The 288,358-nt window shown below is 48.2% G+C and overlaps 6 protein-coding genes and 1 non-coding gene across 15 annotated transcripts; 2 read left to right on the forward strand and 5 right to left on the reverse strand.

The window, feature by feature from the left end:
• Positions 1 to 12,798: 12,798 nt before the first annotated feature.
• LOC121590432 (mitochondrial import receptor subunit TOM40 homolog 2) lies at positions 12,799 to 16,177 on the forward strand. Of its 3 annotated transcripts, XR_006004421.1 has the most exons (6): positions 12,799 to 13,235; positions 13,311 to 13,639; positions 13,994 to 14,218; positions 14,564 to 14,915; positions 15,374 to 15,402; positions 15,456 to 16,177. XR_006004421.1 is itself a non-coding variant. In XM_041910114.1 (4 exons), exons 1-4 carry the CDS (start codon positions 12,924 to 12,926, stop codon positions 14,670 to 14,672), a joined length of 975 nt encoding a protein of 324 aa, XP_041766048.1. In that variant the 5' UTR covers positions 12,799 to 12,923; the 3' UTR covers positions 14,673 to 15,241. The 3 variants fall into 3 exon arrangements, 1 of the variants encoding a protein (XP_041766048.1); XR_006004420.1 differs by having other exon boundaries at positions 15,374 to 16,177; XM_041910114.1 differs by lacking the exons at positions 15,374 to 15,402; positions 15,456 to 16,177 and having other exon boundaries at positions 14,564 to 15,241.
• An 11,096-nt stretch (positions 16,178 to 27,273) lies between these two features.
• LOC121590134 lies at positions 27,274 to 43,715 on the reverse strand. Its single transcript, XM_041909543.1, has 19 exons — positions 43,218 to 43,715; positions 43,038 to 43,139; positions 42,811 to 42,956; positions 39,373 to 39,579; positions 39,065 to 39,293; positions 38,889 to 38,984; positions 38,635 to 38,767; positions 38,533 to 38,546; positions 36,590 to 36,725; positions 35,693 to 35,750; positions 33,250 to 33,502; positions 32,814 to 33,042; positions 32,082 to 32,331; positions 31,776 to 32,004; positions 31,481 to 31,695; positions 28,447 to 28,821; positions 28,126 to 28,369; positions 27,817 to 27,903; positions 27,274 to 27,721 (listed from the first exon to the last, which is right to left on the reverse strand). The coding sequence occupies exons 1-19, from the start codon at positions 43,564 to 43,566 to the stop codon at positions 27,477 to 27,479; spliced, it is 3,597 nt and encodes a 1,198-aa protein (XP_041765477.1). The 5' UTR covers positions 43,567 to 43,715; the 3' UTR covers positions 27,274 to 27,476.
• Positions 32,300 to 35,021, reverse strand: LOC121588735 (apolipoprotein D-like). The gene is made up of 4 exons (XM_041907031.1): positions 34,690 to 35,021; positions 33,250 to 33,502; positions 32,814 to 33,042; positions 32,300 to 32,592 (listed from the first exon to the last, which is right to left on the reverse strand). The coding sequence occupies exons 1-4, from the start codon at positions 34,834 to 34,836 to the stop codon at positions 32,532 to 32,534; spliced, it is 690 nt and encodes a 229-aa protein (XP_041762965.1). The 5' UTR covers positions 34,837 to 35,021; the 3' UTR covers positions 32,300 to 32,531.
• On the forward strand, positions 41,599 to 42,575 carry LOC121588736 (apolipoprotein D-like). Its single transcript, XM_041907032.1, has 3 exons — positions 41,599 to 42,065; positions 42,148 to 42,373; positions 42,456 to 42,575. The coding sequence occupies exons 1-3, from the start codon at positions 41,711 to 41,713 to the stop codon at positions 42,469 to 42,471; spliced, it is 597 nt and encodes a 198-aa protein (XP_041762966.1). The 5' UTR covers positions 41,599 to 41,710; the 3' UTR covers positions 42,472 to 42,575.
• Positions 43,716 to 45,748: 2,033 nt separating the features above from the next.
• On the reverse strand, positions 45,749 to 46,768 carry LOC121588352 (apolipoprotein D-like). The gene is made up of 3 exons (XM_041906177.1): positions 46,351 to 46,768; positions 46,013 to 46,238; positions 45,749 to 45,922 (listed from the first exon to the last, which is right to left on the reverse strand). The coding sequence occupies exons 1-3, from the start codon at positions 46,700 to 46,702 to the stop codon at positions 45,868 to 45,870; spliced, it is 633 nt and encodes a 210-aa protein (XP_041762111.1). The 5' UTR covers positions 46,703 to 46,768; the 3' UTR covers positions 45,749 to 45,867.
• Positions 46,769 to 50,975: 4,207 nt separating this feature from the next.
• Positions 50,976 to 189,271, reverse strand: LOC121601573 (probable serine/threonine-protein kinase DDB_G0282963). Of its 7 annotated transcripts, none has more exons than XM_041930421.1 (7): positions 189,122 to 189,271; positions 187,165 to 187,584; positions 165,635 to 165,746; positions 142,718 to 143,536; positions 136,747 to 136,859; positions 64,986 to 65,169; positions 50,976 to 56,419 (listed from the first exon to the last, which is right to left on the reverse strand). In XM_041930421.1, the coding sequence occupies exons 4-7, from the start codon at positions 142,943 to 142,945 to the stop codon at positions 54,512 to 54,514; spliced, it is 2,433 nt and encodes an 810-aa protein (XP_041786355.1). In that variant the 5' UTR covers positions 142,946 to 143,536; positions 165,635 to 165,746; positions 187,165 to 187,584; positions 189,122 to 189,271; the 3' UTR covers positions 50,976 to 54,511. The 7 variants fall into 7 exon arrangements, with proteins under 7 accessions (XP_041786355.1, XP_041786337.1, XP_041786344.1 ...); XM_041930403.1 differs by having other exon boundaries at positions 187,165 to 187,640; XM_041930410.1 differs by having other exon boundaries at positions 187,165 to 187,640; positions 189,109 to 189,271.
• A 67,668-nt stretch (positions 189,272 to 256,939) lies between these two features.
• Trnaa-agc lies at positions 256,940 to 257,012 on the reverse strand. The gene has a single exon. It is a non-coding gene; the product is annotated as a tRNA-Ala (tRNA).
• Positions 257,013 to 288,358: the final 31,346 nt, after the last annotated feature.

Below are 288,358 nucleotides of genomic sequence, written 5' to 3' on the forward strand. Positions count from 1 at the left end.
CCCCAGCATATCGAGTCATCATCAACATACCGAAAGGACACACATCGGGAGATTGTAAACGTTTATCGCTTTGTGTATGTGTGTGTGTGTCCAACAAAACCCCTTTCTCCCCAACTTTCCCTCTTCTTGTACCGATTTCCGTTCTGCACAAGGTTAAACACCATGAATAGGTTGAAAAATGTGTGTATGTCCCATTCCCTCACCATTTTTTGGCTCGGCTGCGCCTATCGCCTATGTGACCCAGTTGATTTATCGGCCGAAAACTCTTTCGGACAAGGTGCGTAGGTGTGTATGGAGCCGATTCCCGGTGACCGAAACTCAAAAGCCGTGTGTTGGTTTGTGTTTCGGGAACGGCAGCGGCATGGATGGTGGGTTAAATAGTTTTGGGGCGCGAGGTGGTACATTCGGTTCGTGATGATGGCAATTTACATCAAGGATAACGAGCTGACACGACACGCAGATAAAACTGGACCGAGCGGGAAGAGATACGCACCGTTTAGGCTTTGGTTTGAGGTATTGATTATTGGCATTGGACATGGGGAACGATGGGGCAGGGAGGTCTCCGAATCGGTATTTAAGCTTACATTGCATTTCGTCGAATATGGGCACCGGAACGGCAAGTTGCACATTTTCACTAGAATTCTGCCCGAACGGCTTGGCATGGTTGCGTTCCCGGTCTCTAGGCTGCGAGGTAGGTCTCTAATGCTAGTGGAAGCGGTCAAAATGGATCGATTGGTACATTGGAAGATACATTTTTAGATAAAATGACTTTAGTGACCCAGCTGTAGAGTTATGGCACGAAATAGTTGAGATGATTGTACTCCTGAGAGCGCATTAAAAGGGCAAACAACTCTTTTGTACAGCTCAATATTAGATTGGAATTTTAAATAAATATAAATATTCGAAATATTTAGCTAAAGTCCTTTTGTGTATAATTATAAATCAAAATGTTGTTAAATGTGCAAGTCTAACATTTTATTTTCTAGTAATTTGATTGTTTTTTTCAATTAAAACCAACGAACATGGTTCTCATCATCTTTATTGCATACCTTTAGGCGCTTCCGCATAGTGGGTAAAAGGGGAATGCTTTACCAGAGATGAAGAGTCTGCTTTCTCCTTCCGAAGAGGTTCGCCGCAATATACACAAGTAAATTACAAATTCGAACAATTCAAGACGAAACCAAAATTCCTATTACAAAAGACAAAAAGGCAAGTTCATAATTGTTTATATTTATTTCAAACACAAAAAGATACACTCGACATTGCAAAGACTCGACGGACAAATGGAATGATGGGAAAGCTCCACAAAGAAACCGTACCCTCGCAAGAACCGGAATCATGCTCACGTCTGCGAGCGAGCGGAAAACATTACACGGCGTAATGAAGTTTACGTGGAAATGAATCAAACGCCAGAAATGGCAGACAAAAAAAAACCTGTCGCTGCCCGGAATCTTGTCCGAAAGGAAGAGACCACCTTCGGCTTTGCTCGCAATTGTCTTGCGCTGTACTTTTCATTGCTGAGGCGCATATTTTTCTTTTTCGCGTATCCTCCGCCGCTTTTTTCCCTTTCCCAATTTGCTCTCATTGCCAGCTCAGCTTGAGCCAAGTGTAAGTTTTCTTGAGTGCAAATTTGACTGCGGCAAAACATTAATTTTTCATAATTAGTCATTGCTCTTAAGATCATGCTGTTGCTCTCCATCCCGCGGTGCGCCCCCCGATGCGCGACACTCCACGCGCAATGGATTTGAATTACGGTTGGGCTGGTGGTGGTGGTTCTTGCTGGTCCCGCCGCGCAAGGTAAGAAAAGATACATTTTCTTTAATTAGCTACCCGAGAGTGCTTTTTGATGCAACGTCGGCTCATGTTCGTGAAAGCATTTAATTATTGCTTTCCCTCCAGAGTCTGTGCTAAGGGGTAGCGGGGGGAGGTGGCGATGGTGCGTTTTTCCTACTGTCTAGGCTGAAAGCTGAACGGCATAATGCGGCATAAGCAATCCAGGAAGTAATTGAATTGAATCCGATCTATGCTTGGGCTGGAAGGCGGACCAGCCGCACGAAATAGTTGGTCTGGCAAATGTTGGTCAACATGCGCCGCCAGTACTTACGGAAATTACTTAGGGAAAGTTAAACTAAGCGTATGGCTGCACACGGCTGCCAGCGCACACACAAAAAGTGAATCCCAAATTCAACTGCTCTTCCTTGTTCCTGCAGCGAGAACAAAAACTTGAGCAAAGTTTGTATGTTTCTTTTAACAAACCGTTCTGCAAGCGATATGCAAATAGGGTTTATTTTCGTAGGGAAAGCATCAACCTATCACGATGGTTTTGGGGTGATTCTATAAATCACGATGCTCGCGACCAGTGCCTATGTGAATGTGGGTCTCCCACTGCTCTCCAAGGGGAGCAACTATCAAATTATTGCTCAGTTCACCCCATTCAGCTGTAAAGGTGCTTACGAAGACATTCGCCATGTGCATGCAGATTGTGCACAGATTTCCAGCAATTACATTAACCAAAATGAAGAAAAACGAAGACTGTCTGCAGAGGACTGACTTTTACAAAATGGAAATAAATGGCAAGGAGCGTGCAGCTGCAGCTGAGTTCATTTGTTTTTCCCAGTTTTGCTCATCAAGTGCAGAGATTACCGGATTAGCCTTCGTTTAAGTGACCTAATAAATGTACAGAAATTATTTATAGCACTGCAGCGCATGGAAAGTGAACAAAAAAAAAAGGTTTATTCTACATTATTTCTTTCTCTGTCTAAATAATGACGTCTGGTAATCACGTGTCATTATCACAGCTTTGGTAAGTTCTGCACCTACACGCGCACGCTGTCCTAATGATGTCGATGTCAACTAAATCGAACAGTGCGGCGTGTCGAAAGCGCCGGTTAATTATGATCGTCATGATACTCGTTAAACTAATCATCAATTATGATAATTGCGCACCCGGGTGAGTGCAATGGTTTGTTTGGAACGGATTTTTATGGCTGCACCGTAGAGCAAAGTAAATAAAAAGGTATGGCAAAAAAAAGAGGCAGAAAACGGAGGGTCCATGGGCCTCTAACATGCTCGGGAAAGAGTTAGCCCGGCGAGCTTTTTTGGCGGTGGCGGTTGAAATTGTATAAATGATGTGGTTTTGGACCGGCCGATGGAGAAGGCAAGGTGACCGGTGGTGACACACTGGTGACACGGTTCATGTGGAATAGATTACATGCCATTTGAGTTCGTCGCCTGTGCTGCAATCCCTCCGTACGGGGTACGGGGGGTTGGAATAGTTTAACCACAGTGAAGGATATTAAATTTGCATTTTAAATCTACTCCACCCGCGTTTTGGTGATCCTTCTTTTTTTCTCTCTCTCTCTCTCTCTCTTTCTCGCAGTGCTAACTATTTAAAGCATTGCTATGACGATTAAACAAGAGGGGAAAGCAGTGAGGAGAATTTAATAGAAAATTTATTCCCATTTCATGACGGTTTTGTATGTACAGAGGAGCCGGCGAACGGGTTGAAAATCACATTTTAATTCGAATTGTATGCCATCATGCCGGTACCCATTACGATAGGGAAGGGGATTACGCACAACGACGGGTTTTGTTGAAATTTCTAATCAAACGTCTGTCGTGATGCATTTCATTGTGAAGTTTTCGAAATTAAAATCCGTCCTTCCGTCGGCAGCTTCCGGGGAAACTAATAAGCGCGCTTTTGGCTTGCTGTTGGTTAAGTCCCCTCTGCTCGCTGTTCCGCCCATTCAATAAACCACGTGTGTGTGTGTGTGTGTGTGTCTTTTCCGCAAAAGTAACTCGAACATCCGCTTCTGGCCTCGCTTGCGCGAACAGCACGGCAGCACGAAATCTCATCATTCATCGTGGTGACAAAGCCGCCGGGAGCACCATTGCAGGCCCATCTCGTCAACCATCCCGTGATGTACGCAGAGAGTGAGTATTCCCGCCATGGGTAGGCGAAATGTATTTGAATAATTTATAATTGCTCCCGCTGGTCCCTCAACGGCGTACCATTTGCCGCACCCCAACGATTGTCCTTAAAACAGACGCTTAAGTAGATGTTAATATTATGCTTATGAACCGTCACCGCCACCACCACCACGGTTGCCGCGAGGTTGCGTGTGATTTAGTAAGCTCACATGGCTCGCAGGCACAAGCGGGGAGAAGCGCAAAAGGGAGGCAGCGGGCACGTTCTCCATTAGCAGTGTGGGAGCTATGTGGGGAAGCTAATTTTGGGGTGCTTGATGGATTGGGGCCCATTGCAGGCGGGCGCGCGCGTGCGACACAGAGCCGACCCGCGCCTGCTGATGGAATGATGAGAGTTGTACGTCATTATTGCTACTATTATGATGACTACGATTTGGCGGCGGTAGAAGGTTTCGGTTCGTTTCGTACGTCCTGCTGCGTGGCAGCTCGTTCGCTCCTGCCCGTGGGCTGTAGATATCGATGATTACCATGAATAAATAATATTGCGCACAGCCAGCAGGCATTTGCGCGAAAAGTAGTCCTCCTACTGCCTAAGTAGTTCTGTTCTTGGGTGGACGCAAAACACGCACGCGAATGATAAGTAATTTTCGGTGGAATCGGACCGTTTCATGTAGATTGCGGAACGCGTGAGCGGTGCCGATCGTGGTCCCAGAGCAAATATTGAACCTGGGTATTGCGTTTGGCGACGACACGGGAAGCTTTCAAGTTGCTGATGAGCGTGACTACGCTGCAAGAATGAAGCTGATAGGGTGTATCTTATCGCCGGTTGGTAATGCAAATGATAAATTCTTCCCTGCGCATTGGTAGTTACTAGCGTATTGATTAAGCAAAGGATCATGATGGATGTGCTAATGTGGTCGATTCTTGTGGCTTTCTAACAGAGTTATATGTTTATTACTAAGCAAAAGAGGTAGAAGGAAAATGAATAAAAATAACATGAAGAGTAAAGAATGAAATTAAAAAAATTTTTTGAAAGATAGAGCTGTTATATACACCTCCGATATTATTTACACACACATCAAATGTACAGCAACCGGGCTACACATACGAGAAGAGTTTAATACACCTCAGATGTTTAGATACACACACATCAGATGTACAGCAACCGGGCTTTACACACCCAAGAGGTACAGCAACCTTGAATGAAAGATCTAGAGCGGTTGGCGGTCTTGCTATGTGGGAGGAGGAAGAAAAAGGAACAGGGTAGAAGAAGGGTAACGACGAGGAAAGACACACGTGTAAAAACCGAAGAGAAATATATAATAATTTAAAGCTAACTAACCAAGTTACAACAAGAGCCAAAGAGCAGATAAGAGAAGAGAAAAGAAATGTTTGAAAAAAGAATAGAAAGAAAGATAATTAAAAACCAAACGAATTAAAAGAAAAGTTAAAAAAACATAAAAGAACAAAACCAATAAAAATAAAGTCTGTCAAATGGAGTAAAAAGAGTAAAAATGAGACAAAAATAAAAGCAATTTAAAAAAAAATCAAGAAAAGAGGGGAAAAAATAGGATGAAATCGAAAAAATTTGAAGAATGAAATGAATAAAGAAAACAGCACTGAACAAAACAAGTTTAAAATGAAGGAATATTTTCAGCATTTTCAGCTGCAGATGAGTAGTATTAAAACACAATTTGAATTATTAAAACCCATCACACCTCTTCCTAATCACCAAACGCAGCTATGGTCCTTTATTGCTTCGTTACTCCCAGCGTGGCATGAGTTAATACGGTTTACGCACAAAATGAAACTCCCGCTTGGCGGGTGAAAGTGAAACCCAACGCACAAAAGGTGTCCCGGCTCAATGAATGGAATCGTAAATAACCGTTAAATGGCGATTAGTAGAAATTAAAATCAACTGCTCAACGCGCCGGCACGATGAATGGGGTTGCGCGCACTGCCGTTAATTGGCGTCCCTTTTTTCGCAATCGACCGAAATGTATCCCAAATTTGCGTTGAATGGAATGTTGCCCGAGTATCAAGCGATCCATTTAATTCAACGCTTCAACCCGTTTAAAGGCTCGTTTTGCTCGCTTTGTTTGTAGCGGAAAATGTATTGAGCGGTGTCGGGAAATAGAGATTGATCGCTGGCTTTGTGTTGTGTGTCATGGAGGAATTTGAACATTCGAGCAAAGAATTTCAGCAGTCAAACGGTTGCCAGTTAGTTTCGTCTGACAAAGAAATGCTTCGTCATGTTTTAGTTGTTTTTTTTCGGTCCCCTACACCAGCCATCGTAAAGATGGACGAGATAGTCTGGCGGTTTTAATTACAGCATTTTGTCTGTGACGCTTTCAGTTTTCTATATCTACAATTTCCAACCCTTTGGGTGTGTTACTCCCCGACACTGCTGCATCGAAAGCACCCCAGCAAGGAAAGTGATGCGCATTGTAGAGAGTTTAACATTCGTAAGGAAACCACAGACTCACATCCGATGCAGCTACACCGCTCCATGTCTACCAGACATCACCCCAAACCCATCGACTGGCCGACGCAACAGCACACCCTGCCGAGACAACAGTTCCGTGAATCACGTGAAACCACCACCGCCGGGTTGGGTTGGGATTTATTTACGATTACACTTTCCCGTCTAAACGGGGGGGGGGGGGGAGGGTGGCGCCCTTTAGGGTCCTTTGGGCCGCAACGGAAGGAAGAAAGTGAAAGTTCTGAATGGGAATGGATTTGCATTTTCGGCTGTACCGTAGCTCGAGCTGTCCTCCAGCTGTTATTTGAAGATTAACATAAATGTGGCCCCGAGTGGATGGGAAGAGTGGACGGATGCTCACTGCAGACGACAGCCATCCAGTGTGCCGTGTTGGGTCGTGAAGTGGTTTGTTGTGGCGCTGGCATACCCCATGGGTCTGTGCTGACAAATGGTTGAGGATCGGACGTTTTGGAGCGCGTGCTTGAAGCGGAGTGAGCGGCGGAGAAGCTAACGAAATTTAAAATCGTTCACATGTGCTGAACCACAGTTTAAACTGATGCTTAAACAGGGTAATAAAAGAGTTGAAAGACTTATACAATAGGCTTTTTGTGCTGCCGATCTGCCAGAATATATGCAATTGGTAGCAAAAGGCCCCTCAAAGTATGCAATTTGGTGCATTTTTTACATATACCCGGTAGTATGCAATCGGTACTGTAAATGCCCCTTGAGTTATGCAAAAGTTTTCAAAAGGAACGTTTTAAAGCAGTTTCATATTGACTTATTATGTTTATCGTTGTGTGTTGTTTAAATAAAAAAGAAATTACTCTTTCAAACAAGTTCATATCCTTGGGGGAGCAAACAAATGAAAAACTCATAACCTTCTAGTAATTATTTTCAAACGCACCGCAACCTTGTTTGAGATTGTGCACGACAACTTGAGTTGATTATTTCTAGCTTCACTTCGCTGCCCATGCTTAGTGAAACCCCATTCCAGGGAGGGGGAGCAACATTAATTTGTAATGTTTTCATCAAAAACAATACCCACTTTGCATACTTCTGTTGGTGTTTTGCAAAACCGTCAAACCGGGTACCGTTGAGGTTTGTCTATTTGTCCCACTTGCGGTGCTGGCAAATTTCTGCCGGCTTTGCTCGGAGCAAAAATTGAAAAACGGAACATGAGCGAAGTGCAAAAAAAAAACCAACAGAACAAGAACAACATACACAGCCCACACCAACCACCTCGAACGCCCGCCCACCCTCCGCCGCCGGAAAGCGTGTCAGGAGAGTGTGCGCTCGCGAGATGCTTGAGCTTTCGGGTAATGGAAAAACTTTTCCGATTCACAGCATTACTCTCCGCTCCCGGCGGACTCAGCCGAGCTGAGAGAAAGGGGAAGGAGGTTGTGCCTCTACTAATGCACTTGTTTTGTGCCAGTTACTTACACCATTTCCGGGCACCATTTCTACACCGCAATGCTGGTGTTGTGTGTAATTTTTACTTTCAGCAATGTTTGGCCTCTTCTTTTGGCAGTTTGTGTGCATGTGTTGGGGAGGTTTTTTTTTGCTAATTTTTTGGTGTAAAACTAAGATTCTTTATCGCGTTGTACGGTTGCAGAGGTGTGTTTTGTTCTCTTTTACTCCCTCGCGCTGCGGCCCGTTTGTGATGGTAAAAGTTTTGTGTATTTGCCGTGCCCGAATTGAAGGTAATGTTTGCGGAAGCAACCAATCTGGCTGCTTTTGTGGCAGTTACCGCACTTCATAGGTGGTTCCCACAGGGCGGTTGAGCTCGGTTTGCATACACACACTCTCGCTTAGGTGATGAGTTTCGGTGGCAGGTAAAATGAAGTTGATGCGGAAGTTGATATGTGCAATATGCATGACAAGTGTCTCGTTTGCCTGGAGGGGATTTTGTTTTTAAACTGTTGTGTCAGGGAGATGAAAAAAATGTTAAGAAAAGTTATGAATGGGGTCTAACAGCATGCGGTTGCTTTACAATCGTAAATGGATCGTTTTGAACGGTGTTGCGTGCGACCGGTTGCATACTTTTAGGCTAATATGTTCCCGAGTTTGATTTGCTGTTCGTTTGCTATAATAAACTATGTTTAAAGGATTTTTAAATGCTTTTTTTGTGTTGTTTTTATATCTTTCATAGTTTTTTTAATATTTCAAAAATGCAGCATTTGAAGTTTAATACGTTGGAGCGCATTGTAAGATGGATTTGCTTAGATGAATGGACTTAGTTTTGTTTTGCTTTGCAAATGCTTGTTTGACAACAAGACCACTCTCAGTAAGTAAAATGTATTTTTGTTTTGAATTATCTCTCCTCCATTCGTCTGTCATATTTCTCAGTCACTCCAAAGTTTCAGTTCCATTCTTAATTGTTGATCCAGCTCGACTGTAAAAACACTGTACAGCTTTTAATTGTTTTCTTTTTCTCGCAAACAACGACACTAACGATATTCCATAAAACAACGTCCAAAGTGAAATCAATTTCAACGCGAATAACAGCAAAAAGCAGCACAAAAATGTGAACGTGAAAATAAAACGACACAGCCCACACATAGCCACCCTTCACCGCACAAACTATAACTATCGTGTAAACTTTTACTGCCCTTGAGTTCCGAGCTTGTTGAACAGTTTCGTACGTATCGCACACCCGACCAAACGACGCTCTATCCAAAACCCATCCAAGCTGACCGGGGACGCTTGTGTTCCGCTGTTCGGCCGGAGCGTTAAGAATGATGCTTTATCGCGGATCGCCACGAGCCACGGCCCTCGGCCCGATAGCGAATGACAACTTTTAATGCCATCATGATCATAAAACACGATTATTCCCACCGTTCATCAAAGTTTCATTGTCGGTGGTAAAGTTTACCGAGCGAGCGAGCGAGCGAGCGAACGGGGCTGAACGCTAAATGATAGAACGATTTCCCCCCTCTCGTAGGGGAGCTTCGGGCAAATGGGTCATGGACGGGTCCCCACGTTACCATTAGCCGTTTTAGTTGGCGGGCGGCGGGGTAAAAATGATCAACTGCGAGCCACATCCCGGCTCTCCGCTCCGGAAGGCAAGGACATTTCTAATTATCCGCCCAGGCCGTGTCGGTGGTGTTGACCGTGATTTGCATAGCTGCAGGCGCTTAGCAGCTGCCTACTGCGCTGTTTATTAGTAGTTTATGCAACTCGCATACATCGCAGCGACAGGGCGCCGGAGCATCTCGCTCGAATGGCGAAAGTTTGATACCGAGGGTGGAAATTTGTCCCTATCGAGATTGACATTTTGTGCGGAGAAGGGAGCTTTGACTGTGTGAGAGGGATTGCAATTTGCACTTTCTGCATCAGTGGAAAGTTTTCCCCCTTTTTGTTGCCGTCAACCATCTCCGACTCGCATGGCACATGGTCAGGGATCGAAAGGTTGTCGAGATAACCGGTTGAACTTTCGGGTGCTTTTAGAGAGTGTTTGTTAACTTTACGTGTGAGTGCTGTGAGATGTAAAATATTGGCACGACCACTCGGGGACATGTGTGTGTGTGTGTGTGTGTGTGTGTGTGTGTGTGTGTGTGTGTGTGTGTGTGTGTGTGTGTGTGTGTGTGTGTGTGTGTGAGTGTGTTAATGTTTAATTTGTAGGATGAGGATGTGCTTATGCATCAATAATCCGTTACTTAAAGCGCTTTATAGATGAATGCTTTAGTGTGGAGTTGTCCGTGCGAGTTAAACATGCCAACAAAAATCAATGATCGCAAAAGAAGAAGAGAAGCTGACGAAAAAGACCCCTAACAGAGTGTGAGTAAGAAATAGCAAATATCTCCCCCGCCCTGCCTCATCCAGCCACCCTACCGCGGAGTCACACTTTTGCCACCGGAAATGGCTTTTTCATTTCCTGCCGATGAGCTTTACCCGTGCTCGGGGCCGTGCGTTTCCGTTTCATTGGTACGGTGCTGGCACGATTTCCCCCCTGCTCCTTCCCCTCTCCACCCTTCCCCTTGTCCTGATCGGCTCATTTACCACGGACAATCGACCACGGATCGGAACGCGCGCTGCAGACATTTGGGCGGCTCACAGTCAGTGTGTGTATGTGTGTGTGTGAGTGTGTATTTTGCCCGCTCACCACAGGAAGACACCCGGTTACTGGGTCTCCCGTACCCCACCCAGAGGCTGAACCGGATATCGGTGTCATTAAATCGGCCCGCAACCTCGCTCATCCTTGCCTATCGCCGGCACGCCAATGTAGGTCACCTGACCATTGGTTGTACCCCGAAATGGGATTGCGGTTGGCCCGGCAGTGGGGCCAGCGGTGCCAGGATGGAAATCCGCTGGCCGACATTTTATGAGTAATGTGCAACAGCGGCAATCAGCCGGAAAGCGGAAATGTCGTTCGGGGTATTACGAGCCAGCCCGGCCGGAACGGCACACAGAAACACACACACGGTGGGACCCTGACCACGGACAGGATCTTTTTCGCGTGCAGACCAATTAAAATGCCGTCTAGGGGTAGGAAGGGAAGAAGAGTGGCTTTTTATATGGCTACACCCGAGCCCGAATGGCTGTTTGCCGAACGCCGCGCAACGTAAATCAATATAATTCGCTCATAAAAATGGAAGCCTGTTCCTGCGCCACACCAGCCGTGGGTGGGGTGGGACGATTGGGAAGCAACCGACCTCACTCGGATTCGGGTGTGTTTGATGACACGGGTTCGTGTGGTGCCTCTTCTCCTCCCCGTTTGCAACCCTTCTTTTTTTGTTTGCCTTTTCGCTTAACTTCGAAACGGTTTGCCGATGGAGAATTGATTTCAATTTACACAGGCGCGGCCACATATTGTAAGGCAGATCGAATTCGCATCGCATCGGTGCTTTGGTGCTTTTGCATCGGGTGTGTGCATTAATAGCACAGTGTGGCGATTGTTTCCGTTCGTGCACAATTAAAAAGTGTGGCCTTAAATTGCACGCTTTTGTGTGGTGCATTAAGTGGTGCAGCGTGTTGGCGCCAACAACGGGAAATTGTCGGGATGGGTTTGCCACACAGTGGTGCCCTTCGTTGGATGGGATAATGCATATGCAAAAACGCTCTGTTCAAGCAAATTTGAATCTTTTTTTTTACGAATATTTTATCAAACATCAAAAACGATCCAACTATGGCGCATCCTTCGATAAACCGTCTCCAGACACGTACCGCTCCATTTGGTCGTCTTATCATTGTGCATCCTTTCATCTGCAATATGCTGCCTGTTTACCACGCTAACCTCAACCCCTATTAAAAAAAAAACACACAAAAATTCGGACCAAATTTGATTGAAGAAAGCAGAAGCAAGTGGCGAAAAATTAATAATCCCCCGTCGCTGGGTGGCGCAGTGCAAATTGCAGACATTCGGGCGATAAAATCTCAATAAAATATTCACGTTCGATATGGAAATTCGGAACAATTCTGCCCCACCCCACCCTATCTCTCTGTGTACCATCAAACTTTACACCCTTCGGTCCTGGGGTTTGGGACCGGGGCTTGACCCATCCTTTTCGTTCGATGATGCATCGTGTTGATTGTGAATTCAGTTAGCATTTGGCAACGGAAAGGGTGCTGAAAGTTTCTCTCAGCAAACAGCATACACAGACACACACAAAACAGAACCGTGCTCCAATCCGAAATAGTGGTGCCAAGAAAGTATGAGTTTTTCTTTTTTGTTTTGTTCGGGGTCGGTTTTGAGTCGTTACCGACACTCACCGACATTTGGTCGATCGATCCGGTGTGAAAGTTCACAAGAAATACTGTTTATCTGCAGTCGAGAGTCGAGTGAGTAGAAATGGAATTTTCTTCTTTTTTCGATATGATTTAGTTAACCACCTCTCACACACTCCCTTGTTTTCATGCAGTGCTGTGTGGACAAGTGGTGCGACACTCTGAAACTCCATTTATTGTTTTATCCGTTCCCGGCATTTTTTTTTTCGTGTTGCACCAACCCTCGAGTAACATGACTAAACGGGGGGGGGGGGGGGGGGGGGGGGGCAGGAGGACTGGTGGCAGGTTGAAGTGATTTTTCATCATTTTACTGCAGTGCCACTTCTCGCCCGTGGTCCCGGGTCCACTCGATAATGCGGACATTTTTGGGACATTTACTCGTGCCGAAATTGCAATCAGAACGGAGAGGGTGCATTAGGTCCGGGGAGTGTGGAAATCGCTTTTCCGTTCGTGCCAATATTGAAAAATGCATTTTGATAAATGTTGCACTCGGATGAAATTCAAAAGCACGCCCCGTGAGTACACTCGTTGTCGTCGTTGTCGTCGTAAATGTCACTTTTGCTGGTGTCACTTTTGGCGCCAACAACCCCTGCCCTTGCTTGTTGACAGCTGGCGTTTACTTATGCAAATTGCGGGGTGCAAAATTGTTGTGTGTTTGGGTCCAAGTGTGCGCTGGCTGCTTTGGCGGTAGAGAAAATTGAATCTTGCCGTTGTCCCGCAGTTGGCTCGTCGCCATCTTGGCAGGCTGTGCAAGTTGGTTGCTCACTCATCACTGCAAAACACCCGCCGAATGCGGTACGAAGGCAAGAACGGTGGCACGTGCGTGCCGGAGCCGGATCCACGGTACGGAGGCCGCTTTCCGTGGCCGTTCACGTGGACGTCGGGCGTCCGGCAGCCGCCCCTGAACCCGGGCGACATGGCGAACCTGCACGAGCGCATCAACCACCTGCGGCCGGTCTGGTTCGAAGGGTTCCAGCTGAACGTGACGAAGGGCTGCGGCGTGAACCGGACGCTGGGCGTGAGCTGGAACCTAAGCCACGTGACACCGAGCGGCTTCCGGTTCGGTGGACACTTCCAGCGCCGATGCAGCGATAGCGTGCTGGTAAGCCCTCTCTCCTCGCGCATTCCCGGCGACCGGTGGCTGTGTTTTAACGCTCGGCTCGAAATTAATTTGCAGACCACCCCACTTGTAGCGTTCGATGTGAATCCGACGACGCTCTGCACGAACCTGCTGCTGCTGTACCGGCCGGTCCGGTCGGTCGGACTCGAGCTAGCCCTGCAGCTTCGGCCGGGCGCGAAACCGTACGTGGACGAGGTGTCGCTGCAGTACACCGGGGCGAGCCGGACGTCCACCGTACGGTGCAGTACGCCCGACACCACGCTCGACTCGTACCGGGTCAGCCTGGACCATCTGGTCAGCCTGAACGATCGGCTCTGCTTCGGGGTGGAGCTGCTGTGCGAATGCTACCGGGGCGCTCAGCACACGAGCGTGGCCTTTGCCGGACGGTACGTAGACTCAAAAGCGAGCTAGAGGAGAGAAATGGTGATGATGATGATGATGCTGGTTTGCCACCGGGCTACTTTAGAGATAAGTGCGCGCTGCATGCGGATACAGAAAGGATTAATGCGGTGTACGGACCAAATGCGGCAGATAATTGCTAACCCAGTGGTTGTTAATTATGGACGGAAAATGGTATTTCCTAGTGTTGCCGTTTTTGCTGCACACAGCCACCCTTAGCCGCCGGCTTAAGGTGTTTGCATTGTTGCATCCGCGCGTTGTTTTGCAATCGGACAAGGGGTTTTCACTGTAACAAACGCTAACAACAGCGTTCCATTCGTTCCATTCCGTTCTCCGCGCAGTTACAACCGGGAAACGTCCACGCTGGCCGCCACCGTCTCGCCCGAAGCGTTCGATTTGAGCTACTGGCAAAAAGTGTCCGGCACGCTGCAGCTGGGCTCGTCCATGATTGTGAACCAGCGGCAGAACCGGGCGCTCGGCACCGTCTGCTATCGGCTCGAGCACGAGGACACGGTGATCCGCGGTTCGTTCGACTCTGATTGGACCGTCGGCTTCACGTACGGCAGGTTAGTAGTAGTAGTAGTAGCAGCAGCAACAAAAAAAAAACCTCCGTTGCTGCCCGACACAAAAAGGCTCAGGCCCTGGTGAGGCCTGATAAATTTCGCAGCAATTAAATCGGAAATCGAATCCCTTACCATCCCCTGCCGGCTGCCCTGCACACCGCCACTTATCTGTCACGTATCTCTTTTCATGTGCACCGGGTTGGAAAAATTCAATCCACTGTCAACCTCCGCCCACCCGAACGCACTCGCACACGCCCACGTCGGCCATGCGGATGACGATGATGTTAATGATCGCACACCGACCGGCCGACCGACCGATGATGGATGGCTGCCTGTCCGAAAATGCAGAAAGCTTACGCCGGCCGCATTCACCGCCCGGTTGAGTTTGTTGTTTTGCGTGCCGAAAAACACGTTCCAGTGTGGATTTCGGATTGATTTGGATTCTAATTTGCTGTGAGTGTGCGGGACCGCTGTGCGGCGCCGACCGGTACGCGCCCTTTCCCGGATCCGCTTGATTTCGCGCAGCAGGCCACTACGGTCGGCAGCGGTTTGGCGGGGCTTTTGCGTGCGACCTCAATAAGCGCTCGCGCGCGCGCGATCGATACGAACCGCAGAAGGGAAAGCGAATCAACCTAAAAAACGGAAAAAGCACACATGTGCTCAGAACAGTTGTGGGTTTCGGGTGACGGATTGGCGCGGGGTAAGGATTAAATGACACTCTACACGGGACGGCACTGCGCATACACGCACACACACTCTCTTCACACCTTGAAAAGGGACCGCAATCGGACGGGCTGGACGAGTGTGTATGCCTGTGGACCAAATTAGTCCGATAGCTCATCCGATTCGAAACCGCGTCCCGTTCCCGTCCGGTGTGGTTTTTGTTTGTATGTGTGTGTGCGTGTCTGTGTGTGGAGACCGAGCTGTCCGAAGCTGCCCTTATTACCCACTGTGCATTTATGTATTTGAATGATTCTGTGGAGATCGATCGCAAATGCAGCTGGCCGATAGTGCGGGGACATTGGATAATCCTGTCTCTCGAGTTTTTTCCTGCCTTCTCATGGGATTATTTTTCTTTGCCAGAAAGGGGAAGCTATAGAGTGGGTCAATTGTATTGATTTAATTTTAAATTCTTTCCTCTCCCACAAACAAAAAAAGAGACCGGGGCTGAAGGTGGAAAGCGACAGGTGAGCGCCACAAACAACGCACACACTTTTCATTTTATTTGGCCGATGTTTAGGTGCAAATGTGGTGAAGTAATTTGAAGCTGATTTCAAATGGATTTTTGGTGGAATTGGACGTTTTTGCTGTGCCGGTGGAATAGCGCGTGATGAAATATTAATCCCGCAATGATGAGGCCCTGCACGCAACTTATCGATCAGCGTGTACCACGATCATGTGCGATAATTGATTGCAGTTTGTTCCGGCGGGCTGCATTAGCTACGATTGATTAAAATTGAATAGAAATGCAATCCAATTTAAGGGTGACATCACTGGTGGATGTTTTTTGTCTGTGTGTATGTGCATATGTGTGCCCCAATCTATTGATTTAATGAACAGTTTTTGTTTCTGCCTTTATGCGCGTTTTGTTGAAATATTTCGTTCACGAGTGCAATTAAAAGGGTTCCCGCGCTCTAATTCTCAATCGATTAGTGCCATTTGGGTAACAAAAAATGGGTAATGATGCATCCATCAAACGCATGGTTAGGAGACGATGAAATTGACACTCATCCTCTCGGATTTGCAATTGCGAATTATGATATGAACGGTTGGATGAAAATTAACTATCGACACTGAAAGGTCTCTTCTATCGGATCTCGAACCAGTTATGTTGGTATTTTACGACGAACAATGTGCCTCACAGCACTCATCAACACATCGCCAGTTGTACGCGAAACCATGATTTATTTTTTATCAGCTGTGATTAATTAAATATTTATCTAAATGCCGCTAAGCAATGGATGATTGATTGGATTGCAAGTTATTTCGAAAGGGTGAACAAAAAATACAATGGAACACATCAGCTTTGGGTATGTATTGTTTCGGTTCGTTTTAAACATCTCTATCATCTACGCTTGCACTTTAATCATTAATTAAGTAAAAACATTTCCCCCGTATTTTTTTTTACTTTTAGCTCGGACCGGTACACTGAACGCTCGGTTTTGTGGTGTGACGGTGATTTGCTACGGAATTTGGCCAGAAAACCTCGGAAAAGGGATTCATTTTCCCCTTTTGGCTCTGCCCAGGGTAGAGTTTTGTGGATTGAAGCGATAACTTTTGCGCCTTTCGAGCGCTCATCGTGTGGCTATGTGTCCTAGCATGTTCCGGCAAACAGGCAGGTCAGGGGAAAAAGTTTGCCCAGTTTTGGCTTGGCTTAGAGTTACACGCCGCTCTGTGGCTTTTGGGAGGCACCGTATACGAGCCATTTAGGAGAACGGATGTCAGACCGTCGTCTAATATACGGATGCGGCACGCTGGCCGTCGCCGGGGCTTAGGTTCCAGCGGTGACGTTCGCTTAAACTTTCCTCCCGAAAATAGAGACAGACGACATGTGTCACTGACCACGGTTTATCGTTCCGGCGGAAGTGAAAGTTGTCGGTGCTTTGTTTTCGCCCATTTTGGAAGGAAAGTGTAAGAAGAGAGCTTTTGCTTTCACTTTATCTCACCACTTGAAAGGGTTTTTGGCCCCCCCGGTCAGGGTGGTGGCCCCCACTGGTTATATTATAACCTGCCAATATGTCATTGGTGGGGAAAAAGTTTTCCGTTCGCCAGCCTGTGCCGGGCAGATGCGGCTGTGTGTGTATTGTTCGGCCCGATCTCTGTTGTTTTCGGCTCAATTTTGGGTTCCGGGAAAAGAATGTTTACCGAATTGTTGAAGAAATTGTTCTACGTATCGTAAAGCGAAGATGACACAACGATTAAACCTCTTGTTTTTATTGCTTGGTGTTTCGATATGACCGTTGTAATCGTTACGGGCATTACTCTGCCGGTGGAGGAAACGCACAAATAAAACCATCCGCCCCGCTCCCAACCAACGACATCATTACCGTAACCAAACATTATTGTTTTGTTTTATTTGCCCGGTGTTTCATCCACGCATCGCGAGATAGAGCGCGGCAAATGTCAGCATAATCGCGTTATGGCCACAATTAAACCCCCACCCTCCCCCGGCCACCAAGACCGTGCGTTCGGTTCGGTTTTATTCATCCTTTACCCCTTTTACCATTTGCCGGCTGACGCGGGCTAAGAATTATGGGGCACCGTTATTTATGCTCCGGTTCGCTCCTCTCCCTTTCCGGCCGTGTTCCCTTGGCTGCTTACTTTTTGTCTAGTTTCCACACTTGTTATCTGGGCGAGCGTTGCGTCCCGCGTGTCGCATCTTGCAATTCCGCGCGTTCCAAACAACCATTAAAGATTATACGTTAACGCGTTCTGGTGGAGTGAGGCAACTGACGGGGTGGGGAGAGTTTAATATCTTTTTTTTCCGTCCTCCGGGAGGCATGGGGACACGGCACGGGAAGAAGCTGGTAGCCATCCGTCCGAAATGGTGTAAACCGAGCCAACCAAGGCCGCCATGTGTTTCATTTCGCTTTACTTTGTTTTGTTGCAAATGGTTTGTTGTTCTGTGGGGACGCGATTTTTTACTCTCGCATTTTTTTTGTTAAAACTTCTTTTGAATTAGGCTGTTGAAGAAAACTTTTTTCCGGAGTGCCCCCAACCCTTCCCCCCCCCCCATATAAACAGTGTTGGATTAAGTTTTCTTGCCCGGGAAAGATTGTTTTCCACCGCCATTTCCATTTTCGGCACAAACGGCTGCGATGCGAGGATGATGATGGAATAGGAGATGCTAGAAAAGGGGTGGAGAAACAAAGCGCTAGGAAACATAAAACCGAACCCGCCCATCGTTTTTGGTTTAGCAGCTCGCGGGGAAGAACTGTGGGGGATGGGGGGATGGCGGGTTGGTTGGGCAGAATGCTTTAATTACTCTCATTGGTGCGATTAAAAAATTAAACATTTATTATCTTCATTAATCCTCTCGCGGGATGGATGGAGAGCTGAGAAGTGAGAAGAGTGTGGTGAACATTTTCCGCTTTTGTGTGTCTCAGGGCGTCCCTGCCTGGCCTGATGTGCGAGTGTTGGTGCGTTTTTAAGCTCAGCTCCTTACGCGCTTTTCTTTCGAGCTAGCTGGAAAGTGTTTTCTTTCGCGCGATCGCTTCCCTCATGGTTCATGGTTCATTTGTTCGCTTTTATCTTCCCGGTTACAGTGTTTTTTTTACTATCTCTCTCTCGCTCTCTCTCCGTTGTTATTCCTGCTGTTTGCTACACTTTCCTGCCAGTTTTCCTCACATCACTCGGGGAGGGAAAACGGACAAAAGAAAAGATTGTGCACAAAAAAACAAGAACAGGCAAACTTTGGCGTCTCGGAAAAAAGCACCTGCTCTTGACGGTTGAAGAAAACACCGCGCCCCACCCCTCGCGGCCACCCGTTTGCCGACGGAAGGTTTGCTACATTTTTCTTCTGGTGAAAATTTAATGAAGCGATAAATTTCTTTCCCCGAAAATGCAACCCCGTTGTTGTACCCGGCGCGCCCCGGTGAAAGCGAATTTTCGCTGCTCGGGTGATAAATTCGGTTTTGCACACCGCTCCATGAACGGGCGAACGTTTTACGACTGACTAGGCGGGAGGGTAAGGGGAAGGTGAGGGGAGGAAGGAAGTGGTGTGTTGCCTTACGGTGTAGCGTTTCGTCGGTAATTAAATTTGATGGAATGCCGATAGCAGGAAACAAAATACCCTGCGCGGATAAAGGCTTGCTAATGGGGTGGGAGTCGAGGAAATGGGGCGGGGGAAAACAGGGGGAGAAAACGTAAAAGTTGCCACCGGAATTGGCCAGCTAATGGGTCATTGGCAGTGGCTGTTTGCTCGCGCTTAAAGTGTGCGGGTTTTCCGCGCGGTTTATCCTTCACTGTGGTGCGCTTGATGTGTAAAACGCCGGAAGGTATGCAATCGTACAGCACTGTTGTTTGCATTGCAACGTTCAGTCGCTGGAAAAATACCATTATTCAAAACCAGTTTATCGTAATAATCGTGATAAAAGCTACAACACAGATATCAATTCGCAAGAGAGTCATTTTCTCCCACTCACTGGTGAACCGTTGCATACCATTTTATTTCAGTTCATTTCTTGACGCTCGTATTCATTTAAGAATGTAGCTTTTCTAGTGACTAATTTAATGAAACAGTAATTCATCCGGTCGAGGAGCATGCTTTATTCCTCCGCAAGTCCTGTGTTCTAATTTCCCCGCCACGTCTTAAACAAACCGACCGGAATGCAATCAATACACCAAATTAGCATGCGAGACTCGTGCTGTAAGATTGTGTGATCATCCTCTCTACGTTACTCCCGCTGCAAGCGAAATGCATTTATTATCCGTCCCGAGCGTCCCGAGACGTTGCACCCGAGAGCGTGCTGTATCGGGCGTAACAGATACTGGGTCGGTTTGTACTACTTTCCAGCGTGACACGGCAGGACGATGTACTATTTCAATCCCACACGGCCACAGTGTTCGACAGCCCGGAAGCACGTAGACGATATAAATCCTCCCAGCTTGAGAAGTACTTTTATGAGTAATGGTACCGACGGCATCGCATCGGTGGCAGTGCGGCAAGCTTCCGGCTTTGGTAGACACATCTCCACATATTATTATTCAGTCACAAGGGGGCATCTGTGTAAGCTTTTGCGTGCAGGGTTTGGAAGGCTTCAGGAGTCGAGCCCAACGGGACAACATTCTCTCCTTTTGACTGCTGTGGTCCGTGCGCGTGTGTTGTGTTATGATTGACGTTTTGCTCAACCGTACATCGCATCAACGGCGGATAAGCTAATAATCGAAGCGTACACCCCTCTCCTTCCTCCCCCTGTCCCTGCACATCGTACGAGCGATTCCGTACAGCGGTGAGCGCTTACTCGTCATGCTTCGGCGGCACAATTATGCTACGTCGCGGATGGCGCTTAGTTCATGTTTTGGCCCGTTTGCGCTTTCTTTCTTCCCTCGAGCGTAAACGCGTCTTCAAAGGAATCGGCCGTTCACTTCCTTGTTCTTGTGTCCTGGGAGTCTTGTGTGCGTGTTTGTGCGTGTGTGGGCGCAACTTTTCCGCTCACAAGTTTTCTTGGCGAAGTCTGTCGATAGGGCGAAGCCATCACGAGTGCTTGTGCCTCCCATCGGTCGGTGGTCGGTCCCGTGGCTAAGTTCAAAGAAACAGTCAGCCGTTTGAAGGCTCACGCCGCACACTCGGCCGCGGATGAATGCCTCGAGTGTGCGCCGGGAAGCGGAAAAATTTACGACAATCTCATCAAAATAAGAAGAAAGATGCTAGATGGTAAAAATGTTCATCCGACTGATTCGATGGATTTTTTTTTTCTGCACCGAAGAACGGCACCGAATGGATGAGCCAGCCGATGGTTGAGGAAGCTGACTGCGGGCTCGTTAGCGGGACCTCGACACGCGTGTGTACGGTGTGGGGGGGGGGTTTTGTTTGGTGGAATAACGCGTTGGTCTTTGGAGATCAACAGGATGTATAAAATGTTTTTGTTTTTAACAAGCGAAGTAAAACGACCAGCGCGGATGATTTTTGTTTCGTCAGTGCACACTTATGTAATGCTTAGAATAAAGTCTAAATCAACTGTAGAAACTAATTTTTCCCCCCGAATAAACGTAGTGGAGAGATTGCGGATTTCCCCTACGTCATCCATGTAATGGCGCCTAAAGTTATGCAAATTCCTTTCAAAATGACTGTATTAAGAAGAGCATACGTCAGCCGCATGGCACTGAATCACCCATTATATAACGTCCATTCATGGTGGTTGATAAAATGGCCGCAATGAAGAACTGACGTGAATGGTTTTATAAACACGTTGTTCGTTATTGGATCGTTACAATAATTGTGCTTTAAATTTGATTTTTGTTCGAAATCGAAGCGTACATTAAGGCTCGATCATATATTTGCATAGAATTAGGCGCTTGTTTATATATTTACCTTTTTATGTCCCACTGGTTATCCAGCGTTTACCGATGGATTGTCCCACTTGAACGCCTTCGCCTGCACGCTATCACTCGACCATCATGGTGGTTAAAATCGTTTTTTCGCCTTTCAAAAACAAGCAATCTCCTTACTCTCCCACTCGAAATTAGAGCTTCGAAATGAAAATGTCAAAAATTGTGCAAATAAACATGTGCTAATGTGTGTGTGTGCCTGGGCTGCAGGGGACGAGAGCGAATGGTTCGAGTGTTGCCACTTCCTCGCGTCGCTGGCAGAGCTTGGATGGAGCGTAAGTACACTTTTTAAAAGAGCCACTTTTCGGGACAGAGAGCCCGTCCGTCACCGGGGCACATCCTGCCATGCCACTGCAGCAAGGGTGCAAAGTTTGTGTGTGAATCTGTTCCTGGCTCGTGCCCGCGTTGAATTATGAATGTACTTTCAAACCGGAGCCGCACGGCAGCCGATTCATCACGCGGCGGATGTTTTTGGGGGGAAGGGGGGAATGGGCATCGTAAGAGCGGCAAGGACTAATTATGTTGCCACTCGACGGTGCGATGCGATGTCCTTCATCTCTGGCGACACGTTAAATTCAATTACCTTCCCTAATGTGCGTTCGTGCCGTCGGTGAGCGAGGAGGAGTGGACGAACGGTCGTCCGCTGTTCCGTTCGCCTAATGCCCTAACAGAAGGGTAGCTGCGGGAGCGGGCAGTGGTAGTGTAAGAAGACGCATTACGTCCTGCCATTTCCGGGCGCAGGCGACGCTAGCGCGGCATCGCGGCCGTCAGACAAAGTTAGTTGATTAAATGAATGGGAAGCAGAGCGACGGAGCAGGATTCGGTTCATTTGTACGATTCACAGCGACGTGGCGTCGAGCGTCTGCGTGTTGGTGTGGGGTATGTGCGGCGGTGTGTTTTCACGTCCAACGGATAAATTGAATCTAATCCGAAGACATTCGGCACTGTCAAAAAGTTTCCAGCCTCTGGTGCGTGTCGCTCCGGTGCTGCTAACTAATTCATCTCAAGTGCGAAGCGCAACGGTTTGCGGCGTAACGGGCAGGTGGGGAGAGAAAGTTTGTGAAATTTCCACCGAATCGGGCCGTTTTCTCCTTCACGTACAGCAGATTTCGTTCGATCGCTACGGTGCGATTTGTTTGCGCACGCAGCCAAACATGCTGTCTGTAAGACAGACAAAACTAATATTACTGTAATGCAAATTGCATGACTTTGGGCGCCTTTGCCTTCGATGGATTAAATATGGAGCGCTGCTACGGAAAAATAAAAATCCCGCCGTAAGTAATGCAATACGCATAACAATATCCTGCTATTAAGACTTTAATTACAGCCTGTCCATAACAACTACAGTGAGTTTCGGCTGTCGGTTGTAATATTATGGCGAAATTTTCTAGGAATTTATTTTTCCCATTTCCACCAAACTGGCTTGTTCCATTTTCGAAGTAATACATCCCGACGTTTGGCCCGACTGTGGCGAATTAAATTTTAATTAAAATGCCAAAGATTTATTGACTAAAGCGCTTCCGAAGCGTACCTTCCAGCCGCGGAGGCCATAAATGGTGGCTTTTATTATTTCAAAAAATACCCCTCAATCCATCCGCTGCTTCTCATTCCTTCCTTCTCCTTGCTCCTCTACCATGCACCATAAAAACGGACGCATAAATATGGTTTATTAATCGTGCGCGCGTTCTCGAGCCCTCTAAATAGTTTGCCGAAATATTAGAACAAACCCCCTCCTTCCCGGGCAGCGGCGGATGTGGCTGTGGGCAAGTTAATTAAAAATTAATAACTCACCTGAAGCAGCACCCCGAAGCGGCTGTTGCTGCTAATAAATTGCATTTGATCGATGATCCCCATCCATCGGGGGATGGTCGTTGAAATATGGCTTCCATGTTTTGGGGCGGTCGGTGCGAGGCATGGGATGACCCTTGTTTGTGAGGTTTGTAACTGGAAAAAAAATGCCAGAAAAACCACCAAATACACAACCTGAAAAATGCGTTTTTGCTGCAGGACGGGGAATTTCATAGGGAAAATGGGCGAGGACGGTGTCAAATAGATAAATGTAAATAAAAAGCAATATTGTTGTCCGCAACCACCCTGCTTGAGAAGTGTACAATATGGTGGCCTTGTACCGTTGAAGCGGATTTGGGAAGATCGAATGCTGTGGCCAAACAGACGGTGCACGCGTCGTAATGCGATTGGTCACACGGCGGTAGCTCATTTGTAGCCTGAAACAACGAGCCGTTGCCCTCGTTTGGCGAGGGATGGTTTGTACGTCACGAATGTGTGTATCGAATCTGATTGCTAATGAAAACAGCCACACAATCCCTTCGTGTGTACCCAGTGAGGGAAGGAAAAACAGGGACCAAAATGGGGGCAGAATGGTTCCTACTTTTATTATGATAATGCCTGTTTAATGGTGTTGCCATTGGCAGTGGAAGAAGAGACTGCGAAGGGCAGAACGCTACCTTTTCAGCATCCGTCTCAGACCGGTGGGGTGACCACGTTGGTGGTGGTGTCGTATCGCTGGGCGGGTAGGATTGGGAAGCATTTGAAATGCAAATCTTTTACTACTAAATACACTCACACACACACACACACACACCACCCAAGAAGGAAGGAAAGGCAAAAGTTGGCCGCTGTCGTGGTATCTTCATTTTTACACGACAAATTACTTTTAGAAGCAGTAGACAAAAAAGAATTCGTTCGTTGCACAAACTGCTGGACACACAGTGGGAGTGGGAGGAAGGGGGAGGGAGGGGGGGGAGAGAAGAAGACCGTCAGGTGTTGTACTGTCAAGCGAAATGTTGTGACATAATTTATGTAAAGTAGATTAAAATCTTTTCACTTCACTTCTCGGTTACTCGGTGCTGTTTTTTTTTTCTTGCTTCACTTTTGTACTGTGTGCTTTATTTTATTTTACTTTACTTTTCTTATTCTTTTGCCTTGCCTCTCTGCTCCTTCCACCGTTGGTTTCGGTTTCAGTGCGATGAGAATTCTGATTTTTTTCACCGCTCTTTCTTTTTAGCTGGCGGTATTTTTTTGTTTTTGTTTTATTCTTCACAGCCACCTACTAAACGTGACGGATTTATGTGAAATTTGTGTGCTCTCGTTCTTGTTTTTTTTCGCCTGTTTTATTTTATATTTTCTGTAAACTTTTGCCCAATGTTGCAATGTTTTAAACCCCTCCCCCCCCCATCCCGGAAGTGGGAAGGGTGGAGCATTAACAAAAAAGAGAAAAAAAAGGACAACGACGCGGACGCTACTTACGCCCGAAGAAAGGGAACGGGTTTTACCATAAATTATGCAAAAATACAATAGATAATACCCCGGGCGGTGGCAGAAGACATACGGCACATTTTTGGTGAATGGTGCGCGTTGATACGTTTGTGTGTGTGTGTGTGTGTGTGTGTGTGTGTGTGTGTGTGTGTGTGTGTGTGTGTCCTCCGAAACTCTTCTTTTCTGTATGTGAGTGGACAAAACTGAAGGGACGCTTCCTTCAGGGAGTATTTGTCTCTCCTCTCACTCACTTAGTTTGCCGTTAAGAAGTGGAAGCAACTTTTCTTGACGAATTTGGCCCCGGCGCTGTGTGTCCTTTTAGCCGCATTTTTTTTCCAAACCATTAAGCTGAAAGTAAACTTAGGGTACACGGAATTCGTAGCATAGCGGAGAGAGAGAGTAAACGATGAAAAAAGGGTTTTGGGTGCAATTGTAGGTAAGAAAATCAAGTCACATCACCAAACTCGGCAAAGCAAAATGGCCCTCACAGTGTGCGGCGGTTACATTCACAGTCATCGACACACAGCCACTTCACGCGTAAAGTCTGAAATTACAGGCTCTTCCCTCCCTCTGCGACGCTCCGACAGCTCACTCGTAAGTGATCTTAACATCGTTTCATCGTTTGCGCAAAGCGGTCCCGTTTACAATTCAAATCGGTTGCTTCTCACCGCACTCCCACCTTACCTGGTGTGGGATGCGGCGAAAAGTTGTCGATTCCACCGACCCTCTGTATCGGTGCTGTATCTCGAAGCCGAGGCAAAACGATACTGAAGGAAACACCGTGGGTTGTTCGAGTGATGGAATCTCTTTTTTTCCACGTGGGCCATAGTACACCATCGCCCTGGCGGAAAAATAAAGGATGTGAAGAAGGTGGAAAGCGCGAAAAAAGCGAACTTTTACCTACCGAGTTGATTTGCATTTGGATTTTCGTGCTCAGACCGCCCGCCCGATGTGTGTGTGTGTTGCTTCACTCACTTACTTTCCATTCTTTTTAGAGCTGAGAATGCTTCGCGTAAACTTCTTGTGTCCGCCATAATCCCATTGGACAGTTTGGGTGAGAGTGGGCGAAAAAGCGAAAAGTTTTACCCCAACGAGAGCGAACGGGTGGGATGGTGTAAGCTGAGGTTTGGGGCTTTCTGAGAAGTGATGGGAAAATCATTTACATTTTCGCCGACACTTCCTTCACGCACGTGAACCAACCTTTGCCAGGTTGAGTGTCTCTAGCATTTTAAGGATCTTTTTTTTTTGTCATCGCCTTACTGAAATTCTTCTTAAATCAGTGACGTTTCGAACTTGCTGTCGCCAATGTTCGACACTTTCGCTGTTCCAAACAGACCCAAACACACTCTAAATGGGATGGAAAGCCACACCGCAAGCTTAGCGAATCCGTCACGCGGCACAATATGATGCTACACCGATCTGGAGGACGCCTAAGAGGATCGGCAACCCCAAAATGCGCCTGTTGGAGTTGCATTCATTAGCGAGGCTGTAGAGTGGTGGCAAAGATCTCGTCAGACACAATCTCCTCACGATGGTAATGGATGGTAAACTTCCCTTTCGGTTGAACTCTGGTCCGTAATCACTGTGTGCGGTGCGGAACGGAACCGAATCCCGCACATCCGACAGATCCGTCTGATAATGAGCATTAATTAGTAGTCCCGTGTGCTTACGCGCGCGCTCCGTACGTCTTTCGTGCTTCGAGCGGTTTTGAAACATTCCCTCCCGCTTCCCAGAACTAGTTAGTAACTTGCATTTCGCCTCGCGGCGATGCTACACAATGCACAGGAGAGCATCGGAAATGCGTCCGACACTCTTGAGCAGAGGAAAAAGAGCACCACCCCGGAAGCAGTGGATGACTTGATATCCATGAGTGAAGGGCACGGAAATGTCATCTGTGTGGGGGCGAAAAAGCAGCATCGTCTGAGAGGATTGTGGTTCATTTGAATGTTAAAATGAAGAGCGAGCAATGAGATTGAATGTGCTTTCTGACGTGGATTGACGATAAAATGGTATTACAAGGTTTTCCAGGGGTTCTCATTATTTTGGGACACTTCCTTGACTCCTTCCTATTGGAAGTTAACTTCATATGATGGGAATTGGACTCTATGGCCCCCTTTTTGGACAAGATACTTGAAAATTCCTATTGGAATTGTCCAACAAGGATGTTATAGAGTCCAATTCCCATTACATTAAGTTCATTTCAATTAAGAAAGAGTAAATAAAGCGCCCCACAGCTATGAGAATTCCTGGAAAACCCTGTAAAGCTTCAGCACCGTCCTGTCTGTGGATGGACCAGAGTTTACACTTACCTGCAACAAGAGTTACCTTTTAGCGCTGCTTACAAAGTAGTTGCAAAGGAAAGAAGAAGAAAAAACCCTCCAACAGGGCAATCCAGTAGATTGTAAACTATTGATAATGCGATCATTAAACAGCACCGGGAAGCGTCCAGCTTCGCCGAAAGGGAGGGCGCAAAGCGTTGGCGGAAAATAAACATTTGACACCTTGTCCAATTTGTTTGCTCTCGAGCGCTCAGGGCGGGCGTGGGGATTTACTGTGCTTCGTATGCTTCAAGTTTTTTGTGCAATTAATTTGCATCTTTGACGCTGGCGGTGCAACCATCGGATCGTACGTAGCCCGAATCACGCGCTAAACGCTGCACCACAGCGGCAGCGGACAAAGTTTCTCTGTGGACCGTGGAAAAGTTCTTCCTTCCCCAACAGCTTCATAGACCGCAGCAACAAACGCACCAAACTTTTGCCCAAGCGGAACTGGAACTGGGCCAGTGACCGTAGTACACAGTTTACTTCACTTTCCATACAGCCTTGGTGGGGTTTACATGCAAGAGCTTACACTAACGAGGCGCGCGCACACGTACACTATGACTAGGGGGGGGGGGGGGGAGATGCGGGATAAAACATGAATGAAGGGATGCTGCTTAGTATAGCAGCACAACCAGCAGCATTCCCAGCAGGACGACCAGCACGCTGAGGGCGGTGCGAGTGCCCGCGCCCGCGTACATCGGCAGCTCCTCGATGGACGTGGGCTTACAGTAGTCGGCCGTATGTACCGTCGCACGCCACTTGTGATCGGGCCGGGTGAAGCGCGACTCCAGGAAGAGGTTCACCAGCTCGACCACATTCTTCGCGAGGGCCTGTTGGCGCGACAGTACCCAGGCCGATTCTGTGGAGGGAAATTATGCAAAGGAGAGGTTATGTTGTGCTGCGCCTGCGTGGACCCTTTGGCAGGGCCTTGTCTTTTGTCGGCCTGGGGCTTACCGAGATGGTGCGTGGAATTGATCGAGGTGCAGGAGTACACGACCGCGTAGCTGCTGTAGTCCGTCGCTACGATGTCGATCGAGATGTCTGCAAAGCGGAAAGACGCAATTAGTGTGAGTGTGCCCTTATCAAACCATTCGACTGTGCATCGTCGCCATTGCTGCTATCGCTTCAAGCATCCGCCGACATTGACAGAACTATTGTGCGACTGAGTGTGTGTGTGTTTCTGTGCTTGTTATCACACAGCCAGCGTCTATCGATCATGGGAAAGCCCGCGCAGTCACAGTCACCACCAACAGCACCACTTACCCGGATCGGCCGGATCGGTCGTGTTGAAGCGCTCGAAAAATTTGGGAATGCGAGCGTCCTGGAAGACCTTCGGTTCGGCCCTGCCACTCCGGTAGATCGGTTCGCTCTCGTCGCCCACCTGGTACGATTCCCGTATCTCGAAGCTGCCCTGCTCGCCGAGCTTGTAGTTCATCACCACACAGTCCTCGTGCTGGGTGGCGCTGGGATCGCTCAGCCGCCGCACCTCGTACCACGTACCATCGAACTGGGGCGTGAGAAAGAGGATGTAGCCGCGCAATATTACTCCCGCGTTCGGGTGGCTCCAAACATACTTCTACTTACCTTATCCTCTTTAAAGTTATAATCCTCCTCAAACGTCATGCAGGAGAGGGTGAGCAGACCTCCTTGACTTCCATCGACGGCACACCAAAGGTACGCCATCGCGATCATCCAACAAGGGAACGTTTTCATGCTGGCTGCGCGCTGTTCACTTTGAGCAAGTTTGGCAATTAGACGCCCCTTTTCTGTTCGTGTGAAGGTCACTGGGGCCGTTTGGCTTAGAAAGTGATAAATTCGGCTAAAATGTAAACCACTGCAAGCACTGTTACACTGCGCGCCACTGAACACCACGAACTGATTTGAGCCGCTCTGGACACTCCCGACAACCCTACATTGATCTAGCGGGAAGATCACAAAGCGTTGCATCTCACGTTTGTTCTATCGGCTCTGTACAGTCGCTCTCAAATGTTTGCATCCAGGGGTGAATAACTCTTTTTATGTCATTGTTGTACTTTGTGGATGAATAGTTTATGTAATTTTTTTGTGGGGTTTTGACATCAATATTCAATAATTAACTTAATTTCTCTAGGCAATATTGCAAAAAAAAATCTGGAGGTAAAGAAAACAATTTTTTTTTTGTGATTCACTGTCACAAACTACAAACCTTTTTGAGTCAGTTGTTTCTCATGACCAATGTCTGGCAAAAAAATCGCTCTGTTATTGAATATTATTTAATTACGAATATACTGGCGTTCAAGTAGAACATTTACTGTTTTAACGGAACAGTCTATGAGACAATCCAATCACAATTTACTCTCAATAATACCTTTCCGCCAATTTCTGCCAGAATAATTCTATGTTTTCTATAGTTTGGCGACCCTTTAAAACCTCACAATAGTTTATTAAGCCAATTTACTCACTTAAGCTTACTTTTGTTGAAGCCAAGATGGAAGCTAATATGTTACTTGGAGCACGAAATGGTTTGGAACTACGCTTCCTCGCACTATTAGCATATCAGCGCGGTGGCATTGTAAGGGAAACATACCGGTCGAGTTCTAATCGTGCTGCATATCGAACTGACCTGGTCAGCTCATTGACCAAGTTGACCGTCGGCAATTGCGCTGTCCTTACTGTGAACTACTTAGTATCGGTGTTGCGCACACAACATTCATGATTGTTGATACTGATACTATCGTGTGAGTGGTGTTTGAACAACAAGTTAACTATCTTAATAACTTTCAAGCAGCAAATAAAACGCTGGAATATAACACTTGCTAAGGTTATGTGGTAAAAAATTGTTCATTAAAATTTACAAGATTTTTGGTATATTTTAGTAAATGGTTTAATAAATGGATGTAGGCTTTGATTAGGTGCTTTGGCGAGTTCAGTTAGGATTTTAGTCAGTTCAAATACCATATTTTAGTAGTAGAGGCTTTTATTCAATATATTAATTCTAATCTTAAAATCAATTATCATAGCAGTGAGGACAAGACTGAAAGCCTAGTCTCAAAAAAATAAATTTGCTTTCTTGCTTGTGTGCGCTTCTTGAAATAAAATACTTGTATCATCGTTCATCAAAACAATGTAATATACACAATTAGAGATTTTTTTTTTAAATATACCTCCAGTTCAAAGTTAAACCACATTTTTATTAGAAATGTTGTAATTAAATTATGATGATATGTTTTAAATTTATCAAATTCTAAGAAAGTGTGTGTGTTTTTTTCTGTGCATCACTGTATTTTTATTCAGAGCGCGGAGAGAGCGACTGATCTTGAGTGAAGTGATTGTTGCTACTCTCTCGCTCTCTGGCTCTTTCTTTTTCGACAGTTTCAGCCCAGTTAGCTTATCAGTGAAACGTGCTGAGCTACCGCCGACCCGTCTGTGATACCTTTGCTGCCGTATGCAGTGTGCAGATACTCTGTTACCAGGTCAATAAAGTATCCCTAAGGGCTGGGAAAGAACACAATCCATGCTGTACTGTGTTTGCTACAACGCAGAGTAACACTTTAAACGTGTGAAGCAGGGTGAGCGCAGATTGAATCTTCTCCGAATCGATTAACTCTTAGCCTCGAGTGACTTTCAAGCTCATTTCACTGGAATTTAAGAACACTACATTGTACTCCTACTCCCTCGTTTTTCCACTAAATGAAACCTGAATGCTCGTGTCGCTCGCTCGCCTGCAGGGCAGCAGCAGTGGGAAAGCAACCTGAAACTAAAACACTTAAAAATAATCCAAAAAGTGAAAGGCTCCAAGCTGGCCAAAAACACTGCTAATTATCAACAAAAGTGTGAAGGGGGGAGCGTGCGCAGCGAGAGTTTTCAAAGTCCTGGGAAACTCTCCATGCCGCCCTCGCAGTTCCTTCCCTTGCTGTACCCCTCCTCCCCCCAATGGCTATGATGGGGTCCGTTTTCAGCAATTCACACGGCACAAGAACTGATTTCATAAACTTTCCATTTCTCGCTCGAAACTTTTTCCCTTTTGCCTGTACAGTTTACCCAGCGATCAGTTTCGCGGTTTTTCTGGCGGACAGGGGGTTGGATGAAAGCACACACAAGTTCTGCTCGTAAAAATTAGCCAAAGTCATCCGGGACTTTGTGTCGGCTTGAGCTCCATGTGACGGGTTCTGGGTGGAAAGGCGAATTTTTCATCAGTTTTGATGATGATCTGCGTCTGTGTTGAAGTGTGGAAGAGACCAGCGGATGGATCGAAAGGGGCGCGGTTGGCGACGGGATTGTGCAATGTGAGAAACAATGGTTTATGTGCTACAACGAGCCGGATTGGGAGGAAACCCGTTCGGTCAAGTACTGCCAATTAGGTGAAACTTTACACGAGAAGTTAATTTCTGCTTTTATTTCGCTTGAAAGTTTAGATTTTTCCCTCCTCCCTGAATAGTTTTAAGCTAGAGCATTAAGCCGGAAATGTCTAGTATTCGATTTATTCTGCAATGTTAGGTTGAAGATTCATCTACTTTTTAAAGAGATTTCTAAACATCATTTGTGTCATATTTGCATCTAAAAACAGAAAATGGGAAAGTTAATATTTGTTGGGTTTTGTTATAAATCCCAAACCCCTGCAAGATGCTTCTTACTTTGCCTGACTTTGCTCCGTGATGCGCATATCCTGTCGCACAAAGTACTTGTCCACCAGCCCGTCGACAGTGTCCTGCACCGACGGATGGATCGTTCGCTGCTTCGACAGTACCCAGGCCGCTTCGGCCGACTTGCTCTCGGACAGATTCTTGCAGTAGTAGATCAGCGCGTAGTTGTCATAGTCCGTGTCTAGGATCCAGTAGTTGGAGTTTTTCGGAGCTATCAGGAAAAAGAAACGAAACAGCAGTTTTATTGTTCGGATCGTAATCCCTTCCCCCCCTCAACCGTTTCAAACTTACGTCCACCGAATGTGACATTAAATCTGCCTTCCAGCGGGAACACGTCCGGATAGCTAACCACCGCCTTGCCGATGCTACACTTGACCGTTGTGTTGGGCAACCGTTCGCAGCAGTTCTGCACCCGCACCGACCCATCCGCCAGCGGTGTGTACGTGGCGTACCCGCAGTCACAGTCCTTCTCGAAGTGTTGATCGTACCGCGAGATCTCGTACCATCGGCCGTCAACGTACTGGCAAACGAACGCAAAAAACGCCAAAATAGCAACGAAGCAAACAGCAACCGAAGAGGCTCTTTTTCAATACCTACCCTTTGCAGATCGAAATACTGCACGACCGGACGGTTGGCCGGGTCCGGGCACGGTTGACTGACGATCCGTTGGGCCAGCGCAATCGAGCCGGCCGCCACCAGCACCACAAACAAACACCGTACATCGGCTAAGAACGACATGATGCTCTTATCGCTACGACAGCTACCGGCAAACTGGCACGACGAGCTGACCCTCGCCAAACAAACCACACTTTCAGTTTCTGTTTTCATTCCATCTTTATTGTGTGCGCTTGTTTACAGTAGTTTACAGTTACTAGATTAGGCTGACTTATCTGCTGATAATGGTTGCACGCGCCTGCACACACAGACACACTGTGAGGCTGGAGTGCTGATCGGGGGCGTTCACTCGGGAAAGGGGACAGTAACCCCGAGAGCGGCAAGGGAGGGATTGGCACCACTTAACCTAATTGTGGTCGGGCGTCCCGGTAACTACAGTGGTGGCAAGATGACTAAGCTCGGTTCGGTTGGCAGCTTTTCCTCCTCTGGGCAGCTGTGGGACAGTGGAAGAGAGAGAGAGAGAGAGAGAGAGAGAGAGAGAGAGAGAGATAGAGAGAGAGAGAGAGAGAGAGAGAGAGAAATAGAGAGAGAGAGAGAGAGAGAGAGAGAGAGAGAGAGAGAGAGAGAGAGAGCGAATGTGTGCGTTTGATTAATAATGAACCTTCAATTGGTATGTTTCTTGCTTCCTGAGCGAAAGCCATGCACACCACTTACAGTTCCTCGGTGTGGTTTGTGAAGCGCATGTGCGACACCTGGAAGTATGTGGAGCGCAGGTATTTGACGCGCTCGATCACTGTCTGGTTGTCCGGCAGGTTGGGTGCGCGTGCCAGCAGCCAGTAGCCCTCGACGGCCTGGCCCATCTCGGCGAACGTCACGCAGGAGTACACGATCGCGTAGTTGACGTAATCGGTATCCACTACCCAGTAGTTGGTGGCATTGTACACTGTGGGAGAAGCAAAGGACATAAAACTAGTGTAGGATGGATCTAGCTTTTGCAGAGGTTTGTCATATGATCTGATAAAGTTGGCATACATTGTGGACTCTGTGTGACATTAAGTCATTTATGCCTTGCTTGGGATATAACGACACCAGGTGACGTCCAGAAAGTGTACAGTAATTATTCGATGCGATGAAGAACTACTCTACTAACCTCTGCCAAACGATACGAGCAGCTTCGCAGCCGTAGTAGGCGCCGTAGTATTTGCGGTTTCCTGCGCCGGCTCTTGGCTGAACACACCGCTACCGGTGAAGGTGTTGACGGTGGCATTGTGCGGCAGATAGCCACGATAGTTCAAGTCGAGCGTTTCGAGCGGTTGCTGCCAGCGGTACACGATCGACACGCACTCCATGTTACGCTCGTAGTCCTGCTCGTACCGTTCCAGCTCGTACCACTTGCCAAGATACTGCGAAAGCATGTGAAAGAGATATGTAGTGTCGCGTTTTTATCGCTTTTAATTAACAAACGAAACGTGTCGTCGGAAACGTAGAGAAATAGCCGAAGTCGAAGGTTAGAATTGCCACTTTATTATACAGTGCCAGCCAGCCAGCGGTCGTATCCGACATTGGCGTCGGGCTAACGCCATCATTAGCTCTGCTCAGCAAGAGCCTCTCGCCCCTCGTACAATGGAAAAGGCTTTTACGAAAGACCTCCCAAACGACCACCGCACATTCGCGAAGCGGCGCCCTTCTCGATGGATCGATCCGTCGTCTATTCATCTCTTCTCGGGGACTGGGCATCGGGCGGTAATGGCTAATGTCGTCGGTGTCTTTATAAATCACCACCGCTAAGGCTGAAGTTCAACACACAGCACGGTTAATCGTTAGCGCCACGGTAACAGCGGATGAAGAGAAAAGTATGGACCCTCGGCGTAACTATCTAACGATGGGATGAGGCATTCTTTCGATCTCTAGCCCGTTAATCAGCTGTACAAGGGAGAAGGCCCGTCTCAAGGCAGGTTATGCAAATTTTATGATCGAATGCCGGCCTTGAAACTGCGCCGCAGCTAAATAACAACCGGGCCAGCGTGTGCTAGCCACGCATCCGATTTCAAGAGGTCGAGTTCGCCTAGTTGCCTCGGTTTGCCTGGTTTACTCGGGTTCAACCAGGTAGGCGCTTCCCGTAAAGATGTGCTCCCGGCTTGAGACCGATGAATGAACCGGTACGGCATCGGGAACACTGTCCAATCGTTCACCGATGGTACGATTATGCAATTTTCAGCGACAATCGAAAGCTTTTGTGGGGAGCAAATGGGCGACGGGGAGAGCAGGGCCTGAAACACTGCAGCATAATTAAGGCAGAAGACATCGGTCGTTTGGTGGAGATGGCTTTTAACCGCGGCCCGAACAATACCGGTGACATGGCGAGATGGCGGGAAAATACGCCGTAATATTTATGTAATATGTGTGGTAAATTCGACCCACTTATGGCAAAAGGTTACCTAAACGGGATGACATTTTGCGGTGGAACTGTTTTCTACTTTTTTTCTTCTTTTTGATCTATTCACACTCACGGACACTCGGAGAAAGAGAAAAGTCTGGACCCCGGGAGTGCTTTCCTTTGCTCTGGTTGCCCTTTCGCGAACTCGCTTACCTGTTCCAGTTGAAAGTCTTTCACAAATGGCAGATTTGCCGTGGGCAGTGTGCAGTTTCCATCGCGTACCACAAATCCCACCGCCACTCGCAGGCTGCTGACGATCAGCACGGCTAATGCTAACATGTTCATTGTTTTACTGATCATATTACTGTTTTACTTTATTAACACTAATGTAAACTATACAACACTACACTAAGTGATAATTAAGTTAAAAACAAATCAAACAACACAAAGCTACGTGCTGTTAAAAACAAAAGCACTGTGGACCCACGTGTGTCGTATGCCGTTTCGGGCTGATCCGATCCGGTCGAGCTCTGAAAGTAAACTGAAGATGGGTTGGCGAATCCGCCGTCTTAAGATAAAACACGATTACGACAGCAGTCTTCGGGCGCAGGAATGATGCTGCCCTCCCCTTGTGTGGCTATGTGCCAGGTGCTGGCTGTGGTATTAAGTGGATCGTTGCATCGTTGTGTCAAAGGAACGGAATTTAAGTTATTTTTTCTTTGGTGTTGATAACAGCATTCAACATTGCTTCCTGGATTGATATTGTGTTAATTTGTTTTCATATTTTTATCGTTCTCATAATAAGATTTTTTTAATGAGAATTAGTATCCTATGAGCTAGAAGATTTGATTATTTTCAGAAGCAATTTTTCATTTCCATCAATTTCAATAAACGATCTTGTATACGTATGTCCACTATGCTGCGTCATGTGCAGCACTGTGCGCTTATTTGTCATGCCGATTGCATACCTTCAGGCGGCTTTTTTCTACGTCGAAACATTTAAATTAGACTGAGTATGTGTTATCATTGTTTGATGTTTGTTTAATTGTTTAATTACACACCATCCTGTGTTAAATTGGTGTAGAATTTATGACTATTTGATACTATTATTGATTTGTTCACAAGTCATGCCATTGCTTGGATTTACAGTATCGTCCATTATTTAATTTACGATAGAGGTTCATTGCAGTGCAATGCAATAATCATACAATCATACGGGCTTGGTAGTGTAGTGAATAGAGATGGTAACTCCTACAAGATCGGAACCATCTTCCCTGTAACAAAAATTATGGCCTCGTAGATCGTGATGTCTAAAAATAGCTTATCACACCGGAATAAAGGTTATCAGTACTCTCTCAGTAAAATAATATAAATCGATACTGTAACATTTAAATTAAATCTTAATTATTAAATAACTGTATTGACCATAATTATAATTATTACTTTTTATTTTATTTTACACGTTTTTTTTATTAAAGTCGCTTCCTTTTGGCTATGAAAATGTAATGGTCGTCACATCGCCGTGTTTTGCAAACATTATTCTCACCAACTCTTTAAAATGCACTTTTCACCTTTCTTTATTGCTGTGTATCTTGTTGAAAGTAGGCAATTTCCTACCCCTCAAATATAACGCATATGTGAATTGTTACTTGGGCAGGGAAACATTTCATCAATATTGTAAATATATGTATGTGATTCATTCCGCCAATGTGTTTCGTACAATAAACACACACTTAAATACGACTGCGCAATTGTCCTAATATTCTCCTTTCCATCGTATCTTTCTCTCTCCACGTTGGATTTGGTGCATTATACTTGAAATGATCTAAGTAACCATGCTCAGAAAACCATACATGTTATTTCATTGTACAATGTCTGGTGATACATGTATGTGTAGTAGGATGAATCTAATTAACGAAATATCAAAGAAATTAGATGAACCACCTGCCCGACCGACGTGCCTGTGAAGCAGTACTTCGAGGTGGACAGATACCTTGGCAAGTGGTACGAGATGCAGCGCTACGAGAGCGAGTTCGAGGAGAACTTTGACTGCGTGCAGGTGCGGTACACGCTGAACGAGGACGACTCGGTGCAGGTGTCCAACTCGGCCTACAACCTGTTCAACGGATCGTCGATCAATGCGCTCGGCCGGGCGGTGCTGTCCTTCCCGGACGAGGAGGTCGTGCAGGGCAAGCTGAACGTGTCCTTCTTCGGTGCACGTAAGTTGGCGGTCGTAAGGCTGTGCTCCACTAGAACGTTGGTGTGATATGGCGTGTTTCATCTCTGTTTGATTGCACAGCTAATGACCTATCGAACTACTGGGTGTTGGATACTGATTATGAGACGTTTGCGGTCGTTTGGAACTGTTAACCGCGTGGCGAGGAGCAGTCGGAAGAAAGCTTCTGGGTGCTGTCGCGAACGCCAACGCTGCCCGCCGACACGGACTTGTTACTGAGGTGTGGGATAGCGAATCGATGCCTGTGATTGGAATCTCGGCATCATCTACCCCATATACAAGAAGGGAGACAGGTTGGACTGCAACAACTACAGGGTATTACGGTGTTGAATACCGCCTATAAAATATTCTCCCTGATCCTTCAGGATCGCCTTGTCCCGCACGTCGAAGAGATAGTCGGAAACTATCAAAGAGGATTCGGAAACGGAAAATCAACCACTGATCAGATCTTTAGACTTCAAAGCCGCATATGATAGCATAGCCAGGGTAAAACTATACGACGCTATGAGCTCTTTTGGAATCCCGGCCAAACTGATAAGGCTAGTTAGAATGACTATGACCAACGTCACTTGCCAGGTGAGGGTGGATGGAAAACTCTCAGGACCTTTTACTACCACCAAGGGTCTGCGCCAGGAGAACGGGCTTGCCTGTCTCCTATGCAACCTGGCACTAGAGAGGGCCATCCGCGACTCGAGGGTGGAGACTACGGGAACCATCTTCTATAAGTCAATCCAGATCCTGGCATACGCTGATGATATAGACATCATTGGTCTGCGGCTCTCCTATGTAGCAGAAGCCTACCAAGGGATCGAGCAGGCGGCAGAGAACCTCGGATAGCAGATAAACGAGGCAAAGACCAAACTGATGGTGGCAACATCAGCAGGCCTACCAATAAATAATCAGAATCTACGTAGGCGTGACGTGCAGATAGGTGAACGCACTTTTGAAGTCGTCCCACAATTCACCTATCTTGGGTCAAAGGTCAGCAACGACAATAGCATGGAAGCTGAGTTGCGCGCAAGGATGCTGGCTGCCAACCGGTCATTCTACAGCCTGAAAAATCAGTTCACCTCAAAGAACCTGTCGCGACGGACGAAGCTGGGACTATATAGTACCTATATAGTACCAGTACTCACATACGCCTCTGAGACATCCAAACACTGTCCAAATCTGACGAAACCTCTCGACTTCTTAGCCGCGTTCGAGAGGAAGATGCTCAGAAGGATACTTGGCCCCGTATGTGTGGAAGGACCATGGAGGAGCCGCTATAATGACGAGCTATACGAGATGTACGGCGACCTCACTGTCGTACAGCGTATAAAGCTCGCCAGGCTCCGGTGGGCTGGCCATGTTATACGCCTGGAAACGGACGACCTAGACCGTAAAATCTTTTCTGGCCGTCCACAAAGACAGAGGAGGCGTGGTAGGCCCAAATTGAGGTGGCAAGATGGCGTGGAGGCGTCCGCCATTAAGGCCGGGATAACGGACTGGCAGACGAAGGCGCGAGACCGTTACCGTGAGTAAGAGGTTCATTGCAGTGCAATGCAATAATCATACAATCATAAGGGCTTGGTAGTGTAGTGAATAGAGATGGTAACTCCTACAAGATCGGAACCATCTTCCCTGTAACAAAAATTATGGCCTCGTAGATCGTGATGTCTAAAAATAGCTTATCACACCGGAATAAAGGTTATCAGTACTCTCTCAGTAAAATAATATAAATTGAGTTTTTTGTTTTTATTTTACTATCTTTATTCGCACCTTATTGCTCTTCTGCTCTTCACTGTGTACTTCGCTGTGTTTTTACAATAGACCGTTACCCTTATTGTTGCAACTGTGCGGAGATGAAGTGCAAGCAAACGGGAACAAAAGGAAAGGTTCTTATTATTACAACCAATTCAATGGTAACAATCTGCACTTACCCTTCGGCAAAATGTTCCGTAATGATGAGCTCATCGTCGATGATGCCGTTCTGCTCCTTAAGCATTTCAATCTTCTCCCTCAGCTCCTCATCCTCCGGCAGCGCTGGGGTGCGGGAAAGCAGCCCATAGTTCTCTGTTTGCATAGAAAAAGGAGCAAACAAAAAGAAGCCCAGGATGTCAAACGAAGCATACAATTTTTATCATTATGTCTGCCACTGGTCAGGCCGGGCTTAGGGAAAGGTGGGGCGCCTTACCGAACGATCGTTTCTCTCCGATCGGTTTGCAGCTCCACACAATCGCGTAGTTCTCGTAGTCCGTATCCAATATCCAGTAGTTTGATTGATCATTCGCTGCTCGATGGAAAAAGATGGAAATTTAGAGCTTTAGTTCCAGAGAAAGGAGAAAGGAAAAAATCCATCACACTACTCACGTGCACCGTAGAATGAAACGTTCAGCTTTGCCTCCAGCACTTCCGCCTCCGGGTAGCTCAGCAGTGCCAGTCCGTCCACGGCGTACAGCAGCCCGTCGGTGAGCCGGACGGCCGAATTGAACACCCGGATCGAACCGTTCGCGTACCGGCTGTACTCGGCCGTTATGCAATCCGTGTTCTGCGAAAAGCTGGCCTCGTAGTGTTCCAGATCGTACCACAGGCCGAGATACTGAGGGGCGACGTCGCGTGATGTGAATGTGTTTGATTGAAGCGATAAAGAGAAAACAACACTCCCGTTTGACACTTACCTGATCCACCTGGAAGTCCTGCACAACGGCAACATCCGTACGGCACGGTCGCTCGAAAATCGTCCCCTGTACTAGGGTGGCCAGGAAGAGGGCGCCACAAACCAACTGCTGCAACATTTTCATCGCTGTAACTTTAAACTGTGAGTCAAAGCTTGCTTTCAGCCAATGTGTCTTCGTATCCCATGCCCGGCGCTGGTGGCACATCTCCTTTTTATATCATTTGCATAGATAAGAATGTCTTCCCCGTCGAAAGACAAACACACAAGCCACAAATCAATGGTGTGATAAGATTCGTCTCCGTTCGATTCATATGCATCCACTATGTATCATTATCACCATCGCCAACAGCATGATCATTGCCCTGGATTGGAGGGTGCGTTGTGGTCGTGGTGCAAACAAACAAGCTGGATAGGGGAACATGGGGCATAATGGCCGTGAGATTGCTCTGTATTTCATAGAGAAAATCATTTAAAAGTGATTTAGAGGTAGTAATCGATACTGTAACATTTAAATTAAATCTTAAGTAATAAATCATTGTATGGAGCATAGTTATTATTATTACATTTTTTTGATATATTTTTTATTAAAGTCGCTTAAATTCGTATCTTTCTCCCTGCACGTCAAGATCTATTAAGGAGAACAGGTCGATGCAAAGCCCGTTGCTAGGTTGCCATTTTCAGCTCGCTTTTGACAGTTTCATGAAATACAAAAAATCGCTGATAGTTAACGTGGAAAAGTGGACGAATTTACTATTAGGAAGATTGTATTGGTTAAATTTCTTGAGGTCAATCACTTGCGGAGAATAAAGTAGAAGCAATTGCAGTGCACTCTGTATATAGATAACCACATTGCTTGCCATTCCGTGACCACGAATCACTACCGTTTGCAACGGTCCTGCTGGAAGAACGAAAAGTTTAATAGGCATAAAACAGCACTTTACATGTTCCAACTGGGTAAAAGAAGTCCTATTTACTTTCATTTAAACACTGAGAGTAAAATGAAACATCGAATCGGCATACACAAGTATAATATGCATACCGTCTTTTGCTTATAACCCGGCGACGAATGATAAAAGAGATTCTTGGATTGTATCAGCCATGTAATATTCTAATTTGATTCTAATTCTTCTATGATTCTAAAAGGAAATGGGTGCAAAATGCTGAACAAAACTCTCATTCACTCCATAGCAACGTCCGTCGCTAAACATAAACAATGTTCAATTTAACTGTCAAAATTTTCCCATGGCTTTCTGTCAATTTACTTTAAACGCATCGACCTGTTCTCTTTCAAAGACCTTGCTCCACGTAGGATTTGGTGCAATATACTTGAAATGATCTAAGTAACCATGCTCAGAAAACCATAAATGTTACTTCATTGTACAATGTCTGGTGATATATGCATGTGTAGTAGGATAAATCTAATTAACGAAATATCAACGAAGTTAGATAAAACATATAAAAAAAACTTTAAAAAAATAAAAACATTATGCCCATTTTGCCCCGCGTTCCCCTTACAGGTGTAGGTGTAGCATGATTGGGAACCATTCCACCCACTCGGCAGAGGGTGGTAAGTGTGTGGTGACAAACCGCTGTGCTGTTTGTTCGAGAATTCATTTTTGACCGAGTCATGGTTGCCAAAAACAAACTCTTTCCTCCCATCCCCCACTCCTACCGAAACAGCCAAAAATTGAAATATCATTCAACCGGAAGCCATTATTAAGGCAGGGCGGTTTCGATCTCGGAACACCGACGACGAGTGGGGCGACACTCCGGCTGAAGGCTATCTCCGTTTTTTGGGTGAGGTATGATAAACGAACGTTACATAAACGTGGTCGTGTCGCTCTACCCACCGTTTCGGGGCTCTTATCGATAACCGTACACACATGTCACCCCTCTCGCACCCCACTGGGATGGGTGAAGTTATAGCCGGGGTACAGCCGACCCGAAATTGCATCGCGTGTCGGAACCAATTTTATGCTTCGCTGAGAGCGAAAGAAAATTTCCGACGTCTGGCCGGAACGGGTTTGATGTGTCGCTGGTATGACAAACACAGTGAATCGCACAGCGGACCAAACCCGGTGGGTTGGGTTTGTGACGTGAGAAATGAGTAAGATTCTAATCACGCCATGTTCTTCCGCTGTTTCGTACCCGTATCTGCCTCAAGAATGGTTATGGCGCTTATCAATCGTTGTTGTAAGATATATTGCACCGGTAGGTGGTGGTAGGGTCACTCGCTATAAAGCCTTTTGCCGGTGAGTTGACCCACCACACAGTGTACCTGGTAGCGTACAGGAGCTCTACCCCAAAGCGAGCAAGCGGACGACGACCCATTTTTTACAATGCAAACTGTTGCGCTTTCGGTGGCCATCGTGTGCCTGCTGGCCGGTGCCGTGTACGGCGGGCTCATGTTCGACCGTCCCTGCCCGACCAACGTGCCAGTGAAGCAGTACTTCGAGGTGGACAGATACCTCGGCAAGTGGTACGAGATGCAGCGCTACGAGAGCGTGTTCGAGGAGAACTTTGACTGCGTGCAGGTGCGGTACACGCCGAACGAGGACGACTCGGTGCAGGTGTCCAACTCGGCCTACAACCTGTTCAACGGATCGTCGATCAATGCGCTCGGCCGGGCGGTGCTGTCCTTCCCGGACGAGGAGGTCGTGCAGGGCAAGCTGAACGTGTCCTTCTTCGGTGCACGTAAGTTGGCGGTCGTAAGGCTGTCCACTCCACTAGAACGTTGGTGTGATGTGACGCGTTTCTTCTCTGCTTGATCTCACAGCAAATGATCTATCGAACTACTGGGTGCTGGATACGGATTATGAGACGTTTTCGGTCGTTTGGAACTGTCAACCGCGTGGCGAGGAGCAGTCGGAGGAAAGCTTCTGGGTGCTGTCGCGAACGCCAACGCTGCCCGCCGACACGGACGTGCTGTTCCGCATACACTACATCATGCGGCGGTACATCGATCGTAGTCTGGTGCGATTCACCAGCCAGCTTGACGAACGGTTCGTAGTAAACGTGAACTTTACGATCTTTGGATTTTAGATCGGTTTTTAAAATAACGATCTTCTACCGACTATCTTTTAGGTGTCCTGTGTTTTAAGGGTGATCTTCTCCAGTTGGATCAAAAGTGGATATAAACTTACCAATTAACTGTACAATCCAACGTCTGTTTTTGGACAATAAACCATAATCAGCTACGTTTTACATTCATGTGCATGTGATACCTTTGAAGTCCCATAATCTGGCGTTTTGTGTCATACTCTATCTTATCGGAACGTTATTGAGTTTAAGGCACAAATCCAAAGCTTATCAGCTTGCCTTCAAACCAATTCTACCAAAAAAGCGTTTCGTGAGTTTTAACGCCTTACAGTCGCTTTATTGTCTTCCAAAGAGAAAATCACTCCACTTACACACCGTTAGTACCTTGTGAGAGCTTCTAGTAAGATCGGGGGCATCGTTCGTCCGATTGGTTCGGCACTTCGAACTTGGACGCGTCGGCGTACTTCTTCACCAGCTCGTCCACGCGCTTCACCACCGCTTCGTCGGTCGGGAAGGTTGGGTTGCGCGAGAAGATCCAGAAACCGACTAGTATATTCATAGGAGAAGATGTCAGTTATGAGTGAGAAAGATCGTTCACTTTGTTCGTTTGCCTTCCTCGATACTTACGGACATTCTTGGAGGGATCGCGGAAGAACGGCTCACAGGACCAGACGACGGCGAACGAGGTGTAGTCGGTGTCCAGCACCCAGTAGTTGCTACGATCGGGCTCTGTAGGGGGATTTAAGATAAAACAGTAGCCGATTTGTTATACGATCACTGTGCTTCCGCCTGGTCAGCTCCACTCACTTGCTCCGAAGAACGCGACGCTCAGCTTGGCCGGATGGGTCGTATCGTCCGGGTACGATACCACGGCCGTACCGTCCGCCACCACGCGCGTATTGTTCGCCAGGCTGAAGGCACCATTCTTCACCGAGATGCTGTTGTCGCCCGTCTTCTGATACTCGGCCATCACGCAGTCCAGATCCTTCTCGTAGAACTGCTCGTACCGCTTGATCTCGTACCAGCGGCCGGCGTAATCGTTCAGCGAAAAGCCACTCATAGCCGTCACATCTTGTGGGCAGGCTTCGTCCGTCAGCAGCCCGGCAACACAGGCCACTAGTCCCGCTAGCAGCAGTACCGTCGATAGTGCACTCATACTGATTGTGCGGTTGTTGGTTGTTTTACTTTCCCGGCGAACCTTTCGCGCTGCGATCAACAGCAAGACTGACCGGGCGATCGTGTGCTGGCTGTGCAAGAAATGACCCTTAACGCTTCGCTGTCCACTGGAGCTCTATCATGCCCGGTGGTTGTGACTGTATTTATTTGTATTTTTGGTAATGGTGAGAATTGGGAAGAGAACATGAGGAGGAAGGAGGAGCTGATCAGTAAATAGAAGCATTGACCGTCGGACGGACGACCGTTCTGTGGTAGCTTCGAGAGAACGATCGTTTCTGAGTCGCGATAACCTCAGCACACCTCAGCACCACAGTACGACCGGATTTTCGTCTCTTTGTGGCACCCCCGGGCGCAAAAGAAAAACAAAGGTGTTGTCCATGTACAAAGAAGACGATCATGTAGGGTGAGATCGTAAGAAACGACTAGAATAGCGTATGACAGGTGTGCTAAAACGAAGCGGACGAGAAGATTGTTTTCGATCGGCAAACAGCTCCCGCCGAAAACAAAACAGAAACCATCTAATCATAAACACGATCGTATCAGCCATCAGACGGGAAGGCAGACAACAGGTCAGCAACCGGTTTGATGGCACTTTTTTGAACAGGATTAGTGCAATGTACACAACCACTTGTCGTTTCCGCGCTCGTGTGTTTTGCTTGCACTGTGTATTCATCGCTCTTATCGCGCTTTGCATACTTTCGCGTAAGTGAGTTTACCAATTGAGTGCGGTATTATGCCGGGTTGCCTGCTGTCTTGCTGTCTCTCGGCCTAATCGCGCATTTCGTGACCGCGGGGTGGGGATGAGCATGGGAAAAAGGTTGAGCTGATGAGATTATGCAATGTATGTGTAGTTGAGGAAGCAGAGCAGCCGTCTTCAAGCGCTCGTGTGGCAAGGACGACTCCCATTAACCTTGGAAGCATCTGATCAACTCGCCACGATACAGGGTGGGACTTATTCCGAACTGAACGGAAATAGTTTTCGGTTTAATAGAGAAACTATTGGACGTTTTTCGAAGTAGCTTTCAGTGATTTTGTTTAAACACAATTGATCTTATGCAGTGGCATACTATTCTAATTCATAGTAGGACATACTAATTCTTCCTCTTCAACAATTCGACATCTTTATGATCTCTTAATTGAACACTAGCTTATATCCAGTTCGTTATTAGTTCTCGCACTTCCCGCAAAGACAGATTGCGAACAGTTCCTTGACTTGAATTGGTTTGGAATCTGTTCCAAGACTGGTTCTGTATGAATTATTTTACCAAGCTTGGGTCTTTGCTGTTGCTATACTCAGAACGGCTAGAGTATATTTCTGATCAATTTCCTGGAACGGTACACAGCTTCTGTAACTGGTCCTATACTGTAAGAGGTCTAAATCCTCATATCACTTCTATTTAAAGTCTTTGTCAGTTCTTATTGTTCTTATTCTTTTTTTTTTGGCTCAACAACTGTTGTCGGGTTGAGGGCTGCCTGTAGTATCACTTGTGGGGTTGGCTTTCAATGACTTTTGGATTACCCTCATAGCAGAATAGTCAGTTACCACGTATGGGAGCACGGTCTATTTGGGGCTTGAGCCCACGACGGGCATGTTGTTAAGTCGTACGAGTTGACGGCTGTAATACCAGACCGGCCCTGATCTTTGCCAGTTGCACATCAGCCAACAAACTTGCAGTGCTTCTCTGAAACTGGAAGTCGCTGTCATTGTCCGTCACTATCATAATAGGTCACAACCATTGTATTCTGCCGGCTTTCGCCACCGTCAGGATGTCTGGTTCGTCGTATAGCTTAGCTTATAGCTTACAGCATGAAACAAGCTCATTGTTCATCCTTTGCCTCCACACTTCATGCCAGAACACACAGCCAAAGATGGTCCAGTGGATGCGTCGCTCAAACACGCCCAGAGCGTTTGCTTTCACCTTGCTTGCATAGCCCAAAGGATCGAGTCCATACAGGACTGTAACAAGTCACTGTGCGACATATGTTACATTTCGAGCGATCTCGAAGTCTTTTGGATCTCAGGACCTGGGTACAAGAGGCATTAGACCTTAGACCTTAGGGACAAGAGGCTAGAGTTCCTTAATCTTTAGTCAACACAGTTTAAAATCACGTTAAAGTTAAAAGCACTTCCCAATGCTTTAGCCCCCGATTAAAACTCATGCTTTAAATTTTACTTCATCTAAAGATTACATTTTATTGTCTTCCGGCATTAAAACATGGGATTCTTATTCATGGAATAAATTCGTTTGATTGTTTTTGCTCAACCATTCAAATGCCCTTCTTACTGTGTTGGGCACTGCGGGTAAGCGGTAACTTCGGGATCGATCGTGCAGCAGCTGTGAAACGAGATGGAGAGAGGCGAACGTAGTGCATAAGACAACTGGTGGCGATAGAAGTGGTGCTGAGCGCTTGGTATGATTACTTACAAGTCCAAGTTCTGGACGGTCGGACGAAGGTCATCCTCGCTCAGGTACAGGTCGACGTAGCGCTGCACCTCGGCCTCAGCCTGCGGCGTCAGCGTGGGCGTGCGGGACAGAATCCAGGCACTTTCGGCACGCAGCGTCGTGCCCACTCCGAAGCAGCCCCACACGACGGCGTAGCTGTCGTAGTCCGTACCCAGCACCCAATAGTTGGCGGAGATGTCGGTGGCAGCTACAGTAGAGTTTGGGATCAGGTGCGATCGTAAGCGAAGAATTAATATCTACCGTAGCTTAACGGTGCCAATACAGGGGTATTTCTGTAACTACCCCGAGTGTGTACTTACTCGCATCGAAGGTAACGTTCAGCTTGGCCTCCAGCGGCGACTCATCGGGGAAGGCAACCACGGCACGGCCCACATCGGACTGGCGGACCTGGCCGGGCGGCACCATCATCGAGTTGAACACGCGCACGCTGCCATCGTCGTTCAGCGAGTACTCGGCGGTAACGCACTCGCCACCACGCTGGAACACCTGCTCGTAGCGGCGGATCTCGTACCACAGGCCAAGGTAGCGCGGCACATCGAAGTTCACGTGCACCGGAAAGTTCTGGCAGATGCCGGGCGAGACGAGCTGGCCGCTGGTCAGTCCGACCAGGCCTAGCACGAACGCTGCTGCGAGCAGTTGGATGGAGTTCATTGTGGCTGAATGGAGGAGGTCGTCTTCTCTGCTACGGTAAGGCACGGTCGTTTGTGATACTTGCCTACCCCCAGTACAGCACTTTTATACGAACTTCCGCACAACTTGGTTATCGCACGGGTCCTCACGGTTCCCACCCTCAAAAAAAAAATCCAAAAACATATGGACCCACTCGACTACTGGCCCAGGTTACTCGATCTTGATAAAACAGGGCGTCCTATCGTAAATCTGCAATTAGAAAAGCAAGATAAGAAACACGCGTTGCAGTTCGCGCCAGTCGCGGCAGTTTAGATAGTGAGGTTCCAATCGGTTTCGGGATTGCTGTTTTTGCGGTCAGCTATCTGATGTGCGGGAGAATCCTTCTAGAAAGTTCTGCATGTCGCACCACGGCCACCGACCTATCGGTTGTTGTAAATCAGATTTTCCGGTATCGGAATGTGTTGTGCTTCTTACCCGACCCGCCAGTGGCAGCAGTAGTTGCCTACTGTTTATGCGTTTAGTGTGGTGCGTACGTATGGTATGGGACTTTCAGAATGTCTGCTGTTATTGTTGCTATCATAACCTTTGGATCGGGTTCCTATCAGACCGTGTGCAGGCAATAAACACCAATCACCTTTTTGGGGTGGTTGGGTGCATTGGGTCGGGGGAATTTCGTTGCTTTGCGAAATCGATTTCTGATCATGGGCACGTGCTTAACCTAGTTCGATTATGCGGTTTATTGTTGCCTGCGATGAAATTGCGTCTGAGAATTTCGGAGGTTCAATCACCTGCAAATGAAGGCGGCATGCATGGTCAGGCAAAGTGCAGTTTTTGTTAGACAATGAGCAATCCGCTCGATTCGATATCGATATCGTCGGATTTTGCATTTGGCGCCGGGTTCCAGGTGTGTCTTTTGATCAGAGTTATGGGCGGTCATCCTAACAGGCTTCCTTCATCTATAACAGGCGCTTTTACTGCTATAACTGCTCATACTGTGCGAGTTCTCACTGTTGAGGATTTAACGTATTCGTTTGCATGGTTTTACGATTACTGTTCTGGAATGCTTGAGATGTTGGTGCTGTGATATACTGTTATCTTCCCTGCACATTATTGCTATTTCATTTGCAACTTAATGGCGCTTGCAGCAACTGATAAACTTGCATTGGACAGGGAACCTTATCTCGCATTATTAAATGACAAGTTGTAAAGCTGTATGCACAGCCGCAAAATTGTGCGATCTGAATGATTAAATTATTATGTTTTTTTTTTGTATCGCTATTCTGGAAATAAGTTGTTCGAGGATACTGTGAGAATATAGCCAATTATCTCAATTCGAGGATAATGAATAATGATAATTGAGGCAGAAACTGTGTAAGATCATCTGGTGGCACTTGCAATCGATGATGTGTATAGCAACGTGTAGATCAACGTTACATTCTAATTTTAGCTTGGTCGACTCTGGCAGCATTATCCAAACAGAATTTGAATCGTTTCGCCCATATGCGGATGTCAAGCAAATGGTCTGTAGAACTCGAATTTACACTAACTAGTTAAATAGCTCTCAACCTCGCGCTAGAGAGGCACATCCATGACTCGAGGGTGGAAACTACGGGGACCATCTTCTATAAGTCAACTCAGATCCTGGCATACGCTGATGATGCAGACATCATTGGTGTACGGCTCTCCTATGTAGCAAAAGCCTTCCAAGGGATCGAGCAGGTGGCAGAGAACCTCGGATTGCAGATAAACGAGGCAAAGACCATCAATCAGCAAATCGCTGGGATACGATGAATAAATCGTGAGACGAGCCCAAAAAAATATGGGAACCGACCAATAAATCGTGGGAAACCCTGTAACCGCTTTTAAGAGGAAGATGCTCAGAAGAATACTTGGCACCGTATGTGTGGAAGGACAATGGAGGAACCGCTATCATGACGAGATATACGAGATGTACGGCGATCTCACTGTCGTACAGCGTATCAAGGCGTCAGAGGAGGCGTGGTAGACCGAAATTGAGGTGGCAAGATGGCGTGGAGGCGTCCGCCATTAAGGCCGGGATAACAGACTGGCAGACGAAGGCGCGAGACCGTGAGCGGTTTCGGACTCTTCTGTAACCATGCGCCCATACATATCGAGACAATTTCAAGACCGGAAAGACGTGAAAAATTAGCCAGCCAAGCAAGCAGCACGAAATACTTGACGCCTGAATGTATGTACCCAACTGTCATTCTGTCTGACAATCCTGCCTTTGACCTTCTCTGAAATGCAAAATTGTTCACATGACGGGAAACTATTTCTCGTCGAACTTCTTCTCATTGAATATCATCGATTTTGGTTTCATGCTTTACGGCGCAACGTTATTTGGCGGTATATTTGGGTGCATGGTAAGGAATCTATGCGTAAATGTAGTGCGCTTTTTTCTCAGTGACTCTACCCTTGCTTGTATCCAATACAGCCTCTTGAACCATGTTTGTATATACGAAGTAGAGCACACTTTGAGGGCTAAAGTTGTTCCGATTGATCCTGTTTTTTACGTTTGGGATATTCCTTAGGACAACTTCATAGGGTCATACAAGAATTTGTATTAGTAAGTTCGAATGTTTCAATTTGTTTTTTTTTTTTAAAACAAAATACTTATCGCATATAATTATTTTAGGTACTCAATTTGCTAAAACGTAAGATTTCAAATTTACATACATTTTGTATAACATTTGAAAACAGACTGTTTCAAAAATTTACATTTTAAAATTTTAAAATTTAAAAATTTAAAATTTACATTTTAAATTAAAATAATGTGGTCAAATGAGCTACCGCGCACCGGCTAGTGTTACACGCATTACGCCTAAAGGTATGCAACACGGGCAGTACGAAGCAGGTGGTTTTGATTTGATTTGCTTGTGTTTAACGATATTTCGGCGAACAAGAGTTTATAAAACGAAAACGATTAGCACCGCTCATTAGGTGCCAGTGTAGGGCAAAACCTACATTCACTACACAAACAATAGTGCGATAAACTAGCACCAATAATATTTATCATCAACATGCACAGAAAGGTGCAACTGAAATCACACTGCGCTATCAATATGACCCCTTTTTTCATCCCTCAACACCCGCAGCCCTTCCACGAGCTGCTGCATCCTCATTAATTGTCCGGCATCCATCGTTTTTATTGAATTGATAATACCCTCACAACCATCCATCCTCCTATCCTCTCACCCTTTCACAAGCCTATTAATTCCTTCCACCTCCATTAGCACACTGGCATGGGTTTTCCTTTTCGGCGGAATTTCGGCAACTCGCCTCCGCCGCACCTCCTGCCGCTAAATGGAAGTTAAATCGGATCAATATTAATGGGACGCCCTCTTACCCTCATGCTCTGTGTGCTCTCTTTGTTCCTGCAGGCTTACACTGGTGTGCATGGTGCGCGTACGCGGTTGCCCTGGGTAACCCACTCAATATTTTCCGAGCTACTCTGTTTGTCCTCTGCACTTTGCCCGTTGCACGTTAATGTACAACGCAATCGATTTAATTATTTATTGTCTTTCGTTTTGTGGGGATTTGGTTCTACTTTTTTTTACTTTTCTTTTGGATGCTTTCACTGTTTGGTTTGTATGGTGTGTGGATGAAATGCTTTCACAGTAGTGTGAAACGCAACTGTTGCATATTTTCGTTTTATTTAAATAATTTCCAGCACATTTTAAGTGAAGCTTTGTAACTATAACTTTCCCATCAAACTTTTTTCAACAACGAAAATTTATTCGAAACTGAGCGAGCTTCAAAAATAAAAATAATAATAATAAGAATTTGTTTGTTCATGCTTACCCACATGGAAAATAATATTATAATGGGTACCATGGGCGTGGACTGTGTAATTGTTTATGTTTCATTATAATGAGCTTTTATTCTTTATGTTTCGTTGGAACAAAACAAGGAAACATTACATCATTTAAAAGCCGATTATGGAAACGAACGGTATTGTTAGTATGGTTACAAAAACTACAACACACAAAGCTACATTTCTTTCATGTTGATGAATAATTGAAAAAAAAACACACACACACAAGAGCTATTTGTTTTATGTTATTTCATTTGCATTTTATCAATTTTATTAATTGTTTTCCACTAGAGTTTGTTCGTTTGTTCGTTTGTTGTTTGTTTCTGTTTTTTTTCTACACTGATAGAGTTTTTGTTTGTTTTTCACGACCGTTTTTTTACTTACTTTACTTTACTTTACTTTTTCGCTTTATGCTTTTTTCCATGGTAAGATGTCTTCGTTAGGTTTTTTTTTTCTTTTAATGGGAGGAGTTTGTTTGATTTGAAGGGGGAAAAAACAGATCGATGAAAGATAGAGGGACGCGAGCGAAAAGATTGATAGGGGGCTGGCTTGCAGTTGCGGGTAGTGGTTTTTGTTGTGGTATTTTGTTTGCGATCTGCGAGTCCCTCTTCTTTAGAAGGTTTGCAATATTTGAAGAAAACTATCGCTCTTCCCCGAATGATTAGCGTTCGATTGTTTCACTTTGCTTATGGTTTTTGTTTCACTTTTGCACCTCACTATGTACACGTAATCGACCTGCTGTTCCTTCTTGCTTATCTTTCAAACGTTTATTTTCTCTCTTTTTCTCTCTTTCTGTTTCAGTTCATTTGGTTTTGATATAATTCCTGTCTCTCTCTCTTTCTTTCTGTCTTTCGCTTTATATTCTTTTGTTGCTTTATTACCTCTTTTTGTTTGGCATTAGGATTGCTTTCGAATCAGGAAACTCTTCTTTTTCTCGTGTTTTGTTTTCTTCCTTCCCCTGTTTAACTTCCCTTTGCTACATGCTAAAATGATATGGTAATCTTTCTCTTCGCTTGTGTGTTGCAGGTTCTTTTCCACCGTCGTTGAATTTTCACTACTTTTCCAGTTTTAGTTTTACCCACTCTGCTCACTGGACATTTTGTATTCCCTGTGTTGTCTTGCTGTAAGTGGTTTGCTTCAGTAATTTCATGTACACATTCTATTTAACCATATTGTGTTTGCTTCATCTGTTCGCTTGCTAGGGGGTTCGGTAGTGATTTTTGTTCACTGTTTCGAAAACACACAATCACGACGATTTCGTGACAACACTACACGGTGTAATTTCTACTGAGGGAAGCACAGGGGAAGGGAGAGCTAAGGTTGGAGAGGAAAGAAAGATTGTTTCCTTTAGTCTTGCTGTTATGTGTTTTTTTTTCACATACTATGCTTTCTCTAATTCCTTTCAGCTCATCCGAGCGGTAGAGGGAAGAGTGTGATGAATAGGAACAGGTACAGAGAGTTGATTGATTTAAAAAATAAACAAACGGTTAGAAGGTTCCTGATTCTCGAAAAAAAAAATCTTCTTCAGGGAATAGAAAGCAGAACTAAACAAAAGGAACAAGAAAAAAAACAATAAAAAGTGAAAAACTTGAACGAAAACAATACAAATATTTCCATTACCGATGCGAAAAGGAAACAAGCGCAAGAGAAACAAAGAGTTGCCAAATCGGTCCAATTGAACAGAGCGCGAACAATTAAACAAAATACACATACACACATACACATGAACGGTTGCAGGAGTTTGCTTTCGTCTTCATTGATTCAGTGTTTATAGCTTGTATTCTTGTTGACTTTTGTTTTTATTATTATTATTTTATTATTACGCTCTAGCCGCACTGTACAAGAGTATTTACACAGGGGTTTTATTCTATCATAGTTTCATTATGTTTCGGCGCCATTTTACAATTTACCCGCGATCCCGCGTCGTAGTTTTTGGGGGTCTGTGCGAGCGCTCCATTTCTGCATTTACTTCTTACTTTCAACTCAAAAGACAAAATCCATTTTAAAATGCACACATTGTACTGAAAATGTTGTGTTATAGGTAGTCATCTCCATAAAGTGGTTAAAAGGCGTGGCTTAAAACACAAAACCAAGCTGACAGCAATTAGAAAGAGGTGTACGTGTAAAAAAACAACAACGCAATGCATCATTATTTCGCTGTGATCATTCTCCATTCAAGGAGGAGCTTCTTTGTCACGCAACCAACAGAGCTGCTGCAAATTGGAATTGCGCAGTGAAAACAGGGCGGGTAACCACTTAACGCAGCGCAAGCGATGGCGTTGCCATCAGTCCAAAACACCAGATGGAAACAAATAAAAAAAATAAAATCCAAGTCCAACTACGTAATCCATGTAATGATGCTACAGAAATGTAGTTTGGCACACGAACACCTCACACGCAAAGCACGAAAAAAACAAAACAAAAATGCAAGCGAATGTACGATCATCAGCGCAGTGTAAGCGCCTCAAAGTATGCAACTCGCAGCGCAAAACTGCTTGTAATAGAAAAAAACAATGCTAAAATTGCATAAAAAAACACACGCTTGAGTAAGAAGCAACAGACGCAGCATGGGGCAGCAGATCGATCCCGCTTCCGATCGGTAAGAATCTATCGGCCCACAACACCAACGGACGCGGGGGAGGGGGAAGGAGGGGACAACCACCCTGGGGGCACCGGGCGCCATTTTGCGTAATTACGTACAAATTACAACCACAAGAGTAAACTCGCCGAAACCGAACACCGAATGTTCTGCCTAATTCTGCCCTACTGCCCGTGCTTTACAATCTGACCTGACCGATCATGTGATCATCAGACATTAAAAACGCGAAAAAACCAAATGCTCTAAATACAGGCGGGAATTGCTTTACCTTCCCACGCCGGCTGCCGCCTTTCTAAGACTAGGAGGGTTTTGTCTGAAAAGGGAGGGAAGGAGGGAGTGTGTAGTAAGACGTATATGTACATGACACGTGGTGTATGCAACAACCACACAAACAAAAACTCCTTCCTTTCCCTAGTCACATCGCTGCTTCTGCTGCTACTACTACTGCTACTAAATGCTGCCTTTAACTTCTCGCCGTCGGCCTGCTTTTTCTCTCTCTCTCTCTCTCTCTCTCTCTCTCAGTTAGGATTCGTGGACTGTGCTCTCTCTCTTTCTTTCTCACACAAAAAGGAGGGTTCACTTGTATGCGCGGTGTTTGGGTCTCATGTAAGCGAGGACATTTGTATGTGTGTTTCTTCTGTTTATAAGATACGATTATGTGTAAGAAAAGCTCTCATTTTGACTGCCATTTTTAAGTACCTATCACACACACATAAACGTCCGCTCACTCACACAAACGACACTCACACGCACGCACACGAGTATTTCCCGTATCTGTACACAATTGTTGCACCGCTCTGGAAGGAGCAGAAATTACAAATATCTAGTAACTTTGACAGGACAGCATTTGGACATCAGGTCTTCCTCCCACCTATTCCAGGTTGTCTACTTTCCCCGAATACCCTCTGCACTCTCTCTCTCTCTTAACAGGCCGAGAAGAGCCTGTTTTCTCATTGAAAACTGTACACAAACGAAGCGTCTATCACTCACTAACCTCTCCTTCTCTTTACAAGCTATTAATTCTTCTCCGGACTACAACTACTACTGCTACTACTACCACTACTACTACTACCACTACAAAACACCGTCCAATAAAGAGGGCGGCATTAAGAGAGATTGATACTAAAATTAAAATCACATTCTTGGTTTTTTTCTCTTCTCGTCTTCTTCTGTCTACTACTGCTCTAGCAACACATCCGCTTCGACCTTCTACTCAGACACTCTCAGAACCAACGCCTCTGTCTCTGTCTCTCTCTCTGTGTGTGTGTGTGTGTGTCTACAGGCGCTCCCCGCCGTGTTTTAGCCAAGTTTGACTTGTCCGCACACCTCAGAGCAGTATCTTGCCGTATACAATACTGGATATGAACGGTCGTCCGGGTAGTACGGTAGCTTTCTCTCAAGAATCGACCACCATCGTTGATTGCGGTGGCTGCTGCTGCTGCTGCTGCTGATCGGTTGCTGTCGCCGCTACCTTCGGGTTGACGACGGTGCCGGTCCCCGACTGTCCGCCAGCCGGCCGCCGATGGCTCCAGCCGGCGACACTCCGGTTGGACGTTTGCGTGTGCTGACTGTAGCCCGAGTCCGACCCGAAGCTGGAATCGCGCGAGTAGATCGAATGACCACCGTTGGTGCCGGCCGGATGCGATGAAGGTGGTACTCCAACAACACTTCCACCAACACCACCACCGCCACCGCCATTCCGGAAGGTGGTAAACTGGGGCAGAATGTACGGATGGTGGTAGGCAACGCCGCCGCCGGTACTGCCGGTGCCGGTGCTGCCGCTGCCCCCGCTCCGATCGCTGTACGTGTGCGACAGGCACCCATCGTAGATGAGGCCCTCGTGGAAGACGGGCTCGTGGTAGATGTACTGCGACGGGTCCTGCGGTGCCGATATCACGGCCAGCGGTTGCTGCTGTTGGCTCCCGTTGTTACCATTTCGGCCGTGCCGGCGTGGATTCGTTCGCGAGCGACCACTGCCATAGCCGCCGATCGGTGCGCCTACGGTGGTTCCCGCCGTCCGGTGGCCATTGCGGAAGATGGTGGAGACGCCGCCGGCCGACGCGGACAGCTGCGCGTTGATGCGGTTCCGCCGCTCGACCGGATCGAGCGGTTCCGACGCAGCCCCGCCGTCGTCGTCGATCATGCTGTAGTAGTTCGACCGATGGTTGTGCTGATTGCCGAGCGAGTTGTTATTGACACTGTTCAGGTGATGATGGTGCGGATGGTGGTGCAGCGGATGGTGATGATGGTGACCCCCGGTCCCCGTCGTCCCCGTCGTCGTCGTGAGCGTATGGGCGTAGGCGGGCGGCGGCAACGTCATCATGCCCCGATCGTCGTACATTGGCGGCAGTACGACCGGCTCGCCGAGCGGTCCCCCGTCCAGCGAGCAGCTGTTGAATGCCGGCGCCGCCTGCCTCCGTCCGGAGCTGCCCAGCGTCGCCGCCGGGTGGTGCTTGCGCGACCGGAACAATCCCAACACACCACCAACACCATTGCAGTGCGTGGTGGTGCCGCCGGTTCCGTTGGGCAGGCTGGAACTGCCGCTGCTGTTACTATTATTGTTATTATTATTATTGTTGCTGCTGTTGTTCCCACAATCCGTGCTGGAGTTGGAGTTGCGGTTGCTGTTGCTCGCACTGCTGCTACCGCTGCTGTTGCCACCACCACCGCTGCTTCCATTATTGTTATTGTTGTTGCTATTGCCAGCTCCGTTAAGGCCGCCGGCGGACAAAGACGGTGGCACCGCCGCCGTTCCGCCCCGGTGGTGGTGGTGGTGGGGGTGTGCCAGCGGATGTGTATTGTCATTCCCGGACGAGGACGAGGACGACAGGAGCGAGTTGCGCTCGGTGCGGTTCCGCTCCAGGTAGGCGGACGATGGGCCCGAAGCCGCCACCGTTGCTGGTGCTGGTGGTCCACCAACACTCCCCTCTACGCCCGCCGCACAACACCCGCCGCCGCCGTCCGTAACGGGCATGGTCGAGGCGGAAGCGGTCGTGACCGCACTGTTGCTGCTGCCGCCCCCGTTGCTCCGGTCGTGGTAGATGGTAGCGACCGTGGTGCCACCGTCCGACGGCGACTTGTGGAAGGACCGGTCGCCCGGCAGGCTGAGCTCGTCCTCGGCAAAGTCGTCGTCCGACTGGATCGGCGGCTCCGAGTCCGTGTCCCGGCCCGGCCCATGCTCCAGCTCCTCGTACACGTTGTCGTGCGACCGGTACGGGTCCGGGCCGGGCGACGAGCAGATGAACAATGGTGGCGACCGCGGCATCGGATATCCGCTCGGATAGTGGATCTGCTTTGCGTGCAGCTGTCAAGGGAGAGAGAGATAAAGAGAGAGAGAGAGAGAGAGAGACACGAATTAATGCTAAGTAACGCGCTTAAAAAAACACAAATTGAGATTGAAAGAAAAAGGAAAAAGGTTCACTCAAGATGCGCAGCGCACTCACACGCGTTTCACACTTCCAAACAAAAGCGAACCACCTCTCCTCACAGGCACTCATTGTTGTTGCTGCTGCACCGCGATAAAATCACACAAGAATCCTTACAATCACACTTCTCCTCGGGTTGGGCTGCTGTCGGTACGCAGACGGTGCGTGTGTGTGTGCAGAGGGCCCTTCAGAGGGCATGAAATGGTTCACACTTGGCGGCCCTGTGCATTTTCACACGCACACACAACGGTGGTTTTAAGAGTGTTCCATTTGTGGGTTTTTTTTTATTCGATTTCATATTGTACAAAAAAGCCGAATTGTTATCCGATGCGGAATGCGGCGTTTGCTCGGTGGTATGGCAAAGTGCTTGACAAACTTTTTCGATGCTTCGCTTGCTTAATGGTGTATCAATTCAGTCCCCCCCCCCCCTTCCACATACACCATATTATTGTGAAGTGGATTGTTACTGAAGCAAACGTTACTGCGATCGTTCTACTAGCGTGTGCCAGCCAGCGCCAACTAAGAAAGATAATCGTTGCCGAGTGAAATCGATTGGAGCTCTGCGCGCACGGTGTGTGACACTTCAACCCAAGATCTATTAAGGAGAACAGGTCGATGCAAAGCCCGTTGCTAGGTTGCCATTTTCAGCTCGCTTTTGACAGTTTCATGAAAAAGTGTTTACAAACAAACGGCTAATAGTTAACGCGCAAAAGTGGACGAATTTACTATTAGGAAGGTTATATTGGTTAAATTTCTTGCGGTCAATCACTTCTGGACAATAAAGGAGAAGTAATTGCAGTCTACTCTGTATTCAGAAACATTGATAACCTTTTTCATTGTTTGCTATTCCGTGACCACAAACCACTACCGTTTGCAACGGTCCTGCTGGAAAAACGAAATGTTTAACATGTTCAACTGGGTTAAAGAAGTCCTTTTTACTTTCAATTGAACACTGAGAGTAAAATGAAACATCCAATCGACACACGCTGGTACAATATGCATACAATATGCAACCCGGCTACGAATGATAAATGAGATCCTTGGATTGTATCAGTCATGTAATATTCTAATTGGATTCTAATTCTTCAAATATTCTATCAGTAATTGAATGTAAAATGCTGAACAAAACTCTCATTCACTCCATAGCAACGTCCATCGCTAAACATAAACAATGTTCACTTTAACTGTCAAAATTTTCCCATGGCTTTCTGTCAATTTACTCTAAGCGCTTCGACCTGTTCTCTTTCAAGGACCTTGCTTCAACCACACGCTCTAACTCTTTTGGGGACAGTTTCGAATGTTTGTTAACCCAAAACAGGACGAAAAGTCAACGCTGGAAAAGCTGGACTTTTTGGGTAAATATTCCCCACGCGGTTCGGGAGGATTTTTGGAGCGTGGCAAAGGATTGCACATGACACACTACGAAGGTCCGCTGCATGGTTCCCGCCGGAGCCGGCGGTCTGAAGGATAAGAAGAAATAGCCGAGGAAGGTGGTGCTGCTGCTGCTGCTTCTGCTGTTTGCATGAAAGCATTTTCCCAGCGCCATTCCATTGTGCACTACTGGCTGTCGTCGTCGTTCGAAGCGGACACGAGACTCAAACTGCTCGAGATCGAGCGAAGAAAGTGTAACTGAATTTACCGTCCATTCCGAAAACCGTGCCACAAAACACACAAGGGTGGATTTTGCAGCAGCCGCTCCACACTTCCGGTCCTTCTCGCTGGGGTGTGGGGTGTTTGCCAGAATATGGTCCTGTGTGTGTTGCAGCCAGGATCTAGTTTTTTTTTTGTGTGCCTTAACAGTTAGAATAATGGCAACCATTCTTGCTCGAACGCTCTCTATCTTTCCTGGTTTATATTTCCCAAGATCCCAAACTTGCACACACACACATACTTGGCTTGAGAGGGGTTTGTGTGGCAGTGACGTTTGCAAAGCGTCTTATACAAAAGAAGAGAGAGAGAGAGAGAGTCGTGAGCTGGCAGGACCTCTACTGGCTACCACGAAGGAGGGGCACACAATTGTAAACTCGTCACGTTTGCTCTTGTGTTGTGTGTTGCGCCGTGCTTCCCCCCCCCCCCGTGCTTGTTTGCTTATGCATGCACTTGTTTCCCTACTGCTACTGCTGCTGCTGCTGTAGTGGTGATTGGGAAAACTATTCTTAAAAATCCACCAAACCGTGATGTATCTATCCGTTCCGTACGTTTCCTATTTCCCCGGGGCAGAGTGGTGTGCGCACGATTCTGGCTTTACATTTGCAATTTACGTACACGTATGTGCACAAGAAGCACTGCAGCAGCAGCAGAAAGCATACAGGGGTTTTCGGGCGTTCTCATCATAGTTGTGTGGGACACTTCCGTGACTCTTTCCTATTGGAAGTGAACTTCATACGATGGAAATTGGACTCAATGGCACTTTATAAATTCATATTGGGATTTGTCCGCAACGGTGCTATAGAGTAAAATTCCCATTAAGTTCATCAATAAAGTGTCCCACATTTATGAGAACACGCCTGAAAAACCCTGTAAAGGACAGTTCGATGGCAGAAAAACACCCCTTAGAAAACGAATAAAAATGCAGAAACGCTACATCTCTATATATTTTTATGCATCTTTTTTTGCAGTCCGCTGCTCTTTGGCGTACTATCGGCGCGTCTGTTTGCTAGAAAATGGCATACAGCAAAAATGTAAAGTGTATGTGCCATCCCCCCTCCCAGGCAAGTGCTCACACCGAGGGGTACAGCTAAAGTGTATGTACATATTAAGAAGGATCTACTGCTGCTACACAAATGGCCACACGTTACGTTGCTGTACTGCTCGCTCGGTGCAATGGAATGAATGGGCAGGTTGATTGTTCGCACCCCATTTCCGGATATCATTATGCGCCGTAAACGAACACACGATGCCACTGATTTTGCCTGATGTCCCTGAAGGGATAGAATAAAAAAAAACCCCCCGAAGCATAATCCCTCCCGTGCGCACTATTGTGGAGACCCCTGAGTCTCTCCAGCAACAACAACAAAAAAGGGTCGAGCACGTTTTGTTCTGTTTTGTTTTTGGAAGACGAGCCAAAGATAGGTGGCATTGAATCGGAGCGTTTGGAAAGCATTATGATAAGTGTATCTCTACACGGTACACCAACAACACCGGTACTTGGCACTCGAGAGGCACTCTGCACGCCAAAAAGAATGGAAATGATTACAATAAGAAAAAAAGGGGAAGGCATACACGCGTAGCGTATAGCAGCAAAACATGATCATCCACGATCAGCTAACACACATCACACAGCGTGTCTCTTCAGTGCCGAAGGCCCCACCAGACTGTGTTGTGTGTGTGTGTATGTTTGGACAGCAAACAAACAGGCGTATCGGACATTACCACTGTACAAATAATAATAATAGGGAAGCGAGCGCTGTTAGAGGCGCGTCTGCGTTGTGTTGTAATGTTTTCTACATCACTTCAGCGATATGTTGGAGAGTGGTGCGCGTGTTAGCTTAAAAAGCTAGATTTGCAGCAATCGCCTGCCCCGTTAAGCAGATGGCCATCGAATAATACACTCTATCCTCTATCCACCTCAGCGCCACCGTCGGCCACAAGCAGGAGCATCAAGCAGCGCACAGAGCGTCAAGGGGCACATGCTGTCCCAAACGTTGTGTGTGGTCCCCCTTTTGCTGTGTGTGGACTGGAAGAATCGGGGGGGACGCAACACGTAATAATGCCACCCAAATAGCTCGGACACGCGCGCTTGCCCCCCCGGGAGCGCTTGTCCCTTGTCCGAATGCTGTGGTCGGTGCGTGAGTCCGAAGAAGGGGTCGAATTCTTACCGCTGAAGAGGAAGAGCCGAACCGAGCGCGGTCGTTCATCATAAGAGGCAGTAGTGAAAGGGGTGGAAGGAAAGGGGTTCTCACTAGAAAAAGAAAAGAAAAGAACAAGAAAGATACAAGAAAACACACACACGCACGAGGTGTTGTGTTGTGGTTGCTGCTTATGTTGGCGCGCCTGCTTTGTTGATATTAAATGCGCCTCCTCCGCCACGCTGAGAGTGCAGGGAGTGTTGTTTTGCAGGATAGGTAAGAGACAGCTCCCTGACAAGATTTCATCTTTCTCCCACCGATCATCACACGAGGGAAAGGAGCAACATCCCCAGCCAGCGCTCACACACCACACCATACTGCTTTACGGTCTAACGCGTACGAGCGAAAAAAGCAAAGCTGTGCGTCGATCAGTGGCCAGTGACCGCAAGGAAAGCGGCGAGAGATCGGGGTTAAGGTTTCGGATGAAACTAAATATTGTCTGCGCTCCTGGTTGGTCAGGGTGGTGGTGGGGGCGTGTGAACGGTGTTCCACCGGTGTTCCAGAGAGATAGAGAGAAGGCAGGGACTGTGTGCTGTGTGTCTATCAAACTGATATCCCTCTGGGCGGTTCGTTGCTGTGCCGCTGAAACTATGCAACCTGATGTGCGAAGACGTTGAAAGGTTTCACACACCTCGGCAGAACCAGCTTTATTTATTTATTTTTTTTTTTGTAGTAAAAAAAACAAAACTCCCCAAAACTGAAGTGATTGTAGCAGGAGTGGCTGTGGCTGTGAGTGAAAACAAGCCATTGTCTGAAGGACCTAAAAGAAGCTCATCTGCTCCTACGATTGGAAAATATCCAATTAGATTTTATGCAGCTCTCTTGCTCTCGTGTAAGCGTGTTCGACGGGGACGGAAAGACGATAAAAAGGCCATTTTGGTATGGTTATCAATTTTTAGCTAATTTTTACCGCCTGTCTAGGAGCTCCACAAAACGGTCAACCAGCTGGCTTGATAGAAAACACACACACGTCTATCGCTAGCCGTAGCTTTTGCGGTGTAAAACCTCTTCTTCTTCCCATCATCTGCGTCCACAATTTCTAATCGGAATAATTAGGAGTGATAAGCGTTTGAGTCGGATCCTTCGTCTTGGCGGCGGCTTCACCGGCAATCACCCTTTGTAGAAAAATTCCATTCCATCCAACATATTTTCGAGGCGTATACAGTTGTTAATTAGCAGGCAACACAACAGCCCAGCAGGGGCAGAGGATAGGGACAGGGTCAGGACCGCTTAGAGGAAGACCTCTACATCGCAACACCGCGCTCATGTACACTCCCATCGTAGGGGGGGGGGGGGGCACAGGTTCGCGCAGCATGACAGCGGACATGGCAGACAGACGCGGGTGCGCGCGCGCGCGCTCGACGGATAAGCCGCTCTCTGCCTTCGGAATAAACATGTTTGACAGCATTATTACACAGACACGAAATTTGATCATCACACGCCAATCATAATTCGCTTCGCACTCACCCCTAAACACGATGCGACACAGACACACAAACACACACACACCACAGAGCCAGTTTCTTGTGGTTTCGTTGGTAAGGAGGCTTGCCTGACCGGAGCAAAAGGAGCGAAAAATACCTTCTTTTTTGCCTCACACCGAAGGGAAGCAGCGAACAGGAGAGTTATGAGCAGCGTGCCTCTAAAAAAAACCCCGTTCGGTGTTCGCTTGCCACCTTTGCGCGATCACAGACACACACACACACACACAGTCCAACGACGGGGCGGGAAATACAGGATTATGTGTCTGGTGGCTCCTCCTGGCGATCCCGGAACGATCTTCTTTCCACCGGCGCGATCTATTCACGGGACAGACGATCTTCGCTCGCTTCTTGCTTGTACGACGCACCACTATCCCACCCCGCACACGCACGCGCACAGGGGTCAGTGCGCGAGCCTAATGAAATGTAAATGGAAACATATAAATTATCCCCTCGTGAGAGGCAGGAAGGCTCGCGCGGAGACGACGAAGGCGACCGTTTGTGTGGTGTCGTCCCGAAAATTATTGAGAAACAAAACGTCGCCCGCTATGCGAATGGCGCTGGGCCCCCCCAAGTGCCAGTTGTTGCCGGTGTGTTGTAGTAGGTCCCCCGTGATGAGATATCTTACTCATTGGAATAATTCAAAAACGCTTCTCACTGTGGGGTTGCGCGCCGCTGGTCGGTCGCTAGGTCGGAGGTTCCCGCGAGGTTCTAGGCAAAAAGCGCGACACCTGAGCCAGCGTGGCTTTCAACGGCAACAAATGGGCGCGCACGGCACGCACGTTGTGGTTTCGTGGAATTCCTCCCCACCGAAATGAAAAAAAGCTATGCTCACATTTCTATACCAAAACAGTTTGGGGTAGGAAATATGATATGGATATGGTTAAATTTTCATTCCCAAAAAAAAAAAAAAAGATACCCCAGTGAAGTTCGGCACGGCGAAGGAGGAGAGGACGAGGTGCAGGTTTGTCGTCATTTTCCAGCTCGATTATTATATTGTATGTCGCTCTTCCTCTTTACGATATGATTGAGCAATGGAAACAACATCTTCTTATGCTGCTTCGCACCATCTTGAGCATACACAACATCCTGGGCCGTAGTGGAGGAGAAACTGTTTGATTATAATTCTACCACGGAAAAGAAACCCAACACAAACGGTTAAGATTTCAGCGGTCTTTTTTGTCTACTGCTTCGAAACGCCTTTTTCAAACCTGCTGCGAACCACTTCTGCGCTTTGTGTGTGTTTGTGTGCATTAATTTTGAAGATTTCATTCAGTTTTGGAAAAGATGGATGCACCTTCGGTACAAAGGATGCATGGCAGGATAGAGAACGAGCGACAACCGTTCGTCGTCTTCGCCGCCGTACGAGGGCTTTAGGTTTCAATTGCCTGTGTTTGTGTGTCTGTGTGTGTGTGTGTCTGTGTCTGTCATTGATATCCGCAACAACAGAGAATTGGAATGTGTGGAGATCGTAACGAAGGTCTAAGAAAACAGTTCTTGAGAACGGTGCTGTGCCGGTGTGCAAATTCCACCCCGAAACCGCCACAAGCAAGCAGGATGTGTGTGTGTGTGTGTGCAGAAGGGAAGGCGAACAAACCACGGCGCTATTGTTCCCCGCTGCTGGGAGGGAAGGAACTTTGGAGGCTTTGACATGGATTGTCGTAATATTATGACAGTTTATCCCGCTCTCCGGACACCAAAACATTAGGACGAGCAGCAGTTCCTTTGTTTATGTGAGCGCGCGCGCGCGCAAGCGCGATCTTGCGTCATACATTCTCATCCTTTTTGTTCCCACTGGTCGTTTGTCGTGTCCCGCGGACTAAGATTTAACACACACGCGCATAGAGAAGATCATGTGGTTTTGTTTAAGTTTTTTTTTTATGTGTGATATCAAATCCCTCCCCATTGAGATATGCATCCGGTTGGGTTTTGCGGTTGTGTCAGTTGACAGTTGTTGTGACAGCTCCAGATAGAATGACATTTCCCCTTTTCCTCATCTGTCACTCAGGCGGCAGGCAACTAGCTAAATCGGTTGAAGCCTACTATTGTTCAATTGTCTCTTAAAACAGCACACAAACCCGACAGCAAGACACGATCTCAAAATCCCAAATCGGCGATGAGTTTGTGAACACGTAACAAAAAAAAAAAAAAAATGAGCAAACTTCCTTCAGTTCCTGCTTTGGGCAGAAATTAAACGGTACACAACCCGCTTTTGGGAGGTTCCGCGGTTTTGCATTCCAACGTTCAACACCACCGCCGGCAAGACAAGACGAGCCTGCATTAACAATGATCGATAGGGAAGGGAAGACGTTCGATTACGCTTTCCAATTCATCAACATTGGACATATTTCTGTAGTTGTTTTTTGGGCAACAAACTTTTTGCGATGATGGACAGGGACAGAGAGAGAGAGACAGAGAATGGTTGCAAGCAGTGGAATAACATTAATAATTAAAAGAGAAAACCGAAAAACGGTCCAAACACATGACACATTTTGACATACATACGTACACGTTTTGGGCTTTTTTACAAGACACTTAGGACCGTTTTGGACGAGAACTGGTGGGGGAAATACCGGGACGCACAGGACACACCGTCATTGCGGGATACGCGAGTGCGGTGTTTTGAAATTAAAAATTGATTACTGTAACCTAAAACCACGCGTTGCATTGCTCAGTCTTTTTTTACAATTCACCCAACACACACACACGAGTGCCTGATTGGTTCAATTCCCAACGGTTTGCGGGATGATGTGTGAGGTGAATTTTTAAATACTCTTAGCCGCCGCCAGTGAAGGGCGAAACCAGCAAACAAACACGCTCCCTCTTTCTATACTCTTCCACCTTCCACTCGGCCGAAAAAACATGTCACTTGGAATTATCCAATTTAAAATGATTCAATGTAATCTGACAGAGCGAATTAATTTTGACAAGAGCAATCGAAGAATGGGTCGCCGACCGCCCCGCAGCGTTCGGTCGGCCGCTCGTTTTGGGAGGAATTTTTCTGGAGTGATTTTGTCGAAGTTAATGAATGAGTGCACAAGAACGAACCTCTTTTCTTTTCATTTTAAACTTAACTTTAAAAAAAAAACATGCAACACACACACGCGCACACTTACCTCCATGTTATGATGATGGTGATGATGATGATGGTGCCGCATAACGAGCGGATGGTGGCCCAAGTGTACGTCCGGGTCCTCGTACGTCACCGCGTGCCCGGCCGGCACACCTGTCGCATCGAGATGGGGCGGACCGCGGGTTGGCGTCTTGCATGGCAGGAAGTTTTGAACTTTTCGTTTGTGTCTGTGGATGAGAAAAAGGGACGTGAAAGATCGAATTAATAATACTGTCAAAGCCAAAAAAAAAAAACACAAACCCTCTTCTCAGAGAGTGCGCCTCCAACAACCGAAGAGATCGAGTTAATTAATGTGCACGACGAGGCATACTGTGTACTGTGTCTGTCGCATGGAGAGCAGGTTCGAAAATCTCCCTTGGGACCGTAGCTCCAAGGCAACGCACAAGAAGTCTGCTTTTCAAACTCGACCACAAGAGCCGAGAGAGAGAGAGAGAGAAAGAGAGAGAGAGAGAGAGAGAGCATTACTGCATTTAATTTCAACAATACCCTCCCAAGTAGCATAACCCGCTGAACCGTTTCTTACAAGGCAAATGTCAAACGCAGCCCAACACAACGCGTAAACAGCACATTAATTTCTCTTCAGCCCTTCTTAAGTGCGGGAGCGGGGCGACCAAGTGTGGCACTTCAATCTGTGGCGTACGCTCCGAATGGAGAGCCACCCATGCCACTACTGCTTGCGAAGAGGGATATATAAAGTAGTTCCCTTCGGTTTACAAGGAATCGTCGCATCGGGTTCTCGGCGGCAGCAGCAGCAGCAGCAATTAGAGCTGTAAATTAATTCCACTCACACAAATTCTCCACTCCCGCAGGGGACCGCAACCGCTCGCGGGTTGCAGTTGTGAACGGGCGACGTGTAAAGATCCTTTTGCCGTTCCCCGCCTGCTTAGGATGACGACGGTCGTGGAATCGAATTCCTTTCGATGGGTGTCGTCGATGTGCAAGCAATGCAGTCCTGTTTTTTTTTTTTTGCTTTGGTTTTGGCACTGTTGCTGACTTCAGGAGGACTAATTAACATTCTAATTATCATAAGTATGCAGCAGCAGCAGCGAAAGCACGCTAAAATGCGGTTCTTGGTTACTCCAACACACACACACACACACACTGCCTCCTCTATCATCGCCGCAAAAGAAAAGTGAACTTTTAACGCTTTTCTGCCCCATTAGGCATGCGAGTTTGCTTAATAATGTACGCCCGTCCTGACAGGCAGCCAAGCCAGGCAGGAGCTAGCGGGATGGATGGGGTTATGTTTGCTTACTTCAAAGCACTGGCAAGCAGGACATCTTCAAAGTGACACCGATGTGTTGTTGTCCACACGTTTCACATCTTGTTGTCGTCCTTCTCCCAGGCACGCCCCACATGAATGGGGAAAATATCGATCGATAAGAGGGCAAAAAGGAGCAAAACGTTAATCTTTCGAAATCCCCTTCTTCGAAGCCAATGTGTCGTCCCTTGTGCCATGCTCGTTCTGTTGCGTGTGAGCGAAAAAGCAGTGTGAACGGAACGATATAGTGTGGCAGCAGGTTGACGCAACCACCACCATCGACATCACACGCATCAACTGTCGCTCAATCTCCGCTCCAAGGGCCTTCAGCGATCGAACACGGTTCAAGTTAACGAACCAGCCTTCATCTTATTTAACGCTTGACAGAGTATCCTTTTCCCGTGCTCTACTCTCTCTCTCTCTCTCTCTCTCTCCGAATGGCCATGAATGGCAGCGACGTCATCTTTGTGGCAGTCATATCGCGTGTTGCCGAACGTCCTCCTGAAACGTTGCTGCTGGTTGATGGGCAACCGAACGCGACTCTACAAACCGACAGCAGAGCAAGGACTTGCTGACAGCACCCCAAAAAAAAAAGAAGGCAACACAAAAAAGTCGGAAAAAGTCACAGAAACACATAAAAAAAAACATCAAATCAAATTCATATCACTACAAGCCCGTACCGGTTATGAGGTCAGGCGGAGCGGTCTGACAGGCGTGCAGCAGCAGCGCTACAGACGCGATTTCGATTTCCCCCGGCGACAGATATGAGGACAGATATCGCGTGTGTCGTCGTGTATTTTGTAACGGACTGAGAGTGTGTGTGTGGAGCCGAGTAAGATTGATGGATGATTGTGAGTAGCAGCGGGGAAAATAAAGTCACCATCAATCCAAATCCATTTCCCCACCATTCGGCAGTGGCACTGTGGAGGCACAACGTACAGTAGTGGCCGGGTCGTTGTGAATCGTTCCAAAGCGGACACTAAAACCCCTGTTATTGATTAGCAAGTAGTAGTCGGATCGGGTTGCAGCAACTGCTCTTGCAGGTGATACTTACTTTTATTGCTACTACCCACTGACCCCCTGCGCTGTATAGCGGCGTCTATTACCCAACGGTACTGCTGCTAATGCAATGGTGTTACTTTACACAATTCATCGTACGCGTATCAGCTCGCTGCGATAAAGGGCCCGGTTTAGATGAACCCGGTTGAAGTGTGCGTGTAAATATTTGATTTATCCCTATTACTTACACTTGACGCGTCCTCACGCGTCTTCGGGCGCGCACTGCACGAGAGAGTCTTTGCTTGAAGTGTGCGAGAGCGATCGATCGATTAAGGTCAAATGTCAGCAGGTCGAGAACAAGAGCCTATCTGTCTAGTGGCTTTGTCTGGAGACTGCGAACGCTTTGGGGACAAGGATTAGGAGGAACTGAGTGTGTGTGTACACAGGCCTCGCCTCGCCGGAAGAGCCTAAACGGATAGAAAAGAGGGGTGAAGGTACGCTCTTTTGTCCGGCTATTAACACACCGTTGACTTTTGACGCAGGCGACACGAAAAGCGACTGTCCAATCGAAATAAATGACACAAACACACCGTCACCTTCACCTTCCAGGACGACAAACTGACGCTGCTAACACACGGGTAGGTAGTAGGCAAACGGTGCTGCTGCTGCTGGAAGCAAATAAGAACCAACCTTGATTGCACGAGATACGCATCTGGTCGTCGTCCTCCGTTTTTTTTTTGTTCACTTCCTGTCGCACTCGGGCGCGCACAGTAATCTTGCTGTCACTAAAAACTGCCTGCCTGCCTGCCTGTCTGACGGACGGAAAACTAAAGAAAAGGCTATACCCACCCGTGTCACGACGTCCGCGAGCTGCAACGGATCCGTGAAGGATTTATAGTGTAATTTTCCTGCCCCGGAGCGCTACCAGGCACGGTGAGCAGAGAGATCTCGCTTGCCAAAGGAGATCCTGTGTCCGTGTCCACCTCCAAAGCGCTCAAAGCTCCCTTTTGGTCGGGGTCATTTGACATCTTATCACATTCGCTGGTGCTGCTGCTGCTGCTGGTGGAGGAAAAACACTTTCCCACCCGGAGGAACCGAGCAGCACACCGGTCGTTGTCGGGGAAGAAATTTAATAAAGTTAATTTATCTACCGTGCGACAGGAGGCAAAAGCATGAATGTCGGGGATTCGCAGTCGTTTTTACTTCACTTCCGTTGTGCCTTGCCCCATTTTTCCCCAGCTCTAGAGCGAGAGAGAGAGAGAGAGAGACATTGAGATGCCGGAACGGAAGGAAGGTCGGCCCAGGGGTGCTACAAGTTTTCTGCCAGAGCTTTTCCCTTCAATCTGATTTTTTCTTTCTCTCTCTCGAGCGATGATATCACGTTGGGTTTATGTGTGATGACCCAACGGTTCCCGGGTCTCTCTCTGTGTGTGTGTGTGTCGGTTGGCTTTTATTAAACTCGGCACAAACTTTCCCAATTTTGCCACCTTTTCCATTTGGTCGCTTTCCCCCCCTCCCCTTCCCACTGTCCTTCCAGCAGATGGAAAAAGGGGGAGGAGAAAGGATGCATGCTTTTCCGGCTTTGCTTGCAGTTTCTAGCAGCGGCAAGCTCACGTACACCTACGGAGCACACCGGTGGATGCACCGGCGACGAGCGAGCTGCTCGAATCTTTTCTGAAAAAAAACTTGCACAAACGTAGGATGTATCGCGTGTGGCCTTTCCCCACCCAAGGTTAGCGCCCCGGGAAGCAAAGGGTCAAAGGACGCTTTCTTGTTGTGCCATCACATAGCCAGGGCTGTACGCCAGGCACCGCGCACCGACCGTAAACTGTCCCCGTTTGCCGTAAAAAGTTAAACTAAAGTCAATTTTCTCCTTGGCTCAGTTACGTCCGGTGTGGTGTAGAGGGAAGAGTTGCAGCCCAAAACACAGCGAGAGAGAGAGAGAGAAAGAGATAGAGAGGAGCAGGAGAGCCAGGGTGGAGAGGCGAGAGATTCAGTGTTTGCTGTAAGTATTAAACCGACCGGTCCAGTCCACATCCGGCCACCTGAGTGTGTGTGAGTGTGTGAGTTTGGGTGTGAACAACGTCCGGTGCAAATCCGCACTTACCGGCTGGCGTCGTGTAGGGAAGGTGTGTGTGTATCATGGACCGGGGATTTTCCTTCCAACCGACAAAAAAAACGACCGCCGCCCCACAAGAGGAAACAACCTTGGGAAACCCGAAATCAATGACAACTATTTCGAGCTGGAAGTTTTTCCTCCCCGAGCGGCTTTGATTCCGGATGGGGTGGGTGGGAGGTGGTTTTTATGGTCGGCGCCAAAACTTCTTGCACCGAACAAACCCGACGACAACACACACACACACATGTACACACAGCCGCTGTTAGAATGCTGTGTCTGTGTGAAGGAATTTCCGGACGAAATTTTCATCAACCATGATCCCTTTACCTTCTTTCCTGTTACCGTTGAATGTGTATGAAGTAAAAAAAGAAGCAATACACAACCCACGCCGCCATCGCTAAACACACCCGGAATCCCTCCCGACCGCCCGAGGAAACCGATATATTGAGACGGATGGAGGGCAAAAAGGAAAAATTGGACGAAATTGGTCGGTAAAAGGTAGGATGATCCATTTTATTTTACGTCAAATCGTAGCATTTTCGGCAGGCGGAGAGTATGGTTGAGGAAAGCCCGTGCCAAAACATTCCAGCCACAGCAAAAAAGGAAGAGAAAGAAGAAAAAAACCTCTCCAAAAGAACGCACCACCGAAAGAATTCGCCACCAGCGCCATCGCGGGGGCGAGAGAGAGAGAGAGAGGGAGAGAGAGAGAGAGAGAGAGAGAGGAGAGAGAGAGAGAGAGAGGGATATAAATGGCCCGGTGTTAGCTTGGCTAATCCTTTAAAGCCGAAACGGATACAGCTTTAATTGTGTGGCGGTTGGGCATTATTGGTTAAACATTGAGCAGCGGAAAATGTCTTGCCCTCAAAGTAGACATTGACCACGAGGAGGACGGGGAGGGAATACACTTCATCACCTTTTTTTTTTTTTTTTGGTTGTTCAGACAGTTTTGGGGCTACATCCGGTCAGTTTCCGCTTGGTTTGCCGCTGGACAGAAAAGGGGATTAGTTGTGTCTACGCCACGTCCTTTCCTCACCGCACCGCATGAAGTGGGTGGGAAAACTGTGTGGAAACCCCCTCAAATTCATTCGCGACAAGGGCCGACGGCGTCCATTTTTGTAAGGCCCAGTGGTTGGTTTCGGGGGGTTTTAATTTCTCGCCAGCAAAACTCAACCAAAGAGAGACAAGGGTTGACATGTTTCATGTGCCCGACAGCGCACCCGGGGGTAACAGCTTGTGCACGACGACGATCACATTTCCAACGCCGGAGAGGCGGCCCGCCATTTAGGGGGGGGGGGGGGGGGGGGGGGTTGGCACAAAAGCAAACGCCCGAAATGTGTTGTGCGAAACGTAGGAGAAACGTCCTTGGGAAAACCCGACTTTTACGCAGCCCACAAAGTCGCATGATACGCATGAAAGCAGGGGCGGGAAAACCGATCGAAAGCAAAGGAGTAAAAGGGATAGTGCGCTCACGGGCACAAAAACGGGCACTGGCGCGAGTACTGTAACAAACATTATTCCAAGTTTGTAATTAAGTAAAGCGCACAGTAAGAAATGAAATGAAAGTAATTTGCATACTGCAACAAGATGTTGCTCCGAAAGGGAGGGTTGCTGCTGGCGCAGAAGTTTTGGCACACCCGCCCCCCCCCCCCCCTTCGCCAAAAGCCAAAAGATTCCAGATTTCTCATCCACTAAAAAAAAAAACCACAAACACATAGAGGAAGACGCTACACAACCACAAAGCAGCAGCTCTTTATCTCTTTCGCTCCTTTCGCTTCTTCTCCTGTCGGCAGCTGTCATCTGCATTTGCGTGTCGCAAGTTTTCAACCCGATTTAGGGGGATGCTTTTCCATTACACTTTGTGTGAGTGTGTGAAGGCGAAGGGGAAGGTAGGTGCTTTACAAAGATGCACAAACGCCGGCAATGACGGCTGGGCGTACCAAATCCGCATACGAAAATCCGTTTTAACGCACTCGATTGCAGCTTTCCTTTCGAGAGACACTGGCACCGCTGCTGTTGCTATGGAAACCACATCGCACTTTTATCGTCTGATTTTCACCGAAAGTGTGTATGTGTGCAGCAGACAGGGTTAGAGCAAGTAAACACGCAGCCACGGCGGCGGTGGTGTTGGTGCTGCAGTCACCCACCGTACCCGAAAAAAGGGTTTATCTTCATTAAATGGATTTGAGCTGCTGATACGGTTCTTAAAGGGAGTGATGGTGGCGGTTCCCCTCCTTCTTTCTTTAGTCTTAATCAACGTGCTATCATTTTCCATCCCTTCCGACCTGGGAAACAGACTGTGCCACGACAGAGCGTGTGTCATTTCGTTTGCGCCACGCGTGTGCTGCTTGCCGAAGCCGGGCCCCTCTGCAATATACGAGCGTGATGACAATTTTCCTACCCATTTCCCAAACCCTGTTAACCCCCTGGTTTGTCGATGCAAATTTTCCAACCGAACAGTAGTGGGTGGGTGGGTGGTGGTGGTTGATTATGGCAAAATAGCGTACAGTTTTGTGTGTGTATATAAACCCATCTGTGCTAACCAAACCGCCGGTGCGTTTGCAGTCAAGCGGGGAGGGCGCATCCTGTTAACACGACGCACAACCACCGCAAAGAACGTGCTGAGATTTGATGGGATGGCGAAGGAAAATGCACATAAAAAAAACGGACCGAAACATACGATTTGTTATTGGATTTTCCTAGCTCGTGAAAATAGGGCTCATAAAATCAGGTTTTGGATTAAATTGACGTACGGCGCGAGGAAAGGATCGCACTGTCGCTGTTTTAATGCTATGCGCCGTGCACTCTTCCCAACAGGCCGAGCAGCTGCTGCAGCTACTGTTGCTGTTAGGGGAAAAAAACAGGTCCTCAATTCCTTTACAGCAAATACAGCGAAAAAAGGGACGCGAAGGGGAAAGAGAAGACGAAAAAAAGAGGTTTATTACATCGATAGATTCATAAATTAATCACAACGCGGGCGCGCGCGCTGGAGAGAGAGATAAGCTCACGATATACCTTTGTCCCATAAATTATGGGCTTCCCCCGGCTCGGGAGAGAGAGAATACGTGTGCCCACAAGCATAGATGGACGGCTAACTTGCGGTGCAGCAGAAGCAGATAGATGAACAGTCAACCGATCAGAAGGAGGAAGTAAATATATCATGTGGGGAAGTGCGATCGCGAGAGTGTTGCTACGAACGAAAATGGACGATCATTATTTGAGCGTTTCCTTTGGCTTTGCGCTACAGAGATTCGATGACGATGATTGCGCGAAGGGAAGTAGGCGCAAAATTTATGGAACCAAAAAGGTCCAAAAACACAACTGCGCTCGATCGAGTTGTCGATGGTTTGAAATTATGTAAATGTCTTCTGCGCTGCGCTTATCAGCCAGCTCCGGGCAGGTTTTGGGGCAACATCACAGCAACCACTTGTTTTTTAAGCATTCTGCTGCTGCTTCAAAATCGGCCACTTTGGTGATGGAATATTATTATTATTATTAGCAACACGACAGACACACCGGGAGCGTTTGTGTATGTATTTATGAAAATTATCTCGTCCAAAAGGGAATAACAATAAAGCCGCCAGAGCCGTGCAAGCAACCAAAACCCCCACCGTCACTCGGTCGTATTTTTTAAGTGCGATATCGATCAAAGTGAAGAAATTCCCTTTTTTGGAAAGAGGGGGAAAAGCACTCTCTATTAGGAGCTTGTTTTTAGTATGGGAATTTTTCGTGAGACGGATGTGCAAAAACGTCTACCGAGTGTGTGTGTGTGTGAGTGTTCCAGTATGTCGCACTACCATCCATATTGGAGAGTACAAAAAAAAAATACGAAGATGCAATCATCGCCCTTCTTTCCATGTCCGTTTATTGCAAAATTCCTGCAGGCCATCGTCAAAGCATCGGGGTGATGTGTGTCTGTGAGAAAACATAAACAATGAACGTCTGCCAACTCCCAAACAACGTGCATAAAACGTTAGAAGCGGTAACACTCAAATTCCCCTCAAATCCACCGCGTTTGCAACCAAAGTCGGAAGTCGGACGAAACTTCCCCCCGCAAAACACACGCTCGATGAAATCGCGAACTACTGCTGCTGCTGCTGCTGCTGCTCCAAACGCCAAAAATGGCTATTATGTTTAATTGACCGAAAAGCGAAACACGCCAAACAGCAGCCGGCGGGCGGGCGGGCGAAGGCGCACTTGGGAGTGACGACGAACCCGACAAAACTGGTTGGTCTGTCTGTAATTTATCTTGTTATCTCTCGGGTCTTGAGCCACCAGAACAGAACGGCTGTGGGGATGGGGACGGCCACCGCTTCCCGTGTTTCCAGCGCACACGAAAAAGGCTTCGCAGCGGGCTCCAGCGAGCGCGCGAGCGCGCGCGCGCTTGGAAAGCAACACAACAATTCGCAAACAGGCGAACAAATCACCGAAAACCGTCGTTCGTTGAGTTCGCTCTCCCGCTTTTCCAGCCGTGATATCCACAGCAGAGAGGTTGGCGCAGGCAGTTGATAAATCTTCTTCATCACACCACGGAGCAGCGTGAGCAGTTCGTGCGTCTCACGGAAGGAACTGCTGTAGAATTTTGATGAGTTACCCCCAGTGGAGGTACTGAAGCTGGTGAGGATACTTGCGCAAGATATGAAACCTTTTTCCCCCCCTCCTTCCGACCGTACAGACAGGTGTGTTGCTGTGTTTGTGTGTGTGTGTGTGTGTGTTTCTGTTGGATAAAGGCATACATTCACACACGCACAACATTTTCCATCACATTTAACTCGCCCAATGAGTCGTGGGGTGATTCACGGCACAGCACAGATATGGCGGCTCGCGCAGATAATGCTTGCAAAACCGCGCTGGCCAGCGTGTTGCTGGCTCGCCAGGCGCCAGCCAAGCCGCCGTTTTCCTCCAGCAAGAGAAGCTGGCAATCGCGGTGTGTGTCCAAGCGTCTGGACGCGTCGAACCGTATCCGTGTGTCATAAATTCTCCTTCCGCCCGAATGTGCTCTTCCGTCTGAACCCCGCGACAGAAAGAATGCACCACCGAGAGGATCTGTTGGGTTGGAAATAAAAGTGTCACATTTGGCACACCATAACTGCAGTTGGATGCGATGTTGGATGCTGGGAAAAAGAAGCGCTAGCGCCAAGAGCAAAACATATGTTGGAAATGATGCCCTACAAGAGCTTGGCGATGAAGTAACGAGATGATCTTTAGAGGAGTTGACTGATCCTACGCCGATCTGCTAAAAAAAACTTACACGAGATCATGCATGATCCGTCGGGATCGTGATCTGTTGCGTTCATGGAACGTAGAAAAGAAGCTGGAAATTGAAAACAATGCTCTTTTCCTCCAAAAAAAGAAAACATTCCAACACTTCCTTACGCAGATACACACGCGCGTTTCTTCCGGCAGTTACACAGTGCGGTAAATAAAAAGGCACAGTGTGCACAGTGTAGTCCCAGCATTCAAAAGGTTCATTCGGATCAGTTTTAATTACTGCTAGTCAGAGTCGGAAAAACGGAATGGTGACAACGGACCACGGTTCGTTCGGGTTGGGTTTCCACTCCATCAAACCCCTTTTACAACGGAAGCGAAATCGTTGCTTCCGCCCAGCGTCGTGCCAGACTGGGGGAAACTTGCAGCCGTGCGAAAATGGAAGCAAGATCGCACAAGGATTCCCGGGAGCAAAAACGGGAACGGACTCCCTCTCTCTCTGTCTCTGGTGCGCAATTTTCCGCTTGATGTGGTGAAAGTAAAAATCACACAATGGTCGCAAAAGAGCGACCGGGGCAAAACTTTTCTACAATGTCTCGCTCTCCCCCGGGATGCCCTTGCGCCTGGTGCTGGCCTTTTTTTTCGTTGGTCCAGGACAAACTTTTCCGTTGTCAATAGAGAGGGCGACGACGACGAGAACGGGAAAAGATGATTCCTGCTTCTTTTTTTTTTTAAGGGGGGAAGTGGAACTGAAGGCAAAGTGCCGCCACATTCGCTGCGGAAATAGCGCTGAAATCCTTACAGCATCATAAATTAGGCCGCCCCACACCATGCCGACCCACGTACGTTCCTCGCTTCCCCTCCCGCGCGAAACTTTTGGCGAGGAAAAGCGAGAAAATGGGATACAAACGCTTTCATTGTCCCTCCTTTCGCGTGCGCTTTCGTGAAGCAGAGCACACGCTTGGTTCAAGTGGGTGGACACAAAAATATCCATTTTGCTCTGTGAGTCAAGCCGTTCGAGAGTGTCCCCCCCCCCCTTCCCCCTTCGCTGGCCCTTCTCCTCCGAGCGGTTTAGCGTACTGCTGTCGCTTGACCATGTCGTCGTCGTCGTCGTCGTCTACCGTCCAATTGTAAACCCGTCTCTCATCATGTCGGGGAAAGGTTGTTGGTTTTGTGTGCACACGGGAGAGAATAGCACAAAAAAGGGATGTAAGAATGGCTATTATTCGCGTATTTGTACGGTGCTGAAAGAAGCGCAAGGGGGAGGCGGGGGGGGGGGGTTAGAGAATTTAAAAGAATGTCAGCTCTTTTTTGTTATTATTGTGGTTTTGGTAACGCTCGGTGTGGCACCCGAAGAAAAGGTCGAAGGTGGAACGCGGGGTTGGCGAAAAAGTAAATGTTGCACTACACACCGTAAGGGGTTGGCGGCGATCGGTGGACAAACTGCTGGCGTTTGCGGGCGCACCCGACGAAAGGAACGTAGTCGACACGATGATGATGACGCTGTCACTTAGCTTAAAGCAGACGAACAAGTTAGACAAGTAACGGGAACGTGCTGCTTTTTCTCACACTGGCAGCTCGTCAAACGCCTTTTTGCAACGCCCTGAATTTAGTACAAAAAATTGGTGGAACTTTTGCGTTTCTTCACAACCGACAGTTGGGTTTTCAATTTTATCGCCCCAACGTCCGGGAGTTGGCGTTTCAAGGTAATAAAGAATTAATGTTACTACCGGCAGCATCACAACCGGATATTGAATTCTTCCCACGGCTGCCAAGAATCCTCGAACCACACACGCACACACACATTGCAAGATTGCAGAGCAAGAGCGCTCCCAGGCCGGAGTGGAACGCTTACATGTTTACCGATATGTGTATCATTGGGCCAAAGAGAAAAACAAATCAATATCAGCAACACAACTCATACACGCTGACAAGAGCCCCACCAGAGGAGCGCTCTGTGGAACGTCAATAAAGAGCGTCTCCCATGACAACCGCTGCATCAAAGTTTGCTCCACAAAACAAACTCCACAGCGGGGCCACACAACGACACCGCAGAGCCAAGCAATTGCTTCTTGATGGAATCACCCAATTCAATTTCTCAGCCAGACATATGTCAAACAGCTCCTGCCGAGGAACTTCTGTGACAGTCACACTGTGTGTGTGTGTGTATGTTGCCGTGTGATGGCAGAAAGTTCGTGCCTTATCGCTTATCACTCCAGCCTTCACCATTCTGTCCGAGTTCATCCCCACTGACGGCTCGTGGCGGAAGAGGTAGCAGTAACTGGGCAACCAACTGTTCTACCATTCTTGCTTCCGGAGGAAGAGAAACAGGCCCGGAGATGGCTCAGTGAATGAGTGACTGCGGTCACTAACCACCATGGATTGTTGTTATTAAATTGGGTCGCCGGGTTTTCCTAGCCCGGAAAGAAAGGAATATTAATAAAACTGGGCCAAAGGAAAGAGTGGAAGTTACTCTCTCCTATCGCCCCAGCAAATAGCGCGCCGTTTGATTGTTTTTGGAGGTTATGGGGCGGTGGTTTGTGTTTCACGTTTCTCGCTGCCGAAGAGATAAAAAGAGACAATATCCATCATCAGACAGGGAGGTTTTGTCCTTTCAACCCATCCAACGGTTGATACCGGGTAAGGACGTGACACAAATTCTTAACCAGCGAGAGAGATAGACAGACAGAAAAGGGAAGAACGAACACCAACGACAAGCGATAACGATAGCACCGATCCTGCCTCTCGTGGTTTTCCCTCGTCAGCGCCGACGAGGAACGCGTTCGAAATTAATAAACAACGAACGTGAGAGAGTTTTTTCCCTCCCTGGGGGGATGCGACAAGGGGATGCAGGAGAGTGGAAGTGAAGAAAGATCCTTTCCAGCGACCGTAAACATGCACTTGAAAATTAGGATATGGCTTTGCCTAGACCGAGCCGCTTTGCTTGAACGTTTCTCTGGAAACCATTCCACCCAAAAAGACAGGGCACATGTGCAGACGTATTGGGTGAAAGAGTGCTGCTCCAGCTTCTCCGCTTCTAGCCTTTGTTAGCGGATAGTTTTTCAAACACATCCAATTCAAAGATTAATTGTCAACAGCTTCGTCGTTTCGCTTTCCCGGTTGGTGTGTCTAGGCAGGACGAGCAGGATTCGGTGGATGACGGAAAGAAGGACAAACCACGCTAGCATAGCTGGGAGGGACGAGTGAGATATGGTATTGGGAACGGGAAACTTGTGCTGTGTTTCGGTAAATTTCACTGCACAACATCCTGGATCGGTCGGGTCGGATGGACGTGAGACCAATTATCGGTTCGCGCCCATGCTGATGACAGCAGCAGCAGTAGCAGCAGCAGCAGCACCGACGTTCAAGGATCTACCGCACCATGGGAGTGAAGAAATGCCATAAATCACCAAACCAACCCGAAAAAAAAAAATCAAGACAATGCGGCATTTTAGGGGTTTGGCCGTGTGCAAGCAAACTTATTAGAGAGAGTGTGTGTGCCGCACCAGACGGCAGGCAGCCGCCAGCGAGCGCACCGAGAGGAGGTTTGTTTATTTGTTTGGCCAAGTAAATCATCTGCCATTTTTGTGCCGTTTTCTGTGCCGTTTGTCCGCGCGACTTCCGGTGTTTGTGTGTTTGTGTCTGGCGGCTCCAGAAAAAGCTGGCCTCTGCGCAGAAAGAAAAACATCCTCCTTCTCTTGCTCCTTTTACGTACCCTACCCTCATTTGACGATCATTTGTTCGGCAGAAGCGGAGGATCACCGCCGTCCCAACTTTCACTTCGGTGTCCTTCCCACAGTCGCGCGCGTCTCGTTTGATTGATGATGTCTTGGCGCACTGGAAACTCAAAGTGAAAGTGCATTCCACCACTCCACTGCTCCGCTGCTCGGTTGGTGCAGGATGGAAAATCAATTAGAAAACAATATTTATGCTTCGTGTCACCGCTCATCAGCAACTGGCTTGGCAGGGAGGTTCCACCATTTGCAGTGCCATTCGCCTCGTTAGGCATTGGTGTGCGCGTTGGTAGTTTTACTGGTTAGGTCGTGAAATTTGGCATTAGTTTTCTTCCACGCCAACGGAAGGCAGTAGACTGTATCAACACAACAACACACGCTGCATCTCTCTTGCTGGTGGGTGTGTTTGTTTACTTAACAAACCTTAATACACAAAGCATAAGCAGAAAGTTGTTGGTGAAGGACCGTTTGCGAAGACGTACAGTGGCGTTTATTATTATGGTATCTGCTTTCCCATACAGCGATACATTTCGAGAAGAGATCCAGAGAATTTTTGTTTCCTTGTTTTTACCCCACAAACATATTTGACAGCTGTCAAGCTCTTCCATTACAAAATGACAGTTGGACACGCGGTTTGAAGATCGCTTGTTTTTTTTTTCGATGGTATTTACACAACAATATCCTTTCAAAGCATTTTAGTGCATCACCTAATCTCATTCTTATCCATCACACCTTCCACAAGCTAGACCACAATGCCAGCGAGCAGTAGAAACGTTCTGTAAAGATATCAATCAAAAAGGCCACTCAATGTACTTCACACTTCCTCGCACACTGATTGTGCCGCAATTCGAACGCGTGCACTGTTAGTTATTATTATCTGCAACAAAGATTTATGCTTATGCAGTACATCCCTCCCCTCCCCCCAGATGCAAACAATTGTTCGTGGGCCACTTTTCAGCTTAGCTGTCAGGGCGTGCCTAACACAGCGAGAACAAAAGCAAACACAGAACTATGGCACAAAAACTATGGTACAGGAACCACCGCCACCGCCGCCGGAAGTGGTTGGGTTAGAGCGACTTTTCTCCCCTTTCACTCCCTCCCTAGTACACCGGTTGCTGCCGGCTGCTTTTACATCGCCCGGAAGTAGATCGTTTTTCCCCTTTTCATCGGGACCGCGGTGCCAAAGTGATGAACGGTGTTGTTGTTGTTGTTGTTGCTGGCTCAACGCGAACACAACACACTCCCGCGGGCCGCATCATCTACCTTTTTATTGCAAACGGGGTACTACCACCCGAGTCGCGAGTGCAGCTACTACTACTGCCACCGCTCACACAATATGCAGGAATGCATTTCCGCTGCTTCCACGGCAGGCAGCCAGCGGAAGGAAAACAACTACTGTCAACTTCAATTGTTTCACCATTCCCCAGCAGTGAACCACTATCGTGCGCCGGCAGTAAATCGTCTGACTCGCGGGGCGCGCGAATAACGGCTGACAGCTGATGGAGTGTGGAGAGAGTAGGAGTGTTTTTCGCTGGCTTCTAAACCTTACGAGAAACCTCAACATTAGGGTTGTGTGCGTGTGTGTGTGTGTGTCCCTCAACAGTCAGGAGTCACAACAGCCGGCAGGGTGATTTAATGAACGGTGTAGTATGGATGGTGGTAGAATTCGCAGATTCGCGAGAAATGGCACGATTGTGCCTGCACAACACGTCACTCTTTCTCAGGGCGCGCGCACAGCATTTCATTTCCTACTGATGCTGCTCTACGCGACCAGAAAGGCATCCCGAGAGCATTGCAATTGCACCCGCAGTGCTGCAGCATGCAAAACACACACACACACACACCGTCGTCATGAATATTCATAGCCGATCAGTTGTGCTCTCATGGTTCCTTTGCCCGGCAGCATGTTGTTGTTGTCCCTAGAGTAAATCCCAGCATAGCCGGGCGCTGTTCGACGACGGTGCAATAGATTCCTAGCCCCGATCAGTAGCTAGACGACCTCAAACCGCCCCCATCCAACCCAAAGTCAAGCTAGAGCATGTTAAGGTGTTTGGGTGCATTTTGCGGTGGAGCGCAGGTAATTGAAATATCTCAAATATCTTAATTCGTTTAATAAACATGTAAAAAGATTTAATTAAAGTTCGCAGCACACAGTCGGGCGAGAAAGAATCTCGCTGGCCAAGAATGCGTGGCAAGCCCCCGTTGCCTTTGAGAAGGGGGTTGGGGGGTGGGTACATAGAGGTAAGCTCCAAACACGCGGCAAGCAGAACGCGAAATATGTATGCGGATGTGGATTGAATTGCAACGAGTGCGCCATCATGACCAACTACACCGACCGACACTATCGCCTGGAATCGACTTTAAGCCGGCTCGGGAGAGAGAAAGAGGGAGACATACACATAATGGCGATGGGAGATATGTACCACAGACACACACACACACAATCACACCAAAGTGGGAAGATTTATGAAATCGTAAAGTATTGGTTCATTTAAATAATTGAATATGCAAATCAGGTGCATGTGCGAAAAAGCGAAACGATCTGTGTGCGACGCGGTTACACCACCACCCGACCCGACCGATTTAGAGTGTTTTTTTTTTGTAATTTTTTTTATGTGTGTCAAAGCCTCATCCCCTCGTCCTTACCAGTTCCCAAGTCTTCGAAATGGGAGAACAAAAAAATCCAGGTGAAATTGTTTGTTTGTGCACTCTGTTTGCGCATTGCATTTCTGTTGTCGTACAAGTGCGCACTTTTGCGCAAAACGTGGCGCAAATATGCTTTTTGACTGTGTGCGTGTGTGCATGAACACTGAAGGCTTGGGGGGAGATAAAAGGTGCGTGTTTAGAATTGCTTTTTTTTTCTTTTTTTTCTTCTTTTTCCAGCCCTGCCCTCTTTGGCTTTGTCCTGTCGTTACCGTCGTTGGATCCAGGTGTGCGCTGCTGCTGATCCTGACGCACTCTCGCTCTCTCTGTTTTCTCTTCCTGGACACAAGGTGACACACATTGTAAGAGAGGGCGAGAGAGAGAGAGACCCAGAGAGGAAGAAAGGAAATGTGACACGCGGGTTTGACGGTAAAATCCGCTTGCCTGCATTCATCCGGGCACACGGAAAACACACTGCAATGCTCGTACCACCACCTTTCGAGGCACTGATTGCAACCCAAACCCAAACCCGAGCGCGCAGCATTGGCCAACAACAGAGCACAACTTCAAACGATTGCAGTTCAAATAAATCTTCCGCAGAGCAGCAAGCTCAGCAAAAAGGAAGCTCCCCGCGCACGCCTGTCCACAAGCGGGAGGGGATACGGTAATTGAAAAGGTAAACATGTCGCGTCGATCTGGCGACCGATTCCCGCTGCTCCGACGTTTTATAAAACGGTGGCCAGGAGTCGAGCGGAAGGCTCGGGGACCGTAATCCATCTTAGATGGATGGATTATGCATACCCTACCCTCGCGGGCCTGCTGGTCGGACGACAGGTCGGTGCATTCCGAGTGGCGACCGTTTCTAACCCGACCGTGGAATGTTGTGATGTGTGTGCATTTGGCTGTGAGGAGGATGTAGTGCTTTGCGAATCGTCGTCCAATCTTGACATGTTGTGAGCACGAGAGCGCTGGGGGGGACACAACGCTAGTAATCCCATCACTCCAAATGTGCGGCCCGAGAAGCACGGTAGTAGACAACAAATCAGTGCCACAGAGCCGTGCCACTGCCAGAGCTGGAGGAGTGCAGTGGAAGTGATTGCATATTTCACGCCGGCCGAAGTTTGCAATAAATAATTGCACATTATCGTGACAGAGGGGTTTGGTCGGGTCGGCAACACAAAGTCGACATTTCCACGTCCCACCAGCAGCCGCTGCTGGCATCGAAGGCGACGGGCGCTGGCGTATGGTGCACAATTAGGTGCATTTTAGATTTGATATGGAATCTTACATTCGAAGCTGTGGCATCAGGGTGTACACGTAAAGATGACTTTGATCTCTGTGTGTGTGTCTTTGCATAAATGCATCGGACATTGGGCAAAGAAGAGGGAGTTTATGAATATTTCACCCCCTCCCACCTGTATGTCCTGCCAGCCGACCAACTACCCCAAAAACGGTGGCAGACGGCAGATGGACATCACTGCACACTTCGCTTCCGATCATCGTTGGGCTATTAATCAAATGACCGGTTCTGCTTTTTGTGCCAACCGTCGTCCGGAGGTTGTACTCTCTCTCTCCCTCTCTCAAACCATTTCTAAATGTCATGTATTTGGCGGCAGCAATTGCTTCAACACACACACACAACACAGAGAGAGAGAGTATGGGGAATGGATTTTAAAGTGCAGGAAATCCCGACGACCGCTGGACTGGGAGAGTGACTCCGGGAAATGATTACAAACGAGCAACTAACTCCAACACAGCATGGGGGCCGCCACCCAACATTCGCCTCCTTCACCTCGCTCAGGCTGGCAGCTAAGATTATTAAACCGCTTTAGGGGAGGGCGTAGAGGTGAATGGGACCATGTCACGGTGGTCTTTCTATGCGATCGATTAGACTAGAAAGAGAGAGAGAGAGAACACGAAGCACTACAACGGTACAACCTCATCTCATGATCATCGTCATCTTCATCATCATCGTCGGGGGTGGTGTGCCCGTTACGGTTGGGGGAGATATTAAATTTATACTCGTGACTTTGTCTATCGAAGGTCTTCGTCTTCTTCAGCTGCTACTCTTACTGCTCTCTCTCTCTCTCCCTCTTCTCCATTCCCATGGTGCGCCTTAATGATGCGATTCATCGATCGATTCTTCAACCGAGGTCGATCGAGGGTGCGTTCGACCTTTTCCTCCCGTTCCTTTGCCGGCGGAGAAGATGCAGCACTGCACAGCAATGCAAATAGCATCAGATATAGGGACGCACCAGCGACGCTCCAAGGCATGCACAGAACATTGGCGAAACGAGGCGAATCACACAGAGGCGGAGGTCATCGCTCATCGACCCGGACGGGGGGTCTGCTGTGATGCGAATTTTTCCCTTTTGCCAGCAATCCGGTTCGAAGGACCAAAACCAATCCCGGCATCGTCCTCTCTCGCACTCTTCTCTCTCACTCTCTCTCTCTCTCCCTCTCGGTGGATGTACCAACGGACCTTGATTTAAGATCTGTTTTCCGTTCCCTTCTTCGTAATCCACGCAATCCAACAGTAAGGGTTTGAAACAAAACCCACCATACACAGTGTGTGCCGCTGCTGTGGTCTCTCCCAGAACCGGCCAGCGCCACTTACCTTTCCCTGTCGCGTAATGTCGTGGAACGAGCTGGCCGGCACCATGCCCACCTCTACGAGGATGGATGGATGATGAATCCCGATGTCGTAAGATTCATCATCTTTTGCGATTCTCTACCCCGATGGCAGTGTCCCGGCAGGGTGCAGAGAAAGCGGGGTTACACAACACAGGCCACTCGGTAGTCGTCAACCGGCAGGCTCTATTTTTTTTCTTTTTCCGCTGGAGGCAACGGTGCTGCTGTGTGCAGTAAGTGGAGAATAATCATGAAATATGAATCGAGCAAAATGCGTACTCCGCTTATTAATGCATATTTGATATTGATATATTGTTCCGTAATGACGTTACCGCAGGCCCTGTGGCGCTTCCGAAAAGGGTAGCCAGGGGGCGCAAAAGAGAGGGGGGGGGGGGGGAGGCGCTGATGTAAAGAGCGATTGTGGTTCTGATTTGGAAAGAAGAAAGAACACACCGACGCAGGGCAGAAGGAGGTTGCCTTTCAAAGGGCTATTGTTTTTTTTAGAGGTAGTACCATTTAGTTGTGGGATTTACTTCCACAGAGCCGCAGTGTGAGCTGGGTTAAATCATTACACAAAAATGAGGGTGTTTTATCCCCTTTTCGGAAGGAAACGGGAAAAGAACACAAAAGTGTGCAAAACACAATAAGAAGTGTGAATCCTGAAAGGGAACCACCCCAAAGTGTTGGATCCATTATCACACCGGAAGCTGTGTTGCTCAACTCATGGCGCAATTTAACCACCCAAACCCACCCACCCGCGTGTGTGCCGCAAAAATGCTTCCACAGCTCCAAGCCAGCCCCACTCATTGAATCGTCCCAGCACACAACCGTCCAAGCAACTTCTGTACTGTACGCCACATATGATGCTCCCCCCTCTTTTCTGTCGTCACGATGACTTGCGCTGCTGATCCTTTCTCTCAGCAATACACACACACACACACAGGCAGTAGAAGAGTACACAAAACAAAACCGGAGGAAATCGCTTTTAAAAGGGCAAGCGCGCTACTCCCCCCCATTTCGGACCTCTCTCGTTCTTCTTTTTTTTACTACACAGAACGCATTTTATCAATCTCAGCATCCTGTATCCTAGCTTTAGGCAGGGGAGTAGTAGGCCATACCTCCTACCCTATGGATTTAAAATCTCAGCAGTAAGCGCACATCAAGCGCAACGGGGTTGTGTTGTGAGCGCGGCGGCGGCATGATGATGCAGTTAGTTTCCAAATAATAAAACGTCAAAAGATCCTCTCAGCCGTTCCGTTGCCTCAGCCGGTACACCGATGATTTCGCAACACGACACGCAACCCACCATGGGCGCACGGGAGGAAGAATCGTCGTCGTATTATTTTCATTTTAATTCAATGGGAAAGCATAAAATTTCCGAGCAACCAACAAAAAAAAACCCTTTTTATTTCCCAAAGCCTAGCTAAGCAGCAACGACACAGCGAGAGGGAGGGGTTCGGTGTGTGTACTGACGGCAAACAAACGGTCCCCTGCCGAGGACACACACACACAGACAGAGAGTGCACAAGTGTGTCGCCATGCCGTTGCTGGTGGCTCTCGTTGGAAGCCTCGGTAGGTTCTACAGCCGTGCCCCTCGCTGCAAGAAGCACATCAATGTGTTTATGAGAAGGATGAGGCTCGCTGCGCTAGGCTGTACTGTACCGGGGTTCGCCGAGCAGCGACGTTCTTGACTCGGCGGCGGATTTTATGCGCGGCTGCCTCCTCGCTTGGCTGGAAATTGGTACGAGGGTTAAGGCACACCAGCACACAGGCTGGTGGGCAAAACCCTTTTGGGTTAGGTTCCGGCACTCTCTATGCATGCTTTATGTTGCCCTTGTTTCAAAGCAAAGGACGACTGTGTGTGTAGCAGAAGAATAGGTCGTGCCAGGTCCGCTTTTTAGATCAAGATTTGTCCGGCAGGCGATGATGCGTTTCGCTTCGTTTTTTTGCTTCTTCCCTGAGCTCACTGTTGATTGTACTCTTCCTCGCATTGTGTGCCTTCGTGATGGCATCATTTTATTTTTACATTTTCCCGAGCAATTCGTCCTAGTGTCGCCCTAGGGCACAGGACATCTTCAAACCCAAAATAAAAGTATCCTAATGTTCGCCACGCTTTGACGTTTTGGGGCGTAAATCACGGTCGTCGTGCGTGTTTGTTTCCCTGTTTATTGGTACGGGGGGATAGGGCGTGCAATTCGACTACTTAACGCCACTGTCGTGATTTTTCGGCCCGCGTAGCCATTGTCCCGTTTAGGGTCTCGTTAGGATGTGTTTATCCCTGTGAAACGAATTTATGGTCCTGCGTCTGTCTCGTCGTTGGCAAAATAGATGCGTGGTCTGTCTATTCTGTTCATGTTTCAATCTCCCCCCCATATTTCGAAACACCACACCAATGCGAAACGGGAAATAAAACCTACACCATAATTCCATCTCCGGAAAAAAAATGGGATGGACTTTGGTTTCTTTTCTTGCGCTCGCTTCAACAGTGAACCTTCGTTTGTTCTGGGATGTTTTCCTCCAACAAACCGACCCTTTTCCCGCGTGTCCTTTTCTGCGGACCGTACACAGGGGCAATCTTTCGCCCGGTACTTAATTTAAATTCTAGCGCACGCTACACTGCACCACACACCACACAAAAGGGGTGTGAAATTGAAACCTCGGCCACCCTGGAAACCCTTGGAAGAGTGGGGTGTTTTGTTTCAGGGGGGTTTTTTTTTCATTCGTTCTCCTCCCCCCCCCCTCCCCCTCCGGATGGGTTTTTTGATTAAAGAACAACAAATCGTAAAGCAGCATTCCGCGTGCTGAGTGTTTGCCCTGTTTATGCGGATTTTACTTTGCCACTGCCCAACGACGTGTTAATCATGAAACTACACCGGGCGAAGCTGTTGCTCGGGACTTTCTGACTAAACGGAAGCACGGCAGGCATTAGGGGTTTGGCTTTTCGGAGATAATAATAATGAAGCCGCAGCTACTGGCAACAACGACGACAACAACAACAACAAAAGCACTGCGTGAAAATAAAACAGGGGGAACAATGACGAAGAAAAAGGATCGTTTTTTTTTTTATTCGTTGTTTTGCTTTCGAAGGGGTCCTTGCACATTTATTAAAATGTAACGGGTTTGAGGGTTGAAGGATAAACAAGGACGTGTCTTACAAGTGGAGAGCGGTATTAAACGAACGGATCTGGTTACCGCTGGGCCCCGCTTTGCAGCGCTGTGTGCACACGCATACGCAATTGTAAAAAGGACATTTGAGCACCGCGAGCAGGGGGGAACAAAAATAATGAGCGAAATAGTAGCAGCGCCCCAGCATCCATGGAGATTCACCTGAATTGTGTCGTCGGGATCGTCGGGACTGCTCACTAAGCAACAGTGCAATATTAAATACACATCCTTGAAATCGTAAACCATTGCAACCAACTTTCCCAAAGAGGAAAGTGAAAAAAAAGGGGTAAACTTGATAATTTGTTCACCAACTACGTGCGAGAGCACGCAGGCCGGCGCCCGATGGTTAAATTATCAAAGCAAAATGAAGCCCTTGTTTTGTGCTGAAAGGAAGGCAGCAACATAAATTATGTCACGCGCGTTTGACAACCGGAGTGGTCTCGCCATACGGTTCAGTGCTTCCTTCCCAGAACAACCGCCAGCCACTTTCCATCATCCGCCACGCCAAAGAAAAAACCACGACTTGGCAGCAGTGTGGCAACAGCAGCGCTCCCACCGATGCAAGTTCCTCGCTCGAAGCCTTCCTTCGTCGTGGAAATGAGTGTGTCTTTAACTTTCCGACAGCATTTTCGGAAGCAAAAATTTAAGAAACCAACGCAGTGAGGCGAGAAGTTGCTCGGCACGTGAAAAATGTGGCTGTTTCCAAAAACCCCAGGCCCGTAGGCGGCACACGGCAAGTGGAAATACCACCGCCCAGCCCAGTTGTCGGAAGGAAGGAAGGAAGGAAGCAACGGAAATTGCTTAGCATTACAATTTTGTGCTGTGCCGCAGAATGTGGTGGAGGATTTCGGGGACGAGCGAATATCATCTGCATCGCTCATATTCTCCCCCCGCAGTCGAGGGCGCTTCTCCAGCAGGCTGACAAGAAAGGACGAGGACGAATTTTTTAAGTACCTTTTTCTTAATGACATTTCACATTTTGCCCCCCCCCCCCACACCGCGCGTACGGAAGAAGAGTGTTGTGGTAAGGAAAGTTTTCCATTTCTTTCGCCCCGCGGCGCGACGCGCATAAAGGCAAATCATTTCCTTCCATACGACTCCGACCGTTCCGTGGGTTTGAGCGCTTTGAGCGGTTGTGGGAGTGTGGTGCTCCACTCGGTGAGCGATAGAAAACCTGAGCAAAATGATTCTTAGGAGTGGAATTTATGATTTCCGGAAATGCAAACTGGAGCCGACATCGCGACATGCCGTGGCGAAGACTGCTTCCATCATACCGGTGGCTATAGATGATGCTATGTACACCTAGTCATCATCCGGTCGGGGTCGTCGTTTCGTGCACACAAAAGGGTGGTAAATGCTGCAGGAGGAGCTAGCAGTGACAGGTGGACGAGCAGGAGCAACAAATACACTGCGAAGCTTCCTTGTTCCATGGGAAAGAGGACACGAAACCAGGATAATGACTTCGAATGCTGCTCCGATCGAAACGGAAACGATGATGATGCGTTTGTATAGCACAGCCGTCGTCGTCGTCGTCATCGTCATCGATAAGTACCTTCCAATTTACTACCGACAGTATTAATATTATCACAAGCAGGGATTAAAGAGGAGTGAACATCTTTTCATCCATCGCTCACCACGCCCTGAGTGTTTTTTTTTGTTGCTTCTTCGTTGATCTCATCTCGGCACACGCCATCCGACAACAGTAATTCTCTAATTCTCCAACTCCTGCTGTTAGCTTTCCCTTTTATCGAATCGATCTCTGCTAGAGCTCGTCCTGCGGTACACGTACCTAGGCAGCGTAGGATTGGAATGTTTCCAACAGCGGCAGCTAATAATCGAACAGACGCGCACGCGGCTCGTGCGGTGATTCCCTTCGGTAGCATATTTCCCTTTTGCATCAATCACAGCCGAAGAACGTGGGCTCTTTTTTCTTCAGCATAAATGGGAAACAAAATTTACTCTTGTTTCATATCCCTCCACCGCTTTCTACCTTTTGCTACGTGGACTGATTTGCCGTCCAACCCGAAGGACATTTCGCGTCCCTGTCAAAAGCATGCGCCCCGCGCGAAACTGGGGAAAACTCTGCAATGCGAAGCAAGAAGCGCGTGCACACCGTGCGCCGACCGACCGTTCGCCGCTTAGCAGGCACTTATTAGCGGTAATGAAAACGGATTATTATCCGTGACGGCGATGAACCGTACTAGGGCCCGCAGGGTCGCGAATCTGTCTCCCCCCTTGGCGCACTCGGTTGTGATTAAAAGCGAACGTTGGGAGTGTATAATTCACCCGCTTGCCACGAAAATAGAGGGGCGTTGGTGGACGATTTTGGATTACGATCCGGCAACCGGAAGGATTCCGCCTCCTCCACGTTTTTTTTTTTTTTTTTTTTTTTTTGCGAGTTCTGATGGCTAAACTCCACGGGCAGACGGGTGCAAATGGTACGATTTGTGGGCGATGTTTTTAATTAACGTTTCTAGCAGCGAGTGTGGCAGACAGACAGTTTGGGCGGAGTCCAGTCCGTCCGTTGACAGCTGCTGCTTGTCGATGGGCTCTCCCTGGCACGGTAATTGCAGCGCTGTAACAGTAAAGGGTTCGAAAGGTGGAAAACTTCCTTTCCCCACGCAAAAGCCCTTTATTTTACTTGGCAAAATCTTGTTTAAAATTTAGCTTCTGCCACCATTTGTGTTCTTCCTTTGAAGAAAAAATCCTTTAATGTACTTTTGAGGTTATTTTTGTTTGGTATGCGGTAAGTACGTGTGTTTCAAGAGCGTATCGGTTACCACACTTTTTCCCGGGGTTTTTTTCCTCCTCCCCAGTGCTTCTCGACTTCTTCCAATCAATCATTCACGAGTGCTGAACTCGAGCGAGCGGGGGAAAAAAACCTACCAAATCTACCCCTTTCGATCGCAACCAGCGTGCTAGCAACGACCCCGAAAAAACGGGGCTTACACACAACCATGAAGAGAGCCCATCAACAGCTGTGTTTTTCGCCATTTCCCGAACCCCATCCCACCAGCCTGCTTCTGGTAGAGCAACAAAAAAAAAAGCACCACGACGGGGGAGATTTGTGAAAAACCTCTGTTGATGGAAATTAAACGTACTTGATGCTGTCGCTCTAAGCCGGCACACACACACTCCTTGTTGGAGAGTGAATCTTGATTAACGTGATTCCTATCGTTCTACACTTAAACATGCACACACACACACACTGTTCATTTCAAGAGACGACACACGTGCGCTGCCAGCACTGGTGGTCGTACCCAATCCCAGGAAAAGGGTCAGAAGAGAGCAGATTTAGCTGCCTGCTTTATGCAGCGAAAACCCGTGCGATGATGGAAATGTGATAAGTAAAACATCATGATGCACTTTGGCCGATAGTGAGACACAGCGTAGCTGCGGCACGTGTTGCTTTGTACCCGTGCTGGGCTCTTCACGAGGCCTCCAATTCCCACACTGTCCATGTGAGCATTCCGGCAACTTAACTGGTAGCGTGAAGCGCTTTTTAATGAAACAAACGGAGAGGCGCTGCTGAACGATTTATGAATCGCTGCTACCTTTAAAGCCCACCTCCCAATGTTTAAGCTGATACAGATTATGTAAATTTTGGGCATTGGGTGCTCCTTACTCCTTCCCCATACACTTCTTCATGCAGCGTTAGAGCACGCGCCGTCTTCGATAATCAAGTTTCGTCGCTTTTCAACCGTAAAGACTTGTCAACGTTTAAGCGAGGTTAAAACAAAAATAGATTAATTTTCTTTCTGGAACTGCTTACGCTGATGATGACAATGACAGTGGGTGTGTGTGTGTGTGTGTGTGTTTTCATCCACCAACATTAATAGAATTATACTGTAAGTACCGAAATCTGGGAGCTTTCCCTGTCATTGCCTGTTTTGTGCAGCGCTTTTACCCCCCCTAAGGGGTTGAATAAGCGTAATTAAAAGGAATCAACTGACTAACGCAATGACAACAGCCACCCTCCTCAGGCGGGCGATGCGGCGTGGTGGGACGATGAGCCACAAACATTCTTTGTAGCTCTCCCCGCGCGCGCTTGTGGACGGCTGTCGTGGAAAAAGCACTTACACACAAACTCCACACATTCCCCCCCTTCCTGCTAGTGCTGCTGCTTAAGGCAAATGGCGCCGGCGAAAATAATCACCACCATCAGACGGAGCTCGTGGCAACCCCACACACTTCCAATAAGAGTGTGTACGTGTGTGTGTGTTTGTGTAGTACTACCCTGGTAATCATTATGAATACGTCATTATGCAGCATAATACCCGTTTTGATAGGACGAAGGTTTTCAACAGATTCAAAGAGGGAGAGAGAGAGAGAGTGTGTGTGTGTGTACGAGCGAGAGCACGAAAGGGTCGTTTAATTCCAGCGAAACCTGTGCAAGGGATGGAGGAAAATCGGAGACGCCTGCAGCATCAACAGCAGCGTACATAAATGGTCGTCCTTGTGGAAGCTTCCCCGGACCGGAACGGAAAAAGCTCGCAAGTGTGAGAAGATCATCCCGCGCGTAGGCCAGAGTTTCGGGAGCACGCACACACACACACGCACGCACATACTTACATTCTGCCGTCCAAAATGGGCACCACACACACGGAAGCGCGCGGGGAAGTATATTAAAACTTTATTAAACACATTACGATAATGACTTTCATCTTCTCGGGCTTCCGTGTGTGTGTGTGTGTGTGTGTGAGAGGATGAAGATGAGAATGCGCCGCTGGTGTGTGCAAATTTTAGGCAATTTCCCAAAAGCACGGGATTTTCCGGGGGAGCGAAGACTCACACACACACACACACACACACACACACACACGCACCGTAAATTGGTTGACTTTCTAATGGGCATCACGCGGCCATCACAGACAGGCCAACGGCGCCGCAGGACATCCCTCCACACCGGGCGGTAACGGGAAGAAGCACAACGGCGCTCATAATAACGCGCGCGCTTCGGAAAAGGGCCCCAAAGTGCGGCCCGTTGCGGGAAGAGGCCGAAAAACCGAAAGGCCACGCGAAAGCTTAGTGCTTAGCCGGGGCGCGTTTGAGGATTTGGAGGCTGCAAAAAGGGATACGTCACTAAAAGCATTCACTCCGTTGCCGGCGCGGGAAAGCAGGTACTAAGGGGAGGAATATTTAATTCATTTAAGAGCATGTAAGTTGAAGCTTCCAACCGCGCCGTGATCGACCGATTGAGTGTATGGGGGGTGCGCGTCGGCAATCTCTTTAATGAGAAAACGCGGCGGCGAGCGTAATAATGTTGGCCCCCCTGCTTGTGTGTCTCATAATCATGGGAGCAGCAACGCACTACACCCTTCGCAAGTGCGATGGATGATGCTGCTTGCCACGGATGTATTTGGCCGGGTATGAAGCTTTTCAGTTGAAAAATTGATTGAAAGCTGTTGAAATAAATAAGATTATCTCCGTGACATGTCAGAACCATCACACAGAATCCCATGAGGTGCTTGTGTGCATTTGTATATGTGCGTATAATGTACCGGCGTAAAGATACAACTCACCGACGATGCGCTTCCATGTCGTCTATCTGTTCCCCGAGAGTATGCATCTGCATGTAAGAGGAATAACACGGCTATGCAACGACGAACGACTACCGTTGACTACACATACACACGTTTGAAGTCGGAATTACATGCACAACATGCACTGTTCCATCCCTGTGCAGCGCACTAGTGATGTGCTGCATGGAGCGCACCCACGACTCCGATCCGACTCCGACTATTGTTAGTTCGATTCCGACTCCGGCAAAATGGAACCACTAGATCCGCCCGGAGTCGGAGTCATTCGGAGTCGTCCGGAGTCGACCGGAGTCGTCCGGAGTCTCCGGAGACTCCGAACGACTCCGAACGACTCCGATTCCGATCGACTCCGGACGACTCCGAACGACTCTGGACGACTCCGAACGACTCCGGACGACTCCGAACGACTCCAAACGACTCCGAATGACTCCGACTCCGGGCGACTCTTGACGACTCCGACGACTCCGAACGACTCCTAACGACTCCGAACGACTCCGAACGACTCCGGACGACTCCGACTCCGGGCGATTCCGGACGACTCCGGATGACTCCGAACGACTCCGGATGACTCCGGATGACACCGGATGACTCCGACTCCGGGCGACTCCGGGAGACTCCGGGCAACTCCGTACGACTCCGGACGATTCCGAACAACTCCGGATATTGCAGCGCGGACCTACCTTCCGGAGTCGATTCCGAATTTATCGGAGTCGGATCGGAGTCGACTCCGGATTTTTGCCAACTTTACCCATCACTACAGCGCACACAGTAAGAGATTAAATTGCAATTTTAATTAAACAGCTCATAAAAGTTCGGATTTTCGCTATTTGCTGCCGGCAAAACCGGGACAAAGTCGAACGTACGCTGTGATAATAATTCTGGGCAAAGCGGTATCATAACGGTGCCGAGCTCAATACAGTAGTTTTCCGCTTTTCCAGGATTTAATTTATCTTCATGGGTTTACTTATGTACCGAGTACGGTTCTAGCCAATGAACACTTTGAAGCCGATAAAACGATTTCATCCAAGTGTAAAACTAAAACATCCCATCGGTGTAGACGGTGGAACGTGGCAAACTTTCCAACGGACCAGAGGACATATCACCCCGCCAGATCCAAGAGAGCTGTCATTTGATGGCTCATTTCATTAGCACTTACTTACACACGCAGAGCAGAGCGCAGCGCAGCCTGTTGCCCATTTGAAAAATGGGACCACCAAGATGCTAAAAGGTCCTGCTTGGTTCTTCCTCTAACCAAACAACGAACACAAAAAAGCACACAAACACAGATTGCACAAGCACAGACCGGATTCGGAAAAAATGCTGCTTAACGAACCGAACCGGAACATTGCTCCAAAAAGTGGCATGCGACAATAATAAAAATAATAATAATAATGAAACGAGGGCAACTCTCCAGGCACGTGCAACCGGCAAACGGAAGAAGGACACGGGACGCGCGAAAATTGAATTTAATTTCATGAGAAATGTTATCGGCATTTTGTGTGCGCTTTCATGTTTGGAGAGTCCACCATTCCTGGGCAGGCCGTCGTGTCCGTCCTCGTTGTCCTGGCGCTCCTATACCCACACAAACACACGCACACACTGGCCGGACTCACAGAACAGCTACGGGAAGGAAGTGGAGGAGCACATTATGACGAGCTTTTTTCTTTTTGCGCATGCATCACGTCAGCTTTTTTATTGCTTTCATTTAATTTTACGTCAAAAAGCCTGGCTTCCCCGCCGCTATTTCCGGGTTGGTGATGCTGCCGTGTCGCTGCGTTTGTCTCCTTTTTTGTTTGAGGTTGACTACCTCTACCAAAAAAAAAGGCCACATCAAACGTGGATGCGCGCGAACTAAATATTGGATTTTTTTGCGTTTTTCCGTTGCTACAATGTCCTTCCCATAATAATGATTTAAGCTTTGAAGACAAAGCTCTGTTTCGGCTGACCCACATTTGGCGCCCTCGGGACGCTTATTGGTGGGCTTTGATAAGGATAATTGCACGACTGTGCGCGAGAAGAAGGCAGTTAAAAGAAAGAGGCAAAGTATGCCAGGGGGAAAAAAAACGCTAGAACCAGCAACGCGAGCAGGGTTCGAAACTCAATTATAGGCCCTTCGGTGGCCGAGACGAGCGAATGCAAATGCAGGAGGGGGGGAAGTCTTCACTACCGGGCTTGTGCTTTATTAATAACCGGAACGTTGCCTTTTTGCTTGCAAATAAGATCACACCCCTCCCCCTACGGCCTCTGCTTGTGCTCGGTGACAGGCGGGCAGAAGACAAAGTGCTAGAAATTCATTTTTATTTCACACTGCCAGCTGATGGCTGCAGCACCAAAAGCCACACCGATAATGGCCACACGGCGCACCATTCTCTTCTTGGGCAAGAATGGTCCTGATGTTCCACCATCATCAAGAGCATCTTTGCCAGCCGTGATGCAGCAGCAGCAGCAGCAGCAAGGCGCCATTTCGCAAACTGTCAGCACGTTTCATTCGAAGGCGCTAATTTGAGGGGAGGCGGCTGGCTGGCTGGCTTGCCATCCCCACAAGCAGTTTGATAACGTTCCAGAGGACCTTTAAACCTCGTAGTGTGGCCTCCGTAGTGGTGCGTCTTCTGCCCTTCTGTTGACGCTAATGGTTCTTTCTGCCCTGCCGTGAAACGCTAAGGACTAGATGCGCGCGCGTCACAAACAGGAATGCAAAACTTCTTACCAGAGGTTTTTGGGGTAAAAACACTCCCTCCTTTCAACACACAAGAGGGGGGAGGCACAAGGCACAATCGACCGAGGTGACACCGAGAGGCGAAAGTGTAAAGCTCGGTCAACTTTCGTCCCCAGTGAACCCCAAATGTCCTTAAAAGCCCACCGAGGGGGCCGCGTCTGGTGGTCCAACAGCACCCGGATGTAACGCTGGCACTAGCGCGAACGGGCGGGCGTGCAAGAAAAGGACATTAAAAACATTTTCCTAATGGCCTCTAAAACCATTACCCATTATAAATCATTTTAGAAGCTGTAGCCGTGCAAGGGCAGCAGCCGTGTGACCCCCTCCTGACCGACGGCGTACGTGGTGCGCGTCCTGCTGGTGGCCCTGCTTAGCGCCGTGAAAGTGATAGAGTTGCTTGGTCGCTCGGTTGGTGCCACAAAAAATGCCCCCTCGACACTAAAGTAGTAGCTCGACCGGTGGAGAGCTTCCTCGGTTTGCGCGACGAAAGACAGGACAACGTCAGCCGGAGATGTTGCCCCTACACCATGGGCCTGCGCTTCGCTCTCTATCTCTTCGCGTTTCATCTTCACCGTCAGCCAGCCCCGTGTGACGGTGGCGAACGAAAGTGGTTTGACCGAAACCAAGAAGCACACAAGGACCACCACCCGGGCTCGTGCACTTCCCAATGTTTCCTTGCCCGCAACCAAAGACCAAGTCAAAAGCATCCAATGAATATTCCGATAGTTTGGAAGAGCGCGAGTGAGTGGTGTGAACACAATGTACACAGAGCCTCCCTGGCACAAGATTGCTCCTGTGAGAATATCCCCACAGGACGGAGCGTTTTACAGCAGAAGACGTAGTGCATCGTCAGCACTATGAAAACTGTCATCACCTTGTGAGGATGGAAAATATCACTTTCCCGGGATGTGTTTTTTTTTGTGTGTGTGGGTACATCGTGAAGATACCCAGGAACTGGGCGCAACTAAAGCGTTCCTTGGAGCGAGGTGTAAAGTGTTACTACCACTTCAAACAGCACGGACTCCTCTTCAGGCATCTGCTGGGCGTGAAACAAAGTTGACCTTTTACCGATAGTGCCATAATCTTAGCCCCCATTGGTGGCGTTTCAGTGAAATGAAGTGGATGAAAGGATTTGGGTTTTTGTGAGGTAACGTCACCACAAAAAACCTACGTCAACTTGAGCGTTTTGAAGAAAGACGGATCAAATATTGGCAAGAAATTATTCCTGATTGAGCGTATTACTTTGCTCCAAACGAGTGTCAGTAATTGTCTCCAAATCCACTCTGCTTGCTGACAACCACCCACACGCAGCAGTCAAACAGGCAACCGACAGCGCCCCGTTATCAACTCCATCAATCAAGCTGCTTCAAAATAGCTATCACGAATAAATTCGTAAATCTCGCAGCCTGTCGAGAAAATGTATTCTAATTTCCTCCAACCCTGCAAAGCCTCACTCTCTCTCTCTCTCTGTCTCTAAATCCAATGCGCGCGTGCAGCTGTAAAGAAGCGGATATTTCCCTTCACCGAAATAAAAAAAAGGCATACCTAATACGAAACGAATTCGGAAATTGATCTTTGCTTTCTTCATCGCTCCTCGGTAAGCCTTCGGTCGATCAGGAGGAAGAAAGAGAATGCTATGTAGTATAACCCACACACGAACACACACATAATGTTCACCTGAATGAGTTTTGTGCGAAACACACGCGATGATAAGACATCCCCCCCGCACCGCTTTTTGGGCCAATTTTGTGCCTATCGCCAGCTTCCATTTGATTGGATTTCGAGCGATTTGTCTCGGGTGACGTTTCCCACAATCGTGGGATATTGGCGGCAAAGAAGCGGGTGAGAGAACCACGCGGTGATGTTGGTTAAGAAGCGAAGATTCATCTGTCTTAGAAAGCGACAAAAATGGGGAAGATGCGGCAGCAAAAAAAAAAAAGTGAAGCCGTGCGGTTTCAATTTTTGGTGGAAAATACTTTCTTCTTAGAGTTTGGTTTTTCCGAGTATGGCAGCATAGGTAAGCTGAGCTTTTGCACAAGCCAACGCCTTTTATCCGGGGCCATTTTTCGATCCCCACAAAAGCTAACACGCCGTACTGGGTGGGGGAGGGTGATAAACAAAACTGGATGTACGGCTGCTGGGGTAAGACTCACCGCCCTTTTCTACCCCATATCCTTAATCCCAACGATGTGTCAAATGAAATCCCGGTCGCCGCTTCGTGCGGTAGCTGGAATTGCCTGCCTTCGTGAGAATGCGACTTTCGACTTTCCTCTTTGATTGATTGTACCACAACGCGGTGTTAGTGATTGCTCTGAAGGGCCGCTCTACTCGTGCTCTCTTTATACGGTTCGATAAAGTATCCACGAGGCGGTGGCGTTCCCCGGGATGTTGGAAGAGATATTTCTCCGGGAAAAACTCTTCCCAACCAGAAAAGCCAGTGCGTTTGGGGGAAATCATTTCCACAACATTCCCACTCGATACCTTTTCGCGCAAGGGACAGAGATGCCAGCCAATGATAATGGATGCCTTTTCGTTGATTCGGACGAGGCTTTGGAGTTTCCGCTTGGGAAGAACCGAGGTCGAGTGCTTCGTGCGCCGAAGCGGCAGCAGCAGAAGCCTTTCTCTGGAAGTTGCCAGGTTCGTCATTTTCGACCTTTCGACTTTTGCCGAACATTAAACGATACATCCTTCAAGTGGCCACAGCACAGCACAAGTGGCAACTTCCTGGAGCAACAGCCGTCGGCCAGAGCCGTGAAAAGCGTATGGTTCCGTACGTTCCGGTGAATTTCCTGTGCCACTGATTTGTTGTTTTTTTTCTCTTGATGAGCCAAACAATCTTTCTGCAACGCCAATACCCAGATGAACCAGCCGTCAGGACGAAGAGCTTGGATAGCTTGGAGCGAAAAAAACACCCACGAAGCCTTCACCTACAATCAAGGACGTGGTCCTGAAATCACGTGCCGGATGTAGCGGTGGTGGTGGCCGCTTAGCTTTTTTGTCTTGTTTGCTTCACTCCCCAGGCATTCACTCTCTCTCGCTCTCTGCCTCTTCGCTGGAAGAAGTGAACGAATCGCTACAAATCTAATTTAGTATCAAGCGAGGGTGGCGGCTTTGTGCTTTGCGTTGCCGCGTGGCCTTCCCATCTCTCCCGACGGTACTCTGCCATCACTGCTCCCCGGCGTTATCGTCCCTCGACTGGGCGGTGGCGTTCAAGTATGCGCCACTCGAGCGTTAATTTGACAGACAAAAAGGTAAACAGTTGACTTTTGACTAGTTTGCCGCTGCCGCTGTGAGGTTGCTTTTTTACCGTTCGCCTTCCTTGTGGCGTTTGAAGCAAGAGAATGTGATGAAGAAAAAAAAAACACGCGTACACCCACACAGAACGATCGAAAACACCGTGACCGTTTTCGCTGCGAGAGCAGTGGAAAATGAGCAGCTTTAAGCGAGCGGAGCGCAAAAGCGTTTAACGAAGCAAATCATTTCGCACTGAGGGAGAGGAGCGAGACGGGGCTGGGGCCAACGATAAGGGCCCTCGGGGGCAGTTTTGCACGGCGGAAAGGAAAGGTCCGCCAAAATTGGATACCAATATTTGATTTTCCGCTCGATGGAAAAGCATTGAGCGCCCCGTTACCTCCGCTCGCTGGCGCTTCCCTTCCTTCATTTCTCTGCTTGCCGCTTTGCTTCTACGGCGGGTTCGCGAAGGCATCCAATCGTAAGCACATAACAAATAAAGCACGATCAGGGGGACGACGCGCGTACAAAAAGGAAAAAAAAGGCCCAAGAACCCTCGGAGGGCCGCAGGGAGGGATGGGATACACGGGACCCTTGTCAAGATAAGTGTGGGACAGAGCAAGGGGACGGCCGTGGACGGTTGCGTACGTGTGGCGCGCACGTTGCTGGAAGAAATTACATCAATAATTCATGTAGTACAGCGAATGTTTCTACTTTTTTTCTCTCTCTTTCTATGTGTGTGTGTAACGTTCGTTCGTGACCGAAGTGTTGTCACACCTGTCTCACGATTTGTGGCCCATGTTTAGGTCCGTCCGTCCGTCCACTCGTCCACCCGTTTCACGTGCCTTGCTCCAAAAGGCTCCACACCACCACCAGGCCCGGGAAAGGTCAGCGGAAAATACTGACGCTTTCGATGGTGTATTCGATCGTCGAATAATTTAGCAAACGTTTCGGTATCGGACCCAAAAGCAGCAATACCGAAACCCCGGTGGTGACTATTTGTTTATTTAAATTGGCTCGTAAATGGAGAGAAGGACCATTCTCTTGCCGTGGCTGGAGAGAGCGCTCACCAGAAGCTCACCAAGAAGCAGTAAGCAGTAAGCAGTAGGCACAACCAAACCCGCATCTTATGCTTCCAAAGGTGGTAAACGGAATGGAACACAGTGCGATATGATGCGCGATTTGCATATAATAAGCCGCAAATCGTGTGTGTGTGTGTGTGTGTGTGTGTGTGTGTGTGTGTGTGTGTGTGTGTGTGTGTGTGTGTGTGTGTGTGTGTGTGTGTGTGTGTGTGCGCTCGCGTCCTTTTTGTGCCACCCGGGGTCCGTTATTACTGATTCGCCAACACAATTAACCGTCTCGCGCGCGGTTTTCCACGTTGTAATAAATGCGCCACCCCGCTCCCACACTCCCCAGCACGATTCGCGCAGTACACCCCCATCCATTTCGCATTTCGGCGGCAAAACATTATGTTGCACAATTTGCTGCATTGCAAGTGCATGCCCGGCGTGGCTGTGTGCATATAAACGGGTTCGATTATCGGTTTCGGTCGTAGCAGAACGTTTGCTGCACAACGAGAAACAACATTACATTTATGGGCTTGGGGTACGGCGGTACACACACACACACAGGAAGATGTCACCCGGGTACGCCCGGAGAGAGGCGCGTACGGTGAAATCCTTTGAACGTGGTACAAACCGGAGGGAACACCGGATATCGGCGACACGGTAATAAATGAAATATGATTTATTTGTGCATTAATGTGAATTAATGCAGCAGCCGCGGAGGAGGAGTGGGAGGAGAAGGAGTAGGGGCCGTGCTTAAAACCCTCGCGAAACTGCATTTCGATGAGGTGTGCATTGCATTGCATTGGCCGGTCAAATGTTTGGCCAACGGAAAAAAGCCGTTTTTGTTTTTAATAATAATGCCCGTGTAGCATGCGAGCAAACAATTGAAACTGTTGTGCCCAGGGCCCGGGGTTGTTTGAGAGTAAAGTGGAATATGGCCGCTGATAGGTTTCACCGTCAATGAATCAATAATTGATGGGTGCCGCGCATAACAAGAGGATGCATTTGTTATGAATATTGTGCAAAACGCTTTTAAATGCTATGATACTCAGAGAGAGAGAGAGGGTAAATTTCGTTTCGTTTATTGCACAGTGATTTAAAGATTGAAATCAATTGCATATAAACAGCATCCAGCCAGACATGGAAGCTAAGCAGGAAGCAACTGGTCAACTTTGTCGTCTGCAGTAAAAGTGCAGTTGTAAGCTTTGGCAGTTTGTTCGTTTGACACTAAACATGAGCTCCATCAGCAGCGTGTCGGAAGATTTCCCTCTCCAGAGGATAGCAAATCCCGATTCCACGATGCACTTTAGACTTGCAACGTGGTCCTGCCACCAGCAGCGCTCTGCTTCCGGTGTGCACAAATCGCCCAGCTTAGGAAACGTTACACAACCATCGTGTAAATGTGTATGTTTCCTCGCCCAAATGGTGGTGCTTGTCCGTCGGCACTTTTTCTTTCTCTCACTCTCTCTCTCGACCAAACGCTGAACCACCACACCACAGTGACTTGAGGGAGAGCACACCAGAGCTTTATGGTTTATGATAGCGCCCGAGACACCAGGACAGTGGGTGAGGGATTGGAAGAAGAGTTGACAGCTTTTATATGCGCTTTGCGCTGTTTTTTGACTTTTCTCCCCTGGTGCGCGGCGTACGGTTCATGTTACAGCAGGGAGCATTTTTCACCAGTTGTGCTGCGCTTTTTGTCTTTCGCCTTGCTGTTTTCGGGCGGATCTTCCCGCCATAGTGGGCACTTTATTGCTCGGGGCAGAAGAGCGAAAGCGCACTGGTGCCATAGCCGAAAACGAAAGTGGTATGCTGCATCGGGCGGCAAACCGTCTTCAACCTCATCGGCTGCTGCTAGCACAAGCAGTGAGCAGCGTTCCAAGACGCCCATATGGGTGAGAGCAGTGCCGTGCTAAGTCGGCGCACTAAAATAAATCACTACATAATATACATATTAACATTCCTCGGCCGGCTGTGTGTGCCAATACCTGCACACGCCCCCCGGTGGGTGACAGTTTGATGGAAAATGTTTTGCATGCCACACACGCACACACGCACCCGTTCCCTGCTTTAAGCTGGTTAAGCGCATATCCGTTTGAGGAAACGAAAAAAAGCACCCATGTTAAAACGTCTGCCGCATTCGGGTGTGCGCACCGGGGGCAAACATAAAAGTGGAACCGACATATTTTGATTTCCATGTGTTTGTACCCAGACTGTATGCGTCGATGCTGTTTGCGCAGCGCAAAAGCAAAAAAAAGCGAGGCGAGAAAGCAAACGACGATGAAAACAAGCTTCCAATCAATTTTGGAGCTAATCGGAATGAACACACATGGTCGTCGTCGTCCTCCCTCGTTCCGTTCCTGGCAGGCAAACACGGAGAGGCTGACTGTGCGAAGGAACGCGGAACACACCAGCCCGGTTACTCTTGTGCTGCTGCTGCTGCTGCTGCCCGGCGCTCTACATTCACTTGATTAGCATTTTATTGGAAAACGACTCATGAGGGTCCAAAAAAAAAAAGCATAAAAATCGAACAGCACAAGCACACACACACACATCTTGTGAAAACGACCAAAAAAGGATCCTTTTCTCGCTTTTCCGCTTTTGCACTCCACGTGTGTTGGGGGGGGGGGGGGGGGGGGGTGATGTTGCTGCAGCAATTTTCACCATCATCGACATCGGATCGGTTGTCGTTGAGCAAAACCCGAGACGTTCCCCGAGCATCCTTCACCACGCTTAGCACCACCGCTTTTCCGACCAGTCACACACATTTGCATTCGATACATTTTTCACGCCCCGTTATCTCTCCAGGAACCGGGCGGATATCCTCTCAAAACGAGGTTTGGAAGCAATTTTCTTTTCTTCGGAATGATTTTTCATCCTACCGATTCGGATTTCACATACCGCCGAACTACCGAAAACTACTTCCGATTCCACTGTTTGATTTCAATGCTGCTTTTCCGCCTTTTTCTTCCATTTTTCAAATCACTTTTAGCACATCACAAGTGTGCCCCACGCCGCGCCGCTCGATCGAACGAGCTAATTTTGCATCCACATTTTCCTGCACGTGTCGTTTGGCGAAGGGTGGAGCAGTTTTCTACACTTTTGCTGGAGAGGATGAAAACACAAATACAACTACTGGCGAGCTGAGTTTTTCCTCCTGAGATCGGTGTAAGCGCGCCCGTAAGTAAGTAAACACTTGCGGCAGTGGATGTAGGAGTTCCATCCTACACACTAACACAACAGCCGGAAGCGAAAAAAGTGTCCCAGCTGACTTGTTATACTTCTCTAGCCTATTCCCATCCACCGTGGGGGTAACGAATGCTGAAATCTTACTTTGTAAACGTGGAAAACCGTTTTTTTTTTCGCCCCAGTCCCGGTGAGATGTTGCGAAACGGGACGAGCGAATGTAGGTTGATTAACTACTGTTGACACTTACCTGAAATGAGAGTAAATAAAAGGGAAAACGAAAGCATTAGTAAGGGCTGTTGCTGTGGTAAGCCTATGGTGTCTGGAAATGAGAATGTTTTGCTAGTTCAAGCCCACAGTGGACAAGGAAGAGGGAGGTATTGGGAAGTGCTTGCTCTAGTGTTGCAACATCAGAACGGATCAGGAAAGGATTTATTATGCAGTACACACACACACTTCGCAGAAATAAAGCTCCTCTTCAATGGGCGGCCTTTACAATTGGCCGACCGAGTTTTCACAAAACATGACCTTTAACACTTACTGCTCCCTATTTACCTAAGCCATGTATTTGCACTGCAGTAAACATCATCGCTTCGCACACTATGCACACCCTGGGCAAAAAGGAGCTGACGACCCGTCATCCATTCGACGACTGATGTTTTCCTCGCTTTGCAAACTCCGTGCACTTTTGCATTCATCATCGTGTGCCAGTATCGTGCGCCGTAAGTGTGCGTGTGTGTGTGATGTTTATGTTTTGATGTGCCACTAAGATTAGATTCCCACCGAAGGGATGGAGTGTGTAAGAGGTGCAAACACACTTGTACCCACTATTTGCATTTATGGTAGCAGGGGTGCTCAAACAGAAGGCTAAGCGAGTGAGTGGTGCGCCTGTCCGCCCGAGGGAAAAGGAATGATGGATTCTGATTAGTGTTCACACCCCACCACTCCAACCCTAGATTAGGCAATGCGAGTGGGTGTGAGTGTGTGTGCAGCACAAAACATCTTACGACCCCCGCATCTAGGTCAGCTTGGAATGGGTGGAAATGTCTGAATGTCTGTGACAGAGCTTCTTCTCTATTTCTTTTTGCGATTATGAAAGGTGATAGAAACGGCTGCCAAGTTGGTGAAGAGATGCATTACAACATCACAAACATGAAAGAAGCCAATTCTCCAAACATGAAAGAAGCCAAAGTCAATTCTGAGTCTGCTTCCAAAAAGAAAGAGAGAACTTCGGAAATGTATTTCAAACGATGCTGGAAACCGTTCTTCAGCACCTCTCTTTTCCCAACAAATTGCGACAAACATTTGTACGTCGTTTCTGTTCACGACCTCGGGGGAGCAGCGCTGTTGTTAACGACCCGCAACTCACCGGGACAAGCCCAATCGATTTTAAGCCATAAAAAAGGTGTCTGTCTAATTAAATGTAGCCCCCCCCCCCCCCCTAATGAAAGTAATCGCAAACCATTACCCACCAACCGGGAGGTAATCTGGAGCCGTGGTATCTAACAACATCAAACGTATACAACCCCCCCCCGGCAACGATGACCTGCTCTGCAACGATGTCCCTGGTTGGGATGTTTGGGAGAAAGCCACGCTGCAACTCTCCATCGTGCATCTCAAAGTCCATGTAGCGCAGGCGTGCGGTTGGCGGTTGCTATCTATTCCAGAGATTCCATGTCACTCGGGAACACCGAACAAGCGGTGCCCGGTGCCTATGCCAATGCTAGCGACTGGTAAAATTGTCTTCTGGTCCGGCCCCCGAGGACGAGGACACCACACGAGCGATAATGATGGTGATAATGGTACCATTAAAGCTAAAAGCAGCAGCAAAACCTCTCCCCCCCCCCTAAACTGGTGATTGAATGGAGGAGAAGCATCGCCTGTGAAAAGGTAGACACACACGGGACACCTCACTCCTGGACCCTGGACGGGAGGCTCTCTTATGTTCCGATGTATCTGATGGGACTAGTCGCCAACTACGCGTTAGCAGACACTGGCGGCAAGCGCGACAAGTGCCAGAGCCTGACGACCCTTTTCCCTCTTCTGATGATGTTTAGCTGCAAGGTTCTTTTTCGACGAAAAGCGATTTAGTCGATCTCGCGCAGTGTGTTCGACCTGAAGGAGAGAGTTCGGAGCGGATATTGAATATCAACCGAGGGTGTGCGCGCTCGCGCGGCGCCAATGTGCGCTGCCTGCTCTGCTCCGTTGTTGTGGGGTTTGATGCTGCTGCTGCTGCTGCTGTTGCTCATTAATTTGCCACCGTACCCTTTAGCACCCACACTTTTGCTGGGGTTCAGTGCTCTTTTTCTTTTCCGTGCTGTGCCGCGTTGCACATCCCATTGTGTGCGGTTGGCTGTGTGTGTGTGTGTCCTACCGCACGTCGCAGGACAAACAAGCGGCATTAAACATCAAGTGACATCCTCCCGCTGGAGTTGGAGCGCTTGGGGGATTGGAAGATTGCAAAACAGAGTCACACACAAGCGGGCGCGCGCTTGCTGCACTCTTGTAGTGATCTCGGGGGAGAAATTGTACCCCGAAGCACAACAGCGCGCCATGGATAACATACACATGGCCCAGCGTGAACCAGCCTGTGCGGTGTCGTCTTCCTCCCAATCGAAACCTCTTTCCGTAGCAAGTAAGGGGAGTGGCTGGAAATGGTGGTATGGAAAGGTTAAATTAAGCTTACATTATGCGATCGTAATTAAGATTGTATAATTTTATTAGTTTAACGTGACAATCTGTTCCGGGCAGCGCAGGGAGAGCCTTCGTTCGTTCGTGTGCACCCACAGCGAGCACACACAACAGCAAGGCGGTGCCAGAATCCGAACGGTGTGTCGCCCCTTCTTCCGCATTGCATATAGCTTTCTTAAGCCGGTGTTGGTGTCACGGCCCTGGTTGCTTCTGGCTGGGGCAGGTGTCACACTCTACTCTCGAGCAGTGTTGTGCTGTGCAGCACCCAAACAAAGCATATAGGGGCTGCTTTTTTTTCCTTTTACACCAAGCAGAAGAGTATACTATCGTCCCTAATTTCTTCCGCATTCCCGGGAACCGGGACAGAGCTCCAGCATTTAAGGGAAAGGGAAACAGTACCGAACCTGCTCACCACCCCCTCCTTAAGGGTATCGATTAGTGTGCGGTGATAATACCGCTTTGCGGTTACGGTTTAAGAGCTTATCTCGACCGCTCGGGGTACAAGAGACGACACCCTCTATTGCTCCTCTGTACGCAATAAGTCTTTCTTCCCGTGGCGGGGGGGAAACAAAAAGGACAATGGTGTATTCTTGCGCAGAATCCCAAAGAAAACGGGAACGGCCGTTTGGTGTGGAGTTTTCCGCTTTTTGGGGGGATCCGCCCCAGTACACACACTAACGGAAAAAGTGTGAGGGGACTATTACCGAAAATTAATATTTGAATTATTTATCACAACCACACGGTCCGCGAATCGCCAGGAAGGGCAAGAGATTCCAGATTTTGCCAATACGAACTGGCACATTTCTTAGCGTAGAAAGAAGGCCGGAAGTTGGGCGGAGTGGAGATGCCATTGTGGCCAGTTTCGGGGAATGTTCCAAACATTTTGGAGCGATTTTTCTCCAGCTGTGCACAACAGTTGGCATCCGTTGGTCCATTAAACGATAATCGTCGGGCGTTTGGGAGGGGTTTTGTTTGTTTTCCTCTGCAGCCTGGTTTGCTGCTTTGAGAGAGGGTGGCAGCGGTAGTAGAGTCAATGGAGCTCGCTCTTTAATGATGATTTGATTTGAACAATTTCCCCGCTTCAATGAAGAAAATGAAGATAAATGAACATGGTCATGGACCATGGTCATACTATTTCAAATTCTTGGTGAAATTTTTACTCGAAAACAATGGATTTTTACACTGCAATCCTTTCCACTTGTATCCCCTTGCAATCATTATTTAATGCTTTTTTTTAAATCGATAAAAGCCCGCTTCTCCGCTTAGGAATGCTCCAGGTGAGTTACAAAATTCGATGAAAATCTTCCAATACCTTCCGAAGCTTTTACGGAGCAAAGAGAAAATAAATCCTCACACCAAAAAGCCCTCCTTCTTCCGCACGCAAGAAAAAACCAAACTAAATAGCATCCATGAAGCTGTTTATCATTGGAAGAAGCTAATAAAATTGGCGACCTTTCCGGAAGGACAATCCCCCTGTGGCATTCTTCCTTCCTAACTTCTACCACGAAAAAGGAAACAAATGCACCAACCATAAAGGAAAAGCTCCAAAGCACCGGCAGGAGCTACCCTTGCTACGGCGAGAAAATGTGCTACGTGTTTTTCTTTCCAAATTTTTAGTCCTTTTCTCGATCGCTGTAAAAAACCAAACCATCACTCTCCTCTTGCAAGGCACGATGACGGTACCGGAAGGGAGGATCTGTCTGGGGTCAGGAAGGTGTGTACACAGAGCGTTCGCAAAGCCGGCAAATGGGCGACCGGAAAAGCGGTGGCAAACTGTTGGTGCAGAATTTTAATTACTTCGTATCGCGCCGTATTTTGGCCGGAAATGCCAGGGAAAAGGTCGCGATCGGTCGCGCGCGCACACACACACACAAAGACAGCAGTGCAGTGCGGGTCGAAGAAAAGGCAAAATTGAAGATAAAACATTGCAAAACCAAAACGTTGTCACTCTCCCTTCCTCCCTTTCCATTCTGCTTCCTTGCGCGCCGCTCCATTGTGTGTGTGTGTGTGTTTTTTTTTTGGAGTAAATGCTAACGGCGGAAACCCGAACCCCGAGCTGGGTATCCCTTATCCTTAATTTTAGCAGCCAAAGAACGCTAATGAACCATTTAGTGGGTACCTTTTCGTCAGGTGCAGGTTGAGAGAGGGGGGGAGGGGGCCGAAAACAATTTGACAAATAAGTAGCACAATGGGGGGTGGTGTGCTGCTCCACACTTCCACGTCGGCACCACCGGAATGAGAAAAGCGAAAAGGAAGGTTGCACTTTTCCGTCGCCTTTTAAATCACACACAAATAATCGCTTCAGAATGGCGTCATGCTAACGTTGAATTTAATTTTCTTCTAACTAGAAAAACACACACAACCACCATACGCCAGCACAAAGTGGCTCATAGACGACACCTGCACAAGTGAGAAGCGTCATAAGCTGTGCTGTGCTGTAGGCGGTGAACTTAAGTTTTTGTTTCCCCCCTGATGCTGCTGGATTAAGACACGCGCGTTCGAGCGATTAGAACATGTAAACCAATACTCCAAATAGCGCAGCACACAGCCAACACACGTAAAGTGCCTATTGGGTTTTATATTCGATTTCCAATAGCACTTCCGCTCGCTCCACCACCCGAAGAGGAGCTGGCAGCGTTAAACTTAAGCCGCAGTCGTTCTAAGGATTCGTAATCCTTCACAATCGGCTCTACGGCGGAATTAGCTTTTCCTAGTGTGTATTCCGTTGCTGTATGCTGTGCGCACTGTGGAGCAGAACAGTCGCCGCAAGAACAAGGCAAGAACATAGTGACAAGCGATTACCTTATGGTTGAATAATCGTGCGGTCATTCTATATGAGCCTACTTCACAGCTAACCGAGAGAACCGACAGCAGCACACACAACAAAAAAAGAACCATAAATCATCGTAACTTAATTCCACTCGTACTGTTTGGCAGCTCATTTGTGTGCGATGTACGTGTGCGTTGGAGGGGTTTTTTGTGTGTGTGTGTGTTTGCTTCCATTCCAAGAAAACATGTTTAGTGATTAGGACACACCACGGACGCTCTCGAAAAGCGTTCCTTTGCTTCGACAAGTTCCGTCATTCTAATCATCACTTAAGGCGTTGACAGTTTAAACCAAAAAAACAACACACACACACACACACACACACACACACACACACACACACACACACACACACTAAAAACCTCTCTATGAACGCCTAAACGCGCGAGTGTGGAAGAAATCAAGTACCAGAATGGCCCTTGGAAAGCAGACAATGACCGCACACACGGCTGGAACGGAGAAGTAAGGGAACTGATGATAAGCCTGTAAATAAGCAGCATTACATAAACACCGTCGCTGGCTCGAACGCCAACCCCTCGGTAAAGGGATTAACAAATCATCGGTTCCATGACGTGCGACGGGAGTGAAGGAGGGCCCGGCCAAGAAAAACAAAAATCGATTTAGAAACAATCGACCTCTCGGTTGGTGGTTTTGGCAAAGGCCCAAGAGAGAGAGAGAAGGAAAAAAATCGATTTATGTTACAATTATAGGACATAAAGTTGCAGCCAAGAACGAAGGGTTTTTGTTTTTAATCGTTTGCCGTACTTTTTCTTCCCTGCCTTCCACCGTGGCAGCACCACTGAGGGCAAACGTAAGAAGGACATTGGAAAGCAAAGGGTAGCAAAGAAGATGTAAAACAACAAAAAAAGTAATCCCTTTTATTCTTTGTTACTTTTAACACACGGGCAAAAGCAGCAAACCAAAGAGCAAACGCCGGGAAGTACCATATTGTTGGGAAGGAGGAGAGCAGTTTAGAAGAATTGTGAGAAGAGCTTCAAACAACATAAAAAAAAATAAAAACATTGAAAACAATCATAATCATCACACTCCATCCATCCTTCAACAGGGGGGGAAAGGGAAGGAAACAAGAGAGGAAAAAACAACGAGAAATATACTGCAAGCCATAAGATAATAAAAGTCTAACAAAGGCATGAAACCCCAAAACGGGGAAAAACCCAGGAACCTCAGGAGAGAGGAGCACGCGAAGAGAGGATTTTGATCAAAAGGATAAAAGTAAGGATGTAACCAACTTGATTTATCAGCAATACCGAATCAAATACATTTGGATGAGTTTTCAATTTCCCCAGTCCCCGGTCACACTTACCCTTTTGCTCTGGTGTGCAGCACAAGAGACCCTAAACAAAAGTCAGGGTCCCCAAAAAAAAAAAAAAATATATCAAATCGAGCGCTTTTTTCGGAGTTACACGCAGGGCTTGTTGAGTTGAAGTTGGTTCCTGGGAAAAATCACTGACTGTTCCTGTTGCTCTCTACCTCTCCATTTCCCAAACAGGAGTAACTTCCCCCGGGTGTGTGTGTATGTGTGCGTGAGTAGCAAACCGCCGTGGTTCGCATTTTCAAACGGGGCCCGAGATTTAGGATCAATTTGGGTTGTGTTATGTTAGGATCAAAATCTTTTACCAGAACGTAACCCGCCGCGCCATTTGGTGCCGGTGGTTGGCACTGGAAACCCCTCCCCCCATCCCCCCCACCGACGAAAACAACGATTTTGCGCAGGCTTTTCCGCCCGAAAACATGGTTTTGTCGGGGTACGTTCGGTGCGGGTATTGTTTGGCAACATGCTCCGGTTCCCACACCGGTGCCGACACGGACCTATGACTTTTACATTTTGCATACTGATTTGCGTGCATCAAACCAACACACACACACACACACGGTTCTGGTCGAGTGTTATTGCTTTTTGATCGGATTTACCGCAGAACTGTGTGGAGAAGAGCGCACCGCGGAAACACATCAAACACGCGTCAATTTAATGGTTCCCGCCTGATGGCGGTGCGCTCTCCTTCTACCGTAGTGCGGCAGAGCACGAACCGAATACGAACAAATGCTGCTGATGGTGAAACTTTCATTCCTAAAAAGCTCATTTTCCGCTGAAGGTTGCTCTGCGGAAACATTAGAGCAGCCGGAAGATTGGGCTCATACTCTGTTCAACACGACACCGCCCGGCGCTCGGTGAAGCTCTGTTCACGTGTCGCACGGAACCAATTGCTCCGCTTTCAGGAATTCCGCAGCCAACACACACACACACACACACAGGCTTCTTCTTCTTCTTTGGCGCAACAACCGCTGTCGGTCGAGGCCTGCCTTGTACCCACTAGTAAAGTGAGCTTGGCTTTCAGTGACTTATTGTTACCATAGCAGGATAGTCAGTTCTGCGTATGGGAGCACGGTCTATTCGGGACTTGAACCCATGGCGGGCATGTTGTTAAAGTCGTACAAGTTGACGACTGTACCACCAGACCGGCTCACAGGCAGGCGACTTTATATTAGATGTACATATTTCCTGACGTCAAACACAGCGACACGGTCCGAGAAGACACCGCAGCACCTGAAGAGATTTGATGACACACCAGACAAGAAGGGTGCCGTCGTTTCACTCTCCGGTGCTTCGGAATGGAGAAGATAGCGCCTTATGCTTTTTCTGTGTGCGCCAACACCCAGGACACCCACCCACCTACCCGACCCGTGCTGGTTCACATCAACGAGCGAGAGTGGTGCATCGGGTTCTCCCGGTATGCATTTCCGTTTAGGTTGAGTGTATAGCATTACGGGCACCACCACATTGTCGTTCCCCCTCCCGGCACTGGTTTCGCTTTCACTGTTTTTAATTAAATTTAATTACTAACATACAAGCAGCCCTCCTGCCCTGGGCTGTAGGGCTTTCCTGTATCCTTTCCTCTCTCAAAACCTCCAACCCATTCCATCCGTCCCTTCGCTGTGCTGCAACTCGTAATGGTAATGCTTTCTAATTTAGCAGAAAAAAAGAGGACGCAAAACAGTGAACGAATGTTTGCACTGTGACGGACAAAGAGCAGAAGCGCTTTTCAACGTGGAGTGCTTTTAGATCGCGCAAACAATCCTTTGGTTTCAATGTTCCGGGGTTTCCAAAAGGAGATGCAAACAAAGTGGAATGTGTGGCGACACCGATGAGCAGCAGCTCGCCGGCTCTCTCTCTCTCTCTCTCTTCTGCTGTGAGTGTATAAATGTCATTGGGAAATGGATTACATTTTGTTAAATTAACGCAGCGTTAGATGCTTGTTATCCTAAATCCTGTATACTTTTCCTGCAACGCCAGACAAAACTGCAATCAAAGCTGCACAACCGATATGGTAGTTAAATTATCACGAAACGGTTCATTCTCTCCTCTCTCTCTCAATTTCTTTTGCTTCCTGAAGCTAAATCCGGCCAAATTCGAACTTTACCCAGTCAACCTTCGCTTCTCGCGCCGGGTGCACATTCCCAATCTCTCCCCTGGATGCAATTTCTTGCCCTTGTGGTTATAACACAGCCACTTTCCAAATTTGCACCCCTGCCCCGTGCTGCTGACCACGAGAGCCTGGCGATCGCCTTTTCCCGCCCATTCCCTGGCTGGCTGAAGAGCAGCAAAAGGAACAAACCAAACACTGCCACTGTGCGCTCTGCTTAATTTCAAATTTATTGCAGTTTTACTAGTTAGTTTTACTTTTAATTATTTTAACGGCGATGCTTTGCCGCTCCTTTTCTGCACACCCACGGTGCACGCTTGCTGATATGAGAAGGCGAACGGGAATGCACGAAGAGGGAATGCGGAACAAACATCCGACAGTGGGAGATGATGTTTTCGTTTTAATTTCTCCATTTGCCAGCGTTTTCTCCCTCCTTTTCGTTCATGTCATTCCTTCGGGCTAGTTAGTTTGCTGCACCAGTTTTCCCAGCTCCCTCTGTGTGTGTGCAACATTCCGACACTCGCAACCCTTTCGGGGGAGGGAAGTTGCGCGCTGCTGCCGGGCGCGGCTTGTCACAAAACACATTGAGAGTAAACACACAGTGTGTGTGTTTTTGTCCCGCCCGGTGTGTTTGTTGGCGTGATGGGAAACTTTGGCCAGTCCTTGCTGCCGGTGGAAATCAGCCCCCCGCCCTCGGAAGCTCGTGCATTCGCAGCGTCAAACAAAAAGGAAAAAAGCGACCCCGCTCTGTGTGAGTTTGGAAGAAGCGGTTTTTTTTTTGTTGCCAAACAGCTACGCTGCTTCTTTTGGCATTTTCTATTTCCCCCCGGCAAGAAGTGCAGGAAGGAGCATAAAACTTGCTACCACTTTTCCCACTTTTCATGGTGCCGAAACAACAAAAAAAAACTCCCCAAAGCTTCCAAACAAGGAAGCTTCCTGCTCTACTTAACCATCTCCCATTCTTCATATATCATTTAGTAGGGGAAAGAAAAAATGCACAGCAGCAACAGCAGCAGTTTGTCTGTTAGTTTTGTTGATTTTTCATTATGCTTTGGGAAGGTACTAAACCCGCACGGTTTTAACGGGGAGCAGAAACAGCAGGAAAGATTGTTTGCCACTGGCCGGGAGGGGAGCGCGCTGCAGCGGGAGAAGAAAGCATGATGGGCCAATTTCGCAGATATTCGTGCAATTTTTCCGCAAAGAAGCTAATGCTAGCAATTTAGTGCATTCTGGGGGTGGAGGAACAGCTTTTCGTTTTCGCAACACACACACACTCACACATCCTTCCGGTTGCTACAATTACGTTACTTTTCACAAGCAGGATGGTTGGTTTACGCTCACCACGCGCGGATGGCTTTTCTTACGCCGGTCCGATTTTGCGGGCGGAAGTTTTTCTTTCTGCCTCGTTTCTGTGCGCGAAATGCACGCAAGTTTTCCAACTATCGTACAAAGTTTGTGGCTTTGCCTAAAAATGTTTAATGAAATAGCGTCGGCACCCCGGCCAAGAAGGAAAAGCAGCGCCCAAAATGAGTGTGTGAGTAGTGTGCGCGTGGAAAGTTCGGTTGCACTTGTTTTTTTCCCCCCTGTAGCCGACAAGCGCAACTTTGGCTAGGACTTACGCAATACGGTTTCCTGCACATTGGCGTTTGCTGCTTGCTTGCTCTGTGTGCTGTGCAATGTGCTGTGCAGTGTGCTGAGCGCTTCACGACGATCAGATCGTGAAAATAATTCAACCGTAGAACGATAAATAACGTAACTCGCTCGAATTCCACACACAAAAAAAGCATCTTCCCATGAGCACATCCTTCATCTAGAAGACACCACTGCTTCTCCAGTCCGGAGCAAGCGAGCTCAATGTGACGGGGCGTGAGCGCAACACGAACGGCTTCACAGATCGGGAACCCAATGGCGATGGCAATCAAGGAGGTCCAGACCAATCAAAGCCTCATCCCCGGTACGGCGTTTCCGTACGTCTGTCTTTTTCTCGCGCCCCAAAACAACCCCTTTTGGAGCAAAATTTGTCTGGCCGTTCCAGCCCACCTTCGCGGCAAGCGCCTTGGTGTGTGTTTTTTTTCTTCTTTTCGTTTTGCTTTTTCACCCTTTCGGCGAGGATCGTGATGAAGACATTTGCCCGTAACTCGCGTGACCCGATGCTAAATTACCGCAGAGGGGAGGCTAGTACTGGCGATGGCGCTGCTGCCAACGGTGCCAAGATACGAAAACGGTGGGATAAATGCCCGAACCGGCCCGACGCAAACGAGCAGCCAGGGGAACGACGACACGATCGTGATGAACCGCGCCGCAGATCACCCGAAGCATAGCGAGACACACTGGTGGCTGTTGTTGTGCGAGCGATCCTCAACAACGCTCTGCGACGTGAATTGTAACATAATCGATTTTTCATGAGTCGCTTGCGCAAAAATAAAGTGCACCAGCCATCATACCTGACCCAGTGTGTGTGTGTGTGTCGGCACCTAGAGGCTGCGCGAGAATGGTTATTGCGATCACAATAGCGAAACGCTTGTTTTTTTTTTTATTTTATTTTCGGAGTGGTGATGGTGATCATGATCCTGACCTTAAAGGTAATCTTTAACCGGCAATCACCACCATATCACCCGACCGCGGCGCAAACCGATGAAAGCCACCAAAGAATGTTGTTGAACGCAAGAAACATTATATTTACGGACAGTTTTTTTTTCGGGCCGCGCTACAACACACTGCTGTTTCCTTCCTTGGAACATTGTCGGCGCGGCCCTTTCACTCGCCACTGGACGCGTGTGGCCGGGAAATGTGCCGATTTTTGGTCCGCTTCGGCGTAAACAAAACGTTCGCGATCGGTATAATATCTGACAGTTTGGTTACACGGTGTGCCAGCGAGAACGAACACACATCCGTCGGTTGTTACACATCCGTAGGTCGGATACGGGGTTAGTGCAATTGTTTACTTCACATGAGCGCCCGCTCGCGCTGGAATACTCGGGGGGGCGATGATCATCCGGATGGACACGTTTGGGGGTTTTGTGTTTTCTAGCGCGTTTCGTAGAAATATCATTCTACCGTCATAAGCACACACACACACACTTTGCCAGGGGTTGAAATGATTCTGAAGGGTTATTTTTAGCGGTAGCGATTGTTTATAGCACGCTTGGGGCCTACAAACATATGCCGTGCCGCGCTCGAGTGAGTTGGAACTTTGGAGCAGTGGTTTGTCACTCTTCTTCAGTTTCAGCATCAGTTCAATCGCTTCCAAATGACTAATCAAGCTGAGCGAGAGAGAGAGAGAGAGAGAGAGAGAGAGAGAGAGAGAGAGAGAGAGAGAGAGAGAGAGAGAGAGAGAGAGAATTAAAGAAGAAGGTGTCCTTTGCTTCATATCAAGAGGAACCAAAAACTCGCAACTGGACGCGAATTATCTCACAGATTATACGTTCGTCGCTTGCTGCATCCCGTGACAACGGATTGGCTGCTCCGACCGAAATTAGAAGCACAAGCCGCACTTTTTGCACGGCTTTTGATGATGATAAACGTGCTGGGTGGTGTACGGGACGCAGTTAATTTTGCAGCTTTCCTCCAACCTTGACACAGCGAACGACGATGGTATGCTGTTCATCCTTCCACGCGAAAGAGTAGAGGTCACTATACGCGAGGTGGTGTGATTCTACGTTGCGTACTTTAAACATTTAGTTTTTATTTTTAAAACTGTTTTTTAATATCTCCACACCACCAGCAACAGAACGGCGAGCACCTGTGGCAATTCCACCCAGGAAATGTGTCACTCACACTCACACACACACACACTTGGGGAACTGGGCCGTCACTTCAGAAAGAGGTTTGCAAAGGGCGGCCAAGAGGACACACCTTGACTGTCCCGGGTAGTGTCTCTGTCTTTTCACACCGGATATAGTGTGATGTGTGAGTGGGGAAGGGAGAGGCATGGGGCTGATTTGATGGTGGAGAATAAAATTGCAATAAATTTTCTGAACTTTGCGATGGTGTTTTTTTTTTTTGTTTGTTTTGCTTTCCTTTTGGTTTCGTTTGTTCTCGTTTCTTTGCTAGGCGCGATTATTTCGCGTGTGGATTTCAAGCGGAGGACGTTACAGTTTTAAAATGAGCTAGACTAGAGAGCAAGAGAGAGAGAGAGTGCGAAAACAGACACAAAGCGACCGTTGCTCTTAAATGGCCGGTTAGATGTCGTGCTGAAACTCATGGGGAATTGCGAGAAAGTGCAAAACGGAAGTGAACTCTTTTTTCGGTTTCTCCCAACCGTTTAGTTGAAGCAAAATTCGACACCCGACAAGAGCGGAAGCAATATACCATCAACATGCTGTGGAAGCATAGTACAAAAAAAAGCAACATTCAAAACATAACCATATGACACACAAGCTTGTAGCCATGCTTAGAAAACGGAAATGAAGTACGAAAAAAAAAAAAAAAAGAAATGCGCATGTCAACCACAAACCGATTGGTGGAGAAAATCGGTCGTTTGAGTGTGCAAAAAACCAAAACATCTGCACGATCTGCATTGGGGTAAGGGGTGCAGCATTAAAACATGAAAAAACAACATAGAAATGTTGTGAATTCTCGACCAAGAAACTAAACGTGCTGTTGGGAGCCAAAACACGACGTAAGACGCCTGGCAACCCCCGGGAGAAGGGAAGGAACGTGTGATCATCTTTTCGCAGAAAACACACGCGCGACCATTCGCACAGCATAATAAGCATAATAATCTCATTATCATAAATATGCTAATGCTGTTGGCTAGCAATGGCTAGAGCGGGACGGCCGATGGTGGGTTCGCAGAAGACGGGGACGCCATCATCATCGACGGTCACACGGATGGGCGGGCTGATGCTGTTTGTGTGTGTGTGTCGCGCGCATTGGCCCCAGTCCAATCCAGCGCACAAAAATGGAACTGGAACCGTATGTGCCCCGGTCGAAGCGGGACAAGCCATTCCGCTCCTTAAGTGTTTTGTTCCCCACAAGCGTAATGTTCGTGTGGCCGTTAAACTACTGAGCATGTTTTGAACGTTGCCGAAGCAGGAATCCCCCCACCAGGGGCATGTGGAATATTTGCAATGCTCCAGAGACCGTGGCTATTAATTTTGCTATATTTGCGGTGCGTTTCTTCTGCATGCAGTTCAAACACGGAAGCAGAAACACAACAACAAAAAAAAAAACCTCAACCGCAATTGAACACCACAATTGACACATTTAAAATGGGAAGTATTGGGCAATCAGCAGGCAGGCAGCCGCAACTGATACAGTGCACTAATTTCATTAAAATATGCATCACCTTGCACCAGAGCACCGTCAGTGGAAGCTATCAGCGTCCGTCGGGCTGTTTGCACTACCGTGGGCAATATAATTCAAATAATTGCTTGGTCAAGTTTGTCACACGCGGACGGCGGGCTTCATGATTGAAATATTGTCACGTTCCCGGGGAACCCAGCCCCGTTTCGCTTACGCGTGCCCTTTGCCTCTTTTGAAACTGGTTCATCACCCAGCATCCAGCCGCGAACGATAATAACTAAAAAAATATATAATTCCGGCATTCAAAATGGAGCAAAATAAAATGCACTCCAGAAATAGCACAAGCCTCACAAGCCTCTGCGTCACAACGGTAAAGCATTTATATTCAAGGCTAGAGCGAATGGAGAGCAAAGCGGCGAGCTGTGTAAGCGGGCGTGGTAAGGCAAAGGAAGGGACACAAACCGAGACGACAATAATAATTTGAACATCTTGTGGCAAAATTGAATTCCCTTACCGCACACAAACAAAGTACACACACACACACACAGCTTGTGACCCGATTGCGGGAATGTCAAATTTGCATAAACAATTCGTGACCTAAGCCATTTTGCAGCCTCCGTCCTTGGTGCTCCCGTTTCGTCCAGAGCAAGGTTTCATCCTTCAAGCCATTTGGAAGGATGCTCCGTAGGAGGGGCCGGACGGGAAATAATAATTTGACCACAGCACACTAATAATTGTGTACGCCGGAAGCATGATAAGTAGCATGCGGCAGCACTAAACAATTCAACGGAATTTCTTCATTTAATTTTTCTTTTACAATCAATTCAGTCGCAACCGTTTAAGGGCAACCGCCGTCAATAAAACATCACCGTTTGTTTGGGTGTGGATTATTCCCCCCCCCCCCCCCCCCCAGCCGGGTGAAGAAGTACACTTACACGCTTCTTCGTACCAGCAGTGTTCACAAGTATTTAACGAACCGAGACTGATCGGTGTTAGCCACCTTAGTCTCGCCAAGGACTCTCCGTCAGCTGCACCACCACCGCACCACGCGTCACGGCAAACTCGTCAACGTCAACCCGGCCGGCGGCTGTCATCTTGGCCACCCACACGATTATCCCTCACCGCACCGGAGAGAAGAAGGGAACGCAACAAAAAAAACGCTGCCATTCGCTCAGCACAGACACGCCAAAGCTGGAGGCGCTGTAAGAGCGTTACGCACTGTCTATCTTAATTACTTAATTGAGGCAAAAGTTCGTTTCGGATCCAACGCTCGACGACGACGAGTGCCCGTCGGGCGATGATGATGATGTCCGTGGGATTTTGTTTTCTTTCTAAGGTTTTTTTTTGAGGCTAAAATCGTGTGGAGATGGAGGAGTTTGCTGCTTTGGCTTGACTTGTCTTTTCCGCGTTCATTGTGTGTGTGTGTGTGTGTGTGTTTGTGAGAGAGCACTCGATATTGTTTGGGAAGCTTATTAAAAAGCAATAAGCGAACAATGAATGACAAAATAGACACGCGGGGCCAGCCGCCCAGGTCCAGCCGCCGATGGCAATTTTGGGGGATGCTGCTGGATGGCATAACAACACGCCCGTCGAGACTGATTGAAGGTAAAAGCCTTCGAGAAACGGTTACGGATGAGAAGTTCCTCGGTAAGAAGTTCCGTGTCCGCTCCATCATTCCGTCGGGAAGTTCCCGGCGTCAGGCAAAAGAAGCTTTTCAAATGAGTGTTTCTAATCTAAATCATAGCTTGAACAGAGTTCCTGGGGGATTCTCCACACGATAGCATTTGGCATTTAAACGTCAGCTGCTGCCGAAGGTCATTGAAAACTTCAACAATCACGGCGTTCAAACATGAACCAGTCGAAATTGTAACGGCTCGAATGATTTGCGTTAGTTCGTAGTGTTAAAACTTAAAAAAAACAACATTGTTTTCTTCGTCTTCTTTTCAACCCGCAGCACAACTGGTTCACAAACTCGCGGGAACGAAAGATTTTTCAAATCTTTTAATGAGCCTCATTTCGGGGCTGATTGGGCATTTTCGCTGAGGGAGGGGGAATTTTTCGATTAACGCACCTTTTACTCTCCACCGGCCGGACCCGCCGGACCCCATCCTGTGGGGAAGCTCGAGAGGGCTTAGAGAGCGAGATCCAAACAAGGTGCCGCCCGAAATGATGATCGTCTTGTCCCGAACGACGGTGGAAGAGTAACCGTTCTTGTTTTCTGTTGTTGCTGCCAGCGCTCCAGCTCCACCACCGCACAGCTGTTGAGACCGATGAAAATGAGCCAGAATCGCACCGGCACAGCGGCAACGCAGTGTGATGCTTGCGTTAATGATGCGCTACGGAATGAGTATTAGAGGCTTTGATGAGCCAGTACGAGCGGCGAGTTCGGGGAGGCGTTCGACCAGGCGTAGAACAAAATACGATGACAGTTATCTGTGCGCGAGGAAATCATCTCACTGCTGCGTCGTTTGGGCAGCAACCACGAATGTTCCCAAAGGGCAAAGGAGGCAAAAGGACCAGTATAGGGGGAGGGAACCACCGCTGGACCGTCACATAAACAAAAGCCAATCGGCTCCGTTTGTGACCTGTTGCTGGAAAGAAGTCGGGGAGAACTAATTCTAAACCAGTTGACCAGTGCACTGTTTAGTTCTCATTCTTGTGCGTTTCGTTTCTGGTGCAACGGCCACATTCTCGCTTGGTATGAGCGTTTTTTTTTTTTTGTTGGTTTGTGATAAATGTACACACATAAAAAACAACTCATCCACATATCATTGGGTAATTTAACGAATCTCGCACGGGAGAGTGAGAGAGAGAGTCCCCGAGAGACGTGCAGCATCATCATCAACATGACAACCGCGTTCGAAAGATCAGACCGGGCGGGGGGAAGGAAAAAGAGAGCCCCACACACATGAATCTTCTCGCGGTCTTTACCTCGCACACGCGTTCGCATTGAAATCGGTGGTGTGTTGGCTTTCCCATCTTTCGGCTTCTCCCTCGTCTTTAATGACTTCATTTCAGCGGACGATCGTCCGTTGCTTTCCTAAAGGGTTCGTCTTGTTTTTTTATTGTCTCCGCTAATCAGTCCAGTTTCTTTCAGAATAGGTTCTTCCCTTTTTTATGTGTGTGTATGTGTGTGTGCTGGGTGAGTGTTGCTTTTCGTCTAAGTAGGAACATAAATATGTCCAACAGTGTCGTTTGCTGGCGATTATTTATCGCCCGGTGTACGTGGTGGTGCTTTTCATTCCCTTCACAAGCGAAGAACTAGATTATTGACTCTGAGGGCACATTTTCATATTAATAGCACGTTGATAAAAAAGTATATTCAAATCCTATTCAGCTGGAAATGGGTGAGATCCAATTTATTCCACAGTTTAAAAATGAAAGCTCAAAACGATAAACTTTGTATTGTGGCATCTTTTTTTTTAACGAACTTGATATTGTTTTCAAAAACCTGCCACCGAACAATTTACAGCGTCAATGAGTTTCCACTCCGTTTGAAGGATTTTCCATCCCACCAAGCAACCAAACAAGGGGGAAAAAACTATCACTCGTGTACACTTTTAACTTTGAATAAAGCGTTTCTAACGATCGCACATGGACGAATCGGCTCTCATTGATGCGAGCGAGAGCGAGAGAGAGAGAGAGAGAGAGAGAGAGAGAGAGAGAGAGAAAGAGAGAGAGAGAAAGAGAGAGAGAGAGAGAGAGAGAGAGAGAGGTTCAGAGTTTAATTTTACCTAGAAAACCGTTTACCAAAACCCCTTTGGGTGAGGTCTGTAAGAGGGAGAATTTTCCACCACAACGAAAGCGTCTGTTTCCAATGACCGTTATGGGTGTTCTAGGAAATATCGTACACACGTTTTTTATGTTACCCGAAATGTATACCCAACAAATATAGCTTACAAGTTCTGCGAAAGGTAAAACGGTTCACGCGTACCAACAAACATGATTACGCAAGCGTGTTTTTCCACCACCAAAAATGCATACACGATGGAGCATTTCTACAGTTCAAGAGCATGCTGTAAGCATGCGTAAACAAACAAGAGTTAATGTGGTGCGAAAAACGATCCTCTGCATGCGAATTTTCCCTTCACACTTGTGTGTGCAACGTAATAGACTAATTATTTTCCCGGTAGATCGAAAAAAAGGAAAAAAACCAAACAAGAGAGGGAGCGCAAAGCAGCAACGAGAACCCAAAAACCTGTCGTCATCTGTCGTCGCGTGTTAAACGGTTCTCGATCGTACTGCCGGCCTCTGTCCGAGCGTCTACTTAGCGCAGAGATGGACAGCTGTCGTCCGCACAATGAGGGTTGCCCTTTTGACAGGCGCACTACTACTAGCACCATTTGATTTCGATCAGTGATCCAACAATCACAATCGGTTGTAGTGGCCTTTGCAGAACGGGATTGGGAAGAGGGAATTAGTTCAGAACCCGCTAGCAACTTGGCGATCTGACGATCGTTTCTTTAACGTTTTAGCCCCCTTAACTTAACTCCCCTAAGCCGATTATGATGGACAAAGCGCATCCAGAGGCTGGCACTGAACTTCAATGTGACTTCAAAAACTCACACACAGCTGCCCAGTGCTGCGCATACGAATTACGAATGAATTGTGTTTGATTGGTGGCAGGTTTCTTCGGTTTACCGATTAAAAGCAACTCCCTCTCTCACTCACACAGACACACACACACACTGGTAAGAGGTTGAAGATGTTGCTACGCTAAAGCCCGGTAGCTAAGTTGGTCAGCTCATTAGAATCAGCTAAGCCCGGGCGCTCCGAGAGTGGTAGACGAGGAGAACGAGAACAGAACTCCCCCCCCCCTCATTCGCGTTTGACGACCTGCGAGAGTTATTAAATCATCTTTAAGCCATCGGGACGACCTGCGAGAGGGAAGGAAAATAATTCCAGCAGCTTAATTTCTTGCACGGAGATGGAAGAATTACCAAATCGGAGGACCGCTGCCGGACCACCACCACGTTGTTTTGTGTGGTCGGCCGGTATATGCATGGAAACATCTGTCCGCTGCGAAGATGAGATGAAACACGCCTTGCTCTCGCACAGCTCGTGCGTTTGATAAATGCCGCCACCTTTTGAGGGGTTTTTGTGTTATATTTTATGTTTTCTGGCTGTATTCAGCTCACATTTTCATTCCAAAATGGCCCGGTTTTTTTTCTTCTTTTTTTTAGCTTCAAAAACTCCCATTCCCCAATGAGATTATCTCCCACCGGGAGCTCCCTCCACTCCACTCGAGATCGACATCGAAAAAAGGAAATCAAACTCAGCAACGGCTTTCGGAGTCCGCTCCAAATTCGTGCGGCAAAAGAAGAAAAAAAAACAAACACTCGCTACTGTTTGTGTCTCCTGCCCGAAGGTCAGTGTAACGGTAGGAACAGCACTGCAACTCCCTTGACCTCCTTTTCCCTACCCGATTCCAAACGAAATGAGCATTATTATTGCAGATGCACACGCTCACGCGTTCGCTTTTCCCTTTTCCGTACCATTTTCGGAATTGCAATCTACCATCATCGTGTGCAAGCGAATAAAATGACTCAAACACCAAAAAAACGCGCACTCCCCAACATCCCTTTTTTACACTGCAAAGGTGTGTGTGTCTGTGTGCAGCTCAAAAGAACCCGGGAACAGAGACGACGGTTGGTATAGCGAGTGGTTTTTCGGTACAAAATTTATGGTTCTTTTCTGATAATAAATTTTAACCTCCGCTTGCACCGAAACTGCATCCACAACCCCTTGCTCTTTCCATCGTATGGGAAAGGTTTGGGCCATTTTCGGCGTGCACAAGGGTGGTGGTGGTGGTACACAGATTTTGCCACCATCACCGGGGGGTACCTCGCGTATGCGCGAACTTGGCAGTGGCGGCCCAAGGGAATGTTCGGGTTTTCGATATTTTTCGGGCCGAACGTTTCGGCCTCCAATGTTTCTTTCCTTCCTGTTTCCGTTCGTGCCATCGATCGCCGTTTTTCGCATCCTCTGTGTGTCGCTCGGTCGGTAGGTTTGTGGAGCAGTTAATGAGCGATACTGTAGCTTTGGCGTACACACTATAAACACACACGGCTCGGCTCTTGGTTATGGTAATGGTGGCTAGGCCGCTTGTAATATCTCGCGTGTGCCGCCGGTGCTTCCTGAACACAAACCACACGACGGGGCGGGGGTTGTTTGTCCCCGCGTATCGCAAACAGGATGTTGCACATTGTGCAGCACCGAAAAACGGTGCACACATACAAACAGTAGTGTTGCTGGCACACTGAAGGAAGTGTTTTTCTTGGTAGGGAAGAGCGACGTTTCGCCTAGTTGCCTGTTTCCGAGATCGATAAAAAAATAACTAATGGCATGTAAGCGCAGCTATTAGAGTTTGCGTTTCGACAAGAGCTTCCTGCACACGCAGCCCAATGAAGCCGGCATATATAGGGCACACACATGCAGGAAAAGCAAGGATAGGAACCATTTTATAGGTGGTCATGATTGCTCGGCACGTACCTCTGCAAAATGGCACGTTTGAGGGGCACAAATATTGGTTTCATAGTTTCTGTTTTATAGCTCGCACTGGGATTATATCGATTTAGCGGTTGCCTTGAGGACTTGTTGGGCGGAGAGAATCATTAAAATCTTAAACAACAGTCAAAAAGGTAAAACCTTGCGCTTGAAACGCACCAACAGTTCCAGCGAATGTTGCAAAATGCGATGAGCATCATGTGACGATGATCACCACCGAAAACGATGAACGTATTCGTGGTAGCTTGAGGTTCATTTGCTGATACTCAATGAAACATGCCGAACGCGACCGTGCGAATGCTTGAGTCCAATCTGATACTCTGACTGGCAAGCTAAGCTTAATGCCGTCGCACGCATAATCATGACTTTTTTATTTGGCGTGGAGCAGTGGTGCTAAATCTCACTGTTTCAGTCACCAACAACCATCACTGAAATGATGTTCAAGTCAGCTCACGCGCACAATTCTGATGTTCAAGGGTGAGACTCATACAGTTGGTGGTCCTTACTTGGTGACATTTTTTGTCACTCACTTGGTCATGACATATTCTCCGTATGAGAATAGCGACATTCTTTGGACATACATGGTGAGAGGTCCCAAGTAACAAAATGCGCATACTGTCTCGCTCTGATTGGTTTGATGTCTGCGAGAAAGCATGTTCATTTGGTTATTTGGGACCACTCGCACGCACCACATATCACCCACGGCTATCATGATGATCACCGACCAAGAAAATGTCGCGAACAAGTGACTGACCAAGAGATGGGGTGCAAAAATGTCACCAAGTATGTCATGATAAAATAAGTGACGAAGCGTGTATTGGTCACACCAATTGTTTGAGCAACACCTCTGATTATCTCAAGTGAGTACGTGAAACTGACATGAATTTAGTTACAGTCGGAATGTTTTATGACATTGACAGCAGACCGATCTAGTGCCATTTAAACCAGTGACTCGCTTCGCACTTGTTTGTACGTAATTAAATCACACCTTGGCATAAGGCTTCAAGACTCTTGAAAGCTTTAGTACAAGAATTCCTATTCGACACTATTATCTCACCCACCGCACTTCAGCGAGTTGTAATTACAGCGCTGCATAATGAGCCCGTGACGGCAACGTGGTATCCTTGCATCAAGCCATCCTTCCTCTGCGGCTCCCGGTGTGTGTGTGTGTGTGTGTGTGTGAGAAAACCGGCGCGCCGTGATTTCTGCAATCAGCACCACCAGTCAAAAATGTGATGACTCACTTAGCGCATCGTTCAGCAGGCACCGTCATCATCATTATCCACTCGGCGCGAACGAGAGGTTGACACTTAAGCCACGATCCCACTTCTCCGGCTAGCAATAATGCATCATCTCCCCGACCGAGCAGTAGAAGAATGCATTTAATCACACAAACCAGCCACCAGCATGCTCTGTTCCTCCTGCCGGTGGTGGCAAGAAGGAAATCGAGCATAATGAAGGTAAATCACAAACAGCCATACTTCGCCAGCAAAAAGCGGTTAGTATCACACAACAACACACACACACACACACACACACACACACACAGTCAGACAGACATACAAACCACCATCGGTGGTGTCTCAAGACAAACTGCAGCATAATTGCAATTATCGTGGCCCTTTTCAAAGGCAGAGCGCGCGTGCACACCATGTTGGAGCATCGCGTGCTGTTCTAGCAGTAGTAGTGGTAGTCTGTCTGTGCAACTTCCCCCGTCCAAACGGTGGGAGTCGCCAGAGCATAACTAGCCTTGCTTCCCTCGTTTCCAGCTTATGAGATGCCACACTGTCATAAATTTTCCGCTGCGCACTTGCCCCTAAACAGGCCGGTTATTCTTCTGCCAATCGCCGTACGCTCCCCCCGCAGGGCGCACCGAGCCGCGTAAAGTCAGCTGTGTGGGCCCGGCGACACGGGCGACACAGGCCGGAGGACACGGTATCGCGAAAGATGGTATTTAAAAACCGCAATTATTTTAATTGAAGTGCTCCACGTAACAACATCATCATTTTTCGCCAGTTGGGTGTCTTGTCAGGCAGGCACCTTTCCACATTGTCTGTGTGTCTGTCTTCCTGCAAGGGAAAGATGCTGTTTCGTGTGCGACAGTTTGGAACACAAAAAAAGGAGGAGTATCCATGGTAGCATTCTTCCTTTGCTTCCAGGCTGCTTTTACGTTTTTGGTGTGTGTGTGTGTGTGTGTGTGTGTTGTGTTTGCTTTTACACAAGCCAGCCTTCTTCGGGTCTGAAATCGGGCGATGAATTTTCCCTACGCACGCAGCATCCAACTCGAGAAGAGTGCAAATAATTGCGGCATATCTCAATAAATTTCTTTCCAGCTCTACACCGAACCATCATCATCATCATCAGCATCATCCGAAGTGATCTCGCGTGTTTTTTTTTTCGTCATGTCTCGTTGTCGTCCTCTCGTCAGCCTCACGCGAAACACGACTGCCTGAGAAAAAACAAACCAAAACGGGTGGGGAAACAAAGCGCAGTAGAGAGCTCGATCCCTTTCTACAGGGCGACAAGTACAAGGAGAGAGAGTGAGAGCGAATTAAAAATAATTTCTCAATTAAGAAGCACCCATCCGCCGGTCCCCTCCTTTCTTTACGGCCCCGCCGTTCAGTGGTGCACTCAATTATCGGGTGGTCCCTTACAACCGCGAAACGAGCCGCCAAGATGCTGATTATGTTCGCGATGATGCTTCACCAACAGACATCCCAACTGCCCCCCTGCCCGTTCGCTTTCCTCTTCCTCCCCACGCGAAAAGAACGCGCCAAACGCTTCCGCGCAAATCCGCGTTGCAGCACACAATTAAATGCAGTAGCTTCAGCACCAAAACCGTACACCACCATATGGTGCGCGAGCGTGTTGGAACGATTTTTCCTTTACGGAGGAAATGCTTCTTTTGGCATTAGCTGGTGTTTGTCTGCAGCGGCAGCGGACAGAAACCCATTACTCATGCTGCCACATTGCGAACAAACTACGCGCGCTACTTTGGTGGTAATTAAACGACACAAACACCGGGCAGACCCGGGAGGACGACGAAAGTGCGAATAGACACGGCAATCGATCAGTCTTCGGGGCAGAGTTGTGGCGAGTCGATCAAAGGTACGTGTCACGTGTCTGCTACGTCTGGTTCGTCTGTGTATCAGGGTGGGTATATCCTTGGATCTTCGGAACCTTACCGTGCTTGCCCGTGTGCTTGCGCATGTTGCGATGCTGTAATTCTATACACCGAGCGACCTGACCCACCCTACAACCGTCACGAAACATGTGCCCGCGCTCGTCCTAGGGCAGAGCAGACTCTCGCTGGTGGGTCTGCCGTATGCTCTCACACACTTCCGAACATGAACACACACCGCCGGCAGCGATAAGGGACAGGAACGCTTTACACCCGTGTGGCCATAGATAGATGGTGCCCTGTTCATCATCGAAAGGGGGAGGAAAGATGCCAGACGTTTCTCGGTGTCTCGGGCTTCTGCCGTCGACGAAAGAGACAATCATTTTGAGGGAAATTTATCGCCAACCTCGCGTGAAGAGGTACACGGAGCCGCTGCGAAACACGTGAGCAAAGAGACTTCTGATTGATAAATTACAATATTTTCAAATAAATTCCTATCACATGTTTGCCTCCGCACATCTCGCGCGAGGAAACCAAGCCGTGATTTCGAGTGAAGTCGCATAAAATGAAATAAATCGCTCACGGTGACATCAGTGGCACGGTCTGCGGAAAAGCTAAAACAAACACTAAAAAGTACATCCCCAACGGCAGGGAGAGTTCAACAAAATCAAATCTCAAAACCAATCAAGATCGGTGCACGGTCGGGAAATGCAAACCGTCCGCCAAATTTCCCCCCCCTTTTGTCTGCTCCTGGAACACAATTTAAATTCAATCCAAATCAATGCCATACCAAATTTAAACTTTCTCCTGCCCGTGATGCTTCCCGGCGTCGGGCGAGTCAGGAAGCGAGGGTTGAATCACCAGGCGCGCAAGCGATGCAAAATAATCTTAAACAACAATGCATTTCCCGAGCGCGTGACACACAACGGGGTGTGTGTGTGTGTGGTGATGGCAGCATCCCCGCAAACGAACATACAACACTGCTGAAGGTCGGGGAGAGTGGTTTGATAAGAACCGTAAGAAGAACCTCATCAGCCAGCCACAGCAGTGCGCCTTTCACGTGCAGCGACGAGATCGAAATCGAAATGCTCAACTTGCACCCTGTGGGCTGGGAGTATGCAGAGAACGAGACCTCCACTGCTGGCAAAAAACGGGAAAATCGATAAAGCCATCCAAGGAAAAGATGGTTCCGAATAGCAAACAAACCAAGACACACACTGCAAAAAAAAAAAGCTTAACATCAATAGACAGATGACTGTGCGGCCTCTCTCTCTCTCTCTCTCTCTCTGCCCGGCAATGTACCAGCCAAACCGAGGGCATCGAAAGAGATGAATGCATCGCACACACACAAAGCGTGCAGAGAAAAACAACCGATGCAAGTATGTGGAAAAACAATCCTTAAAAGTTTCACTCGAACCAGAAATGGAAATCCGGCAGACACATCGCGGGAACAACTGAACGATGCTGACAGCGTGAGCTTGGCGAGGCGGGCTGCTGCACCTTGCCCAGCTTGATTTTCCTCTGTCGGGAGAATGCTCGGGGACAAGTGGCCTGGGGGAGGACAACAAGCGCGAGATCAATGCAAGTACTTTCCACAAACTATTCCATTCCTTCGCCCATTAGCCTATCCCACTCTTGGGCGCACGACCTTTTTCCCACATTGCTCTTCACAGCAAGGGCGGATGGGCGGTCGGGACGGTGGAAGGAGTAAAACTTTCACCAACAGCTGAAGGGATGGAAAATTGCCAGAACGACACACACACACACACAGTGAGGGAGAGTTGGAAGAACGATAAATACCGTCACATGGCGCTTCTTTGCATTGTTCGCTATTTGAATAAGCTCGCGCGCGCGGCGCTCGATGCTTTCCAGCTCACACAAAAACGGATGCATTTTCCAGGAAGGATTGCCCACCACTAGGGGGTTAGGTTTGGGTGGACCGGCAGTAAACGGTGAAGAAGGAATCTATCTTCCCTGCTGGCAGCTGCTAACAAAAAGCTTTTGCTATTCCTATGAACGGTGAATGCATCAATGCTGCCATCGTTCGATCACCTTCTTTTGGTCCTTCGAACCGGATCAATACAGTTAGAGGGGTTCCGGGGATGGGCAAGCAAGAGCGGCGCAATTCCAAAGGCAAGGACAATGAATGCAGAAGAAATTGCGCGCAGACAAAAAAATACTTTCACTTTCACGTTCACGGGGCCACACTAAAAGGGAACGAACTCAATCGTAATCGTTTACCTTTGGAGCTAATAAAAAGCTACACGCTCCGTTTTGCAAATTTGTGTGTTTTTTTTCATGAAAAATTACACTCAAAAACGTGCACTCTAGTCCGCTATAAGGTTTGCGAGTATTGAATTGGTAAGCTTCATACTTTCCGGCTGAATGTTCTGTGTGCGCGCGCGCGCATTTATTCCGCCCGAAAGCTTTCTCTAATGATTACGACAAGAAAGCTGAACCCCGATTGCACGGAGCATTTATTAATTTTCGTTATCGTCCATTGCTTCTCCCAGCCGGGGCCCGTGTACTTTTGGAACTGTGGATGATATCGTACAATTACAATCCCGTGCGTCCGTGCTAGAGATCGAGTCGCATTCCAAGACGCACACCACGAGTTTCGAACTTTCATGTCGGTGTCGGCAAGAGGGTCTGCCTGCTCTCTTCCAGGCCATTTATATTTTATTACCATTTAATCTACCGATTCTCGGGTGGAGTGTTCTTCTGCCACATCCAGTGTCTGGGATAACCTAGGACACAACCCACACAGACGCATCCACCATAACCCATTATTACCTTTATCGAGCATTTGCAGGCAAGGCAGAACCGGGCAGAATGGAATCGGGCTGTAATCCTTAAAACCGTTCACAATCGTTTAATATCCACTTATTGATAGGGGAGAACGAGCGCACACGCTAGTTGAACTTGCGACCAATTTTGTGTAGTATTTGTCTCGATGTTCTTTCCAGCAACCGGTGTGAGGGTGCCGGAGCGACGCAAGTGGTCCGGAGAGTAAGAATATTTGAAGCAGATTTCCCAAGCTGGCTAATGGTGTAATCCTATGCGATTACCAACCTTCACTTTGCTCGCCGAGTGCTTTGCCGCACTGTACGAGAGCAGGTTTCTGCTCCAAGGGGGTCATCACATCCAGCGCAAAGGATGATGTGTGTGAGTGAGTGCGGCCCGTCCTTCGGTATCGAAAACCCCAGAAAGCAATCGAATGTGCCATGTCTGATTGTGGCATGACACAATCAGACGATGCAAGAGTGTGTACAAGCAGGGGGGGGGGAAGAAGAGAGGCATGGTCTTTTAGTTTTACTCTACAGTACATCTCGGTGGCATCATACACTCGACGATGCTGACCCTCGGGAGCAAATCCAAGCGTTTCGCCTTCTGGCCGTCCTAGTCTATCAGCTGATAGAAGCTGCAGAAGCAAAACCGCCCTTGCTACACCGATCCTGCACAGGAACACTCTGTGTGAGAAAACTCTGTCATACTTGCCCCCTCCCTTTCGCATCGCACCAGAAAACATTTTATTTCGAAACCGTGCTCTCTGTCGACGACGATCAGGCAGAAGCATTTGGTCAACATAGACCGGACACACACACACACCATTCGGTGGTTTGCAATCAAATGGAGCAAACGATCCCACTGCTGACCACTGTTTGTGTCAGAACACGATTATGTCCGAAAAGCTTTGTTATCCATTATCTTTAGTTGTTTTCAATCACGTTTTATTGCTCACCCTGGGTGTATCGAGCGGGATGTGCGATTGATATTAATGATCTAAGTGCAACGTTTTCTGCAGCAGACGAATCTTTTCGGAGGTACAGCAAAAAAAAAAAAAAAAACTTCCAACTCAATCGAGCGGTTAATGTACTTTTAAGTCTGATCAAAGACTTCAAGAATTTCAAAACGCATCAAGACAGAGCGTGAGCGAATTGAAAAGGAAAGCTCAAATGAAATGGAAACCGAATCTTCATTTAGAGAACCCTACGGCCTTCGCCCGCGTGATAAAAGATCATCACACAGCTGGACCGAAAAGAGGCAGGGGGAGAGAGCGAGCTGAACAAAAACCACGACAATCCGATACTTTAATGTCCGGAGAGTTCTGGATTTTGGAATTGAGAAGGATTCAATAAAATTAAAAAAAAAAAACAATCCATCGAAAACAAAAACCAACCTTCAACAACTTCCTCAGCAGGTAATCGATATAGGTGCGAACGTGAAAAACCACATTAACGAAACGATCTTCAACTCGAGCGATCGAAAACACGGTACGGGGTAAGCGATACCTTCCGTGATTTTGTCGCTGTGGGTCTGTGGTTCCTTTCATCGAAATCAAACATTCTTTTCTAATGCAGCGTGACACACGTCACATTGAACCGATCCCGCAGCTCTAAGAAGCACGAACAGAAGATTTATTGACCGGACCCGCAGGTTCGAGAAGCGAAGCGGTACGGGAGATCCGTCCGTCCGTACGCGCGCGGGTTGCTTTGCCAGAATCGCGTAATAGGAGACAACCCGGCAGGCACGTCACGCACACGGGGGGGGGGGCGGGTGTTGACTTAAAATGGATGTTTCTCATTCCCCCGTTTCACGAGCGCAGCTTGTCAATCGCCACATTTGATGGCGGTGTACTATCCCAAACAATCCTCCAAATCCACCAACAACTCTCATCCTCGCCGCAAGTCTCCCAAACGGACCACTGCGAGCACGCCCAAAAAAGGCCCGCTGAAATGAGACCTTCTTTAGTGGGAAAAAGTTTATTTGATTTAAAGCGGGAAATAAACCCATTAAAAGAAAGACACACGATTATCGCTAAACAGCCGTGTTAATGATGGTACTGGCTCATATGTCCGCGGCAGGACCAAATCTCGATTTTCTAGTGGATGTTGTTCTGCCGTCTACGACACGAAAGAGATCGATGAGCATCGGTTTTCGGTCACAGACGGCGCGAACCGCGAGCTCGCGCGGGTGTGTATCGCCATCAATTGCTACGCGAGACTCTGGCTCTGGGTGTCTTAGACGCGAGCGCCGCATTAAACAAAGGCAAACATACGCACCATTAATCTTTCATTTTGTCATTGAGCAGAGGTTTCATCAGCGTGGCGCAGCGCATTCAATACAATTTTAAAACCCGTCAAATCAACGCCACAGGAATGCGCTCGAAGCGAAGGTTTCGATGCTTCAAAACGGAAGCGAGACAGAGATAGCAAGCCTTGTCGCGTCGCGCATTGTTTTAAAACGGACCAAAGACGCGCTAAAATGCGCGTTGTGTGTGGTTTCGAAAATACCGAAGGAAACCGCAGCAACAGCAACCCTAACCTAACCTGATCTCCGGCTGGCTGGCTGGCTGATGTGGTGGAGGCACGCACATTAAACGCGCTCCAACCGCATTAACCATCGCGCGTCAGACTTTCGCGGCGTGCGACGGGAGTGTGCGCTCGCTTGCTGGCTGTGTCTTTGCACCGAAATGGGGCGTGGTGTTTCTAAACTGGCATCATTGCAATGAGACGACACAGGGCTGGTAGGTAAAATTCCACACCCCAAAATACAAACAAAACAAAAAAACACTCACGCGAAAAACGCTACCAGCCACGCGCGTGTGACAGCATCTCGCTTGCGCTTGCCGAAACGGTTGGAAGAATATTGCCCCAGCCGCCGATCGTGCTTGTTTGCAGTACACACGCGCCCATCACAAACGCGGGAAAACCACAACCGCCCGCCCATTGATTAACGATCTTTGCCAACGGAGAGGAGGTTTTCTTGTCCCCCGGTGCGCGGTTTGGAGGAAAACTTCAACGGCTTCTTGAACGGGTGTGGATTTACACCGGTTGGGTGTGTATTTTCCTTAATGCAGCTCGACGTGTCGTACACCGTCGCCATAAGGAGACGTTTATTTTTACACAGCCCCTTGGTCACACAAACGAACACGGTCGGTTTGGTGGGCCAAGAGTAACCAGACCAAGCATACTAGTGGCACGCCGCATAGTTCGCTGCTGTCGGGCGGATGTATAAGTACATCGTTTACGACCACGCCCAACAGTGATATGTCGCTGTCGTTTGGACTAGAGCAGCGAAGGATGGATAATTCCCCCAAAAACCCTGCCCGTTGGTATTTAAGTCGTCGATTCCGCCACGCTGCCCTCTCTCAAGCGCGTTACAATATCCTTGGGGAGTCGTTAACTCTTTCATTAGAAGCAAAAACAACAACGAAATCCAATGCTGGTTGTGCAAGATCCTGTGTCTTGAGGGGCCGGCTGTTTCGTGAGCGAGCGAACAATTTAGTGGTTTTGATAGTAGGCAAGAACGGGAAAAAGGCTATTAAAAGGTCATCAGACATTACACCGAGGGTATTTTGTATAAAAATACATCATTCCAAGCATCGCTCACCTCAGCAAGTATTTGCAATAAAGGAAACAGCCCCCTCGAAAACTCTTGTAACATGAATTCCTACGGCTGCTTGGAAATAGGGTTATCCCAAGCTTCCAATATCTCTTGAGCATTGAGTTTGAAAAGAAATCAGATATAAAGGCTATTATTTGGTGCAAGACTACATTTCTCCTCATAAATAAATATTCCAAATCCCGTGCACATGTGCAGTGCACCACCAAATTCAGCGGCCACACACCGATCATACTAGAAATTGCTCTCGTTAATTGAATTCTGTCCTGGGAAACAAATGTGCAAAGTAAATAATTGTGCACCCATGCTCGGTATGAAGATGTCTTCTGTGTATCCTTACCACTAGAGAAGCGTTTGGAAAACTCGTTTGCACCTCCTCCTTTCCCACCCACTGGTCCCCCATTACGATTTCTGGGTTATGCGTTTCATTCAGGCAAAAGTTTCTTGGTGCAAAATACTGTTTTCTGTCTTTCCGTTCAGGTGCACAATGGATAACCACGTAGGAGGACGCGGACCCGGAGGTGAACAAATACTTCAAGCATTCTGCCGAACTCCTGTGTTTGTGCTGATGCTGCTTTTGGAAGAAATTCGAAACCCAAGCACATAACGGCTGCCATCGACCGGCAGCAGCGGCAGCACCAGCAGCAGCAGCAAAACATTCCCAAACAGAATCCCAAACAGAATGCTCCCAAAATGCCACCGGAACTTAGTTCATTCCACTTGGGTACCTGTCAAACGAAGCGCACCGCCAGATCGGTCGGTGCTGGTGCGTGTATACTCTCCTGTCCGTGTTCCTTCCGATCACATACCCTCTGTCGGCTTCTTTCCCAGCACACACACAGGTTAGATATTAGAGCCCGAAAAGTATGAGTAACTCTCAGCGTGTGAGTATGGGATTGCAAGTGAGTTTGTTTGCTGTCAGAATTTTGGGGCGAAACTTTCACCTACGGCTACCAAACACACTTTTTGCTGATACTGAGACCAATGGAGGAGGAACGCTTCAAGGCGACGGAAAGCAAGCAGAGAAAAAAGCTACTACAGTTCCAACCAGAACAACTACACTCTCTCTGAGGGTGCTGTCTTCGGTTGAGCATCAGTATTTCCAATATATTCTTACGAAGCATTCAAAGTATGCCCCCGCATAGGAAAAGTCCCGTAGGACGACCCAATGTCAGCTCCACTGCTCGAACAGGTTGTGTGTTTCTTGTGGCATTCTTTTCCTCCGCTCCTACAGGAAGTTACTACAAGTGCGCGCAGTTGGTGTACGCTTCCAGTGGAACAATCGTTTCTTTAATGTTTTTAGGTTGATTACACTCAACCTCACGCAGGACGACACTGTTCCTCTCACACACTGAGCCATTCGTGTCACAGCTTAAACACACATATATTTTACAGTGTACTGACAACAAAAGAGACAACAAAGTAAAAGAATGACAAGTAAACTTGGAAACTTGGAAATAGTTCCAGCAGTTCCAGCGGGCGGTGTGAGAAGCATCAAACGTGGGATTAAAAGAATTTCGTTATTGTAAGGCTCACCCAGCCGCAACCCTGAGCATGAAGGTAAACGAGCGTCAACGAACCGTTCTCGACACGCGTAACTGTTACAGAATGTTCCAGGAATGAGGTGTATTGATATTGAATCTGCTGTCGACTCACAAACGGGTGCCTCGCTTCGAAGCTAAGAGGATAAAAAACAAGACACTAACTAACGTTCTGCTATCCAGAGGTTAGCTGGCAGACGATGGTTTCCGTTTCGTTCCAAGAAAGGCTTGATGTATTTGCACGCCCTTGCCAGCGACTGTATCAGAGTGCTTCGCTAAACTGATTAAAAATAATATCCATTATGCGAATGGAGAAGATGCTGGGGCTGCGAGATGCTACCGAACAACTTTCATGATGGAAAGATGGAAAGCTTACCCTACACCTAATCACGTCGCTTGTTGCTAATTGATACCGCACTATAGCACCTGTTCCTAGAAATTCGCAGCCATAGTTTGCATTTAAACGCAAACTTCACACCAACAACAAAGGTTTATGGATACGCTCTCTCTCACTCTCTCTCAGTCTCTTTCTCTTGACGTTCTACAATTGATGATTAAATATTTGCGTGTGCCGCCTTACAATCAACCAACAAACCCTCCGTCAACCCTCGACCTCGACAGACAGCACACACTTCATCTTGTGTGTGTGTAATCGAGCTTTAATGCCGACCCGAAAGCTGTAATGAACACAGGCGCGCAACTTCTTCAGCTAGCGAAGCGATTGCCTTCGTCAGCCCGAACAAACAGTGCGCCAAACACCGGAACACGCCAGCATGGCCGCATCACGTAACTCGGCCATCAATCACGCCAACCCAGTGCTGCTGCTGCTGGGAGAGAGCAAGTGGTACAGTGCGGCAGAACCTCGCCAGTGTTTTCCTTATCGGTATCTTGAAGATCTTCCGCCGCACCATCGGAAGGCAGGACGACTTTCAACACTTCCTTGCCGCACTGGGTCAGTCAATGGTGTTAGTGGTGGTACAAACTATAATAGTCTATCTTTATACACAAACCAACACCAACACAAGTACACACTATCCAAACAAAACAATCAACCTTTCTCAAACATAAATATCATAAAACAATCTGCACCACTCCCCGCAAGGTCTCTCGTTTGCGGAACAGTGTGGAAAACCCCCCGCTCAAGAAAGCTCGCCAGAAACACGCAATTTATCTACATTTTCAGCAGCGTCGAGCGAAGGAACCACTTTCCGGTAAGGCAAGCCCCCTTCATCTGACCGTTCGTCCTGGTTTACGCGCTAAGCAGCATCAGCAGCAGCACATTCTGTGTGTATGTGCACGGAACGGACGCGCAAAGGATAATAGCCAACCCCACGGGGGAAAGCGTTACCGGACGCTCCTTTCGCTGGACGGACTTTGATAATTTGTACTTTGTTTACACCACCACCAGCGGATCAGTTTTCCTTCCCAGACAGTATCTGCCCGGGACCCATTGTTGAGTTACTTCCTGTTTTAGGGAAAAGTCGCACACTGCAGGAAGAACCGCGGACCAGCAACCAGAACCGGCCACCAACAACGAGGATGGCGGCTCTTGTGAGTGGTTTCAAAATGGGATGTGTCACGACGGGCACACGGAAAGGTGGTGGTTGTTCTTGTTGCTTTTTGTGGAAGCTTTCCTCTTGGAGGTTTTTTTTTTTGTTGCCGGGGCTTTCCTCTACCCCGAGGCGAGCTAATTAAATTAATTGAAGCATATTTACAACAAACTTTGCTGCTGCTCTATTCCGCTGCTCGGGTGTGTTCGGGTTGGAGAGCACTCAGGAGCGGTAGGATGATGCTGAAGGAGTAGGAGGCCATCTTTGCTCAAGCCATTCGGAAGAAAGCTCCACTAGCAGCACAAATTATCAAGCATTACACGAAGGGCGGCGTGGGTTCAGAGGCAACAACATAAGCACTCTTGGAACTGGATTGAAGATGTCGAGAAAATAAAAATGATATTTTGCAAACAACTCGAGCTTTAAGGAGAAGCGCTGGTACTTCATTTACTGAAGAATGAACACTGATGATGAGCCCGCAGCTGGCAGGAATCAACAGTCAACAGTTGGATGGGGCATCTCTGGGTAGAGATCAATCCATATTTGCAAACCCTTCGTATTTACAGCCGATCAAAGCAAAGACACTCAAGATTGACGAGATAAACTAAAGAGCGCGTGCGGGTTCAATCTACGTAATTGCTTCCACCGCCAACGACTTGTTTGATGTCCCATTGAGCACAGGCGTTAGAAGGTTCATTTTTTTACATTTCTGAGCAATAGTTTGAAGTTTTGATTAGTAAGTATTATAAAGACATCCCCTTTCATAGGTCATGTGTAATAGCATTTACTTTGCTCTCCTGCAACAAGACACACTAAGTCCTCAGCCCACCGCTTTCTCCAATAATGAGGCACGAGAAGCGAGCTAGAAAACGCGCTATCGCAAGTACAAATGTACGTAAAGATGATGATACTTACTTCCACACTAGTAACGATGAAATAAATATGACTAACAACAGTAGCCCCGAGCACAGCACTATCATGGCGGAGGTTTGGAATGATGGACCACTGTGGTAGCTGGCGTCGATGATCTGTGAAATGAGAAGGAGAAGAGAAAAATATGACGTTAGAATACTGCAAACATCACAGCCAGCAGCAGCAGTCAAGCTTCGCGCTCCGTCCGCCGTGTTTACACTTTTAATTGATGCACAATGGAGGCCTGCTGCTGTTGGTCGGGGATTGAAACGGCAGACAATGAAACCTAAACCCCTCAATTAATAACTCAATTAAGCTGACCTCTCGCCCTGCACTGGTCACAAAGGCACAAAGGCACACACACACACACACGAGAGTTTCACTCGCGCAAACGAAAGTTACAGCCAGATGGAAATTGTTTTATTTGTATCATTTGAGATGCTTACACTAAGACCCTCTTGCAGAACTGCAGAACGCGATAGAGAGCGGCATTGCACCGTCTTTATGGGAAAAGTTTTCGAGCAGGAAATATGTTTGGCGCGAGAGCACCAAAAATAGGCAACAAACCGCTGATGGACGGCATTTCCTCATCGAACGCTGATGATAGCATGTTCTGCTGGCTTGCATTACTACTTTTCCTGTTGCGTTCGCTGTCCACGGTTGCCAGGAGCATGGCCAGCAAGCAATGGGGCCTCGCCCGCGCTCGCCAAACAAGACATTAAAAATAATTTCGGTAACAATTTTTAATGACACAACTTTTCCGTCGCTTCCAATTGGAGGAAGTTTCCTAAGAAGCGTTTTCAGTTTTCCACTCCACCTCAAATGACCGAAGCTGCAGCCCACAAAGGGAAGCAGGACATCGTCGTGAGCGATGCGATGTAGCGTACCGCTTTCGAAAACAGCATTTTCTTCCCCCTCCGCACTTCTGCTCCACTTCTCCTTATATTGGTAAATGGTGAACGTTTGCCCAATGGAAGGATTTATATTATATTTTCCTGTTTTTTTTTCTGTACTCTTTTTGTTTGTTTCTTGTTGCGTTGTTTAAGTGGAAAATTGCAATGAGCCTTTTTAGAGCTTTTTCCTATCAAACGAAAACAGTACGAAAGGAAGGCAAGGAAGGAAAGGAGCAACAGTAAAAAGGCTCATTTGAATAGCCCCGATGGTTGGCGAAATTTATAGCCGTAAGTGAAAACTTTCGAGATAAAAATCCAACCGCCAGGCTTTATTTTATCGCTCCCGCTCGCTGGTAGGCCCGCCTAGACGAAGGAGAATTTTAGGACAGCAAAAAAACACACATAAAAAAAACATATGCCGACACGTGCTATACACTTCAAGATAGCGCGCGCGGGTGGTTCGCGAAAAATGGCACAAAGATGATGCTCCGTACGGACACGGGCACGCTGCTGGGGAAGAAAATTGCATGTCGTACTTATGGTGCGACTACCCGCACATCCGGAAAAGCTTCCGGACGATACAAAAGACAGCGAACAAGACAGGGAGAAAAATCAAGCAGACAACACGGCGTGCGATCCATCCTTTTAAAAGTTTTACAATAAAACTTTCTACTTGAATGGCAAAGCCCGCGTCCCTGCGGGGTCCGTCTCTTTGTGCGCCCGCACCGCCCTTGGCGTTGTAGAGCGATTGTTTAAGAGCCTGAAATACAGAGCACATGGTGAGAACATGGAGCCACATCAAACCAAAAGAAGAAAAAAAGGTAGAAAGAATCACACCATAACAAATGAGAATTCGAAACGGAACATCAGTTCGGGCCAACCATGAAGACCGGAAGCTGGGCCATTTTGTGGCAGGAAAATGGCTAAAAATTTATAATTAAGGGCCATAAAAACAGTTTGGGTATGTCGTTTAAAAGCAATAGAAATACACACACACACACATACACACAAGGGTGGGAGCAGAGGGAAATGATACGCTCGGGAAAAACTCGGGACGCTTTCAGTGAGGCATGACAGACAGAGTGCGACATAAATTTGTTCCACTCGTGTGACACGGAGAAGGGAGAGTTATTCAATCAATCGTTTTCAGTGAACCGCGAGCTGGTGGCAAGTGAAATTCGGTTCCGGATGGCCATATTGCCTTTTTAATAGAATGTTAGAGCACGAAACAAAAAAGAGAAAAACCTTTTTGGAGCCCTAACATTTCTCAATTACAAAAAAAATAACTAAAAATCCCAAACACCAAATTAATCATATCGAGCGTCAATCGAATCATTGGCTGGATCTGGTGCGATACAATCAAAATGAAAATAAAATTTGATTAAACATTAATTATTCATGAAAATTTAGGACATCCAGGCCGATAAGTTTGTTGTTGGCGGGACGGACGCAATCATTGACGCAGAAAAAGAGTCTCCAATTTCGGTCGCCAATTATGAAATCAATGCTTTGAATGAAATAGATCCACCAAATGCTTGGCTTCTCCATTTTCATTTCGCAACGTGCAAAGATGGTGGAAACTACCTTTTTTGTTGTTTTTTGTTTGTTTTGGGCCCAATTCAAAATGCGATACTAAATACATAATTCATTTTTAAGGGAGCTTTTCGTTCAACGGTTTGCGATCCTCTGTTTGATTATTCTACCACGAGAGAATAGGCACGAAGCTTAAATGATAAAAGCAAATGTACCCTACCCCTTATTTGTACCAAAGCAGCAGTAATTGAATAGGAAAATCCCTTTACGGGCCTCATTTTCCAGGCATTTCTTACCCGTCCCATGCTTAGGACTGTACGCATACAAACATGAGCGAATCCTCTAATCCAATGCAGCACACACACACACACACACACGCCAAGAAGATTCCATAAAACTTAATTCAACCCGACATTTATAGTGCCGTTAATGGATTTTCCAACACACACACACACACACACACATACGGGAGCAGCGGAGAGCTTCCTGGCACGCAGCAAAAAGTAAAGCGCTCCGACTCTAAAAGCTGGAACTGCAAACGGCTAGCACACATGCTGTAAAAGAAGCACGCCGGAATTTGCGCCCTTCCACGCCGGCTGACAAAAGGGCTAGCAGCAGCTCCCAGCTCCATACTTGTGTAGGGGGCTGTGTGTGTTTTGTGCTAAAATTGACCCATACACCAGTGGCCGGGGAAAAAAGGAGCGAAAAATCCTTCCAACGACATTCCCCTGCTACCGGTTTTAGGCCATATACAGCGAGACCGAAGAGGAGGGGTTTGTGCTTCGGTTAACAAAATCCACCCGACGATAACTTTGCATTACACAGCGCCAGCGGGCGCACACAGACACAGTAAAAATCGGTGCAAATCGTACGTTCTTGTTCGGAATTAAAGCGCTATCGTGTGTGTCAGACAAAGAGGGGGGGGGGGGGTTTGCCCGAAAGGAGGTGTAGGTTTTCCGGCTTTTATTCTGTTAGTTACTTCCCGTTACTTCGGCGCGGACCGCCGCGGAAGGCAGCACGTATTAGCTGGTGCGGCTTAAGACCGCACACGACGGAAACGAAAATTGATCGCAATAGGATTGGGCACAACTCCGCACAACCTAACTCCCCGTCATCCCCATCCAAATTGGTGATCCTTTCGAAGGCGGAAAATAGGGGTTAAATTAGAGGACGAAAAAAGGATTTTCCGTTGCCTGCAAAGATGGGACAATCTAATAAACGAACGAAGAATTGAATCTAAAATGGGTTCATTGGTTGTAGGCTACAACAACTTGTAGCGTTTTGGTCCCGTTGTGGTACATTTAACAATACACAAATAGAAAGATTTCCAGGCGAATAATTAAATAATATAAAAATGTTTTGAAAGTCATTTTAACCACAGAAATAGCAATTCCAACCTTTACCAAGCTAACAGGGAGGTGGTGAAGCAAAACTGCTACAAACCGAAAGATCGCAAACAGATCTATCGAGCCTGATATCACCTGCACAATATAACCTCTGCAGCGGCCAGCTAACAATGGGAACGCGATGTGATGATTCCTATAGTGCACCTCCTGAACCCCCTTGCTTCAGTCCTTCTTTTTCATATCACTCGATCGCCATCTTTGGTGCGTTCCGGGACTGAGCGAGCGAGCGAGCGATTCACAATGGTCACTCTGCTGCTAGTCGCGTCGATTCGTAGACCACATTCATCTGAGCCACGTTCACAGAATCCCGTGTTGCCACGTAGAAACACCAGTGCCCGGAGAGTGGACGGTGGAAATCGCGCAAACAGTCGATAAGAAAAAGGACACACCAACCTCACCATGCCCTTCCATCGCCTCACCGGTGGTGTGTGTGTGTTTTTGTTCGCAATTGAGCGCGCGCGCCAGCGCTTTTCCTGGCACGGAGAGCTGCGGGAGGGCCTGGAGGGTCAGCCCTTATGATTGTTTGACCATCATCAAATCATAGCCGAAGGAAAAGGTCGCGGCATACAATAGAGCCGGGCAGCCCCCCCCCCGCCTCCTCGGACACGTACAACATTGGCTCCACCAATAGAAAAGGTTGGCTCATCGGGTAAGGTTTGATTTATTATGATAAGGAGAACAAAGGCACTGTGGAATGAAAATAGTTTGCCGTCCGGATGGGGCGACGCAAGGGGTGTGTTTTCCCTTCGCATGTTGACTCTACGCCCGCGCTAACATCCCTTTTCCGCCCCCCTCCATTCATCTAGCGCAACTGGACATTCTGTGTGAGTGGGGCTGCGTGAAAATCCAAGCGAACGAGGCCCATAACTCATGCTTCGCAACAACAGGCTAGGTTAGAAAGGTAGCAGAAAATAGCGGAGAGCTTAGAAAGAGCTTTTTGTAGGTGTTTTTTTTTTCTATTTGTGTGTGTGTGTTTTCTCCGGTCAAAGATTTAAGCCTTCGCGTCCCTGCGGGTACGACGAGCTGGGCGAAAGCCGGGCGGGATTCCGGTCGATTGTCCGCTATCCCAAACAATAAGGTCCCAACCAAGTTGGAGTGGAGGCAGTGTCTGCTCGCCTTCATCACCTCCTCCCCACGCGAAAAATGTTTCGTCCGCACGTGATGGCAGCAGCAAGATAAGCAAGGCGACAATGTGATGAAAACGAACTTCTTGCCTTGCACGGTGTTGTTGTGTGTGTAATCGAACCTTCGATTTGGTGGTTCGATTTTCCTTCTTTTTTTCGATGCAGTGATTGAGAGGAGGGAAAATGCTGGCAAAAAGGGGTCATCTAATGGAAAAGATAACAATGGTTTAAAAAGTCTACTTCTGCGAATTGTCCTCACTCAGCGCTATCGATGAGCCAGCCAACGCCGTGTGTAGAGAGACGATTGTGTGAAAGAAAATCATGCTATTGGGGCCCGTTTTTTTTTTTGTTCGCCTTTCAACCTGGTGGAAAATGTTCAATTATGAAAAACTGGTCCCAATCCTTTCAGCCAGAAGATTGTGTGGAGGGTCAGGAGTTAGGACAGGCGGTTCAAATAAAAAAAGAGACTAGGATAGGATCCTAAATGGACGTAACGTTGACCGGGCAAACACCTCCCACAGAGGCAGTTGCATCGAATGATGCAGAGGAAAAGCCGCCAGAGACAGGGGGAAACAGGCTTTCAATTGCACTTAATCCAATCGACGAGACGACAGGCCGTCCGTTTGCGTCCGAAAACACAAACACAACCTGCCGGAGAGAGCAAAGCGCCAGCATCGAGTGGCAGCAGTGTTGTGAGGATGCATTTGGAAAGAAACGTTTCAGACGGATTACCCGGCATTTGCACGGCATAGTAGCCCAGGAAAGGATGCTGCTACCTGTCGACTCTTCCCGTGCCCGTTGTGGATGAAGCTTACCACACCGGGATCGGAAGGATTATTATCTAAAGCAGTCTACACACATCGCCTAACATGCTGAGCCGAACTCGCTCCAGCTTTTCAAGTTTTCACCAAATCATGTACGAAATATGCTCTGTACTTTACCCTTTCTCTCTCGCTGTCTCTCTCTCTCTCTCTGCTCCTCTATCTTCACTGCACCAATTAATCGATATTTTACTTACCGGGAACGCTTCGCACATGTCGACCTCGGCGAAGGAACCGGCGGCCCCGCCGGCTCCACCACCGAACGGTGCCGTCGTCTGCTGCAGCAGCAGCTGCTCCTCGTTGCAGTTGACCAGCTCCGCCAGAAACGGGGGCCGGGGTGGCGGTGGCACGAGAAACTCGGGGGGCGGCCCCGGCCCACCACACTCATTGCCACACTCTAGGTCGGGATCTAACATTTCCCACATGTAACGCCACCACTACACACACTCCCTTTCCCGCCCTGCCCGGTGGTGCTAGTGCCCCGGGTGCAATGCGGCGGCAGCGGCGGTGGGCCCTTTTTCTTCAACCCCTGGCGCACACCACTACTGCTTCTTCTTCTTCTTCTTCCCTACAACAAACGGCTTCTTCCTTTCCCTTTATACTGCCCCTCATCCACATTCACACTGGGGAGGGGAGATGGGGTAGCACACAAATACACTTACACCGAGGTGAACAACACACAATCACAGCACCGTTAGCATGGGCACCTTTCCTTCATGCCATTGTGAGACGCAACGCACTTCTTAACCACACAAACACCAATACACCCGCGGTAAATGAAAGCCTGCTACACGCACTTACGCACTGCCTAGCTGGAAAATCTGATACAAATTACATTTGCAAAGTTGCCACCGGACACAGCAACAACAACACTTTACATTGTAGCGACGCAAAACCACATATTACAGAGCTGGGCGGGGCTGGAGTTGTGTGACAGGAATTGTGTCCTCCCCGGGAGACGCGAACCAGGACGACGACCACGTTCCGCCGTTTTGATGTGCCCGTTAATCAGCAATCTGCAAATGAGAGAGAGAGAGAGAGAAAAAAGCATGAGAAAAAGCTTAATCATTAATATACTCGTCAAAATCAAAGAATTGAGGAGCGAAAAACCTCATTAAAACTTGGCGTTGCCTAGGTTGTGTTGCCTAGGCAGTGTTGGGGCCACACGGCCAGAGTCCTGTCTCTTCACGGCCACTACACGGTCATGAACATACACCGGAGGGGGGCTTACACCACGGCTTCGCAGTATTTTAATTAATTATTAAAACTTTTTAATTTGTTCACAATTAGTCAGCGGGAATGGGGAATGCAATGAAAAAACAGAAGGCACCGGATCCGGCTCGAAGGACCAACAACAAGTGTTGCGTACCCAGTGCGCGACGACGAGCGGTGGGCGTACACTTTCAAGGTCTTTACTCCCGATAGCGATCTCGTTGTGTCAGCCGAAGCTTCTTCTGCCTCTTCTTCCGCTCTGCTTCCGATGCCGGCTTCATAAACGTCACGCACACAATGGTGAGGAGCTCTGTGCCAAAACGATGTCTATCAGGAGCGGAAATTAAAATCATTGATCCGTACTGTATCGGAAGTTGTGTTTGTGTGTGTGTCTGTGTGGTTTTTGCTGTCATTGTACTTTCTCCTCTTTTCCGCACACACCTGGTACAGCACCACGACAGCTTTCCCCCCGACAGACGTTGTCAGGTTGATTGTCGTTGTTGAGCCGAACCCTCGTCAGCGAACCACAGAAACTAACCCGAGAGAGCCTTCAAGATCGCTTTCGTCGGTTCTGCTCCAAAAAGGGGTTATGGGGTAGGCAAAGATGGCTAAAGGTATCGGATGTCTGTGTGTGTGCGGGTTGCCAAGACGCGCGAGAAGTGATGATTTCGCGGGCGCCAGGGCTTCATCACCACGACCACGAATGGCGCCCCCCGAAAATGATGCGAAGTAGAGAGGGAGAGAGAGTGAGCGGATCCCTAAAACCGCCGCAAGCGATTAATTACTTCATCGTGATAATTGGAAATTTTATGGCTTAATTAAGCTTTGTACTTTCTGATCGATGAATTAGACAATCCGGGCGGCAACGAACGAACGCCAACCAGGTACTGCTCCCACCCAAACCTTCCACCAAGGCCCGTTTCCTAGTTCCTTCCTTCGCTTGGGAAACAAAACGCGCACCAAAAACGCTGATCATTGATACACCGCAGAGCGTTTAAAAACCCGGCCGCCTGGAAAGCAGCGAGCAACCAGACCACATTTTCCATTATTTGATAGTAGATTATTTTAAAATGCCGTAACGACAACGCGGTGCTTTTTTAGAAGAAGCATTTGCGGGGTACTGTAGCAGGGCCAAGGTCCGCGCCATCGTCATCCCATAATGGAAACGGCTTTAAAAATAGCTTCGTCCCCCTGCTGCCTTGTGGGAGGAAAATCATATTACTTTCTTTTTTTTACCTTAGCCACACCAACAAAAAGCAAAAGAAACAGTCAGCAAATTCTTAGCCGAAATAAACAAAAACACTGTGACGCACAAATAGAAACAGGAAAGAGGACCCGCAGAGCAACGGCTCAAAACTGCTTTGCGGATCAGAGCGTACGCAACAACACGCAGCGCGGCAAACAGAAAATCCTTTATAAAACCGTAATCAGAGCGTGATAAAAATAAATCATATGATAATCCCTTAAAATTGATGATTTAGCAGATTGCCGCGCCGCTGCTGCTGAAGGGCGCGTCGTCACCGGCGGCAGCGGCGTCGCCCGTTTCTTCGTTTATTTATATATTTTACTGATTTTGCTTTTCTTATTCTCATTCTCTCTCTCTCTCTTTCTCTCTCAGCGCTGTGTGGTGCCTTTGAAGTGGGTGAAATCCATCTAAATTTCTGCCCCCTGCATGCTGCCCAGATTGCTGGCCAATTTCCTTTCCCCAGCACAACGCACAGCAACAACAAAAAAAAAACGGAAGCTTTCATCATTTGTTTTCCGCGCTTTTACTTTCCCTGGCCAGTGTGTTTACATTGCAGATCCGCCCTTATCGCACCAGAACACAGGACGCACGAACACACACACACACACACACACAAAACCGGCGTCGGACGACCGAATAATAATCCATCGCTCCCGGCGTGACCCACTTATTTTCACCATTTTTCCACTTGAAGTCGGTGCGCGCGCGCGAAGAGAGACGGAGGAGGCTGAGATGTACCCGATAGCATTCTGCTGACTCAGTGTCAACACAAAACGCTGGAAAAAGGACGCGCAATGGAGCACCAAAAACTCTCTAAGCCATCGCCCACTGACCCCGACGACGTCACACTTCCTGTGGCGAGTCCTTTCGTAGAACTGAACGAGAAGATGGACGGCAAGAAGCTGGGTTGTGTGTGCGTGTGTGTGTGTGTGTGTGGAAATCCAAACAAAATTAATTTTTCAATTAAATATGACGAGTTGGGAGCGGAGGTTTTAGTTTCTTTTGCCTCGTTCTTTCGCTTGGAGTAGTGTCCTCATAATGAAGGTAACACAGCGAACAGAAGAGTTATTAAAAACGAAACTCCGCACAATCAGCACCGCGCTTGTCTGATGACGTCTCATGGGCCCGGGGACGGGAAGGGGAGGGGGTTAATAGAGCCGCAATAAAGGCACCATGATATTCCTGCTTGAAATCGGAGGATGAAAAAAAACAACACTGAAACTGTCTCGAGCATGATGAGCTGGTGACGTATGCATGGTGGACACCTCACGCCCTGAGTCTACAAATTTATTTATCGCCGCGACTATTCTGCGATCCACCACTACCACCAGCACAGCAGTGCGAGAGATGTTGCTTTCCGTTTCCATTGCAATATCATGCCACTGCAAATAAACTGGTGGTCAAAGCGGAGAAGAGGACCATCATAGAACGAAATAAACCATCGTCACACTTCGTAGTCAAGCGAACTACCGAAAAAGCAACCAAAGCCAGGAAGGAGGGCCTCCTCACTGCCACCACAACACCGTAAGGCTCTGCTGGGGACGAGATTTGCACGCGCGCTCCGCACCCGCAACCCCTAAGGGCCATCGTCCCACCGCTTCCAGTCTGGAGAAATGATTCTGCGGCAAAAGGTTTCCGTTTATCCGCCCGTTGGCATGCTGCTCACGTTTTCACATACCTCCGCCGCGCTCGGCTCTGACCCTCCCCAGCCCCCCGTGTCTCCATCAAATTCTGCAACTTGCCGGGTAAAAGCGGATGATTTTCGGTTCGAAAACACACACACACACACACCCACCTATACACACGTGTGAGCAACAGCGAAAATAGAAGCAGAGAACACCGGTGAGCAGGAAAAATAAATTCCAGTAAGTTAACCGGTCCCTTAACTCACGTCACACACCGAACACATCAGCGCCGAGGGTACACACACACAGACAAGCACACAGAGAGCAGATGATGAGCTGGCTCGGATGGGCGATAAAAAGGGCCACAATGTTCGGGGGATGGTGGGCCGGGGCGCGAAAACGAAATAAATATTCACTGATATGTGCTGAGGATGGTGAGCGAAGGGTGGGGCCTTTTTTATGTTTCACCGCGCCACTTGCTCCCCCCCACACAGAAGATCGATTTTGGGGCTTTTTCCTCGATGATCCGTTCCGGTTCCGGTGGCATTTATCGGGTGAAAGAATCGATATTTTTAGGACCTTCAGGGTGTGGGTGTTTGTGCCACAGACACACTGCACTGGGAGAGTTGTTTCGTCCGCACACACACACACACATAAAGTGGCAAAAGTTAAGAACGTGTCGATTGGAGTGGATTATTCGATTATGATCGATAAGCATGTGCAGTAGAGACTGGGATGGTGGATGAAAAACGGAGTGACGTGCGATTGGTTCGAGTTATTTTGTTTTATTTTTTTTGGACATTGTAACATTTATCAATCGTGAAGGACTGCCGGTAGAGGATCTATCCCTATCAGCAGCTTCAAAGGAAATAGTCTTAGACACTGGCGAAGGAACGTGTTTTTGACACGCGTACATCTTTAATTGCTAATCCAATTACATTTAGTAGAATGGATGCTAGGAAAAAAAAACAACAACAACCCAAACACACAAACCGATGTAACACAATACATCCCAATTTCCGAGCCCACCAAATCCGGGAAACTCCCACACGAAAACGTGCCCCGATGGCTTCATCACACAACTGTCACGCGTTTGGCAAGCATTGGTGGCAGACGGCGGCGACAGTCACGACTCTGCAACCCCTCCCCCCCCCCCCCCCTCCTCGAATGCGAATTTGAGACGCGTGCAACATAAATCAGCAATTGGAAACAATCCCTTAAACCGTGTGGTGCCACCAGCTACCGGCAATCGGGCACACGATTGGTAAACATCGCCCATCATTGCCACGTCGAAAATCAACTCCACCCAACTACATCCCCAGAAAAAAACAACAGAAATGAAAAGGAGAAACATTCGTTGTTTCAATTCCATCATCATCAGCATCAGCAGTGTGTGCTCACAGGATGGTTCAACCACTTTGTCTAGTTTGGTGGAACGCAGCTGGAATGATTGGAAAAGCTGTATCGCGTCGAAAGCCTACCCACCGACAGGCGGGAGGCGGAAAATTGTGCTCCATCAAGGAAGCAGCAAAAAACAGCCTACTCAACCACACACACACACACATACACGCGGAATGGTGGGGAGAGAGGCATAGAGAATCGAGCTAGGATTGGATTTCCGGCATTCGACTTTCGTTGCTCGCTTTACCAAACAACGGCAGCCACCAGGCCAGGCAAAGGAGCTGGCTCCCTCCGTTGGCATTCGAAGCGAAATGGTGAATCGCGCTTCGTACACACTTATGCAAACGCATGCTCTGCTGCAAAAAAACACACACAAGCCAACACGGCTACCGAACCAGACAATAGGGTGAGTGGTTTGGGGGGTGGTCTGATTTTGGGGCTTGAGATGGAAATTTATGCTGCGGCAACGTATATCACACGCACGGCGTGTTCGTTCTTATTCTGCCGACCGCGGCAGGTGACTGATACACGCACACACACACATACACAGACAGACAGCAAGGTAGTTCGTTACCACGTGGGGTGGAAAAGTGGGAAAACAAAGCTCGAAGTGCGCATCGTTGCTGCGTCCTAACGACTGCGGCTGTGTATGGCAACGCAGCGCGCAGACACAGAGGAGGATGAAAAGGAGCAGTACAGTACAACGACTCCCAACACCATTTCTCCCCCTTTCTACCGACGAAATTCAAATGAGCAAAACCTTCGTGAAGAATTATGACGGCAAAAAGTTCTCTAGAAAAAAAAACCGCCGAAACCTAACCGCGGTCAAGGATGATAAAGATCTGACCAGTAGGGCGTTTACCTCGCGCAATGGGCGAAAAGGTTACTAGACTACTTATTGCAGGTACTGGTGCAATCGCTTTCATAATGGGGATATGCGCTAGAAAACCCCGCTGCAATCGACCGAACGGGGTGGGTAGCTTTCGAAAGCCAGCAAACGATGTACGGCTACTCGGACGATACACGGAATCGGTTTTGTTGTCTTTGGAGCTGGAGAGCGCGAGTGCGTGCGGTACACTACAGCAGTGTATTCCTGCGGGCATCATCGACCAAATGTTCCGAAAATGAGGGGCCGAGTGTAGCAGGAATTTCATCCAAACATGAACCCCGCCTGAAATTGTGCAAGAACACAGTACGGGGCTGTAAAGCAAATAGCGCCTAACGGCGAACGGCGAGTAAACGCATCGCACGAAGAACAATGTTGCATCTGGGTGCACCATGTTGCTATTGTTCCGATTTTAGAACCTTACCTTTGTGCCAGCAGCAGAGTGAAGGGAAAATGTATGTGCTGTGCGCTGCAAATGCTCCCGGTGGACACGAGTTCGTGGAAAATTTTCCTACAAATCCGCACTGCACTGCGCGGCTCTCGGAAAGCGAAATATTGAACATACATTTCAGAATTGGAACTGGCCTGGCGGGCGAGTTTACCAAGCAACTAGGCCCTGCTTTTACTCGAACTCGAATTAAATGAAATGTGAATTCCTCCGTGAAAATTGTGGAAAATTGTTTCAAAGCCTTCCCCACCTGGCACCAAAGTAACCACCAACGCGCGGCTCTCGGAAACTGTCACGCTTTTCTACCGCACGTTTCAATGGGAGCAAAATTAATGAACACCACGTGTGCACACCCAAGCTGACAGGTCCTGGGCACCGAACACCTTCTCTCCCCAGCAGCACCAGGCCTCCATGAAATTGGATAAATAAAATCATTCTAACCAGAATTAAACTCTCTTCACTTTCATTTGCGATGCCACACCCGCACCATCATGTTGATGGAAATTAATGAAGGTTTCTCTTGAAGCAATTTCTACACCTCCACCCATAGGTTTGTGCTGCTCCGGAGCAAGATAAATGAACCTGCCATTCCAGCGCGCCCGGTAAGTAGCGAGCGTCAAAGGAAAAGTAAAAAAAAAAGCTTAAAAAGGCGAAAAATTGATACGATTTGATTCCACAGGGTAGAGGATGTATGGGCAATAGGGAAACAGGAAGGCAAAGAATGCGGTGGGAATTTTACCACGCAACTATACGCACACACACGCACACTCTGCTGCTTCGAACACAGTTCCGAACAGGTATGTAAATTATGTTTTCCAGCGCTCACTACCACCGCGCTTCGGATAATGCGTACTTGTAAGTGCACGATGTTAATAGCGGCTGTAAACACGGCAAAGGTTCCTCCATCACTGCCACCCTCTCTCCCGATGCCCGATACGTCACACGCCCTCCACCACACAGTGCCGAAAAATCTCGCTTTCACACATTGTTCGTCCCGTGTCTGTGCTGCTGCGACCGACACACCACAGCCGCGCACTTCCAAACCCATTTTTCCATCCCGAAATCCGCGAGAAATGAACACACCCCGAGGAGCGGGTCCGGTGAGGCAGTGGCAGTATTTAACTGAACACGAAAAATGCATTTAAATCGACTGCACAATGTGTCTCTGCGTGAGTGCCTGTGCCGGGGAGTTGTGGAAAAGTTCAGCGTGTTGTCGCTTAATTGCTCCAAAGTGTCACCACACCACCACCGCGGCCGTTGGTTGCCGTCGCCACGGAGTTGAACAAACTTCGGAAAGGTGTTTGGGTGGAAAGGTGGAAAGGTGGCCGACGACGACACACGCATATACACACACACACACACACACATACCCACCTGGTGGACAAAACATTTACAAATGACGCTGGTGTTTGGCCGCGAGCGGAACCATTTGTGTAAGAGCCGATGGTGGCCGAGGGGGTTCGCGCAAAGGGAGCGAAAGGACACATGGCGGTGGAGGAGCAGGGTGGCGGGGGGGGGGCAGGTTGTAGCGGACCCCGAAAATACCTGTTGGAACTCTGCACTCGCCATGTTTAAAAACAGCGGCACAGGGGATGCGCGTTGGAAAGAGCGCGTTGGAATGCAAACAAAGCGGGCGCAGGTAGGGGTATATTAGGGCAGTTCTACCCTGCTGATGCACATTACAACACAACACAACACACAACTTGAGGCCCTTTGTCCCCAATGGGCATCAGGTGAATGCGCGTACAACACGCAACTGCAGGAGGAGTCCAGGTTCGAGATGCAAATGGGGAAAAACGGGCCAGAGGTATGATGGTCCAGGATGCGGCAGGATGGTCTGTACTGCTGTTGAGAGGGAGATAGACACACACACACACACACTACGATTCACTTGATTGCAAAGGACGGAGGGCTTTCTATTTTGAGCGTGAACAAGCTCCCTCCTCCTCGCTCCCGCAATACCAATTAATCGATCGCTGTTGTACATGCCCGGTGCGAAACGCAGGGATTGGACAAAGTAAAAAACAACAGCAACATCCTTTCCCCGTGCTCTCCACCATTAGCAGCCTTTACACAGAACACTAATGGGCGCATCGGCATTGCATGTACGGCATTTTATTTTTTTTTTTTGTTGTAAAATAACGAGCAAACAATACACTAAACACAGATTTCCATTGCACCACTAATCGCAATGTTAAGCTTGGGCGGGGCGCGGCAGGGTGGACGGACGCGCACCGAACATGATAAATGAATGTTTGTCTAGCACTCTTGTTGACAACGCAAGAGTAGTGCAGCGCTACAAGCATAGAAACACATCTACACAGTGCACACACATCGGACATTTATCATCGAACGACTTCATTTCGGACCAAACTGTCCTCTCCCCCACTGTTCCCATTTTTGGGGGTGCAGAGTACATTACAGGGTTGTCCAAGTTACTTTCGACAGGGGTCGCCGGGTGATGAAATCCGGATTCAAACCCACCGGTGAGCAAACGATTGCAACAGACCGTTCAAGTATTGAAAATCGTGGTAAAGAAGTAAAAAAAATATTATGATGGAAATGAAATATCAAAGTGATGTGCAATACAATTTAGCACTATCCTGACAAACCGGTCCAGCAGGAATGTAGGGGTTAGGACAATGCAGGGGGTGGTTTCCACATTCTATGGCATTGAGTTTTTCCATTAAAAATAACAAAAAAAAGTGAAGATTTAGTTAAATGGCGTGGTGTAACTTTCCTACCATACCATCATAAGAAACTCCATTATTTGAACGTTTGCCATTTCAACTGAAAGCCCCCGTTTTCACCTACAGCCTGTAAGGGACAAAAAAAGATATGCACAACATCCATTTTTGTTTCACCACAGCAAACAGGCTGTGTTATTTCGGTTTACCAAAGCAATTTCACTTGGTTCCGAGGAGAGGGAGAGGGGGTCGTGTTTTACCACAGCGCTACAGTACTGGTCAAACATTGCCCAAACCCATTTTCCTCGAACGAACACACCGATCAACCCGAGGTGTATTTGAACAGCAAAACGAGCAAGCAATACACACACACATCGAGCGGGAAAGCATCAAACTTTCCCAATCGATTAAAAACAAACCACACTGTGCACTGCCGTTTGTGCAATAATTGATGCTTTACGATAGTTGGGAAAACGAAGTCAAGCAAAAACAAAAAACAAAAAAAAAAGAGTAAGCTTTTGCAGCCCCAAAAACCAACCGAAACTGACGATGAGAAACTTTGCCACAAAACGAATTCATTTTCGCTCCGGCCAGGAAGAGTGCCCATGCGCTGGGGGGTGGGGGGGGGGGGGGGTAGAGTATTTGGACCAGCACACAAGGCCGGGAGATGAAAGTTTTCAAATTATTGCTGAATTATTAGTATCGGAATTGTTTTTAGCGAGCGAGGGTGAGGCATTTGTTTGGTGGTCGATGCAAACGATGCCGACGCTATCCGGGGCCAGCGAAATTGTGTTTGTAAAGTTTTCTGTGCACTTCTGTCCTGCTCTCACCCTGCTCCAATCGAAGAACGCACAGTGCAACGGGGGGAGATTTATTTAGTAACAGTGTGTGCTTTTGTTTCCTCCGCCCAGTTGGCGCTACAAAATCAATAGCCAATGCCGGTGGAGCATCAGCATTAGCTTCAAGATGAGCGCTCAATCCAGGACCAGGAAAACGCAAGCACAGTTCCAACTTATCCGGGCAAGCTTTTAATCCTTGGGTTCATCGGTTTAATGCGGCTCACCGTTGGCTTACTGCTAAGTGACTGCGTGTCCATGCAGACCATGCACGAGAGGGGGACTGTGCAGGTTAGAGGGTGCGCGCTGGGTCGGAGTAATAAGAACAGAACGAAAAGGTGACATTCCACACAACCCAACTGCCACCGCGTGTGTGTGTGTGTGTGTGTGTCAGCGCGTCATTGTCGACTTAAATTGGATTTCCAGCACTCCTCCGGAAGGCGCGAGCCAACGCAAAGTCCCACCAATATGACCCGGTGTGGTCAACCGGCTTCCAGGACATGGAAAATCACCTCGTCCCCACCCGGGACCTACAGCCCGGGGTTGCCTTCCCCAAAGTGGTGCTATAAAAGCAAAGGGGGCAAAGGATTAATAAGGTTGGCTTACGGTTCCCGCTCGGATTTGGTTTCGGTCGATAAGTCCTGAACAAACCTTTACCCCCCCCCCCCCGCGCACCCACACTGGCAAGCGGCTGGATGCGGTGGGTGGTGATGGTGATGGCAGTTCGAAACCGCAGGATTTCTGGAAAATCAATTAAATCCTGCAACCGGTCAGCAGCAGTTCATGGCAAAGCAGCTTTGCATAGCGCACACGAGGAACGATGCGCCAGCAATGCCTCCCTTAAAGGATGGGATGGGCGGACACTTCAACCTGCACCGGAACGGATAACCATGGAAGGCGATAGTCCCACCGGGGAGGACGACGACGACGACGACCCACGTGTGTGTCGTCGTACGGTTCCGCATTCGAGAGCCGATTGTTTGTGCTCGCCTTCCCATTGCTATACCCACTCACCGTCGTTGGGAGATGTGTTGTGTCGAGACATTCAAACGCTTAATGGTCAGCGCCGGATCGTTACTGTGGACACATGTGCCAGTGTGTGTGTGCACAAGAGGCACCGTCCACCGACAACACTCTAACCACAGAACAAACGACCCATTCGGAGGGACATAAAAAGGTAAAGCGAGATTTCTTCTCCACTGTTTGAGCGGAGCAAATACACCATTACTTACGCGCGCGGACACGAGACGCTGGGACGAAGTACCAATGGTTCTAAGTGCCAGAGCTTTTGGTTTTCATTATCATCTCCCTAAAAAGGGGTAAAAATCGTTCAAAAATCAACACACCCGGCCGTCACCTATTTTCCGGACGAATTGTTCTGGACGAGGCGCCTCCCAAAAAAAGAAACCTAAAACACGCACACCATTGACACTTTTGGTCGATGCGACGGGAATGAGGACACCCCGGGGGACACACAGGGCGGACGCGGAAACGCTAATGGACATTCTTCCCCGTTGGAACACCGAAAAAAAGCGCAAGATGCAACGCACCAAACACCTCGCCGGGAGAAAAGATTTTCCTTCCCGGCCCAGCGGAATGCGTGCTGTGTGCGTGGCCCCGGCTAAAGTAAATACAATTAATGCGCCTCACCCCAGCCATACACAACGCAGGGTGCCGCTCCATGCGGCGCTAATAATGGACGAAAGAGAGAGAGAGAGCGGAAGAGATAGACAGCACCGAGACTGCCAGGGGTTAATGGCAGTGCATCAGCTCAACGGAACCATAGTCGCTAGAGTTTGTTGTTTGTGCATCGGGGTTGTTCATCCCGGCTTAAGAGCAAATCTGTTCGCTTTTCCCACTGTCTGCGAGGTAAAATGAGTTGAAAAAAAACGAGGTAAACAGTATCTTTTAAACAGCACAGACCTACACAGACGGAAGATGCTACAGTGTTGGAGTTGATGCACCAAAGTCGTCCGTTAATTTAAGACATTAAGAAAGGGTACGCGATTATCGCGAAATTAATTTGTGATTAGTTGAAGGAAATGTGGTTCCGTTTTGTAGAAGCCAGCAGCAGACAACCCGGCACACTGCTGCCGCTCCAGTATGGCAGAAGTCCTCCGTGCCCAGCAATCCAAGACGAAAGTCGCACCAAACTTGGAGGCTGAATATCCGCAGTGTTCGCACCGTCATGCTAATTATGGTTGGCTTCGTTTCCCGAACACACCGAGACGACCGTTTTGGGGCATCCCTTTTTGCTTGCGTTTCCTTTTCCGACAGCGCGGCCAGAAGGTAGAGGCTCTACGGTAGGGGGAACCCGAGACAATAATCCAAAATTGGGACCTGTGTCTACTTTTCTCCGCTTTGGGCAGTGCGCGCGCGCGCGCCCCCCGTTTGGGGCGGTTTATTTAAATGCCAGCAGCCTTACACACTACAGCACTGCGCCAGTTACGGTGCTCCAAGCTGAAGCGGAGAGTTTGCATACCCTTCAAGGTTTCGCCGGAAAAAGGAGAAGGTACACGCGGTGCTGCTGCTGTTGCACACTTGTATTACTTGTGTCCGGATGACTTATAAATATTGAAAGTCTTACCAGCGGCTCTAAGGCTCGCGTGTGCGAAGCAGTGCGCTCGGGAAGGAATGACCCGAACTGTCCTCCCCGAACTGTGCCCCTGTGTTGTCCACAGGCTGCCGCCAACTGCTTAGCTGAATTTTTCATAATAATCCCTACATATTTTATGATAAACTAGACAGACTCCGAGTGTCTGCGCATTGGCCAATTCTCGGCCGGCCAAAAATGGACTTTCCGGACGAATGCACTCCCCCGCCAGCACGACGGACGGTGAGCCACCATTAAGCTGCTAGAGTGAAGGTACGGGGGGAGTTTGTCCTCCCAGCAAACTGGACCAGGGGGAGTTTCAAGATGACCCGGGCAAATAGCACGAGAGAAAGGGACGATGTTTCGGGCGAACTGCTCGTGCAGGCAGAAGAAAATTGGTACTGCATAAAAACGAACAAAATATGATATGCTGCTGCTTCCTTCCCATTTATGGCACACCAGAGAGGGCAGAGCGTACGGGCACAGAGTCGGACGGATTTATACGGCGGATATATAATGCTCGTCCCCACTTGCATATCCCTTCCCGTTCTTGTGGCCCATTTCCTGCAGCTTTGCAGTCAAGTAGCGAAGACGGGCATCGAGATGCTGATGGGAATGGACAGGACTTTCCTAGGCCGAGTGTGAGACGATTTGCTCGCTCGTTCTTCTCGAAACGAGTACCCAGTGGGAAGAACCTTACACAGAGAAACAAAAAGAAAACACTGTTAGACACACATACACAAGCTGACCAACAGGACACGACGGCCACGAGAGGGAGAGAACACTTCGGCATAGTGGATTGCTATGGAAATGGTGATAGGAAAAGCTAAAGGCTCTTTCCCTGCCCTCCGAGTGGCATAAAAATTGCAACACCCAAGAGTTGGTCGGCAGGGTGGGAGAGGAGTGGAACAACAAAAGAATGAGCAATAAAGGTGAAATTTATATTTGCTCCAGTGTAATGGGCCACTAGCCTAACTTCCTATGCATTGCTGCTGTGCGGAATACGGAATCAGGAAGCAACGCCACGCTTTGGTTTATCGGACAGCGTTGCCAGAAGAAGAAAGGGCACTTATGGTTACCTACGATTCAAGGTAACAGGAAAAAAAAGATTGGAGAAATTTCCTGTGATCGGCACTGCGGCAACGTCAGGTGCGAGGAGCCCGTGTATCTCCCCGACCGGATTAAGAGCTGGAGGATGGTCTAAACCACTGTCATACCAGCTGGCAACCAATTCTAGGACTCACCGATCCGAGCCCTCGCTTATCCGAAAGGTACCGAGACCGTGCAAGGAAGCAAGACAGGAAAATTATTTCCTTCTTACCGAGTTGAATTATTTACTATCAAACTATCTTTCCCGCGGTTCGCCCTAACACTAACGAGGTTGGGCTTTCCATCTGACTTCTTTCGTTTTGCGCTTTTGCAGAGTAATGGGAAACCGCCCGGTAACTCCAAAACCTTCAGCGCCCTCAGCAGGCCTAGAGCATTGGCAGTTGCAGCAGGGTGATGCTCTGTGGGAAGAAGCATATCCTCTATTCTTGAATACTCAATTCGGAACTGACCGCAAAGCCGGGGCCTGTTATGGATATCGGCAAACGATATGCTCTCTTCTGGAAATGGGTAGACCACCCATTCTGCGCGCGGGTACGACGACAACGTTATTACAAACTCCCAAGCCCCCGAACAAGTTAACACCAACGGCCCATCGACAGACAGAACCTTCTTCCCTTAACCTTCCGAAACTGGAACTATGGCTCGCAAAAAGAACAAAGCGCGTCCATACCTCTACTTCTTATGGCAGGAACGGAATGTTCCTTGGGCTTGTTTTTTCTTCCTCCCCTCCCCAGGGGACAACACCCCGGTGCCATTGGCAAACCGGGAATGGAAACGCAAACGAACCCGGGCAAAAAAAAAAAAGAACAGAACCCTTGTGACACTCTACTTCACACCACACACCACAAGGTTTTGCCGGAGTGCCGGAGAGAAAGAGCGTCACCTGGGGCTGGGGCTGTCACCGCTTTCGGAGCAACGAGCGCTATCACCATTTTTGGATCGGTGACCGTACGACCGTCCACCGCTCGAAGGGTGCATTGATTAACGCGCGAGAGTGCACCGTCTGGAGAGTGGTGTGTCCATCCCCCACGGCCCGTCCAGAGCACCACTACTCCCAAAAGGAGAGAGTCTGAAGTGATAATAATATTCAAAGATAGGGCCAGGCCACCCTCTGTTCCATCCAACCGCCTAGACGACATGGTAAAAAGCGTCAGATTTGGGAATGCCTTGCGTCCAGTGGGGTTCTGCATTTTTCTACCCAGCAAAAAGACATCTCCTGAGTAAGTCACAACCTAAGGGGGACTCGCCCTGACGGGACACTACGGATACAAGCCGTCTCGCCTTCTTTGCAGTATGCAGCATCACATCGTCAAACCGTACTACCCCTGCAAACACACCCAGCAAACAGTCGTTTCCCTTCGCTGGCTGTCTGCGCGCAGAGTGTCCGAAAGGTGCGATAATGACACCTGGAATAATGGCGTAATTTTTCTCCCTTTCCTGCTGTTGCTTTTTAATGAGCGCTTAAGATTGGCCAGACTCCGTCGTTCCACCGGGCAGCCAGCACACTAGGTCTTCTCGACAGGAAGTGGTAGCCACTCCGTCGGTACAAGCCCGGAGGCCACTGTGCAGCATCTCTTCGTGCGCGCTCTCGGCTTGATGTGGGTGCTGTGCCGTCCGCCATCACCGCAATTATGACTTTGTTTATGCCTCGCGCTCCCCCCCCCACCCCCCCTCCACCCTGTAGCATTTGGTGTGAAGAATTGCTACTCCATTTTTGTACTCGAATGTCCCCCGCGCGCTACTCTGCCTGCCCGGCGGGGGTCTTACCGACTGACGCAGCGCGCGATTGCAACAGTCTGGTTGCAGCAGGCCCAGCGGGACAGTTCGCCATTAGCCCGTGTACACGGGAGGCGAGCCAATCCATCCAGCGCGCGGATGGCCACCTCCGGTGCGACAAGATGCTGCCGGTTTGCTACTTCTGGCCCGGCGGCACCGTTGCATTGCGATGTGTTGTTGTTCTCGCGCCAACGTTTTATTTGCCTAATGCATTCGGATGCGCACCACTGCGAAGGGTCTCTCGGTGTTGTTGCAATTTGTTAAAGGAAGTAGTTATTGCAATACACGTCGTCGCTGCCGCCGCATTCCAGCAGCAATAGATAGCGAGAATGATGGCTACCAATGACCAATGTTTATCTAAACAAAACGCTGCCTTATGTTATTCGTCCCCAGTGTACCTTTGCGTGTGGTGTGCACATCTCAAAGCAATGCCCTTATCCAGCGGCAACGATGACTTCTTCCGCCTACACACACACACACACACACACATACACACCGAGTGACTCACAGGGACATCACAGAGAGAGGCGAGAGCCGCCTCTCCGATGTGCTCACGGGGGCAAACCGATTGGGTCATTAAACTAAAAATATCCGACCATAAAACAACCGCAACTCCCACTGTATCGCGCAGCACATGGGTGTCTCCGGCTTGAAGCGAAAGAAAGGGCGTTCATTTTTCGTTGGGCAACCGTTACGCTCAAGTCAAGTTAGTCCACTTCAAAACCAGCCCCGAGCTCTTCGATAACCACAGAGCGAACGGACGGGCACTTGAAGTCCCGCGTATCGATAGAAAACGCAGCCGAATTCGGCGAGTCAAAAAGCCGATGAAACGAAACGATCGCTCAAAAACCCTTCTGCTGCTGCCGGCGAAAGTATCTTAAGTGCACACCGCACGAACGTTCGTAAATCCTACATTTTAACTGCCTTTCTTACGAGGTGCATGATTACAACACGGAGGCTAACAAACACGGGACGCTACCGGTTTGATGTCTCTATCATGGGGTGTGCTTTCGTAGGAACAATGGTGGCCAATGGTGGCCAAGCAATCGACACCAACCAGATACAACACCGGCAGGCGCAGGAATTTCAAACCTCTCCAAAGTTCTTATCAGTTCCAAAACCCCGAAGGCCTAAGTAGCCGCGATACACCGACGACGCAAACAGTTTTAATCCCAAGAGAAGGAACCGCGTCTACGTCCAATCCAACGCGCCTTATACGTGGTTAGTTAAGAACTTACCGAATTCTCCCAGCTGTCCCCGGGGGTAGAGCTTCGGAAAGACTACAACTCCCGAAAAGAAGGGGTTTTAGTTTAGATTTTAACGCGCCCGGTTTGTTAGATAAAGCGATTACACATACTCCAACAGCTCATCCGTCCAATTAGGAGTCAATCTTTTTCACGTCGGAATTAGTTCCGAGAAGTTGTTTTCTGCGCGAGACTTGGACTGCGCGAGAATAATGAGCTGCCTCGTCGGGTAGGAGAAAAGGAACAGTAAGAGCTGATAAGAAAGTCAAAAAAAAAACCACTGGAACCAAGATTCTTTCAAACCCGAAATCAAAAGGCACACAAGATTAAGACGCAACGCACAAAGCGACGCTTTTTTTCTAAACTAGCAGAAAACCCATAAAACAACACACCTAAAACACGCACACACCGCAAGAAAGCCAGGTAAAGGCCGAACTAGAAGCAACGGAAAGGAAGAGAGTGAGGTAAAAAAAGGTGATCACCAACAGCACCCATTAACCGAACCCAAGGCCAGAGTGACGGCCAGAGTGATCTGAAATGAAATAATTTACAAGAGCAAACGAGAACCGAAGCAAACGATCGAGACAACGGCGTCCGCTGTGTGGAAGCGGAGGTTGCTTCGGGGGGATTTTTGAGCTCTTAAATGTCTTAATTGGAGGGACCTCCGATCTCTTTCCGCGTAATGATCGGGTTCGGAACAGATCCCCGGTGCACCCTTTGGATCTTGCGTATTGTTGTTTTGTGCTGTTTAATTCGGTTCGATTCGCTCTCTGAGGTCTGAGCGCACGTCAATGCTTTCCAATGTCTGGCGGGACGCGTGCACAGGAGGCTTTTTTGTTGCTCGGGCTGTTCCTGAATTAGAGATCTCAACTAGCTGGTGGGTTGAATGGAACCAGCATCGGGAAGCTGCTGTATGATAATACCATTCCAAACGAATCGCAACCGGGTACGATTTATTGAAAGGCTCCCCCATTATGCCGCGTGCTCAATTGGAGAAGCGAAATGGCGCTGCAAATGCTCCAATCAAAGGCAACAATGGTTGAGATCATCTCGTAGCGGTTGTTTTTTTTTTCTTCTTTCTTTGCCATCGGCAACCATTCTCCATGCAAGCAATCGCAGGACTTGGAATCGTTGTTGCTTCTTGGTTGCTCCGGGTCCGTTGAAGATGCACACAAATCCTGCCGGGATCCAGCGTGCCCCGTTCAGTTGGATACATACCAGGCTTGCTGTCCCGGTCAAGTGGCTTCGTACGCAAGTTGCCCATCTTGCCAAAAGCTTTGCTGGCCGCACGTGTCCATATCCTCCCTAAAAGTGCTTGCATGCATCTGGAGAAGGAGATTATGTTTTGAACAAACAACATAATCCACCTTATCCCCAAACAGAGAGCAAAGCTAGCACAACCTTAAAGATCCTAAAGAACACAAATACATCACGAAGCGACAAGGCAACAGCAGAATGAGGAGGGAAGGTTCGATTATTTGCTTTCTGCATTTTGAAGTTTAGCTTTGGTAAAGTTTAGCGCTGACTTTTCGCACTCCGCTCAAAGCGGGCAGAGAGAGGCTGAACGAGCAATATTCTACATCCTGATCCGGAGCGAAAGTAAGAAAGAGAAAGCAACAATGGCTGCCGGTATGGTATGCAAGGTGGAATGTGGAAAAGAATCCACAAAGCCCGCTTCCTGAAGCCCGCCGAACATAGAGGCGAGGAACGTCCCTTCCTCACCAGAATGGCCAAGAAGCAAGCTGCCGGCAAGAAGTTTCCCAAAACGCGCACACAACAAAAGTCGAACACGGCATGCTTGAGGAATTTTAAAACATTCTATGTTGCGTTCGATTTATGTTGCTCGGTGCTTTCCCGGCCGGGTGCCCAACGAGGCGGAAAAACCCGGCAGCACACAACTTTTGTGCGGAACGCTTTTCCCGTTCGCGGTTCAATCGAACTGTCTCTTCAAATTTACCTTCCGAAAGCGGAGGCACTTACTCGTTTGGCACCGAAAGCGGGCGGAGAAGAAGGAGAGCCGGTTTCCACGCGAATAGAGAATTCTGAATTTTCTTCGCACGGGCTCCGTTGCGGGGTGGTGGAAAACGAGGAAAAGGTTTCCAATGACGATGATCGGCACTGGGCGCACCCCACCCCTGAAGACGAATTGCTTTTCCGTTCCAGCCGATTTCTTTTCCACATTGCCTGCGCGATCGGGGCCGGGTGCGAAAGTTTTTCACGGGCAGGCGGGGGTTAAGGAAACAGCAGGGTGGAACGAATAAAAACAAAAGCTTCGTCGCGGGAAAAACGGTGGGGCACGCTGGTTTTAGCACCGTGAACAGCAAAAGCACCGTGAACAGTGGAGGGCCGTGTGTTTGCATTATTGATTGGTTGTGTTTCGCGATTTAGGGCGGGTGGAGTTTTTTTTCCGCGAGGTTCAGCTTTTCCCACACCGTGCACAAGGTTACGCAGCACGCCCGGCACTGTGCCCGGGCGTTATGCGGTGGTTCATCATGGGCGGGAGACAGCGTACGGGAAAAAGCACACGAAAATCGGAAAACACACTTATAGAGCAGCTACCCGTAATCAAAACGATGCTTATGATGATAATCATGATGATGATGATGATGATGATGATGATGATGGTGATCGGCATTGCGCCATTGCCGCACAAACATTCATACAGCAGGGCACAGCCAAATGCAGTCACAGAGAGACACAGAGAGAAAGCGAGATAGAACACGAATGGGAATGGACTGGAAAAAAGCTTCATCGTTATTCGCTCCATTATTGTTATGATGATCAATGCTATCACATTGCGGGAAAATAGATTGGTGAACGTTCGTCTCCCGATTTGCCGCACACTGGGGGGATCGGTGGATTGAATTTTTTGGGGCTTCCCTTGCTCTTGGTTCGTTCGTTAGGTGGGTTTTCCCCCGTCTGATTCACCTGGCGCACACACGCTTTTACGCTTTCTCTTTCTCGTTGCCTCTACCGCTTCAAGGACTATTGATGATTGAATTACGAAAATATACCGGAACGAGCAAATTGCTGTTTGTTTTGGCCAAACAGAAGACATATAACAGCATCACCAAACCACACGGGGAAAAAAATCGAACATACACCAACACGAGTGGCATATACGGGATAGTAGCATGACAAGTACTTTCTTTCCAACGAAACAATACAAAATCGATATGGGTTTTCATCTCCCTGTTTGTGAGATTTCTAGCAGCGTGCACGATTACAGCATGGGTGTAATAAACACCGCATTTCTAGCAGCGTTTTGAAGCCCTTCGAGGTTTTGTCCAGCAAATCACGGTAAACACGATTGCAGTTTTCTGGACGCACGCAGAAAAGATCCAAACCAACAGCAAGTGGGACCACTTCTTGGAAGCCAAAGCGCCCCAACAGACAGGCTCCAGGCCGCACGCGTGCCCTTGTCGAATTTCGATCTTGGTACAGCCGAGTACCGAGGGCCACACCACTTTGTGCTCTTCACTGCAGTCACCCGTAGTTACGTGCGCTAGAACGATCCCTCCTAACAAGTGGAGAGCAGCAGATGTACAAATGTACACAGCCATAGCTCGTGGGCCGAAAAATTCGCATTAAAACCCATTTTAGCCGATATCATGACCAACCAATAGACCCTCTCCTTACTTTGCTTTCACATCTACGAAATGGGCGACACATTAATAAATCTCCCCAGGAACTAATAGAGATACCTTTCTTTGTAACATTACGAGTGCTTTTGTGCTGTGCCGACTGTAACGGTTGTACACAAACACATGAAGTCGTTCTTTCTGGGCCCTTTTCCTTCGTCCAAAATGAAGATCTCGTTATTAAACTTTCATCCCTGGACGGTTACCTTTACCCGTACGAAGCTTTTCATCAATTACTTCGAACAGGACATACGTGTGACAATGGCGGCAAACCTCTTCGGCACTGTACCACAATCAACCCGCGCGTTCGACCTAACGTTTCGGGATACGGCTACATAAAGCATTGATATCTGTACGGAGAAAGATACACCGGGTCGCTGGAATCAAACAATCGAAAGGGCTTCCTTCGCCTCGAACCTCAAGGTACACACATGGGGCAACGATGAAACGAAACAAAACCGATCGTCCTGAAGTCCACCGGGAAACTAAACCTTTAGGCAACTGGTAAAATAAAACCTTCTTCTTCTCGTGTACTTTTGTGCCTCACGGTTCGTATTATTCAAGTTACTGGACAAAGCAGTAGTACCGGTGCTTGTACCCTGCTCCCTTCGAACCATTTCAAATTCTAATAAGTCATTTCACCATTCGGAAATGGTGACGAGCGCGCGCGCTCTTCCGATATTGGTTGGTAGCCCAACACACACCCAGCAGCACATTTTTCCACAGCGACCTATTGCCGTACATAAAAAAAAGTGCTCTGCTTTTTTAATTTTACAACCACTGGCCAAGTATCGCCCCTGCTGGGTTTTTGGAAATTGGCCCGAAAATTGGCATTAATTAAATGGCCAAAAAGCCCTTTCAGCAACGCGCACACATACCGCTGTGCCTTCTGAGCGCTGTGCTGTACTTCCAACCGACACCGACTCCCAGGAAGCACTGCAAATACCTTAAAAAGGACAGAAGGTCCAGCGCAAAGCGTAGTCGTCAGAGAGGACGACTCACACAAAAACAAGTCCTCAGGGGGGGACCGACCTAAAGCGAGCGAGATGAAATGAATATTCATGATCGATTTACTTTACCGCTCTCCAACACAGGTCGGTATGTGTGTTTGTATGTTTCAAGCCTTCAAGAGCGGTTTGTGTAAATGGGAAGTTGTCTCCGAGTGTAGTTTGCTGTAATGGTCCGATCTAGGTTGTACCGCCTTTGTACGATTGATCGGAAAGTTCAAGAATCACCGAAAAGGTGGAGTTTGTTTTTTCTCTCTCTCTTTGCTTACTCGTTGAACTTGACCTGTGAAGTTGTCAACCTGTGGCACAACACTTCATCAGAGCGGAAACTCCCGCTGGGTAATGCCTACCGTGCTGTACGCGGGTTGTACCGGTAAGGATTCATTCGCTAACGAACGAAATGAAGCAATTGCCAGACATCCAGAACTCAACACAAACTGTCGGGCAAGAGTAATTTATACAATTATTTCCCTGTCCAAAAGACCAACGTAAACCGGTTTTTTTTTTTGTGTCCGGTAACTCAACTCCGAGTTGCTGTCTGCACAGCGGGGAAAAGGCAGGATTTTGATGGAAGAAGAACTTTGAATGAGCTTTTTTATGAAGTGATTGATCGATTGATCCGAGAAGACATTCCAGAACTTAGGTAAGCAAAGATTCCGTACCATTTTGTTTCAGGAATCTCATTATTTTTGGACATTAGAATGTGACCTGGTCGTTGCACTTGCAATATAACAATTCCCAATAACAAACTCTAAAATCTTGAGATGTTGTACATTCAATGATCCCATTAATTGCATCTCCTCTTGAACAAAAATCAACTTCACATGGTTAAGAAGCGGCTGGATTTCCTGTAAGGCATTCTTTCCAATACCACCCAATGACTAGCAGAGCTCATGCAAGTTATACCCATCAGTAGAGGCCTCAATACCTCCTCCAGATCATTCAGGCGCTGCAAATGAATGTCTTATTGTTTGATTAATCATAATCTGACTCCTCTTCAGTCTTATATTTCGAGGTCATCGCCTAATTTACCTTCCCCGCGCTACCAACGAAGTTAGATGATCTCTCTTCCCAAAAAATGGCACACACCCAGAAGCAAATGCAATCAGCACAAACAAATGGCTTCAATGGGACGCCCCAGTGGAGTAAGTACCGTAAACGCGTGTTGTGCTATCCGACGACCCGAATGCCGGCCAGTAGCATCGTCAAGCAAGCAGGGCAAGCAGGCCGGCAGAGCAAATGACTATATCTTCCCCTGACTCGGACATCAACCCACTTTGCGTTCATGATCGGATGGAAATTACCGCCTTCCCTTGGGCGGAATACCCGCCGCACTCTCTAGAAGATGATATTGGTATATTGGTACCCATAATTAGCCTCACCCGTTCACCCACTCACTTACCTTCTTACACCACGCGCAGGCAGAGCCAGAGCTTCACTTCATTCCGGCTTCGTCGTTGAGGTTCGGGTTTTGTTTCGACCAACTCCGGACCTTTTTCCTAGCCGCGATGCTCCTGTACAAAATGAAAAAAGAAAACAAGAGAGACCGGTATGAGAACACACGCACACACACACAAAAAAAACTGGGAAATAATTAGACGAAAAACGTTGCCACCCATTAGAAATCTTGTTGCTCACTGGAATTGATGAGGATACCCATATCCCAGTACCCTCGTTTATGCTAATGCAAACCTGCAGCCGCTTCGGCAAACGCGAGCTACAGCGCAGAAGTAGCAGTGGCAAAGATAAAAGCAGAGACAAAGGTGTCGACAGGCCACTCTTTCTCCACTGCCCCTCTACCCGCTCGAGTATCCACACACACTCGCGCAAATAATGATCAGAAAATTTAAGACGCTCCGTGGTGCTATTTTGGAAGCCGCGAGCCTCTCCGCTCATACATGGGTTGCTGCTGCCGCTGCATTACGATGTGAAGGGACAAAAGGGGGACTTCTCCCTGGACGGCGTATTATTGGCTAATCACACGCCTGGGAGAACTTTTTAGCGGCACAGGCACACACACACACACGCGTGCGTACTCTTGCGTAGAGGACGTCCAATTTTCGAAATCCATTAGCATTATGGAGAGAAAAAGCACGCCGGAAAACAAGCAAACCCTGAGGGCAAAGCTGTGCTGGGAGGCACCCTGAAGAGAGACAGAGGCAGGGTAGGGCGCAATTAATTTACACCTTAACGCAGCACACACACCGATACAGAAAGAGAGATAGGGAAAGTGAAGGAAGCTTTCCCGCTTAATCCGGTCACTGTGAGTCGATGTTTAGGAAGTTAAACAGCAATAAATAAATAGTATAGGAGCAAAAGCCTAACACCATGGACGGGGAAACGGGCGGCCCCGGGGGTGAATTGAGTGTCTTTTCCTGTACGGTGGCGTGGAAAACCCGCATGTTGATTCTTTCATCACGTGCTACGGTTGGTACAGAGGCTTCTTTGAGTTTTTTTTCCGTTCTTTTTTGATAAAAACTTCGACTGCTTCTGTTTTCCCGCACGCCCACGGCCGCACGGTACACGCAACACTTGAGAGCGCGTGCATGTCTCCCCACCACCGGAGTGTGTCCGAATCAAAATTAGACGAACGTCAGAACGCATTTCCAAAGAACGGTTCCAAAAGTAAGCAGAAAGGAAGCCGCACGGGCGCACACAGCCGAAAAATGCCCTCAGTCGGAAAATAATCGGCTATAAATAAAAAATAATAATAAATTCCACTCCACTCCACCACGGATCGTTCTCCATTGCCACACGGACGTCGGCGACCGGCGACACGGTTGGTTCGAAGAAAAATTGCCGACCTAAGGGAAACCGCATCAACATTCACACCGACTATGCCACCAAAGTCAAGATCGTTTTTCTTGGCGTGTCGCCGCTGCGCGCCGTGATATTTATGCGCGTCGCCTAATTATCACACTTATTTATTTGCTTTTCTTTTCGTTTTTACTCGGACTCGGATTGCCAACCGTTGTGTCCCCTGTGGATGTGTGTTTGTGGGTTCAACACATTGCGTTTTGGTAAGTAATAATAAAATAAACCACCACAGATAACACACTTTTATGGTTAGCGAATGAAGGATGATGGTGGGTGCGCATCGTTAATATGCAACTTGAATTAAGAATGCAAATACAAACACACACACACACACGCGCGCGCCAGGGAGAGCATCAACCCCCCTGAGTGGTGGGGGAAGGGTGAGGAGGTGATGTGTGTAATATAAGGCAGAGGATAATTCTCTCTCCTCAAGTGGGCAACACACTTGGTAAAACAGGTAAATTATAGCCGCATTGTACGCAGTTGGCTGCAATCGCACTGGCATGTATATATAAAGGTATGTGCGAGCTACACCCTCCCACCCAGCATTGCGCGGTTGATCTCGTTATGCTCGATGCGTTTTTTCTCAGCCCCAATTTAATGGCCCGTTTGGTGCAGACACACACATACGCCAAATAAAACACACATAAAGCATACCGAATTATTCGCCACAGGGGATAGAGTGAGTGTGCACTATAAACGCGATCGCACACACACAACCTGGTGGTTATGGGTGGGTGATGGAAGCAGTAGAGGTTAATGGTCAGCTTCTTTTGAGCACACGGTGGAGATAGTGAGAGTCGCTGGGGAATGGGGAAAACTTTGCCATTTGCTCGGAGGTCGGATCTTACAAAAGCTTCCGACGAAACCGGGGGGGGGATCGAAAAGCGAAGAAGGTTAAACTTGCCAAAGGGGGGCCATGGCAACAAGGGATGCCAATCTGCAGGGAAGGCCGTAATTGCTAACCTTCATGCTTTCGCCCGCTGATCGTATGATGGTTGTGCGCCTTCTATATCTCACTGTAGCCCACACAGCCAGCCTTGGCTTGGCGTACAGATAATTTATGGAAATTCTGCACACTCCAGTTAGCGGACCGTTTAAAAGGCTTCAGCAAGATGCTTTCGCTCTTTGCCTTGCACTTTCGCGCGTGGGGGAGAGAGTTTGTGTTTGGCGAGATTCAACTACCGATTGCACAGACCTTGGGACCCTCTCCTCCTTTCGGTTTCATTTTCGCGCACGGACGTCGGTTGTAATAAAATGCTTGCCCCTTTTCTTAGAGCGCCGAAGCGAACGGGCTTTGTGGCGTTGATGATTTGCCCTCTCACGGGGAGCTTTCCGTGAAAACTGGTGCAAAGTTTAAAATAAAAATCCTAGAAAGCGATACCAATTTCTAATACATCTCACCTCCCCAAAAATCGATTATGGAGCGCGCAAGCAACGCGAGATTTGAACGCGGATCGATACCCGTTCATCATCAGAAGCTTTGTGCAAAAGAAGAGAGCAGAAGTGAATTATTCCCTGACCCTAGAAGAGAAGGGGCAAAAAGTGTGAAGATGTGGCATTTCACTCAACGGTCCGAAATTTCTCGATTTCGATTTCAATTTGCCTACAAACGATTTTTTTTTCTTTTGAAAATTGATTGAAACAGACGCTGACTGGTAGGGCATAAAGGTTTCCTCTTCAAAAAAAAACCCTTGAAGTATAGGTACTTCTCTGTGATCTTTATGGCTTTTCTTTAGTTCTGGTATTTCTCCCTGCGATGTTAATCACGGAGGAACGCCGACGCGCGTTGATTTGTTAACGCATCCCGCTGGGTCCTTTCGGCGCCCGGGAAGACTCCCCGCCGGGTGCGAGATGATGTTTCGAGAGGGGGGCAGTGGGATATTAAAGAAAATGAGAGTTGTCAATCGAACTCCACAGAGTTCGACAATTCAAGCCACTGAGCGCACACCCACACACCGACCCGTTACGTTATGAATAATTTCAAACTAATAAACGTTTTTGCTTTCCACGCTCGACGCTTTGCCGAGCATTGGGATCTTCCAATGTTCCCAATTTCGTGCGTACAAAAAAGGAACCGCTCAAAAAAAAAAAAAAAATGTCGCTTCCATTCGCTTCCTTCCAGCAGGCTCTTATAAGCGCCTTCATTTCCTGGGCGGCAATAAACTAAGGTTCAGAAATGGCTTCCGTCATCGCTATTTCTTTTCCAGCCGCAAGGCTGCCAAGGTGCCGAAGAGATCCGATAGCGTGCCATAAATCCTTCCATGCTGTTTACCAGAAGACCCACATTCAGTGTTTATTATCGTGCTATCAATAAACAAATATATGGGCCCAAAAGTTGCAACTGCATCAAATCGAGGCGGCGTGAGAAATTTATTTCCTTGGTGCATTAATTCTCAACACCATCGTTCTGCTTATCGCACCTAAAAGCCGGCTCTGAACAAACGTAGCAACGCCACCGGTCGTTTATTTGTTCGGTATGCGATTACGCGCTCCGGAATGATGATATGTCCGGAGAAGAAAGTTCCACAAATTGGAACTATGAAGATAGTCAGACCCACACACACACACACACACACGCCCAATCATTTTCACCCCGATAACATCACGTACGTAACAACTAACACCCAATATTTCCCAGAAAAAAAGCAATGGTCATCCATTTCTTACTTTGCTTGATTCTGAAAGGTCTGTGAAAGGCCCAAAAGGAGGTCCTCTTCGGCGCAGTAAGTCAGATATATCCTTGGAATAAAACCAAAAAAAGAGCAGCAGGAGCAGCGGCAGGATATATTTGTTGGTTACGCAGCATGACGACGACGACGAAGATGATGATGATGATGATGATGATGTTTGAAATTGATCACTCAATAACTTCTGCCACGAACAAGCCATACAGAGATTACAATTTTTCAAACAAGCTGTCCACCGCTCTCGCTCACGCGCACTCCCTTCTTTTCCAGGAGGGCTGTGTTGCTGCTCTCGCCGAGGCCAAGCGGGTTGCTTGAAAATCCCCTTTCGAACCATGCACGTCCCGTAGAAAGGCAGACTCGTTAAGAAGAACCAACGAAGATGAAGAAGAGAACCACACAATAAAAAGGATCTTCCAAAAAGGATTCCCAAAACGAAGCCATTGCGAAGGGCAGGGAGGTTCATCCGAGGTGAGAGAGGAAGAGAAAAAATTATCCCACTCACAGCGGGAGGCCACCTTTTTACCTTTTTTCCCCCGTTCCATTACAGGGCCTTGTGCCATGGAGAAGCCTTGTGTTCACGTCACGTCGCCCGTACGTGTTTCCATCGCTGTTTTCTGAAGACGAAAAAAAAAACAAACCCGGCAAAACTCCGGACAATATGGTCGGTCCGCCGTCAACCGGAGGACGGAACATATGTCGCCGTTCTTTTGATGGACTCACTGGAATTGTTGAAAGAATTAGCACAGCCGGCCGTCCGGAGGGAAGGAGGCCCGATCGGCTCGGAGGATGTAGGCACACATGGTTTCGGGGACATGGACAAAGGTCGTCAGATAAGTAAACCATTTTCCACCATCTAATACCTTTAATGAAATGTACTTTCGGTTTTTGTGTGCACATTGCAAAGGACACGGGAACGTGTTTGTGCGGGAACGTGGCGGCGCATGAAATGGGTACAACGTGGTGCGACACAAAAGGACACAAACCCAGTCAGTTTCGATCGTCGGGCAATTCGTCTTCCATTTTCGGGACCCTCGGGCCGCAAGAGAAAGCCGTACAGGGCAACATACGGGACGAATCGCCACCGATAAACCTATTTGAGGAAGCTAATTTCCTACAGCGGATTACAAGCACGACTTCGACGCACCAAAACCTCCTCCCTTTTTCGGCTTGGCGGGTGTGCAAGAGGGGTAGTAGGTAGTAAATGGCAATTCATGGGACAACAGCACACGGAAACACACACGGAAAGAATTTCGTGCCCAATCGCTCCGATCGGGCTTATGAAGGGATAAAATGAAGAATGGACACCGCAACACACACGCCCCGCTAGAGGGCGGAGATTAGCAATAAAAGCGACCGCGAACGAGCACGCACACACGGAGCGAAAGCAATCACACAATTCGCACCTGGACACCCGGAAAAAGAGGGGGATTTATTTGTCCTGGGCTCAATGGTCCCTCCCGCAGACTTGGACCAGGATTGATGCAATGATACCGAGCGAAGTGTCTTAATTCAAACGGTGCAGCAGCACCACACACCACCCCCCCCCCCCCCCCCCCCCCCCCCCAAAACCGCGTCCAGCGACTCCCATTCGGTGAGACGACTTATTTTACTTCCTCCAAAATCCAGTTTCGCTCACGCAGCTATATAGAAGACGGCGGTGATCAAGAAGCAGTTGGTTACCGACAGCAAACACAAACCACAACCGAAAGCGACGCTAGAAATCATGGAAAACATGACTAAGCCAGTATGTGGTCCGGGGCCTAATAAACGGTGCGCCGACGGCGGCGGGCCCAACCGACGATCTCAATCAAGTTAAAAGCGAAATATAAATTACACCAGCCCACCTACCTCTCAACGTATAACATACGGACACATACACACACACGCATGGGGCCAACAAAATGTTGCTACTTTGCTCCACATGGTAGCTCGGCACACGATAGAGAGGGAACCACTGCCACTTCCTACTAACCGCACGCGATGTATTACAAATCGTCCATTTGATCCGCAACCGAATCTACCGAAACCGCTTCCACTGTCTCTCGGCGAAGTAAGCGCAGGAGCGAAGGTAGCAAGAGGAGAAGAAACAGCCGCCCGGAGGCGTCATGTACATACATCTTTGACCGATTCCGACTACTTCGAACACTGGTAATAGACACAGCATCCTCTGCTTGCTCTGGCTAATAACGGGCGATTACAATTGATTCTCGTATTGCGAAGGGAAATGGACGGGCGATGTAATAATGGCAATGGTCCTCTTCCTCCTCCCTCCGATCATGATCACACACATACATTTGGTGTTGCAACACTTTCCGGTGCACTCTCATAGATGTGACCTCCACCGACGGATGACTAGAACCGTTCACCGATCACCACTAAAGTGATCGACGATCGGTCCTGGTGGTGCCTCATCTCGCTTCCAAACTATTTGGAGTTGTGTAAGTCTTTCTCCGGCAGTGAAGAGTACACCATTTGAGTTGGAGTTGTGGCTTCCTCTAGCATGCCGCCGCGGGCGGATTTAGGGCGTGGAGCCCAGGAAGTCATGCTAATGGAGAAGAGCAGGAGATGCGATCCTCTCATTCCAAGACCCCCTGGTCTTTTGCTTCTGATTTTTTCAAGAGGGCGCCGCGCGTGCAAATTTCTGCCTTGATTACACTGCGCAAGCTTGGATGATGGTGGGCACAATTGTAGGGTACGTGCTCCGGAAGAGATCTTTCGAGCGGAGCAGCAGTGGAGATGCCGTCGAAAGGTATACCAACATTATGATTATCGCGTAAGAAACCTCTCTCTGGTTTTTGCAAGCTGAAGATATCATACTAGACGCATTGGGGGCATTGGGCTTTGTAGTGAATCGTTCTTCAATGTGACAGTAAAGGGCAGCTCCCTTCTGTAGATTTGTCTTGCTCTGGCGAACACTGAAGTGACGATGAATTATTTCTGACACTAAAACCAAACAACCCGCGCAGCACTTCAACTCCAACAGCACCAACGGATAAAAACGAGAGCGCGACCATAATTGCGAACAAATTATACCACCTTTGCCGATTGGTCTTCTGCGTCCGTGGCACGCCATTGCTTCCCTCCTTTTTTTTTTTTTTTTTTTTTTTTTTTTTTTTTTTTGTAGAGCTGTGCGCGGTTGTTGTGTTGTTCAATAAAAATGGCACCCGCCGAAAGCAGCATGGCGAGGGAAAAGCGTCTCGGCTCTTTTGCGTGCTGAAAGGATTGTGTGTCGGGGCGATCAATTTGATCGCATGCCATTAAGCGCAATGATGCCCCGCGTCCAAATAATGAAGGTTGGCGTGCGACCGGACCACATATTTAATATTGACAAATCGTGATCCTCTCCCCAATCCCCAATCGTTTCTTGTAGGCATGCCAAGGAAGAGGGACTGAAGCGAAGCTGCACCTATTGCACGAGGCCGGGGTGAACAGCACGCAAACGCAAAATAAAAAAGAAAACGAACTGAAAAAACCCCCGCACCGCGGACACTCAGTTCAAAGGGAAGTGTAAGAAAATTATATCGTTAACCACTGGGCGCGATCGGGCAAAAACAAAGCGACCTTTCACAAAGTGCAAACATAGAGAAAAACTACCTTGTATACATCTAATAAGACAGAGCGCGCTGCGGAACCACCACCAAGACGGAGACTACGCTTCCAGGAACGCGACGACGCCCGCTCGATGCATGAATGAAACGAATCAAACAAGATAACAAACAGGGCTGGGGAAAAGAAAGAAGGGAGAGAGAGAGAGAGCGCGGACAAAAAAACATAAACTATAACAACCACATCTGATAGATCAGCGCGTCCGATTAGTACGCCGATATACACACACACACACAAACGTCTTATGATGGAAGGATCGCGGCTTCGGGATGAAGAAATTAAATTCCCGACGCTTCGTTCTCATCATTCCAACCCGTCGTCGTCGGTTGCAATCCGAAAGTGGGGACGGCCGCCGCCGCCGACAGTAAGAGATATCCGCGGTCATTCCTTCATTGTCCACTCGCACGCTTCCCATGGTCACGGGGCAGAGTCTGCGTGTATGAGCGCGCGCGCGCGCGCGCCCGCCGATACGAAGGAGCAAACACGCGTGTGATCTCGTACCAGAAATAATCATAAAAAAGCCACCTTCTTCTGCGCAGGGAAAAAGCAATTTTTCAGCTCACACCCCACAACTGATTGGCGTTTGGTGACTTGGGTATTTTTTTGAATGGAACATTTTTCCCCCGGCGGGAGTAAGCACACCAGTGAAACATCAGTAATCGGTCAAACTGCCATACCATGTGACGTCGGCTCGTTGTTTCGGCGTCGATTGCGCCCAGAAAGAGAGAAGTCAATCAGAGCAGTGCGCACGCCACCACGTGAGACATGCAGCCTTGGCAGCTCTGAGAATTCAGTCAGTGTGCAGTGAGTCCCCATTGGCCTACATTGTGCCCTGGAGAAACCCTTGGCCGAAAACAATCAATTAATAGAGGGGCCGTTTTCCCACCTGAAAAGTCATTTCAGACTGGCACAGCACCGAACGAACACCTCGTCTATCTCTACTCTATCGAAAGCCCCAAGTCTCGGTGGGTCTGGCAGTTAGGGGCCAGAAGATAGTGGAATTTTTAATTACTCCATCGGTGTCACCCAATCGCTGGTTTCTGATGGGCTAGAGACGAAGCAGATGGACTTCAGCGAGTGGTGGCTGTGAAAGAGGTTGAACGGTTTTAATTACGTGACACCGAAACAAAACCAAAAAAAACCCTCCCCAAAGAGTTACGACCGACAGAGCTCAACAAGTCAAAAGTGGAAAAGTTCAATGGGAAGCTAAAAGCTAAATTGGAGAAACGAAGAAAAAAAAAAGCTAGATAATATAAACAGACTTCAAATTAAATTCCGAAAGCCTTGCGACGATGGCGGCGAGTACACAGTGCGTTTGTGGCAGCTTCAGAATATAGCTTCAGAAAGATGCCTGCGGCAACGATCAGATGTCAGAGTGAAATTACTTTCGACCTGGAAAATGGCTCTCCAAAACTGTCAAACAACACCGGCTCGACCGTGTGTCAATGGTTGGGGAAAAAAGTCCTAATAATGGGCTCGAAATCGTGCCCAAGAATAAATATTTGCGCGCCCTTAAGCGACCACGAGGGAACAAGTGTTACAGGTGTGCATCTCTTAAAGTGGCCTCTCCATTGCGCTGCTTGAAAGGGCGCGTAGAGATAGCTTCAAATTCAAAACTCTTCTTCAAAACACACCGCCACCGCCGCCTCGTGTTGGCTCCGGATGTAGCCTTCGCGCTCGCTTCGTTTGGTGTTTGGTTACGGCAAACACAGAGCCATTCCTTCACAGAGCCCGAGGCGATGAGAGAACAATGCAATCCCTTTACGCACCAAGCTCACATCATCACACAGGAAGGCACCCCCAGAGACACAAGTGGGCGACGGCGGCACGGCCACTTTTTCCGAGGATCAATCGGCGGTCTTTGTTCCGCGATCGAGCCGGCTCATCTCGCACCTTCGGATAATGTACACGCACACTGGGTCAACGGGGCAGTCGGCCCGCGGGGGAGATATGTTGCCAGTTGCCAGGTAAATCTCGACACACAATCGTTCCCTTTGTATCGCTCCGTCCCCGGCCCCGGCACGAGATGTTTGTACAACTTACTTTGGTGGAAAATTAACAAACCGCTTGGGCTTGTGTGGAGTTGCTGGAAAGGCGCTGCAGTAACCAGAATGGCATAGGCGAACGAATAGCTGAATCTTTACACCACTTTACACCCTTCATTAGCCCAGGGGTCGGCGATCAATGAAAATTCTGCATACCGTCGTACATTACAACCCACTGTACACCGCGAGAGAGGTTGTTAACCCCATGGTGGTGGTGCCCAGCAAACATGTGAAAATAGGAAACCGTGTCCTCCAATTACAGCGAGGGCCGGACGCAGTGATGTAGCAGAAATAAAACGCAAGTGCTACTTTTGTTCATCCCACACCCATCATCCCCTGGGCCGGTGCTGATTACAGCACCAACAGCCATCAACGGCGCGCTGTTGTTGTGGTGTAGCGCTAACCTAACGGGGGTAGAAATATTGGCACTCAATTAAAATTATCCTCCCATTCAGCGCTGGACGAGTGGCCGAGGTTGAAACAAAATCCACCATATCATTACACCTACTCCTACTTCCCCTCAGTGCCGTGCTGGTTCATGTGCTAATGGCGTACGTTGGGCAGAGCAGAGAGAGACAGGGAGATGATGTTTGTATTTACCTAACCCCAACAACGAGCACTAATCAATCAGCTCAAATCACCAGAGAGAGAGAGTATTTCACTAGTTTGTAGCTCATCGCAGCGTTGAAAAATAAAGCCCAACCGAACGAACGAAGTGGTTTTCCACCAGTGCACGTCTATAGAAAGGTTTCCCAGTTGCAGCATAAAGCTTCGTCCTCTAATCTCACTAGCTCGTGGAAAATGCAGGACAGACGTGAGGAAGGAAATGAACCGCCAACGACCGTTGGCAAGTGTTGGCATTCTGTCACACCAAAAACAAACAACACGAACCTTACCCGGGTGGCAGGGCAGGGGTGAAGAATTCCGACATATGCCCCCTGATCCACGGGGGGAGAGGTGTATCCATGGGTCGATGGTCGAGCATTGCAGCAGGATATAAAGCAAAACTGTTCTTCAACCCAGCTAGGTATATACAAAGGTTCTGCTGCTGCTTGCTCGTTACCGTTCTAACGCCATCAGAAGTGGCGATATGTATTGTGGGCACCACCCCCCACGCGGATTGCCTAGCTTCGATCAATATTCATATTCATCCGCGGTGACGACCAGGAACAGCAACTTCGCCGCCATTAAATGGACATTTTTTTCCCCCTAGACACTCTTTTCAAACATCCATCATGCAGCCAGACAACAAACACACAACGCTTTTTCGATACGCCACCGCGTGTGTAGTTCGCTGCCGCTGTGGATCGATGGTTCCCTAAGGGAATCGGCTACTGCCACAGGCAGGCGGAACGACTACACCATACAATATTGCCATTTTCCACAAGCGGAGCAAAAGGCGAACGTACAAAAACGTGCAAACATCATTAAACGCGGTTATTTGTGGCACCGAGAGACATTCGGAGGGACCGGAGCCGGAATAACCCTTGAGCAGCTAAAATACCCCAAAACTCAAACCTACCCAAAAATTGTTCGACCCGAAATGAATTTCTTCGACAACTTCCGTCAGGGGGAGGGGAAAAAAAGTTTCACCTCACTGATTCTACCACCAAACCAGCCCCAGCCACGCGCTTTGATGTACACCGCCACAGCCTCGCGGTCAGGCAGACAGGCAGCGCCAAAAAAACGACCGTAAAGAAGGAGCAACCTTTTTTCGTGTCTGACGCTGCTCGATTGCGGTGAGTAAAAATCGTTCAGAGACCAACAACAATCGGCAACCGAAACGGCGACCAACCGAGTGGTTGTTGTTTGTTGGCCGGGTTCCGGCTGCCGCCGTCGGTTGTAAAAGGGCCCGCTTTGCTCGCCTGAATGGACCTGTTTCACTCCAAAGTAGATAGATACTTAAATGGGCGAAACTTGGGCAAATGCAAAAAGGAAAAAGCGAAGCCCCGCACGCTCCAAACTAAGATGTATAAGAGAGTGCGCGCAGCCCCTGATGGAAAAGATCCGAATCAATCGGAAATGTACCATAAGCAACAAGTCCTTTTTGTTTGGTGCTTTCTTCGGTTGGAAGGATCTATTTCTTTTTTTTGGTTTTTGCTCCCCTCGAGAGACTTGCTGCTTGCAGTAAAGCCCACCAGCATCAGGACACTTCCCCACTGCTTCCGCTCCTTGCTGACAGATGTTTTATCGGATCTTCCAAAGGTTCTTCGGGCGATTTACGGGACGGGGGCAGCCTTTGGCTCCTGTTTCATGTACAACCCCCTACACCAACAACACCAAACTCGTCCAGGAGGTTCGCGGTCGGTGAATCAACTGGTCGGTTCTCTCTGGCAGAGGCGGCGGCGGCAGCAGGCGAATACAAACTACACGCCACCAAACTGCGCTTAACTTTCTGCTGCCCGCTACTTCCCACTCGGAACATCGGAACATTACCGGAATCAAGGTACGGTGTACAAATGCGACCTCAGCAACATCGTTGTGTGGGTTCGCAGGAGAGAGCGGGTGAGTGAGAGGTCCAGTGAGGTCTAAGAGATTCGTAAACGAACGAGCAAATAACCGGCCCAATCCTTCTTCCTCAAAGTGAGGGCCGCGTGGCCGCCACCACTCCAAGAGTCATCCGTCCCCCACACTGGGTTGGGAAAGTTGGCAAGAAAGTTTTCTATTTCCCCTTCCCAAAAGGGGACGATGTGGTAAGGGATGCAAAAGGGAGTAGATGCAGTGAGACGTACAGAAAAAAAGCTGCTTTATAACACTCGCTTACCCTTCTCATCCTCTCTCTCTCTCTCTCTCTCTTTCTCTCGCTCTGTCTCCTCTCGTACTTCCTCCAGAGCTTTGCCCTCAAAAAGGGGAGTTGCACAACATTTTTCCGTCTGAATGGAAAACAAATTGAAAACGTCAAAGTTTTGCACGGTGAAAGATCGCCTGCTGCTGGGAGGGCTTCGGGGGACATTACCCTTTCGCCCGCCCGCGTGTGTTTGTTTGTATGAAAAGCTGCTCTTGTTAAAGCAGCGGCTGCAAAAAAAAAGAGTCAGCACACGTGTACCGAACGGATTTAGGAGCAACTTTAATATCACATCTCCTCCCTAGACTCTTACGCGAATTTACGTATACGTAAATTTAAAGAGGAAAATCTAGCAGCAGACGGAGCATATACGATATCAGTTGCCGCCGCTAAGTGGGAATTAGTGGAAAAGCCCCTTTTGTTCTATGGTTCCAAACGGGGACCGTACCAATTTTCCCACCGATGACAACCAAAGTCGGTAGAAAAAAATCGATACTTTTAAAGCCCTGCCCTGTTTGCGTACCTGTGTCGTCGGCCGTGTACGTGTACAGCATGCAAACAGTGGGAATCGTGCTGTGGAATAGCTGCTGAAGCAGTTGCGTCACCCAAGAGCAGCTCGAGGAAAAGTGGGGGAAAAAAACGGTGGAAAAAGTCGTCATTTACACCCGCGACCTGAGAGAGAGATGATCTTGACGGTTCGGTGATTTGATTGAGGTGTGGTGGTGTAAACACACACACACTTTCAACTCACACATACGCACGCAAACGATCAACATCATCCATTCCCCTTCTTTTCTTTTCCGGCCGACAGGTGCGGCGCGAACGAGATGGGCAGGAAAAGTGGCTGAGTTTTTCCGCGCGAACCAAAGCGAACTGTTGCTCACAAAAGCTTTCGACAAGTGGATGCGAGCGTAAATGTGTGTGTGTGTGTGTGATGAACCACAGCGAACCAACAGACCCTTCACGGAGTACAGTTTTCCTTTCCGTGCTTTTCCCACCCCACGCGCGCTTTGTGGTTCAACCGTTGCGGTGTGTTGAAGGGGGGGAAAAAAGCCCAGAAAAGTGTTACTTTTATTTCCACCGCTTCTTGCACTGGAGTGCGTGGCTGTTGCTGCCCTTTTTTCCAGCCCACAACAACCACAGCCACCGCCGCGCTGAACGAGGATGTGTGCTTCTCCCTGTGCTTGTGTGCGTTTGGTTGGTAGCATTGTGGTTGACGCTTGGTGGGGAAATCGTGTACGTTTCCTTCACATTTCCGTTTGTGGTAGGATGAATAACGCATAATGAGTGAAAAAAATAGGGCGTAACAGCTCACCCACACACCAATGGGTCGTAGCGCGTTGTAGTATCCTCCCCATCACAGCTCTCAGGTTGCACCTTTGGTGCAGTTTTCGTTGCCAAAGCCTTGCCAGTACTGCTTTGTTTTTTTTTATTTAGCAAAGCTTCGCATATCTCTGTTTACTTCACAAATAATGAAACAAAGCTTAAGTGCTTTTTGGTTGCTAAAAGCATGGTACGATGGCTTCAACTGCATATCAAAGTTTGCTCAAAACAGCAAAGCTTTGAATGCAAACAGATTTCCCTCGCCGACACATGACACAATTGGTCGATCTTTTCACCGAGTGCAGCAAAGGGAATGTGTGTTTTCGTCTTCGATATTTTATAGCCCTAAAACATTCATGCTTTTGTGGTTCTCTGTCTGAGGATAAGGATAAACACCAAGCGGGCATGCTCTTTGCCATCCCAAAGCAGACGTATTGTTGTCAAAATGGATTTAAGAAAAGAAAAAAGAAGGGTTGAATTCCACCTGCTTGCATTACGAATTTTAATCCATTTTTTATTCACTCGGAAAGCCTCTGGCTCTGTGTGTTGGTGTGAGTAGCGGGGTGTTTTATTTAGTTGTCTGACTGGGCAATCTGAAGCATCAACGCTTCAATCGATTCAAACAACAAGCAAGCATTCGTCCGCGTCTCTGCTAGTCTCCGGCCTCCGTCCGGACTCGACCGACTCGCATAAAACATTGATCCTGGCGGTCTTTTCTCCCCACAAACGAACGGGACAACACCACCATAAAACTTTCAACCAGCAGTCTCACTCTCGGTCCCCAACCGCAAGCTTCCGAAACCGCATCCCAACACCACCACCACACACACGCCAAACACACGAGGAGAACCGGGATTGGGGTAGTAGTTTATTCGCAAGAATTTCTCAGGCTCTCGTTACAAGTAGGTCAGTTGTACCGATGCCTAGCATCCGTGGAAGATGCGGAACAGGAGATGCGGACAGCGGACAGCGGAGAGTGAGAAGATGAAATCTTTCAGCAATTTATCTAAAAACATGACAACAGTGGCTGTTTGGGGGTGTGTGTCTGTGTGTCTTCAAGCAGAATGAAGAACTTGTGTGTTTGCACATTACCATGCTTTATGTGTTGGCGTACGTTACCTAAGAATTTATGCTAAGAATGCAATTTTTCGTACCAGAAGAAGTAGAAGGTTACAACTTTTACCACCCAGTCTCATTCCCTTGTCAAGAAGATTCATCACTTTTGCTTTCTCTCTTTCTCTGTCCCGCGGTATGAATGTGAAAAGTCATTTTACCCATTGCACAACCGGCAGAGGTATGCAAAACCGAGAGCATCATATTCCAAATCATCATTATCACACACACACACAGCAGGGAGTCGGACGACTCGCATCTTTGTTTTTTTATTAATCCTTTTTATTCTACTGCCTCTTCGCTACCCCCCTTTTCCTACACTAACCGCCTCCATCTGGGTTGTACTCTTCTGGGTTTCTCGGCCACTCTAATTAGTGCGGTTTTGTTGCAACTCCCGCGCGCTCTCTTTGCAGCACTCCACCACCCGTCTCAGGGCAACGTTTGAGCCATCCAGCCCACCGCCAGCTCATGTGACGCGCGCGGTACGCTCATTTCAACCCCGTCCCATCGACTGGGACGGGAGAGCACAATCGTGTATCAAATGGCAAAGTACGGCCAACATTCGCGCGCAGCAGTGGAGAAGCCATCGACCGAAGGTAATTTTGCAGCCATTTAGGGGTCGAAAGGCTAATGACAATGATGATGATGATGATGATGATGATGCACCGAGAGCCGGTGAAAAGTCGGGGAAATGCGGGAATGCGAAATGGCAAAAGACCTGACCTGAAACTGGACCGGATGTTACCGGCCCGATCCTTCCCTTTTTGCCTCTGTTGCCATTTTGCCGGATGATTCCGGAACGCACACACACACACACACACACACGAAAGCCGAAGTTCATTAGCTTATTTGCATTTGCGAACGAGGCGCATGATGATGAGATGACGTCCACTAGGGTACACACACACTCACACGGCACACCCCGCCCAGTGTCAGGGGAGACAATGAGGCGACGCATTAGTCATCGCCGGGGTGCACACTCTCCTACGGGGAGTACTGGTAGTAGTAGTAAATGTCCCCTGGTCGGTCAGTTTGTGTGTGTGTGTGTGTGTGTCCTTCACAAGCGTTTCACTGAAAAGGATTAAATTAAATTCTACCATAACCGCCAGAGATTCATGATAGTCACGGGGGGGGGGGGGGGGGGTTTAGAGAACATCCATCTCTCTTTCCCTCTCTATCTCCGTCTCTTTGGAGTACGTGTGCACACTTTGGCATCTTCATTTACAAAACAATAAACCGATGGAGCAACACCACGACTTTTCCCACGGGCTTTTTCCCGTGCGTTGCGTGGCTAACGCGAACAATATTAATCCCTTTTCTGCCACCCTGAAACTACAGCGCACAGCAACAGGGCAATGCATAATGCAGCGAAAGTGCACGGAAGTGGTGCACTTCCGGCCGGGAGCGGGCGATTTATTTGCACCTGTTGTGTTGGCGGCGGGGCCACTGTTCAGAGGGGGGAAAACACGGCAAAAATAATTCTGTTTACAGATCAACCGTTCAATTACAACCGGGCGTTAAGCTGCGCTACCGGTCGGTTGATTGATTTTCCCCAGTAAAAGAGAAAATCACTCGCATAGCGTGCCATAAATATTGACCCCGTTCGAAAGGGGGTAGGTAGTTCAGAAATCGCGTTGTTTATTGATTTTGCACACAAATCTGCATCGAGTGTGTTCAGTTATTGGCAAACAAATTAAAAAGTAAACAAACGTTGTAGACTAAATTGGTAGTAGTAGCGCTAAAACAAGATGAGTAATGTATTTGCATGACATCGCTGAACGGATGTCACGGCATTTCTACACGTTTGAAATGTATGTTTGTAAGTGTCTGTTTAAAAATCAATATTCTTACGGCAAAGATGCGACTGCCTGTGCACCACAATTCTCGAAAAAGCTCGTTCTTCCACTCTAATCTAGCCTTCTTAACCGAAATGCAAAATTCGACCCAAAAAAAAACTGAGACGTGTCTAACACCGAAAGCGCCCATCCTTGGCTGGGTGGCAGGGATTAGCTCGCATTTGCACCGCAACACACCGTGGCAATTATTTCGCATCATAAATCCCACGCACCGACCGCCCATTAGAAGAAGAGCAGCACTAGCAGAAAACAAGCAGCAAAAAAAAGGCACATTGAAAAGCGTTAAGGATCTCGACGCGGCTGCTAAGCCGCCCTACGCTTTCCCTTTTTTCCAACTAGATGGCTCATAAATTTCCTCCGAATGGAAAACACCGACACCAGAAGAGATCTTTCTCTTTTCTTTCCGTTTTTTTGCTTTGCTTTTCTTATAGCTTTTGGTAGCTCAATTCTGTTGCTTCGTTTCTGCTCTAATAAACGAGACAAAACGGGAGTGGAAAAACAAAACTCCAGCGACAGCAAACAGAACAGAACAGGATCGTGGTGGCGTTATCAAGATGCAATGAATCTTCGCGTGAGTCTTCCATCTCAACCATCCCGCAACACCGCCGTTCCCCCGCTCTCACTTGGTCAGGATGATGGTGCGGAGGCGTGCGCAACAATTGTGGATTGGCCTCCCCTCCTCCGACCCGGAAACCCTCAGATCCCGTTGATGATGACACGCCGTGATAGACACCACAGGAGTGAAGCGTTTAAAAGTCCAAAAAAGCCTTATCGGATGACACGGGAGCGTTTTTTTTTCTCCTGCGGTTCCGTGCTAAAGCTGGATGCTTCTGCAGCAAAAGCAATCTCGTTCCATATTGGCGAATTGGAAGCGATTAGAACATCCACCAGGAACTCACAAGCCGGAGCAATCAGGAAGCTTCCCTGTCGTGTGCTTTTTTTTATTTTTACTTTATTAAATTCGACCACCCAACCTCGAAATGCCGCGCAATAAAAACCATGATTCACAAAAGCAGCGCACACTGGAAGGCAAGACAGACACGATGCACAACTTTAGCACCCTTCAGAAAAAAGTAGCGAAAATAAAGCTGCCTTCAAAAAAGTGCCATAAATAATACAAGAGCATAAATGTGTCGCGGGGCGTGCGAGCTTCGTCGACTTTGCATGCGGTCGAGAGGCGCTGAGGTGTCTGCAAGTTGTGTGGTTTCCTCCAGTGTTGCTCGGGCAGAGAGCAGCAAGAATGCCGCCTCCCGATTATTCTGCGCGATCGTCCCGTTGCGTCCGGAAGCGGTGGCAGCTGAGTGTCTCGGGGAGCCGGTGTACCCGTGGGTTTGAGCAAAGTTTGGTTTTATGACCTTGTTACGGAAACAGCAAGCCCACAACCTACGCACATCATCCCTCGCTTGTCCACTGGTGCAGTATCATCACCGAGACAGAGAGAGAGAGAGAGAGATGTCATTATGCCGGACGGATAAAGAGGGACAAAGAGTGGCTCGTTCAATTCATACTTGATGAGGCGGCAAAGGAAGATGAGGCAGACCGAAATTTGTCTTTAACTTTTCCACCGAATGTCCAAAGATGCATGCAGCACACAAAAAAAAACCCTCATTTCGGGCGTTTGACGGCAGTTTAATGAGCTTTTTGAATGCGTTGGAGGGCCGCTGCTCGGGCCCAAGCGTGATTGTAAGATAACATGATTGCACTTTGGTGAAGAAAATACGCACAGCACAACACACAGCCGTCAAAACTCGTGCTGATGTTTGCTGAAGAAAGTTTAGCGCGGATCAATTTACAGCGGCTTCCTTTCCCCGCACGGAAGGTATGGCATTACAGGGACGCGTTTTTTCGAGCCGGGAAGATATCTGCCTCCATCCTCTATCCCCTCTCAATGCCGCAACCCTCATCCCACCCCATCGATGCGCCATTACTCATCTTTCATCCTCCTCAAGAAATGATCGTGTGTGGGATATCTGTTCCACCATCTCTCCCAAGCGCTCCGGCTCAAGGTAAAGATCAATCCGGCGACGAAAACATGATACACACGTCACGGCTTCTTCTCCCGGTTGGTCCTTCCTCCTCTCGCGTGCCTTGTGTTTCATGCGGTGGGTTCTTTTTTCTGTGGTGCAAGAAAATCGTCTCAGCTGTACTGCAACTCCGCAAAAAACCACAAGTCGGCGGAGCTACCTTGCTCCGTGCGCTCGCGGTTGGGCCCGGTATTCAACAAGCAAACCCGGAGAGAGCTCTGGTTTCGTTTCCACAGCGCACTCCAGTTGGTTTGTGGGCCGGCCGCCTGCAGCCCCAGAACGGTGGAAAATACCAAATACTGGAAAGTGGTAGGAAACTTTTCCAATCCAACGGAAAGCGGGCAAAAACCAAAAGACTGCAGGGCGGGAGAAAGGTGTGGTTACACGCTCCTCCCCAGCGATAATGAACGATAAATTATCGATGCAAAAGAGGAAGATACGACCGGGCCTACGGTTGCTCGCAAGCGAAAGAGGCTGTGTGTCTAGGACTTTCGGACGAGCAACATCATAAAACCATCCTGGAAAGGTGGAAATGTTATCCCATAGATTAAATTGGGAAAGTTTGCCATAATGGAAACGCTGTGGGGTATTTTTCAGCGTACTTTATTAGGCAAACTACATTAAAGCGCCTACATTTCCATAGTGTTAGGCGCTATAACCACCATTGCTGCATCTACGGTGCAATGGCTTTATATAATTGATTTCCTCCTTGGTGGGTGTGGTGGGGGATATGATGCCAAAAAAAAACAGGACCATTTTGCAACAATTGCTCTCTTCCTAGACCCCCCTTCTCCCCCTATAATAACATAAAAATCGATTTGTAAAGGACCTCTCTTCGCTGTCTCCGGCTTACCGATCCACTTCCGAAGCGAGATAAATTTAAATAAATTGCAATTTATAGAGCACTTTTGCCAGCACTTTGCGCATACCTTTTTTGTTGTTGTTTTGTTCCGTTATTGTTTATTTTTGGGATGCTTGGGAAGAGAGGGCGACGACGAAGGCATACAACACAATGTGTTGCCGCATTGCTAAAATAGAGCAAAAGCAGCGGCCTCCATAAAATCCACACAAGCGGGACACAACCATGAATATATGATTTGTCGTCCATGCTTGGGTTTTTTTTCGTCTGCTTCTATTTCTCTCCACCTCGTTTATTGTGGTTTGAGCCGCACGAAAAACATGTTGCTGATGCAGCCCTGTGTGCGTGCCAAAAACCACGACTGTGTGTGGGGCGCTGAATTTATGCTGACTATTTACGACCTCTGCTCGCGGTGCGCACATTGAAAGGGCCCATGTTTTCCGGCCGTACGCACTTACCGAGTGATGAGTGAAATTGTTTCACATCATCACAACGTAAATGATTCGATTAAGGTTTCACCGTTGGGGGGGTGCGTGTGGGTGTAGCTGGGCCCATGCCCTGCCCGACTGGGGACAGTGCCATTCCACCGAGCAATAATATGGCGCACACGAGCATTGGCAGGAATGAATTGGTGTACCGAATTGTGTCACCATTATGCAGCTGCACTGCAAACTGCAATACTGGGTGGAATGTGGGCAGCAAACGACCAGGGACACACACACACGCACCAAGTGAAGCAAAATGAAAAAAAAACCCCGTCACAAACACAAAACTAAAACCCCCGCCCGTAGGAGATGCGGCCGCGGGAAGGTCAGCATAAAAAATGGCTGCAAGCATACGCACTCGAATGCACGCAGCAATGACACGCTGGACTAGTTTTTTTATTATTATTTTTTTATGGTCTTGTTCTACCCACCTATTCCCGTTGCAAAATTGTCCCCTCTGCCAGGCTCTTCCCGCATAACACAGCGACGAACCGAAAAGGCAGCAGCAGCAGCATGGTTGCGATAAAAATGCGACCCAAGCGTGCACAAAATAACTGCACCCGCGAATAGCGCGAGCGGATGTTTATGATGATGCTGCTGATGCAGAGGGGAATGGGAGGAGGTGGAGGAGCCGGCAAAGGCCCGGTTTGGTCGGTGGTGCAATGGACGAGTGCTACTGTGCGTATGATACGGCACACGATGTTAATCAGCACCGGGCGCAAACACAAACGATTGACGTGATGGCACAAACGCACAAGTGCGCCACAGACACACACATACGCGGATCTCGTGGCTGGTATGCGTGTGGCACCCTCTCCGGACGCTACGCACCAGCATAAACGCACCACCGAACCCGGTAAAGGCCGGCAAATATTAAGCAAAAAAAAATGAAAAATACACACACACACTCTCTGTCTCGCTCGCTGTTTTGTGTAGCAATTGCAGATTGCTACGAATGTGCCTGCTCGGGGTGGACGCGGTGGGGTGAGCGCTTCGAAATTACTTTCCGCACGGGCGATACTTTTCCGTTGCTTCATTTTCATAATTTTGTACAGCACTTTGATAAAAATGCTTCGCAACGCATGCATAACTACGCCCGAATAATAATAAACGAGCCGTCAAAAACGCAAGCACGGTGTCTAGGCAGCGCGAGCAAAAACCCTGTGCAATGACGTGTTTTGGTCCTTCGAGCCGGAGGTTAAACTCATTTGTTTGTGCTTCGTGGCTTACGTTCTGCCATTTGGAAATCTCCGAACTGGGATTCGGGTTTGTGGTTTAGTTGCATAAATTCCCTTCCCAACATTAAGATACATTTGCTTTGAAACTTACAGTGTTTTTGCTTAACGTTATCGATGTATTTTTAGTGTAGATAAAATTGGCGAAACCCACGACACGGGTCGCTTCGACGTAACCACACGATGATGATTGTTTGCTCCCGCTACTGCTGTTGGGCTTTACCGGCGAATCGATGGCAAGCAGAAGCTCAGCAGACACTGTAATTATGCTGTCACACACACACGCACACTCGTTTGGCGCTCCTGTCACTCGAGCTTACACTGTTGCTTTTCGGAACACAGGAAAGTGGATTTCAATCACTAACGCTTGTTGTTGCAGGAGCGTTTTACAGCGGCTTGTGGTTTTGGGCCTCAAAAAACAAATCGCTTGGTTTTGTACGCTTATTTCAACACCTTTTTTTTTCTTTTCACACGTAAATATGACACCAACTGTTGTATGCACTGTTGTAGAACACTGATTGATGGAAAAGGTGTAAATTGAACAGAACCAGTGCAAAACTATATAAAGATCTGGTAGGAAAGTAGTAGAGTAGAGGAAAACAGAAATTTTCATTAAATTGCACCACAACAACACAACACATGGGACAAAACTGGACAATGGAAAGAAAACCAAAAACAATACACATATACACTCAACACACACACACACATATATACAAAGGACATTTAAAAACAAGTGAACAAAAAAAAAACCACACAAACATGAGAACAAACACATAACTTGGCATACAAAAGCGGATAAAAACGATAAAATAATCAGCTTGAAAATATCACCAAGGGAAATTCCGCAAAAACTGAGAACGACAACACCGTAACACACAGATGCGGGGCACAAGAGCACACACACAGAACAGGACACAATCCGGTGGTGGTGGTGGTTCTGCCGGCATTTTCGTTTCGTACTCTTGTTTAGGATTTACCACTTTTGTCGCACTCGTGTGGGGAGCGCAAACACGACCGAACATGTGTGGTACGGCTGCTGCCGTTGTTGTGCCGCTGCTGCATGGTTTTTACCCGTAGGCATGTGGGAAAACCACCATATCCCGTGTGTACAGCGGCGTTCGAGCTTTTGCCCAGTACCTACACACAATGTATACACACCACCAACACACAGGCATGCATTCACGTACACACACACACACACCTACAAGACCCGGTTGGCTAGTCTGGCAGCAGGTGGAAAAGTAGCGATAAGGAAATTCAATTCAACCAACTTGATTTTCCACCCATCCGGTGAAATCCGTTCGTAGTCGAGCGCGCCACCACACCACGTGGAAAGGAGCTTTTTCTACACCGTTCGCCTGCTTCCACAATGCAGTGGCAGCAGCAGCGGAAAACTTCATTGATTTTCTTGCTCGCTACACGCCGTTTTCCACCGTTTTTGCCTCGCGTCCCAACCTTCACAACAGTGGCCCTTCCGTCGCCGTATCGTCGTTTAGTTGCCATGGCGATAGACTGAGCCTGGGGCGGAGGAAGGTTGCAGGGCGCGTCTTTTGGAGGATTATTTCCACCAGAGAAGCCCGGAATGTCCGGCACACACATACACACACGCACACACACATACACGAGGTTCAACCAACCACACCCGATTTTACGCTCTTCTGAGCTGTTTGGAAAACTGTTTACTTCTTCGTTTATTTACGGAACCTCGCGCAAGAGCGGAGGCATGCGAAACGTGTTTATAGGAACACACCGGGCAAGGGCTTCCCTTTCGATTGCTTTCAATTGTGGGTTTTATACTGTAGCAGCACACACTGTTTTTTTTTTGTTTCTGCCGGAATTTATAACGAATAAAATGAAAGCGTTTCTTTTCTTCACTTCTGCACCTTGTAACTTTTATTGACGCCGAACACGTCTGTGCTACGATTGGCCCCACAGTAAGTAGTTGTAGATTTGGTGCACGGTTAACGTTACTCACACTGTATGGTTCTTCTCTTCAGTAGAATGGACACTTTTTTTTTTTGCATACAACACGCACTATCGAACCGTACCGCTCCAACTGCAGGATGCGCATAAAAGCCTTCCAGCACGATAACGCGTCCCCCGTGGGCGCAACGGTGTGTACACGCACGAGCGACCGCTTGCTTGCTTCCGAAAAACTCGCCGGGAACGCGCGTAGCACACCCTTCCCGTTCGACCGCTAGACGACAAATGCTGCCGAGATGAACACCGGTGCGCTCACGAATAATGGCGCGGCATGAACGCTACACCCGAGCGTGCGGTTCGAGCTGCGGACTCGGGTGAACGGGCGTTTGCGTTCGTGGGTTTTGCGTGAATCGCAGCATGTGCAGCCGCAGCAAGCAGCCCCGGTGTTTCGGTCGAAAATTCATGTGCGATGCGGTGCGTGAGTTTTGGTACCGGGTATTTGGCAGGGAGTTTTGGGCAAAATATGTTTAGAGGCGGGTAAAGCAATGGTGCTAACTTGAGGTACTAAACTTTAAATGCATAGCACAGAAGAAACATCGGGGCGGCGATTGCACTGTTTTATGCTTATTTCATCTATAATTTGTTGTGAACGTGCTATAGAAGAAAAGAACATTAAAGAAAAAAAAGTATGATCATTATCGTAATTTAAAAACAGAAACACATGTCAATACACTAGTTTAACAGTACACTGCCATTGTGTACCAGAGAAGCTGCTACAATTGAAACCATTCTTCCGGGCACGAAAACACAAACAAAAAAAATAACAAATTTCGCATCATCGCCTCAAGGGTTCATTTCCCGTGCGACCGGTTCATTTACGCCGGGTTCGGACGATGCAACGAGGAAAGCATGATCTCGCTATCTCACTTGCAATCGGCTGTCAGCTTCGGTCGGTTTCGGCGCAGAGTTCATTTTGTGTTTGCCCAACAGCCCAACACATTCATTCCAGAGCTGTCAAACACTGGTTGTGCAAGTGCAGACGCTTTGATATTATCCAATAAATGTACATGGTGATTCCTCGTGTGTATCATTTCAAAATTTCCTGGATGACACATTTGTAACTTCGTTTGCGCCAACATTCTGTGCAAGTCGTAAGTGAAGAACAAACGGACAACAAAGAAGCAAATGCTTTCTTCGTACTTTGCATTTAAATCGAAACCGAATCAACTAAGGCAGCGTGTTTCACGATTTATGCTCTCTAATATAAATTTCCCGCTCGTTATAGCATTTATTTCCTTTTTTTTTCTTCTCCTTCCTTAACATATTCCACTTACCCTAGAGGTGTAGTTGATTTCCATGTTCACCGAAAACCGTCACACCGTGACACAACTGTCAAACGAGCCCCAGTGTTCTTTTCCTCCTCTTTCACTCCCCCACCCCCCTCGCACGACGGGTTTCGTGAATATACGGATTTGCATTTATGCTACTAATTATCTCCAACCTTCTGCCAACCCCCTTCCATCCGCCCCCCCCCCCCCCCCCCCCCCCCCCCCCCTGGGTCCAGCAGCAGAACAAAACAAATGGGAAGAAAAGCTTACAAAACCGTACACGCACCCAACACACAGACCCGCGAGTCCGTCGTCTCCGTTGTCGTTTCGCCCCAAAAAGGAAGTCCAAAAATTAAGAGATTCTCCATTCTGTCGTCTTCGCTGTGTCGGGAGAAGGGGGGGGACGATCGTTCATCTCCCCAACTGGTGTGCCCCCCTCCCCCCCCCCGCGTTGGCGAAGCGAGTTTGGGCGGGCGACGCAACTCCAAGGACGCGAAAGAATGTAGCCGGGGGGTTGGGACTTCGACTTCGATGAATTTCGAGCCAGAAACGGCAAGCCGCCGATGCACACACACACAACCCGCGCGAAAGGCGCTGAAAGAAGCATTGGGCGCGAAACGGCGGGTCACCAACGCAACGGTTGATGAGGGAAAAGAAAATCATCAACAAGCAAAGAAGAAAAAAAAAGAAATCGGCCGCAGTGCGCCCCAAAACAAATCAAAGGAATGAAAAAGACAAAAGTAGATGAAGCCGCGACGCAAACGGTAAGAATGGAAGAGCAAGAGAAATTGGTGTAGAACGATAAGAAGGAGAAGTAAGAAATCAAACTATAATCAATAGTGTGTGATAGCGATAGCGGGGCTCACTGTACAACCGAAGGGAATGAGTAAGAGGAAACAAAGGGGGAAAGGTAAGAGGAGAAAAGAAAACACATAAAAACAAAAGGAAAACAAAAGAAACACACGCACACCCGTAACAGAAAGGGCCAGTTCGGGGAAAAGCGAAGGGAAACGTGAAGCAAAAGTGAACAAGACAACGCGAACAAGAAACAGACCCAGCGAGTGATGTTGATACGAGCACAGTGAGAATGGTGATGATGATGGTAATGATGATGAACAGCGAAAGCAGAGTCAAAATAAAAAAAAAGAAAGAATAAAACCCAATGTGCTTCGCCAGGGTTGCTTTGACCACTGTGGCTGCTCTTTAGAACGCAACTATTTCCTGCGCGCTGCACGGGTGCATACAACAGAGCGATCCCGTGATGGGTGATGACGACATTGAAGCGTAGTTAGTCGCTAGGTCCAGGCTAAGTATGAAAACACTCCGTATGACACACTGGGCTTGGGCAGACATAATACCTTGACAACCTATGGTCAAAGGAGAGTGGTTGTGCAGCAAGAACAACACGCACGAAAGAAAGTGCCCACAAAAGGGACTCTCTGTCTACCCTTTTCCCCTTTTTTACCGTCTCCACACTCTTCGTAGTGTTCCTCATGTCTTGCGAGCGAGTGAAGTAGAAAAACGACGCACCAAAAATCGTAAAATGAACGAGTGTATATTTTTATGTATATTTATTGGGGAACCATAAAATTTTATGATTCAATTCAAGAGTCCAAACACAAACACAGTGCGACCCACTGCACAGCGCGCGGGACACCCATTGCCCGGGCATTAAACCGATGCATATAAGGCCACCCCTTACCTCGCTCCATCAACATTCCCAAAGCAGTTGCGAATTGCCAAGCTCCCCGCGCGGTGTTTGTGACACATGGATTAGAAAGGGGGCTGACACATGGTTGGATTGGAACGAAATAAAAACAATCCGTGCGCGATCTGGTCCGCTGCTGCTGCTGCAGCATGCCGAAACCGTTGCCATGGGTAATCCAACCCCCGCGGTAATAGGCTCTGCTTATTGCACCTCTCTCGGTGACGATGATGCGCGTGCAAAATCCCCGGGCAACGTAATTTAAATCCGACCAGAGCCGTTGCTGATCGAAACTGGGGAAGGGAGCAGGAGCAAACGATGCAGAAATTGCCGATTTTTTTGTTGTTACTTTTGATAAATTACGTATCAAAATCGATTTGCATTGAAAACAAAAAGAGCAATCCTTCTCGTGGTGGGCGTTAGCCAGATTACTTTCGGAGGGACGGCGCTTTGCGCTGAGCACAATCGATTATTTTTATTGATTTGCCAAGAACTGTTTGCGCCAAGCGCACACGCAAAAGAGTAGTAAATTAACGAAACAATAGCAAGCAACAAAAAACCTTCAAAAGAACAAGAGCGTGCCGCGATGGCCGCGGCAGCTTAAGGGTGGAATATCTGACGCTTTCCGACACCAGATAAAAATGTGTGCTAACGTTTTTCAATCGCTCGGTGTCGTTCCGCTCCTTCTTGCTGTTCTGTTTGTTTAACTTCTTTTATTTTAAACATTTTTTTTCTTATTAGCTAGTTTTTTTTTTTTTTTGTAAGTGCCGATTGTGTTTCTTTCATCTCACACTGCCGTTTCGCTTTTGCTTTTTTCTTTGTGTTTGCTTGCCTTTGCTAATCTCCGTTCCGTTTTTGCTTCTTCCTTAGCCGTGTTAGGTGCAGTTTTAACGCTGCTTTAAACTTTGTTTTCTTTCTGCCATTCTGCCCTTCTCTTTTCGTCGACCGGCAATCATTAGGCGGCAAACAAACGGGTTCATTTCAGCACGCATTTATGCGACGCGATCATTACCACCCGCTGCCATTTAGATTAGTCATGTCGGGGTTTTTTTTTCTTTTGCTGGTTTGCCTTTTTCACCCTCTGCAAGTGTGTGTTCTTCGCTGTGGTTGCTGTGCTTCCCATAAACCGCACCACACCTAACCGATTCGTCCCGTGCGGTGTAGTTAAAACAACACCAACCGGAGATGCATTAACCTCGAAACTATCGAATAAACTCACGCCGTCAACGGTTTCGGGGTCTTGCTGTTGCGGTGCGGTGTTTTGCCCCGCTTAACATTCCCAAACACTGCACACCGGGTCGTGTGCGTATAGCTGTCACCTGAAGTGCGTTACATCGCACGGGTCTTCTCCCATTTGAACGGTGCGGAGGGGAGTCCCGCACGGAGTAATAAAATGAGAGAAAATATTTCGCGTCCAGCGCTCATTGTGCCGATGTGCTCCGGATTCCAAGGTAACACAGTGCGAAGGCTCCGGGGGCCCTCCCATTTTCTGAATGGCTTAACCGGACCAGGTCGTCAGAACGCACGCGTACCCTACACCCGCTGCTGCTGTTGCTGTTCGCCATCGTTTGGCGATTGATATGCAAATTGGTTTCTTGGCCGGGAAAGGAATATAACTGTTTCCGAACGAAATCTTTTAAAGTTCTATGTGGGTGCGAAAACCATTGCAGAACATTCCATCCCCAATGTGTGCGGGGCGAGCAAACGAAAAAATAAATAAATAAACAAAACTACCCAAAGAAGGCGGCCTACAGATCAAGACCAAGTGTCACAACAGCGTTCAGATTTATGGACAATTTCACTTTGATGCTATTTGTCTACCGGGATAGGATATTAAAGGAGTACTCAGGATAACCCGTCGCTGCCAATACCACAGCTTATCTAATAACGTCACACATCAGGCATCTCTCATTTCGTCATCTCTTGCAAGGAGTATAATGCCTACATGGAGGGAAGACCGTTTACCAATCTCTGGATTTTTAAGTGCAATATCCCATGTTTACAGTTATTTTTTTTTCAAATTCAGCTGGTATTATAGTCTGAAAAACAAATTTTAACGGATCTTTTACTTAGTCTGAAAATTTATTACGCATGGACTCATACGAGGTCCTTTATAGCACTACGTCTGCGACCTGCCTTGTGCTTTGCGGGTGCTCTTACGTACGACACTATAAAGATGGTTCCGCTTGATAACGCAAAAGCGCAACAAATAGCACTACAGCTCAACATTACTACCACAAGTCACTTCAAAACTTTCGAAATGGTTGGTTCTTTCCTCACTATAGTCAATAACCTTCAGTTCAACAACTTAAAAACAAATCGTGCAAGAACAACCATGGCTTTGCTAATTAAGTTCATGTCGCACAGTTAATTGAAATTTCCCACCAAGTGCCTTACCGGTGTAATTAACTCATTTTCATATCTGTTCCAATGAGTACCACCACCTTACCCCAGCGTTCTTCCACGAGTCGAGATTCCTGCGATCTTATTAGGTCTGACGCCAACAGCCAAAGTGGCCAATCTGCTACAACTAAGGCGCACAGTTGACAAACAACTCGCCCCAGGTCCAAGTGTTTGCACACCGCAACAGATCCCTGAGGCCCTTCATCTAACATCGGCTTCATCAGCCTTCTCCCAAAAGCGAGCTCCGAAGAAGAAAAAAAAAACGCTACGCCTTTGGACGTGTATTGGAACATCATCAACCTACTTGAGCACTTTGGTCCCACTCCCCAAAATAACAAAACAAAAAAATACACCACCGCTTAAGTACTCATAAGTCAAACAACTAAAAGCCGGCACACCGAATGCCGCCAGTGTCTGCCAATGTTCCAACAAACCCTGGCAAAGGTATGGGAAAGGTGGCCAACGACGATTCAACAACATTATTGACACTCAAGTGGCGTCTTCGGCTTCAGACACGGAGCCTCCTTCTTCACGCTTCGGGGCTTCGGGGCCTTTCTAGTGCGTGTGTGTGTGTGTGTGTGTGTGTGTGTGTGTGTGTGTGTGTGTGTGTGTGTGTGTGCGCGCGCATCTACTAGGTTTCCTAGTCTGGACAGCATTCCAAAAGTGACGGCAGTCAAACGGCTGTTGTAAGCGCTAACGGGAATTCACAAGATCTGTTCCAGCATCAGGTCAGCATCACAGCATCAAACGATTCCATCGCCAGGGTGTAAACAGTGCGCCGCGACATTTCGGGGAAAACGTGGTGGTAGGTGTACAGCGGATGTTTAATGATTTTTGTGTAATTAATTTCTCGATTTGTCTCGTCCGCAAACCGTTCCCTCACCTTGCAGCACTAACGCCCGAAAGAAATGTTTAGGGAAGAAGAAAAAAAAACCCAGAATGAAACGACAAGGTCGGTTGAATGAAATGCTCCCCTACGGCACGCTCGGCAGGTCATGCTGGGGCGACTACGATCATAAAGTTTATTACACCTCCAGAGTGGGGCGGTACCACCACCTTGACCCGACAAAACCCAACGCTGATGATTGCCTGCAGTCAAAACGCACCATTCCTTTTGCTGTGTTATGTTGCGTTGTTGAAATGCGCGCTCGGCGAGATTCTTATGCTCCCTCGACGCGACCTCTCTACGCACGCACAATCCGGGGATGTATGCACTTCTTGAACTTCTTCCAACCGAACTACCTGCTGAAACAAATGTCAACAGTTGTAAATTATTTCACCGTACAGAGCAGCGCGCTCTTTTTTTGTTAGCCGTTTTACCCGTTGATGCTTTTATGCTGCAATTGCTGACTACGCATGAACGCCCGCCCCGGGGAAATTCTATGTTTATGGTGGAGAATGGCTTCCGAGGTTTTATTAGTACCTCTTTCAATGTATACACGCGCGCACTCTCCCACAACAACCTGTCATCAAACCGTTCGGTGGACGTTTAATAGTTCCGTACGTTCCTTCACAAGGCCCCAAACCGCGTGTGTATCCGTGCAACGAAGCTTTATTTTTTCTTCTTCTATTCTTCCATTACTGTCAGCCTAACTGTTGGAGCTTTAGAATTTTGAAGCTACACGCTAGAGTGACGCCTAATAAAGTGACAAATGCGTTGCGTCGTTGTCCCGGGGCACACAATTAAGGGAGAGAAGAGAGAGAGAGAGAGAGAGAGAGAGAGAGAGAGAGAGAGAGAGAGAGAGAGAGAGCGAGAGACGGGATACCCATCACGGCGACTGTCACCTTCCAAGGCCTGGTTTAGGCCCTGAGATTGGGCACAGGTGTCTACGGTGAAAAGCCGTTACCAGTTTGTTCATTTTGTGACACTTTCTTTTGAACTTTGAAGTGGCACCTTGGCTTTTTTTTTTTTGGAAAAACTTTTGAAAGCGTCAGTAATATTGTGACACCTTATCAACGCCGTGACATTGCTCTCGAGGTTTAATTGAAATAAGTTTGAAGCAAAGGACAGAAGCTCGAGTAATAATGTCACAACAAGAGCCTCAGAAGTAATTCTTCCAAATTACAATATGCAAAGCGAAGCCACGCGGGCTGTGAGTTTTGGATGTTTGGAATTCGGAAGCTCTCGGCGACTTGATGCGTTGGCAGCTCGCCGCTCCAAGCTCGATCGGGAGACGGTCCGATAAGATTAATGATGTCGTTAATTGCACCGAGCGACTCGATCTCGTTCTACCAAACACACAGACGTGCGCTTGAAAACTGCAATATCTCCTTCCATTCATTTGTATGCAGATAATATTTTAACTAACAAAAAAAACCACTGAGAGTATCTGCAAGTTCCCCATTTGGGAACCTTGGGAATCAATTTCAGCAGTCGTTTGTCATCGATGTGCGGCGTCAGCTTTTTTTTTTTTTTTTGGTTGCGGCATCAGCATCAGTCGGCGCGGTTTTTAACTTTTTAGCGTGCACGGAAGGAGATGGTTTTGGCATTAACCGTCAGCACCACACACTGCGTGACCCCGTTCGCAGTATGGTGGCCGAAGTTTTGGGACGCTTGTGCCCTCACAGTGCTTCTCGCCGGGTTGCCGGGCCGGGGTACCGTAAGATACAACTTTTGATTGATACGATGATTGATAGTCTTGAGGTGGAGAGGAGAACCACGCAAAAAAAAAAAAACGGGCAGCGCATCGGAGGCCTCTACATCATTGCCTGATGACGGCAACGACGATGACGATGATGAAGAACCATTTCTTAAGCTTCTTAACTCTTGCGTTCTTCTTGGCCACTAGCGTCCTCACCGTTCAATCAGGGCAAAATTTCCCAGGTGATTTCTGTTCAGATCCTTTTGCTGGCGTTCGTCCAGCGGGCACAGGCATGAGACACAGTGTCAGTAATTTAAACTTTTTTCTCAGCACGAACGAATGATTGCATAAATGGGACGCAGAGCAGAAAACAGAGAGCAGTGAATTTGTAAGTGAACTGGCCTGAACCGGCATCGTTGAAATTGTGACAGAAAACTCATTTTCAATTTCACAAAAGCATGGCCAGAACAGCAAGGTCGATTGAAGAGTGCGGAACGCGGATACAAGGAATCCGTCATCCAACCCGATAACCCGAAGGCATGCGCAGCTCATTAAGCATAGCCAAGAAGATGCAGCTCCAGACGTTATTCCCTAGTGGCCGCTCTCGCTCTGCTAGCTCGTCCATCACAGCCGGAGCGAGCATTGGGGAAGTAGCTTGGCCATTGAATTTGAAGCGTTCGTTACAAAATATCCCCGAACGCTGCCATTATCCGTGCTCCGCGGGAACCAACGACGACGACGAGGTATCGATACCACAGGAATGACATTTTTCCGTCATCATGCTCATCATTTTTCCAGTCGGTTCTGTCCCGTTGTCAGCTATTTTTAGCTTCGATAGAACGAACCGATACGGAGGAGCAGAAGATTGCCCTTTCTTTCTGCGCCCCGGGGACACGCAAAAGCGACAGAATGAACATTTTCCACTCACACCCACCCCAACGGTACGCAAGGGGGTAATATTGTCAAGCGAAGAAAGCAACCCCCTCAATTAGGTGGAGGAATGCGCGTTTTTTTGAAATATAATTGCTGGAAATTATCACGGTAATAGAATTCCCTTCCGGAATGCCGAGCCCTTGTACGGTGCCGCGGGTCACCCATCGAAAGCTGCCACCGAAACCAACGAAGACGTTTACGCTTGCGAACCACGGGAAGCATGAAACTGGTTTAATAAAGTGTTAAAAGTGTTTTGCACTTTGCAACGCAGAATGCCCCCCTCGGGGTGGATAGAAGGGCCGGTCGGTTGGTCGGTTGGGCGGGTTGGTGGCGGTGCGCTGCGGAACGGTACGCTAACTACCAACAAAAGGAATGGGATGGAGAAAAGATGGTGGAAGAAGCGGGGCAAAACAGGACATCTTTTGTACACCTTTTTCCGTTAACACCAGTGGAAAGTAATCATCGTGTACCGGCGGGCCCTGTGTGTGTTCCTGCGAGCGCGCCGCACAAGTTTTTCATCAAGTCGTGAATTGTTATGATAATCATTATCGCCCGGATTATGATACCCAGTTACGTTTGCGCGTTTACGCTTTGCGCACCACTCCGCATCTTTATTATGAGCATCCCTGCTGCTGGTCGTCGGATTAGCACCTCGTGCGACAAGATCGGAGAGCTGGTCTTAGGTTGGCTTTTTTTATTTGTATGTCCATGCATTCCATTTCGAGCCTGGCCCACTTGGTGGTTGTATGCAAGGATGGCAAAGTGTTTGGATTACATTTGCAAGGCAAATCAAAATCAATGGGCGTGTTTATAGTTTTGGGTTGAGCCGTTCTTGTGCAGGTATCTGTCAGAGTTGCTAACCGATTTAAAGATACTTCCATTTCTTTCCTGTACATTGATCCTTTCTAAGGTTGGCGTTACATCCCTTCTTAGGGTGTAAATACATGGAAGAAATTCGCTTCGATCTGTAAACCGGTAGCTTTAGGTAGGAATCAGTTTAAGTGGTTCTATATCATCAGACTCTTTAAAATTGCCCAGAGCATTGACGTCAACACGAGTGTCTAATGCTTCAACGAGTTTCAAAATTAAGTGTTTGGAGATTGTTACGCATAATCTTGGGGAAGCAGGTTGAAAATGTTTAACGGGAATTTGGAGAGTTTCTAGAATAGAGAATGAACTGTGGAGAGGTGAGCTTCGGCTGTGGAGAGAAGAACTTCGGCTGTGTAGAGACATTAAAGAGCAAAAATTGAAACCTATGAAAAATTTAGTAGCAATAAAGAACTCATTGAAATAAGAGCTATCGAAACAGAGATGATTAAAACATCATTAAGAATTGAACTCTCCGGCCACGATCAGAATTTCGATTGATGTTTGACGTCAGATGGAATCAGGCGTTTAAGCTGATGTACAAATTATGTCCAGAAATTCAAGGCTTCCAAGTATAAAATTCAGAGTAATTTCGAGTTCTTAAAGTTTAATTGGGCCAGACATCTCAGATACAAATTCAAGTCCAGACTGTATCCTAGGGCTTTGAAATTGATACGAAACACTGTGAAACGCATCAGAGTGAAAGTGTGTACTTCGTGTACAAACATCTTAAGCATCCCTTCTACCTTCAACACGGGTTTAAAACGATATAGCACAACAACATCTTCCTTCCCTGAGGCAATCAATTTGATCGACTTTTCATGCCTCCCTTTATGCCATCGGTTGCTGAAAGAAAACCGCGTCGCTATAAAAACACCCCAAACATCGTTCCATCAAACACCTTCCACACGCCCTGTAACAGGTGTCCCGTGTGCCCGTGGCAAAAAAAACCGAGGATGAAAGGATGTACATACCCACCTTCATCCTCTTCATCACCACCGAAATTTTCCCCACGGGTGCCCATTTTACAATGGGCGTGTATGTGTGTGTGTTTGAGTCTATAAGTATGTTACACCATCGCGTGCACACACACACCGGCTTACCGGTGGCCAAGGTATCGAGCGCGCCAATACCTGTCGAAATTAATTGAAAATGACTTTTCGTTCATTATCCGCGAACAATCTAATTATCGTGGCTGGTGCTGTTGCTGGGCGCAGGAAAAACAACCACCAATCGCCGCTCCCTCTTGTGCACTGTGTGGAATGAAGCTTCACAATTGTTTCGCGCGTTGTTTAAGGACCTTAATGAATATGTAATCAGTAAGTGGCGCCCGATCTCGGCCTCCCGGGAACCCCATCGTTAGCGCGGGGGCATTGGTAGCCAATGCTATCCGCTTTGTACAATCCGAAACCCCTTTTTAACGAGCCGTTTGCCCATGGACCACGCTGGTGTAGTGGTGGTGGTGGTGGTGGTGGTGGTCGTCACTAGTGCTAGAGTGCCGGGGAGCGAGGATTAATGATGATGGTTGATCGCCTTCGTTAAAATTGATCCGTTTCATTTTAGGGCGATTTGTTGGTGGACGAGACCATCGGTCGGTCGTTTAAAGGGTAATTTGATCATCGCCGGTGACAGCTTTGAAAATAAAGTAAGGAGCTGCAAATGCATGAAACAAAAAGCAAAAAAAAAACAACTACTACTTATTGCATTAGCTGGACACTGCGGTAATGAATGAACGTGGAGCTATGAAAAACGAAACCTCATTTAGTGATTTAATTACAGCAGGTTGGTTAAAATTGTAACTTTATTACTCGTTTGTAACGTAACCACAATGAAACCTTTACGTGATATCGAGCATTGTTTTGTCAAATTCCTATTATCCGGCGCTATTTCCTCTATGCAATTTGACACTTCAAATCAACGGTATTAAAATATGAACAAATAAAATAATTTAGATCCTCAACAAAATTTGGTCCTTCGAGCCGGATTGTACAGAAGTATCACGTGGCCGTCGTTGAAAGTAGTGAAATATTCAACATATGCACACAACTACAATCATATAATTGAGTGAAGAGTCAACAAACGATACACAATAGCACTAGTTAGCTGAATCGACATTCCATGGAGAGGCCACCAACAACCCTCCCTTGTGGTAGAACAAACCAAAAGTACCATCCCCTAATTTTTATCTTCCCTGTAAATTCCCCATTTCAAGCAAAATTCCGATGGCTCAGGATTTGTTCGGTCGTAGGTAAACTAAAAAAACAAATCTTTTAATTATTTTTTTCATCTCCCCTAACTGAGAGAGCACGCGAAATAACAAACAATTCCCCCCACAAATCGCCAAAGAGGCAATGGCTGCCACAAACCGAACCCAAAGACCACAAAAGATGGAAAGTATATGAAAGTTTTAGTTGAATAAAATCGTTTGCTTTGCTTGCAAGGGGGAAGGAAATTGATTTATCATCAAGCCCGGTGAGCACACACGGACGACGAGGGATGGTTCTGTACCAGTGTGTATGCGTGCGCATTAGATCCTTCCGTCCGAATTCATATACTGATCATAATTTATGGTCAAAGATTATGTGCTTTCATACCTTCGGCATTCGGCAAAACACTGTTGCTTTCCTCTGTGCGCGCGCGTGTGTGCCGTTTTCCCCCAGCTTCCACACTTCGGTGGACAGTTTATCATTTTCCATTGCTCCGGGTGAAAGTGCAATTGACCCGCAGTGTCCACTTTTGCTGCATTTCCTGACCGTCGTCAAGCTTTTCATTCTTTTCTGTCTGCTTTTCACACTTTGTTAAATCTGCATTTTTAATTGTTACCTTGAATGCGCGCTTGTTTGTGTGTGTGTGGGGAACAAAAAGGTAGACAGTGCTGATTGATTTTTATCCGCACCACCACACCACCACACCGCTGTCCGGCTTTTGGAAACACATACACACACTTGATAATGATTTACGATTCGTCGTACGGAGGAAAAGCAAAAATAGGAATGAAATGGAAATGGTCCATCCGAACCGATAATGGAGAACAATTGTGCGCAAATGTTGCCGATTTAATTTCACTGTCCGCCGGTCCTCTCGGAGGGAAGCGCGTGATTCAATTTGTGCGCTGCATTTCCGGTGCGGTGGCGTACGCAAAGCACCGAGCAGCGCCACCAGAGCGAAGTCGACAGGAGGCGCTGGCGTGTGCATAATCGGGTCAAAAGTTTGCACCGGCAGTAAAATGGACGCCAGCACGTTACGGGCGAGGACACTTTCCGGAAGTGAAATTTTGGGTAAAAAAAAAGACGAAGCGAAGTTAACGGCACAACATGCCAACACACAGCACGTCGTCAGCATTACACCACCACCTCGTCCCGTTGCGCGCTGGTGGTGTGTAAAATGTTTCCGCCCAACTGAACGCATTGCTGTGTGTATAATTTGATAAAATTTAAAGTGAAGTGATTTCGTCCCATTTTCGGTGCTTGCTCGACAAGGGCTTCCGGAGCAGTGCCGGGAAGCCTGTATTGCTGCACATCCACACTGCAGAGCAAGCAGGAGGTCAGTCAGAACGACCGGCAGTTGACCGATTTGGAACGTAAAATGGTTGATGCTTTTTGCCTTCCTGCCCATTCCAAGAATGAGAGCGAGAGCTCGAGTACGGTGGCATTACTGGGTGATACTTGTTGCCACCACAGTGCCACATTTTTGGAATGCATAATGCACATGTAGTTGGTGGGGACAAAGTGAAGGGCGTCGGGCACTCTTCCGACAAAACGAAGCGCACCGAAGCGCAATGGATCGCAATGGGCCCCGGAGGGAGCCCCGAGTTGCAAGCAAATGCTATATTTATGATCCCGGGTTTCCCTTCGGCGGAAAGCTTGGTTCCGTCCATCAACCGGACGACGCTCTGTGATCAACGGCAGACAAAATCGAGCAGCCCACAGCAACTGACGGTGTGCGATTGTGTATGGTTCGTTGCTGTGAAAACTGCGGCTCCCCCCTCTCGACGGGCATGTAAAGCACGTGTTGCAGTGATAAACGAAAAAGCTACCCACCGGAGAAGGGTGACGGTGTTGGTACGACATGAATGCCAACACTCGAACATTTACTAAAAGCTCGAGCATCTTTTGCACGCTGGCGGAAAGGGGGTGTGTGACCATTCCAGCGGGGAGCTGTCGTTTGTGATGAAACCGGAATAAAAGGTGGAAGGATCACCTGGGAGCTCTTCACAGTGTTTGTTGATGATTTAAATAATTAAAATAGTGTTTGGAATTGACAATTCATAAAAGTTATATTTTTGGAAAAGAAAATGTGACACCAAACCAACTGTTTCTAGGATGATAGTGGGGTTTAGCACATTCAACGGACTTCCGCTCATTTACCAATTCCAGATCGTTGACCATAAGGATCGACAGACACCGCACTTACCTTGCAGCAGGCAGGCTAGGTGGTGATGCTTTATCGTTGCCTGTGCTAAAACAACACGCTGCTGCCGTTGCCATAAAAGCCACAGCAACGGTCAACGGTGAATAGTTTGATGCAAGCCAGCGTCACATCAGTGGAAGACACAACGTGAAATGTAACGCATTCCTACAGCGATCAAACTCGAGCAGGCAGTGTGTGGACTTTTGAGCTAGAAACAAGAGAAAATATGAGTTCTCTATACCGTTTGCTAACTAGAGGAGAACTAGATTAAGAGAAGAATTATTATTATTTTAATATATTCCTTCACGTTTTACATTTTCTGTCACTTTGAGCGGATTCGTTAAACAACATCAATTAGTTGAAACAAGCTTGCAGCACTTGAGCTGATGGATGTAAACGCAACTAGTATCTGACAGTTCCTGGAGTAGACAGCAAGGGCGCGAATGATTAACAATATATCTGCCTCTACTGCAAAATGAATCCCAAAACAAAATGAAGCCTCTCTGCTGCATTTAGCCGACTAATTTAATAAGCTGCCAAGGCTACACAAATAGCTTCCCGAGAAAGCTTCCCATTCTTTAATCCGCCCTATTCTTAGCACAACATAAACCCCACACATTCTCCCCAGCACTTCAAAAAACACAACAGGAAAGTTAAACCGAGCTCGTAGTACCTCCGACCAGCCATCGGTCGCGAGATGGGGCCGCCACGGTAGAATCAAATTTGAGGAAAGCGAAATTCCTCATCATCCGGATAAATTCCTAGAGCACTCATCAACCTATCAGCAGCAAGCGCGGCAAACCTACACCACAGTCAGGCTGGAAATTTTGTAAACGACGACGGCGGCGGCGAAGACGACCGACTTACACACACACACACACACACACACACACACACACACACACACACACACACACACACACACACACACACACACACACAAAACCGGCACAGGAGCCCCGGTACGGCAGTCAAACGGGGAGACGGGTATCAAGCTGAAAGCAATTGATTGGGAGTGAAATGTGGCAGCATAATTCGCATCAGCATAGATTGATTGTGGTGGTGGCTGTGGCGGGCTTTCTTTTTTGGCGTTCTTTTCGCAAGACACAAATCCTGTTCCCCCTTTCTGTTTCCCCGTCGCCGCTTCGTTCGCAAGCGAAACACGCGGCTTACAAAACGTCAAACAAATCGTGGCTGCCGATGGGCTCTGCACGGAGCGTTTTGTACGGCGGGCGCAGTAGAAGCTGCGTCGAGCCGCGCACCGAAACCGTAGCCGCCGGTACGCGTAGTAGCGCGGGCAGGCAAGATTTATAGCGCGTGCTTTCGGGACTAATTTATCATGAAATGAGCGGCCACGGTGCGCGCGTAGGTAGGCATGCGTCCAGCCTTCGTAGGGGCACTGATTTGGAAATGGGAAAATCACTGGCAGGGACCGCTGGTGGATTCGGCGGATACAACGCGCGACGTCCATCGCGCTCGGTACCATCGCATCAAACCATTCAACGAGTGGCTGTGGACCATTGGGTTGACTTGGGCGCAAGGGACATCCGCAGCGAGTTTTGGAAGAGAGAGAGAGAGAAAGAGAGCAGGGAAAAAGGTAGCAATCCCCAGCTATGATAGATCGGTGATCGGATCGGCAAGATAGATGCTTGAATAATAACGATATTTCTGATGCTACGCGGTACTTTCCCCCCCCCCCCCCCCAAAAGTCCGGCTGGGCCACTTGGGTGGACGTTTTCTCGTTGACTGATTTTGTTGCACTTCTCCGATGGTGTAACGCGGCGGGGGAATTCTCCATCGTCCATGGGGATGGTCGCGAGACTGCGGGAGACGATCGATTAGTTTGCTCACTGACTGATGAGTGTTTCACGCCATCCTGTGTGCGCGTCGGAGCACCGCCGGACCCCAAAACCACAGTGTCTACCACCCCGTCAGGTATTAATCCTCCCCCCCAGCGATGGTTGATGGTTGCCTAGTTAAAACTGCTCGTGGGAGCTTGGGATCCCCCAAAGCCTATCGCAGCATACATTGAAGAACGGAGCGCAAGCTTTCCCACTGGCACTGCCGGACAAAGAAGCTCAGAATCTCGCACCGCTTCCAGCAGGTTGTTGCCCACCAATGTCCGGAGGTAACCAGCATTGTGAAGGCATTGGAACGCAAAGAAAGAGGTAAATTATCTTTGATTATTCCGTTAAAAGGCAGGGAATTCTGAATGCATGTTTGATTTGCTTTCAATGGTCTGTGGGTCTCTGTGTGATCCAAACACCGTTGACGGATCACCCCCGTTGCGATCCGCTGGCCTCGTTCCCTGCCAAGGTCCCAAGGTTGTGTGTCCCAAGTCCCAAAGCTCGACCGGTACGTTCCGTACTGTAAGCGTATCGACTGTGCGTACACATTCGGGGCTTCAAGCTTCCAGACGGACGACGCGCCTGTCAGTTTGACAATAATGAGCCGTCAATGTGTTTTGGTTTGGAGCTGCGTACACGCTTGCCTGGATCGGTTGCTGATGCTGCTGCTCGCAACGTCAAACAACGCAATCGTCGCATGTTAATGAACTCACCCTGTCTAGCTCACACGCTCGGGAAACGCATCGGCTAGGGTTACGGATCGTTCTTTCTCTCCATCCCAGCAAATGTATGCACGCATGGTCCGGCATTTGATAAATATTCAAGTGAAGTCCAGCAACGAAGCGCTCTTTTTTGTTGTTGCTGGTAGGCGTCGTTCGCTTTTCGTTCGCTTAACCAGAGGAGAGCTGGTAGCGTGTTTTCCGTTTGGTAACATTTTGCACAGCCCGGCCCAGGGATCGGTACGGTCATCCCGTACGAGCCGTTACCGCGTGCACCGTGTTCCCGGGATGCCGATGAGCCGTTCCAAAATAAATATTTGCATATTATGCTGCCGGAATCCGGTGCATTCTGAGCGTTGGCCCCGCGGAACTGATGCGTTGCGACAAACGGTTGGATGAGATTTTTCGACCAATGGGGCCCGTCAGGGGAGCCGCCGTAAGAGGCGTTTGGGGAGGAAAGAGAATAGGGCACACGCATGCGACATAATGTGTGAGCTTAAATCGAATCGGGCCGCACAAGCATCCGAGCGAGCGCACCCGCACACAGCAGCACCATCATCATTCTCAGTGAATCTGTTTATGTGCTTTCCATTTTAATTATTTTCACTAGATCCTGGAGGGAATCGTTCGTACCGGGGAACAAGAGGCCAGGCAAGATCGCAATGCATAGCGTGTGCTCGTTTTCGCTGCACGGTGCGATTGATCCGTCATCAAATAATCATTACGTTCCAACACATCTGCTTCATTACTGCCGGCAAACGGCACCCGAACGAAGAGATCCTGGAAGAGCGGGAACCCAAAAAAAAAAAAACAAAATCCACCGACATCTTCTCAAATTCGGTAGGTTCTGTGCAGCAGCTGCGAAGCAACCGCCCTTGGTTGGATGGTTACCAGTTGGGCACAGTTACCTCATCCTCAGGGTCGACGGTAAAAGCTCAAGAAGGAGCAAAAAACCATGGAAACACATCTCCAGCATTCGGGGCGGATAAAATTAAAGGATCACGGACGCGCAAAAGGGTGCACGTCAGATTTGCTGCTCCAGAAAAAAAAGAAACAAAAACCCAAAACAACCCCGATTGTCCATCGTCCGATCGTCCAGGCCCGATCGTGTAACACACGCGACGCGGTAGAACACGTCCAGTGATGGGTGAAACGAGAAATTGAGATCTGAAAAATGCTAACTGACAGGTAGCTCGGCTACCTGATCTGTTTTGGAGGCTTTTCGTTATTATTGTTCGCGCTACGCCATGTTCACCACATTCTCCAAACACGCTGCTGGGTTAACCCTCGCTGCCGAAGTTGATTGAAGTCGGCACAGGGTGAAGGCGGTAGTGCGGCCTGCCTCCCATACGTATATACACTTACGGCGGGCCCTCAATTTCCATTCAATATCTCCGTGCGCATGATATAGTTATTATCGTGCCTTTCTCCTTGCTGCCGTTTTTTGTCGATCGCACACGATCGCACCCTAAATCGAATGCATCGGACTGCAGAGAGCGGGCTACTAGGTTTTGTACACGATCGGCAGGGCTGGTATGACCACAACCCACAAGCTGAAAGGCCCGCAGAGATCGTGCCTCACGCAGATCATAATCGCGACGGAATCGCGACTGTTGTGGTAAGTGAAGGTGTCCGGCAGTGACAAGGTGCCAATCCAGCCACAGCGCCTTCCCAGGCAGAGCGGATGACATAATATTTACCACTGGCCGTATGGATGAACTCATCCGTTCGAGATTTGTGCAAACTTCACCTGAAATGGGCTATAATGATGTCCGTGTTTGGAGCGTACGTACACAAACGTACACAGGAGAATCCATTTCGATTCCGATTTGGTGTTAATTAAAAACTATGGAATTTTCTTGTTTGCGCCTGTAGAGAATATCACACGTTCAAGCGGCATTCCCAATTCCCCCCTCAAAATGGAGATGAGAGCACAGTGATCACTCCTACGCGGAACCAACAAGTGTAGGCATAAAACAATCATCAGACAAGCGTGAATTTTGCTACAATTCAGTGCGTGCACGTTTGCTGCGTTTCCCCCCGTTTTTCTTCGCTCTACGCCACATCGGTTCGAACGTTTTAAAGCTTCCTAGAATTTTTAAAGCCCTAGCACCCACAAAAACGAAACTATCATTAATTGATGCGTTTCCTTCTCGGACTCCCATTCGCGTGGACCATTGCTGGACGCACACTCACGCTCCTGCTGCGTGTGTGTCATACAGTTCTGTCGTGTATCTAGCATCTTTTTTTTGTCTTTGTTGGCTACCCAATTTGGATAGATTTAATTTATTCTCGCAGTTCAATAAAAATAGATTTTCGAGTTCTAATAAAATGCTTACCGCCCTCGATCGTTTTTTTTTTGTCCCGAGCACTCGAGAGCAGCAACGCGGTGAAAACAAGCCTGCAGGCCTGGAGAATGGGCAACGTGAGAGAAATTAAAATAAAACAACCATAACCTCAGCCAAATGCGCGATCGTACCCACCAGTCCCGCGTCCGTCCGTCCGATGGTGTGTGTGTTGGATCGAGCGGTTTTTAAAGGTATTAAAAATTCATCTTTTACGACCCCTAGTCCGTATATCAGCGTGAAGTACGGGCAAGTTTTGTTTTGTTTTCGATACTTTCCGCCGGGTAGCCTATCCGGGACGGGACGATATAAACATGAGCCCGACTCGAGCGCGGTGTGTATCGATACGAATTTACTGAAACGTTTTGTTTGGCCGAGAGGACGGTAAATCATCGCAGTTTGCCGCAAACGATCGCTGACGGGAAAGTGAGGCAATATTTGGACGGTTACCGTTTTGGTCCTTCGAACCGGAGCATCACAATTGCGTGTGTTTGTATGTCTTTAAAATCTATTAACGTGCTCTTACTTGTTTACGCTTTAATATCGCTTAAAACGAAACATAAAAGTGGGAAAAAAGTAATGATTGAAACTTTGCTACGGGTTCTTGAAATACTTGTTGCAGGTCAGGGAACGGGCCTCAGAACCACAGGCATGCAAAAAACCCACCTACCTTTGTTATCCTTTGTCAAAGCAGCTTACCTCGTAAACGAACGAACCCGAAGAATGTGTGTGTGTTAAATTGCAAAGCAAAACATTTTCGCAAAACGTAACTTTTCTAACCAATCCCTTTCCGATCCTTTTCCCCGGCGCGTTGCGGAATAGAGTAAAGCGTTTGAGCATCTATTGCATCATTGCCGTCCTCGTGGAAAGATCCTTCTTCACGGAAGGGATAAAATAGTGAAAAAGAAGAACAAGCTAAAAAAAATGGGTACGATCTCCTCAAAACAATGGATAGTGCAAATCCAAAGCACACACACACACACGCGCGGGAAGCAGCATGGCAACCTCATAAACTTCGTTATTTGTGAAAAACTTTTTTTTCTTTACTTCCTCAGGATAATTGTTTTGCTTTCTAACGAAGCGGAACGTGGTCGGATGATCCAGGATAGGGTGAGAAAGGTAGGGCAGTTTTTGGGGCGCGTACCTTTCGTGCGCCTAGGAGAAAATGGATCCAGACAAACACATGTACAGCACACCTGGAAAGAATTGCTGAAGAATTCCGGAACTTCGGGGAGATTTCATTCAAATGAAAACCCGAAAAAAGGAAGAAACAAAGAACATCCTTCTCCCGGTTTCGCTACCAATTGTACGGAGAGCTTTTTGCAGAGGTCGAAGGACGCTTTTCGGGCGAAAACTAACGAACCAATAAGGTTTTCCAAGGATGAGCGCACCGTACGCTTAGGTCCATGTTGAGGAAGGAATCTCAGGATGAGAGGATTTGTGTGTGTTTTTTTTTATGTCCCATTATTTGATGTCCTTGTTTGAAGTTGGTGAGTTATTTATTTGTTTGTCTCCTTCGTGATCCTCCCGCTTGGGATGGGCTTGAGAGGGGCTGTAGCAAAAGCACTTAGTGCGTGTTTAGAACATTGTTTCTATTTTGTAAACGCTTTGGAAAACGCTTTTTAAAACGATACACAGAAATAAACACACTAAAACAAGCAACAAAAGGAGCCCCCATTTAAAGCCAATCGAACAATAATTGAAGTAAGCAACACGGAACAAGATAATTACGGTGGCTTTGGCAAGATGAAGACGTTACACATTTCAATCGCTCCAAGGGTCACGACGGTGCACGTCTTCCGTTCCCAGTTAGTTTGGAGTGGCCGTCTTCCCTTGCGACGAATGCCGGGGCCTGCACAGGGCGATTATGGTTTCGCCAGGCAAACCATGTTTTGTTGGGCATTCGGGGTTTTCGGAAGAATTTGTTGATAGTTTTACATCAGCAGATGACTCCGCACAAAGCGGCGCGCAGAAGAGCGTGTGGAAGCAAACACACGCACACAAACCGACTCCTTCCTGCTGGATCGCCACAGCATCGCTGGCCGCCACAGGGAAAGGGACTGAGTACTTTGGCATTTCTTTTGTGGCGACGACGAGCGCTTGTTTTGTGGCCGTGTTTTCGGTCATCCGTCACAGTTGATTGTTGGCCGGACGGACGGCAAAGGATGGGCAAAAGGGAACAGTACACTTTTCGGTACTCTCTGTGTGTAGCGATGCGAGGGGTTTGGGTTGCGAAATGGCATCAAAAGTCGGGCCCTCGGGCTTGCCAACATTCGATGGGATGGGATGCCGCCCGAAGAATGCACGCGTGTGAGAGTATGGGAAGAGATGCCGAGAAGCGGGCTGCGGGATCGTTGCAACCTTTCAAAGCGTATGGGGTTTAAACGGGAAATTAAGCGATTAAGATCGGTTTCCGTAAAGGCAACCGGGGTTAAGGTCGGGTGCCGTTGCGTAGCGGAGGCATGGAAACATATGGCAACCGAGACGATATCGAACGAACCACGGCAACGAAGAGAGTGAGAAAGGAAAGTTTGTTTTTCCTTAACACCGCCACACAAAACCTGCCGAAAACCTGCCGACAATTGCGGGCCAGCGTGCAGAGAACGGCGCAGAATGCCAACACCCCGCCGGGTTGAGAAGGTAACGATCAAAGAATCGAAAGCGACACAGGACGATACGGCCGACTCTTTGCGTGGAAAGCAAAAACTTCGGATTGAGTTGTCGGTGAGATGATCCTTTCCGACCAAGGCAACAGGATGTTGCGCTCCGTAAGGGCGATGGATGCGACGTACCGTAACCGCAGCGTGAAGAAGGCATCCGTAATCGCCTGTAGTGGTTTGCTTAGCGCAGCATGCTGTCGAAGTGAGGACGAAGTGTGTGTGTACCCTCCGCGTGTCGAATCGCATTCTGTCGGATTAGCCACGTTTCATTTTGTCGGGTGCCGGGACCTGCTTGTAATGGACTGCGCCGCAATCGGCTGATTCGGTCGAGTATTGTCCAGCGAAATGAGTGCAGCGAATGCAAACTGATTGCCTCGGGGTGAGTGAGGCCACAGGAAACAAGGAAGAAGCCGGCATTAAATTGACTGCAAATAATTTTTGAATAAGCTTGTGATCGCATTATGAGCAGCAGGCCGTAACGTACTGACCTGATGATGTCATTTGGTGCGTGGACAGAGAGAGAGAGAGAGAGCCGAGGATCGGTTGTAATTTTGGGAACGATTATTGGACACCTTTGTAATGCAACAAGGTTTAAAGTTACGAGCGAAAGGTGTCGATTATGGTTAGGCATGGTTCTGTTGTTATGGTTGGAGTGAGATATCAACAAAGTTCTGGAAGATTTTTAGCCTAGTGCATGGTTATTAAACATGGATTTCAGTTGTCAATTGTTCAGCTTGTAGATAAGATAAAAAGAGCACAGAATTGGATCACAGATAGCAGATCTGGAAAAAAATCTTCTAAATAAGTACAACATTTCAAACTCCAACCATTCCAAGTCAGCAGAAATTTAGATGTTGATCAGATATTCAATGTTTTGCTTTTTCTTTCAAAACCCAGGCTCATAGGATTTACCCATTTCGCAGAGAAACCATCAAGAATTCACAATTGAATCAACATTAGTCCTCAGTTCATTCCACCCGGCAACCTTATCGCCGTTTATTTCAATAACAACTCCGAACATAAATACATCTCCCAACCGCGCGAATGGTACGGCAGGTCCTAAGCTACACCTTTTTCTCAGTATGACGCGCTCCTGAAATAGATACAAAGTAGCTTCGGCACGTGGAAACAGCTGCTCCGGCCGTACAATCTGAACCGGCCGGAATGACCAGCCGGTGGACTAGATGGATTACACAGCTTTGCGCTTCCTAGCCGTATTTTACCATAAGCCTGCATCTTCCCTAATAGGATGTCCGGTGTGGGCAAGGAATGCGTTGCCCCCAACGGACACATACGCACACACACACTCATACACATACGTACAAGAATCCATTTGCTCGTCCCTACTATCGGAGATGATAAACAACGTTCCCTTTCCGCCCGCAGCTGGCGGTGGGATTCGCAGGGAACGGAAGCAAGCCGCGACCACATAATTAGCCCTTCTTTCCCATTAAGGGGAACGGCCAGGAACGTCCCCGCGTTCGTGGAGCAAGTGAAGACACACACACACACACACGCACATGGACATTCGGGGCGGTGCGTATCCCATTACGATAAGCTAAACGGAGCGGGCTGAAGGGAAAAACTTCATACTAATGATTAAGTCATTACTTCGGTTCCCTTTTTGTTGTTGTTGTCGTTGGGGGAAGAGGCTAGTGCCTGAGCGATAGCATAAGCGAGAGAAAGTAGGAAGGATGCGTGCGGTAGCGGTGGAAGCGAGCAGCGAGAACGGTTTCGTGAAACAAAACCATCAATTTTCTTATTTTCGGACTAATTGTCAGGGTGGGTCACCTCTTTCGGGGCACAAAGGGAATCAGGATTGCAGGGGGGAGAGCTGATACAAGCTGAACAAAAAACGGGGGCATTGGTTAAGGATTCTACGCGTTTCTTTCGGGACCGTAACAGGACTCTCTCTCTCTCTCACTCGCTCGGTCTACCTTTGGAAAAGGGACAAGCGATCAGGATGGAAAATCGGAAATCAGTTTCAACGGCAACTCGGTCCAAGTGGTGCGCAGTTCGCAGAGTGCCCAATTTGTTAAAAAGCATTTTTTCGGGAGCGGTTCAGCCGTACGGCGAAGAAGCTATCGCACCATCGCGAAACATTGCCCGAACATGGGCCGGCACATTCCGTAGCGTGTTACTGTGTGTGTGTCGCCTTGCGAATGGCACATCTCGCTCGTTATTTCAAATGCTGGTGTGGCGCAGTGAAAGTGGAGCAGAAGAAGCGAAGAAGGAAAAAAAAAGCCCCGACTGGACCTCCAGTAGGGCCACGCGGATGGCTGCGTGACTAACGCGGCAATCGCTACATTGTTTCAGTATCGCTACCGCGGTACGCCCCACGGGTCGGGTATTTCCAGCGATAATTAACGGGTTGGATACAGGGCAAGTCCTGGTACAAACGCACAAACACCCAGCTCCGGACAGCAAGGCTCCGCGCGGAACAAACGAGATCGGACGGGCGCTTTGCCGGTCGTCGCACGAAATGAAGTAATTAAATAAGGCATCGCGGGCGGCCGCCATCGGGAAGCTTTTTGCGCGTATCTTACACATTGATGCGCGGTTTGCATCTGGAAAGGGGAACGGTGGAAGGCTGTGTAAAGTGAATTGTAAAGCCCCTCGAAACAAACCCCAAAACCAATGCGTCGTCTAAATCCTAGGGATATCTTCACCCGCAGCGGAGCGTCGGCCGAGCGCACTGATAGCGTTAAATTAATAATAATGATAAATAAGGAAGCATTAATATTGGTTTATCCTTGGAGCCTGGTACTACAGCACAGCATTTATCTCTCTATATCTATCTCACTCACTCTCTCTCTCTTTCCCAATGTGTGTTGAGAGAACATCTTCATCTGCTCCCCCCCTGGAAAGGGTGTCCAAAAGTTTGGCTCCCAGCACCAGGAAGGAAAGTGAAGGAAGGATTCGCAAGCACAACGGAGTTGGTGGCCCCTGTCTGATTGCAGGCAAACGATAAGACGCTGCTCGGCGGCCGGTTATTATTTATTCACGATTTTCGATGCGGACATTTGGCGAACCCGCTGCAGCATAACCGAGGCGGGCTTCCGGGCGAAGTTAGAGCGATAAAGGTTAACCGCGCGTGTGTGCTGCTGGGAGGTGCTTCCCTCCCAGTTGACTCGCTGGCCTGGCTTTAGTCAGCAGTACAAAGAAGTTCGTTTCCTTCGCCGTCTGTTTCCTTGTAAAGCAAACGAAATTATCAGTCCGTTTTCGGCAGGACTCGCACTTCTTTCGCTTCACAATGTGCTCTCTCTCTCTCTCTGCTGTGCGCTTGCAGCGAGCGGGCGACAGTTCGGTTCCGTTCCGGCGTGATTGCACTTCACGTAATTTGACTGCGTCGTCGGTCGCTGGTGGCAAGAGGGCAAGGGCGGCGCGTGTAATTGTGTTACGATGCACAACCAGCTTCGTTAAGGATGGTGTTGGCACGATATCGACCTCGTGCGAGATCTGTCAGGCGAATGTTGACATATATCGAGCTATCTTGATAATAGCTCGAATAAGTCACAATAAACCCCTCAGATGGCGCTATAACATACAGAGAAGGACGAAAATACGAGACAGCTAGATCTCCAACATTAGGGCCAATTAGGAGAAAGTTCATCTACGGTCAACTTTAGGGCAAACAAGGTCAAGGAGATCAGCTGATCGAGTAAAATGCCGCCATCGCAAAAGGGAGAGTAGCAAAAGTCAAGCGAAAGAAGAAAGACTATTTTTTGAACTGTGCAGCGAAAACCCTATACGCGAGAGCCAGTTGCAAGAAAGTCTACAAAGCTACCGAAAATAAACGGATTGTTACCAGGCGTAGCAACATTCAAAAAATACGTGCGAATATTTCTTTCGAAAACTACAATTCGTGCAAATAGTGACTGCGATGAATCAACGCGGGTTTAATTGTGGTGGCTGCGAGCGGCATATTACTGTGAATAATACGGTGCTGTGCAATAAGTGCAAAATGAGGTACCACCACGGATGTGTCGGCGTCACCACATTGACAAAATACCGGGCGTTGTGTTGCGATTCGTGTGTGATAAAGATGTCAAAGTGCGAAGCCAAGGAGACGGGTTACATAATGACCTCCCAGGAAGCCAACGCGAAGACGAGGAAGCCTGCAGATAGTTGCGACGGCGATAATAAGGCCAAAGAAGCAGTATCTAGCGAGGGCGAAACTTCGGCGAACAAGCTGTCCACAGGAGAAGAAGTGCCCATGATGATCCACGCTGCAAGGATGGCATCTACCACGAACGCATAAAAAAGGGCGTCAACTAAAAGCACAATACAAGCTGCACTTACACGACTTGTAAAAGTGCAGCATCTAGAACGAGAAATGGCCTTGAAGAAGTTCGAACTCAAAATGGCCAATCTGAAGTTCGAGCAAGAAAAGATTCGGCTTCAATTCGAGTACGAACGAGAATCGATTCGATCTTCCGTGAAGAAAACATTCACAGAACAGATCAATTGCAAGCAGCTGCAGCAGCAGCAACAGCAACATCAGCCGCAGCATCAGCAGACGCAGCATCAGCAGCAGCAGCATCAGCAGCATCAGCAGCATAAGCAACATCAGCAGCCGCAGCAGCATCAGCAGCCTTGTGATGTAGCTACAAATGAAAGTGCGTGCATCAAATCGGGGACTCCTTCGGCAGTGGCAGTCAGGGATGAAATAGTCCTTCCTGAGCTTGATGCGGAGGGGCGGCGATCTTCCGAACGACATAATACCGCACTCCTGCTCGATGCGTCGAGAATGTGGGTACCGAGAGAACAATTTGGTGTAGTGTCTGTCACACCTTTGCAACATGGACAACAAACCGTCAACACCCCCGACGACGGATCAGCACAAGCTCTTCTGCTATCACAACTGGCACGATGCACCGGTGTAACGGGTAAACCGAAACCATCGGAAAGGAGCTGCACAGGAGACGCAGCGAGGGACGATTTGACTGTGAGGCGGACCAACTTAGCAATTTCGGCGTGCGGCAACAGCAGACAACACGAGTTTGCCAACACTCGTTCCTTCAAACAGCTAAGTTTGCCGCTTCAAGAATCGTACTTCATCGCATTAACCATTGACTTTACTCACTTTCAGGGACTGTCGACTCTACCGTTCCTGAAAGGGGAGTTGAGGTCAATGATCGGGACTCAACGCATCGATTCAGTGGCATCACTCGAGATTTGCAGCACCGACAACTCTGCAACCGGGAGAAGCCGTTTGAGATTGATGAACCATGGTTGCGGCAGCCTCGACGGACCCACTACCGGCAGAGGCCGAACGCGACACATATTCCCCGGCGTACAACAAAACGGTGTAGCAAAGCTAAAAAATAACAATGCGCAAATTAGGAATCTGTACACACACGCACTCACCAGTATCGACACAGTTGAGGTTAAGTTACTACCATCCGCGTTGCGAAACAGGAATATAGGCCAAACAAACCTACGTCTTCGTGTCCCAAAACAAAGAGGTAGAGCAAACAAGCTAGATAACGTAAAACCATCAGAATGCCAGCTACGGTTGAGTGAAAGATTGATTGAAGGAAGGCGCAGACGTGACCGCTTAAAGTTTGTAGCGCAGAAAGTAAACAAACCGAACGAGATGAAACGCAATGATGAGCGTTATAAACAGCGAATAATCAGGCGACATATTACGAAACCTTTTATCCCACACTTGAGTCGAGAAGCAGGAAATTGGTATATCGTGCTAATTATAAGCAAATCCTGCTTTTCTAAGGATTTACGGGGTGGGGTGTTGGCACGATATCGACCTCGTGCGAGATCTGTCAGGCGAATGTTGACATATATCGAGCTATCTTGATAATAGCTCGAATAAGTCACAATAAACCCCTCAGATGGCGCTATAACATACAGAGAAGGACGAAAATACGAGACAGCTAGATCTCCAACATTAGGGCCAATTAGGAGAAAGTTCATCTACGGTCAACTTTAGGGCAAACAAGGTCAAGGAGATCAGCTGATCGAGTAAAATGCCGCCATCGCAAAAGGGAGAGTAGCAAAAGTCAAGCGAAAGAAGAAAGACTATTTTTTGAACTGTGCAGCGAAAACCCTATACGCGAGAGCCAGTTGCAAGAAAGTCTACAAAGCTACCGAAAATAAACGGATTGTTACCAGGCGTAGCAACATTCAAAAAATACGTGCGAATATTTCTTTCGAAAACTACAATTCGTGCAAATAGTGACTGCGATGAATCAACGCGGGTTTAATTGTGGTGGCTGCGAGCGGCATATTACTGTGAATAATACGGTGCTGTGCAATAAGTGCAAAATGAGGTACCACCACGGATGTGTCGGCGTCACCACATTGACAAAATACCGGGCGTTGTGTTGCGATTCGTGTGTGATAAAGATGTCAAAGTGCGAAGCCAAGGAGACGGGTTACATAATGACCTCCCAGGAAGCCAACGCGAAGACGAGGAAGCCTGCAGATAGTTGCGACGGCGATAATAAGGCCAAAGAAGCAGTATCTAGCGAGGGCGAAACTTCGGCGAACAAGCTGTCCACAGGAGAAGAAGTGCCCATGATGATCCACGCTGCAAGGATGGCATCTACCACGAACGCATAAAAAAGGGCGTCAACTAAAAGCACAATACAAGCTGCACTTACACGACTTGTAAAAGTGCAGCATCTAGAACGAGAAATGGCCTTGAAGAAGTTCGAACTCAAAATGGCCAATCTGAAGTTCGAGCAAGAAAAGATTCGGCTTCAATTCGAGTACGAACGAGAATCGATTCGATCTTCCGTGAAGAAAACATTCACAGAACAGATCAATTGCAAGCAGCTGCAGCAGCAGCAACAGCAACATCAGCCGCAGCATCAGCAGACGCAGCATCAGCAGCAGCAGCATCAGCAGCATCAGCAGCATAAGCAACATCAGCAGCCGCAGCAGCATCAGCAGCCTTGTGATGTAGCTACAAATGAAAGTGCGTGCATCAAATCGGGGACTCCTTCGGCAGTGGCAGTCAGGGATGAAATAGTCCTTCCTGAGCTTGATGCGGAGGGGCGGCGATCTTCCGAACGACATAATACCGCACTCCTGCTCGATGCGTCGAGAATGTGGGTACCGAGAGAACAATTTGGTGTAGTGTCTGTCACACCTTTGCAACATGGACAACAAACCGTCAACACCCCCGACGACGGATCAGCACAAGCTCTTCTGCTATCACAACTGGCACGATGCACCGGTGTAACGGGTAAACCGAAACCATCGGAAAGGAGCTGCACAGGAGACGCAGCGAGGGACGATTTGACTGTGAGGCGGACCAACTTAGCAATTTCGGCGTGCGGCAACAGCAGACAACACGAGTTTGCCAACACTCGTTCCTTCAAACAGCTAAGTTTGCCGCTTCAAGAATCGTACTTCATCGCATTAACCATTGACTTTACTCACTTTCAGGGACTGTCGACTCTACCGTTCCTGAAAGGGGAGTTGAGGTCAATGATCGGGACTCAACGCATCGATTCAGTGGCATCACTCGAGATTTGCAGCACCGACAACTCTGCAACCGGGAGAAGCCGTTTGAGATTGATGAACCATGGTTGCGGCAGCCTCGACGGACCCACTACCGGCAGAGGCCGAACGCGACACATATTCCCCGGCGTACAACAAAACGGTGTAGCAAAGCTAAAAAATAACAATGCGCAAATTAGGAATCTGTACACACACGCACTCACCAGTATCGACACAGTTGAGGTTAAGTTACTACCATCCGCGTTGCGAAACAGGAATATAGGCCAAACAAACCTACGTCTTCGTGTCCCAAAACAAAGAGGTAGAGCAAACAAGCTAGATAACGTAAAACCATCAGAATGCCAGCTACGGTTGAGTGAAAGATTGATTGAAGGAAGGCGCAGACGTGACCGCTTAAAGTTTGTAGCGCAGAAAGTAAACAAACCGAACGAGATGAAACGCAATGATGAGCGTTATAAACAGCGAATAATCAGGCGACATATTACGAAACCTTTTATCCCACACTTGAGTCGAGAAGCAGGAAATTGGTATATCGTGCTAATTATAAGCAAATCCTGCTTTTCTAAGGATTTACGGGGTGGGGTGTTGGCACGATATCGACCTCGTGCGAGATCTGTCAGGCGAATGTTGACATATATCGAGCTATCTTGATAATAGCTCGAATAAGTCACAATAAACCCCTCAGATGGCGCTATAACATACAGAGAAGGACGAAAATACGAGACAGCTAGATCTCCAACATTAGGGCCAATTAGGAGAAAGTTCATCTACGGTCAACTTTAGGGCAAACAAGGTCAAGGAGATCAGCTGATCGAGTAAAATGCCGCCATCGCAAAAGGGAGAGTAGCAAAAGTCAAGCGAAAGAAGAAAGACTATTTTTTGAACTGTGCAGCGAAAACCCTATACGCGAGAGCCAGTTGCAAGAAAGTCTACAAAGCTACCGAAAATAAACGGATTGTTACCAGGCGTAGCAACAGATGGCTTTGAAAGCCGTTTGTAAGAGCCGCCTAACGAACGCGCACCGATAGGTGTTGTTGTTTTGTGTGCGTGTCGTTTCCTTCTCTTCCTTGCCCTGGTCGGAGGGCCGTTGCCGAACACTTCCAATACACGAGGCGGCGGTCTTGTGATCAAACATCGTGCTAAATAAACAGCTCTTCAAAACCTCAAAGTCAACGGATGCATCAACATGTACAGCCGCCTCCCGGGCACATGTTTACCCGTACCGGTACCGTTCGAGCGTTTATGGAATGGAAAACCAAAACAAAGCAATAGGAAAAATTGTACCGCAGTTCGTTTTTCGGGCGCTTAAACTTCTAATCATATTTTCCCTTGCCAACCCACGCGACCAACCGCAGACGGCGGCAGAGATGCACGCACGATGCCACCCACCCCACTGGCCGTAATTACTCACAAATGCAGCCCGTAATTGCCGCCACACTGGTTTTTCACGACCTGCCGCACAGTTGCTTTTTTTATCTCTCTCCCTCTCTCTCTATCTCCTTTCAAACAGGGGTAGATTCCATTTCCACGGTTTCCCGACGCATGATACAATCCAGAGCAACCAGAACGCATCCTCCCGTTGCCGGTAATGGGGGTTGGCAAAAGCGGACGCGGACGAGCGAACGCGCGAAGGACGCGCACCGTGCACTAACCACGTGACCGGCGTGGCGCACATAAACCGCGCACTTTCACGGCGCATGGTGTTTCGCGGTCCGTTAGGATGTGGCATGTTTTCTGTGTTTGTTGATTATTGCAAAACCATTTTTCATTCCAGTGCGCGGGCAAGGGGCGGGCGGTTAAATTGAGCTGTAAAACTCCCGGTCCCCGGGTTGCCTAATAGATGGACGGGATAGGCCGCAGCAAGGGTCGGCCAGTGTTGTCTCTTGCCCTTAGCAACGCCGTTACCGTTCGCAGCAGCACTACACTAGCCACGTGTGGGTTTGCCGGGGTTTTGGCTCACGTCCACTACTTCCACTCTACCACGGATATTCAATATGGCGCGTTTGCAGTCTAATGAAAATGATTGAATTACTCTTGGCACGCGCCGGCTATAATTTATATACCATGGGATTTTATTAATTTTCTGCCCCCTCCTGGGTCACGGTGGTCATTTTTCGGGAGACGGTACGTTAAGACGGGTAGAATTTTATTTTCCATAATAGAGAAGAAGGTTAAGTAGATTGGCTTCTCATAGGATTTTTTTTTTTTAATTTGATCTTATTGTTTTCTCTCATTTGAGAAAAATGGAAGCTCATTTGAGGAAAATGGAAATATGACCTGAAATATTCATTTAATTGAGTCGCATCAGCAATTATATTTAGAACTGAAAAGTAAAAAAAACAGTTGTTTTGAGATTCTAATCCTGGAATGAAACATTAGCGATTAAAAAAAGAGAAGAGAAGAACAAAATGAATGAAAAAAATGACGGAAAAGAAATCAAGCAAAACACCAACCCAAAAAAAAGCAAAATTTGAGCAATGAGAAAATCTGAAGTGAAGAAAAAACATGAAAAATTACATAAGAAACTATAAAATAGCAGAAGATCAATCAATTTGAAATTAGTTATGAACAAAAAGTAGAAGTTGACATTTCTTTTCAAAATAATAGATCAAAGTAAGAACTTGACGAAAATTGAACCGAATCTAAAACTAAATGTGTGAATATAGTGTCGTCCTGTCGTCGTATACTATGAATATAGTGTCGTCCTTTTAAAAGCATGTCAACGTTCAAATAGTTGTGCAATAAAACTAAACCTCATTTAGCCTGGTTGTTTCAATGCTTGTATGCATTTTAACTTGTCTATACAAAACAATCGATAAGCTATTGCCCTCTTGCTGCATTGTACGTTGCCCACCAAAAGGCAGTTCTTCCCATGCACCCAAGCCAGCCCTAGTCCTCGGCAACGCAATCACCAGGGTCACCGGTAGCGTTTAGGGTAAAACCCCCATTTCCACCGCGTTCCCCCCCCTGCTGGCACACGAAAAGGAAGCGGAAAATAATTTCGTTAAGTGTAGGCGGCTTTTGGCCGCCATTTAGTACACACTCTCGCGCGAACGAACAAAGCGTCCCCGAACGGAAACGCCATTCGCCTAAGAGGAACTGGTTGGTGGGTGGCTTTCAGGGGCTGCAAAATATGGCCCTCTACGACGGTCGGTTGGTCGTTTCGAGGTGCTGGAAAACAATTACATTCATTCGTAATTTCGGGCCATTTTGCCTTTCTCCCGCGCGTTTCGAGCAAGGGAACGAAGGCATGCGTAAACGGCCACGTTGCGTTCGTTTATTGAACACCATACACACAGAAACGCGCGTGCCGTGGCACAAAGTGCATCATAAATTGTAACAATAAAAAAGCAACAACACAGAAACGGAAAGGAAACAAACAGGGCACTACACTTTGTTCGATACTTTTCCCCCTTTTTGCACCCTCGCCGTGTTCCAGTGGTGCTGGGGTAAATGGTGCCCCGATTGTTGATCGCCGTTGGTGCAATCGGTTTTGGAAGGGCGTAAACAGTTCCGAACCTGTAGGGTGTAGGGTGGCAGCCGAATAATCATAAAGATATTTATTAACAATTATTACTCAAACTTCCTACCGATACCGAACCCGGAGGGGCTTGCCGTTATGCGTAGCGTTCGACAAATGCGGGGTAGAAAACAGGGCAGGAAGGAATCTGCCTTCAGGAAACGACGAATCACCACCGCCACCACCACCGATCAAGGATCACACACAATCGGTCATGCGGCTGCACGGTACAACTTGGGAAATCAACCACACACCCCAGTGGTGTTGTGCAAATATTTATTGCACTCACGTACTTTGGCGCAATTTAGCGCCCGCTTCAGAAAGTTTGCCAAAAGACTTTCGGGGGGCCGCTCGGAACGACAACATGGCCTCGAGACGCCAACTGTCACCGTAGCCACCAACAACTTCTGCCCCAACGTTAGGCCAACCGGTGTGTTTGCCAGGGCACGTCGTCGTTGCGGTCGTCGTGGACGCCGGCTTTTGTATCCTGGTTGTCGCATCCTGGGCGATTAATGTTTAGCCGTGGGTTATAAATATTAATCAGGTCAGCGTGAAGTCCTCCTCCCTTGGCCGAGCAGGATATAGCTCGTAAATCGCCGGCCGCTGGTTGGTGCTTGGTGGCGGTGAAAGCACAAACAAGTGCAGCATGTAAACGGAATGCTTTCGATAAAAATGATTTCCGTGTCTGAAATTGTCCTCCTTGCTGCTGGGAGGGGGGGGGGGGAAGAGGTCCTACGCGTTTGATGGACGACGGCAGGATAGTTTGGTGGAGTGTGTGTTCCATTCCCGGCAGTGCCAGGAACTGGGAAATAACTTGCCGTTTTTTTATGGGTGGTGTCACATGATTGTGGCCTATTGGTGTTTATTGCATTGCCGGTTTGCCATCTGACCTCTCGGGAAATGTATAAATAACTGGGATAGTTTACAAACAAGCCAAGGATAAACATTTTGTAGCATGATGCAATAGCAATCCAGATGACAACTGTCGCGATCTAAACAGTGCTAGGAAATTTTTTCGTGGACTTTTGCGTGGACTTTGCGATTTCCATCAGTTTTCTTATGCACAGTTTGACATTTGATAGGTAAAATTATATCAACCCTCCATGTAAAACCTCTACTCTGAAGTTTTGAGTTCGATTTTTGGAGCCTAAATATGTAAATAAATGCCCAGTTCTTGATCAGGTGAGCTCATGATTGATTGATTTCTGACCAATTTCCGCTGAATTACAAATATTATGCCAATCTTCTTCTATTTGGCGTAACGACCTACGCGGACATGCCGGCCTATACTGGCTTTCGAGACTTAATTCATTACCACGTAGCCGGATAGTCAATCCTTGCTACGAGGGGACGGTCCATTCTACGCATGACGGGCATGTTATTGAGTCGTTCGAGTTGACGACTGTACCACGGGACCGCCCCAATGCCCCAATATTTTGCCAATGAAGAAGCTCAAAACAAGGTCTCACAGTGTTTGAAACGTATTATAATGATTTTTATGCCGAAGATAAGCAAACAAAACGATTTTGGGAGGCATGATCGTTTGGAGACAACCAATGGAAATTCAAGATGGCGATAATTGTCAACTAGGTATGGTAGTACAACCCGGCAGTCGAATATTCACAGTGACAATCGCTGATATATCCGATTTACATCTTAATTTGTAAAACAACAAGGTTTTCTCAAAATGAATCCACTGCCACGGTTCGTCCAAATCCAAATGGAGATCCGTTTTGACCGCTCGCTTCATTCACGCTCACTACAGCGATGCATCACCATTTCTGGAGCGTGTTGTGGTTCCGCTTTAGCCGCTCACCGGAACCGACCGGAGCCAAGTTTGCCTGATGACTCCTGTCCGACGGCAAGATTAACTTCTTGCGCGCTAACCCTGGCCAAACTTAACTAACTCGACACGGTGGCAGGAAATTAGTCACCCAGAACGCAAGACCTACCTCAAACGGTCGCGCGCGTCCCGCCATCGCACACAAGCCCACCGACCGACAGCACGCACTCGAAACGATACCCTGAAATGTCACCCCGTTTTCAAGACGCTGTTGATGGCTTAATCTCCTTAGCCTTCGGCTCGCAGGGAAGATGATTGCAGACAAGCGGGGCGAGCTGGTGTGCGCGGCTAGCCCGCAGCCAGCCAGCGGGCGGTCTTTGTTCGACCCGGGTGGCAACGGCGGCGGTGTCGGCCGACTGGCTTTTCGCGGGTGAGCGAATGAGAAATGTGCGCTCGCTTCGATCGCGATTAATCAGAGTGGGTCCCGCAGACAATCCGGTGTGTGTGTGTGTGTTTCTACCGCCGGCCATGCGAATGTGTAACTGTGGCATACACGGGCAGGTAGAGCATAATTCATCACCAACAGAGGAGCGTCCGTTCAAAAGGGGGAGCGGGCGATTGGAGTTTCAGCCGCGACCACCAGCCAGCAGGGGAACCGGTTTAGTTTTCTTCAAGATGCTCCTCGCGGCCACAGGGACAGGAGAAAACCTTGAAAGAAAGGTTAGTTTTTCGTACCTTTTGTGGTGTCATGGACGATCCTGCCATTTGCTGCGGAAGGAAGATGCCCAAAAGTTTGCGTCTCCTGCCATGGATTCTTCGATCCGCGCTCCCGCACCAAAAAGCACACACATTCCTCATGCCTAATGTATTCTAATGAGTGATAATTAATGACTATGATGCGCGTCCTCGGTCGCGGCCGTGATGCTTGCGCAGCCAGCGCTTCTCACTCCGCTTCGGGAGAGGATCCCAGAACAACAGGGATGAATATGTTAATTTCGCGCGCGCTTTTCAAACGGTGCGCCCCACCACAACGAGACAAACAACAATGGCAAATTTCGTTACGCCCGAAAATGACTCAATCACGTGTACGGCGCAAGGAGGGGGGACGAATGGCCGGACGCAATGTTCGTTGTCTTTTGCTCTCTGTGTGCACAAACGCGGAACAAGCAAGCAGTGACCGTGTTGGAGCCGGCCACGATTGGCCACCTGGGGCTATTTCCAATCGTCGCGTCGGATTCGCGTTGTTGTCGCCGTCGTCGTCGTCCGCCGCAGTTCGTTATGATCCCGCGGTGCATCAGTATGGGCAAACGAGCGACAACTAACCCATACGCACAACGCACTCACAAACAAACGTGCGATTAGGTGGTGGCCTGCAGCCGGGCACCCCATAATTTAGCCCTTTATTGATATCGGTCCCTTGGGCCGCGCGAACAGCAACACACAACCGTGCGCGAAGTCGGATTTTCGCTCGATTTTGTCGCAGTTGCTACACACGGCACGGTTTGAGGCGGGTTTGATGTGAAGCGGAGACAGTGGGCGGACGAAAAGGGGAATGCTAGTTTCCGGTCCACTTGTCCAATGGTTCAAGTTCTATTAAAAACCAACACGCATTGTTGTCCGAGAGTGGCGTTGTTGCAGGCTATACCATGAGCGCTCCATTCCAGCCGATAAGGAAAAGCCCTTTCGATCCTTTACTCTTGCCCGGTGTTGCAATCGCTCCGTACGGCTACCGTGCAACCAACAGCGAACCGAGATTTCACACACACACAATTCTTTCTTTTTTTCGTAAATGTTCACACTGCAGTACTTTTGACCGAGCGGTGTGTGTGTGTGAACGTGAGCATGGTCCAGTGTCTCGGAAACTTCATCCAATAACCCGGGCTTGATTTGTTGACCGTCAGATAACCTGTACCGGTCGCACATGCACACACACACTCCAGCACCGTGAAACCTTTGGGTGTCCGGGGCCAGGTGAAAGGACAGCCCAGCCACCTGCAGTAAGCCTGTGCGTGTTTGTTTTATGGCGATTGGAAGTGGACGGTGCGGCGGACGAATGTGCTAACAAATTAGTTTTCTTATCCAGATCGTTCACACAGTAGTGGCGCGGTTCGGGCACGCGATGCAGCAGCAGCAAGTCTTTGCGAAAAGCCGGCTTTGTTTCGGTGGGTGGGGAGGAAAATTCGGTGTAACAACCGTACCTGCCGTCGTGTGACACGTGGTACACGTGGACAGTACGGTACAAGGGTGGCGCTGGGGCGGTCTCCGTTTGGGGAGGGTTCAATCTCACGAGAGTTATGAGCATCGGGTGGCCGCACGGGCGTGATTATGGTGATTATTTGCTTTACACTTGACCGGCCCAACGTTGACTACTGCACACTGGTGCCGAAGGGAATGAGCAGGAAGCCAGCAGGATCGCGGTTTGTATGGAACCGAGCCTACTGCCGGGGAAAGGCCCTCTGAGCCCAGGCCGGGCCATGCGCGCAATTTCCGTAATCGCTTTTATAGTCCACTTTAGGATTAAAGTAAATTGGATACGCCATTGATGATGGCTGTTTAGTGTTATGTTTCGATGCCGATGTAAAGCGATTTGAGCCCGTGCATATGTGTGCGTACATGGAACTATTTTTTCTTTTTGCCTATCGAGAGAGTATTCAAAGGAGGTGCAATTTGAGGCGAAGCGTTGTAATAAAACAATATGTCGTTCCGATCGTAAATTACTGGATTAGCCGCAGCAAAGATTTTGAGGGTGCTTTGTACGCGATAGGCGGTCTCGGGCAAACCAAATGGCTTACTAGGGCATTTCACTTTCGTTTTTTGTTGCCCTGAACAAACATTGTTTTAACGAAATTGCCACCGGTTTTGTTTTTGGCTCCGTTCATTTAAGATTAGAACAATAATGATGATATTTGGTGATTTATATTGGACATTGGGCGTACCACTGACTAGCAGACGGATTAGTCGAACAGGTAAGTGTGCCTCGTTGCAACACGCCAATTCCTAGATCAAGCCTGGCTTTGGAGCAGTTTGAGGAGATATGTTTTAGAAAATCATCTTAACGTATTATGTGTCAAATTGAACTCTAATAAACTCTATTTAAATAAAAAGCTACAAAAATTCATCGAAACTTTTACAGGAAACGAAGAAACTCTTAAATAAAAAGCATAATTAAACCTTTTCCAACCATTGTTCTCCATAGGAACACGTTGGAAGCTGTACTAAAACGATAACTTGTCCCAGAGTGTGTTGCACGTTCCACCAGATTTTCTCTGATAAAAGGTAAAGTAAATTCCCTCCACTTCCATCCTACTCCTCCATCAACATGTTAACCTTTGCGCGCCCAACAGGACCGACCACTGCGACACTGGATGCATGCCAGCAGACACAAAAGTGCTGCTAATGCGAGAATTTTCCACAAATTCCTAACCTCGCCTCCAGTGACCGACCGTGTGTAGCGCCTTTCACCTCTCGTAACAAAAAAATGGTTACACCAGTAGGATGGTATAAAAATGCATCCTTGCCCGACGACTACACACGACTGTCTCCTCGCACCGTGCGATGCAGCACTAACGGCGCGCGGAGGCTTTCACAGATTCTTCTGTTCACTCCAAAAAAGCGCAGACACAGACCGGTGTGTGTGTGTGTGTGTGAGGTGATGAAAAGTGGTTTGGAAACTCGAGAGTGTCCCTTGCAGGTCGCGGGTAACAAGTAACAATCCGGGAAAATCTGTCACCCCACGACCAAGACCCCGAGCGGAATGGATCGGAGGGAGCAAATGGGAAAGAATGATGAAAACCACATCACGTCAGCAAACCACGTTCACATACAGCGGCCAGGCGACAGCGAGTTCCAGCCAAGCGGTTACTCTCGCCCGTGGCCGGAAGTTGACATGAAACCACAAATTGCTCGTAAGCCTCGTCGGCGCTCTCTCTGTCCCTCTCTCTCTCTCTGCCCGAGCCGGGGGAGAAGAAAATGTTAAAATTACTTCCTCCACTACAGAACAAATCGCGAGCACTGGTGGGGAGTGAAAGTGTGTTGGTCAACGGGAAAAAAGCCCACCCTCCAGGGGGGTTGCAGTAGTGATTGGTGTCAGAGTCAGGGCGAGAGGGAAGGACATTTACAAAAAAAAAAAGAATCTCTTAGAAGTCGCTGCCAAGGGAATAAAGCGACTAATGCACATCAGCAGCAACCACCGACCGCGGCTGGTGTGATGGACGGGCGGCAAACGACGTCACGTTAGCCGCGGCTGACCCATCGGCGTTAGATGGTTTCAAAAAAGGTTTGCACACGATGAAGTAATAAAAATATTTTACTAACGCCTCGTGCTTTGCTAACAACGCAAAGCGGCCAACAGCAAAAAAAAGGTAAAATTTCCATCAGCACAGGACGAACGTGGCAATAAAAGTGATGTGCTGCACAAACCAGCCACTGGGAGGTGGAGCGCTGTGGACCACAACACATTTTCCCGGGCGGCCATTAGGGCAGTTGCTTAATGAGTAATAAGAGCCCCCGACCGGCCAGAAAAGGCGATGGCCAGAAAAGGAAGCTCAGTGGGTGTAATTGGAGGGTTTTACAGCGTTTTCGAAACATGCCCGGCGAGGAGCAGGTGTGGCTTATCGATTCATCGCACTCCGGCCAGATTGAGCTTAAGGTTCAAGCTAAATCGCAGCGCGTGATGAAAGCATCAAAACGCATGGCCACCGCCCCCCGCTCATTTGGAGCGTGTTCTCTCTTAACGTTGAACCATGATCATCCTGGTGGTTTGAAAGCGGAAGCAGTTGCAAAGGGCAAGCAGCAACGAGGAAAACATTTAGGAAATGTAAATTGTGCTCGGTACATTGCGTACGATGGCCGGCGGCGCGGTACCACAGGTCGGTTATATTGCTTGTTTATGTCCGTGCGTAAGTGCCTGGGAGTGGTTCTTGCCTGCCAATGCCGGGCTGCTCGGGCAGAGAGCGAGCAGAGTGGTTGGCGGTGGTAAAGTTTCATTCTTTATGCATCCTTGGGGAGGAATGCGTAAGATCCGGCTGGAGGACGTCCTATCGAACTACCGTGCTCCAAACAACAGGCATGGTCAATAGGTTGCGGGATTTTATGAATGCCCAATGCCCGAGTAGGCCTAATTCGGGCGCCATCGCTGTGTTGGAGAGTTTTCGAGCAGCAGTTTGGTCGAGCTGTCGGTAAGTTGTAGAACTACACATGTCGGAAGACTATACAACCCAGCATCACCACCAAGCTACTCTTTCGGCTACTAATCTCAGTTTAAGCGATGTGTAGCAGCTACTGCTGGGGGGAAAGGGGTATCCAAAGGCCAGCCCAAACACATTAACACAAAACCTCGTCGCAACAAATGGGGGGGGGGAGAGGTTTTGCAATCGGACACATAACGTTTCTTGCTAGCAAAGCGGTACACACACCGGGAAGGGTGGCGTTTATTGAAGCAAAGGAAACCCTGCTGTCGTCGATCGAGCCTAGTTTATGAGGGAGAGAGTGGGAGTCGGTGTGTAGCACAACCGCAACCGAACCTATTCCTGCAAACCACTGCCACTACCTCCGGAAGGCGGTATGAAGAAGTTTGCGAAGGTCTTAATGTGAGATGTATGCATTGCCGGGGAAGTTTGTAGCTGGAGAGGAATCTTTATTGAAATTGTTTGCACCTTTCATGTAACATATTTTAGACATTCTACGGTGGGTTCGACACAGAGTGTTTCTCGAAAAACCTTGGTGAAGGTGTGTGTTTTGGGAAGGACGATTGCATAGATGGCGACAATTTAATGCCCCTTTAAAGTTAGCCGTTAAACTATTATGTACGGAAATATACAATTTCAACGGTTTAAACATCTGTTTATGATCTATCACTCTTGCAGACCATTCCAACAGTAAGTGAAGTGTGCTGAAAGCAATAAAGCGAAAGCGTCATTAAATTCCACAAGCAGGTAAATACGATTGAACTCCAATCCGAGCCCTTAAGTACACTACTACCTGAATGTTGAACCATGTTCCCAAGTTACCGTTCAGCAGCAGCAGCAGCAGCCCGTTTATAATTCTACTTAACAGCTCGCTTCCTAGCTGCAATTAACCGGCACATTGTGCACGTTAGTGCCCGTCTTCAATCAAACCATCCCGCTGCTCGCAACTCGGAAAATCGTCATCGCTCCGACTCCGAGGGAGGTGGCAACCAAATCAGACACTTGACTTGCTTACGGCCAAACCGGGAGGAGGATCGGTCGAAATCAATTTATCGGCAAACTCACTTGAGCGATTAGCATTAACGGATCTCGGCCGGTGACCGTGCGATGATCAATCTCTCGGCCCGCCGCCAAGACGTTTTGGCAAAGGGATCAAACGGCAGCAAAGCGGTTGCAGCAGCCGCCAGCACACAGGAGCCCGCCAGTTTGGTGAGCGGTCGTCAACCACAGCGGGAACACATTTCATCGTTAATTATCTAACAATTATCGTCCAACGGTTTGCGGCAGTGTGGCGGCGAGGGGGATGGCAGAGGATTGTTTGTCTCTCGAATCCGGCTGGTCGGTGTGGGTTGTGGAATTCAGCGGATAAATCATTCCAACACTTCCATGCGCTACCGTGCATTGGGGAGTCGAACGGCCGGAATGGTAAGCGTACCCCAGCACCGTGCCTAAGACGAAGACGAAATCGAACGAATCCTGGGTGATTCATTTGCACCTGACAGTATCGTTCGTTTCAGCCGGTCGGTGTCGGCTAGCTTGCAGTGCAGCTTGTCGGAAAGGATGGTTTCGGACGATCGAACGAAATCAATTTACCCACTCGAGAGAGCCCGCCCGAAGCCTAAACCAGCTCCAGATCGACTCCAAAGTTCGGAAGCGAACCTTCCGCGCGCGGCACCCTTGCACCCGGCGGGTAAGTGGTTGAGAGTGCGTGAAATTAGATTATAAATTATTCATTCCCGCCTTTCAAAGGCTCCGGGAGTGATTCATTTCCCCCCTCCCCCCGTTTCGGTGTAGCTTTCCACCCAGTGCCAGCCAGTAGCAGCATCTTCGCCGTCGTCGTCGTAATCCCATCTCTCTGTGTTAACGTTGCGTGGTAAAGGTGGTAAAGGTGGATTAATCTCACACACGAAACGCAACTCGAAATGTGTGTGTTTGTGTGTGTGGCTGTGCGTTTTCACCCGTATGCTTCGTATGCGTGCCTTGAATGCAGCCACGCCGTAATTTGACTCGCCCCGTTCACCCTTCTCGTGCGCGTGCTACGCACAAAAGCGGCCGAACAAATCATCCATAAATTTAGCACAATTAACATCCCGTGCGTAATCAAGAAATATGTTGCTGCGATGGATGCCTTCTTCACACTGCCCTGGCAATGTTGATCGTCTCATGGGAGGGCAAGGGAAACCGGATCCTTGCCCCGTCTTATCGTTTGTATCGCTTGGAGCGTTGAAATGGTAGTTGCCGCGAGGGTCAGACGAACGCGGAAAGCGATTGTGCGTGTTGTCCAAGAGTTTCCCTCTACAGATGCATAAGCTAGAAGACGAGAACATGAAAAAGATGGTTTTAATTTAATAATCATTGCATCTTTGACACTCTAGCAAAAGGACTCAGATTGAGTGCTTTTTTGTTTACCTTTACGTCCGGTGCGTAAGTTTGTTTACGGCGCAAACGCATAAACTATCAATTTGTAGCAATACAGGGGACACTGTTGAACCCCCTGCCGCAGGCTGAAGCTGCCTGATTAAACGCCATTTTTACAACGTGACAACACACATTGGTGACATCGCCGCAATCAAGGCATTCGCCGGGGCCGCCGCCGCATTAGTGTGGTAGCCGTTGTTTGGGTGAAATTAATGAAGCTAAAATATTGCTGATTAATGATGTGACGTAGTGAAGAGCAACGCCATGTTTCGTTGCAGCTCTTTATTTTTTTGTACGTGCATGTGTGTCGAATACTCTCTCTCTCTCTCTCCGTGGCCGGATGCAATTTATGCTATCGTCGGCTGCACACCGCACTGCACACGCACATCCGATTGTGCAGCGGACACAATAGAAGCGCATCAACACTCGACCGCGCGCGCGCGCTCTCACGTCGCCACGTTGCGGTCCGTATGGTTGAACAATAAATTAGCGATTGAACATAAATTAATGCACCATTCCCCCAGACCACAATCTTCTCCCATTTCGTCTGCCTATTGCTCCTTTTTTGGAGCGGGGGCAGCTAAGTGCACCGGGTTTGTCTGGAATTATTTTGGAGAGTTACGCCGGTGTAGCGTGTCCTGGGAACAGTTGCCATTGGTGCATCCGGATCGATATCTTTCCCAACCGCCACCGAATTTCGCTGCGTCTCATCCGGATATCCGGGGCAGGGTTTCTACTACCCGCCACTCCCACACCACTCCCTCTCACATCGCCCCGTGTAAGGCGCGTCTCGGGGTGATGATTAATGAATGGATTGTTATTAACTCTTAATTTGTGAGATCCAATTAGATTCCAGCTTACGGTGGTCGTTTCTTCCCCGTCCCTTCTTCACCATTCGAAATGTCACTAACAGCAGCAGGGGCACGAGTTGATGCTGCTTCATCGGTCTGCCTGCCTGTTCCGGTCGATTGATGAGAGAATTAATCAAACCGGATTTCAATATCTGGCAGCCATTTTTAAGGGCATCACACCGTGGTTCGGGACAGCAGAACGCCTTCGCCTTTCGGCAGTAATGACGGAACCTGCCAGGGATACAAGGGCAAGACGTAATCCTTAGCACACTCCACACCACCACCACCACCACCACCTCGCTGGAATATCATGCGGATGGCAAACCGACCCCGAACGGCACACAACAGTGCGGAAGTAATTTATTGCTCCATTCAAAAGTGCGTTCCGGTGTGAGCCAGTGCGCGATGCGTATTCGAGCGCATTCCTGTCCCGCAGCTTCACTCTGGTGGGGGGGGGGGGAGGGGAGGAAGAAGCACCGGGGGTTGGGTAGTGGACGTGTCACTTGAAATTACAAGCAACCGGAACGGAAATGGTCTGGGCGCCAGGGCAGTGCGCGCTTCCTGGCTGGGCGATTCGGTCTGATGAGTTGCCTTTCTTTGTCACCCTTCCAGTGAATGCGGCCCACCCACCCCACACACACACGCGCACACAAATCAAGGGTGCATTGTTGAAGTGGTGAATATTTGCTCCAGAAGTTCCGGTGCTGCTGCTGCTGCTGGCTGGGAATGGATGGAGTAGGTAGGAGTTTAAAGCATCACTCACAGTTTAAAGCGCAAAAAAGAGCAACGAAACAGATGCTGGGAAGGGGAGGTGGGTGAAAAAAGCCTCCCATAAACCCTGCACCCATGCCGGCTGGGCCATAAATCGTTTGGCAAGAGCATAATCATGTAGTTGTTCCAGCTACAACACAACACAGAGCCTTATCTTTCGTCGCATAACGCGTGCGAGAGAGCAGGAGCGGTGTGTTCCAATAAATTATTGACAATCTGAAGTTTGCAGGGGGATGGGAGGGTGAGAAAACGCAGGCGGATTATTGATTAATATGTTACCTTTTCGTACCGGACCGGGAGCACAGACCCAGCGGTGCCCAGTGCGCGGAAACCCCCGGGAAGCGATCGAAATCGAAAAATGTGTATCCGCACCGGTGCGAGCGGACTCCTGAATATTCAAATCGCACCAGCAGCAGCACCGCAAACTCCCGGACTCCTGCTGCTGCTGCTGCTGGTGGAGGATCCATCTCGGCTAACCCGCCGGGATATACGGTTAGCAGTGTTGATCCCAAAAATGGCACCGAGAGCAAGATAAGCAGGCCCGCTCGCCGTTTCGTTTCGCCAGCGAGCTTCTACCAAACCATCCTAGACGGCGGGCTAATGATTACGTTTGCAGTCGCTATCTATTCGCGTTGAAGTTGCCCATCTCGTGCGCTCTAGGAGGAGTACGGAAAGGGGGGAGGAGGAGAGAGGCGCATATTCTTACCCGAAATTCATCGTACGAAAGATAAACATCACACTTCTAATCGGTCTTAAATTAATAAAAGAAAGGAGGCAGAGAAGAAAAAAAGCGCAACGACCAGGCAACCTTTTTCTGCACCTTACAGACACACACACACACGCACACTCAGTGGGCAACTTGCCTTCTACCTTCTTTCAGGGCGAGAGCGTTTAATCATGGAACCGTATCTCCCAGTTATTTATTGCATTTTAACACTACAGCTTCCCCGGGCTGTACCGCGAAGCAGGAGGACGTCGGACCACGGAGAGTCGGAGAGCGGTGTTGGACCTTCTCGGCGAGGTCTCGGCCACATGCACACCTTCTGCGGGCGGAAGGCCGGGTTCACTTGTGACGCGAGGAGCGCTATCGGTTTAATCTAACTCTCCTGCACAGGTTTCAGGGTGCCGATCTTCTTCCCACAAGCGTTCTAAGGCTGTTCGTGCCTGATTGCTGGGCTAGGTTCCGGAGGCGGATACCTCGTAGATTTGAAACGGTTCTCCCGGCTAGGATAAATTAGATTATAACAATCTTCGCTTCTTGGGTAGGTTTTCTTGGGAAATAAAGAAGACGAACAAAAACCGAGCGGATGAGAATTGGAGTGTGTCGGATGTTTTGAATGTTCGAACATTCGTATCACACACGCACTGCAATATAGGAGATGTCTTCATTTTGTTCTGATTTCTGCATTTGTAAATGATTTTCATTCGGATTTAAATGCCAAATTGAAGACTGTACAAGTCCCTCAGCAATGCATTCCAGGGCAAGATTGATCTGCACTCTTTCGGTAATGCATTTTACCCATTAACCTTCCCATTTACAGCTAGCTGAACGAGCTACTTAACCTTGTTGCCGATTTGTAAATGACCCCTCCGTTTTCCAATCGCAAACGTTCATTAAGACATCGATACAACTGGCCGATTGACTTCCTGGACTTTCCTAGGCAGGCTACGCACATTGCCCAACGCCAGTTGCTGCGCATGCTACCTGGCCCGGAGGTCGCCATCCCGCTGACAAACGGGTCGGTCGGTTGGTCGTCGCTTCGCTGCCACACGTTCCCCGCCCGCAGGCCTGCGCGTTGCACACAGTGGGTTGCCCAAGGGGCCGTCGTCGTCGTCGTCGTCGTCGTCGCCAGCAATAAATATATCATTAGTAATTAAGTTGAACAAAAAAAAACACACACACACACACAAACTAGACCTTGCCAAGGACTTCTTTGCGCAGACCCGTCGAGGGGTGCGTTTCGCAGAAGGAGGTGTAGAAGGCCTTTCGGCAAAGGCAAAAAAAAAAACACAAACTCCAGAGGTCCCAGGACCGGGAACAAGACGTCACGGAGCAGGGCGCTTCGGTAAGCTTGCCGCCACCTGGGGTTTCGGGTCAGTCGGGGGTGAGTGAGTAATGATGGCTGTATCTATTTCGGGCGGCCCCGCATGTGTACTCGCCGTTTTGCGTGGAGTGGTTTTTTTATTTTTCCCTGAGTGTATGTTACTGCTGTTGCCCCGAACACAGCATGGGCTTTGGGATTTTGCGCTAGTTTGTAGAGGGAAAGGGGACAGTGTGGTGTCCAGTAGTTGATCCTGTGGCGGACAGAGCACAGACCGGCGACGACGACCGGAGCTTGACCGATGGCTGTAATGGGCCTGGTGGGTTTTGCAAGCGTGGGAATTTAATGTGAAAAGTTGCGGAGTTGGTTGCGGGTGCGGTGGTGGACATTGAGAAACAATGGGAATGTTTGATCTTGTGCAGATATCAGTGGGGATGGCTAGGGGCATTATTTTGCACAGAAACAGTTCCAACTTCGGGAGCAATCAGTTTGATATTGATTGAGCAACAGCTACTCACTGATGATGCTCGCACACATCTTGAGCCTTGAAAGCGCATAAACAAGATCCTCTTTTCCAAAACTCATGCTCTAGCAATGTCTTGAAGAATACGTGGTTCAATTCTTCAATTTATTACACCAAAGTTAATTTTGTATCAGTTCCCCTAGTCTCATGCTCAACTTCTTGCTCGAAGATAAATTCCGCTACACATCAACCTAGATACAAGCTGTTTAAATCATGCTCAACTCGAGATACCAAATCAACCCCGGGAATGTACCTGCTTTCACGATCAGCTTCCACTGCACACTATAAACGGGGCGAAAATCCACCTCCGATAACGAATTGGGTCCGATAGCTCGCTGCAGTAGTAGTAGTTATGGAAAAATGCTAACGGAACCGGCACCAGCAAACTGAATTATTTCTCCAGTACCCAGAGCGTTTATCTCCTGCCAGCGTAAAGTATCGTTTCTCAACGAAAAAAAACAGTCCGTTTTACGCCTGCACCTGAGGATCTGCAACCTGACTCAATCATCGGAGCAGGTTCGGTCTTCAAATTTTTCGCAAGATCGCCTCAAACCGAACACCTTGCCCAAGCCCTCACGTCCTGCTGCTTGCAGTGCCTTGCGCGTTGGAAAACAGTTTTCGCCGTAAATGTTGGTCGTAAAAATAAATCATTCAAACCGTGCACACAACATTCCAGCACTGCTCTCAGTGTCGGTGGAGATTGGATGTGCAGCGAGCGTACTGCTCGATTCGCCACACGTGCGCATACCCAACTCGGTCCGGTGCTGGAGCACCGGAGAAACTCACCGAGCGCCCATCCTGCAGGTCAAGCGATTAGAAGCTGGCGGGCCGGTCGTAATGAGCCTCGCGCTCCCCACACACGAAACTGCGGGACCGGGGGAGGGGGGGGGGGCAGTTCAAGGGCCACTGCAAGGGGCCTGAGCAACACCGACGTGGCTACGTGGTTACACTTCATTTATGATCATTTGGTGAAAACGGTTGGCCCTGGGCCGGGAGCAGTGCCGCCGATGCCACGGCCGATGAACTGCTACTACACCCGGTGCTACGGTGTATTGCGCGCTGGTTGCAAGATTTATGACACGTCCCGGGGATGAATGCGAAGCGTACCTGCAGCCCAGCACTCCGGCCGACCTTAGGCCGGAACGCAGCTCCCACCACAAAACTGAGGTTTCCCCGTTTGATAGATAACCGATAGATAAAACGGGAGAAATCGATTATCGCCGGCAAGGTTCGCACCGGGGTTACCTTCGCTGCCCGGCCACTCAGATACACCTTAGCCCAGTGCACAAGGCTCGCTTTGCGTACTTTCTTCCAAAACCGGTGGTCCGCGGGTAGATAACACACGGCCAGAGTGCTGGTCCCAAGCAGAAAACCTTCAGGCTTGCTTCTTTTTGCAACAGTTGCAACAGTCTACGACGCCAACAGGCTCCCGGAACGAATAATGCACGGGCTAAAAATGAACGGGATAACCCTAACCCCCCTATCGGTTATCGGCCGTGTTACAGCCCGGGACTTTACGGGGCTGTCGGGGCCACTTATCGGTCAGCAAAGAAAACCACCCGCGCGCGGACTCCCGAGCTGCCGATGACTACCACGCTCGAACTAATGACCCACGCCGAGGGAGATTGGGCAGACAGGCAGCGGCAGCAGCAGCACGCTTTACCTGAAGGCAATTTTCGATTGCCCGTTTTCGCATCCCAGCGCTGTCGGAAAGGGATGAGAACATCCTTTCCTTTTTTTTTTTTTGCTTCAAGAAGAGCTTCCCGCACAATGCAGTCCATTGCATTATGTTCGCATCGACCACTATCTTTCGGGCGTCCCCGGGCCTCTTGTGCACTCATCTGCCCATGTGCAGCAATCACTTGCACGCTCGTACGTTGGGTGGCTGGGCTGCGTGAAGGCTATCGACAGGCTCGTAAATTGCGGCGAAGAGCTCGCACTCACCGAAATAGATTACTGGCAGTGTGTCGAAAGTATGGCTCCACTGTGCCGCCCGGCTACGAGTCGGATATATGCACTTCGGCTGACCGTGCCGAGAGGTACACACAGGGCGCTAGACAGAGAGCTAAGTGAAGTGAAGTTTCCAGTTGGCTTCCAAACGACCCCCACGAGACCGGGATCGGGCAGCAGCAGCAGCAGCAGCAGCGTTGGCTGACGTGCTGGTCGACGCTCGAGATGAGAAGCTTGTTATTATTATTCATTGATTCTAAATAAAATATTATCATATCACTCTCCTCGGCAAACGCTCTCGCCCGGGCAGCACCGGAATGCTTTTAAACGTTTATCCTTCGCCGGTTTCGCTCAAGGACAGTGGCTCATTGCGCTGCCGCTCGCCAACGTCCAAAAAGGGGAAGACAGGGATCAAGTCTGACGGTGTGTGTGTGTGTGGAAAGGGCTATGACATGCAAAATGGTAGAGAATTGTGAATGTGTGTGTGTGTGTGTGTGCCCCGTGTTTCGTAGAAAGCCCACAGAAGATACAGAAGCTCGACGGTAATGCGCAGCCCGGTCGGTCGGTCAGTCAGTGCGCGCTACGTTGTTGAACGCCCGAATTGGGCCCAAGTCGACGAGCCGCCAACTTCAGCTTCCGAGCGCTTCGCCGGATGCAGTAATTTTGAGCCTCTTGCATATTCACCGGTTTGCTGCAGTTCCCCTCTAGCTCTCCGCCACTACGACCTTCCTCAAAACCGGTGCTCCACCCCCGGTTGTATGACGGGTGTATTTATATTAACAAATGTTACATCAGACAACCTGGATCGTCGGTGCAGGAAGTGTGATGCTGCTTCGCCGGGCGAGGGAGATTGACCACGGCTGATATTAGAGGGTTGCCACACGGTGCATGTTCGGTGTGGCTGCCCGTTTCCGGCAATCGTGCTGCTGCCGTTTTGTAGTGCTTTTCAAGCTGAAGGGCAACCCGCAGCAGCCGGCCCTCTCCAGGTGGAATTACGTGCCATGTTTTCCGACAAGGCTACACTCAACACACCGCCACCGGGAGAGCGGGATTGTTGTTTTTACCACTGATAAGATTATTCGCTCCCCTCCCACCCGGCCAGCACAGCATAATGAGAGGGTACTGCACCGCTTACAATGCTGCTGTTACAATATGCATTCCTGCCAGGAGCTTACTCCCGTGTGGGGGAGGATGAACCCTCCCGGCATTGCTATCAAGTGTCACTTCCAACACATGCATTGGCACCTCCTCCTCCGGACGGCATTTCGAGAGAGGATTGTTTTCTCTGATCGCTGACCGACCGCATGCACAGCATATCGCATATCGTGGGTGAAAGCCTCATTTCAGCCCTCTCCACCACATAAGTTTGGTGAATGTGGGCGCCTTTTACACAGCAAATTCCGAGTGGTTTCGTCGGTATAAAACTCGTACTCGAAACTATTGATGCGCAGTGAAATGGGTACATGGGGGGTATGAAAAGGCACCACCACACTTCCCTGGTGCTCGGCTCCAAACTCCAGCCCGTCACAGAGTGTAAAAGATTCGTCAACAAAACATCATCTCGTTAGCGGCGGCAGCATCACAGTTCGGTGGGGAAAGTTTGGCGCAAAGTTTAAATTGCGCGTCTAAACAGCACATTTGCAGGATCATTCTTGGCGCCATTCGCTCCGTGCAGCAGCAATTTTGTTGAAAGGTGTTTCCGACAGTAAACGTAATACACACACACACACACACACGCCCGTGCGTTTTGTGACGAAAACTTTACGCCAAAGCGTCAAACTTTCGACAAACTCGCGCAAGGTGTTGTGTGGGTGAGATAGCTATCGGGCGGGTATAAATGTCAGGGGGGGGGGGGGCATTACCAACGTGCTCCGGAAGTTGCACAGGTGTCGAATAAATAAGCAACACACACACACGCGCGCGCACACCTGGCCGGGAGGAAGGTGTTTGTCAAAACTCATCAGGAAGCAGCAGAGAGTTCACGCAAAAGGGTGTCAGCTGGTGGAAATAAATTTTAAAGCTGAGCTGCGTGCCAGAACGTGTTGCTCAGAATCAAGCGCACACACGCGATGGTAAATTACCGTACATCTAATGCCATTCGGCAATAGCCACCAAAAGCTATCATCACTGCGGAAACGTCCTGTGCAACACGAAAATGGTTTCCGTTTTCTCGCAAGCGTCCACAGCGCCAATGATCCCGCACAACTCCGGGATCACTCTCCGCCGGCCGGCCCGCTGTCGATTCGATTGGACAAAGTTTGCGACAAATTTAATAATCCTCCCGGGAAATGCTCGAAACAAAAACTGCCACTGCCGGATGGATGACTTGCCTGTTTAAGGGAGGAAAGCGCAAAAGAGCGCAAAAGACGAGGATTGCACGAGAAGGATAAAACTAAATCAAAACTCAAATCAAAGTTTGTAATCGAATGATGCCATAAAGTGTCGTCCCGTATCGACACGCTATCGGTGAAAATTGGTAGCGATGGGATAAACAGAAGCGAGGGAAGACAGGAGACAGCTGGGAGAGCAAACGCAACAAGGCTAGGCTAGAAAAGTTGGCGTTATTATGTGATTTTAGAAAATTTTATCTCAACTTATTCGACTGTCGTTGGCTGCCCCGATGTTCGCTTCTTATTTGCACAACAGAAAATTTGATTCTTTTTTTACACCCATGTTTGGTGGGTTTTTCCTCCAGGGGATATTGTGTGCGTAGGTTTTTTTTTTTATTCTTTCGATGCTCTACTTCGAAGCTTATCAATGTCCCTTAAATGTCCATTCCGGGGAGAGTTTCTTTTGTAGATTGGATAAGCCCAAAGAGATTGCCCATTGGCTGCGATTGGCTATGTGTGTGTGTGTGTGTGTGTGGGCGGCCGGTCGGAACAGAATAAAAACCCATTGCAGGTGACAGGAGCAACATGTTGGAGCAACCGAGCAACATCCGCAAAATTCGAACGCATTCCAGTAAATTGTGGGCTAAGTTTCGCATTTGCCTTCATCCCGACCGAAACCCAAATCAAATGACATTGCAACGTACCTTGTTCGTTTTTTTTTTCTTCTGATTCTCACTCTCTCAAATCTAACCTCACAAACGTCCTAGTCGACCATCGATTTGGAGCGGGAGTGATCCTGGAGTCCTTAAGATTCTGGTCCACGTCCATCCACGAACAACCGTCTGCACACCGTCCGTGCGGAACATTTCGGTGTGGCTCTTTAAACAAAACACCAACACACACACACACACACACACACAAAACCAACCCACAGAAAGGCTGCAGAAAATTTTCATCTCACCAGCAACCGGGGTAAGAACAGGGCGCGCGCCACCCCGGAGGCAATAAAAACGTCATAAAATGGGAAGCAATCTTTTTTGGACCGAGAGGTTTTCTCCACGTGAAACGTGAATTGAATTTTGATTGGGAATTGGGAGGCCGGTTCCCTGGCTACAGGGAACCGTTCTGGAGTTGGGCTGGAGAGTGATTTGGATTCCACTGGGCGCGCGGGTTTGTCAGTTGTCCGCAGAAAACCTTCCCGCACAAACAAACGTATCGGAATCGTCTTGAAATTTGATCCCGTGGTTCTCATCCCAACGTGGGCCAACTAGTGCTTATCACGTGCCTTCCAATGTAACCGGGAAAATACAGCGGGTGGGGATGTAAAGGAAGTGGATTTGGATGATCGCGGAGAAGATGTTTGCGAAATTTAGATTAACCATCGTACACGCGCCGCATATGCTGGTCGGAGCTGTGCAGCCCGGCAGTTCTGCTGGTCGGCCAAGATGACAACGGCGTTTTAATAGGCCCGTCCACAGGGAGAACGGTGTCCCGGGGTTTCGCGAGACCATTTTACGGCCAACGATTGCCAGCTGTCGGCGGTTAGGGTAGCCGCTGCGTTGACTGCAAATGATCGAGACCGTTCTGCGAATCGATACATTAAACGACGGTTGAGTTGTGATGGGAATTGCGAATACGTATTGGTACATTAGTTCAACGGTTGTGATTGAGAGGGAAGTGCTTGCGAAAAGACTTGACATCTTCGTTCCTATTTAAAGGCAAACATGTTTTCATACCATTCCAAACATGAGTAATTATTTAAAAGATTCCTTAAAGCGTTTATTCTGACTACAGGTACCAACTCTTAAAGCTCTCTCGAGAAGTCTTTAAGCAAAAAGCAGCCCCGATTTCGAGCGGAGTTTTCGGCTGTTTGCTCTAATTATCAATAGCGTACACTTTGTGGTGCCAACTTTTTTTTTTGTGTGTGTATTATTTGCATTCTACTCATTTGCTGACTTTATTCAAACCGCATTAGAGCGGCACCAAGCTGCGTTCCATGCGATGCCCTGCCCAATATTCCTCCCGATGCTCAACCCTCTACGAACGCACGAATGAAGAGCTGTTTCATTATCGGCAACAGTAATCGGCATGTTCAATATTTGCACCCGTTCGACCCAGCGGAAAATCGGAAATCCAGGGTTTGTCCTAATTAGCATACCCGCACCAATAGCAAAATCAGACGCGCACACACACACACAAACACAGTCACTGCCACCGGTTGCGATTCATCTTGAGAATTATGATTAGCTTCCGAGCGTTTGAGTAAATACCGGGCGGGTGGACGGGGCCAATTCCCCGTCCAAAAGGCAAACAACACTGCACAGGAGGGAGGCTCAAGTGGACCAGCAGCTTCCCAAACCTGCGGGCAGATTGCAAGAACGCACACGCATGCTCTGTCCCTTGTGCAATGTTTCCCCGTTCAACTTCTGTAGCTGCTGCTACTGCCTTCAAGATTCCGGTGTCCGAGGCTTTCGGGTATCGTGTCACCCGATGCCGTCGCCACCACCGCCGGCATCAAACATTGCCATTTCGACAGTTAACGTTCGTACCGTCAGAGGAACGGTCGGACACTTGCTCGCTCGCTCTGTGTTTTGTGGGCAGCAATGTAGTCAATGCACCCGTGCGCGACCCCGTGGTCGTCACCCGGATGAACAATATTAGCAAATCGTGACTAAAATTACACACACACTGGTACTGGTCGCGAATGTCAACGCAGGGCACTCCGTACCTCGCCCTCGCGTTACCCGTTGGCCACACTGGGGTGTAATATTGGACCTCGATTTTCCGGTGCACTGCCCGCCGATTGTGTTTGAGTAGCAAATTTTGAGCGTCGGTTCCGGGGCCGGAACGATGCGATTTGGGACAGGGGAGTTCGCTCGTCATGGTTATTGCTCTGCCATCTGCGGGTTTCATTAGCTTTGTTATGTGGTTGATTTGCATGCTAAACAATGTACACATGCGTGTGTGTCACGCTCTATACGGGCGAGGCTGGGGCACAGAGGGGACGATTTACGCGGTGAATACTTCTTGTAAGTTATGTGGCATATTCATTATGCAGCCCTGAGCACCCCGAACACACGCACACTGCTGATGAACGAGCATTGAATCGAACGGTACAGCATCATTCGATTGTTTGCCGAAACCTGGCGACCTCCCCACGGGATGGTACAGGGATATTATCAATATTCATCGGATTGCTCTCAAATTTGCGCAATCCGTTTGCTGGCTGGTAATGGTAAACATGACAGACTTGGTTCGTAACATTCTGGGGGTTTTCAGGAATCGCAGTTACCGCTGAAGGATTTTGAAAGGTTTTCCATTTCAGATTGGAAATTCATTGGAAGTCGAATTCCCTACTCATATCAATAGCATATCGAATAGTTCTGAATTATGGAGTTCAAGGACGTCGAGGCCCAAAACCTGTTGTAATTGACGCCGTAAGTACTAATACTTCAATAAGAGTTTTCTAGGATTCATAATCTCCAAAATTATCTACTGATAGCTTTGCCATAACATGTTTAAAGGAACACATGTTAGTCCAGCTCCTTTAAAGATCCCTCGAATTCTTCATACTCCAAATTCCAAAAACCTTGTTCCTCCATACAAATCGAGGCAATCAGGAGATCTCGCTCACTTGCTACCTCCGAAACACAAACCGTTACCAGTTTATCAATGGACCCCTATTGCACTGGAACGTGTCAAGCCAACATTACCCTGCCCCTCCCCCCAGAGCTTCTCTCCAGATTCGGTGGACATATAATTGAGCGTGAATATATGTGCGGTCGCTGCCTACTGCATTCCACGCATCGAACAAAACCTCTTACACGCACGTCCCACAATAAGCAACAGCAACAATAGCACGTCCACCCGACCAGCCAGCATTAATTTCCATTCCAGAATGTCAAAAATAACGAACCCACATTCCGGAACGGTCTGCGCTTCTTACGCGCACCTATGACTCTATTCCTGCCGGCAGACCCCCAGCCTCCACCACCATATTCTTCATCACTTCGATCTAGATAATGTCGGATGACATTGATCCATCAGATCTGGTCGGTGCGATCGGCATGATCGGACCAGAGCTTAAAAGGTTGCACGCATGGCTTATGCCGGCCGGACTCCCGGCTATCGAGATGATTACGAGTGCTCCCAGTCTTTGGTCGCGGATCACTCGGTGGCTTAGCAGCAGCAGCAGCAGCAGTCGATCTTTGACCGATTGGGTCCGATTTCCATAATACCTCTGTGGTTGGCTGGCTGTTGGTCAAGTAACAAGAGGAGAACAAAACGGAAAGACAACGGCCGTCTATCTGCACTTGCTCACTCTTGCTCTCTCTCTCTCTCTCGCTCGGTCTTTCTTAACGTTCAAGTGGCGTGAATAATTTGGCAATCCGGTATTCTGACCCGCAAACGCTCGGGTCCCACCGCTGATCTGGCCGCCCGATCTCCGGTGGGTCCGGTTCCAAAGTTTTGATGAAGTACCGCCTTTTCCCGCACATCCACAACTCATTCCGCTTATCGATCATAAACGATCGCTCCAATCACACGCATCTTGGCATCTCGACTTGCGCTTGGGCTACGTGTGGTAGAGCTAATCCTAACTACTGCCGAACCCCATCGCTACGGCGGCCAAGGTGCGGACGGGCAAGGTAGCCCTGAGACACGGAATCGAAATGATAAAATTGATTAATGATTTTTAATCGATTCGATACGGGTCGACAAAGGCGAGCAGGGGAGCGCCTGGGCAAGACAGATCTAATAGGAATAGCAACACCGTTGCGGACTCTGGCTATCGTCGGCCTCGATCTCGCACCCGCGTCACTCTCGCATCGCCCCTGGGGGGATAAGTGCGATCAGCCGTTTTTTTTCTAAACGGAGCACCCAGCGTACAGTGTTATCCTCTGCAGAACGGACGGACGGACGGGGTGACGAGATCGAAAGCGATTCCCGCGCACATTGGAAGAAGCGGGCGGACGACGACTACTGGTGGCTACTTCTGCCCCGGTTCTGCCCGGGACCGGGCAGCAAAGCGATCGCTTTGCTACGGACAGCTAACGACCATTTATCTGATGTGAGAAATGGATCAGTTATCGAAATGGGATCACTCTAATCGATTGTCGGATTGTTTTTATTGGCATCGAATGGAAAATGACAGTTTAGAAACGCTGTTCGGTGCGCTGGGAGGATCGCTGAGGATGGGCGAAACACGGGTGGAGGGAAGTGGAAGAAATATGATTTCGTATTACGATTTTTATTTTCTTCGTTCCTCCATTGGCGTTAACCAGTTTTGCTTGGCCGATGTTCTACGACAAGGAAGCATGCGTTCCATCGCACGTTTTTATATCGATTGGATGATTCATAATGGAGCCGGAGTAGACTTTAATGATGCTCTCTAGGTAAATGGATCCAGCAATGCGGACAGCTATGGACAGACACAAGAGCAATTCGTTGCCACAATGTGGATGCTGTACAACAAAAAAAAGAAAGGAAACAAACAAGGAATCTTCAGAGATCTCCTACTAACAGACACACGCAGCGCCATCTGTGAAGAAACTCATTTTGGAAGCTTGTTTTAGCCTTTTTTGGGAAGAAATGTTTCAAATTTATTCAACTCTCTTACCCAAAACCGTTCGCTAAAACAACACCATCAGGCAATATACAAGTGTACAGGCAATCATAAAGAATTAAAATCATTTCCCATTTCTCCCTAATAATGCAAACGATCTGGCATTAGCTGTGACAGACGAAATGCCGTCTCTCCGATTCGCTCCGCCCGGGGGCGCTGTTGGCAGCTCTGTGCGCACATGCCATAGGCGCGGATGCAAATGTAAAATAGTAAACATGATGGTTTAGTAGCGCTCGGGCGAACCTTTCTTCCAACCGACCGTAACCTGTCAAAAAGGTAGAAGTGCATCATTTACCTTTTGCCGTAACCGTAGGCGACACCACACACACACACACACATGGAAACAAATGATTTCGTACGCTCGGTGGCACTGAGCCACCAAAGCCAAGACAGCCTCATCCTCTGGTTCACCCTCCTGCCCCCTTGAACACGGCACGAACACTTGAGCCGTGTCGTTTCTCATGTGCTTTATGAGCCTGAAACGATTACATCCGCTCGACAGCGGAGCGGTCCCGTGTCGCATATTTCGGACCGATTCCGAACCGGTGGTGGAGCCGGGGTTGTCACACTGAGCAGCTCTGCACTGAAGGTGTACAGCAACAAAGCAAAAAGAAGACCAATACGTATCATCACAAAGGCAGGGTGCAAAAGCCCAAAAAAACCGCCAGCGGCAGGCGATACGGAAGGAGGGCTGGTCTGTCTAACGCGAGCCGCGTCGTCAGTTGTTGGGCCTCACGCGTCAAATGTAGATCTCGGGCGCAGCACACATTAATTCGCTTCGGTTTGTTGGTTGATTGTGTTTTTAAATTCGCCCCACCCCTGCCCGAAGCGTGTGGTTCCTAAAAACAAACAAAACATTCTAATGCCGGTCTCCCTGCCCCCCCAGGTCCTGGATGGCACTGACGATTGCCGAATTGTAGCCGCGATGTCGAGCCGGTGCGATGAAAACTGTTCCGGAAGGCTTCACACGCTGTGGGCCGGCTTGTGTTGCGCGATCCATTTCCGTTTCGAGTGGTTGGCCCGAAAAAAATGGCCGCCTGTCAGGCCAGCTGTCAGTGCAGGGTGACAGCAGTAGCAGCAGCAGCAGCAGCAAAAGTCGCGGTAACGTTCGTTCGTGTGCTTGGCCAGCTACCCGAGCACGCGGTCGGTAATGATCCATAAATCGCAGACCATTTTTATCACCGTTGTCGACCGCGGTACCGGCGGTGCCCGGACCGAAGTTCGATTCTTATCTGCGGCCAACAAATTATATCCCATTAAGCTGAACACCGCGTGCTTGTGTGTCCCGATGGTTTTGCACGCGACGATGCCCAACCGAAGACAAAAAAAACAAATTGGCCGAACTTTGGCCACCTAGCGCTTTGTGGTCTTCTATTCCAACGTTGCCCAGTTGAGCTCACTATCCCAGTAGAAGCAAATCCCACGCCAAAACCAGAAAAAGAATGGAATGGTGCAGGGTTCCACCACGGTCACGCTATATGACTTCCAATGACTTTTTGTGGCCGGCAGAAGTTGAAGTTGCCCCTTTTTCGTTTGATGCCCCCGTTGACCCGTATCTTTTTCGAAATTTGGGTTTGCCAAATTTTCGGAGCTCGCCCGACCGATCGCTGAAGGCTGAAGAGGTGGATGAGGAGAGAGGGAGAATGAAAACAAAAATGTAATTCCCCTAATAAAGTCATTATCCAAAAATTAATTTGCTGGAAAACCATCGGTCCGTCCGCCAGCGGGACAGAACCGACTGCAGGGGGTGTTCGCGTAGCGCGACATTTCAACCGGACGTCATGTACCGCGCGGAGGGGAAACAAAACAAATGATCGTGCACTATTTGTTCTTTGTTGTGCGTCGCATGCGTTCCGTCTAATTGTCACATGGGAGAAGGTGTGTTGGTTTGGCATGTTTGTTTCTTTTTTTGCGTTTGTATGATCCGGGGAAAAGAGCTTATGCTTATTGTGCTTCCATGTCAGTGAACGATCAAACTAATTCTACTCTAAGCTGTGAAAACGGTCATACATTTAAGCGATAATGCACGAAACTTTCATGCAAATTCAGCATAAAAATCGCATTTAAATACAAACAAGCTTTTGTGTTTGTTTTTTTCAACATAACCGCTCCAGCTTACACCAGGAGTGGCATGGATTAACGCACAATAGCAGCAAGGCAGTAAAAATCCACTTGAAACACAATTCCATTGCACGTGTACAGTGTGAAGCGGGCGTTAATAAAAGCGTACCAATGAACAAAACTATTTTCCACCCGGGTTTACTTTCCCTCCCCGTGCAGCATAAGAAATTGGCTTGACGCTGCGGGTACAGAACACGCTTCGCTGACTTTTCGATCACTTGAGGTGTGTGGTGCGGCGACACCTCGGATGTCACGACACAAACAGGTGGAGAGTGTGCACGTTCATTAGCATTATTCATGCGGCAACACCTTCCGCATTACGAAAGGTGTGTTAGCATAAAGACATTGATCGAGTGACCCGGGGCGGCAACCCGGGGCAAAATGGGGGTTGGTTTGTTTTCGCCTTTTTTTCTCCTTTTATTTACTCAGTGAAAATAGATTGATTATTGTTGTGGCTGATTGGTACGATAGCAGTGTTTACCTTTCTTTGCTAAAGCCACAACTCGTATAGCTTGGTTGATTGTCTGGTGTTGGTGTGGTTTTGTCTCTGTGGCGCTATTGTCGTCGCATTTCAGTGAGCTATTTAATTAAAAGCAAACGTTCTATTGCCCTTCAATCTTCAATTGATTTTTTCCCAGGGAAATTCATAAAATAAAAGCAGGCACACAAAACACCATTGCAGACACATACAAACTACTATTGGCATTCGGGATCCACACACTCAGCTGCAATTGTTCGGGCACTATGCACCTCCTGCAGCTACAGTGCGACCCCACACAACCGTTCGTGTGCTGTTGACGGTAGCACACGAAAGTGCATTTTCAATAGAAGCAGCACCAGCAGCACATACTAAAAATGCACCCATTTCTTTACATGCTAACAAAGTCGGGATGGGGTGGTTCCTCCTTGTACGTTGGTTTTACGTGGTGCGCCGTAGAGCAGTGAACGGCAAAAACACATATATTGTTGATTTATACGTGAAATAGGCACCAACCAGGACCGTGGACGTACCGGCGACGCATAAACCGGGCGCTGAACTCGATTTAGCTGATTGGAATGTCACGGATGCGGCAGCGGCAGCATATTTGCACTCGAAAGGATTCGCCAAGAATTCGAGAGCACTTCACAATGCTTTTCCAAACACTTTCCCTTTCTCTCTCGCTCTCTCGCTCTCCAAACTTTGGCGGTCTGGCGGTTGGATTGAAGCGCCTATAACCAATCGAAGGCTGGGCTGGCTGTGCAATCAGCGGTAAAGCCAGGCGCTGAGTGCCGAAATCGAAACCAATCCACCGGTTCCGGGGCAAGTAGTATACGGAGCGGCAGTGACGCGTTGATCGATGAATGGAATAATTAATTCAAAATAATCATCATTGCATATTCATTTGCCAAAGCGCGTATTTATTCATCAACCGGGCCCCGGCCCCGGTGTGTCTGTGTGTTACCTTTTTTTCCTGGATTTTTGGAAAGAAGCAAGGGAAACCCGTACAGCGATGGAAAAGCAAACGCGAATGTCTTTGTTGCGCCTGCCGTCGTTGTGTGCTGTGGCTCGGTTCACTGCGGGCAAGGACGCATTGATGATCGCGCCTCCAAAATAATATCGACTCCCCCTTTACACCTGGTGCTTCTCTGGTCTAATTATGCCTTGTTACACCTTTTCCGTTCGTGATGCAGGGGGACCTGAAACAGAGTGGAGACCGTTGCAAAGCAGATGCTTGCATAATGAACAGAAATTTGATGTACACCGGCAAGCGCGTGTTTGGGTGTGTCTGAGTGGCAAAGCGCCCTTTGATTGGATTCGGATTTCAACTGTACCGAACATCGATAATGCGGATCCCATTGAATACAGTTTCGTTTGTAAGGGCTGCGCCCCACCGGTGCCGGATTGTGGCGCTTTCCGCATCGAGAAGCATTGCGTTTGGGTGCTTATTATTGTATTCAAAAAAAGATCTTACCATCGTGCAAATATGATCCAATCAAAAGGAATCAAATGAATAAAATGAATCTCCCATCGCAACGTGAAGAAGATGCAATGATTTGAGGTCTTTTTCAGGAACAATCACAGATACAGATACATGTTGCTTCTCGTAAAGCACTCGGAAAAAAAACCCAAATTCCTCCATTGATTGAATATCCAACATAAACCATCACAAAGCAACGGCCCTATTTCGATCAAATATCGTAAACCATGACCTAACGACGAAAGAGTTCATCTCCAGCCAGCTTTTAAGCTTTCTGACGGCAAAAAAATTCAATTTGTGATTAACAGCAGTACCTGTACTGACTGATACGATAGATTGATAGTAAGATGGAAGCCTTAATGTCTAGAATGTGCCGTTGCACTTGTTGCCAGCTCCAACCTACTCGCCCGTTCGCTCCGTAAAATGAAATGCACTTTTCGTGACGATCAAAGTTAATTGAACGAGCCACAATACCCGGCACATCTCGCAAGGACGTGCGATGAGTTCCCGTCCGACGAGGAAGAACTCTAGAAGCCTAATGCTACACGGCGGAGTTAAAATCAGCTTCTCCACAGAGATCTTATCATCGCAATCTCGGCAATCGCGTTAAAAAGTTTAAAATAACAACAGTTTTGGGAAGAGCACAAAATCCAAACTCATAACTTTGAAAAGCCAATTTTTGCACAAATGCTGCACAATCTGCAGTTCCGCAAAGTGTGTTCAATAAATCGCACCCATCCCACCCAGGGCAGGCGCGAAGGGTCGAAGAAAAACAAAACAAAATCCCAAATTGGTTGTTGGCGCAGGTGATTTCCTCCTCCCACCCCCCCCCCCTGCCCCCTCACACTGGGGTAGATAAACCTGTTAAGCGAATTTATGTTAATTGAAAGAAGATTAAAGGGCCGATAAGGGCGCAGCGAAGCGATGTCGAAGAAGCAACCGGAACGCGCTGCAAACGGTGAAAGGCAACACAAAAAGCCGTTGCGTACGGACGATGGACGATGGTCATATTTCCTCGACCATCCCCCTTACACGGCGTGCTGTGGCGGCGGTGGGCGTACGGGGCGCGCTGCTGTCGATAAGCCATCATCATGGGGCTAGTAATAATAGTAATGACAATAGTACCACTAACGATGAATGGTGAATAAAAAAAGGAAAGGAACCACGGTTGGAGGGTTGCGAGTGACCACCAACCGATTCGGTGGTAAACACGATTGATGAGCCCAATCTACGGGACCCAACAGCTAAGCTGGGAAGCGTGAATGGACGCAGAAAGTGTGTTCCCGTGTTTTGTGCGAGTCGATTTGCCCGGCGCGTTCATTAGTGCAAAGGGAAATAAATCCAATGTCTCCACCGCTTTCCACCCGAAATGATGATGAACCATAACTCACCAGCAATAGAGCAGTGCGGGGGGGGGAGGGGGGGGAAGCCGCCTTGAAAAGGTAGTGGTGGCGTGACACATAAGCATAAGAAAAACAAATGAGACCATCATGCAAATCAACCGATCGGTCTTTTTTTGGTTGCGGTTGTTGTTGTTGCTGGGACCATTCCTGCCGGGGATTCACATCCTCGTGGGGTTTGGATTTTGGGGTTACCGGGCAGTGAACAAAGGTAAAGAAAAATGTGTAGGTACATGGGTGGCGGCTTGCTTGTGCGTTCATTATGGCATAGTTTAGGCCATGCTTAGAGGCAGCCGGGATAACAAACGATGCGGACGATGAGCCATTGACATATTTTACGCGTGCATGCCCACGTCGGGCACACACACACACACACACACACACACACACACACACACACACACACACACACACACAACCACACTTGTTTGGGCCGTTACCATAACTAAAGATGAGCCACTCTTAATGAAAAAAAGGTTTTATTTTGCGCCCCGATGGCTTTTTTGAAACCCAGACGGAAGATGGAGAACGAAGCCGGGCGAGTAAAAAACGAGGCAAATTTCTAATATAATGAAGCGAAAAGAGGTGGAAATTTATTGAACATTAGCGTGTGATGCCGCTGCCATTTGTTTTTAGCACCCTCCCCGATTCAGCTGATGGACACACACACACACACACACACACACACACACACACACACACACACACACACATGTGGGAAGACATTGTCATGTCCAACAAATTCGATGCGAAGAATTTGTGAGTTCCCTGGATGTGTATACGATTTGCATAATTTATATGCATCTTAAACAACAAAAGGCCCAACAATTATAAGCGCATTAAGTGTGTGTGTGTGTGTGGAAATTTAACGTTCACACACACACACAGACGATAGTCCGTTTTAAGCTACGCAATCGAACCTAACAAGCTTCTCATCATGACGTTTGACAAATGACTACTAATGCCCCTCTAGCGGCACCAAAACGAAGCTCCGTAGCGAATTCTTAGCGCAGCAGCAGCAGCAGCAGACAGATTAAGATCGCACCGAAAATTGTACGACCGCCAAAGACGTTGCTACCGTCTGTCGACAGATCGGCAGAAAGGGGGTAACAGATCGCCCCTCCCTACTGCGCAGTTGCGTTGCTGAGTGCTCGTGCGATCGTAAAACTGCTCCAATTCTACGCCCTCTCTCGCGGGAAGGTAATTAGAATTTAATAACCGGAAAATGTGTATGTTTAGTGTGAGGGGGGGGGGGGGGCGTGTGTGCTGGTGGAAACGGGCAAAGACAGACCCAGGCACCCGATGGAATCGTAACAAAACGACGGGCGAAGAAAAATGGTTGGGCTACTCGACTCCGGTTTAAACCACTCTTTACACATCGAGAGACGTGTTGAAGTTTTCGGAGGCGGCCACAGTGACACTTTTACGACGCGCTCAGAAGCATCTTCCTTACCCGTGCACAGTATATGATTGCTCCGTTATGGTTCATAGGCAGTGTTTAGCTAAGAACATTGCTCAGGCGACCTAAATATCGAGCAAGTTGGTGACTTTATTAGTCGGAACTCTCCACCCTTAGGTTCGCTCGAACATTAAAAAAAAAATACTCAACTCCATTCGAGACGCATTGTTTTCTGTTTAATGTTCTTATAATTGTGTAGAAAAACGCGTTGCTGTTTGATGTAGTTCTGCCGATTGGCAAATGGACTTTGTTCTCCTCACTTCCGGGAATGGGTGGCTCTCGGCGCTGGGAGTCCCACGAGCAAACAAAAATTAGAGGCCCACCCAGCAATATTCTGAACTGTTTCCCCCCTCAAAATATTCCCCCACAAAAAAAAAACGCTTCTTCACCCATTTTTTAATTGCCAGTGCCGGATGAATTTAAAATTCAAACCTGGTGATAGTGCAATGTTTATTCATGGTGCCTTTTGGGGTTGCCGTGGCGCCCGCCGCTTTTTTGATGCTGTTACCAAATCTGCTGACCCGCGAAAGCACCGCCGGTACGGGCAAGAAGTTATTTCTTGCAGACCTCCTCCGCGTAGTTACAGATGATACGTTTACAACTCAGCTCTGTTGTTCCTTGGCTCAACGACCCACCCACCTACCAACGGGACGACCCTTGTGGAAGGGCGTGCGACCGGCGCCGGCGGATGAATGCAGGCAGGGTGGATGGGCACGAGGTGCCCACGGGGTAAGTAGAGTGAGCGGCCTCTCGCGCGTAAACACCTCCGAAGACGCGGCCGGTTCGCGCGGAGGTGTCCGCCGGAGCGGTTCTTTGTTTGTTCTTGGCACAAAAATGCTGCCTTTGAATGCCCACCGTCGGTGGTGGTTTCAGTTCGATGCGCGTATCGGAGGGAAGGGCCAAAGGAACCGGACCGGGACACACAACACACAACAATGGCTATAGAAAAGTGTGCCTCATAATTACTTACTTATCTGTCAAAGATATGATACTGGCCACCCGCCAGAGACAGCCCCGAGCAGCAAGCCTACGCGTGCAGGTTAATTTTCTGTCTCGGTTTGTTTGTGTTGATTGTTTTTTCGGGTGGCCTTCATGCTCCAACCAAAAAAAAAAAAGCCAGTGACTGATGAATGTGGTTCTTACGCTGCGCTAATTTTCCAAAACGAGATGAAAAGCGTGGAAATAAATGGGAAGTCATTTGCGGACAGCAGGTCAACAGATAGGAGATAGGCCGAGTTGCGCACACACAAAGGAGGGAAATTATTGTTTGTTGCGCCGGTTGGTGCTGCTATCTCTGCTGCTGCTTAGGGCGTAAGTATGGCATCGGTTTCGACACGGATTCGGACCGTTGATAGCTCGAAGGCGTTGGGTGGCAAAAGCAAGCGCCGATTAGTTGCGTACGCACATAAAGCATTTGTTGCGATAGTGGAGCTTCTTTATTTGGTGTATTGTTTCGGAGGTTTTTTTTTTTTCCTCAGAAAGGGTTTGATTGCTGTACCATGTTGTGTAATAATTTTGATAACACATGTTGAATACATTTCTCAGAGCTGCAAGTAGAAGATATGTCATTAAAAGTTAAGTCATTCTGATTAGTGAAATGATTAAATTTTCCCACAGGGAATCTATATTGTTGCTCTGCATATGTAACGGTTGTTTAAAGACAGTGAAGTAGCAGTTTATATTGTGAAGTGGCTCTATATTTGACAGGTATATGGAATTCTTCGATCCTATGCACTTCATGATTCGATCCTATGCACTAATGAAGAAGCACTTCATTCTGACAGAACCTGGAATTCCATGCGATGCAGCCATACACAATTTAACTTTGAGACAATCAACTTTACATATTACTTCAATCCCGGCAGTTTCTACGATATCGAAGACAAGAGACAACCTAAAACTGATCCAGCGCAGCTACGGAAGCACTGATTGTAATGTGCAATAAAAACCTCATTATTGAATTGCTTTGAACAATGAAAATGCAATTCCAAGCAACTCCTGCTATTTCACTCAGTGAAACTAGATGAACACATATCACAAACAAAAGAACGGGTTCACAACATGTAATATCATCCGTTCGGGATACTTTGACACACCAGAGGTCTAGAAACTTGGTGCACTTTTGCTGATCCAATTGCTCTGAGAATGAAAGAGGGTTCCCGGGATCAATGCCACCGCCTGTGGCACCTGATGAACGAATCACCGCCCGAAACATGTCCTTTCGAATTCAAATGCAATGAAGTTGCATTCTTGTGCATGCTTCGAAGGTTTGATGGACAAGGGGGGACCACCGTGCGTCCAGGGCGCGTCAGTGCTTGGAACACCAGCACAATCCCGGTATTCCCCGAAACAAATCACTCGCCCGAATGTGAGCACACTCGAACGATAGGGATGATATGCTGGACGCGGCTATCGATATCCTACCGCCCTGGACTCACTCGACTCACTGGTGTCGTTTGATCGATTTGGCAATGTTTTCATTTAATTTGCAGCCTCTTTACTACAGGCTCTTGCAGAAGCAGAAGAGAGAGAGAGAGAGAGAGAGAGAGAGAGAGAGAGAGAGAGAGAGAGAGGGATTCATCAAAAGGGGGAAACCAAAAAAATGCCGAAAAAACAGTTGGAATGAGAAGTTGGTGGACATTTGAGACTTCACTCCAGTGCTTGGGAATGGCATCTCATCCCTCCCTTGAATTCCGTATCCCGCCCTGAGGACAGAAATAATCATCCGAAAGCAAACTCAACGCTCAATTCGTCGAGTTGAAAGCGGAGTCTCTCTCGCTCTCTCTCTCTCTCTCTCTCTCTTCCTGTATGTGTCCAGTGATAGCTTCATTGACTGACGGGGTTTTTTTTTTTTTTTTTTGGCACAAGGGTGAGTTCAACTATTCATTGATTTCGAGGCAGTGTCCCAGGCGCACATTCCAGCTGATGCTAAAACAATCGAAATGCACCCGCTCCTGTGGCGGAACGTCACTGAAGCTTTCTTTCTGCAACGAGCGACTCGGTGCATTGTTTGGGTACATTAGAGCGCAGCAATAGGGATGGATGGTAAATGCATTCCTGGTAGAGACGCACATCATTCCGTCCATCTGTACCGTTCGCCGTTGGTGAAGGTTTTGCGGTAATCGAACATATCCTTGCCACGCTTTTGATGTTGGGGCTGCACAGCACAGAAGCATTGCTCATCCGACCCCGGCTCGACAGGGGGATAGTCACAATCGGGTACGGGACGACACAAAACCACACGAGCGTGTACGACGGTTGGGTGCGTACACCAGCAGTGCTTCGGCTGATTGACGAAATTAATTACCGTTCGGGTTGAAAATAATTAAAACGTGTGTTATAATGCTAGATGAACAAATTGATCATAATTTACTGGAAAGCCTGCAGGCAATAACACTCGCACAATGTGATACTGTGCATCAATTGTGTGTTCGGTTACGGTCAGGTACGATGATTCAATACAGAAAAAAAAAACAAACAAATAATTGCAATTCAACAATAATTGCCATTTTGCACATACTATTGCGCCGTCTTGCTGCACTTATTCGTTAAAAAGATTGGTTAATTTTCATCGCTTTGTGGTGTGTTTCTTTTTTTTTCTCCTGAAAGTGCGCCCTTTTTCCAACCATATCGAACGTTCTGCTTCAAAACAACCGCGATACACTGCCAATGTTCCACAACGGCACGGGTGTTTTCCGGTAAATTGCTCCCAAATAATGCGTACGCTGCTGACCACCCTGGATCAATTCCACGGCCAATGCGTTCGGAATTGTTGGTTTCCGTTTGCGTGCGCGTGTGTGTGTGTGCGCTTTTTTTCGCTTTTTCCCAAAGGTATTCTGTACACCCTAAAGCTATGTTTACTTGTACACATCACAGGGAACCTGTTCAAGGGAGGAGCGGGCACAGCGGTTGTTTACCATGGGGATGGGTCCTTCCCTGTCTGTCTGGAAGTTTGTCTGCACTGGACTGGCGTCGACTGTCCCCCGCTCGCTGCCATCCTGCTGCCATTCGGGAGCATCGGTTTTGGGAGCAAAGCCGCGAAAGGATCCACGACCGGCCCGTTGTATGGCGGGGGCACGATGCGTCTCGCGCCAGAGCGAAACGGTGGTCGCCGCCAAGAGCAGACACAGCAATGCAACTACCAGGCGAGTGCAGCGGAAACAGCAGCAACTCGGAAGCAAATCCTTTGATGTGGTTTTACAGATGGGTGCCTCTTTTTAATTGTATGGAAAATTGTATCGCGCGGACGGGCGATACCGAAAAGAGGGACGTCGTGTGTGTGTGTGTTCGAGGGATGGAAGGGATAGCGTATTTCGTGTCCGTGAAAGGACGTGCGTGTTTTCAACGGCTGATGGAACGCACTGTTTGCCGAAATTGTTGAAAAGGGATTAAGTTAAAAAGTTGTCCATTGGTGAGAGCTTTTCAGGGGTAGACAACCATGCAATGGACACCATTTGGAATGTTTATAATAGATGAGAGCGGTAAGAGGTAATGCAGGTAATTCAGGTAAATTGCAAAATGTAATTTTAGCTTAATTTCATTGATTTTTTATGAGTTTGCGACTATGTTTGCATCATGTTTGCTTTAGCAAAGTTATACACATTGCTTCGGAACTTTAGCCATTTTCGTATCAGTCTGAGAGCGAAGTCTTTTATATCGTTTGTCCTTTAAAAACGTGAACAGTGTACTTCAGAGAAAAAAATCCTTTAAAAAGAGTTTTTTGGAGATGCCGGGTATCGATCCCGGTACCTCTCACATGCTAAGCGAGCGCTCTACCATCTGAGCTACACCCCCCGGTGATACTGTTGTGTCCACCAGCGTTTCAAAAGCCACCCAGCTGACCTACATTTTAGAAACGCGATCGATCGTATGGTTATACTAACCCCACCATAACAGACTGCAAGGCGTAACGGTGCGGCAGTGCCCCACCCAAACGCGCAGAAGGAGATATCAAGGGTGGGAGAATCGAACGCTGCGACACCGGGCGGGAAAGGGCAATGGACACCCGGTTGGAAAGCTGTAACCGATCGCCGTCGTTCAAGATCGATCGCCATTCGGTCAAACCGCAAGAATGTACCCATACACAGCCACACACGTACGTACACACTCGTCTTTAACACGATTGAGTGCGAATCATTGCCGCAGCAGTGCGCACCGTTGTCCTCCGACAGTTCCATACATCATCGATCCAGAGAAGCGAGTACACCTCGGCCCATTTCTGCTTCGCCTGCGCTAGATAAATCAGCTCGCTTAAGAAAATATCTGATTTGTTGGGGCTTTCGATCTCAGAAAAGCCAACACGCTGCCCGTCCCCAAGCTGGCCCTCGAAGTCAATTCCGATAAATCCCGCTCTCATCCGACCATTGCCAACATCCCAGGGAGGTGGTGGTTTTGTCGCACCGGAATCCGATATCCTTCCGAATCATTTATCAAGCCTAAAATGTTCCCGCTCACGCTCGCACGTACGTGCAGCTTAGAGGCGCAGCAACAACGCGTGCTTTGCCGTTTCGGAAGCGACTGTGGGGATCAGCCGGATCTGTTGGAGTTACCGAGAAGACCACAGTGTGTTCTCCATTATTTATCAACCAGCGAATGGAGGGAGCACCGAGGGTATCGAGGGATACCATGGGGAAGTGCGGGATCAGTACGAGCGCGTTCCGAGCGCTTGGCTTCATAAATAATCGTTAGTAGATTTTGGTGACAACTTCGAGGTTTTGATTGATAGGTGGTGGTGGTGGTGAGCTGTAACAGTGAGGCACGGGGAGGACCTCAACTGCCAGTTCCGGGCCCCGACTGAAGGTCCCGATTTGTGCTCGATGGTTTATCATTCATTTCCGAACACTGTGTTTTACCGAGCACCCTCAGCAAAATAAAGAAACGTCTCTCCGAAAACGGAAAGCAAACCCAGACCAAATTCAGACGAGTGAAAAAGAGTGCCGATACAATAAAAATGTTATTACTTTGTCATAATTTTTCGCTTTTCGCTTGTGCCTGGGGAGAACGCGGCTGGCTTAGCGAGTGGGTGAGTGTGTCCGTTTTGTGTGAGTTGCTTTCGACGGGATTATGAATTATGAAGCGATTGTTTTTGCAGCCAAACCAAGCAAGACCAGCGCATTCTGGTCCGATTGCACTTCAGCGAGATCTTAACTCAAAAAAACGAAAAACGACTTCAATATCACGAAATGATGGTAAGTGGTGGTAAGTGTTGCTTCCTTTCCAGTTCTTCCCAGCAACTAGTTTTTTGTTGTTGTCAGTTTAGCCTTACTTTATCAGTCATCATAGCGGGTTCAAGGCAGCAGCAGCAGCATCAGACACGTCTGGCGTGGAAACATAAAATCCACACAACATTAAACAAAAGCCAGCCAGTGGAACCATTGGCACTGGGGTTTTTTTTTTCCATGTCTGTCTTCTTCTCCACCCGCACACACTTTAGTACATCTTTAGCTGCGGTACCGTAGAACGGGAGGGATGACATAAATGCATTCTGTCCCTGTACCACCGCTGAGCGCACCGGCAGCAGCAGCAACGTGCTTATTATTGCACGTGTAATTTATGGCTATTTATTTCAACTAATGACATAATATACGAAATGAATTATGACGCATGTCGGGAATGGTACAGTAACGAAGCATGGCCCCACCGAGCTACCAGTGTGTAGCTGCAAAGCGATTCGCAACGCCAACCCCGCTCCGACAAGAGGAAGCCACCGGCGTCGTCTCAACGCTGTGTTGCTGCACAAAACTGAAACGAGCTTCAAAAGTGCGAAATAGTAACCCCTGCTGCGGTGGGGTGGAAATACGCCACCACCATTTAGGATCCCGCATTCCCGCAGAGTGCGCAGCTCAGGTATGATCCCCGTCCGCTCGTAATGGCACTCGCCCCACCCCCGGTTCGGTCACGGGATCTTAGGCCATGGGCTGGAACGGTCAAACGGGAAATTGTTGCATGCTTCCCCCTTACCAGGACCGCATGCAACAGAAACGGGATAGGAAATCTAGGAAAGTGTGATGTATTTCGTGCCCATTTTAATAGCTTACAATGGTGCCGTTTCTTCGCCAGGGTGTCCCGAAAATGACACAATGTGTGAGCGTGCCCGGTGGGAAAAGTCTTTTGTTTGCATTAGAGTCAAACCGAAACATGCTCCGGGCGCTGTTAAACTTTTGCCCCCCAAAAAACGGACCAATCTTCCTGAGCTGAGAAAAGAACGGAACAAAGTTTCATATTGCACACACACACACACACACCCATTCTTACCCACATCCCCAAATGTTTGGTCAAACTGCAAGATGGTGAACATCTTGAGCCGTAATATCGGTGGGATGCTATAACGTGTGCCGAATAGTATGGTTAGAGCAACTTTGGAGCTCGCACACCCGGTGTGCTGTCCTTACAGTAAAGCGGTCCACAGGTCCACCACCACCAAACACATGTGTAGCCATGAATTCTTGCGTGCCCCAATAATTGCCTTTCTTTGCCAGCTTCACATGACGGCGACAAACGACCCTGTGGGTGGGGGGGCCAAACCCACTCACACACACACACACACACACACATACCAAGCTGAAAATGAGCAAACCTGTGGCTCATCACAGGTTCGTTCTCGACTTCACGAGGTAATGGTGGTCGGTCTCCGCCACAGGGCGCCCATCCGGATGCGCTCAGAGCCCCGTCATCCGCCTCCAGTCCCCAAAACATAATCAGCCTTTATGTTGTACCATAAAAACGAAGAAGCCGAGCCTGCAGCCTGTTACAGCCCCGGGACCCGTGTACCCGAAACCACTGCGGGGTGTTGTGCGAGCCATCCCGCCGTCGGTTCCGGTTCCGAGCGAAGAAAGCCAGCAGGCAAAGGGTTATACAGCGAGAGAGCGCAACCCGTTGGCCAGATGGTCGCCGCGAAAATAGCCAGGCCGAGCCGAGCGGGCGATAATAATGCGTCGCCGAAGCACCGGGTGGTGGGATCGCTGTAAACAGGCCATTACTTTTGTACACTTGCGCACTGCCGCCACCGCCGGCAGTCGTCTGTGTCGAGCGAGTCCGTCTCTTGTGCTGCAGCTAACAACACTGAGGAGCACGGCTCCGGACCGAAAAAAGCGGTAGGATATTCTTCTGCAGACTTGAAGCTCTCGGTTGGTGCTGTATTTTTGTTTTGCCCTTTACTCAGGATGGTATTAATATCGAGTACCATCTGCAATAAATTGGCTTCAATGAGTGCGCCCGATCCCGGCCATAGAGAGTTGCTGCTGCTCGAGGAGAATCGATCGCCCGATGTGACGCGCATTTGATGAGCCGACAGACGACGCATCGGTTGGTACCTTTTGTTGCCTTTTGTTGCGTCTGGCCGTAAATATTCCCAATCAGGTAGGAATGGGAATGACTTCTTCATTTTTGAGGTTGAGGTTTCGATCGCAACAGGATTTCGAAGCAATAATTCAGCATCCAAACGACGTGTGAGTGGGCGCGCGTGCACTATCATGTGTGTTTAATAACTGTTTTAGCAAAACTTTTTAGATCCCTTTGCTCCCGGTGTAACTTTCGCCCCAAACCCGTCGATGTCTAAGCTGATTAGACGCATTACGAGTTTCCTGTGTTTAATTTGTGCTACGTGTGTGCGGAACTTTGCCAGCTCGCTGGTTCGATTGCAACTGTAGTCCACTCCCTCTATCACCCCCGGGATATCCTAAAAACGATTCGTTTCGTGTACAGTTATTCCCGTGAGGCGTTAAGGGTCAAAAGTTTTCCCTCCCTCGCTCCCCCTCTCTTGCTTCCAATCTGTCGGGCTTACCGGCACCGGGGGATAACTCATTATCGGGAATTATCGGAACCGTGATATCGTTATCTGACTTGCCGTATGGGAGATTGCCAGTACGTGACTGATTTATTCGACCATTGGCTGCTGGGTACATGTTAGAGCCGGGGTAGGCTTACCGTCTTGCCTGTCTTCCGTGGACCGGGGCAAACAAACAGCGCTCTAAGCAACGTACGCCTCCGATATCGTATTTACAGTAATAATTAAGATAAAATTTATTCCACAACATACACACACACACCAAAGGGCCTCTCGAGCTGCTCACCGCTGTCCAGATCAACAAGCGAAAGCAGATTAATTAGTGTCGGATCTTGGAACACCACTGGCCGGGCTGCACTCAACCCAGCAAAGGGTCCGCAAGACGACACCGTACCCATTTCCTAGGAAACAACAGTGCAGCCCGGATGGCAAGTGTGGCGGTCAGTGTTAGAGGGTTCGAAAAATGCTCAATCCCCAAGAGGCATCTTAAGGCGCTGGTCGGAGTTCTGGAGTTCATCTTGTCTGTTCGCCTGGCAAGGAAATGACGAAACGAAATGTTCTTTACCATTAACACAAAAACCGCCAAGTTTGATGCAGGGGCTGAGATCCAATTAAAATTTTATTTCATCCAAAGGCGCTGCGAACGGTAACTGGCCACTCCTGGTGCCGATGGGCGAATAGTAGGCATTCGGGATGGCTGCGTGGAAATGATTGCTGCTGAAGCGCTATGAAGCATTCTTGGGCGCGCTGCTACTTTCGGCACGCCGGCTTGACAGGCTTGAAAGCGTTGGTCCCTCCACTAGTGCACTCATAAGCTTGGAAGTTTTGTTTCACCAAATCTTCTTTGAATTGGAGTGGTGGGTGATGCCTTTTGTACGAATTTGCTTCGTTCTAAGAATTCAAATGTCTCGAAGAGGGGAAAAAACACACTGTACAAGTGTCTCGAGCACTACCTATAACGCGCCACCGGACAGCGTTGCTGCTCCCAAAGGAACACTTCTCTAAAGACATCAAAAACAGGTAACAAACCTCGTAACAGTAAGGAGGGGGGGGGGGACGGAAAACAAGATGCAGGGTTCTAACGACCCGAGAGGTACACCACTTGACAACTTAATTCCGTCCTAGTGATGATGTCTAAATTAGTGTGAATTTATCTCACTTGACGCTGTGGACCCCGCCGTCGGTCGGTCGGCTCTGGAGATGGGAACAGCATGTCTTCCCCTATACCAAACACCCCCCCCCCCACCCTTCCTCCCCCTTCAAGCCATTCCGTCCAGCAGCGAGATGATGCTGGTTGTTTTTTTTCTTGTTTTTTATTTTGTTTTAACTTCCTCGTTAGACAGATCGACAAAAAAAAAGTCTAACCTCGCCGCACTGGCCATGTCGAAAATGGCTCATTTTATTTTAAGAAACGGGTTAGGCGTTTATGGGAGGGCAACGATTCCCGATTCCGATCGAAGCCAAGCGGCACAAACATGCAAAACATTTACTTTTCTTTCCCTCGGTCCAGGCCATCCTTTGGGTTTAATTTATCGTTCTCCGAGTCGTTTCCTCGGGCCGGTCCGCAGAATCGGTCGGAAACGGAGCGGTCGATTGGCATAATTAATAAGGGTGGTCCGGGCGGCGAGTGTGCACGATGTGTGATGAGCTGATCGCGAGCTAAACAGCGATCCCCGATGACATCAGAGTCGGCCGGCTATGCCTGGGGGGGGCTTCGTAATTATCAAATTATCTTGTATTTTACGAATCTTCTGTGCTGATGATGGGGTAGATCCGGATCGGATGGATTCGTTTGCCGGGCGCGATGTATCAGCTTCGGGTTCCAGCTTCCACAGCTCCGGAAGATTTACGACAATGCGAGGGAAATAAATATTTTCTGGCAGATGTTTTAACGGGTGGCAACAGATATTCAAGATAGGATTGCTAACGTATGATACATCACATCGATCAACTTTCCAAGGCACTCATTCAGAGAACATTGCACAAACATATCAACAAGTGATCCTGGACACTCTGAACACAAGAGCTCAAGAATCATGGCTCAATGTACCAAAACGTCTCCAAACGAACCCACTCTTCGAAAGTGACTCCTTCACGTTCCGGTACGCCTTCCAGAGGCCAAACCCCAACAATTTAGACACTACAATACTGGCAAAAGCTCTCTCCAGAGTCGTTCAACTCCCTGCAGCAAAGAAAAACCCCACTAGAGACTAGCTAATAGTCCGTCGATTGTGTAGCCTGTGTGTGTGTGCTGGCAGTATCCCTTGCGCAGTACGTTACATCGTTTTATGGCGGGCAGGCAGGCGAGCAGAGAATGGAATATAACTAAATTAAATGTACGAGCAGCTACAACAGCCGGGTGCTCGTGTTTGTTTCGGGCCTAATGGTACACGATTGTACACCGTGGTGTTGTACCGCGTGTGGGCTAGCTTTTTCTTCTACCGAACGCCTACCAGTCGCTCCATCACACTTGGTAAACAACGGCCTCAGATTGAGCGTTTTGTATCGGAGTGAAAGTCTCTTATCCTTTACGAGCCTTTCTACGAGTTCGGGGCGGGAAGGGAAATCTACTTGCAGCACGATTGTCTGAATTTCCCGTTCCTGGACATAAAGGGAATCAAAAGGAAGGAATGAAAAAAAAAACAAACAATCGAGCTAGGTGGAATGGCGAAAACTATTTCTAGAAAAATACGACCACTTAAAATGTCCATCGCTGTCGTATGTCGCACTCTGGCGTTGTGCGGTATCCGGCCATCCGGTAAGAAATGCGCGCGCCTTTTGTAACGACGGCGAAGGTCTGTGGCTGCGGTCGATCGTTGCGGTTAACGAAGGAAGGGAACAGATTTGGTGGATTTATTTGCCTGCCGGTGATAAAACCCACTCCCACAACAGAACAACCCGACGGAAAGATTGCACCAGAGTGCGCATTCACACAATCAATTCCTTTTTCATCGAGTGAAAATTATTTTTATGTCAATGGTTTATTGGTTGATGTCTTGGGGACGTCTCCAGTTCGGGGGGTGTAAGTGTCATGCTTATTTTTTTTTAATATCCCCCCTCAGACTTCAACTTCGAAACGAATCGCATAATTCTTGGTGGCCCGTTACGGACACCCCGTGCACCGCCACGATTCCTAATGATCGGGCTGCTAAACGATTAAAAGCACAGACACAATGCCCAATCAGGCAAGGTAAACAAACGGTATCCACACTCCACTAAACACGCCAGCCAAAGCCACACGCCACCGAACCTGATCCATCATTACTATCGAGTGCTTCATCTTTCGGCCCAAACACGGCGACGACATGTAAATGAACAGTTACCCGAAGCGGGAGAGCAAGCGCCAAACCTCTCCGGAGCCAACAGACTGTAGTAGAAAAGCACTGTCATTAGCCAGCCGCGTGAAGCGTTTGGAAATTGTTTCATCGCAACATTCTCCGGCGAGTTGCTTGCTTGATGCCCACACAGACACACACACACACGTACATCCGAACGCACGCCCGGTGTGATGAAAATGGAGGAAAACAAATCACCTAATGAACCTGATGAAGACTAATGAAAGTTGCTATCAGTTCCAATTCATAAATCTCCTCCCGAGATGACCTCACGTTTAGCCGTGCGAGAAGGGAGCACCGACGGAGCAGTTTATCGTTTGCTGTGCCCGCCCGTGGAAGATCGGGGAAAAAATATGTCACGTCATTCCCGGCCAGCGGCCGCGCTGATGGTGCCATTAATCGGTGGCGATGCCGGAGGCGGCCGATATGGAAATGGAAACCTCGGCGGGGAAATGAGCACTCCTCCCGCACGCTCGGGAGATGGATTAGTAGACACGGGCCCGTGAGGCACAAGAACGGGAGCCCATGTACTGACCACAGGGCAGCCGTCCTGGGTGGAAAAGCATCATTAGTTCCAAATTCAAATAGCTGATCGGTGTTGTGTCTCTCCTCATACGAGGCTGTGCGTCGAACGACAGGGAGACAGTGATGAGTCCAAATACGAACCCTCCTACTGCTGCTGCTCCTAAAGTGCCTATTACGACAAAATGGAATGATAATGATCTTTACTTTTTTTTCCTTGTTTTAGATCCCTCAAACCCTCTGTCTATCTGACACGGTCGCCTGGTTCGTTTGGACGTCAGGCATTCCTCAACGAACGACGAGCTACGCGTGCATTATGGCACTACGAAAGGCGTGAGCGCAGCAAAGTGAATTGTTGTGAACTGCTGCTCGGAGCAATTAATCGACGGTTTTGTATGGCATGGGATGGGAACACCTTAGGCACCGGCGTTGATCGGTTCTGCCATTTCCAGGGAGACTTCGGACTCCGACTGCCCCAGGGTCCACCACTTTCACCTTCCGTTCGATACCGGTTTGCATAATGTTTAATGCATTGCTTTCGTAACACTGTCAACTCGCTGAGGCTTTCCCCCCCTTTCCTCTCAATTCCCCCTTTGCCAACTGCTAGGGACGGCCCGTGGTCTATTGGACGGAGCACGCGGATCTCGCGTACCCGAATCGTGCACCGTGATCGGCGTAAGGCGATGCGGATTGAAAGATTAAGTGACTGGGGCAGGCACCAGCAACAACATCAACCAAACCATGGTGGCGAATGAACGATGGGAATGAAGGGAACAGAAAAGATACCTGTCATCACGATCGTGGTACCAGTGGGCGGGGGGGCGGTGGTGTTGGTGGGGTGTCCTGCCCGAGATCGTGTGCTTTGCGATAATCGATCAACAATATAGCGCCTAATTAAAGATAGAAAATTCCCCGTTCTCCGACTGTGGCTGCGATTGGTACGCGAATGGTGTTCGGCGGAGAAGGTCGGTGTACGGAATGGAGATATTTTATATAATAAATTTCAAAGCAACATTGTGTGTTTGAAGCAGCGGGAACGAGCGCACAGTTTCGCATCGCTTGATGGATCTGTGTATTCAAAAAAAAAAGGGGAATGTTTTCATCAGCTCCATAAAAGGCAGCTCGCTCACCTCTCTCCTGATCCGACGCCACGTGGTTGTTGACTTGACGGTGTGAATGTTGTTTCACTCACCTTGCTAACCCGATCTCTTGGTGGGGAGAATGCCTCAGCCTTCTCGCCAAAAGCCAGTCTTAAGGACCTTCAAAAACAAAGCAACAAATATTAATCTCAACCAGCTTCTGGATAATCAATGGTACGGACAAACGCGAACGTGAAACATTATAATCACCCGGGCTTTATGTTTTCAGCATTTATCGATGAAAACAATTATGCCGTATGCAAATGGCTCTTCGGTGGAGCTCGTTAAAACAACGCGACGATTTGGCCGGGGCCAACTCCACTAATCAGTACAACTTTCTCGCACAATCTATCGCGATCGGGCCGGCACAGATCGACAGTTTCGCAACAGGCAAACGGGCCGCAGCACAGGTAAAACAGGCCCGTGCACCTAGAGGGTCCTCCTCCGCCGTCCGCCGAACCATCTATCCGCGGGGCGCTTTAATAAATGCCAATCAATCAACCTACTGCTACACCGGCAGCCGGTCAGTGCAGGGCGCTGAGCGTCCATCGTCTCATCGTTTGCCGTATCGGTTGTCATCGCGGGCGCGGATCATTGGGTGAGCCGAGCAATTAAAGTCTCCCCGTCCGATGACCGACTGAGGGTTGCCGAACATTTTTCGCATCGGTTCGCTGGAATTCCAGGCACTCCGGACGCTTCCAGAGGTTTTGATTGATGTCCCTGCCCCCGGCTTTAGAGTCCAAACGTGAATCGCGCACGCAAGTTACAGGGCAAGATTTTCTTGTGCTGCGAAAGGAGAGTTTCCCGATTTCTTTTCACTTCAGTAAAGACCCCCCCCCCTCCCCTTCAGACAACAGCTGTGCCGCTGGCGCACCCGCTTGTGTCAGCCGAAACTCCGGGAGTCGGTTAAGATTGCTCATCAGCAGTAAAGATTTACGACTTGCGAGACTCTATCAAATCGCTCTCGCTTGTCGCATTTGATGAGTGGAGTCATGTGTCGTCAAGCGAATAGATTTGAGTAGCGTGGATACAACCTCCAAGTAAAACATCGTACAGTAGCCAAGAACCGTTCCAAAGCCGGGATGACTACAGTAAAAGGAGCTGACTTGTGAGATGATTTAACATTTCTCGAGCGTGCGTTTAATTCTACATGGCGATGTACTTGTGGATGCTGCTCTTGGATAAACTAACCCCATTTCTAAAGCAGGTTCCCGCCCTGCTCTTGTTCCGATGCTCTAGCCAATCAACGACCCAACAAAAAAAAAAGAGTCTAGCTCTAAAGGTTGATCCGGTAACATAAATCAAACAGTCAATGAATAAAAATCAATCGTTAGCACAATCGCTCGGAAATGGTGCGGCGGCGTGTGCTTCGAGCAAACAGATTACATTTCCACCGTTGCCGTTGCCCGGGGAAAGGGGTTACACCGGTCATGCCGGAGCCACCGCGGCCAGAATACATAATTAACAGCGTAAAGTAATTATTTGCGCCCGCGCTGAGAATGAATCATCCCGCAGGACCGTCGCCGCTGGAGGAGTTGCCAGGCGCTGGAACGACGTGGACGTGCTGAGCGCCACAGCACGAAAGTGATAGCCCGGGCTCGGAACTGTTTTGCCGCAGGGGGAACCGTACGACCGCCGTCCGAATGGTCGTTAGGATGGCAGTGAAGTGATAACAGCGCCCCGGCAGACGTGCCACGGTGAAAAGTCGAACCGTTTATCTTCCCGGGGAGGTTCGCCCGGTCCGCTCGGTGAAAGTGACGATAGTCTAGCATTAAACTTTTAATTGCTTCATTTCATCTTCTCGGAGAGGTTTTGGAGGTTCTTGTTTTTCTTTGTAGTTTCTGTTCTTTTCTTCGATCGCCATGAAACGTGGGCAGCAGTGGAGCGGGCGCATTTTTTTCCCCATCGAGCCACCAAGACGTAGTTAGTGGACGCTTTGTCCGGGGAAAAGGGGTTGGAAAGCAAGCAAATTCTATGGTTGTGAAAAACAACGCTGGGAATGTATTCTCTCATTACGAGCGAGCGGGCGCAACTGGAATGGGTTTGGGAATAAGGTCAACCCGTTAATGAAAGGATCGCCCGGTACGGTGACATTTATTCGCTGTAAACCTCTTAAATAAAAAATAAAAAAAAATAAAATATATATATTTGAGAAGAAATTAACGCTTGTTTAATTTATTTCATTTGCTACACTGTCCCGAAAATCGGGGAGGGTCAACGTTTTATTGCGTTTCAAAGCCACCGAGAAACCACTGCCATAATTGAACCATCCTGCAAGAGGATTACTTTGCCGGACGTTCGGCAAATTTCACGCTTATCGCCTTATACGAACGATGACTCGGCGTGCAAACTGCATCGCGCAGGACCAACATTTCAATCAGCTCAGCCCGGGAGACGACGCCTTCAGTCCGGGGGCCGAAAGAGCAAACCGCACAAAAAGGTAAAATAAAATCCCACCCGAAAAAGGATCGTCTCCCGGTCAAACACACGCACAAGGATTGCCTGCTGTCTGGTCCCGGTATCCAATCCGGCTGACAGCTGTTGAAATGCAATTACACGAGAGGCTGCCGCATCCGCGACTGCACTCGACTCGCGCCTTAAGCCGTTTTGGAGGCGTAGGCAAGCGTTTAATTTTATCGTTCCGTTTGATGAAGGACAAACACACACACACAGGCTGATGAAATAATCCAAAAATCGTTCAGTAAGCCGAAAAGACTCCCCATTCCCCAACCATTGGAGGATCAGGTCTTATCATGTGCAAAGGGAACAAAAAAAATGCTCCAAAACTGAACTTCTCAAAACTGATGTGCTTTAATAAGAGGTAGTAGGTAAGGGAAGAACACACGCGGCTTTAGGCGCGGTTTCTCGTTTTGGACTGTTGCTTTGGAGGCTTTCGGGAAGCCCCCCTGGAGGCTACGTTCATCACGCACGCACACACACACACACGCCTTTGCGTTCGGGCGTTGATGGGTTGTCAGTTGAGCGTTGGTACATAATCGCACCTCAAACCTTCAAGACCGAGAGTGTGTCTCGTGGCCAGGGTCCATCGCGGGGGTCAATTTCATGTAGCTGTCAAGGAGGGGACGGGCAGGTGATGCATCCTGACGTGCAGCAACCCCAAAATGCGTACCCAAAAAAGGGAACAACCGCACAGGAACGGCAAAGCGGAAGCGGAGAGTGCGAAAATCTTCACCCAGCGTGGCAGGGCGTTGAAATTGAGGCGCGCTGTGCGGTGAATTCAGCTTTAATTTTCGTCCTGTCAGAAACAAAATGGGTGCATCATAGCCGCCCACATTCGGAGCCACCCAGCCCGGGGGCGATGGGAGAGAAGGGGAGGGCTTGATGTCTTCAACAACTCGCAGAAACGTTGCTCTTCCGCTCTTCAGCAGCAGCGAGGCGAGATCGTGCCTTGTAATGTAGAATTCCAATGACCGAGAGGTCCGGAACGAAGGCATACCGGACGACTATTGCATCGTTTTGCACCAGAGAAACGGGTGGCGCGAGGTGTGGAGTGCCCACGGCAAACGGCTGTAATAACCTTTGGATAAATTTTTATGCAAATAAGACAACACTCATGTGCTCTGTGAATGGAGCAACGAGAACTACAGACAGTAAGAGGCAAACGAAAACATTTAGAAGAAAAAAAAAAACAAGCCGTGAAACCCTTCCGGTCGGTCGGTGATGGTGAAGATAGGTCATTATCATAACACTGTTAGATACTTATCATGAATAGTGAGTGTTTTTTTTTTGTATAAGCATTTACTTTACCTTGCTGCACCAATGTGAATAAAAACAAATACATAAATGGTACAACATCTCACCAAGAATGATGCAGCAGTAGGAGGAGCAGTGGTCTTAGTTGACTTACCCGCAGGAGAGGGTTTCTTTGCTGGACACATCGCGCCATCTTGAGCGAAGTATACAAAACTACAACTACAAAATGCTTCCCTCCACCGCAATGCTCCTTGGACATGGACGGTTTTGGAATTAATTAAAAACCAAAGTCCCAACATAGCCAAGACACAGCTCTTCCGAATGAAGGGAAGAGTACTTCCCACTGCCCGTGCAGGTCAATCGAATCATTGTGGCCAGCGCGCATTGCAGGTCGCAAAAGGTCGTCTCGATAAAAGATCTTGCCCAGTGCACTGGACAAGACCAGCTACCCAAATAGAGGACGCAACAGCATCGGCAACGGGTTTAGCAGAAGATGCAGCAGAGGGAATGAAAAGTAAAAAACAACGAAGAAACAAATCACTCATTTCTCTGCGCGCGAGCGAGCGGGCGCACGCTAGGATCTCTTCCGAAAGTGTGTCTTCCAATTCCAGTAACGACGGCAGCAACGAATGGTTTGTGGCATTCTATCAACCGACCATTACAGAACGGATGCTTCCGGGAGCCAGTCGGACGGACAATTCCACCCGTTCTGGACATTCTTCTCCCAGCTAAACTTATTCGCTACCAGGTACAACATGGTTCCTGTACAAATGTCAACGCGAACCTTCTCCTCCCCCGGTGCGATTGAACACCCGGATAGGGCGACCGAAGATTCGTCCCGGGGAGAATCTCAGCGCACCTTTAAATGCGATGTTTCGTTATGTCGCTTCGCTCTGGATGTACTGGTCCGAATGCCGTTTTGAAGCGTGGTGCGGTTTGTGCCTTCCTATGCTTTGTTCTAAGACTTCCGTGTGCACCCTTTTTGTGTGACAAAGAAACATTGCGCAGCTCTCCTTTCTCTCGATTGCGGTGTTTAATTTAGTGCCGCACAAACTGGTGACTGGCAGCTTCACGGACGCAAGGCTCTACCCCGCTGGCATCCACACAAGACGAACTGTGTTTGTGTGGGATGGTGCGAGCATTCCAGCAAAGTTCCCGAAATCCTGACTCAGCCCCACTTGGCTCGGAAGTCTTTCCACCGATTGCTGTGCGTTGCATCAACGTTGCTTGGGAGAGAGAGAGAGAGAGAGATGGTCCAGTCCTCCTTCTGAATCGTCCCCTTGTAAACGATAATGTGTCACCGAAACGGACAGTCTATATGTCTCGTCATGATTAATCGCTAAATCGTGGATATTTACTCAACATAATTCCACTCCCAGCCCGGACAACGGCATCGCTGGGCAAGGCGGCGGTTTGTCGGTGCAGCTGGTACACAGTGTACGGTGGCCAGCGTTGGTTGCTTGTTTTTGGTTTCCGTTTTGCGATGCAATCGCACTGATAGGGCGAGGCAAAGGTCCACGGGCTGGACTTGCGCGTGTGGACAAGCGAGAACTTCTTCAGCAGCTCGCCCGTCTCCATTTGGGCGGTGTGTGCTGGTGGCCTGCACAGTTCCTTCCAATGTCTTCAACGGGTGCATTCAGGTTTGCTGTGTTCATCAAGGTATTGCTTTTCTTGCTTCGCAGCAGCTGGGAGAAGAATTTGCAGCGCAATTAATCAGCTGCATTGTTTAGGAACAATGCCTAGGATGCGGACTGAGGAATCGGTACAAGGCACACGGTAATTATTCCTATTTTTATCCGGTACTTGTTGGTCGTTGGGCGGTGGCGGTTTGGAACAGCACGATGCCGTCTGGTGATGGTTGGGCAAAGGAAGCCGGTATGCTTTCCATGTAACAATGGCTTGTTTTTTAAAGTAACAAAGATACACAATTGAAGATTTATTGGCTTGGCTTGAGAATATTTTACAAATTAGGAAATAAAATCTATCTTATTGTCGAACAAGATGTTAAAGCACTTTTGCAATTTTCTGCATCCATCAAGTCCTTCTTCAATAAAATAATATTATACAATGAATAAATAAATTTCCAAACTACGGCTCTACCTCAAGGAGGATCGGTGTGAACTGCAATCAGTCAGAACAATCGGCGAAACATCGATTCTGTTCCAGTGCAAGCACATTACTTGATTGGTTCGAGCGTGCCTTACTGGAACCGAACCGCACCGCACCAGCGCAAGGAGGAGGAAGTTGTGCAACATCCACGAATTCATTTTTAACGATCATGTTTGGGTTTAAATGATCGACCATCGTCGTGCCCACACGGTTTTCTCCAGCCCAGTCCAGTCCACCCGGCACCCCGTCGTTTCCCGTTTTCTTCACCTTGACCCAAAACAGTTAACAACCGGTCGTCAACGATTGGAGCGCGATAAAAATTACGACAAGAGAGAAAAAAACGGTCCAGGAACGGAGCCCATCGCCCATCTCCTGCGTTGCGTTCCGCGATCTGTTGTGTCTGTTTGTTTTGGTTTAGCGTTGAGGAGATGGGATTTTTTGTGTGTTTGTGTCTGTTTTGGTTTCGTTTGCTTATTCATCTTGTCTTCATCTCCCGGTACTGCTGCTGCTGCTGCGAGGCGGTAATTGAAGAAAACTCAGGCTGCAGTTTGCTACGGTGGATGACATTTTCGGGTACTGTGTCGCACTGTGGAAGCATTCCCTCCCGTCCCTCTGGCAACTGGCGAGGATGGAGTCGTTGGGCGGGATGGACGGTCGGGGAATTTCGTGAGCAGCGAGTCACCGTCTGACAAATTGTTTGCAGAAATGGTCGGTTGCATTTTGTCGTCCAATCGGGTGCCCAATCGGTACATCGTTCTGAATGTGTGTGGGGGGGTGTGTGTGTGTGTGTGTGTCCGAGTGTCCTCGTTGCTTGCTGCTCGTGCTGCAACCAAAACCCACGACTTTCCCGGGAGGGTTTTACAGTTTGTATGTTGTTTCCTGCTTTTTGTTTTTACAACTGCAGCAACCTTTTTTTACCTTTTCCTCTGCTCGTTCAGCACTGATTTGCTCTTCTGCTGACGGTCAGCTTTTGTCCAGAAGGAACGTCGGAGCAGGACACGGTTGCTGGTGGAGCTGAGCAGCCTTCCTAGGCGGGTGGGCGGACGGAGAAGCATGAAAGCTCAGCTTTGATACTGTGTGCAAGAGCAGAGAGCGAGAGGGGACGAAAAACAGCAACAAAAACAGGAAAGAATCTTCCCGCAGTCTGCCACTGCTGCTGCTGCTGTTGCTGCACCTTCCAGTAATGATGCTCTCCTTCCCCGCTAAGTTTCCCCCATTCTGGAGGAACGCGGGGTGCGATTCAAAGGCCAGCGATGTCGGTCCCTTGCCGGGGCTGAAGCTGATAAATGGAAGCGGCCGACTTGCTGGCGAATCGTGCCGGAACCTCTCGCGCTCGGGGAACGTATGGAATGTTTGATTAATTATTTTTATTGGACTCTAACGATTTGCCAGTGCACACTGGCGACCAATATGCGGTCAGCGCTTTTTATTGCGCTGCGTTGACAAATTGCACGGATAAAGTCATCGAGCAAAACTTCATTAGTTGTGTTTCAAGCTAGCGCCCGGCGAATGGTTGGTCTGTGGAGGATGGCAGGGTTCGGTGGTTCCGTTCCAGGCTATTAATGGGCTATAAAAAGAGAGCGGAAAGAATATTGGCCCACGGTTTTGAACGATTCTCATTGGCTTTTGTTGCGAATCTTCTGCACACGTTCGAAAACAGTCAATTAGATAATTTGCTAGCTTTTTTTGTTCTTTTTTTGTGAGAAAATGTGAAAGGTAAATGAAGTGTATTGCATTTACAGCTTCAGGCAATGCCAATCAACTCGATTCCATTTACTACATTTAAGGTTTTTTGAGTCGCACAGTCGACTGTCGCACAAATATTATGCGAGTGATCTAATAAAACCAAATATAATAAATGCATTTGTTCTTTCAAATTCCAACAGATAAACCAAAGGATAGTATTTGCTAGGGAAAAGATTGATCGTAGATAAGAGGATTGAACTCCGGATCTATTGTGTACAAGATCACCACGCATGGTACGGCCCTATTCGAGGACCTCATGTCCGTGTCGTTAAAAGTGAATAATATGAAAATAATCATAAGCAACATTATTTCATCAATTCTATCTCACAAATACGGTTTACGATACTTGAATGAAAAATAATTGAATTCATACATCACTTCGAACATAACTACTCCTCCAATTGGTTCACTACGATTGATACTCTTCAACTGTTTTCTTTAATTAAGCCACATCTTTACCATAAAATAAATAAAGCTCCCTGTACCATTCCATTCCAGCTGTACGATGCTATTGGCCGAAACATTACACCGATTTATGGTGAACACTTTTTCTAAACCGGCAATTGACAACCCGCTTAAGACACCCCCAGAGAACACAGGCGGGAATGCCTAGACGCGTACCCATTAACACGCTGCAAGCCGGCCACCCCAAACACTTAAATTAACATATCCATTTAGGAAGTGCACGTCCACCGCACGCCGGGAGTGGTTTGCAAGCGCATCGTCTGCCTGGTCGTATTAGCTTACCGGAGACCTCGTGTAGCTCGTTCCACACTGGCAACGCTCCCCAAACGGCTCCCGCGGTCGAGCTAAATTGGATCGTACATTCTTATCGCCGAGCACTACACTTTGATTTCAATGTTTCCTCTAGCTTCTTCCACCGCTGTCCATGGTCTGTTAGTGAGTGTAGCACCGAAGGATGTTTTGTTTCTTGTTGTGCCTGTTCCCTGCGTACCTGCATTCCCGACGTATTCTTCCCGGTGTGTGTTTGGAGTTGTGGAGCTCTGGTCCACTGGAGGCGAACCACACGGAGGTGTTTGGAGAAGGCAGCACAACCAGTGGCACAGTCATTAGCCGGACGACGGTCGCCCGGACGACGACCACAACGATGACGACGACGATTGGATTTCACGACGGTCCAGCAATCCGCACCGTGCACACTTGGGTTGCGCTCACCCGGTAATCGAAGTTAATAAACTTCCCACCGGAGCCGGATCCCGTGCGATGCGTCCCCGTTGTTGGGGCGGGAATTTTTAGCATGTTCGATCGGGGCTTCCGGAGCAGATTCCAAGCCTTCTCTCTCTCTCTCTGCGCTGCCCCATGCTGTGCCGACGCAGCGGAGTGTCTCAGCTTTCCTGCGCGTGTTCTGGCTTCTGGCTGGTCACAATCACAGGTTGCGGAGTACGAGAAGGTTGAAGCGACTACGTACGTACCCGTCAACCTTCACCGCGTAACTTGAGAATGTTTCAGCCACTGCACACACACACACGCGCGCGCATGTACTCCTCAACTCGCCTAGCCTAGGCTTCATGCTTCACATTTTCGGCTGATGAGGATTCCGCACTGATTTTGCCGACTCGCTCGCTGGATGATCATTCAAGCCGACCTGCCACGGGTTCCTGTGGAGCCACACAGGATGCGCACCGGGCTAGGCCAACCGCCGGCTTATAAATATGTCCCGGCATGTCGTATGGGGGCATGATTTATTGAGCTATTCTCTGCCCATTTTATCTACGGCCGGACATCTTATCGGCGATGGCGATGCATTCACACGGCCAGATACTCGGCGGACCTGGACGCTCGAGGACAGGGAGTTAAAACATCTCCCTTGGAGGGGGGAAAAACATTACACATTACTGATATCCAATACTACAAGCCGTGTGGTGGTTGTGTGTGTGAGAGAGAGCGCTCATAATTTACAATTGCACAGAATCATCATCAGCGTCTGCTTGTTTCGCGAGCGGGAGGATTTGTAATTGCTCATCGGATCGGATTAAATGCACCGTTGTACATGCCACTGCAGGGTGCTGCAGTCGCCCCAGAAGTCGTTCGCCCTAGTCGTAGTCGTAGTTTGCAGATCAGTTTACTAATTTGTGCAAAAGCTGCACCAACGTGCACTTCTTTTATTTCATCCCATTTACCACTGGGGGAAGGTTTTAGTGTTCACCCCAGCGAAAGATGTTTTTGAAAGAAAGCGCTAAACATTGCCAAATGCTCAATTCCGTTCCAGCTCCCTCAGTCGCTGCTTGCACGACCACCCACGGAATGTGGGCGCCGTGTCACCGCACGCCGCACGGGTCGGCGGAAGCATGTTTCGTTTAATTAAAACAAAGCACTGTCGTCAGGCGAAATCGTGATTCGCGGACGGATTCGTTATTGTTTTCTGATTATCTCGGACTGGCGAAGACACCGCAAACACGCCGGGAAGGATCCCCCCAGCTCCACCAGAATGCAGGTAAGGTGAAGGAAGCGACCGAACGAAATGCATGCACGGCGAGCGAAAAGAAAATCCCAGGGCAAAGGAGACCCCACGAAAAGATGTAAGTTGTAATTGTGTTCGATTGTTCTAGCCAGCTCGGGGACCGCACCGGGAAGTTGGGCTAACATTGTTGAAATAATTAGTCACTGGTAGCCAGCGAACGTTCGTGAGTGCTGCGCGGCATCATTAAAAAGCGTCCCCGTCGGCACATCAGCCCGCACGACAGCGTACAACTCCCGTTTGGTTGGTTGGCCGGGTGATTGATTTCGCTTAATTTGAAATAAGCCGACCAGCTTTGACGGCACAGCCCAAGTGGAAGGGATCAAAACGTACGGCAACGGCAACCCATTTGCCAGAGTGTAAAGTGACACCCGGTCGGACCTCCGGGGAGCCTGAACCTGGGGGCCAGCTAAATGAGCAACTGCCGGCTAGTGGTGCAGCAGCGCGCATCGTCATGTTGTCTCTTAATTAGCATAGGTTTTAGAGCGGTGACGCTGGGTTTCGCGCGCAGGAACCAAGGGCCGCTAGTAATAATGATATTTATTTCCACTGACAGGCAAACCGAGTGGACGATTCTCCAACCGCGGGGCCACCACTGGCAGGACTTGTGGAAAACCATTGGCAGACGCGATCGGCTAGAAGCTGCCGAGCTGATTGCAGCAGCTCCTGCGCACAGCGGGAGCTCATGGGCGGGCGAATAGGTGCTCTGCTTCGGTTTACCGAGAAGACCCTTGGGTTCATTTATTCTCATTTGCTAAAGCTTACGTCCCGTGACGTGGTCGTCGACCAACAATCACATCCAGGGTACCCCATTCCCTCCCGGGTACTCGATCATTTCGGTGTCGGCAAAACGGTTTCCGTCAAGGGCATGGGTGCCGCCACCTTGCACTGGAGTAAGTGCAACTATTTTGTGAGTGTGTGTGTGTGTGAGAGAGAGAGAGAGAGAGAGAGAGAAGGAGCGATAGCGAATGCAGGAATGCATCTACCACCCTGTCGCACAAAGCGAGGTAATGAGATTATGTGCCGAAGACTGAGAAGCGTTACAGAACCATTAAAAGTGCAGCCAAGACAAGTCACAAGTTCCTTTTGCTGCAATCTACAACGCAAGAACATGGCCCCGCACTGTAGAAACGAGTGGCGAGGGGCACTGTGCTAGCATTAAAAGCACATTTTGCAAAGGCCCGAGCAGTGACGAGCGACGAGCCCCACGGGTGGGGGGGATGTGAGGCGGGTGTGAGGCCAGGATCAATTCTTTTACGATTGACAATATTAAAATGGAATTATTGTAGAACAAGCGCGCTATTTACTCTGATCGGGGGAACAGATGGGAGACTAGGTACTAGGTAGGATGCACGTGCATTTATGTAGAGCTGTTGGATAATATGAACATGAACAGTGGGGCGGGCGTGTCTTTAAGATGTCGTTTGAGTTGAGCGGTGCAAGCTCGTCGTTCAGGTTAGTTTGTTGCACTGCTGTGGGGCGGGAATGTATGCAGCATAATCCACCAAGAGGCCGCAGAAAAACAGTTTAGTTCAACGAAATTTACATGCAATTCAATGAACAATCAATTATGGTAGAATATAAATATAAACCATGTTTCCAGCAAGGAAAGGTTTTAAGTATTAGGATATCAAAGGATGATATTGGTCATTATTTCTAAACGATCATCGTATTCAAAAGAAAATAATAAAATAATACTTGAGCTGCAGTGTAAAATATGATTTTCAACAGAGTTTCATCCTTCTCAATAAAGTACATGGCAGTACAAAAAAAAAACAAAAAACATTCTACGCGTGATTCCGTACGACGATGATGTTGGTGAAGCTATAAACTTTGTCATTAATGTGCACGAAGGTAAACCAATGCAATTAGAATCAAATTTCAAACTCTTTTTGCACTTCAAATGAAAGATATTTTTAATCGATTCCTAAATACAGTGCAGCTTGCCTAAGCAAACTTACACACATACACACACACCTGGTAATATCCTTTCACCTTCTTCCGCTAGCGTAATTGCAACATCGTACCGTACCCACAGGGCGGAGGGAGAATCGGCAAAGTCGTTAAGAATTATCGCACATGTAATGCACTATTTCTTTGTGACTAACGAGACCGCGCATTTTCCCCCAATGCCACAACCATCCTCCACAACCCGCCCGCTCCGAACAAACAGCATGGATGCGCATCCCATCCGCTACAATCTGCCACGCAACGCAACTGCACCTAACAGCACACACCACAGCAGATCCAACACCGCCACGGTCTAGCTTCTTCGATCAAGTGCGGCCGATTGGGTCGCCCGGGGGGATTCGCTCGACTGCAGTATGTGTTAAGGCGCTTTGCCTCACAGAAAGAATGATAATGGTCTTCTTCTTTCTCCCCCCCCCCACCCTTTCTATCCCTTACTGAATGGATGTGAGACTCAAAAGGAAACCTTAACGCATTGCACTCCGCCGTGTGATCTTTGTTCGATTTTGCAACCTTTCCCATTTACCCAAACGCGCGACAAATGGATACGCGCGCCTTGGAGAGTTGGTTCGACATCGACCGAAGTGTGCTACACCGCCATTTGCAAGTGAAGATCCTTTTTCTCACACTCTTCGCACTGGGGAGGCTGGGGTTATGCGCACCAAGCCGGATGGTACTTTATCGTTCCCGGGGATGGGACGCTCGAAAGAAACCCCTGATTTTTCCTACCAGCGCGTTGACATTTTGCTACAATAAGCGAGAGTATAGGTTGGTTTCGTTCGTTACAGTGTGACACTGTATCTCCCGCCCTTGCCGGATTTCCTACCCTAGGGTGCGCGCGAACACGTGGAATGGAATTTAAATTAAATTTGCAAAACCCGCGCGCGCGTACTCTCGCCATACAACGCAACAACGCTGACAGCGCGAACAAAGCGGATCAATAAATTTTGGCACTTCCTTCCATTGATTTCGATGCACACACACACACACGCACACACGACCGGTGGAGTGCATTTTGATACGCGCTCCCACTTGCCAACGTGCCTGATAGCGGCTGTATATTTGACTTTGTTTTCTTTCCCCTTTCCCCACGATTGCATTTCCCCCGCATTGTGGCGCATTCTGTGCAGTGGAATGGTTGGGAGCAAGGGATGTGAAAAATGCACCACACAAGCGACGCTACTACTGCGGAAGCTGTAGCAATTCCAAAATACCGATGATTGCGTTATCGATGGGTGTGTTTCTGTTATTGCACTGCAGCCCGGGGAGGGATTTGTGAACGGTAGTAGTGTGTAATAGTGCCCTCTCTTGATTTAATTGGATGAACACGGCTTCGCACCGGTGAAGGCACAGTACAGCCCCTTTCATCACCCCATGTTATGGCTGCCCTTGTACCTTTTGTGATGGTGGGAAAATAATGTTCATTAATTTGTTTCATTCCAATAGGATAGGAGAGGCTTTAGATGCACTATCGTAGTGGCAGCGTTCAGTTGATGTTGATGGTTGTTTGCTAGCGTCATTGGTTTCCTGCAAGTGAAGGAATGAATTTGCATTTTAAAAAAAAATCACCTTTTGCACGACGATCTTATTAGTGTTTGTACGCTTACAGCATGTATTTATTTGATTTTACAAAACGTCGAGTTTGAGTTAATTAATACGTGTTGAATTGCACCCCATCTTGCACGTGGCCTCTTTTCGTAACAATCGATCATTTTGGTTCCTAACCATTTGGATCAAAGTTTGTTTTTTTTCATAATTAATGTTTGTATAATTTATCAATCATATTTTAGTTTTTTTTTTCAATTTGTCCTTTGTCCTTTCTGTTTTGTTTTCTTTTGAAAGCATTAAGCTATTGCATCTGGTTTTTATTTTTCTTTTTCCTGTATTGATATAGTTGTTGGTTGGATTTCTTGGAATGGTCTGTTTTACTTCATAAGTATAGGTTTAAAACAAAGTTGGTACTGAATATCTATATCTATATATATAAAAATCTCGTGTCACGGTGTTTGTTGCGAGCAAGCTCCGAAACGGCTGGATCATTTTCAACGAAACTTTGCACACACCTTATGGTGGTATGAGAATAGGTTTTAAGACTCACATCATTTTCAGAAGTTGCACTAAACTTATTTTATTAGCAATTTTCTAATCCCATGCCAAGAGCAGTATTGTTGTTGTTGTATACAGCACTTTGACACTCGGTGTTAAGTGCAGTTTACACTGGTGTTAAAACCCCGCAAGCAAATTCGAGCAGTTTGCGAGCTCGCACGAGTCCTTGCAATCGCGATAGCTTTTTAGCTTATCTTAATTTGATTTTCTTTAGATTTTCTTAATTTGACAGTTCTTATACTAATTTGACACATCAAATGCCAAACTCAAAATAAATTCTCTTTACGGCAAATTTTAAAAACCATTTAAAATAGCACAAAATTTCAATTTTTTAGCTGAAATCAGATCAAATAACTAATTTAATGGCTAAAACCTATCCCTTCAAGCAGAATGATACGGGAGTTAGCTATAATTTGACCGAAAATATCGAATTTCGACATACGCTAATATCAGAGATACGCGATTGCCTCCAGTCGGCATTATTAGCATATATCCTGGAGTGCCTGTATATATGGTATGGTATCTATGGGTCCTGTATGGTATATATGGGTCCAATAAACTCGGTGGTAAACCAAAAACTCAGTAGTACCCAAGCGGATGATTGTAGATCTTAATTACCTACTGTTATTACGACCGATAAGAAGAATCGAAGCTTTGGGATAAAACCATAGTAATCATTGTAATCGTTGTTTTACACTCCTTGGATTGTTCTATTTTTCATAAAAACGGAACATTAATTTTATCCCGCGTGAAACCGGATAAATCAGCTAGTATTATAATAAAAATGAACCTTAAAAAATTATCAACACGCTTTAGACTCAGCGCTTTCGTCAGTTATTCGAAATTTCCGCCATTGCAGATGAAGATGTGCGTGTAGGCATGTTTTAAGGATTTTTATCCATTTATCCACCTCAGTTTTCACGACAAAATTGTGAAAATTAACCTTGTTGGGACATGTTGGTCCAAATAGAATCCGATTGGAAACAGATGGGACCAGTTTGAGGACTAGGGTGTCTTACTGAAATTACTCCAAAATTCGCCTAAAATGATCGCATTGAGTTTTGGCGCAATTTCTTGCCGCTGCAAAGCCATTGGGCGCGATTTCTGCTTCTTGATACGTTTGTTCATGTTTTGTGTTCAGGAACGTAGGTCATTCTGAACCAGGCTTTCTTACGATGTTCTGATGGTTGTCTGCTCAGATCGCTTAAAATATGAAGCTCCGTATCGGGGCAACTTCAGTGGAAACAGTTTACAGTTCATTGCAACTACCGAGTCCTTGGCAGACAACAGTTTTAGAAAATTCTAACCTTTTTATTGTTTGTTTCTCATCTACAAACCGCGAAAACGTCTTGCCTTACTTGTTGTAAATCTATACCATTCTAACAAAGAAAAGTTTCCCCTTTATGCGTTGGCCATGCTACGATTGCATAAATTCCACACAAAGAATAAACCGTTCCAGGGAGAGCGCTTACACAATAGCGCACTATATATTCGCTAACACACCAGTTTGTGTGTATCGGATCGTAAGCCGATGCAACAAGCATTAATTGTGATTGAAATAAAATTATTCAGCTGTGCTCACTTTGCCTTCCTAGCTGGCAGCGAGCGAGAAACAGCCATCGGTTACCTGCCACAAACCGGTGTCCGGAGAACGTCCTGCACACGATTCCATCAAGCGTTCCAGTGGATAGCGCACAACAGGAAGGCTTCCCTTACGACGACGACGACGACACAGTTCTCAAGACTGCGCCTTTCCCCAGCACACGTTTGCGGGAAGGAATCTAATGCTGCTGGTGCTGCTGCTGCTGCTGCTGCTCGAAAAGGAATGGCAAAACTGTTTGTCCTATTAAGCAAATGCACCCGAGGTTGCCTCCGTGTAGTTGCCACCGGGTGCAAGGTGTTGCACTGTGCTGTTGGCTTCATCGACAAACACACACGCTGCCACATTCTGCGGCCTGTCAGCATGTGGAGCAGAGCATGTGTGTGTTTGCTTCCGTAACTGCCGCCGGTGCTGCTGCTGCTGCTGCTACTGGGCACACATTTTACAATCATCTTTCTGCCAGCTAAGGTTTGCCACCTGCAACCCGCTTCCACGAGCCGATGGCCCTTCGCCGCACCCAGACGCAGGCGGTGGGTGGGCAACGCGGAAACGATAAAACCAACGGCAACTGACACCTCCGATGCAGTTTCGTTCTATTCAATTCAATTCAATTATGGAGAATTTATAATGCAAACTGTTTATTCGGGCCCGGTACGCTTTCCGAGACCCAGTGACCCCCGGGAAAGCACACCGGAACGCACCATTTAGCTAGGGCTGTTGCTGCTGCTGCTGCTGCCCTTGTTGGGAAGCTTGACGTTGCTCTCTAGCCCCAAAGCATCCCCCCTCACAGACTTCAGTCAGTGAAACAAAACATGCATTAAGTAAATCGAAATCGTACTGCACAATCCGATGCACTGTAGGCAAGAGGTTTTCCCATGCACTTGCTGGCGAACGCTAACCCTTTAAGCTTTTTCCGAGCCGAGCGTTGCATTGATTTCCCGTCCAGATAAGTACCCGGTGGCTGTGTTGCTGCTAGCGTACCCGGTCCAATCGGTGTGGAGGAATAAAATTAATCAACTAAAACACACACACAAACGAGAGTGTGGGGAAAGGACACAGGGTTGCTTGTTTTCCCTAAAAATAAACACAGTCGAAAATAGAGTAACAGATAAGTGCAGCAGTTCTTTGATAATTGCCCACCCCGCAGTACGTTTCCATTTCGTGCACGCTTGGCCCAACTGTAGCCAATCTGCGATAGCTTTAAAAGGGCCGCGTACTAGGAATGAAATGAAACGGATCGGATGGACCTCCCCCCGCCCGGGCTCCTGTGCTTTCACGTGGGAGTGACTTACAGTCCTAAAACATGGCGTTTGCGAATGGTTGACTCACCATTCGTTCTGCAATCATCATCGCTTGGCCAGCGTTTAGCCAGCACAACACGGACGCAGCACTCGACCCGACCCTTCGCTTCGCTGCGGAATGGTGCGCTTATCTAAACGTTTGTACAATTTTCGCTTTAATTTGCAGCGAAACTATTTTAATCAATTTAATCTCGTCAACGAAACGGGCGACGACCATCGCCAATCGCCAACCTATGCCGGGGGCCCGCGAGTCCGCGGGTGTGTGTGTGTGTGGTTTGAGCAAAGGATGAAGCAGAACAGTAAAGAACGACGTGCAAAACGGAACGAAACGGTAAGCAAACTCCGGGCAAGCTTCGCAGTGCATCGTGTAGACACACACACACACACACAAACAGTGCACAGAGAGCATAGAGGAGATGCTCCACTTTACTGGATAAGCGTCGAATCAACGACCCAGGCGAAGTTGGAGCACCAACAACAAAAACACAGGCGTGTAGAACTTTTGCTTGCGCAATTGGCAGAAAATTAATTGATTTCCTTTTCGGGACATCGATTCGTGGAGCGTGGAAAAATTAAATTTCGTAATTAAAACAATCATTGCCGAGTTGTCGCTGCCTACACGGGAGGGCAAGGACTGATTTTATTAGCCACATCAATCAGTATAATCCACACACACACTAATGGAAAAAAGGTGAGTTTTAGCAGATTTATTGTACGAAAGCAAAGAAAGGATTTCTAAATTGAATTTAACAGAATTCAAAAGAGTCAATTCAAATAGTTGCAGCAAAATTGTAGTTTCAAATCGTCTTTGCAGGCGAGCGCATGTATGAAATTCTCCAATAAGAGCAGTCATGCACAAACGGTTGCATGTATTTAGGCGTTCTTCGATGCAAATACAATTCTCGTCATAATCCACATGTGCCATGAAGTTAAATTTCGCCGTAAAGTATGCAACCTTCGAAACAAATCATGATCTTTAAAGGAAGACAAGGCATACCTTTGCAGAAGTAGCTTGACAAGACTCAGCTATGACGTGATGGTGAAAGACCGTTTCATCTAAAAGACCAGTCCGAAATCGATTGATTGGTGTTATTTTAAGACATGTCACTACTGTAACCTTTATCCAAACGGTATTTCTTGAGTTAAGGGGCCAAAATGTCCCATTTGCCCGTGTGCAGTAACAGAACCCAACCCCTCAAACGACCTGCTGGAAAACCCCTGTAAAAACAAACCAATGCCCCCCCTCCCTAGCTGATCTTCATTGAAGAGTATTTTCGTGTTTCATTTGCATGAACAGAATCCATTTCTTGAAACAGCTCACATCAAAGATGACGTACTGTGGTGGTGTGCATCGTCCTCCACACCCCATCATGTCTTCCTCACGCTCTACCAGCAATATTACCGACGCCTGTGTCATGTTTTGCCAACGTTCCGACATCATCTTGCACTCTCTCCCTCTCTCTCTCCAACCGGCACATTATTGGGGGCACAAACTTTTTGACAAAGAAAAGCCAACCCCGCGTCAGCAAAGCATACCACCGTCGCCCCATCCTATCAATTCTGCTGCTGCTCCAGCTGAAAACCGGAGCCGTTTGTTTTCTTTGCGCCGAGGTTCACCCGTACACCGCCGTATTCGTTCGTTTGTGGAAACTCCCGAAGCCAACAAATCCTTGCTTTCATACAACGGAAACGTCCTTGCAAGAAGGTTGCTGAAAACATCAACCACTCTCCCTCCGCTGATTGCTAGGACGCATGTCTCTTTAGGATTTTACATGTGCAAAAGTTTCGTTCTAGCCTCAAATTTCCTACTGTGCCCGCTGGTACCGACTTCTTTTGGTTTGGCGGGAAAACGTCGGGGAAGGGAGAGAGAGAGAGAGAGAGAGAGAGAGAGAGAGAGAGAGAGAGAGAGAGAGCTTTGAGCAACGCGTTGACTTTACAAGAAACCTCACCGTTGGTCCAAGAATGTTCGGGATTCTCAGCGGTAGTTATATTACACGCTGAACACACAGACAAGCGCATCATGCAATGACCATGTCGGGTCGGAGTTGCGAAATAGACCTCGTTCGACTACCCAAGTCCTGCCGGGTTCGGGATAGGCAGCCTGCACCACACTACAGGGGCTTCCCCTGTCATGGCAAGCGAAATGGTATTGTGTTTGCGAACGCTCGGCATGGCTCTGCTGCTCATTTCGACGTAGCGTACACCAAATCCATCCATCCACCAAACACCAGCACCGGCATAGTTCCGCTATCTCGAGTGATGGGGGATCATGTTGGTAAACTAATAATGAAATGAGTTGTGTTTTGCTTGGAGCACCAGCAGGGGGAAGTACCACATCAGCAGGGGAGCAGCAGGGAGATGGATGAAGCTTACAACGTGCGTTCATTTGGGGATGTTAAAATTTTTTGAGAACTGTTGAATCCCCGTCGCTCTGCTCTTCATGACATACAAAAGCTCTCGTACTACTAATGGAGTTGCTAAGGGTGAATGTGTTCAAAATAATATTGTGAATGAGCTTCAGTGGCAGAATTTCCACACAACATCGTTGTTCCCTTTCAATTAACCTTTAAAGTGGGGACCCTTTATCAACATGTCCGACACACCGATATGCATACATCCTCTTGAAAGGATCACACTGAAAGTGTCCAAAGGCTTGAAGCTCGGTCCCACCTACCCCAAGGCAAGGGTTTCTGTGTTACCAGGAAACTGATAGCATTATTGAGATTTTGCTTTTAATGTATGCATATTAGAACAATGATTGTACTGTACCGTTGCCCCGCATTCTACCAGGGGTACCCTTCTCCTTACGATGCTATCGGGAACCCAGAACCCCTCGCCCGTTTATTCTGTATGAATATACAGGTCACTCGGGCCATTTTTGCACCCAGTCTCAGATAACAAAACCTGATGATTAAATTTTAAACCTTTACAAAAGACGCTACAACACACCACTCTGTGCCCGGGGAGTGTGAGAGTGCAGCACTCGTGCAACACACAGAAAGCTCGTGCGGCTCGTGCAAATCCAGCACCGGAAGCCGAGCTGAGGGAGTGTGCTCGGTTGGTCTTCCGAAATTAGGATTCCCATTAGGAGTCGGTTAGAGTGCTTCGAGAATAGCTTCGGTGGAGTGCAAGATTCTAGTTTTTCCAGGCTTTCGTGAACACTGCTCCGACTCAGCCGTGTGGGTTGAAAGTTACACGCTGTAATTAGATGGAAATTGCGTCGGACGAAGACCAGCACACACACGCCCTAGTCGGGCAGACACTAGCGCCATCGGGCCATGATGCTACGTAGGCTAGGCGAGGGTTTGCGTATGAAACTGAGCCCGGGTGCTTCCAGCTCAGTAAAGCTTTTAATTGGATGTACGCAAGTAACGATGCAATTTATGCACATGCACTTGCACAAATCACACACCCCCACTGCAGGCTGCAGCAGCATGGGGCTTTACCGGGTTTCGGGATAAAACAAAGGTTTCATTTTCAAGGTATAAAACTGGCAATAACTTCTAATGCTCTTATCAGCACACTCTTAGGAGTTGGAGAAGAAAAAGGAACGCAAAAAAGGCAGTTCTGCACCAAGGAGCTGCTGCTGCGGCACCAATTAAAATGCTCCTCGCAGCGCATCATCTTGACCAAGCGGCAGGAAAGAAACCTCATTTCTCGAACCGTGCGTACCTTAAAATGAGGACATAAACTATCTCGAGGCAAATTCGTTACCAAAACCCGCGCACGGTTCACCCCACGGACAGTGCACTTTAACTCAAAGCGGTCTCCCAGTTTGCGCCAAATCCACGCAGCGCTTGCAGCAAAGGCGTCTGGACAAAGATAAAACAAAATACAACCAGGGTATAGGCGCGCGCGCGCGCGCCACGCTGAGTATTGTAGCGAGTGGAGGAACCGATCGAGAGGATTGGTTTTTATGGCGGAAAAAGCGCAATTTTTATGCTTCTGATTGGCACCGCAGCCCGGCACCGCCGCTGTAGTGGTCCCCCGTGGCGGCGACGTTAATTTAGGCACTGTGACTCCCGCTGCCTTTGCGGGCAGGACTCGCGACAAGAGAACCAAGACCTGTTGAAACGGTCCACCAGCAATGCAGCCGGCAGCAGCCAGTGCGCGCGAGATGCGACACGAGTGCGCGGATTGGCACCACCGAACCTGCGGATAAACCCAGAACCCGCGCGGATCCGGTCAATAAAAGGACTGGAGGAGAGCAGCGGCCGACCGATAAGTTTGGCCGCGCGGTCCGAAAAAGCTGTGAAGGCCAAAAAAATTGATAATTTGACAATTGTCTACTTCTTCTGCTTCGGCTTTGGTCGCGTCTCGTCCTGTTCCCGTGTTCTGCTTTCCTCCCGCGGGCGACGATTCTGGCCGGGGTCTCCGTTTGTTTGTTTTGTTTGCAATCCCGCGCACCGGACCGTTTAGGTTGTGTGTGCATTTCATCGGGTGTGATATCAAATTTTAATTTATGGGCCTTTTTTTTTGTTGTGTGTCCGCTGGCTGCTCCTTCAGTGATTTGCAAACACACCAACCTACACCTATTATAGAACGCCGAGCGGAGAGGAGAAGGTTTCTCGTGAAAAGGGCTACATTGAAGTGGATGAAAGATGGAATAAAATGCAATCTGTGGGCTTTTTTTTTTTGTTCCCTGTTCGAGAAGCTAACAGGATAAAATTACACACGGTATAAATCAGGATGTCTTCCTTCCAGGAGTGTTGCTCGTTGTCGTCGTAGTCGACGACGACGTCGTCTGGCTCACGATAATTATGGCTTGGGGGCAATCGGTACCCCTCACACTCGCCACCAACCAGGCCAGCGCGATGGGAAAGAATCAAACGCATGCCTGCAGTGGTTGGTGCGTTTGTTGATAATATAAATAACGAAAGAATGCAGCAAGATTTCGGTTTTGGATGGCCATTTGCTGCTGAAAAGTTCGATGAAAGCCAACGAAAGCCTTGTGGCACGAACACAGCACAACAAACGGTGAAATGAATATGCTGGCAGCGAGGGAGATTATCAATTATATTGGTGTGGGGTTCGAAGACATGCATCTTCTTGCTGACTGCTGAATGACACTGGCACGAGGTAGTTCTCTAAATGTAAAGAGAGATGATGATGTGCTGTTTACCAACACTGTGGAAGCGATTTAATACGCACAAAAAGTGCCACTTTTAAAAAGATACATTGTGCAAATTATTGCAAAATTATCCATCAACATCACCAAAGGGTTATTGCTGCTACTGCGAATCTTTAAAATTATCGGTAACAGCTCGTCGGTTAGCCTTGCTAACTGCTAATTGAAATGGCAACCATGCGAAGCTTGTGTCACTACAGTCGTTGGC

The sequence above is a fragment of the Anopheles merus genome, chromosome 2R, assembly GCF_017562075.2.
Source record: "Anopheles merus strain MAF chromosome 2R, AmerM5.1, whole genome shotgun sequence".
Taxonomy (NCBI): domain Eukaryota; kingdom Metazoa; phylum Arthropoda; class Insecta; order Diptera; family Culicidae; genus Anopheles; species Anopheles merus.

Coding starts and splice junctions, on each gene's coding strand:
- LOC121590432 (XM_041910114.1), top strand. CDS start 12,924: ATGCGGTACGAAGGCAAGAACGGTGGCACGTGCGTGCCGGAGCCGGAT. Junction 13,236..13,310: donor GATGCAGCGATAGCGTGCTG/GTAAGCCCTCTC, acceptor ATTAATTTGCAG/ACCACCCCACTTGTAGCGTT. Junction 13,640..13,993: donor AGCGTGGCCTTTGCCGGACG/GTACGTAGACTC, acceptor TTCTCCGCGCAG/TTACAACCGGGAAACGTCCA.
- LOC121588735 (XM_041907031.1), bottom strand. CDS start 34,836: ATGATCAGTAAAACAATGAACATGTTAGCATTAGCCGTGCTGATCGTC. Junction 33,503..34,689: donor AAGACTTTCAACTGGAACAG/GTAAGCGAGTTC, acceptor ATGCTTTCGCAG/TATCTTGGCAAGTGGTACGA. Junction 32,593..32,813: donor ACAAACCACACCGAGGAACT/GTAAGTGGTGTG, acceptor ACTGTCCCACAG/CTGCCCAGAGGAGGAAAAGC.
- LOC121588736 (XM_041907032.1), top strand. CDS start 41,711: ATGCAAACTGTTGCGCTTTCGGTGGCCATCGTGTGCCTGCTGGCCGGT. Junction 42,066..42,147: donor CGTGTCCTTCTTCGGTGCAC/GTAAGTTGGCGG, acceptor TTGATCTCACAG/CAAATGATCTATCGAACTAC.
- LOC121590134 (XM_041909543.1), bottom strand. CDS start 43,566: ATGAGTGCACTATCGACGGTACTGCTGCTAGCGGGACTAGTGGCCTGT. Junction 39,294..39,372: donor AGGACTTCCAGGTGGATCAG/GTAAGTGTCAAA, acceptor GTCGCCCCTCAG/TATCTCGGCCTGTGGTACGA. Junction 38,985..39,064: donor CGTTTCATTCTACGGTGCAC/GTGAGTAGTGTG, acceptor TCCATCGAGCAG/CGAATGATCAATCAAACTAC.
- LOC121588352 (XM_041906177.1), bottom strand. CDS start 46,702: ATGAACTCCATCCAACTGCTCGCAGCAGCGTTCGTGCTAGGCCTGGTC. Junction 46,239..46,350: donor GAACGTTACCTTCGATGCGA/GTAAGTACACAC, acceptor ACTCTACTGTAG/CTGCCACCGACATCTCCGCC. Junction 45,923..46,012: donor ACCGTCCAGAACTTGGACTT/GTAAGTAATCAT, acceptor CTCGTTTCACAG/CTGCTGCACGATCGATCCCG.
- LOC121601573 (XM_041930421.1), bottom strand. CDS start 142,945: ATGTGGGAAATGTTAGATCCCGACCTAGAGTGTGGCAATGAGTGTGGT. Junction 65,170..136,746: donor TCATCGTTACTAGTGTGGAA/GTAAGTATCATC, acceptor TCTCATCCACAG/ACACAAACGAAAAGTTCAAA. Junction 56,420..64,985: donor ACCATCATCATAACATGGAG/GTAAGTGTGCGC, acceptor CTCCCTTGACAG/CTGCACGCAAAGCAGATCCA.